The sequence below is a fragment of the Rhinolophus sinicus genome, chromosome 8 (genome assembly GCF_057876585.1).
Source record: "Rhinolophus sinicus isolate RSI-liver-muscle chromosome 8, RSI-T2T, whole genome shotgun sequence".
In the NCBI taxonomy this organism is placed as follows: Eukaryota; Metazoa; Chordata; class Mammalia; order Chiroptera; family Rhinolophidae; genus Rhinolophus; species Rhinolophus sinicus.
Window position 1 is genome coordinate 43,234,296 of NC_142508.1, and position 242,543 is coordinate 43,476,838.

Sequence of the window (242,543 nt, forward strand, 5' to 3'; positions counted from 1 at the left end):
GTGTCAAATTTCCTTTTTCTCTGTATACTCAATTGTCTTAATCCCATTATTGAAAAACCATCCTCTCCCTACTGCTCTGTAATGCCATCTCTAGCATCAAACAAACGTAGGTCCTTTTTTGGGGCTGTCTCATTTCTTCCATTGGTCTCTGTTCGTGCTTGTGGCACTTCTACACCATTCTATTCCCTACAGCTTCATAATAAATTTTCATATCAAGTAGAGGAAATGCTCTCACCTTGTTCCTATTTAGGTGTGTCTTGGCTTTTCTTGATGCTTTGCATTTCCATGTGCATTTTTATTTTCCAGCTTTATTGAGATATAATTGAAATATAACATTGTGTAAGTTTAAGGTGTATTATCCATATACATTTTAGAATGAGCTTATCAATTCTACAAAATAACGTTTTGGAATTTTGTTTTGGTTTAGAGTGAGTCTATAGATCCAGCTGGGGAGAGCTGACATGTTTAAAATATTAAGTCTGCTAATTCAAGAACATGGTTTCTCTTCTCATTTATTTGCCTTTTAAAATTGATCTCAATAAGATTTCATTGTTTTTCTCTGTAGTGTTCTTGCATATCTCTTGTTAGATTCATTCCTAGGTATTAGGTATTTCTAAGTGCTATTTAAAAATGCCATCTGCTAATTGTTGCTTTTATATAGAAACTCTACTATATTGATTTTGTATCCAGCAATCTTCCTGTGCTCATTTATTCATTTTTGTATTTACAACCACAAATTATACCATCTGCAAATAATGGCAGGTTTGTTTCTTCCTTGCCAACCCTTATGCTATTTATTTTTTTCATTTCTTTCTTTCTTTCTTTGCCTTAGTGCAGAGGCTAAGTCTGCAGTACAATGCTGAAAAAACGTGGTGAGGGTAGCCATTCTTGTCTTGTTGCCAATCTCAAAGGGAAAACTATGTTTCACTATTAGGTATGAAGTTTGCTGTAGGAGACTTTATCAGATGAAGTCATTTTATCTTTAGTTTACTAGGAGTTTTCCTTGTAAATAATGATTAGGTGTTGAATTTTGTCAAATCGTTCTTCAGATCCACAGAAAACATCATATAAATTTTCTCCTTTAATCTGTTAATTACACTGAGTAATTTTCTAATGTGATGCCATCCTTCCTGGGATAAATGCCACTGAACTATATGAACCTTTTTATGTTTTTCAAGGTTCTTTTTGCTAATATTTGACTTATGATTTTCACATCTAAATTCATTAGTGAGGTTGACCTGTAATTTTATTTTCTCTTATTTTCTAAGGCAGGTTTTAGTATCAAGTTTCTGCTGGCTTCACAAAAGCCACTTTTTTCTATTCCCTAAAAGAGTTAGTATAAGGTTGCCATTATTTCTTCTGTGTTTGGTAAAAATCACTAGTGAAGGAGCTCTCAGAAACATTGGAGGGAAAGTGTTTAATTATAGATTCAATTTTCTTCATCATTATAGGACTAGTCATGTTCATTATTCTTGTGTCAATTTTGGCAAGTTGTATTAATTTTTTAACAGGAATTTGTCCACTTAATTTATTTTTCAAAAATTTTTTGGCATAAAATAGTTCTGGTATTCTCTTATGTTTAAAAAATTTCATTCCTTTCTCCCTCTTTCATTCTCTTTCTCTTTCTCTAAATAAGAATAAAACAAATGGAAGTTTATTAACATGTATGTCTCATGTATACATAGGAGATACCCAGGGGAAAACGAGTAAGTCCCCTTTCTCTTTTTATGCAAGCATGGAGAAAATGTGTTCACACAATTAAATAGATGGAACCCAACAAATAACAGTAAAGCAATATTCCTTAATTCTTTGAACACCTTCTAAGCTATATGCCCCAAATCAATTGTGATCTATCTCCAAAAATAAAAAAATAAAAATAGTTTCATGATTTCTCAGCTGACAAGTTGTCTAGATGCTTCTTCATCATTTGAATGCAAAGTATTGGAAACAAAAACTTGAAAAGCAAAGACTGGCAAAAGGATTCATTTATCCAATCATTAGAGTTCCCCTCTTTCTCAACACAAATGTTAATGTTCTAGATGTCTCTTTCTTTAGTCACCAGAGGATTTTTCTGCCCTAAGAGTATAAATTGAGAATGGATGGAGGTAGGGTTTTTTTTTGTTGTTGTTTGTTTGTTTGTTTTAAAGTTAGGTGAAGGGTAGAAATGGGAAATGAGTAATTCACTCCTGCAGAACCAATCTCAGGCAGGTTCGTTCAGGGAGTTATCCATTGGGAAGATGAGGATCTGAGCATTAATTTCCTTTAATTAATCCCTGTATCTGTCTATCTGGTGGGAATATTTATGGACCCTTCCATGTGTATACATCCTGGACTAAGGACCAGTCCCTAACTTGAAGAGCAGTTGATGTTTTTTGTTTTACATTCTGGGATCTATTGCGTCCTGCGTTAGTAAAGGAGTTGGCCACAGTTACTATCTCCCAACCCAGAGTGTCCAGACTGTGTCCTGATGGATGCTTGGCCCTAAATTGCACAGACCTAACTACAAATACCCATTACAAACTCAACAGCAACGACATATGGAGCATGTGTGGTGCCAGGTGCTGTGCCTGGCACTTGAGAGGCATTGCCTTATTTAGTCCCCATTTTACAGATGAGGAAACGGAGGCTCAGGAGTGTTCAGTCACTTTCCCAAGGCTTAGCAGACCTAGGGCTCGAACCCGGGTGTGTCTGGATTCAAAAGCTGTACCACACTGGGGACTTAGGCTCTCAGAACTGTAAAATTGTAACCTTAGACCACCATTAGAGACTGTCTTATCCATCACCTTTGTTTTGCAAAGGAGGGTCTGGGGCAGAGCCAGGGAGTGGCTTGCACTACATCGTCCACCCAGGCTTAACAGGTGCAAGGTATTAGGGAAGAAGTCAGAGGACGGGTGGGAACCTCTCCCTGTTGAAATTCTGATACCAAGGACTTTGGCACAGTTTCTTTTGAAGATAAAAGTCTATGGCAACAGCCTTAATCTTTTGAGAAATTTCTCCAGGAGGTAGGTGCATGGCTAAGATGACTTCAGTGGAAGCCCAAACCAGATGCTACCACAGCTTAGATTCTCTTCCAGTCCCAAATAGGCAGGGGCTGGACAATCTCACACAACCAGTGGACATTCCAGAAGAGTACAAATTGGCAGAGTCCTGACCCCAGGTACAAATGGTATACTGATATACGCCTCAGAATGAATCTAAACTCTGGATCTACACTGAACCCTAAATCCAACCATGGAGAGAAACCCAGGGAGTGGGGAGAGCCTGGGCAAAGACCAGGAGAGATATATGTGTTCTGATTAGGGGAACTGAGCTGTTTAAGCTGGAGGGATGCCCCAACTCTCTGTTGCCACAAAATCCACTGCAGGGGTATGAAGGGAGTACGCTGAGGCTGGGCTCATTTAGGTACGGGGCTCCCTTTGTTCCCATTTCACAGGGACTTGATACTTGGTTATATTCACTTTCCATTGCTGCTATGAAAGAACAAAATTCAACCGATTAAATTTGAAGATCTAATTGGCTTTATTAAGTAATTCATGAATGGGGCAGCATCCAATCTAGCAAGTAGAAAGGTGCTCCGAGGGGTTGTACAAAATGGAAGGTGTTACTAGGAAGAAGGATGGGGCTGAGTGCTATGAACAAAAGAAAAGAAAGGACTATTTTAAAATCAGGACATGTTTTGGGGGGAAGGGAACAGGCAAGGGATTTTATTATGCAGATCGCCTTTTTTTTCCTTGAACTCTCTTCCAGGGCACATGTGACAGATTTCCTCATTGGTGTTTACCAGAAAATTCCAGACAAGTTGAGTAAGATTCTGTTTCTAGGAGAGGTTGAAACAACAGTTAGATCAGGTATTAAATCTAGGTTTGGTATCTGGCCTTTAGCACAATTGACACCGTTTTGGGCCTGCGGTTTTCTCTTTAACAATCCCCTCCTTTTGATCACACTCTCAGCTTAAGAAAGGTGATAAAATTTTAAGGTGTTAGTGTCGCTCTCTCGGTTATGGTTCCGCAGCTCTGTTGGTCCTTGGTGTGGCATGACGTTGCTGCTTAACCTCTGTGACAGTCACAGGTCACGGTTCTAGGTTCATAATCCTTAAATCAATCATTCTTTTGATTCCCTTTTTGATGTTCCAGTCTTAGGGAGACCAGTTGCTTGGCAGGTAGTGATTGCAAACATGCTTTCCAAGCTTGTGAGAGAATACAATGCCGGGGATATTCATGACAACTACAAGCAGGATAACTCCCAATGTCTGGAGTGCACTTTGGAGACATAGTCCCCAAGACTCAAACCAATCAAAGAAAGACTCCGTTGCAGGTGTCATCCTTTCAAGCCAAACGGCTTGCTCAGTGATCTTATGTAATTAAAATGTTGGTGCAGGTACCGCAGGTGGTGTCGGCCACAGCAAAGATAATCAAGAGCTATTCTATTTTCAAGAACACCTTTGGTCAGGAGGCTAAAGGCCTTTGCTGGGCAGCTGATGCCTTAGCAATGGAATCTGCAATGTCTCCATGAGTTTAGGAGCGGTTTCTGATCACATTCCCATTTGTATCTATTCCTAATCAGGAAAATACGCCTATGCCAAAGTTAGCCAACCCTGAATCATGGAAAGCCTCCTGAAAGGTCCTTTCCAGAACAGTTAGGGGTATAGTTTGATACTTTAAGAGGCATTGCCCAGTCATCAGCCTAGACATTCACAGGCCCAAGGAGAATGATAACCACTACAGACAGGGATAAATCTGTTGGGGGCACAATTGTCCATTCAAAGTAAGGGGCATTAGGTTTTCTCCTCACCTAAAATAAAAAGTTGTTCTAAATTCCAGAGGTTACCCCCCTTAGTAATGGCCTGGAAGATACAGATGCTGACATTATCTTTCCAGGCCAATGCCAGAGTAAAGGAAAGAAAGAAAAGAGGAAAGGGTTTCCTGTTTAGCTAACGTAGAATGTCTTGACCCAGCGTCGTGGGCGGAAGCCGTCTGCATTGATGTCAGCTACGTGTCTTCCTAGTCAATTCAATTTGAACATCTCAGTGCTTGTGCAGGACCAGATGGCAGGTGGGGTCTTCTTTAGCTGTGAGGTAGGTATATATTTAATTAAATTTATCCAATAGTAGCTAATGATTTAGATGTGATGGAAAATTATGTGTACTTGTATTTCATTTCAGTACATATGAAAAGTACACACAGCAAGTGAGTATCGCTCAATGAATTATTACAAAGTAAAACCCCAGTGAAGAGACAGAATGTTGCCTGTATCCTGTAAGCTGCTGTATTGCCCACCCCATGACTACCACCACCTCTCTCCTCCCACAGGAAAGCATTTTCCTGACTTTCATGGCGTTTTAGTGTTTCATGTGTGTGTTTAGCATTTTACCTCCTAAGCATGCATTGTTAAATGCCCATTTTTGTGGACTTTACATAAATGGAACATGTAATACATATTGTTTTGTGTCTGGCTACTTTGCTCAAAATTATGTTTCTGAGACCCATCCTTTTTATTGTATAAAACTAGCATATTCACTTTCCTTGCTTTATAGTAATCTATTGTATGAACATATGACAATTTATCTGTTCTGCTCCTTCGCCTTCATTTTTATGTGGGTATAATCTATGGACAGTAAAGTGCAAAGCTTTCAAGTACACAGGTTAATGAGACAAGTTCATAAGAGATAGATAATTTTTTTTGTACTCTGAGTGGCTCTGTCCTGCCCCTTCTCCAGCTGATACCCACCAAATGGAACCACTATTCTGACCTTTGTCATCTGGAGTACTTTTGCCTGTTTTAAAACTTAACATAATGGAATCATATGCTATATATAGTATGCATTCTTTTTAGTATGCTCCACCCTCCTTACCTGATTAGTTTCCAAAGGCCCCACTTCCTAATACCATCACATTGGGGGTTAGGATTTTAACATATAAATTCTTTTGATGGGAGACACAGACCTTTAGTTCATAAGAATGGTATGAACTGTGGGTACCACTGTGGGTACATGCAATGGGATATTATTTACATTTTAAATAATAATTTAAATTTTTTAAGTTTTAAAACTTTTTTGGGGAGGTAATTTCAAACCTATAGAAAAGTTTCAAGAATATATATAGTACAAATAGCATCCATTATATTCTTTACCCAGATTCACTTTAGGTTAATATTTTAACCAATTTTCAAGATCATTTCCCCCCCCCCCCCCAACATCTATCTAATACTTTATCTGAATCATTTAGGGTAAATTACACAATTACATACAACATGACACTTTACCCATAAATACTTCAGTGGGTATTTCCTAAGAAAAAAGATGTTCTCTGATACAGCTGTGGTACACTTATCAACTTCAGTGAAGTTATTATAACACTGATACAATACTTTCATCTCTACTGTTTGTATCCTAATTTTGTTAAATTGAGAAGTAACTTGATGACTTTGAAAAGAAATGACAGAGTTTTATTGTTGTCTGTGGGATAACACACTCCAGAGGCATCACAATAAAGGCAAAAGCCTGGAACCAGACCAACAAAGTTTGATGCAGCCTTTGCACCCCACCAGCAAAGTGACCTCAATCATGCCTCAGTTTCTGCAGCAGTAAAATAGGGATACTTTTAGAGATAAACAACTGAAAATATTTACAGGTGAATTGGTGCAATGTCTGGGCTTGGCTTCAAAATAATCCTGATTTTGGAGGGTGGGGGTAGGGGGTTGTCAGGAGTATAGATGAAACAAGATAGATGAGACAAGATTGGTCATGAGTTGATCATTGTTGAAAATGGATAGTGTATATATTATATTTTGTGTATGCTTGAAGTCTTCTATGGTAAAAAAAAAATTTTCTTTGAAAGACAGAAAAGTAAAATACAATACAAATGAGGAGGAGTGGAGGTTATTGATTATTACTTGCCTTAGAGGGCTGTTAGTAGGAATGATTAAACGAGTTAATTTAAATTCAATCTAAGTAAAGCATTTAGAACCTGGGGTATGGTAAATGCTGTATGTGTTAGCTCTTAGTTTTTATTTTCATCTCCCTTCTAGTCCAGAAGCAGCTCAAACCAGTTACCACCAGGTGGCGCTGTCTCCCAGCTCTATAGGGAGCCAGGCAAAGATGATGATTAACCCTGAGTTAGAATCCTGCTCTGCCATTTTTTTAGCGGAGTCCTTGGACATTTACTATTTCTGAGCTTCATTTTATTCATTTCTAAAACGGGGACTGTAACAACTTCCGAGATGTTAGGATGATTCAGATAAAATGATATAAAGTGACTGACTGATGCAGTATGTGGTACATCACTTTCTGGGCAGGATCTGCCTCTGGGTCCAGCGTTCCTCATCTTTCTTATGGGGATTCTCCCACCTGCCCAGGGAATTGTGAAAATCGGGAGAGGCTACAAACACAGGACATTTCTCCCCTCCTCTTGCCCCATCCATTCATATCACCGGTAAGCCCTCCAGCCACTAGATGGCGCAGTATTGCTAGAAGACCGAGGAACTTTTATGCGTAGAAATCCAGTTTTCTTGAGAGGTGATTAAAATTTGAGGTTAGGTGAATCAGACCTGAGTTAGAATTGCCATTCTATCACCTATAACCTACATGACTTTATCAGTCTGCCTCTGTTTCTTTCTTTATAAAATGAGCATCTCTCTATAAAATACACCTATTACAGCATTACCATGAGGATTCAATGTGCTATTGTGGGTAAAACTTTTAACATAAGACTTGAACAAATAGCAGTTCCCATCAACAGTAAACTATTAAGATGATTAGCTAATATTCTAAATGCTCGTTATGTGTCAGGCACATACGCACCGTAAATTCTCATAGGAGCACCAAGGATGGATCTAGTAATGATCCCCACATTGTAGGACAGGTAACTGAGGCTCAGAGAGAAGTTACTTGTTGAAAGTCACACAGCAGGTACATGGCAAATTGGGGATTTAAACCCAGACAGCCTGTCTCCAGGATCTATACCACTAATTATTATGCTACACTAGACTCCCTCTCACTCTTAAACCACGTTGCATGCCCAGAATTCAAGTTTCTTCTGGGCCTGAGGTCTTTGAACAGCCAGAGGACTTCCATCCTGGCCACCTCCTGGACAGGAAGGGATGATTCAAGAAGGACAAAAAGCTTCCTGCCTTTTGACCATGAAGATCAGGATAACAACTTAGGGTAGTGGTTCTCTACCTGGACCGGCCATCAAGTCACCTGGGGGCCTTGTTGAAACACAAATTGCTGGGCCCACCCCCAGAGTTCCTGACTCAGTAGGTCTGCACTAGGGACTCAAGAATTTACATTTTTAACAAGTTCCAAGTGATGCTGAAGCTGCTGAGCTGGGAGTTGCACTTTGAGAACGACTGAACTATGGCAGAGCAACAAGATTGAAGGAAACTGGATCCCAGATTGACCACACGGAGCAGAGCCACCTTCCCTCTTGGACAATCTGCTTACCTCAAGAGGGTCACAAAAGAAAGAACCTTCTAGTTTATTTAAGCCATTGTGTTTTGGGATCTATAGGTTACAGTGAGATGGCCTTTACATTAATGAATACATTTTCCAGGCCTTCCTCTTGGAGATGCCCTGATGGATACCCTTGGTTCCACCAGCTGTTAGCAATTTGACCAACATCTGTGGGCAAGTTCAGCTCTGTTGACTCCCCTCATGGCTCTAGTGCTCTGATGACTGTTGCTGAGAGGTAGATTTTCGAGGGTGGGTCCAAAGAGTGAATGGCTGTGCAGTTGTGCAGGCTGTTCACTGCACACGGAGTGAACAACCATTGCAATCCTGCTCGCATGTCACCTGCCAAGCCATGTACCTTGGTGCAGGGCTGCATCCAACCTCAGGATAACACTTTTAGTTTTTTTAAAAGAATGTGAGGGGTCGGCCCGGTGGCTCAAGCGGTTGGAGCTCCGTGCTCCTAACTCCGAAGGCTGCCAGTTGGATTCCCACATGGGCCAGTGGGCTCTCAACCACAAGGTTGCCAGTTCAATTCCTCGAGTCCCGCAAGGGATGGTGGGCAGCGCCCCCTGCAACTAACAACTGCAACTGGACCTGGAGCTGAACTGCGCCCTCCACAACTATGATTGAAAGGACAATAACTTGACTTGGGAAAAATCCTGAAAGTACACACTGTTCCCCAATAAAGTCCTGTTCCCCTTCCCCAATAAAATCTTAAAAAAAAAAAAAAAGGAATGTGATGCTCATCGAGCTTTGCACACTGAGGAATGAATCTGCCCAGATGAGGTCCTTTTTCTAATTCATCCATCTAGAGGGAGTAGCTTTTTATGATTCACACAAAGGTGCCCGACTGACCTTGAGTTCAGATTCAAGAACAAAGAGTTGTCCAGATTTCTGGTGGTACAGACGACCTCCATGGGATTTTCAAGAATTGAAGCATCTGCCTCATGTAAACGTAAAGGAGTTATTTGTGCAAATAGACCCTGAGTCTGGTGAATAGGGGCCTGTGGTTGGGCAAGGCAATTGTAAGATTCCAGGAACCAGAGGAAATAAAGCAGCACGATCCCAAAAGGGAAGTCCTCCTCTAAACCCCCTGCAGGCTGGACAAGGCGGACATGGTGGGCAAGCAGCTTTCAGAGGTGAAGATCAGCAGCAGCCATGAGGGTTGTCAAAGGGAGTCGCTCCACTGCCCAGATGCTGGCAGCCAGAATGCTTTCAGCTACAAGGGGCAGCATTGTTGAGAAAGGCAGTCTCATGTGTGGCCTGGAAAGACCACAGATGGAATCCCAGCTTGGCCGCATAAGAATGTGCCTTGGGCCTGGATCTCTTTCTTACTAAGAGATAAGGAACCTCACAGCCTGTGTGGGGCTTATTGCCTTGTGAGAGAATCTCTCTTCTCATCTCAGACTCAGAGTACTCTCTTGTTCTGTCAAAAGGCATGCATCAGTGGCCTTCAAGCACACCCCAGATTTCTGAATTTCAGACTCCATGGGGGAGGGGTCTGGGTCCTTCCACTGTAGCATGAAGTGGGGTGTGTGCAGTTACTTGCTGGCTTTGGCTGTGGCTTGCATCCGCTACTCATGGGGACTGACGCATTGCAAGGGGCTGGATCTTCTGCGCTCTCTCCTGTCTTGCTCTATGTCAAGGCTGTGACCACTTGAGCCTGGTGTGCATGTTATCTGTTCCCAGTGTCCTCAGATCATGCACTGGTGTTATGATCTGAGGACATAGGCGGCTGCCACTGCTCCAGGAATCATGTTCTTGCATAACTGTCTCCAGAGAAAGAAAGCAGAGAGCAGCCTGCACTTTATGAGGACTGACCTTATGTTCTACTCTCTTTTAACTATGGGGAAATAATCTTTTCTTAGAACATCATAACAAGAATCTTTATGTCTCATTGACCAAAACTTTGAGACAGATACTCCTTGCCACAAGCAATGCTGGGAAAACGAGTATTTCCAAACTCTTTTTTGTGGAACACAGGCCCCTACAGTCAGACGAAAGAGAATGGACATGTCTGTGGTGTAGGCAATCAACAAACTCCAGCACAGGTTTAAATTGTCACTTGGCTGTAGGTTTTGGACATCTGGCCGACACCTCTCTGTACCATATACCTCACACCTCACTCGGAGTTCCTTGAATAGATGTTGGCACTGGAATTTAACTATATTTTGGGAAGAAGGGTATATGAATTTTTGGTCGTTTGTGGGAGAGTTGCTTTTGTGTTGCGTGGGGGCATTTCTGAGGTGTAGGAACAAGTGAGTGTGTCTCAATTCTGGTCTTCTTAAATATGGACTATAATGGACCAGGACTGAGGAATCTACTGTTTATTGTCATCCAAGCACCTGTTCACTTCCTTACCTGATTTGAAGAAGTTTTTACACAACAACTGGTCCTGGTTGGGTTGTCAATCACACTGTCTTGCCCCTCCCACTATTCTCAAGGGCAAGTAAATGGCTCTGGCTGTTACCATCATAAACGCATGGTGATTGAACCAAAGATAGGCATGTGACCCAGGCATAGCCAATCAGAGTCTCTCCTGAGTTGATGTGAAACGGGCTGTCAATGACCATCTTTCCCACCAAAAGATGTGAGAGTGATGCAGAATGAAGCCATAACACAGTGGTGGTGGGGGGAGGAGGACAGAAGCAGAGGAAGGAGCAGGGGAGAGAGAGGGAGGGAGGGAGGGAGAGAGAGGGAGAGAGGGAGAGGGAGAGGGAGAGAGAGAGAGAGAGACAGAGAGACAGAGAGACAGAGAGAGAGAGACTAAAGAGATTAAAGCCAGATACATGGAATACCCAATTCTGGATGCTAATAAATACAGCCTCTCAATGCAGGGTCTCAGCTCCTGTTCCCTGCACAAGAACGCAGGATATAGTGAGGCCAAAAAGGAACAACAATGGATAAGGGGTTCATACCACTATATTCTTGATGGCGGCTGGTCGAGACACAAAAGCCAACATCTGCCAGTACCCCAACGAAGGGTCTTCCTGCACCCCAGTCTCACTGATGGCCGGACGAGACACACGAAGTAGGAACCACACGATCCACAATCCGCCATCCACACTTGCTACTTGCTAACCCCATTTGCTAGCTGCAATCTACCAACCAACCAGCCAACCAACCCCCAGCGTAGCCATGGCCAATGGCTAACTGATAACAGCGGATGGCCACCCAGCCACAGCGGATGGCCATCTGATTACAGCTGATGGTCATTTAATAACTGAGCCAGCACCTTTCCACGTGAGACCAAGAGCCTGGAAACTGCTCTCTGGGACTCTGACCCCACACTGCCCCTTTGTTTCCTTGTTGTTTTCTTAACTGGTTTGAGGTGAGTTTCTGTTATTTGCAACTGAAAGAGAAACAGTACTTGTGTGTTTATTATCAGTCTTCTCAACAAACATCCAAGGTCGTGGGGGCAGGAACTTTGGTTCCTGGTTGAATTCTCAGTACTTAGAACAGTGCCTGAAACATATTAACTCAAATCAGTATTTGTTAAGTTAATAGGCAAACCCTGGCTATTGAATTTCTATGACCACCACCCTGCTGTGGCTGCTGTAGTGAGCTGGTCACCAAGAATTAGTGTTCTGCCTTCCAGAGTTGTAGCTTCCAGAGTCCTGACTGGGAAGTGGCTGTCTAGTTAGTATTATATTGATGAGACCATCTGGTCAGTTCTCACCACAACAATGAGAGCAGAAGTTGTTAAATAGGGTGAGGGTCTCAAGGTCTGGGTTCTTACTAAATGCTATTCTTGTCAAATGTTAAAACGTAGCATAATATTTTGCAGCTGTAAACAGGATGAGCTTGACAGGAACCTAACAGGGATAAATTTAGCCAACTGCAAAGAAGAAATCAACATGTAATTAACCAAATAGTGTATATAAGTATTGGCAGAGCCTCCCTTCAGGAAGACAGAGCTTTGGATGTGGATCCTTTGTCTCCTGTACTTGCTGCAAGTAAATAAAACTACCTAAAACAACCATGTCTCCTTCTTGAATAGAGCACCCCAGGTGGCGAACCCCTTCAGTTTGTTAACAAAGTGATACATGTCACTTCTAGGTGAAAGTGATAATGCTTCTGGGGTGAAATCATCTGCACTCTTTTTATCAACAAGATAAAAGAGCCACAACATGGAAAAATAAAAAGCAAACCAAAATCCTGTGTCCTTAATTCACCACTAGGGGAGACCCATCAAACCCTCATCCAAATGAGTTGTGAATGAGAAATTTTTGTTGGTCTAAGTCACTGAGATTTTGGGGTTCTTTCCTAGTTAAGCTACCCTGACTATTACACTAGGAGCCATCCTAGCCTTCTTCTCCAATACCCCCAAGCCCAGTCGTATCCCCTTTCTAATCCCTCCTGCAAACCAGAGTGAATTTTCTAAAGCACAAATCTGATTGTTACTCTCTCTGCTTAAAATCCTCCATGGTTCCCAAAGGCCCTAAGAAAAAAGTCAAAACTCATCAGTGGGACATCAAAGATCCTGCTAACAGTCCAAGGGACCTCTCTGGGTGCATTTTTCCAAAATTGCCTGTCGAGCGGGAGACCTTACTAGCTCCGCCATTTGTCGTGCAGGGCGGCCTGCGGGGTCTCTGGTCCCGCTCTCCACATAAGAACGCAGGATACGGTGAGGCCAACAAGGAACACCCACGGAGCCATAGGTAGGGGAGCCATACCACCACGGTCTCACTGGAGGCTAGGCCCACCGGACGCCGACCTGCCGTCCTCTTTTCCGCCAACCGACCGACCAACGACTCTCCTCCACTCTCTCCTCTGTTCCTCTCTCTCGGCTCTCCTCTTCCGCTCTCTTCGGCTCTGCTCGGCTCTGCTCGGCTCGGCTCTGCTCGGCTCTGCTTGGCTCCTCGACAATCCTCCGTAGTCGCAGCAGTTATACCAGCAGCCAATTGGCTAACCGGCCACAGCTGACGGCCAATCAGCCACAGCCGACGGCCATTCACCACCCGAGCCAGTACCCCTTCACGTGAGGCCGAGAGCCTGTAAACTACTCTCTGGGGCTCTGTCCCCACACTGCCCCTGATGGACCCCTGGCCTATACACTTTCCCATCTTACCTCTAACCAAACACAACAAAGAGTTTCATGTCTCCTGCTCTCTGCTCTTGGCAGCCTGTCTCCCTGAGATGCCGTTCGTGGCCAGGCTGTGTTCAGGATTCAGTGTGGAGTCAGCAGCTTGTCTAGGTCCTGAAGTGTAACCAGGGTCAGCATTGATTGAGTGACCAAGATCCAGCTCAGGAGCTGAAGTAGGGCCTGGCCTTCAGAATGTCCATTTTTCATTTTCTGAGAATATTTACTGACCTGTCATCAGATGATGTTCTGAGATATCTGAGTCCTGGCCCCTTCAGGCACCAGGTACTATATCCTGTCAATTCTATCTCCAAAATATCTCCCAGCTGTGTCTACTTCTCTGCATCTCCACCACTGCTATGGACTGACTTGTGTCCCCAGGATGTTGGGATCCTAACCGCCAGTATCTGTGATGTGACCTCATTTGGAAATAAGGTCTTTGCAGATAATCGAGTGAAGGTGAGGTTATTAATTGGGCTGTAATGCAATATGTGTCTTTTTCAAAAGGGGAACTTTGGACACAGAGACATACATACAAGGAGGAAGTCATATGTAGAGGAGGGCAGAGGTTGGAGGTTGGGATGATACCCCCTCCTCTCGGCAGCCACAGCCTTCTCATCAAAACGCAGGCCAGATCGTGCCCTCCCTCACCCTCTGCTCTTGGGATAAAAGTCCAAGCCAAGGCAAGTCACTGTGTGTCCATCTTCATGTTTGGTCACAAGGTATTTTCATGACTCATAACAGAAACTTCAGGTCACCTTCATCTTCACACGGCTTCTCCTGTGTATGTTTTGGTGTCCAAATTTCTCCTTTTTGTAAGGACACCAGTCATATTAGCTTAGGGCCCACCCTACTCCAGTAGGACCTCATCTTAACTACGTAATTACATTTGCAAAGGCCCCATTCCCAAATAAGGTCACATTTTGAGATACTGGGGGCTAAGATGCCTGAATTTCTGAGGGCGACACAAGTCAACCTCTTACTCAGTTAGTCATGTCGTTTTGCCATTGCCTTGGGCTTTGCTTGATAATCACGTTTTATCTCTGCATCAGAATTTCTGGGTCAGAATTAGGTTTTAAGGTCTCCCCACTCTCTGGACCAAATCACAGTTCCTCTAACAAGAGGCCTGATGTAGGCCAGTGGGGGTCTGCCAGAGGCACCCCCAGCGTCCTGACCAGTGTGGGTCCAGTTCTGTCCATCCCAGAACCAGCCGGGTCCAGGACAGTGTGGGAAAGAGAGTCTCCCTTTTCAGAGATGCACAACATTTCCCACTCATTTCTCGCCTCACCTCGAAGCCAGAAAAATCTGTATCCACTTCAGGATCACAGTTGACTGTATTCTCCCATATCTATTCTTCCTGCCTGAATGATTTCTTTCTACAGTGGGCTAGATTTTGGAAACGCAAAAGCAAAGAATGACTCCTCTTTTCTCTGTTTTCTACTGTGTCATCCCTTCTACAAAGCAGGAATTGCAAAATATCCTTGTTGGGCTGATAAAGACTAACTGGACTTTAAGTAAACATTGTCAGTCAGGAGGGTCTATGGGAGGAGCTAGGGCTTATGGGAGCTTATGGCTTATGGAAGCCAGAACCCTACAGGAAAAGGTCGTTGTTTGTAATAAAGCTCTCTGGTTCTAACTTCCTTTTAATAAAGCTCTGTGGTTCTAACTCCCTTTTTCCCTTCCTTAAATGCCCCTCCATCTTGGCACGCAAGCCAAAATGTGCACGTGGCTTGCCATGTCTGCATGTACTGGCTCGCAACCCTTTTCTTTTCCCAAATAAATCCTTTTGGGTCACAAAATACCTGGTAGAAATTATTTTTCAGTAGCGGGCACTAATGAGCAAAGAGCTAAAGACACAGGAAGAAATAGGATGGAAACAAAATCTTAGTTACTATTTGTCTTAGGGTTCTGGTAGGAAACAGTGGCACCCTCCAGCTAGGTAGTTGAAAATAATTTAATAATGAAACCGTTACAAAGGTGAGAACAGGGTTGAAAAGCAGCAACAAGGATTGTACCAGTACCTGAGGGCTGATAGCATCAGGGAGCTGTTAGTACGCCTACTCTTGCAAGCGCAAGGGTGGCGTGTGAAAAAGGCACTGTGGCCTTCATTGAAGGACAAAGCTAGCTCTTGAAAACCATCAAGGAGAGAAGTAGGGAAAGAATTACCCAATGGTATTTGTTTGCTACTGGTTTCATAACAAAATTCCACAGACTGCTACTGGCTTGAACAACAGAAACTTATTTTCTCACAGTTCTGGAGGCTAGACGTCCAAAATCAAGTTGTTGGACAGGTTAGATTTCTTCTGAGGCCTCTGTCCTGGGCCGTCTTCTCGCTGTGTCCTCACATGGTCATTCCTCTGGGGCTGCGCACACTTAGCGTCTCTCTGTGTCCAAACCTCCTCTTCACATAAGGACACCAGTTAGACTGGATCAGGGCTCACCATAATGGCCTCATTTTAGCTTAATTACCTGTTTAAAGGCTCCATTCTGCAAAGACAATCAGTCACATTCTGAGATACTAGGGGTTAGGGTTTCCACGTATGAATCCAGCTCATAGACCCAATCCTTCTTCTCTTCCCTCTTTCCCTCTAATTTTCTACTTTGGTTCCTTATTAGCTAGACCCAACTGGAATCTGAGACTGTCCATAGAGACAGGCCTCCGGGGGCCCAGAGCAGGTGGAGAAGGGTGGAGAGTGGATCGGGAAGGCAAATGGAAGACACCTCACGTGATATTCTACCACCATATTTCCCACCCCCATAAACCTTTGCCTACTTATAAAGAAAAGTTACTTCTCATCAGATTTCCTCTCCCACCACCACTACCATCACTGTGCTTCAAGAAGTTGGGGTCAGGGCTATAACACCAAATGGTGTTATAACAGTGATTCTCATGTGCAAAACAGCAGGTGGCTATGTAGGAACTCCTTTCCCCTCCTGAACCACCCGATTCTCCAGGTTATGTGGGCAAGCCAGGACACGAGCTACTACTCAGTTATCCAAAGGGACCCCTTCTTCCCAACATGGCAAGCATCCATATCCTCTCTGACTGCCCCCATGCAGTTCCTCCTGAGCTACAATAGGCCTCTATTGCAGTGGCAATCACCTGTTCGGGGTGGTAACTCTCTTTGTTCAGGGGATGATGATGGACTGCCCAACCATTGTCCTTATCCACACTTTCTTACTCCTCCTCAGGGTACCACATCCCCTGGCCTTCAAAGGGAGATGGGTGTTTGCTGAGCTCATGTTCCTTCATTGGTCCCTTTCTGCCTTCCCAAATTCCCACTGGACTGTGGGGTGGAGAATCTGCTTCCTGATGGGGTCGTGTGTATTACCATCTACTGATCCCATCCACAGTGAACTTTTGAAAGTATAGCTAGACCATGTCACTCCCTGCTTAAAGTCCTCCATGGCTCTCCATCGTCCTTAGGGTAACATCCACTCTGCAGCCTGACATTGAAGACTATCGTCCTCGTACCTCAGCTCCAGCTCTTTCTCCCATGTCTTCTCTGTCGTCGTGTGGAATTAACCTCTGGTCGTTCGCAAAAGGTGAAAGCATTCACAGACTCTACAAAGTGGGAGAGAGAAGAAAGGTTTTATTAAAGTTAGGAAGAGAGAAAATGTTCATGGCAGTGTCCAAAGATGACGACTGCCACGGGTTGTAAGGAGAGAAACACTGGCAAGGCGGAGTCGCCAGGGCAGAGTCCGGAGTCTGAGGGTGGACAGCGGCATCTAACTTTAGGTTAGCTTTTTCTCATATAGGAGAGGGGGAGTCAGTCAGGCAGGTTTGAGGGCTGACATCCTTCCTGGGGTCTGGTCTGCTTGAAGACGATGTTATCTCTGGACTCCTGACTCGATTTGGCCATTGAGGCCTGAGACTATGCATCACCAATAAAAACTGCAAGAAGTTGTAAATTGGATTTCAGTGTCTGGGTGCCTGAGAATTAAGAAATTGCTCTTTTTCAGGTCAGGATGTTGTTAATTAACAAGGTATGGGTGGCCTTGAGAAAGGGAACAGACAGAGTTCTTCAGTTAATCGGTGAGGGGCGAAACAAAGAGAAAACAGGTGAATATCAGGATGGATCAAACCGCAAACAAACTAAGTCTAATTACAGGTGGTTAGATAGCGAGCTATGCAGTGAGTTAAACTGCAAACGAGCTAAGTCTAACTGCGCTATTGATTACCTGAATTTCACCCTTACATTCTCCTCGTGATATCTCTTTTCTAGGCCACCCATGGTCCTCACCAAATCCCAAATGTATCACCCATTTTCATTTCCTCCTGCTGATTCTTCTGGAATATAGAGTTTGTTCTTGAAGCCAGGCTGGTAATTTTCCAGACTCTTGGAAGATCTATTTGGGAGTCAGCTGCTATTTTGAGGTTGTATAGGATCTACTCATTTAGGCCCAAAACAGATATTCCAATTTCTCAGCATCAGATATGGAATCCCCCAGAAGTCACTTCAGCCACGCCTCTGCTTTCATAGTCTCCTGCCCATTCATGGAGCACTACATCCTGACTCCTATGAGACCTCCCTTTATGATAGTCCCCTCCTTTCAGTAGCCTCTCATGTGAGCATATTAGAAGAGAAAGGAAGGATGGAGACAGTGAGCATATATTGAACTGAAATGTCTATGTCCCAGAAATGTTACATATATCATCTCACTTAATCTTCTCAAGAACCCATGAATATCATTATTATCTTTCTATAGATGAGGAAACAGACTCAGAATGGTGAGGTAACTTCCCCAAGTTCCTGACACTACTGAATTAGTTAGGAGAAGTAACACGAGTTGCTGTAACAAATAGACTCCAAAAGCTCATTGACTTAACTCAATAAAAGTTTATTTTTCACTTACGTAAAGTCTAATTAGGTGTGTCTAGTTGATGAATGGACCTTCATGTGATCATTCAGAGACCCAGGCTCCTTCTAGCTTGTGGTTCCATCCTTCTCTAGGGTCATAGAATCCTTGCTAATAAGCCAGCAACTGGGAGGGAGAAAGAATAAGAACTGCATGTGGGGCCAGGTCAGGAAAAGGCAGAGAACACTACTGCTTACATTGCATTGTCCAGAACTTGGTCACATGACCATATCTAACTGAAAGGGACGCTGGGAAATGTCTAGCTGTGGGCCTGGGAGGAGGAGAGAAGCTGGGTATTGGTGTCTATTAACAGCCTCTGCCTCAACGAAACGGAAGGAGAATTTCAGAGGGGAGTGTGTTGACTACGGTCAGCCAGATGAAGCCGGACAGGGGCCCAGGTCCTTCCCTTCCTTGGAAGGAATGGCCCGATAGCTACAGTATCTTGGTAAACAACACTGTGGAGATCAGTAGGCCTCAGGTAATGCTGAACAGGGTGCAGCACTTGGCCTGACCCCAGGGCCTAATTCTAAAAGGAATTCCTTTGGTGATCAAAGGCTTGTTGCCCAGCGTGTGTATGTGCCCTTACAGGCAGGTTCAAATGAGGTCTGTGCTCCGGAACGTCAACTGAGAACACAGCCCCCAGCTTTGGCCCTTTTATCTGTACCTTTGCTGGGTTAACTTGGCATTAATCTTTGAGCTGAAGATCCTGCCTCCTTCCAGAAATGTCAATTATAGTTCCAAGTCAGGGTGATATTACAAGTGTCTGACACCTATGCAATAAGAACAGACACCTGATAGGTGGCAGGAGCAGGGTGGGAAGGCCCCTTGCTGAGCCTGTGTTAACCCTTTAAGCGCTGGATTCTGGAAAGGTCTGGGCTACTGGGGTGGGTCAAGCCATGCAGGAGCAGTATGGGGAGAGCCTCAGGGTAGAGGCTATTGACCGACCAGCCTGGGAAGTACTTAGGTATTTTACCAACATAACAGCCATGTCGATCTTGGCCCCAAGATGCTAAAATGCTGAAGTTCATAATTTAAGGACTCTATCTATATGTGTCAGTGTAGCAACAGCAAGGAAGAGCATGGACTTAAAATTGACACAGATCTGCTTTCGATTCTGCCTCCACCAGTTCCTTCAGTTCTTGGAGCCTCTGTTTTGCCACATGTAAAATGACATGATGCCCGTAATATGTGAGCATAGGATTAGCACAAAGTAAATGATCACTACATGGGAATTGTCGCTGGGTTATTTGCGAGGCAAATGGTGTTTCAGGTGTTTCGGTTAGAGCTGGAGGTCTGAGGCCAGACAGACCCTGTTCATGTTGCAGGTTTGCTGTCTATTAGTAGTGTGACCTTTACAAAGGCCTTTGACCTCCCTGAGTCTCACTTCCCTCACCTACCTCTCCCCCTCTTGCTCACTCAACTTTAGCGGCACTGGCTCCCTCACTGTTCCAGAACACACCAGGCCCACCCACCTCAAGCCCTCTGCACTGGCTGGTTCTTTTGCTTTGAATGCTCTCTCCCAGTATATCCAAATGGCTTCCACCTTCCCCTCCTCTAGGTCTTTTCTCAAATGGTATCCTTCTCAGGAAGGCCTCCCTTACCATTTCCTTTGCCTCCTCCCTACTTTATTTTTGACCAGAGCACTTATCACCATCTGATATACCATATCTTGCTTGCTTATTTATTATATGTTTCCAAACACACCAGTGTGTAAACACTTTCAGGGGAGGGAATTTTGTCAGTTCTATTCACAGGTTTTGTGCTAGGTATATAGTAAGCATCGAGTAAAATTGTTGAGTGAATGAGTGAGTGAATGAATGAATGAATGAATGAATGAGTGAATGAATGAATAAACCTGACATGGGAGAAGAGTGGATAAATAATGTTATATCAATACAATGGACTATTATTCAGCCTTAGAAAGGAAGGAAATTCGGACACATGCAACGCCATGAGTGAACCTTGAGGACGTTATGCTAAATGAAAACAGCCATTCACAAAAGGACAAATGCTGTATGATTCTTCTTCTATGAGGTTCCTAGTGTAGTCAGATTCATAGAAATGGAAAATACAATGGTAGTTGCCAGGGGTATGGAGAGGAGGAATGGGGAGTTACTGTTTAATGAGTACAACGTTTCAGTTTTGCAAGATGAGAAAAGTCTTGGAGACAGATGGTGGTGATGACTACACAACAATGTGAATATACTTAATGCCACTTGAAAATGGTCAGAATGGTAAATTTTATGTATGTATATTTTATTACAATTAGAAATAACTAAGTCAATAATAGGAAAAAACCTGAAATGGGACTCATTATATCTACTCCATAGGCTTGGTGTAAAGCTTAAATAAGATGGTCCACATGAGCATTCAATAAACACATGTTGTAATTATTCCTAATACAGATTTGTAAATTGTCACGACTCTATGATTCGGGAGACAGCACAGCGTTGTGATGCAGGGCATTTCAAGTCTTGGCTTCCCTACCTACCAGCTGGTACCCTCTGTGCCTCAGTTTCCTCAACAGTAAAACAGAGATAACAGTACCTACCTCTTAAAGTTGTGTAAGGATTAAGTGACTTAAATATTGTAAAATATTTACAACAGTGCCTGGCACAGAGTAAGCAATTAATAAAGGTCAGTTCTTTCGGTCGTTTGAAGCGTCCAGAATGTTCACATTCAACCTTAACTATTTACTCTTTAAAGCCCCTAAATCCATTTTCCCCCCAGATAACTGGGCTGTAAAATCAAAGAGCATTTAAACTAGAGACCATATAATTTATGGTCCACCCGGGGATTGTTTTGAGAGTGAAAAGGGAGCTCTTAATAATTAAACCAGGACAAAGGGCGTGAATCTGACTGTCTCTAGCCCGCTGTCCCCAACCTGACTGTCCCCACACAATTCGGGCTAACGGTCATCCTTGCTACAACTCACGCCTCCATAGAGGGCAGCAGAGAGCGAGCTTTTCGGTCGATATTGCAAAACGGGGTTGGTCCGTTCCATTGCACAAGCTCCCTTTGCATAACAGGCTCTACTCAAAGACTGAGAGTTATACAAAAGACGGGTGAAAGTGGAAGTGGTCAGGGTGGTGGAGGACAGTGTGGAGCAGTGAGAACACCATGGTGCCCCGTGAAGGAGTTGGTCCAGACGCTTGTGGCTGCCCACCCAGAGGAGCACTCACAGGTGTGCTTCTGGTACTTTGGCCCAAAGCTCCCTGGTCTAGTTGGCTCTAGGAAACAGCGGGGTGGGGAGACATGGCCTCTGAGGTCAGCCGACCTGCTCTTGAATCCGAGCTCCATCACTCCCCAGCTGGCTGACTGAGTGACTTCTCTTTGAACCTCAGTATCTCCATCTGCAAAATGGCCATATTAATAGTATCAATTCAGAGGAGTCAATGAAATAGTGACAATCACTTGACACATAATAAGCATGCAATACGTGGTTATTATTGTTGTTACTCAGGGCTACCACTTGAGGCCATAAAGGTCGTGTCTTGTATAAGTGGGACTGAAATCTGAGAAGGACCATTTTTCTTTATACCGTGCATTCAACAGGCCACTTGCCTTGAGAAGGTGCCTTTTGTATTCTCAAAAGGTGCACCATGAGGGCTAGTGGCCACCCTGGTATTAGTTGCATCACTTGTGACCACAAAAGCAGATTTCAGCCCCTTGTGAGAATGTTCACCTATTTTACTCATAGATCATTTTGTGCTATTTCCATTGCTTTGCAGGTTATAGATTTCTTTTTTTTCCATATTCTAAATTATTTTATATTACTTTCAGGTGTACAGCATAGTGGTTAGACATATATAATTTATGAAGTGATCCCCCGATGAGGTTAGTACCCTCCTGGCACTACACATAGTTATTACAATATTATTGACTGTGTTCCCTGTGCTGTACTTTACATCCCCATGATTATTTTGTAACTACCAATTTGTACTTCTTACTCCCTTCACCCTTTTCACCCATATCCCCCAAACCCCCTCCCATCTGGTAACCATCAGTTTGTCCTCTGTATCTATGAGTCTGTTTCTGTTTCGTTTGTTTGTTTACTTTGTTCTTTAGATTCCACATGTAAGTCGTATTTGTCTTTTTCTGTCTGATTTATTTCACTTAGTAAATAGTGTTTTGCTGCCTCAACTCCGTCTCAGTGTGCATGGTGAATGCGTATTCAACACCCAGATTCTGTGGCCACATAAAACATAGCCCCTTGCTGCTAGAGTAGGTGGCAAGGTTAAGAAATCTATCACATGCTTCCATATTTTGGCTATTGTAAATAATGCTGCAATGAACATAGGCGTGCATACATCTTTTCAAATTAATGTTTTGTATTTCTTCAGATAAATACCCAAATGTAGAGTTGCTACGTCATAAGGTAGTTCTATTTTTATTTTTTGAGGAACCTCCATACTGTTTCCCATAGTGTCTGCACCAATTTGCAATCCCACCAACAGTGCACAAGGGTTCCCGTCAATAGGCAATTGGATAAAGAAGATATGGTAGATACATGCAATAGAAAGTTACATGGCCATAAAAAAGAATGAAATCTTACCATTTGAGACAACATGGATGGAACTAGAGGACACTATTTATTAAGTGAGGCAATAAGTAAGATAGACAGAATAAAGCAAAGTAAGACAAAGAGCAACAGTGAGTTCTCACCACCCGAAGAGTGTTTCCAAGGCGCTGGGGAACCGAGGCAGCGGCTTGGCTTCAGGTGTTTCCAGTGTGCATCCCCGTTGGAGAGTTCTGACTAGGGCTTCCCTGGGACACTAATTTTATAGAGGTTTCTTTTTTTTTTTAAGTTGGGGAATGGGAATAGGACTTTTATTGGGGAACAGTCTATACTTCCAGGACTTTTTTCCAAGTCAAGTTGTTGTCCTTTCAGTCTTAGTTGTGGAGGGCGCAGCTCAGCTCCAGGTCCAGTTGCCATTGCTAGTTGCAGGGGGTACTGCCCACCATCCCTTGCGGGACTTGAGGAATTGAACTGGCAACCTTGTGGTTGAGAGCCCACTGGCCCATGTGGGAATCGAACCGACAGCCTTCGGAGTTAGGAGCACGGAGCTCTAACCGCCTGAGCCACCGGGCTGGCCTATAGAGTTTTGTCCAATAGATTACCAGTCGGGAAAGAATGCTAGGCCATAGCGATTACAATCAGCAAGCATGGGGACAATGGATCTCAAGTTTCAGGGTAGTTATCTAGGGTAGAAGGCAGGGGCACATGTTCCGGCAGTTCTACAATGTACATGAGGTTACTATGGCCACAGGACAACCGACGTGATCCTATTCATGTGTTCCACCGGCGGGTCAGCTATTGTCTATTGTTCAGCCAGGGGGCCTGGCAAGGCCTTCCCGAGTTTACTCCTGCTGACTGGGGAGTCAATGTCCAGGTGCTCCCCGGCCACCCGTACAGAGCATTCCCCTGACGCAACAAGTGGAAGGCATAAAGGGGCACCTAACTCACATTATATTTACTTTACACCTATGGACACTTTTTCTGTCAATTCAAACAAATAAGCAAACGTTCAGCCATAAGGGCATTCAGGAATTTTCAGGCTGCAGAGAACTGAAATAAGGGCACTCACAGGGCAAGACTCTCTCCTCCCTGGCACCACTCAGTTTTTCTATTTCAAGGGGATGAAAAAGTCCCCATTCCACATCACAGAAGCCCCATGTATGTGGGCACTGATTTGGGGAGATTTTACAGGTTCTTGGAGACTGATTTTTCTGTGATAAGTCAGGCCTGGAGAGAGTGTCTGAGAGAACTCAGAAATAGATCAGGGCCGGGGTATATCCCCCAAAAGAAGTGAAAGCAAGACTTGAAGAGATATCTGCACACCCATGTTCATAATAGCATTATTCACAACAGCCAAAAGGTGGAAGCAACTCAAGTGTCCATCAAGAGATGAATGGACACATGAAATGTGGTCTCTCCATACAATGGAATATTATTTAGCCTTAAAAAGGAGGGGAATTCTGACATGTGCTACAATATGAGTGAGCCCTGAGGACATTATGCTGAATAAAATAAGCCAGTCATAAAGGACAAATATTGTATGATTCTACATCTGTGAGGTACTTAGTGTAGTCAAATTCATGGAGACAGAAAGAAGAACAGTGGCGGAGTCTGGGGGAAGGTGAATGGGGAATCATTGTTTAATGGATACAGATTTTCAGATTTGCAAGATGAAGGGTTTTAGAGATGGATGCTGGTGGTGATTGCACAGAATGATGTGAATGTACTTAATGCCACTGAACTGTACACTTACAAATGGTTCATATGGTAAATTTTATACCACAGTTTTTAGAAAGGAAGAGGAGAGAAAAAAGAGAAACAGATCCAGGTCCTCTGACCCTCCTCCACTCATGCCCATGAAATGATCAGAGGGGGGATTTTCCCCAAGCCCCGGTGGCAGATGGTGGGACCTGTGGCTGTTGGTCCAGAGGGTGCTAGGTAAAAACTCCACCTGGGGTAGTGGCTGGTGTGCAGGTCGCAGTGGGAGAGAGGCACCCAGTTAAAGGAAAGCAGAAGCCAGAGTGGCACAGAGACGTACAGTTGAGAAACAGTGACAGGTAACTGTGATCAAAGGACATCATCAAGTGCACAAAAAAAAAGGACCACAGTTCGGTGAAGCAAATTCTCACTGTCAGCCAGTTCTCCAGAGTTTACAAGCAAAGTTCATCCTCGACCAAGTGGTAAACTTAATCCTAAAGCAATGAACTCATTTGGTGAACAATCACCCCTTCTGCATTTGCAGCTATTTACTCTAAAGGAGGCATTCCTTGCACATTGGTCCAAGGCTCAGTAAAACAGGTTACAGTGAGAATGTCCTTCCATTTGATCCTTTTCTTACTACTTTAGCTGAGGGTCTGAGAGAGACTAAACATCCACACATCTTTGTGTCAAAGGAGGGTTTTAGAGAATTACTTTTGGTCCAAGGTACTCCTGCGAAAGCTGTGCCTTCGTTTCCTAGACTGATTCCTGTGCTAAAGGTGGCTCTCGTCCATTCAGGTGATGAAGCATTTGAAATAGAATTGGATGCTCTGGTACGGTTAAGTGTCATTGTTGGTCCTTCTCTAAACGACCATCTGAAACCTCTGCTTGCAAGTCTTTCCAAGAGACTAAGGGACAAGAAATTCAAAGAGCCAATCGCCAATGCATTATGAAAGCGAGAGCAGCATGGTGGAAGGGGAAGCCTTATCACCATCAAATCTAAAATCCCAACACATTGCTCCCTATGCTGTTGAAGAAGGGAGCCAACAAAAATCTTACTACCTGGTGACAAGTACTACCATGTTTCCCCGAAAATAAGACCTAGCCGGACAATCAGCTCTAATGCGTCTTTTGGAGCAAAAATTAATATAAGACCTGGTCTTATTTTACTATAAGACCCGGTCTTCTATAATATAATTAATATAATATAATTAATATAATATAATATAATATCAGGTCCTATATTAAGTTTTGCTCCAAACGATGCATTAGAGCTGATTGTCCGACTAGGTCTTATTTTCAGGGAAACAGGATAGTAAGACATAGTATCTGCTCTCAGACCCCAGGCCTCTTCCTGTAGGCATTGCCATCAGCCAGGGTGAGCCCTGGAGAATATAAGGAGGCTTCTTAGCCACAGGAAACTAACATATCTTATGACTTTCCATCTGGGGTCAATACAATTTGCATTAGTTTGCTCGGTCTGTCATAACAAAGTGCTACAAACTGGGTGGCTTAAACAACAAAAATGCAGCCTCACAGTGTTGGAGGCTAGAGGTCCGAGATCAAGGTGTCAGTAAGATACGTTCCCTCCGAGGGCTGGGAGGGAGACTCACTTGCAGGCCTCTCCTAGCTTCTGGTGATTTGTTGTCAAGCTTTAGTGGCCGCTGGCTTGGAGAAGCGTCGTCCTGATCTCTGCCTTCATCTTCACATGACGTTTGTGTGCACGTCTATGTCCAAATTTCCCCCTTTTATAAGGACACCAGTCATGTTGGACTGGGGCCCACCCTAAAGACCTCATTTTAACCTGATTATCTCTGTAAAGAACCTATGTCCTAATAAGGTCATTGTTTGAAGCACTAGAGGTTAGGGTTTCAACTTATTAATTTTTGATGACACATGTAAAACCTATAACACAGTCATTCATACCACAATATTCTTCTGAGCCCCTACCATGTGCTAAACAATGAACTGGGTGCTGAAAACACCAAATAATTAGGCCCCTGCCCTATAGAAACTGGAATTCACACACCTTAAAATTTTTTGCCTCCTGCCCCTCACTCTTCACCTCCACTTCCGAAGACTTTTTTTTTTATTGTTGTTTGTTTTGTGGTGCATTTCATCCATACTCCTGTTTAATGCTTAGAAAAGTCTGGGGAAATTTTTATAACTCCCTATTGTATAGATGAAGAAACTGAGGACCAGGGAGGACAGCCACTTGCCAAAACTTACACGTGGCAGAGCCAGCCTTCAAATCCAGGCACAGAGGACCCCAGGGTGTAGGTTTGAAACCTCTATACCAGGAATTCTTTAACTGGGGTCCAGGCACCCCTAGAATTCAGGGGCCCCATGAACTTGGATGGGAAAAAAAATTGCATCTCTTTTTACTATCCTCTATCTGAAACTTAGCCTTTCCATCAGTTATGAAGGCAGATCACAGTGACAGTGGTTTCGGCAGTGGTAATCAGCTTCGTCACCAATGGAAACCACAGATAATTTCATAGCATGTTATAGCTGTAGCTCTCGAAATAGCATCTAGACTCACCATCACTCTATACAACCACATCACTATCTAGTTCCAGAATTTTTTCATCAGCCCAAAGGAAAACCCTTTGTGCATTAAGCAGTCACTCCCCATTCTCTCCTGCCCCAGCCCTTGGCAACCACCCATCTACTTTCTGCATCTCTGGTTTTGCTTATTCTAGATATTTCATATTAATGGAATCATATACAATATGTGACCTTTTATGTCTGGCTTCTTTCATGAGTTTAATTTTACAGAGTTGAAAATGTTATTCTGAGCAGGGGCCCAAGGCACCATAGTGCATTGTAACATGTAAATGGGCAAAAGAGGAAGCAGCAAACCTCTCATTGCATGAACTGGCTCTTAGCAGAAAAATCAATGTTTATTGGGCACTTATTATGTGCCAGGGTCTAAGCGCTTCACATACATTAATTGACTGAAATCGCACAGCATCCCTGGGGATGGGGAGTGAGCATAATTATTCCCATTATACAGATGAGAAAGAGAGGCTGAATAATACGCCAGCCATCATACAGACAGTGCTGGGTCTGGAACTTGTACCTAGGTCCTTTGGCTCCAGCCGCTGGGTACTTAACCACTGTGCTGGAACTTGGATGTGAGGTGACCCAGAGCCTCTTGGAAATGGCTGTGTCTACACCCTCCAAAGGCAGCTGCCTGCTCTACCAGAGACTTTCACACTGCCTCCTAGCCACCCAGCACGACCACGACCATGGGGCTGTGCCCAGGTGCACCGTGTACAAGGGCCCATACTGGGCCCTCAGCGGTAGCAAGAGGGCCAGTGGCCTTGAACCCTGAGGGCCTGCCACTCAGTCTGTCTGTCTGTCTGTCTGTCTCTCACTAGGAAGTCATCTCTGCGTTTCCACTGTGCTTCTCTCTGCTCCCGTCTCTCTGGGCATCTCTATCTGTTTCTGTTTCTTTGTGTCTGATCCTGAGCATCTCTGTCTTCATTTCTCCCAGTCTGGTCCTCTTTCCCTCTCGTTGCTTCTTTCAGGGGCCCTCTCTGTGGGCCTCTGCCTCATGGTCTCCCTACCTCTGTGTTTCTGTCCCCTTTGATCTCTTGGTCTCAGAGTGTGTGTTTCTATGTCTCTGTGACTCTCTGTTCCTGTCTCTGGTTTCTCTGCTCACTCTCTTGTCTTCTTATTCCCTTTCTCATTGAATCGGTACTCTTGTTTCCATTTCTTTTTTCTAATATCTCTCTCTCTCTCTCTCTCTCTCTCTCTCTCTCTTTCGCTCCCCTGTCTCTCTCTATGATTTTCAGTGTCTGTCGTTGTGCCTCTTTCAATCTCCCTCTCTCCGACTCTCTTTGTCTCTGTCTCTTGCTGTTTCCTTGGCTCTGGGTTTCTCCATGTTTCTGCCTCTGAGTATTTCTGATGAGAAAATCCTTCCATATTCTCACCTCTCTCCCCGCCTGTCCCTGCCCATCCCTACCACTCTCTGCATCCAGGGAGAAAGCAGGGGCTGCAGAGGGAGCCCGCACGCTTACCCTGAGCAGAGCCTGGAGGAAGGGTGCTCCCCTCAGCTGTAGGAGGTTTCCCAGCCTCGGGAGGGACGGTGGGCTGTCACGTCCAGCGCAACACGGGCAGTGAGGGTGCGATAAGGGGCGGTTTGGGTTAAGTTTTTTAGAAAGAAACAGAGACTTAATGCAGTTAAATCTCTCCGAAGGCCAGGGGTCTCTCAGTCTCAGAGGACTGGAGCCCAGAATATGGCTGACTGGGGGTTTTTATTGAATAGGTATGCAAAAACAAGAGAAAGCAACATTGTTTCATACACGGTCTCTGAAACTCACACATCATAACAGAAAAATATTTATCTCAATCACCCTTTGTCAGTCAACAGCTGAAGCACAAGTTCCCACAATGTCCTAATCAAGGTATGTACTTTCTCAGGGTCAGAAGGGTCAAGTCTCTTATTTTGTAACAGTTCCGTTGAGCTAAGTGGAGAGAACTGATCTTTATTGTTTTTGTAACTTCTCTCACAAACAGGTGCCAGGGAAAAGCCAGAGCCAGCAACAGCTTTTCCCAGGCAGAGGGAAGAGGAGGCAAGGCACCCTCCCCATATTTTTCTAAGGCAGCTCATTGGGGGTCCCCACTTGGTTCCGCCTGGCTTAGGTTGTATCTCCCGTGAGATATCTTATGTCTTTGGCTGCAAACCATCTTTTGGGGACCAGACAGAGAGACATAAGGTGTAAACATAAGGATGGAACAAAGACCCAGAAAGGCACAGTCTCACAGACTCTTCTTTCCTTAAGGAAAGACACGGGGGGGGACAGTTGGCTAGGCTGTTGTGTGACTACAGTGGGCCTGGGGGCAAGGCCAGCATGGGTGGCCTGAACAAGATCTCAAGGCTGAGGCCCACAAGGAGGAGAAGGAGGAGAAAAAACAAAGAGCCAATGGCAGGGCCATGGGGCCTGGGTGCTGAGAACCTGGTCCAGGCCAGGAGAAGCAGGAAGAGGAAGTAATCTATGCAGGCTCCCAGAGACTGGGGAGGAGCAGGGAAGGGCCTGGCCAGGTTTAGCTTTGATTCCTCATGCTGCTTTTCTCTTAAACTCTCAGCCAGGCTCTAGTGGCTCCTAACTGTCCCCTCAGCCCATTTCCTGCTCCCTCAGTCCCTACTAGCTCCCTCCCCCCCTCACTACCCCCTCAACCCCTCACTAGCCCCCCAGCCCCCACTACCCCCTCCAGCATCCCACTAGCTCCCTCACCCCCTCACTACCCCCCTCAGCATCCCACTAGCTCCCTCACCCCCTCACTAGTCCCCTCAGCATCCCACTAGCTTCCTCACCCCCTCATTACACCCCTCAGCATCCCACTAGCTCCCTCACCCACTCACTACCCCCACAGCCCCTCACTAGCCCCCCAGCCCCCACTACCCCCCTCAGCATCCCACTAGCTCCCTCACCCCCTCACTACCCCCACAGCCCCTCACTAGCCCCCCAGCCCCCACTACCCCCCTCAGCATCCCACTAGCTCCCTCACCCCCTCACTAGCCCCCTCAGCATCCCACTAGCTCCCCAGCCCCCACTACCCCCATCAGCATCCCACTAGCTCCCTCAACCCCTCACTAGCCCCCTCAGCATCCCACTAGCTCCCTCATCCCCTCACTACTCCCCTCAGCATCCCACTAGCGCCCTCACCCCCTCACTAGCCCCCTCAGCATCCCACTAGCTCCCTCACCCCCTCACTACCCCCGCAGCCCCTCACTAGCCCCCCAGCCCCCACTACCCCCATCAGCATCCCACTAGCTCCCTCACCCCCTCACTAGCCCCCTCAGCATCCCACTAGCTCCCTCACCCCCTCACTACCCCCCTCAGCATCCCACTAGCTCCCTCACCCCCTCATTACACCCCTCAGCATCCCACTAGCTCCCCAGCCCCCACTACCCCCATCAGCATCCCACTAGCTCCCTCACCCCCTCACTAGCCCCCTCAGCCCCCACTAGCTCCCTCAGACCCTCACTAGCTTGCTCAGCCACTCACTCGCCTCCTCAGTACCTCACTACCCCCCTCAGCCTCTCACTGCCCCCTCAGCATCCCACTAGCTCCCTCAGCATCCTCTTTTGTCCTTTTCTGTCTCTCAGTGTGTTTTCATTACTCCATATATTCTTCAGTCTCTGGGCTTCAGTGCTGCTCTGGCATCTCACATCCCCTCTTCGCCATGCTTGCCTCTTTGCCTCTCCATGTGATATCATGGCCTCAGATATCACAATTTCCATCTTTGTGCCTCCCACCCTAATAATAATAATTGCCACACCCAGTGTAATGATCAAAGTACACGTTGGCACTAACAATCAAAATGGAAGCTTGAGGAAAAACAACGAGGAAGGACAAACCAGGGCATGCTGTCTGAATATTACCTTGTCACCATGTGAATTACCACATTTACGAGTATCTCCATTTTATTGTCATCTGTCTTTCCCACTCGAATGGTTGCTCTGTGAGAGCCTGGGTATTTCCCTGTCTTGTTCACTGCTGCATCCCCAGTGCCTACAATAGGGCTTGGCATAGAGTGGGTGAAAACAAATGTTTGTTGAGTGAATGAATGAATGAACGAATGAATGAATGTTTGCTTGCTATGTCCCTCACTGTCTCACCATCACCCTCACAGAAAGCAGTGGAAAGCCAGGCCCAGGGTACAACAGGTCCATGTGGACACAATCGTTCACATATTCTGCAAATTGGGACTGAGCCTGCTGGAGACTCAGGGCGATGATGGAGACAGACACCAGCCCAGTGGACATCAGTCAACCTGGGCCCAGTCTTTGCACTTCTGGAGCTCAGAGCCTATAAGGGGAAACAGAGACACTGAGACAGGGAGAGATAGCAAGAGATAGAGAGACACATAGATACAGAGAGGACGGGAGAAATGTCCTGCACTGTAAACACAGAGCCAGAGGCAGTGAGAGAACTGCCCGTTGCTGGTGAGAGCAGTCAGAGATCCAGAGGCTCAAATGTCCCCCTGCCAGGTCTCAGTCTCTCTGTCTTTCTCCACCCGTCCCCCTCCACCTCTGAGTTTAACCAGTTCTGTGTCTCTCCCCACTCCTATTTCTCCCATCTGTGGCTGTCACAGAAAGGAGGGTGAAGGAAGGGGGACTAGATTGATAACCACTGAGCACCCAGAGGCCCTACAAACACAAGGACGGGGAGATGCACAAATACACAAGCCCACACAGACTCCCACCTGGACACACACCACCATCACCACCATGCAAATGCAAACATCTCTTCACATAGGAATCAGTATAAATCCATATAAGCCTACACACATGCAAAAATACATACATAAGCACATGCGGACTCATACACAGAAACACATCAGCATGTTCACATAAATACAAACACCTCTTCACATATAAAAATCTTACAAGCACACACACAGATGCAATCGGGCATGGACAAACGTGCAAGCATAAACACACAAAGACCACAACTAGACAGTGTGTGCTCACCGTACCCACAAAAATAAACACATAATGATACAGGATAGTTAGCATGTCTCTAAGTAGACAGGGAGGTCCCTGGTGGAATCAACAAAGACAGCCATATCCTAAAATTCCAGGTTTTGAAATCACTCCTTTGCTCCAGGATAAAATGTAACAACTCCTTGAGGTTAATCATAAAGTTCCTTTTGGCCTGACAAACGGAGCAGATCGGATAGATAAGAGTGGGTTACTTTGCTAATTCCTTTAGGATGGTCAAGCAGAACAAACCTGGTAGACGAATTTGATTAGAAAGCGCCAGTTCCCTTCCTCAAACAGTTCCCCTCTTCAAACAGCTCCCCTTCCCCAAACAGGCAAGGGAAGGTATAAAAGTAAGAGCTTTTGCCTCAGTCATGGGGCCACCCCTATTCAGGACCCCCGCCCGCTCAGGAGTGTTGACTCTTTGCTTTCAATAAACTATCCTCTTCTTGAAACTCTTTGCCTCTCCTGGGTCCGTGTTTCCATTCTTCGGTCTCACGAGACACGATCCCAGCCCACACCCAGAAACTGCCGGCAGATCCAACATCATCTACATCATTTGGGGACTCCCAGGAAAATATTCCTCCATCAATAACGCGTGTGTGGACAGACACTCACGTTGACCTTGGAAATTACCACAGGATTTCTGCTGGCATCTGGGGAAGGAGAGCTGGGGCAGGGGGTGAGCAGGTCACTGGGCTGCGGGAGAGGGAAGTATGGGCCCCTTAGCACCTCTCTTTCAAGTTCACATTCCTTGACAATGATGAAATGGGAGGCGGGGAATGGGTAGAGTTATATAAGTGGGAAGAGGCAGGCTCAAGAGAAAGGGCCCAGCTTGAAACTGCAGTGGGCTGGAAGGCAGTGAGACGGGGAGCATGACGCTCAGTGTCCTCCTCCTCCTGGCTCTCCTCACAGGACTCTTGTTTCTCCTGGCCAGGGACCACCCAAAGGCACATGGCCGCCTCCCACCAGGCCCGCGTCCTCTGCCCTTCTTTGGGAACCTTCTGCAGATGGGCAGAAGAGGCCTACTAAAATATATCCTGAGGGTAAGATGCAAATGTGCGGGGTCTGAGGGTGGCTCCTTGTCTCCGTACTTGGGGATCACGCACCAGGAGTGAGCTTTCCAGGCTCAGGGATGGGGTGTGCGAAGGTTGGTGAGTAAGAGGCATGGAGCTGAAGCTCGGTGGATGGCAGTCAGATAGTCAGAGACGCCCTGCTCAGTTGGAAGTGCATGGCACTGTCCCTGGAGTGGGCAAGTGGGCATGAGGAGGTGTCTGGGTATGAGCCAAGGGTGTCGAAGTTCACATGTTCTGTCGCCACTGGAAGAGACAGAAAAAGGAGCAGTGGCAGCAATCCATCGGTTATTCCTCTGTCAGTAAAAGAGAGCAAAGTTTGACTCATGCCAGTGTCAGGACATGCAGAGGAGGAGGGGAGAATGGGGTGGAGGCTGCGTTCAGAGTGTTTCCCAGTAACCACCATGGTGACCGCATTCCTCAATCTTGGACTTGTCATCCCTTTGCTTTTAATAGAGAGAGTTTTATCACATATATGGAGGGGCCCCAAGTACATATTATTTAGTTCTCATTGTCTTCCATACCACTGGGTACCATGCTTTCCTGGAAATTCTTGGATTTAGTTTCTTCATTCAGAATTATGTGGCTAGGATTTACCTATATTGTCATGGGACTTCTTTAAATCTTGTTTACAACAAACAGCCCTGGGGGCTAGGTGAGGTGTTCTCCCCATCTCAGAGGTATAGACAGTGGGGCTTAGCCTAGGGAAGGTACTAGTTCACAGTCACAGCTGGGACTTCACAGAAGGGAAGCTGCGATCCAGCCTGGAGGTCTCTTGATCTCTAGCGTCCTCACAGACTGAAGCTGCCTAACAGTTTGGGGATCACTATATCCTTTGAGGATCTGATGAAAGTGTGGGCTCTCTCCCCTCCCAGTATCCACACACATTTTTGCATAAAATTTTGAGAGTTTCAGGGCCCTAACACTCTTTCATGGCCCTTCCAAGGATCCTCTAGGTGTCCACGTACTCCAGTATCATTGCATCTTGGAGAGAGAGAGAGACAGAGAGAGAGGACATGAGCTACTGGGTTTCATTATGGACAGGTTGGGGAGGGTGGCACTGCCCCTCCTCCACTCCCCAATATGCTCCCAAATCCTTCTGGAGTCAGACAGGCTTGGATTCGTGTTCTAGGTTCAACTCTTATTCAATCAGTCTTTTTACTGTTCTGTAAAATAAGACGGTGACAATAAGAATGCATGCCTCATGAGACTGTTCTGAGGATAAGATGGGGTATTGCATACAGCCTGGTGTATAGTAAATGCTCATTAAATGGCAGCTACTTTGATCCATTCATTCATTTATTCCCTCATTCAATAGTGATTTACTGGACCCCTTCTGTATGCCAGGGAATATTGGCATTGGACAGGACATACAAAATAAACTAAGAAGGAAATACTGGTAGACAAGAACTATGATTATAATAAGGCAGTGTGCTGTTTTAGGAACGTGGTGGGAGCTACTTTAGATTGAGTGGTGAGGGAAAGGCTCCATCCTGCTTTGTTTCCGGGCAGAGATACTGAAAGATGCAGGAGGAAGGCCTCAGAGAGAGGCAGGTGTCCCGGTGCAAGAACTCTGAAGTAGGAGCAAGTTCAGCGTGTTTGGGGGAGAACGCAAAGGCTGGATCTGAGTGAGCAAAGGGATGAGTGGGAGGAGAAGCAGCGGGGTGTTGGGGTCGTGTCACACAGGGCCCCGTGGACCGTGGTGGAGACTCGAGACCTTACTCTCAGTGAGGCGGGAGCTCTCTGGAGGGTTTGGAGCAGGTTAGGGATATTAATTAATTTACATTTTCATAGGATTACTCTGGCTTCAGGGTAAGGTGGGGTGGGTGGTGAAATGATTGCAGAGGGGACAGGAATGGGAGTAGGGAGACCAGAAGGAGGCTTTGCAGATCAGTGTGAGAGATTTTTCAGGAAACTTAACGTTTTTATGATTGTAAGTCAACTTTTTACTGAAATTTAACATCACCCTAAAAAGTGCACAAGTCAGTGAATTTTTCAAACAAAAATATTCATGTAATTGACATACAGATAAGTAACAACAGGCCCATTCCCAGAAAGTCCCTCAAGTCCCTTCCAGTCACTCCCTTCCCACTATCCTGACACAACAGGTCGTGTTACCTGGTTTTGAACTTCATATAAATAGAATTATGACATATGGACTCTTTTGTGTCTACTTCCTTTCGCTCAACATTATGCCTGCGTGTTTCATTCATGTTGTTGGGTGTAGCAGTGGTTTGTTCTTTTTCATTGCTGTGTAATATTCCATGATGCAGACATGTCACTATATATGCTATATTGGTGGTGCTGAGCATTTTATTAATAAAGTTTTGGTGATTCTCCTTGTTCTTTATTTTGGTGAAAACAAGTACACAATTTTTTATGTATCTGGAAGTGAAGTTGATGAATCACTAAGTGTACATGTGAACTTTCAGCTTCAGTAAATGCTACTGAGCAGTTTCCCAATGGGCTTACTGGTGTTAGGATCGTTCAGATTTCATGATCACCCCCAAGAGGGCCATCACTTTCCCTTCGTGTCAGCCAAGTAGGTGGTTCAGGGTAGTTCTCTGGGGGAAATCGTTGGGAGGCAGACAGCAAGTTGAAGTTGGGTCACAAGAAGGATGGTTGTCTAGTTGCGATACCAGGGAGATCTGACCAGACTCAAGGGTATGGGCCGGGGTGATATTAAACATATTTAACCATCTGTACTACTTGGGGTGCCAACCAATCATGCAGACCCTGTGGGTCATGGGTTAATCCTTTAGTTTCTGGGTCCTGGGAAAATGAAAGACAGATTGGGGTGGGGGGTTTGAGGTGGTGGTTAATTACCAATCTATAAGTAAGTGTTTTAATGGTTTAGCAACTGGGATGACCACAGAAGTGCATACTAATGGCAACCCTGGGTGTGGGTATGCTTGGCAGCTCCGAGACAAATACGGCGATGTTGTCACGGTGTACCTGGGGCAAAGGCCTGTGGTCATGCTATGTGGGATAGAGACCATTCGGGAGGCCCTGCTGGGCCAATCTGAGGCCTTCTCTGGTCGGGGGAAAATTGCCGTTCTTGATCAAACCTTCCAGGGATATGGTAAGAGCCTTATAGGCACCGGGAGGGGGTGGGGGATGGAGGATGGGGGTTGGGGAAGGTGAGTCTGGGAAGGGAGGATAAGGGGTGGAGAGGGACCCAGAATTTCCTTCCGACTTTCCCTGCAACCCATGCCTGTCTATACCCCAGGTGTGATCTTTTCCAACGGGGAATGCTGGAAGACCCTTCGGCAATTCTCTTTGGCCACCTTGAGACACTTTGGGAAGGGGAAGCGGAGTGTGGAGATGCTGATTCAGGAGGAGGCTCAGTGTCTGGTGGAGGAACTGCGGAAATCTCAGGGTGAGCCTGGGGAATGGGAAGGAAAGAAAGAGTGAAAAAGAGAGGTGCAGGGTGCAAAGCAACAGAAAGACAGGAGGTTTATGTGGCAGAGGAAAAAGAGAGGTAGAGATAAAGACAGAGCCTGAGAGATCATCAGACAGAGGGATGGGGACACAGACAGGGGCATGGAGATGGGCAGAGACGGGTAGGAGAGGGACACAGGGAGCCAGAAGAGATGCAGGGTGCAGTGTCGAGAATAACTCAAAGACATAAGCTTAGACATTAGCACACTGTTTACTTGTGTTCAGGGAAGTCATGGATTAATTGTATCTATCCAAGGCAAAAACAGGGCTTACATAAAGGAAAACAAAGAGAGAAAAGGGAAAAGTACAGACATTTTGAAAAGTACAAACTGTGTTTTTCTCTCCTGGGTGCACTACTGACGAGCTGGCAGCGAGCAAGGAGGGCACTTGGGGTTTTCTGCTCTTGGCACTTTCAGTTGTTTTTAGATTCTCCATAAACGCGTGTTTATGAGCTATAAAGGTGACAGGGTCCTTTCTCCAGAGATTGCGAGACATAGATGCGGAGGCTGGGAGGGAGAGGCAGAGGCGGAGACAGAAGGCACAATACAGGAAAAGGACAGAGAGAGGGACTGAGAAGAAATACAGGAGGAAACACAGTGACACAGACAGAGAGACAGAGAAGGAGAAAGAGACCAAGTTGGAGGGACTGAGACAAAGAGACACACAGAGGCAGAGAGAGTGGAAGGAAGACACTCGGAGAGGCAGAAAGAAACAAAGGCAGAGGAAATTAGAGAGACAGACAGGCTCAAGAAAGGATCTGCAGACGAACCAGAGAAGATGGGCAGAGGAGACCGGCAGAGAGGGGCTGCCTGACCTGACCTTGACTGACATTCCTGGGCTCACAGCCCACCCTCCCTGAAACACTGAGATCCTGGCTCATACAAACATCAGATAACAAGTACAGAAGGATTTCCTGAAGACCAGAGTCCTCTAGAAGTTAACAAAAGAAGAGAAGGGGAATGACAGAAAAGGGACAGGGAAAACAGTGTTTTAATTTGTACATGCAATGGATTCAACACCTGCACTGTGCTCACCCTGCCCTGGGAATTAACTGTACCTGTTCCCAGAGTCAGAGCTGGGGCCTACGAGGGACCAACCTCACAGTCTCTGTCGCTGGGTTGCCTGGGTCTGAGTCCTGACCCCAGCAGTGAGTCACATGGTCGAAAGACTTAACCTCTCTGTTTACCCTTATATGAAATGGGGATAATAACAGAACTGCACCTTCCTCACAAAGTAGAGGTGAGAATTAAATAAAATAATATGAGAAGTGCTTAGACTAAGGGCCTGGCACATCATACGGGCCAATGAGTGTTAGCTGTTAGTATTCCTATTTTCTTTATCATTACTGAGTGACAGAAGACAGTCACACAGAGATGGGGCAGAAACCAGATTCTCCCTAGGCATTTGAGTCTGTGTCCTGACCTGCTGCCCCCTCCTCCTAGGAGTGTTCCAGGACCCCGTTTTCTTCTTCCACTCCATCACAGCCAACATCATCTTCTCCGTTGTCTTTGGAAAACGCTTTGCCTACAGAGATCCTGAGTTCCTGAAGCTTCTGGACAAGTTCTACCAGACCTTCTCGCTCTGCAGCAACTTCTCCAGCCAGGTCAGGGAGAGTGTGAGGGCAGGTCGGGTGAGGTGGACATCCAGGGCACGGGGAAGGGGTGGTCTGCTTTGGGGCCATAGAAACTCAGCTTAGGGTTGGAAGAGTGGCAGCGACAACAGGGAGAGACAGGGTCACAGGCACCTGGAGGGAGAGAGAGATGGTGGGACAGAGACTGAGAGACCAAGAGAAAGAAAGGGGAGTGATGGAGGAGGCAGAAATGGAGAGTCAGAGAATTAGAGGGAGAGACTAAGAAAACGAGGGCTTGGAAGAGAAAGAAGAAAAGAAAGAAGAAAGAAAACAAGGCAGAAAAGGGCAGAGATAAGGAGATCCTATGAGATAGAGTTGAAAATGTGTATGTGTGTGAGAGAGAGAGAGCTAGAGAGAAAGAGAGAGAGAGAGAGAGACAGAGAGAGAGAGAGACAGAGAGACAGAGAGAGAGACAGAGATTCCTCTTGGAGGTTTTAGGGCCCAGGAGGGCTGCCTTTTCCTGCGATTCGCTAGCTCAGCCCCAGGAGGACCTCACAGCCCCTTCTCTCCCACAGATGTTTGAGTTCTTCTCCAACATCGTGAAGTACATTCCTGGCGCACACAGGCAAATCTACAGAAACCTGGAGGACGTGAAAGTCTTCATTGGTCGCAGTGTGGAGAAGCACAGGGAGACCTTGGAACCCAGCGACCCACGGGACTTCATCGATACCTTCCTGCTCCGCATGGAAGAAGTGGGGTTTGGGAAAAGGAAAAGGGAACAGAGGGAGAAAAAGATGAGGGGTTGAGAAGAAGAGAGAAAGAAGAAGGGGAGAGAAGAACAGAGGATGAGGAAGGGAGATTAGGAAAAGGTGGGGGAGATGTGGAAAGGAACGGAAGGGAAAATGGAAGGAAGGAGAAAGTGGAGAAAGTAGGGAGGGGAGAGAGAGAGAGAGCGAGAGAGCGAGAAGCGAGAGAGCGAGAGAGAGCGAGAGAGAGCGAGAGAGAGCGAGAGAGAGAGAGAGAGAGAGAGAGCGAATACGGAACAGGACAAGGAATAAAAGTACAGCAACAGGTAAAAAGACCCACAGAGGCAGAAAGACGCTGGGAGAGGAAGCCAGACAAACACACCGAAGAGATGAAGACATGGATTGAAACAGTGACAGAGTTGGAGAGAGACTGAGAGAGACAGAGATAGATAATGGATGGACACGCAGAGGATAGAGAGAAAAGTAAAATTGGCCAGGTGGTGTGAGAGACCCAGAAACAAGTGGAGGGAGACTGGAGACATGAGTGTAGCAAGGCTCCAGCCTCCCCTGACCCAACTCTGTTCCTCTGGACCCAGGAGAAATCTGACCCGAACAGTCAGTTCCACCAACAGAACCTCATCACCACTGTTCTCTCACTCCTCTTCGCGGGTACCGAGACCGTCAGCACCACTCTTCACTATGGATTCCTGCTCCTGCTCAAATACCCCCACATCACAGGTGGGCTGGCTGGGACAGCCAATCAAGGGGCGTCTCTGACCCCTTTGTGGCTGCAGAAGTGGGGTAGGGGTCCTGCTTGAATGAGAGAGGCAGCATTCCCCTCTTATGTCAGGAACACTGAAGGATTGAATGAGTGGTGAACTAAGCCAGCCCTGCTGGTGGATGGACAAATGAAAAATCTGTCAATCTGTTCTCTCCCTGTTTTTGCCAATCACTTAAAGATTGACTCGTCCGTCCGTCCATCCATCCATCCATCCATCCATCCATCCATCCATCCATCCGTCTGCACTTTTGTCTATTAATTGATCTGATACTTTCATCTATGATTCACCCAAGAGCATACACTTCCATTCCTCATTTGGATTAACTGATTCATTTATTGATCCTTTGAAATAGTGGTTAATTAAATGAACTCTTTATCATTGATCCATTGGCTCATTTATCCATTCATTCATTCATGCACCCATCTAGTCCTTTTATGAACTCGATTTCAGTCCTTAATCCTTCCATCACTCAGTCTTTCAATTCATCCTTGTACCCTTCTCCCCCTTCATTTATTCATTCAATAATTCACTCATTGATTGATCTTTGATTTATTCATTTATCATCAAGACATCCATCCATTTATTACTTTATTTACCTATTTTTTCCATTAATTTGTTTGTTCACTTATTCCTGCATAAATCTAGCCATCCATCCATCCATTCATGTGATTTATTAGTTTAATTAGGTTGATTTATTTATTTGTCTTGGGACCATTTATTAATTAATGATTTATTAACTCACCTACTGATTGATAAATAAATACATACATCTAATATTAATGTTCTTCTACACATCAGTCTTTTCATTTATGAATTGATTGATTAATTGATGTATTCATTTATTTATCCAGTTGTTCTTGGGTTGATCTATTGATCTATTTCACTGTTATGCTTCTGAGGACCCAGAATAGTGCATCATCTATAATACACACGTAATAAATATTAGTTGATTTTCTACTCATATTAGAGGGGGAATTTTGACAGGTTCATAGCCTCGAGTTCTTTTTATTTTCCCTTTTTTAACTTCTTTTACATTTTTTTAGCCTTGAGATCTTAATCTGAAATTCTATGGAAAATTGTGCATGTGTGTGGTGTGTCTGTGTGTGTGTTCACTTGTGCACATGGGGAGAGAATCCATAACATTCATTAAACATCAACGTGGGAATTTTTCTTGCTTCCTCCTTTGCCTCCCCCACCCCAAGCTGGTTGCTCTGAGGGATGTTTGTTACCCTCTATTATAGTTTTTTTCCAGGCTCATTGGCGCATAGAAAGCAGTGTCTCTGCTGAAATGCCTCTTTAAATGAGGTTTTCTGGTTCCACTCTTCTGTGCAGAGAGAGTCCACAGGGAGATTGATCAAGTGATTGGCTCACATCGGCTTCCAGTCCTTGATGACCGAACGAAAATGCCATATACTGACTCAGTCATTCATGAGATTCAGAGATTCGGGAACCTCATCCCCATGGGCGCGCCCCACATGGTCACCGAAGACATTCAATTCCGAGGGTACTTCATCCCAAAGGTGAGGCCAGCTGGTGTGATCACATTTCTCTGGTGTGGGCATCCTGGGTTCTCTTAATCTCCAAGTTTGACCTCTTGTTGTTTTATCACTAGGGCTTCTTGTTTTGTTTCATTTTTGTTTTGTTTTCAAGGGTGGGGTGGGGAAGACAATGGCAATATCTTTGATCTTGTCATCATCTCTCAGGGCACTGAAGTATTTCCCATCTTGAGCTCCGCTCTCAATGACCCATGTTACTTTGAAAGCCCACACACCTTCAACCCTGACCACTTTCTGGATGCTAATGGGGCACTAAAGAAGAATGAAGCTTTTATCCCTTTCTCCCTAGGTAAGTTGGATCCATACTCACTTCCCCAGACACCAAAGTGCAGTTGTCTTCCCCTCCTTAAAACAATCAAGGAGAGGTCTTTGTTTATGGAGTAGTTAGTATGTTCCAGTTGTGTTACCTGCGTTATCCCATGCCATATTCACTGCCACCATTGAGAAGTGAGATCTCAACCCAATGGCACATCTTGGTAAGCTGGACCAAGGGCAAGTGTGTTAACCTCCTTACACCTCCGTATAAAATATCTGTTGAGCATTAATCTGAGCCCAATTCTTTACTGGGGGCCAAAGGAAATGCATCAGACATGTCACATGGAGACATAGACCCTGCCTCATGAAATTTACAGTCCAGCAGGGGAGATGGACAGTCATCATATAGCCACAAAGTAATGTCTAATTTTAAGATTGAATGCCTGAAATCTGTTTAGAACTGCTTGGCACAAAGTAAGTGCTCATAGGCGCTATGGTTATTATGATCATTATTATTAATCATAGCTGTGATAAGCACTCTAAAGGGGGCTTGGGGAGCACAAAATGGGAAGTACTGACTACTCCTGGTTGGTTAGTGACGAAAAACCTCACCTGAAGCCCTGGCTTCTATGCTAAAGATCTCATGGGTGAATATCAACCAACCACTGGAAAGAAGCACAGGGAAGGCTAAGTGCAAGGCCTGAAGGTCGATACAGCGTGGCACATGTGAGAACCTAGAAGAGCCCAGGGAACCCGGGTTGTAGATTACAACAGGGGACAAAGGTGAAGAGCTCAGCTGGAGCCTCGACAGCTGAGGGGAGCTGGGGTTTATCCTGTTGGCACTGAGGAGCTGGGGAGGGTCTTGACATGCCTTGACTTGTCTCTATCCCCATTCTGCACTCTTTGGCCCCATGCAAAGAAAATCCAAGCCCAGAGTCCTCACTTTTGGGGGCTACGGGAAGATCCCAGAATCAAGTTCCTAGTCTTGAGGTCTATCAGCAACTTCAGTGGCCCAGGGCCCTTGGCTCTGCCCAGTGCAATGGCCTCCCCTCTCATTTCACCTTAAATGAGAGTCTGGGGATATGTGGGTGGTGGGGGGAGGGTCAATTCCTTCATTCAATAGTTTTGTCCTAAGTTTAGAGAGAGATAGAAATATAGAGAAATAAGGACAGAGACAGACAAATTAGGATAAAGTGAGTGAGAAACAGAGAGAAAGGCAAGGAGAGACACAGAGGAAGCGAGATATAGGAAGATAGTGGCAGAAAGAGACAGAGGGTGAAAGTGAGACAACAGAGGTGGGAAAAGAAGGAGGAGGAGGAGGGAGAGGAGGAAAAAGAAGGAGAAAAGCAGAATAAGAGATAGAGAGAAAAAAGAGAGGGACATACGAGTAAGTAGAGAGGAAGAACCGGTGAAGGAGAGAAAAGGGATCTGTAGAGAGAGGTGAAACATGAGAGGGAGAGAGTTGCAGACAGAATCAGATCCAAATAGACAGAGACCAGGAGTCAAACAAGATTGAGGAAAGCAGAAAAAAAGAAAAGAAGAGAATAAGCGAAGAACAGAGAACCAGTGCCTGAAAAGAGGTCAGAGAAAAACACTGAAGTGACTGCTATGGGCAGAAAGACAAACCTAGCCACAAAGGTGAGAGCCAAAGACCTACCACAGGGTATCCTAAGGACAGCCCAGGGATGGGAGAATGGAGTGGGAGGGAGATAGCAGGCTGTTCTGGAAAGAGGTGGATTATAGAGCCGGTTACAGGAGAGGAACCAGCCCAGAGCCCTACCCCCAGGATTTCTGAGCTCATGTCTCCGAGTTTCTGAATGTGCCAACAATGTGGACCCTCCCCCAGGCACTTCCACACATGCACACTATCTAACAACTTGCAAGGTCTAAGAAATGCCTGGAAACCCATCCTTGAAATGGCCTTTCCAAGGTTGTCAGCTTGTAGATGAAGAACCACTAAGTAAGGGGAGAGGCTCTCCATGTGTCTGCCTCGGCTCCATTTGTCCTCATTTCTCTCCAAGCAAGTGGTTTACAACCTATTGGTGGGGCGAGGGGTGTGTACGTGGAAACCTTACACCTCTGAGAATGTGATGGGAGGCATAGACTCCCATCTCATGTGCATAAGTCCCATTCACAGATTTATAGACAATATGGAGTTTGAGGGGAACTCTTGAAGCCCATGACTTTCAGACTGAGATAAGAAGATAGACAATTATATGCAGTGCCAAACACACACCCCTCACTCCCCACCACATGCACCCAGAACAAAACACAAAGTACTAACTAACCTATAGGATCCTTAGTATGGACCAAGTATTAGTACCCACCACGTGGGGTTATTGAGAGATTCAAGAATTTTCACAAATATTAACTTCTTTTACCTCACAATAGGACTATGAGATAGGTACCATTCTCCTAATGCTAAGTCAGCACTAATCACACACCTATACACCCCATGTGGAGACACACACACTCACACATCCAACCAGGTGAGGGTCTTTAGACTCTGTGGGGCCAACTGAACCCTTGAAAATCTGACAGAAACTACAAACCCTCCCCTGGAAAAATGAGCAATGCACTTCCACCCAAAGATTTGCATCTAGTTTCAGAGGGTTTGGGATGCCCCTAAAAGTCCACCTGAATTGTAGGTTAAAGGCTAGTCCCATGCAAATAGATTGCAATAGACACAGGTGTCTGGGCTTTGGGCAAAGAACGTGCATGCATTCTGGGTGATCCACATTTGTGATCCTCTGTGCCCACAGGGAAGCGCATTTGTCTTGGCGAAGGTATCGCCCGCATGGAATTATTCCTCTTCTTCACCACCATCCTCCAGAACTTCTCCCTGGACAGCCCCGTGGCCTCTGAGGATATTGACATCACACCCCAGGAGGAGGGACTGGGCAGGGTGTCCCCAAACTACCAGATCCGCTTCTTGTCCCGCCGAGGGGGTTAAAGGAAGGGGTCAAAGGATTCCAGGGTCATAAAATATCCCCACCTCTGCAGGGAACGCTCCCTGACTCTCCATGTTTTCTTGCACCTGAGAGATGTGCTCCAAGCCAGTATCCATCCCCCTCCTTGGTTGCCACCTCCATGTAGTCTCATCTCCTTCCTTCATGCTGTAGCTCTTCGAAATACTCAAGGAGGTTTTTCCTTTCCTCTGGAATTCCAGGAGTGGTATGTATACAGAAACTGGAGGCTGAAAGGGGAAACTCAACTCAGGATTTCTCTACAGTTCTGCCACCCAGGCCACAGCTCACCTTGAGTGACTTCTCCCTTCTCAGAACAACCACAGCCTCCATTTATCAACTCCGTGCTCCATGAGCTGTGCAGATATGATCTCTCTTGAATCTCTCAATGGCCCCACGTGGTGGGTACAATGATCATGTCTATTGTATAGATGAGTAAACAGAGGCCGGGCATAGGTGTCAATTGTCCGAGGTCACATGGCTAGTGAGTGGAGAACCAAGATTCACACTCTATCTTCCTGGCTATAGAACTCAAACTCTTTACTAAAGCTCCCTCCCCATATGTTTTTAAATAAAAGTGAAATTCACAGAACAAAAAAAATCAAGAATTTTAAAGAACGTAATTTAGTGCTTTCTATGTCTCTGGATTTGCCTTTTCTACGTATTTTAACAGAATGGAATCACACAATATGTGATCTTTTGTGACTGGCTTCTTTCACTTAGAGTGATATTTTTGAGGTTCATCCATGTTGTGCCCCACCACAGTCCTCCTGCCTCCTCATCTCACTGCCTCTCCCTTTTCTGTCCAACATGAAAGTGTGTCCTCAGCCCCGGCTCCCTGATTTGTGTGATTATAAAATGGTGGCTTGGATTCCCTGATATTCCCCTTGAAGTCCTCTTAGACTCAAAAAAACATCCAAAGCCTGACATATTTGGGTCAGGTGGTGATCTGTGCCATTTTACGTGTGACCCATTTATTGTCAGGTCACAATAAATGACCTGCTCACCTTTCCAGAAGGTGACTATTTCTCCTTCACCTCAACGCCAGCTCCATGAAGGCAAACCTGTTGTCTTGTTCATCACGGTTCTGTCAGCACGTGGAGCCGTGTGTGGCTTAGAATAAATGTTCAAAACATTCGTTGAGGAATGGCTAAGTTAAGCAATGCCCAAAACTACCAACATGGAGCTAGGTTTCCCCATCAGATCACGCGTCCTCCATATCTCCCTCTGTTCTAATGCCCTGAAGAATCCTTGTCCTCAGATGCCCCAATTCTGCCTACCAGCTGTTCTCGATACCCGTTGTCACACAGCAGCATGCCTGTCTGTCCCCTCGTACCCACCCCTATAAAGAAAGAAGAGTCTGTGAGACTATTCCTTTTAGGGACATTGCTTCAACTTTATGCCATCTCCTTGTTTGGCCCCAAAGGATGGCTGGCTAGCCAAGGACGGGTAAGATTCCTCAAGAAAGGAACGACCTAAGACAGGCACGGTCATGTGGGGACCACCAGGAGAATTCAGGGGGTTGGTAGAGGTGGGCATAGACCCCCACCATCCCCCGTCTAAGGAGAGCTTCTGCCTCTGTGGCTGTGTTCCTTCCACAACCTGCTTGGGAAGTGATAACATCAGTTCTCCAACTCAGTAAGTTTTCAACATAAAGGTTTTGTCCCCTGGAGAGGTACAAACAATAGTTATTTATACATCATGGGACTTTTGGCAGGCAAGGATGATTGGTTTGAACCAGTTTTCTGGTATGGTGTATGAGACTCACAGTAAAAACAATGCTACTTCCTTGTATGTGCGTCAATAAAAGCCACAAGGTGGCCCAACTCGGGGCTCTCTGTCCTTTGAGGCTGAGACCCTTGGCCCCTGTTTCAAAACTTTCTTGATTTCTGTTTCTTTCTTAACCCTTCGCCGCCCCTTCTCGTTCTCTCACTGTCCGTGTTGCACTGGATGCGACAGATCCCTCATAAGCAATGCCACCCTTTGACAAAATTGGCTGAAAGCCACCCTTGCAAAAACTATGAAACCAGGCTTCACATGTCCTATCAGCTGGTGCACCACCATTTCCTGAGGGAGGCGCTCTTTGTTCATGGGTGTTGCCCACTAGGGTACCTCAGGCCAGCCAGGGGCCAATGGGGAAGTGCCTGTGTGACCCAACCGAGATGCAAAACCTTCTGGCCTCTGTAGCACCTGCCAACTTTGGGCTGGCTATTGCCTCTGGAGAGTTATAAGAAGTTCTGCCAAGGTACATGTCTGGTGTATTGTTTCCCACCAACCACAGAAAAAAACAACCAACAACAGAACAACTTACCTTTCAGGAGAGAGAGCAGGATGGAAGGCAGGCGTAGCGAGGACCGTGACGCTTTGAGCCATCCTGCTCCTCACTGTCCTCATAGGCCTCTTGCGACTCTGGGGCCACCCCACCTCCCAGGGCTGCCTCCCTCTTGGACCTCAGCCTCTGCCCTTCTTGGGGAACATTTTGCAAATAGACCGCAAGGGCCTTCTCAAGTCCTTCCAGGTGTTGAGAAGGGGAAGCAGGAAGTGTGTGGATGGGAAAAGTTCATGGGCAGCAAGGCAGTTGGGAATCGAACTTTTGAAGGGACTTCACAGGCCAGCTTGGGGCTTATCTTCTTTCAGCCACAATCTGGCCAATGTGCCCACTAGAGAAGCTTTTGGAATTCCTATGAGTAAGAGTGGAGGAAAGGGAGACGGGAGGGAGAAGTTCTGATAGACTTGAGGCTTTGAGCTGTGGTCTTTCTGATTTGGGAGGGAGAGGGACTAGAGCTCCGATGTGGGGAGTCTCTGCAATTCTTAAAATAGAAGCTGGGAAGGTTCTTAGAAAAGCTGAGAGAGGAAGACACTTGGGGTGAGGGCAGTGTGGGAGAATTGGGGGCTATGAAGTTCAAGTCTCTGTTCCACCCAGATGGGACTGCAGCCAGTGGGGTTTAAGCCACACTGGAAGTGTAACCCAGGTGTGAGTGTGGAGACCCTTCTCTTGAGCTGGGACTGAGATCTGGACCCTTTCCCACAGCTGCAGGAGAAATATGGGGATGTCTTCACAGTATTCCTGGGGCCCGGGCCTGTCATCGTCCTGTGTGGGTACGAGGCGCTGAAGGACGCCCTGGGGGATCGGCTGAGGCTTTCTCTGGCCAAGGGCACATGGCCATTGTTGACCCCATCTTCCAGGGAACTGGTGTGGGGACTGGGACAGGAACAGGGAACATCCCATGCTTTCTCCAACCTTCCCTCCACGCCCCACCAATCGGGCGTGGTCTTCACCAGTGGAAAATCTTGGGAGGCCCTTAGGCGATTCTCTCTGGCCACCATGCAGGACTTTGGGATGGGGAAGCAGAGCATTGAGAAGCGAATCCAGGAGGAGACTTAGTGTCTGGTGGAGGAACTGCAGGAATCCCAGGGTGACCCTGGGGCCAGGACCGGGGGGTGGAGGAACAGGCAAGGGGTGGGTGAGATGGGGACAGAAAGGGAGTGAGAGAACATGACTGATGGACAGACCCAGACACAGAAACAGAGAGATGCAAAGACAGGTTCAGAGACCGAGGGAAGGGGACAGAGACAAAAAGAGAACGAGGAAGATAGAGAGACAGAGACTAGGGAGGAGAGAAAGAGAGGCAGAGAAAGCAGGCAGACACAGAGAACAGAGACAGAGGGAAAACAAGACAGCAAAACTGAGCACACTGACATAGATCGATCCAGAAGCAGAGACTACAAGGAAAAGCCCTAGATTGAAAATGGTAAAGATAGAAATAGAGTCGGGAAACACAGAGTGTCAGTGAGGCCAAGGAGAAGGCGCACAAAGACATATGGGGCTTACAAAGACAGAGCATGAAGAGGCTGAGTCTCAAAGGAGTCCGAGACAAGGCCAGAATCAGATACCACTGCACCAAGAAAGTCAGACCAAGAAAAACAAGAGTCACGGTGGAGGAGACTCCCAGAAAGAAAAGCTGAGATGCAGAGGCCAGTGAAAGCTAGTCTGGCCAAGAGAAAGAGGAAGAAACCAATCAAACACTCTAAGACTGCACTAGTCAAGTCAGAGCAACCCAGAAGGACAATGCGGAAAAGCCCCCTTAACAGATCCTTTCTCCCCAGGGGCCTCTCTGGATCCTACCTCCCTCCTTAACTCCATCACAGCCAATATCGTCTGCTCTAATGTCTTTGGAGTGTGCTTTAATTACCAGGACCCCAGATTCTTACAGCTGCTAAATTTACTGAATGCGATCTTCACCAGTATCAGCTCTTTCTACAGCCAGGTAAGGCCACAGATTCCAGGGTGGCCAGGAATCAGGGTGAGTGGACCCCAGTAAGATGTTTTCTGTCCTGAACAGCAAAGCAAGAAGGCATCGAGAGGTTGGTTTTCTAGGCACACACTTCACCCCCTGCACCCTGTCAGGTGAGGTGATTAGTCAGAATGGAGGTAGCAATTAGGTCTTCTACAAGGGTGGACTGTGAGAGAAGAAATCTCAGCGGATATAAGAGTGACTGGGACAGAGTGCAGCTGTTCATGCGCCAGAGAGGGTGTGAATGTATGCATTTGGGTCTGCTCAGGTGGGAGGCTCATTCCCCAAGTCCTGGGGTGGATGGGACCCTTCAGATGTTGCTGTGTGCAATGTACAACCTCAACACCCACAGCACAAGCCCAGTGACTGGAACAGGTTCTGGGGCCTTTCCTGCTTCCCTCTAGATGTTTGAACTCTTCCCTGGCATCTTGAAACACTTCCCTGGCACCCATATTCGCTTGTTCAGCCTTAGTTAAGATGTGGAAGATTTTGTCATTGAGGTCATTGAGAGGCACTGGAAAACCCTGGACCTTAGCGCCCCAAAGGACCTAATTGATTCCTTTCTGCTCCCCATGGACGAGGCAAGGACTGCTGGATTGGGGTGGGTGTTGGGAAACAGAGTGATGGACACATTACTGACATTGAGCTAGTCTGTTTGGAGCACGAAGTTCGTGTTGCTTAAATATTGAAATACTTCCCTAAGGTTGATAGGAAAGCCATTGGACCAACCCCCTTCCCCTCAGTCCTTCCTCAGCCTCCCATGGACCGCCATTTGGAATGCCTTTTTAAAAGGCAGCAACTATTAAAGAGTTCACAGTGGGGGGCCTCAGAAATGATGCTTGCCCTTTCATGCTGATTGGTCCAAGACCCATGTATGTTCTGATTGGTCAGAGACCCAAGCCTGTTTTGATGTCAGTTCCGGTTGGTTGGAAGCTGATGTCTTTCTGGTTGATCTGACTAACCAATCAAGTGAGTTAAATATATTCGATATGACCCTTGAAATGATGGTGGCAAGGGCCAATCAGGAGAGCAAAGACACTTAAGGAGATAATAACAACGAAATGTCTTAAGTCCTAACCGTATCAAAACAACCCCAGATGATGAACTGTAGCACAGAGAGGTTAAATTCCTTACCCAAAGGCACACATCTAGTAAATGGTAGGGCTTGAGTCTGAACCCAGGCAGTTTGGCTCCAGGCCCCAACCTTTTGGCTTTGAATAGACAAAAAATGAAACAAGGAAAAAGAATAACTGGCTTGGAATAACATGGGGTTGGGCGGAGAGAAAAAAAAGAAAGACCCCAAAATCTCGAATCTCTGCAAGAGGAATAGTTAAGGATTGTCCTTTGTTGTCCCCAGGTGCTCTCTGATCCTGAGAGTATGTTCCTCCATAAGAAACTCATCCACATGGAGGTCCAGCTGTTTTTCGCTGGCAGGGAGGCCTCCAGCCCCACTCTGCACTATGGATTTCTTCTGCTTAAGAACCCTGATCTCTTAGGTAAACTGGGCGTCTGGTGTGTGGGGGCAGAGAAGGACCAGGTTCTCTGAGGCCATGATGAAAGGCGGTTGGGTGATGGGTAGAAAACAAACAACCTCTGTCCTGATCAGTCTGAAAAATATAAAAATCCACCCCTGTAGAGATTTGTAACTTATAATAAAGCTTTGTCACTGACAGAGCTCTTTGAAGTTGACCGGGTACTTTACAGTTTACAAAATACTTTTTCATTCAATGAACCATTCTGTGGTTTAGCATGTACTTTCCTTTTTTATATCAATTGATGCAGCAAAAGCATTTGACAAGATACAATATCCATTTATGATTAAAACACTTAATAAAATATGTATAAAAGGAAAATACCTTAACCTAATAGAGGCCATATATGACAAACCCTCAGCTAATATAATTAATGGTGAAAAACTGAAGCCCTTTGCTCTACGTTCAGGAACATGACAGGGCTGTCCCCTATCACCTCTGCTTTTCAACATAGTGTTGGAAGTCCTCACCAGTGCAATCAGGCAAGAGAAAGAAATAAGAGGCTTCCAAATTGGGAATGAAGAAGTTAAATTGTCACTCTTTGCAGATGACATGATGCTATATATAGAAAACCCTAAAGACTCCACCAAAAAGCTATTAGAAACAAACGAATACCATAAAGTTGCTGGCTACAAAATCAACATACAAAAGTCCATTGCATTCCTACATACTAACAATGAAATCTCAGAAAAAGAAATTAAAAAAACAATTCCTTTTGCAATTGCAACAAAAAGAATAAAATACCTAGGAATAAACTTAACCAAGGATACAAAAGACCTACATGCTGAAAACTATAAGACATTTTTAAAGGAAATTGAAGAAGACACAAAGGAATAGAAAGACATTCTGTGCTTATAGATTGGAAGAGTCAACATAGTTAAAATGGCCATATTACCCAAAGCGATATACAGATTTAATGCAATCCCCGTCAAAATCCCAATGGCATTTTTTAAAAGAAATAGAACAAAAAATCATCAAATTTGTATGGAACCACAAAAGACCCTAAATAGCCAAAGCAATCGTAAGGAGAAAAAAACACACACCAATACTGGAGGTATTACACTCCCTGACTTTAGCTTGTACTACAGGGCAACAACAATCAAAACAGCATGGTATTGGCAGAAAAACAGATGCACAGACCAATAGAATAGAATTGAGAACCTATAAACACACATAAATATGGACAGATAATTTTTGACAAAGAAGCAAAAAATATACAATGGAGAAAAGACAGCCTCTTCAATAAATGGTGCTGGGAGAATTGGAAAGCCACGTGCAAAAGAATGAAACTGGACTGCTATCTGTCACCATGTACCAAAATTAATTCAAAATGAATCAAAGACCTAAGCATAAGACCTGAAACAATGAACTGTATAGAAGAAAACATAGGTACTAAACTTATGGACCTTGGGTTCAAAGAGCATTTTATGAATTTGACTCCAAAGGCAAGGGAAGTAAAAGCTAAAATAAATGAATGGGACTACATCAAACTTAAAAGCTTCTGCACAGCAAAAGAAACCATCGACAAAATAAAGAGGCGACTAACTGAATGGAAGAAGATTTTTGCAAACAACGCCTCCGATATGGGACTAATATCCCAAATATACAAGCAACTGATTTCTGAATATTAATTTTGTATGCTGCTACTTTACTAAATTCATTTATCAGTTCTAATAGTTTTTTGGTGGAGTCTTTGGGGTTCTCTATATATAGTATTGTGTCATCTGCATATAATGACAATTTTACCTCCTCCTTAAAAATTTGGATGCCTTTTATTTCTTTTTCTTGTCTGATTGCTGTGGCTAGAACTTCCAGAACTATGTTGAATAGAAGTGGAGAAAGTGGGCAACCTTGCCTCGTTCCTGATCTTAAGGGGAATGGTTTTAGCTTTTCCCCATTGAGTACGATGTTAGCTGTGGGTTTAGCATATGTGGCCTTTACTATGTTGAGACATGGTCCCTCTATTCCCACCTTCTTAAGAGTTTTATCATAAATGGCTGCTGGATTTTGTCAAATGCTTTTTCTGCATCTACTGATATGATCATACGACTTTTTATTTTGCATTTTGTTAATGTGGTGTATCACATTAATTGATTTTTGGATGTTGAACCAGCCTTGCACACCAGGAATGAATCCCACTTGATCATGGTGTATGATCTTTTTAATGTATTGCTGAATTCTGCTTGCTAATATTTTGTTGAGGATTTTTGCATCTATGTGCATTAGGGATATCAGCTTGTAGTTTTCTTTTTTTGTAATGTCTTTGTCTGATTTGGGGATCAGGGTGATAGTGGCCTTGTAAGAAGTGTTTGGGAGCCTTCCCTCCTTCTCGATTTTTTGGAATAGTTTGAGGAGAATAGGTGATAATTCTTTTTTGAATGTTTTGTAAAATTCACATGTAAAACCATCTGGTCCAGGGCTTCTGTTTGTTGGGAGCTATTCAGGTTTTCTATTTTTTCCTGAGTTAGCCCTGGAAGGTTATATGCTTCTAGAAAATTGTCCATTTCTTCCAGATTGTCTAATTTGTTGGCATATAGTTGCTCATAGTAATTTCTTAAAACTTCTTGTATTTCTGTGGTGTCTGTTGTCACTTCTCTTTCATTTCTGATTTTATTAATTTGGGTCCTTTCTTTTTTTTTTTTTTTTTTTTTTTTTGATGAGTCTGGCTGAAGGTTTGTCAATTTTGTCTTCTCAAAAAATCAGCTCTTGGATTCATTGATCTTTTGTATTATTATTATTATTTTTTGGTCTCTATTTCATTTATTTCTGCTCTGATCTATATTATCTCCTCCCTTGTACTCCCTTTGGGTTTATTTTGCTGTTCTTTTTCCAGATCCCTTAAGTGTAAGGATCAACTGTTGATTTGTGATTTTTCTTGTTTCTTTAGGTAGGACTGCATTGCTATGAATTTCCTTCTTAGGACTGCTTTCACTGCATCCCGTAGATTTTGGGTCATTGTGTTTTCATTCTCATTTGTCTTGAGATATCTTTTGATTTCTTCTTTAATCTCTTTGTTGACTCATTCATTATTTAGTAGCATGTTATTCAGCCTCCATGTATTTGTGTGTCTTCCAGTTTTTTTCCTGTAGTTGATTTCCAATTTTCATTGCACTGTGGTCAGAGTAGACACTTGGTCTGATTTCTATTTTCTTAAATTTATTGAGGCTTGTTTTGTGGACTAACATGTGATCTATCTTGGAGAATTTCCATGTGTGCTTGAGAAGAATGTGTATTCTGCAGCTTTGGGGTGAAATGCTCTGAAAATATCAATTAAGTCCAACTGGTCCAATGTGTCATTTAAGGCTGCTGTTTCCATATTTATTTTCTGTCTGGAGGACATGTCCCTTGTTGTCAGTGGTGTGTTGAAGTCCCCTACTATGATAGTGTTACTGTTGATCTCTGTCTTCATGTCAGTCAATATCTCTTTTATATATTTAGATGCTCCTATGTTGGGTGCATAGATGTCTACTAGGGTTATATCCTCTTGTTGGATCGATCCCTTTATTATTATGTAGTGCCCATCTTTGTATTTTAATATATTCTTCATTTTAAAGTCTATTTTGTCATCTATAACTTGCTACTCCAGTTTTTTCTCATTTCCATTTGCATGAAATATCTTACTCCATCCCTTCACTTTCAGCCTGTGTGTGTCTTTTGATCTGAGGTGAGTCTCTTGCATACAGCACATGCAAGGGTCTTGTTTTCTTATCCACTCAGCCACCCTATGTCTTTATTTTATTTTATTTTATTAGTTTCAGGTGCACAAGACAAAGCAATACTTAGACGTTTATCATTTATATCCCTCACACTGTGTGAACCCCCCTCCCCCCATCCACTATCCCTCTGACATCGCACAGAGCCATTACATTTCCACTATCTCTATTCCTAATGCTGTACTCCGCTTTCTATAACCATATACATATATATAATCACAGTTGGCATTCATTATTGTTCAGCTTCAGGTGTACAGTGCAGAGATCAGGCATCTACATCATCCCTGCAGTGGTCTCCCAAACGGGACACGTGTCTATCGGATACCCTACAAAATCTTTACATCATTGATTACGTTCCCCAAATTAATTTTAAAAACCCCGTGGCCATCTTGTGGTTACCAACTATTTTCTAAACCCCTCACCTTCCCCCTTATCCCCACCCCCCCGCCCATCTAGCAACCCTGAGTTTTTCCTCTATGTCTCCAAAACTGTTTCTGATTAGCACCCTATGTCTTTTGATTGGAGCCTTTAATCCATTTACATTTACAGTGATTATTGATAGGCACATAGTTATTGCCATTTTGTTTTTGTACTGCTGGTCTTCAGTAACTAGATTGTTTTCATCTTTCTTCTGTTTACAGAAGCCACAAAGGACTCTTCTTCATAGTGATAATAACAGCCAAAGTGGTTTGGTGTTTTTCTTGTGCCATTTTCATGAGCCACAGTTCCCACAGGGTAACGTGAAGAGGGACAGGTTACACCTGCACACACGGTGGGTTGTATTACAGGAGAGGAACCCGGAGCTTAAAAACCTGAACCTTTTGTTGTTTTTCTTTTTGTAGTTATGCTTGGTTTTTAAATATCTCAATTCCACCAGAATATGGGATTGTGCTAAATAAACATTACTTAGATCTATCTCTGCCATACCCAAGAATTTTCTTAAGACACTCTTCTGGAGATTTGGGAGGAAACAATCTTCCCTCTTCTAGCTTCAGTCCCACCCCATCATCGATTCCAACTTTGTGTGCTTGGAGACACATCTGAATATCAGAGGAGCACCTTGGGATATGTACTACCCATGGATATCACTAATCCTTTTTCAGTTTCACTAAGGGATAAGTGTGAGCATAAAGGTTTCTTTTGTTTTGTTTTTTATTTTCAATGTATTTAAACTAAAAAAATAAAATAAAATAAAAAACAGTTCACTCGTTTCCATCACCCCTCACCTCTGGGAAATACCAGTCTGTTCTTTGTATCTGTGAGCTTGGCTATCTTTTTAAAAATCAAGATTCTATATATATAAAAAAATCATATGGTATTTGTCTTTCTTTGACTTACTTCACTTAGCAAATCGCCCTCAAGATCTACCCATGTTGTCACACAAATGCAAGATTTCATTCTTTTTATGGCTGAATATTTTAGTATCGTAATTTATTTATCCATTCATTTATCAATGGACACTTAAGTTGATTCCATAAGTTGGCTATTGTAAGTAATGCTGCAATGAACATGGGGATGCACATGTCTTTTCGAATAGGTGAATTTTTTTTTTTTAGATAAATACCCAGAAGTGGAATTGCTGGATCATACCATGACTCTATTTTTATTTTATTTTTTTGAGTAACCTCCATACTGTTTTCCATAGTGGCTGCACCAATTTGCAATCCCACCGGCAGTGCACGAGGATTCTGCTTTCTCCTCATCTTTGCCAACCTTGTTATTTGTTGTCTTTTTGATAATAGCCATTCTGGCAGATGTGAGGTGGTATCTCATTAAGGTTTTGATTTGCATTTCCCTGGTGATTGGTGACATTGAGCATCTTTTCATGTACTTCTTGACCATATGTATGTCCTATTTGGAAAAATGACTGTGATCTTCTACTCATTTTTTAATCAGTTGTCTGTTCTTTTGCTATTGAGTAATATGAGTTCTTTATATATTTTGGACATTAGCCCCTTAGCAGATCGATGATTAGTAAATATTTTCTTACCTTCAGTACATTGCCTTTTATTTTCTTAATGATTTGCTTTGGTGTACAAAAGCTTTGTAGTTTGGTGTAGCCCTACTTGTTTATTTTTCTTTTACTTTCAGTGTCCGACTAAAAGTATCTTTGCCAAGACTGATGTCAAGGTTCTTACCTATGTTTCCTTCTAGGAGGTTTATGGTTTCAGGTCTCATGTTCAAGTTATTAATCCATTTTGACTTAATTTTTGTGTATGCTGCAAGACAGTGGTCCACAAGTGATTTTGAAGATTAAATGAGACAGTACTGATAAAGTGACTTGGCACCAAGTAAGTATTATTTAAGTGACTAATAAGTAAATAAATCCTCTCTTCGAGTTGAGGCTCAGAGAGGTGAAGTCACTGGTCTTAGGTCAGAGCCTGACTCAAACCTGAGCCCGATGACTGACTTCTCAGGCTGAGCTCTTAGGGGTGGATGTCACTGTCCCATAGGTCAGGAAGGTTGGGGTGCCATGGAAATGGGTGATTTTCCCATCAGCCCCATGCTCAGTTTTCCTCCTGTCCCATGCTGAGTGGCCCATCCAAAGCATGTCTGGAGTGACGTGTTTCATGGTGAAGGGGGGAAGGAAGATGGTTCTTATATCTGGGAGGATCGATGTGGGAACGGGGCTGCCAAGCAGCCAAAGCAACCCCTCCCCTCCTTGTTATATCCTGTCTGTCTCATCCTCAGGAGCTCAGGAGAAGGGAGGCTGGGGGCTTGGGTGGGGGGAGGGGCTTACTTGGGTTACATGTCCTTACACAGTCTGAGCCTGACTACACCTTCACAGCTGAGGGAAGGGGACATGCTTGAGGTCCACATGAAGGTAAAGAATGTTCCCACTTTTCCCTGTTGGGGACGCAAGCAGCAAGATTCAGGCTCAACGGGAGAAGGTGGCCAGAAGGAGAGTTGCGAAAACTACGCTAAAACTTTTGGAGGAATGTATGACATTGGTCCTTCTGCCAAGGGCTCTGTCCCATGGTTGTGCTATGTGGAATTGAGGTCGTTTGGGAGAAGCCAATGGAAGAGTCAAGGGATTTGCCGGTGGGGATGAGAGTAGGTTGTGTGAAGCAGTCTCATGGGGAATCAATAAGTGGAAGGTGGAGCAGTGTCTTGAGAGAGAGCCAGGTGGAAACTGTACTGCCTTTTGCAACGTCTCCTTGGAAGTCATGCAGCAGCACTTGCACAGCACTCAGTTGGTCAAGGCAATTACAATTCCCATCCTAATTCTTCTTTGAAGGTTTTCATGAGTTAGAGGCACTGGGAAACAGATGCAGAGTTATTGACAGGTTCTAATTTGTCCTCAGTCTTATAATTCTGGGTCCAGCTTTTCTTCCCGAATGCTGGCCCTGCTGATCAAAAGTGGCCCCCAAACCACCAGCAGATACTTCATTGTGAACTCACAGGGGTGGTGGCCCAGATAGCTGCCTGTCTTCCAGAGAAAATCCTCATCAGCCTCCTTCCTGGTCTTACTTTAACAGAGGTTGTGCCGAGCTCCCAGATTTCTGCAAGATCTGACTCATTCACTCGTGCCAGGACTGGTCAGCGACCTTCTCTGATCCTTTGATTTCCTGTTCAGGAAGATCTGTATCTTCCTAGCCCTTCCCACCATTGTGTAAGGTCTAACTCCTATTGTGAATTCTTTATTCCATAACACCAATGGAGTTTTCTTCCTTGATTGAACTCTAATACAATTCTCACAGTCACCTCTTGGCTCAAGACAGCTCCTAGAGTTTCCACCACCCTCTCCATATTGTAGGCCAGAAACAAGACAGTGGTAGGTGGGCAAAGGGGTGCTATGGTAGCCAGACTCAAAGTGATCCCAATGTTCTCACCGCCTGGTATTTACTCCCTTGAGCACTTCACCAGCCCTTGGTGGTTCTCCTAGCCCTGCATACATGTCTGTAGACGAGCCCACCAGTAACCCTCCCTTGGTTAAGTCCTGTGAGTATGCCATCTGTGCCCTGCTGGAGCCTGACTGATACAACAAGAAGGGACACTCTCCTGGCAGTACCCAATTTCACTCCACATGGGAGTGAAGGCAGATGTGAACCCGTGGGAAAATCCTGTTCTCTCTCTGCTTGACTTCTGAGATCAAAACTGATACCTTTTGGATTCCTGAACAGTTTGGGAAGGAGAGGTAAATACTGGGTTTGCTAACACAGGCATGTGAAGTCACAAGTAATTAATTAGAAAATAAAAATGGTGTACTATTTGTGTCCTTTCAAAAGTAATAGTTTGAAGCCCTACTTCCCCCTGCCCCCCACCATGTGATGGTATTAGGAGACGGGGCTTTTGGGAGGAAACTAAGTTTAGATGAATCCATGAGGCTGAAGTTCCCATGATGAGATTAGTGCCCTTACAAGAAGAGAAAGAGACAACGGAATTCCTTCTTTCCACCATGTGAGAAGGCAGCCATCTGCAAACCAGGAAGCGGGCCCTCACCAAGAACAGAATGTGCTGGCACCTTGATCTGGGACTTCCCGTCTTCCAGAACTGTGAGAAATAAATGTCTGTTGTTTTAGTCACCTCGTCTATGGTCTTTGGTTATAGCAACCCGAGCTGGCTACAGCGTATACAGTGCTCACACCCTCATCTGGTGAAACGGGTCAGGCAGGTGCAAGGTAGCTGTACCCAACCCGCACATTTGTTTGCATGTTGGTGATCAAGTTTCCATCTGTCTCATAGACACCCAGTTTACCTAGTCTCAGCTCTTTCATATTTGGTATTGCTTTACACTTTATATTGTTAAGGATATAAGAAAAAACAGCACAGCTCATCTGGGATCACCTGAATCTATAGAGACTCTTGGGACATTACAGTCGAGGCCAAGGAACCTTGGTAGCACCTGAAGAGTCTCGGTGGTTTTAGGAGCTCCCAAAACTGTGCCAGGTCTCAGAACCTCCCTTTCCCTTCTTTCTATGGTTTCCTCTGATGCATGAAGTAGAGGTACCACAGAACAACATGACAGACATATGACAGCCAGCAGGTAGTAGGCAGGTCCTGAAGATACATCTGGACCCATCCACAAAGATGGGGTGCTCTCCCAGTGGAACAAAGGTCTGACTTCTATCCACGTAGATGACTATCTTTGTGCGGTTCATGGCCATTGCAGGTTGGGTTCTGTGGAAAGCAGACTCTGAGATGGAGTGTGGGCAGCATATTTATTAAGGAGTACTGTTAGGAGTAACCAACCCATACGGAAGGGAGAGGAGGAATAGGGAGTGGGCAGAGGAAGAAGTTAAGCTGTGATGTTGTGAGATAATAGAAAATACATGCATTGGAATTTGCCTCCTGATTTCTGGCACCGAACTCCTAAAACCTTTGTAACTTCCTAAGTGATAAGAACACTAGGAGCATCTCTTGTTCTAATATTTGTCTTTGACCCCAGTCCTGACACAGGGCTCCTAAAACCCTTATAAATTCCTAAGAGATAAGACCTGGGAACATCTTTTGTTCTAATGGGGTGACCTTAGGTGGGTTCCTGGATGGTTCCTGGATGGAAGCTGGTCACCAAAAAAAACCAAGCCGTGATTTGGAGCTTGGAATTTTCATCCCCTCCCTCCTCACGGGGGGCGGGGGACTGGAAATGGAATTAATAGTTGATCATGGCAATGTAAGGAGGCCTCCATAGTATAATATGAGGTTTGGAGACCTTCCAGGTGGGTGAACATATTTACACAGGGAGGATGACTCATCCCAACTCTGTGGGAACAGAAGCTCCTGTGTGGGGCAACCTCCCAGACCTCGCCCTCCATATCTGTTCATCTGACTGTTAATCCCTTTGTTTCGCTGAGTTCTCGAGCCACTCTAGCAAATTAATCAAACCTGAAGAGGGGGTGGTGGGAACTTCTGACTAGTGGACAAATCAGACAGAAGCTGTGAATAACCCGGAGACCTCCTACTTGTGATTGGCATTTGAAGTGGAGGGGCAGTTTTGTGGGACTGGGCCCTCCACCTGTGGGGTCTGATGCTATTTCAAGGGAGATAGTGTCAGAATTCAGTTAAATTCCATGTTTCCCTGAAAATAAGACCTAGCCAGACAATCAGCTCTAAGGCGTCTTTTGGAGCAAAAATTAATATAAGACCCGGTCTTCTATTATGTTATATAAGACCTGGTCTTATATTATAGTAAAATAAGACCGGGTCTTATATTAATTTTTGCTCCACAGGACGCCTTAGAGCTGACTGTCCGGCTAGGTCTTATTTTCAGGGAAACACGGCTGTAAGACACAGAGGGAACAGCAAGGACCAAGGTGTTGAGGTAAGAGCAGGCTTGACACTCCAGGAGCCATCAGACAGTGTCTCCTCCTGCACACATGATAGCTCCTCGAGGGCAGGGATTCTCACTGATTTGTACATTGCTGTGGGTGTCTGCTTTGGTCCCCACAGATCCTCCATCCTCCAGAACAGTGCCCAGCACATGGCTTCATAGTGACCATGTGTGGAATAAATAAGTGCTGGACCTTCTAAGGATCCAAAATACCTGAACACAGTTTCTCCGGGTATGCACGATGGCGCCCTACTTTGCACAACCATTTCAGGGCGTTCATAGGCTCCTTCCATTACTCTATGAGCTCCAGGCTCAGAACTCTCACTTCTCCAAATTTGGGGGCTATATCCCAAAAGTCCCCAGCTCTCTCTCGTGGGAGTGGAAGAGTTAAAATGATGAATTGGAACCTAGGCTCCTAGCTGGTGACCTTGCGAAGTGACTAAACCCCTCAACATGCCTTAGACTCCCCCTCTGTAAACAGAGATGACAGTTGCACTTACCGTGTAGAGCTGTCATGGGACTAGGTGAAATATGTGAAAGTACTTAGGAGGTACCTGGAACAGACTCAGTGCTGTAAGTGTTAGCTGTAATCACCACCATCGAGACTTGCTGGGGTTAAAAGAGATCAGGCAAGTCTGTCAGAAAAATATTAGTTGTGCTGGCTACGCACGCGGCTTGGCGAGGGCCCCTACCCCTTTGATTGCATCATATCTCTCCTCTTTGCTGCCACCTCCGTTTCTGCCTCAAGCATGTCTCTGTCTCTTACACTGGACTGTTTCTGCTTTTTTTTGGTTTGTTTGTTTTGTGTGTTTTTTTGGTGTCTCTTTGTCCCTCTCTCTGACCTTCTATTTCATTCTCTTTGTATTTCACTGGTTGTCTTCTGAATCTCTATTTCTTGCTTCTCTGGATATTTTCATGTCTCTCACAGTCTGTCTCTGTCTACACATCTCTGAGTGGGTGTCTCTATTTAGCTCTGTCTCTTCTTTTCTCTGCATGCATCTCTCTCCATCTCTGTCTCTGTCTCCCTCTGTCTGTGTCTTGTGTCTTTCTCTAATTCCTTCTCCCTGTTTCTCTGGGTCCCAATTAAACATTCCCTTCCTCTCTCCCTCCCATGATAATACCATGATAATATCACTCTTTTCATCTCTCTCTCACACTTTGTCTGTCTCTTTCTCTTTCTGTCTCTCCCTGGCTCTTTCACGCTCTCTCTCAGCCCACTGCCATTTTCTTTCGTTTGCTTTCTGTCACCCTGAGATCACTTTCTCTTGCACCCTTCTTACTTACACATGCTCTTTGCCCAGATACCGCCCCTTGTCTCAGTGCCCTCAGGAGGGGGTAAGATGGAGTTCATTACATAACTGTTGTGAATACGAGGGAGGAGGGTGATTATATAATTGTTGTAAGTGGTGGGTGAGAGGTGAGGAGAAGGCCAGGACAGAATATTTTCTTCCTTCTCACCCTTCTGAGCCCTTTCTTTTTACCTCAGTCCAACACCCTTGCCTCACAGGGGCCTCTCCCAGTTCTATTCTTCCTGGATTGGGTGAAGAGATCAGATGACTGCCTCCCTCACCTGAAGACTGTCAGAGAATAAATAGTGCAGGACTGGAAGGAGTGGGGGGCTTAAGTGGGGAGACAGGTGCAGTCAGAGAGAGCTTCCCAGAAGAGACAGGCAGGCACTGGGGCTCTGCCCCCAGCCCCTAGAAAAGGGGCAAAGCAACAGAATCAGGTATTAATGGAAATTGTGGGAAAACCACCAGTTCAGCTGGCTGAGGTCTAGGACATCCATTTCCTGAAAGACAAAACTGAGACCTCTGAGGACAGAAAAGGGATGCTGGCCTCCTCCCCAGCCCGCTGGTTTTGGGCTGCAACCAGGGAGACAGTGCTTTACTATCTACTCCCTTCCTGGAGCTTCTTGGTCAACATGCTGCCCTTGAAAATTATGAATAAAGTCACTGCCCAACTCACCAGAGAAAGATATTAAGCAGCTTGTTCTCCCAACACGCACACTTCAGCCCAGGGATCTCCTTAGTCCACTCACACATTTCTGTACTGCTTGCCTCCGCCCTGATACATAGCAGGGGTCCCATCCACAGGCCTTCCCCTCAACAATGCAGCCCAAGGAGAGGAGCCCTAGGCAAGTTATTGGTAGCAGCTAGTTCCCAGATGGGCAAACTGCTTTGTTTCCTAATCCCAGCTCTGCTTCTTGAGAGCCCAGCAACCTCAGGTGAGCCCTGGTCTATTCCTGTGTAAAATGGAAATGATACACAAAGACATGATGGTCCCATGAAAGTGTGAAAGGAAAGAACTTAGCACATCGCTGGGACAATTGCTGGTCTCCCTTAAGGTGTACAAAAATTTATTTTTCTAGGGATAAAGTCCATGACTTGGATCAGATTCCCCAAAATGAAGGGACAAAACCTGTTTATGAACCATTAGAGGCTCAGCGACACAAAGATAAGACTAGATAGATATACACACACACACAAAATACAGAAGTGTCTCTATAATAGGAAATCATGCGTGGGCTTGGTGGGGTGGTCTTGGAACTTCCTGAGATTTCATGCAAAATTGTATTCATACATGCATTTTTCTATTGAGGAAGATCTAAAGATCTTATCAGATTTTCGCAAGGGTTCATAATACCTCAAAAACTGGTAAGAACCACCAATCTAGTCCCAGCTTACCATTTTACAGATGGGAAAACTGAGATCCTGAGAAAAGGTACTCACTCATTGTCACAGAATGAATCAGTGGTATAGATGCAGCCAGAACTGACGCCTCGCTTATGTATATGTCTTTCAGCAGCTGACACTCAAAAATAGTAATAGTCGATCCCACTCATTGATTGTGTTTAGCTCATTTAATCCTTGCAACAACCCTGAGAAAGGTATTATAATCTCTGTTTTAAATCTGAAGTAATTCAGGCTGAGACATGTGACATGACTTATTCTCAGTCACATTTAGTAAATTGCCATGCTCTTAGCAACAGCTGCATGCAAAAATCCCTGACATAATGCCCAATGTGTGGGAACTGCATTCAGCATTCCTGATTTTCCTTCAACCCAATCTGGGGTGGCAATGGAGGAGGCAGAAAGAACTTGGGGAGACAGGGTTCTCTGCACCCATGATTAATTGTTCACATGAGAATCCTGTCTCCTTGAGTTCCCATGTAAACTTAAGCTCCTACTGATGTCTCTGACTCTAATCATTCACTATCCATTTACTTATTTGTTCAGCCTGAGTATACATGGAAAACAATTTCAGAATTTTCTTTTTTTTGCTTTATTTAGTTAGATGGTTCAGATGGTTACAGTGCTTTTTTAAAAAAAAAAAAAAATTTTTTTAATTAAATTTATTGGGGTGACAATTGTTAGTAAAATTACATAGATTTCAGGTGTACAATTCTGTATTACATCATCTATAAATCCCATTGTGTGTTCATCACCCAGAGTCAGTTCTCCTTCCATCACCATATATTCGATCCCCCTTACCCTCATCTCCCACCCCCCACCCCCCGCCCCCCTTACCCTCTGGCAACCACTAAACTATTGTCTGTGTCTATGAGTTTCTGTTTCTCATTTGTTTGTCTTGTTCTTTTGTTGTTTTTGGTTTATATACCACATATCAGTGAAATCACATGGTTCTCTGCTTTTTCTGTCTGACTTGTTTCGCTCAGCATTACTCTCTCAAGATCCATCCATGTTGTCACAAATGTTCCTATATCATCTTTTCTTACTGCCGAATAGTATTCCATTGTGTATATATACCACAACTTCTTTATCCATTCATCTATCGAAGGACATTTTGGTTGTTTCCATGTCTTGGCTACTGTAAACAAAGCTGCAATGAACATTGGAGCACACGTGTCTTTATCTCTAAATGTTTTCAGATTTTTTGGGTAGATACCCAGGAGAGGATTGCTGGATCATATGGCAATTCTATTCGTAATTCTTTGAGGAACCTCCACACTACCTTCCATAACGGCTGCAATTTCAGAATTTTCAATGGGGATTTCAGAATTTAATCCCCATGAAAGACAAATATACAATGTTAATTTACAGTGTAGAGTGTATCTTTAGCATTACAGTTTTCAGTCCAAACTGTTTTCCAAAGTTACTTAGGTTAGTTATAATACTTTTCCATCACTCCTTTCAGCGTGGTCACGTCACACATTTGTAATGCAGTTAGATTCATTTGTCACTGCCTGCACTCTATCCTGGGATCCCCTGATATCCTGGTTGATGTGTTTTTATGTTTTGGTTTGGTTTTGGTTAGCATACATTAAAGTTCATTCTCTGTGATTTACAGTTCTACGGGTTTTGACAAATACATAAAGTCAGTTAGCCACCACCCCAGGACCCTACAGAACAGTTCCATTACCCTAGAAATGTCCACATACATCTTATTTGTAGTCAACCATTCTATCCTCCCCTAATTTTTGGCAACCACTAATTACTTTTCCATTCTTATCGTTTTGCTTTTCCCAGAATGCTATGTAAATGCAATCATGCCTTTGAAGTCTGGTTTCTTTCACTTAGTTAAATGCATTTAAAATTCATGTTTTTGCATGAATCAAAAACTTGTTTCTTTACATAGCAGAATAGTATCCCAGTGTATGGATGCAGCACATATTGTTAACGTTTTCTCCTTTTGAAGAGCGTCTTGGTTGTTTCAACTTTTTTAGCCATTATGAATAAAGTTGCTACCAACGTTCATGTATAGGTTTGTGCATGGTCATACATTTTGAAATTGTTGAGTACCGTATTTTGCCATGTATAGTGTGCACTTTTTTGCCTAAATTTATGAGGGAAAAATAAGGATGTGCATTACACATGGGTAGTATTAATTCTTTATCTATATAAATGTTTTTAATTCTTTTATTTATGGTTATGAGTTAAAGTGTAACTCTGGAAATCAATAATGATATCGATATAAAAAATTAATACCCTAGAATATGATATCAGTTTTGTTGAACTTATGATACACTTGCAACAACAAAGAGTTCTTGGCCTTCTATGATGCATAAATATCATAAATTTGCTACCAGTACATAAAATTTTTTGTACCACAATATGTTAAAAAATAAATGTTAAAATTCCTTTATAATACAAAAAACAAGTACCTAAATGTGAATAAATAAAAATTTGAATTAAAAAATTAAAACAAAAGAGTTTTTCCCCTGAAAGTTTGGGCCAAAAACATGGGTGCGCATTATACACAGCAAAAAACGGTAACTACTCAAGAATGAAGTATGGTGGTAGTTTTACATTTATAACCCACTGCCAAATTCATCCAAAATGGCTGTACTATTTTGCATTCCTACAAGCAATGAATGAGAATCACTGTTGTTCCCCCACATCCTTGCGGGAATGTATTACTAGTTGTTTGGACTTTAGCTATTCCAATAGTTGGGAAGTACTATCTCATTGTGGTTGTAATTTACATTTCTCTAATGACGTATGATCTTGAGCATCTTTTTATATATTTATTCACCATCCACACATCTTCTTCATGAAGTATCTGTTTCGATCTTTTGCCCATTTTTAAGATTGGATGGATAGTAGTCCTTTATCCAACAATTGTTGGATAGTAGTAGTACTTTATCAGATATGTGATTTGAAAATATTTTCTCCCAGTTTGTGACTTATATTTCATTCTTTTAATAGTATCTTTTGCAAAGCAAACTTTTTTAATTTTGATAAAGTATAATTTACTAAATTTTAGTCTATGGAGTGTGCTTTTGATGTATCTAAAAGCTTATCACCAAACCCAAGGTTATAGAGATTTCCTCTTATATTTTCTTTTAGAAGTTTCATAGTTTTACATTTCACATTTAAGTCTATGATACATTCTGAGTTAATTTTATATAAGGTGTGAGGTGTGTATCTACGGATTTTTTTTTTTTTTTTTTGCTTTTTGTGGGGTATTTTTTGCATATGGATTTTTTGTTGTTGCAGCAGCATTTCTTAATAAATATACACGGGAACTTGATAAAATGTTGTCCTTTCCCCATTATATTTTTTTGTCAAAAATTAGTTGACTATATTTGTATGGGTCTGTCTCTGGGCTCTTTCATTATATTGATCAATATGTCTGTCCTTTTGACAATACCCTGTTTTGATTACTGTATCTTTATAATAAAGATATCCAGTGAGTCCTCCCACTTTGTTCTTTTTTGAGAATTGTTTTGGCTCTTCTAGTTCCTTTGCCTTTCCATATGAATGTTAGAATTAGCTTGTTGATATCTACAAAAAAACTTCCTGGAATTTTTATTGGGATTCATTAAATCTGTAGAACAAATTGGAGAGAATTGACTTCTTAACAATACTGAGCTTTCAATCATGAACATGGTAATGTTCTCCATTTATTCAGATCTTTGATTTCTTTGTGTTTTGTAGTTTCTTTGTATACAAATCTTGCTTATTCTCAGAGAATTTTAGGACTGTGCCATTTTACAATCATCTAACCATGCTAAAAAAAAAACACATTTGTTGAGCTCTTTATGTGCCAAGATCTACAGTAAGAGCTTTACATGCATGGTATCCCTTCAGAAACCATACGAAGGAGGTACTACTGTTATCCTCTCCAAAATACAGATAAGGAAAGGCTCAGAAAGGGAGGCTCACTTTCTCATGGTCTTCAAGTTTGTCAGTTTCCAAAGTCATAGAGTGCTGCTCTTGATATGCCGTCATCCAGCATGTGAACACCAGAGCCAAACAAGCCCCCTTCTCTATTGCCTTCTTCCACAGAGAGGTGAAGACTTCTGGGGTAGTCAGAGCCCACACGGATCTCCTCCTGACAGCAGCAGCAAGCGCATAAAGAACTTAACCTCACACTCCCTTGGGTCACGTCCCGACATCCACTCCAAGCCCATATCTTCAGCTTTGGAAATGCACCCTTAGTGGTGTGCTGGTAAATGTTTAACAGCCAGCTCCTGAGGGAAGGAGGGGTCCTGATGTAGAGTTCTCTTACTTCTGTGGTGTAAATACATCCAGCACAGTCAATTGCACACAACCAACCAACCTTATCTCATTGAACATGGAGTTGGGAAGAGATGAGCAGAACCACAGACAGCATCATATCGTGTTTTCACCGGAGAGTACAGATAGAAATAATTAACCTGAAGAGCATAGCTAGTGGAAAAATAATGAGGACATGATAAGCTTTGAATATTTATTTCCTTCTTTCAAAACTATAATGTACTCAATTTTAAGTTTACGTAATTTAATTATGACTTTCACAACCAGTTCACATAATTCCTGAACATAAAATAATCAGCTCTTGCACCAGCTCCAACAAACCACTACCCCTCACCAACTAGTCCTACATCAAGCTCTGCTGAAACGCTACCGGGGGAGAAGGGAACTTCTGGAGGGCAATGCCTAGGGCTAGAATTCAGTACATACGTGCTGGTGTGGTCCTACCTCTTGTTAGAGGTATCCTTTGACGAAGGGTGGTAAATAGCTAACTCAGACACTTGTCCAGAACCACCCCTCACCAATATCCCCATTATTCAGCCACTAAAAAAAGGCCTCCGAGATGCTGCTGCATCTCCACCCAGAGTCTGTCTGTGATGTACCAGTTGTTAAGTTTTATTATCACCACTGGCAATATTCAACTCTATACCTGCATCCTTTCTCCAAGAAATCTTGGAATATCTCATAACTGATAATCTACACTCTATGCTGGGATTGGGTCAAATTATGCATGTCTTACCTTCTGAGAAACTCTGAGCTGAAAATATTTCTAAGGCCTCTTCAAGCTCTGATATGATGTGGTTCTAGGCTGGAACACCAAGCTGGAGCTTCATCATGAGAGGAGATACGGAAAAGAAGTCGGGGGACAGTGCAAGTACCTGGGAAATTTCCTAGGGGGTATACAGATTAAGGCATTAAATTACATTGACACACAGAAACTGGGACACAACAGATTATTGTGCCTCCACTTTGGGCTTCCTGCCTGGAGGGGGATGATGACAGGAGCTGTTCTAAGGATACTTTTCTCTCTCCTTTCCTATCCAAATGGTAAGACCAGACTCACAACCACCACCATCATGGATAACTAAAAAACTAGTCCTGAATGGGTTGTAAGTGTATATGTGTGTGTATTAGGCTGGGGGTCAGAATGGAAGGGAGAGGCGACAGCTGGGAGAGTCGAAGGAGGCAGCCTAGAGATGATTCTTACTCCACGAAAGACATCCCAGTTGGAGATCCAAGATCCAGAAGGTGGTGGTACTCTATGAGTTGTTCAGATTTCCCCAAATTCCCATCACTTCCAAACACAGGATGCCTCAGCCAAGCCAGCCAAGCCTTATTCCAAAGCCTGTGAGTTCTCTAAGAGATTCAATTTCCAAGTTTAGAATCCAGACACATGAGAAGGGCATGGGTTTTGTTTAATAATATTGTATAGGTAGGATATAATTCCCAGGAATTTGCTTTCAGGGCAGTAAAGAAGATTTACAAATGTTTGGTACAAAAAGGGTTGCAAAGCAGTCACTAGGCCTCTGGAGTGGTCTCCTCCTCTAGAGATTGGGGCTCAGAGGTGGTCTCTACATCTTAGACTTTGAAAATGAATGGCATGGGCGCGCGCACACACACACACACACACACACATGCCAGCAAAATTCTAATAAATCAACACAAGTAATCTTTGATTATTACTATTTAATATCACTTTGAGTAGAAACAAGAGAACTTGTCAAATGAAACCCTTTCAATTGAGTTATTTCTCTTGCTATTCTAAATCTTCATCTCACTGTTTTTACCATTTTTCTAAATTGACTGTTTAGGGTCTGGCAAAGGGAAAGGAGTCATCCCTCGTCTCTATCAAGAATTTCTAAAACAGTATGGTTACTCTATTTGACAGATGGGAAGCTAAGGCCCAGAAGGTTAGGTAACTTACCCAGTGAAGAAAACATGGAGCTGAAATTTAAACCCAGATTGTTTGATTCTAAATGCAATAGCCCAAAAATGATATTCAACTGCTTCCCACACTCTACAAGACATGGTGAACTAGGGGCTGAGCTGAGGGAGAAGAACTGAGGGACTTGAAATATGAAGAAAAGGGCATGGCCCCAGTGAATTTCCCTGGGTGAATTTAATCCACCTTTATTTAGTTTGGAGATTATAGATTATATAATCACCCCCCAGACAAAGTAATCTCTTCTCCGGTGGCATCCATACCCGGAAAACTTTAATCCCAGGGTGTTCAGATTTCTGCACAGCTGTTTTCCCAGAACGTATTTAGACCAGATCTGATGCGCTGGACACAACACCTTGACCCAGCACCATGGAGCTAGGAGGGGCCTTCACCATCTTTCTAGCACTCTGCTTGTCTTGTCTGCTCATCCTCATTGCCTGGAAGAACGTCAACAAGGGAGGAAAGCTGCCCCCAGGACCCACACCAATACCCTTCCTGGGGAACGTGTTACAAGTTCGTACGGATGCCACCTTTCAGTCTTTTATGAAGGTGAGTCTGCCTACCTCCTCTCTTAGAGCTGGAAGCAACTAATCCTATTGACAGATACATATATAACCTCTAACTTCTAAAACACAGACTCTTGGAAACACAGATTTTATGAATGTTAGAATTCTGAAATTCCAGAATCTTAAACTCTTGGAAACAGATTCCCAGCACATTGGAACTCAACACTCCCACAGTCTCAGGACTTTGGAATCACAGTACCTTATATCCTTAAACACTAGGATTCTTGCAGTCTGGTTATCTTAGAACTTTGAGACTCAGTATCATGAAATCTTAGGATTCTAGAAATTTAACACTTCAGAGAAAGAAGCATGGACCTTGGAGTTCATCTCATCCTGGTCCATCATTTCACAGGAGAAAATTAAGACTTGTGGAGATGTTTGGGGCGTCTTGCCCAGGATCTTAAGAGGAAAGGCATCTGTGCCATGGTCTCAATAGTCCTTCCAAGCCCAGGACTAATTTTATGTTATTCCCATATTCATATTCCCTTAAAATCTTCATCTCCTAAAATCCTGATTGGTCTATACTTGGTGCTGCAATCAAACCCGCCCCCCCACCTCCCGCCCTCTTATGTCTTCTTTCTCTCCCAGCTCAGGGAAAAATATGGCCAGGTCTTTACTGTGTACATGGGTCCCCGGCCAGTGGTTATTTTATGTGGACATGAAGCAGTGAAGGAGGCCCTGGTAGACCGAGCAGATGAGTTCAGTGGCCGTGGAGAGTTGGCTTCACTAGAGCGAAACTTCCAAGGTTATGGTAAGTTACAACAACAATGAAAACAAAATTATTATAATGTACTTCCTATGTCCCGAGTTCTTCATTACATGAATTACTGCATTAACTCTTTTGAGAGACCTATTAATGTCTGAGTCATTTTGTAAATGAGGAAACTGAAGGTGAGAAAGGTTAGGTAATATCACACAGTAAGCGGTACAACCATTTTATTTTGAACCCAAACCATCTGACTCTAGAGTATCTGCTGCGTTACTTCTGTTCTTATTTTTAATGGATTAGTGACCCTGTGTACCCATAGAAGCCCTCGTTGCCAACCTTACTTCGTATTTTCCTATACATACACACACAGCCAACCCATAGGTCTCTGCCTCCTCGATTTAGGTAGATACTTTTCCAATGTTACCTATACATCTGTCTCTAACTGCCCACACCCTTCAATTCCAAGCAGCCTCACACTATTCTTTCCATCCACCCATTTTTCCATTGTCCCATTCATCCACCAAAAAACCCATTTGTTAATTAGACTTTCAATACACATATCTTTCTGTCCAACTTATCTATACATCTATCAATTAACTTTTCATTTACTGGTCTGTCCATCATTCCATCCATCCATTCATTAACCCTTCCATCATTCATCCATCTATTAATCTTTCCATACATACATCCTTCCAATCATTTATCCATCCATCTCAAATCATTGATCCATTAACCTTTCACCCATCCATTAAGTCTTTCATCCACTCACTAGTCATTCCAGTCATAAACTCTTCCTTCCAGTCATTAATCCACCAAAATCATTTCATTAAATTTCTAAACATTCATTCCCCAATGAATGTATGTATGGTAATTTCTAAATGTTTCTTACTACATGGTAACTCCATTTGTGTAGGTATGTTGATATACAAGTGTGACGGGCCAGCCGCCACGAGTCGATCAGTACCTGAATGGGGGAGTGGGAATGAAATAAAAGACACACACAAATGCTAATGCGGCCGGTCTTCAGTCATGCTGAAGCCCTGAGTTTATTATCTCTAACCAATATATACAATTTGAGTACGTGCAGTTAAACGAAGAAGATATGCATTATCTCAGTGAAAGTAAATCTTTCCAGCTTCAACCTTACTTTGACATAGAAGATACAAGGTCACTGAAACTCACAAAAGTAAATATTTCAAGGAGACAGAATCTACTAATTGTCTAGAAAGCCCTTAGTTTTCTGTGTCTGGGAACTGGCCGTTTTCACCACATTCCTCAGCAGCCGTTAGGCGCTTTTCAGATAAGGCAGAGACAATGTTATGGGGGCAGAAACCGAGCCAGTCTGCAAGGTTCAGGGTTGCAAGAAACCATGGCTCCCCACATCTCCCCCTTTTTTATTTTATAAAAGCAAAGTCCATCCAGCCAGGATGGCGAGGTGACGGTGCCTGACTTAGGTGTCTCAGGACGCCAGCCTCAACTTACCCGTCTTTGGTACTCATATTTTATTAATACAAGCCCTGTCTTAGGTGTTGAAGCGGCTCCCAAGTACTTACCCGTCTTTGGCTAATCCGCCCCTCTAAATGCATGGGGGAGAAAGACTTAAGGCTTCGCCTTGAGCTCAAGCTGATGGATGTCAGCTCGTAAGTCTAACATCCTGCTGATGAAACATCTGATGAGGATAGGGAGTAGGCACAGAACCAAGCAGACACAGATGCCCAATGTAAGAAATATTATAACAGAATGGGTAATATAAGGTATAGAGGGCAAAACACTCCTAAGAACATCAACAAACTCAGAGGCAGCCTGAGCTGCATCAAATTTTAAGGGTTTAGCTTCTCTCATACTTTGAATTTCATCATGAAGCCAGCTTTCTTTTATACACACAGAAACAAGATTACATAAAGCGGCTGAGGCAGCAAGTACAGATTAGTTACGTTTTCTCAAAGTTTGGCCCTGACTGTTCTTAGACCTTTGGTAATTTCTCATCCCCAGAACAGCAGGTGTCTGTTTGTTCTTTATGCTTATCGGAGTTTCCCTTAGCGATCCTCCCAAACTCTGCTTGAAGTTACATTTTCTTAACCCTTAATGCTCCAATTCCCTACATATCCCCTTTTTTATTTTTTATTTTTGAGATCGTGTCTGGCTTAGGTGGTCAGTACAGACATTTTTACTTACCCGTCATTGGATATCAATCATCAAAGCGATCGACTCCTGTCTTAGGTTGTAAAAACGCTTACTGATCATTACCCGTCATTGGCTACCGATCTCCTTTGAGGAAAGCCAGAGACAGCAGTGGCTTTTCCCAGGCAGGGGGAAGGGGAGGCAAGGCTCCTTTTTGGATGTTTTAAGGCAGCTCATTGGGGGTCCCCACTCGGTTTTGCCTGGCTTAGGTTGTATCTCCCGTGAGATATCTTACCCGTCTTTGGCTGCAAACCATCTTTTGGGGACCAGACAGAGAGACATAAGGTGTAAAATATAGAGATAAGCAAAGTTCCTAAAAAGGCACAGTCTTACAGGCTCTTCTTTCCTTAAGGAAAGACATGGGGGGACAGTCGGCTAGGCTGTTGTGTGACTACATCTCCCCCTTTTTTGTTTTTGAAGTATGAGAAACACAGAACGTGTAGTTGTTTCATTTACAGCCTGTCGGAGGGCTATTTGTCCACATCTGAGGACTATGTAAAATAAACAGAACAATAAACAGAATAGCAATATCTCCAGCAAACCCTCTACCCAAAGTCTTTATCCATTTAACAGGGTTTAAAGTGGAAAGTCCTTTTGCAGCTGTGGAAAGTGAGCTTTTTCACAGCCTAGGGGCGTGGATGGGTATCTATAGATGTCTCCTCTTCTGTGGGCTGTCGCTCATGGTATGGTTTAACACCGACCAGGAATTCACAAAGGTTTTTTTTCCGGACCTGGAGAAATACAAGCAAAGCCTCTTCCCCGTGTTATCTCGCGGGGAGAAGTAGGATCAGCTTTCCCACGTAATATTTTAAACAAAGGTTGTAATTCACCGGTTGTCAACCGCAACTGAGGTCTAATCCAATTAATGTCTCCCAGTAGCTTTTGGAAATCATTTAATGTTTTTAAACAATCTCGCCGGATTTGTATTTTTTGAGGCACAATGGCCTGAGGCATTAAACAATATCCCAGATAAGAGTAAGGAAGCACTTGTAGAATTTTTTTTGGGGCTATAACCAGCCCATAATTGAGGAGTTTTTTTTTGTAAATGAGCAAAAGCAGCAAGCAACTTTGGTTCACAAGAGTGGGCAAGAATTATGTCATCCATGTAGTGGATGATGTAAATATCTGAAAATGTCCTTTAGGTAGGTTTTATAGCAGCTGATACAAATTTTTGACATAATGTAGGGCTACTAGCCATTTTTTGAGGTAGCACTAGCCAATGATATCTCTTAAAAGGTTTTTGTAAATTAACAGAAGGAACACTGAAAGCAAATCTAGGGCAGTCATCAGGATTTAAAGGTATAGTATAAAAACAATCTTTTAAGTCCAAAACAATTTTATATGTGTTTTTTGGTATGGCTGTAGGACAGGGCAAGCCTGTCTGTAAGGCTCCCATTAATTCCATGGTTTTATTAACCTTTTGTAAATCTTGTAATAATCTCCACTTACCAGATTTTTTTTTTTTTTTATAATATCAAAAATGGGATAATTCCAGGGAGAATTGGAGGAAGCAATGTGTCCCTTTTAAAGTTGGTCCTGTACTAGCAGCTTGTAAACTCTTTTGTAGGGGGGACCTTTGATCTTTTACGCCTGGTAATTGTCTCATTGTCACAGGGGCTACAACAGGGGCCTCAGGCTGTGGATCCAGCCCTGCAACTACACTTGGAGGAGAGCTTAATTGTAACCTAGGCTTCTATTTTGATTGAGATTTTAATAAAGGCCCCGTCTGTTGAGCCTGAACTAATTGCATTTGAACAGAGAGGGAAGTGAGTGCAGCTTGTAATCTTTGCACCTCTGCTTCCAAGGGGGATCTTTACCCCGAGGATTCCATTGATTTCTAAAAGGAATCTGGGGACTCCGAGGACAATTTCCTCCATCCACAGCAACTTTAAGTTTAATCAACTGTCCCTGAATCTTTTTTAGCTGATCTGCAAAAGAAAGTGTAGTGCCTGCAGGTTGTCTGCCTTCTTGAGCCATAGCCACCAAAGGAGGGTATTTGTTTCTATTATGTTTGGCTGCTTTATCCTCTGAGTCTTCCTGATCCTGAGAGTCTAAATCTTCCCAGTCCTCGACCGGAGGTTCATAATAAATAGGCTCTGTATCTTTAAAAAATTCTTCTGTGGGTTTGGCTTCCTCCCCCTTTTCTCTCTCTGCCAGAGAAGCGGCAGATGAAAGAATTTCTTCATTGCCAGCTTGTTTTACTTTCTCTAGCTTACAGCTCTTACGCCTGAGATCTAAACAATCTCTAATCAAGGTCCACAACCCGAATGTTTCTACAGGGATCTGCTGAGGTCCGTGGGCAGCATAATAATCTTGTAACTGCTCTCCCATTTTCTCCCAAGTTTCCAGACTGACAGTGCCTTCTTCTGGAAACCATGGACAAACTTCTTTTACAAATTCTAAAAACTTATCTAACTGTTCTCTGCTCACCCGACTGCCACGGGCGGCAAGCAATTTCTTAAGTCCTCTAACATACAGGTCCTTGCTGCTAGCGTGACCCATCCTTTACCCTAACTCGGCCCTTCTTTCAAACAAAGAAAACACTCTGATGCCCGTCTGGCCGTGCCCCTCGCGGAGCCAAATCTGTCTTGGCTAAGGCGCTCCGGTATAATTCCCCGGACAGGTAGACAGAAGTCCAGTCGCCGTTATGCCGTATGACAGAACCGGAACCGCAGATTAGGGCCCAATCAAGCTCCGTGACAAGAAGTCGTGGAGCTATCACTCACTCACACATTCATTCGACCGAGGGGTATTGTGCCTTACTCACCACGCATCCACTGATAAGCTCTCTACGAGCTGGGCCCTTGCCACGTGGTGTTCCTCACTGTTACCCCCGTATTCAGGTCCCTGTTCGGGCGCCAAGTGTGACGGGCCAGCCGCCACGAGTCGATCAGTACCTGAATGGGGGAGTGGGAATGAAATAAAAGACACACACAAATGCTAATGCGGCCGGTCTTCAGTCATGCTGAAGCCCTGAGTTTATTATCTCTAACCAATATATACAATTTGAGTACGTGCAGTTAAACGAAGAAGATATGCATTATCTCAGTGAAAGTAAATCTTTCCAGCTTCAACCTTACTTTGACATAGAAGATACAAGGTCACTGAAACTCACAAAAGTAAATATTTCAAGGAGACAGAATCTACTAATTGTCTAGAAAGCCCTTAGTTTTCTGTGTCTGGGAACTGGCCGTTTTCACCACATTCCTCAGCAGCCGTTAGGCGCTTTTCAGATAAGGCAGAGACAATGTTATGGGGGCAGAAACCGAGCCAGTCTGCAAGGTTCAGGGTTGCAAGAAACCATGGCTCCCCACATACAAGTATGAGATTTTGTGTACCTGTATGTGTCTAACTAAAGAATCCAAGTAGTATATAGTAAATAGAGATAGTCTCCCAATCCCAGTGGACTCCAAATGACATTTTACTTATACTTCCTTCCACATTCCTAGGCATCCATCCAGTTATTTACCCAACTCCAAATCTTCGTCCTGTAAGAAACTCTTCTTGACCTCCCCCAATCATTCCTAGCCCAATTCCCTTTCCTCCACTTCAGTCCGGAACTGTTTCTTAGGGTCCTGTAGGGAACCTTTGTCTACCCGGCAAGCCTGGGAGGTTGGGATGGGCTGCCCTGAGAGCAGAGTGTAGAGCTTTCAAAATCTGTCCTCATCCTTGTCTAGCACAGAGTTGGACACAGGAAGGGGAGGGAGGCAGAAGCCTGACACTGACATTCTGGCAGGTGTTGCTCTGGCTAACGGAGAACGATGGAAGATTCTTCGACGCTTCTCCCTGACTATCCTCCGCGACTTTGGGATGGGAAAGCGGAGCATTGAGGAGCGGATCCAGGAGGAGGCTAGCTTCCTACTAGAAGAATTACGGAAGACCAAGGGTATGGGGACGTCAAGGGGGAGGGCTGCAAGATTACTGGGTGGGAGAGCTCAGTTATGAGGTGATAGACCTTGGTGGGAGAAAGCTCTGGAATGGGAGAGGATGAAAAAGATTAAGGATTTACTATTTCCAGCCAGGTTCCATACGAAAAGTTAACGTGAAGGACCCTTAGAGATTACGTGTCCAGAAAATTTAATCAATGGATCTCACAGAGTTTGTGAGGTCCTTATATCACTTGCAGACTTTCACAATATGTGAGTTTGTGCCTTTTTCTGGTGACAGGATCAAACATACACACATACAACTGTGTAAAAACCACATAACATAAAATGTTACCATCCTAACCATTCCTAAGTGTACTTTTCAGTAGGATTAAGTATATTCACGTTGTTGTGAAAATGAAACAAAGTTTTAGAACTGTTTCATCTTGCAAATCTGAAATTATATACACATTTCATTATGTTTTTTTAAGGAATCTGATCCCCACTGAAAAATAAGATCTGGAACCACTGGGGTCTATAGAAAAAAGACACAGAGGCTGAGAAAAACAGAGATGGATAGTTCAGAGACAGAAATAGAGATAATTTCTCTCAATCAGAAATTCCTCACCTGGGCTCTATGGATGGTAAATAATCTGCATAAAGGCTTTGAATATCCATGTACCCCCAGAAACTATTTGCAAGATTGTATATTTTTGAATATGGGCATTGTTTTGGAGAAATTGTGTCCAAACCCACTGACCTGATAAGCATCCTGTTCTATAGCTGGTGCAGCAGAAGGATTTTCTTAATGGATCGAACGGAATCATTGATAGAGACAGACAGAATCCAGTCATTCTTTTTTTTTTTTTTTTAAATGTATCGCTTCTTCCCCAAATCTGTGACTCTTCAGAACAAACACAATTAAATACTAATACCAAAAGGTAGTCATTAAGCTTCACCAGTATTTCTTTAGTGTTTACTACATGACGAGGACAGTGTTAAGCATTTTACATGGATAATTATATTGAATCCTCATGAACCAGTGAAGAGGTTACTAGACCAATTTGCATATTGGGAAATCTAGACGCAAAACACAAGAATGAAACAATGAACACATGCTATGAGGCAGTGGAACCAGGACTTCTATCCTAATCACTGCCTCCATCACCATTTTCATCACCCAGGCACTCCCATCGAACCCACTTTCTTTCTGAGCTGCACTGTCTCCAACGTCATCTGCTCTGTCGTCTTTGGAAGCCGCTTCGACTACAAGGACAAGCAGTTCCTGAAGCTTCTGCAGATGATCAACGAGAGCTTCATTGAGATGAGCACGCCCTGGGCACAGGTGCTCACCAGCCACCTCTTTGCCCATCCCCCAGTTTCAGTTAACAAAGCACTTGCCTGTCTTACTTAATGCTCCCCACAGCCCTTGGAGGCAAGTATCAATATGAGTCTCCTAGAGGCACATAGACTCACTTAGTTCTCAGACTCAGTGTGGGCTGTTGAGCCCAGCTCTCTGACTCCAGGCCCAGCCCACGCTGGCCCCAGGTGCCCAGTGCTGACAAATCCCCCTTGCCTATTGCCCACAGCTATATGACATGTATTCCGGTATCATGCAACATTTGCCAGGAAGACACAATCGCATCTATTACTTGATAGAAGAGCTCAAGGACTTCATTGCCTCTCGGGTCAAGACCAATGAAGAGTCCCTTGACCCACAGAACCCTCGGGACTTTATTGACTGCTTCCTTATCAAGATGCACCAGGTACCTCTTCCTCTTCCCCAACCCTTTCCTTTCATCTCCTCAATCCCTAACACCTGCAACTCATTTGTAAACATGTTAGAGACTAAAAAAAAAAAAAGCAAGCATTTTTTCACTTAGTGTACTTTTTTTTATAGATGAGATACAAAGACTGTAAAGGCATAAACGCTTATATTTTTGAAATAAACTTTGAATCTAAAAATTTTAAGAACATGGACACTAAAAATTTTATACTTTTCTAGTCATGTGTGATTACAACTGCCAGAGCTTACAACTGTAGAAAAGTAGAATGAGTCTTAGAGTTCTAGAATTTGAGAGGCTTAGACATTTAGTCTTTAAACTTAAGAATTTAAACTTTAAATTTGAAAGTTGGAAGTCTTAGAGATGTAGAAATTTAGAAACTTAATACTTCTGTATCATAGATTCTTAGAATTTTAGAAATATATGTATATTTAACACAGAACAGCAGCACTTAAAAGTTTAAAATTATGCACCCTAATGTTCCAGAACTTTCAAATCTGACAAGGCTCTCTCTATTTTCTTCTCTTCCCACTCTCTTTATTGTTCACTCCACTCGAAGCAACTAGCCTCCTCCTTGCTGTTCTTCTAACACACCAGGCACAGTCCTGCCTCAGGACCTTTCCCCTGGCTGTTTCCTCTCCCAGATATCTACTTGGTTTACCCATCTGACCTGCCCATATATAAAAGAAGACAATAAGATAAAGACAGAAAAGGATGATTCTTTTTTTTGTAATTAAAGTTTATTGGGGTGACAATTGTTAGTAAAGTTACATAGATTTCAGGTGTATAATTCTGTATTACATCATCTATAAATCCCCTTGTGCGCTCACCACCCAGAGTCAGCTCTCCTTCCATCACCATATATTTGATGCTTCTCTTTCTTATTCCACTCATTTTCAGGATAAAAATAACCCTGACACAGAATTCAACCTCAAGAACTTGGTCCTCACCACTCTCAACCTCTTCTTTGCTGGCACAGAGACTGTGAGCTCCACCCTGCGCTATGGATTTCTGCTCCTGATGAAGCATCCTGAGGTGGAAGGTGAGTGTCCACCTGAGCTGCTTACCTGGTGACTCCCATTCCCAACAGGAAAGAAGGCATCACCTTGAAACCTCAGAACCCTATGGCTTAGACTCTTTAGAATCTCACGATACAGAACCTCAGAATCATTTAATTTAATCTTATACTTGGTGCTTTATTAGTTTACTATGGCTGCTGTTGTCAGCTACTAGAAACTTAGTAGCTTAAAACAACATAATCTGTTATTGTATAGTTTCTGGAGTTCAGAAGTTCAAATAGGCTTCCACTGGGCTGAATCACGGTAGAATGAGTCCCGGCCTTTTCCAGCTTCTGGAGCGGTATTCCGTGCATTCCTGGGCTCATGATTTTCCCTAAGTCTTCAAAGCCAGCAGCACAGATCTTCAAATCTCCATTGTTTCCATTGTCACATCTCCTTCCCTGACTCTGACCCTCCTCCTTTCGTCTTATACAGACACTTCCAATTATATTTAACGCTAACCTGGATAATTCTGGATAATCTCCCTTTCTCAATATTTTTAATCAATGATATCTGCAAAGTCCCTTTGTCATATAAAGTCACATTCACAGGTGCCAGGGATTAGAAGGTGGATATCTTTAATGGCCATTATTTAGCTGACTACGGTGCCTGAATCAAATAGAATCCATCTCCAATAAATTGCAATCTGGTGCAGTTGGGTCACACCAGTAATGAGGAGCTCATTACTTGTTTAAGGAAAATATCCATTTTTAGCCCCGCTTCCTTCTAATGCAGTTCAAAACAAGCCAATGAATTTTTCCTGGTACAGATGATGGGAGACACTAAGTTGTTTCCACTCAAACTCCTCCATTGTCCAACTTATCTAAGTAATCAAATATGTAATGGATACTTTCTAGGTGCTGGGCACTGTCCGAGTTACTTGCATGCTGAATTTTATGTGAACTTTACAACTCTATGAGTGTGTTAGACCATCACATCTGTTCTGAAGATGAAGAGACAGAGGGTCAGAAAGCAAAGTCATTTGCCCCAAGGTCACTCAACCAGGAAGTGCAGATGGGTGAACTGCATCAACAGTGTTCTTAATCACTGTCACATAATTTTGTCATTTGCTTCAATCCTGTCCTAGTTATCTATTGTGCCTCTTCCCTATCCCGTCAAAACTCTGTGTATGAAAGCCCAGCTGGGACCAAGACACTGCCCTGTTCATCAGCCTTCCATGGCTCCTTGGTGCTTTCAATATAAAGACCAAAAGTCCCAACTAGCATTCAAGGATCCAGGCTGCATGCCTCCCCATAGTCTGATGAGTATTTCTTAACCACCCCCCCAGCCACCAATGTGTCAGGTGTTAAGAATAAAGAGGCAATCCAAACACACATGGCTTGCTCCCTCAGGGTCCACCGGTACTGAAGATACAAACCCAAGGCCCAACCCTGGCTTCTAGAAACACTTCCCGTGTTCTTGTCTGCTATGTTTTCTGACCCTCTCCAGCCAAAATCCATGAAGAAATTGACCAGGTGATAGGACCACACCGGATCCCAAGTGTGGATGACCGAGTCAAGATGCCCTACACAGATGCCGTGATCCACGAGATACAAAGACTGACAGATATCGTGCCCATGGGTGTCCCCCATAACGTCATCCGAGACACTCATTTCCGAGGCTACCTTCTGCCGAAGGTGGAGTACACCATTGTCACCCCTTCTCCTTCCACTGCACCCCCTCTTCTCCTGGTTCCTTACCCCATACTCCAACACTGATTTCTTTTAACTGCTTCCATTTTCACCCCAGGGCACCGATGTGTTTCCCCTGCTTGGCTCAGTTCTCAAAGACCCAAAATACTTCCGCTACCCAGATGCCTTCTATCCCCAACACTTCTTGGATGAGTCTGGCCGCTTCAAGAAGAATGAAGCCTTTGTGCCTTTTTCTTCTGGTAGGTTTCTATGGTCTGAGCTCCCCCCAGGAACATGCTTGATATGTCACCCAACCATTGATCTGTAGTTGATATTCAGGTCTGAACAGGAAATTGAACGCTGTTTCGTAGAATCATAGAATCCCAGAATCACGGAATATTATTGAAACCATTGACTGTGCTAATAAGAAAAGTAATAGCACTAAACAGGGGTGAGCAAACTTTCTCTGCTAAGGACCAAATAGAAACTATATTAGGTTTTTCTAGCCATATGGTCTCTGTCTGAACTACGTAGTCTGAACTACTCATCTCCACCATTGTACTATAAAAGTGACCAGTGGTTAGGAAAGAGGATCTCACTCTATCACTTACAAACTGTGTGGCATGGGGAAGTTACTGCAGTTCCCTATCTGTAAAATGGAGACTAATCTCGCCAGCCGTTAGAACAGTGACTAACATAAGCACTATTTAAGTGTAAGCTTTCATTTCTCTCCCTCTCACCAGTATCTGGCACCAATTAGGCATTTTATAAACCTTTGAGAAATTGAAATACACAGAATCTTCAAGTTGGAGGGTCCTTTACAACCATTCCATCTTGGAATCTGATGGAATCCGAGCCGTCAGAGAAGTAGCTGCCACGTGTTGGGTGGCGTATCCTAGCTGAGCACTAACTATAGGAATCCACCGAGTCTTTACAATAACTCTATAAAGTGGGTATTATCATGACCCCAGAGAGGCTGAGGAAGTTAGCTGAGGCTCAGAGGGGGTCATGGGGGTCAAAAGGCTCCCCACTCCGCATTATCCCAGTGCAAGAGTGACTCACCTTCCTGCCCTCCCCTGTGCTCACAGGAAAGCGCATCTGCCTGGGCGAGTCCATGGCCCGCATGGAGCTCTTCCTCTACTTGACCTCCATTCTTCAGAACTTCTCCCTACGCCCGCTGGTGCCACCGGCTGACATCGATATCACGCCCAGAGTCACAGGCTTTGGCAACATCCCCCCGATCTATCAACTCTGCCTTGTGGCCCGCTGAGCGCCCCCTACCGGGTGCGGAAGGAACCGTGGGAGAACAGAGTTCTGCCCAAGTGTAGAGGGACACCCACCCTAATCTCCCTAAAGTCTCACCACACCCCTAAGAGAAGGCACTATTACTGCTGTCACGGGGCTACAGGTCAGCAAGGGTCACCTAAAAATATAGAGCTGCATATCTTCTCCATCCTATAGAAAAGAAACGGCCAGTCCAACATTTCAACAAAAGCCTGCGTATTTTTCATGTACTTGATCACCTCTGGTGAGGTTTCTGTCTATACCAAATTCTTGTTGTAGTTTCCATGTCTTTATGGTGTTCCTTTGTCTTTGCCCTCATAATGACCAAACTGTGGGTCACAATCCCTTCTCCTTGATCCTCATATTTACCACCTCCCCCCAAAGGCAACAAGGAATTCAAGACTATGGAGTGTAGCAGGTTTACTGGGTGTTGTGTGTGTGACATCAGTAAGGCACTGCAAACAACTCAAAATGGCCTTTTTCACTTCCTTGTTTTTAAGTATCTTTCCTGCCAGCTCCCCACCAGAGATTTCCTACTCGTTGGGCCACCCTCATAATATCCCAGCCTCAACCATCTTGCTGGCTCATTACCTCTCCCTCCCCATCATCTCTCTTTCTAAACCTGGTCCCCTGGTTGTTCTTATAATTTCCAATTCCAAATACTCTCCAATCCATTTTGAAGAATAGTTAAATCGCCCATAGCTCTGTTATTCCATTTCTAAACTCCATCAACTTGCTCAGCTGATGAAAGCTTTCCCCCAGAATTCATTTTATTCAACCAATATTTATCAAACACCCAACGTGTGCCAGCACACTCTGCAGGTACTTAGGATCCATCATTGAACAAAATGGACAAGATTCTTGCCCTCATAGAGCTTACATACTAGTGCGGAAGGTAGACAATGAAAAATAAACATAATAAATAAACAAATGACATACTTTGTTAAGAAAGAAGGTAGGGGAGTGGCATAGGGAATCCCAGGATTGGTAATTTTAAATCGGTGGTCGTGGGTGGTTTCACAAGGCAATGAGGAGCAAGCCATGGAGATATCTGAGAGGGAGCTTTCCTGGACGAACAATTAAAAGGAGCAGAGTCTAAGACAGAAAGCTGCATGTGTACATGAATCCACAAGGAGATACATGGAGTGGAAGAGGAAGGGAAAGAGTAAGAATAAATGAGATGAGGGTAGAGAGTTAAAGGGCCAGATTGACTGGGGCCTTGTGGTCCTCCCTGGAGACTTGAGTGAGATGGAGGACTTTGGGGGGCTGGTGAGCCTAGGGTGACATGTATTGACATGTTTTAAATGGCTCACTCTAGCTATTGTATGATGAATAGATTGAAGGAGGGGGTAAGACAAAAGCAAGGACCAATTAGAAAGCTGCTACAATGACAATGGTGGCTCAGACACAGCCGAACCAGTGGAGATGGGAAGAAGTTAATGGATTTGGAATCTACTATGATGCCTGAGATTGCAAGGTTTGCTAATGTTTTGAATGTAGGATGTGAAAGAAAGAAGGGGTTCAGGCATCACTCCTGGGATAACAGCTCATCCTTTACTAGTTGTTTCTCAACCCGAAGCCCCCAGAGAAGCTTAAGTCCCATAATAGTCAGGATTCCTGTTTTTAATCAACACAAAATAGCTTTGGCTATTTTAAGCAGAAAAGGCTGCTGGCTATTGGAAGGAGAATGGCTAGCTCACAAAGTCAGTGGGAAGTCAAGTGAAGTATATGAGTTGGAAAAATAAAGAAGCTTTGCCAGGAGAACAACTGCAAAGATAATATCTCGTACCATCAGCTAAGGGCTGCTGCTGTATTGCCACACACACACCCCACCCCTGGGACACTGCCATGGGACTCTCGACCCATTGCCCCTGCAGCAGACAACTTCATGATTGTATCTGTTTTTGTTGTCACTTTCTCAAGTAAGATTCATAGTTTCAGGCAGGATGATCCAATTAGCCAAGCCATTATCAGATATTAAAGCCTTAGGGTGCAGAGTGTGGTCACAAAGATTTAATGGTCCCTTCAGCTTCTGTGGTGGGAGGCAATGACTTTCCTTTGATGAAGAGTCACACAGTAGGGACTTTGCAAAATTGGAAGTGAGTTTTGACTGAAAGTGTAATAAATAGCAAATGCCATGATGCTTATTATGTGAATTGGGTCCTCTGGGAAGTAGAGGCTTGGATGGAGTTCCAAGTGCTTCATTTTATTGGAAGGTAATGTTGTGAACGACAGAAGAGGAAGGAATCAGAATGGGTCAGGAAAAGTCTTCAGATGCAGATTTGACACCCACAAAAGGAAAGAGGAGTAAAATTGGGCAGGGAGAGACTCAGACCACCATGCAGAGTTGCAATTTATCTAATAGGTAACTCTGAAGTGAAGATTGCTGTTAGGTGTCTCATGTTGGGCAAGAAATGGTCATGTCCTGGATCACAGCTGTCCTCACTTGCTGGCTGGAGCTTTCTTGGAAGAACATGGACTCTGTTCCAAGCAGAGGTAGATTCTGAAGGTGTATCTGAGACTGTCGGCTCACTGCACTCCTTGCAGCTGAATGGCAAGTTCTTTCTTGAAGGGGGAACTGAGTGTCACATCTCCCTGCCCACCACAGACACAAACATACAAATATACATCATTAAAGCCGTCATGCTCCTTCTATACGCATTGCATTTCAGAGCTACAAACACCCTTATAAGTGTACAACTGTCAACTGATGGATGCTCGTGTCAATTCAACGCCTACAGGAATCTCCAGTTTGGGATGTGGTGAAAAAGGAAACTTTATTTAGTGGAAACAGCTCAATTGTGATACCCCCTGCTGTGGACCAGCATGACTGTGAGGTGTCCCTCTGGCAATGCATCCCTCGGGCAAGGCCCCTTTCTGGCGAGACAGCTCTGCTCTGATCTGGTCGGGCAAGATTGTCTTCAGCTCCAGCTTGGGAAACACAGGCTTCAGTCTTCAGTGAAAAGGGAACGTGCCCTCTTCTAAAGGGGAGCTGAATTATATAGAGATAAGCCCCTGACCTGGCCCCTGATTGGTCTGCACTCATGTAAATGAGGACTCCAAATCCTCACAGTTTGATTGGTCCAAAAATCAATGGCATGAATGGTCGGAGTGGTCAATGAAGATGCTAATGGGGATATAGCTGTGCAGCTCCAATTAGATGGGGAAATTCTCAATCCTATGGGTTGAAATACGATTCCAGGAATCGTATAAGGTTTGGATCAGATAGCAGGAACACAATGCAGACAGGCAGTTCAATGCAGACAGTAGGCAGTGTAGTGCAGGCTTCTCCCTGAAGCACGGCTTGCAGGAGAGGCTCCTGTTTAGCAATGGCTGTTAGGCTCCATTTGTAAATTTAAGCCCAATTAGCCACCAAGAGCCCTTCGTGGTAGGTATCTTCTTTCTCAGGGTCAACAAATCCAATGGCCATCAAACTGTTTTAGCTGTGGAAATATTTCTCAAAGTAAGTTATGTACAAGTCTAATACATGAAGCTGGGGAGGGAATTTCTGACCTTCTCTCTGGGTAAAACATGGAAGAGTGCTAGACTCTCAAAAGAGCCTTAACTTTCATTGATGAGAGCCGATTAGAAAGGTCCTAGAAATTCCGAGGGCCATAAGGCAGTATAGTCATTCAGCACACATCCCTGTTCTAAGTGAGGACTTATGAAAAGACCTGATAATGTATCAGTGACCAGGATAGACTCATTCACTGATCACATGGAGCTCACAGTCCAGCAAAGAAGACTGGCCCATCTTTGGACAATGACAGACCAGGGTGGCCAGGGCTCTGATGGAAACAGGATATATGTTGAAGGTGGCTGTGGAAGAGGAAGGGCCCAAGTGGTTTGGGGCAACATTAGGTGGTATGAGGCACATATGAGAGAGGTGATATCCCTTTTATTTTTTGGAAGTAATTTGTTTTACTGGAGTAAATTCTTCTCAAAAACTAGGTGAATCAATTGTCTTTATACTGTCACTGGTATGAAGAGCCAAAAAGGACACATGAGTCAGAGAGGACATTTTCTTTACTTTGGTGGGTTTTTTTCTTTTGTTGTTTGTTTTTAATTAAAGCGTATTGGGGTAACAATTGTTGGCAAAGTTACATAGGTTTCAGGTGTACAATTCTGTAATACATCATCTATATATCACATTGTGTGTTCACCACCCAGAGTACTTTGGGGTTTTTTAATTTAAAAAAGTTTTATTGAGATATAATTCAAATATCACAAAATTCACCCATTGGAAGTATACAATTAAATGGTGTTAGGTATATTCATAGATAGAGTCACCTATCACCATAGTCAATTTTAGGACTTTTTCATCATGTCAAATATCATACCTTCTAGGTATTATTTCCCTACCCTGTTACCCCAATTCCCTGCTCTAAGCAACAACTAATCTATTAGGGTGGTGCAAAAGTAATTGCAGTTTTTGCAATTATTTTTAACCTTTTAAACCACAATAACTTTTGCACCAAACTAATACTTTCTATCTATAGAGATTCTCTATTCTTGACTTTCATATGAATGGAATCATATAATATGTGGCCTTTGTGACTGGCTTCTTTAACCCAACATAATATTTTCAAGGTTCATGCTTGTGGTATTATCATGTATACAGTAGTCCCCCCTTGTCTATGGAGGATATGTTCCAAGACCCCCAGTGGATGCCTGAAAAGGCATATAGTACCAAACACTATATATACTGTGTTTTCTCCTATATATACATACCTATGATAAAGTTTAATTTATCAGTTAGGCACAGTAAGAGATTAACACCGATAACTAATAAGAAAATAGAACAATTATGACAATATACTGTAACAAAAGTTATGTGAATGGCTTTGGAGCCATTATTAGTGAAATGAGGGCTACATGATCACAAGCCCTGCAATAAACAATAGTCCATCTGATAACCTAGGTGACTACTAAATAACTAACTGGCAGGCAGCCTGCGGATATGCTGGACAAAGGGAAGTTTCACATCCCAGGTAGGACAGAGTTGGATGATGCAAGATTTCATCATGCTACTCAAAGAACAGCACACAATTTTAAACATATGAATTGCGAGGTAGTGGGTCCTGATCTAGTCAAGATGGCAGAGTAGGTAAATGCTCTGCTTACCTCCTCCTCTCATGACCAAATCAAAATTACAACTAAACTATAGAACAACCATCATTATAATCACCTGAAGTCTAGATGAACTGAAGCCCCACAACTAAGGACATACAGAAGAAGCCAACTTGAGACTGGTAGGAGGGGTGGAGCCATGAAACAGGCTGGTCCCACACCCCTGTATGGCAGTTAAAAATGGGGAGGGATATCTCAGTTGTGGAGGTTCCCCCCAGAGGTGTGAGGGGTCCCAGACCACACCAGGCTCCCCAGGCCAGGGTTCTAGTACCAGGGAGAGAAGTCCCCATAACTTCTGGCTATGAAAACCAGCTAAGATTGTGGCTAAGTGAGATGGAGGGCGGCTGCATTCCGAGGCATTCCTCTTATAGGCCCTCTCATGGATGTACTTGCTGACAGACTCACTCTGAGCTCCAGCACTGGAAGAGCAGCTTGAAAGTTGCCAGGGACATAAGGGGAGGAAGAAAATTTTCTGGCTTTAGGACAAGGGTTGGAGGGGCAGCTTTCTCCCAGATGGATGAGCTGGTGGAAGCCATTGTTTATTTTTTGAGCCCTCCCCCGTCACAGCATGCAGACGCAGGCAGCGCCATATCTGAGTTTCCATCAACCTGGCTAACATTGTTCACCTGGATTCCCTGAGACCCTGCCCCACCCAATTTTCAGGCCTACCCAAGCTGCTTCCAGTGGCTTTTCTGTATAAACCACTTGTCTTGGCTCATGCTAGATATTCGCCAATGATACATCTGATAAGGGGTTAATATTCAAAATTTATTTTAAAAACTCATACAACTCAACACCAAAACAACAAACAATCGAATTAACAAATGGGCAGAGGACCTGAATAGACATTTCTCCAAAGAAGGCAAAAAGATGACCAATAGACATATGTAAAGATGCTCAGCATCACTAATCATTAGAGAAATGCAAATAAAAACCACAATGAGATATCATCTCACACCCATCAGGATGGCCATCATCAATAAATCAACAAACAAGTGTTGGTGAGGATGTGGAGAAAAGGGAACCTTTGTGTATTGTTGGTGGGATTGCAAATTGGTGCAACCACCATGGAAAACAGTATGGAGGTTCCTCAAAAAATTAAAACTAGAACTACCTTCTGACCCAGCAATTCCATTCCTGGGTATTTATTCAAAGAAATGCAAAATTTCCTTTCCTATTTTGGCTGATGGAGGAGAAGTAAAGTGATATAGATGCTCTGGAAAAGTTTGGCAGATTCTTATAAAGTTAAACATACACTTATCAAATGACCCAGCAATCCCCCTCTTAAGAATTTAAAAAAGAGAAATAAAAACTTATGTTCACACCAAACCTTTACACTAAATTTTATACCAATTTTATTTATGATGGCCAAAACCCAGACTCAACCCAAATGTTTTTCAATTGGTGAATGGACTTCAGTATGTCCATAAAATGGAATACTACTCAGTAACAAAAAAGGAATGAAGTACTGATACATGCTATGAAATGGATGTAGTATGCTATGTGAAAACAAAAGAACTCAAAGCTTCTACTCTGTGTTTCCATTATACAAAATTAAAGAAAAGAAAAAATGATAGGGACAGAAAATGGATATATGGTTGTCTGGGATTGGGAGTGAGGCTAGAATCTGACTACAAAGAGTGTGGAAAACAGATTTTTTTTTTAAATTTTTTATTGGGGAATATTGGGGAACACTGTGTTTTTCCAGAACCCATCAGCTCCAAGTCAAGTCATTGTCTTCAATCTAGTTGTGGAAGGCGTAGCTCACTAGCCCAGGTGGGACTTAAACCAGCGACCTTGGTGTTACGAGCACTGTGCTCTAACCAATTGAGCCAACTGGCTGCCCCAAAACAGAAATTTTTGAAGTGATATAACTGTTATGTATACCTAAATAGAAAGTCTTATTTCTATGGGGGGATATTTAGGGTTTCATCATTACCTTTTCCTGGGTAACAAAGAACATGTCATTCAGCAATAAGCATGTATTTAACTTATGTGTCTGGGCATTGGCTGGTCTAGGCTTAGCTTGGCTGAGTGGCTGTACTCCACATGCCTCTCAGCCTCCTACTGTCTAGCGGCCTAGCCTGCTCCTCTTCTCATGGTGATAGCAGAGGTGCAAGAGTGAAACCTCACGGTACAAGTGCTTTTTATGTTTGCGGTCACTCCACATCTATTACTCGAAGCAAGTCACAGGGCCTGCCAAAATCAAGGTGTGAAGGTATATACTCTGTCCATGGGGATTGTGGAGAGGAAGGAGCAAGTATTTCTGAACAATAGTGTAATCTATCATAGAGATAACTTTTACTTTTTTCTTTATCCTTTCCTATGACGATGACAATGATGATTTTCATAACAAGTGTGCATGATTTTTAGCATCAGAAAAAAGTAATAAAGCCATTTGGGTTTACAACAAAGGAGAAGAGAGCTTCCTGGATATTTACGTACATCTATCATTGTCTTGTATTCTCTCTGCCAAAACAAGACTAGAGGTAGGTTGTGGCACTGACACAAACTGTTAATATCAAACATTAGAGTAAAGCTGAAGAGAAGTACTAAAAGAATCATCGTGCCAAAATATAATATAAAAAACATTCCTGATCAACTTAAAGTCCACATGAAAAAGAGATTTGCACTGTTAATTGACTGAGAACCAGAAGAACTATGGACTGAAACCAGAAATATTAGGAAAGAAGGCAAAAAGACAAAGCCAGAAGTGAAAAAGAAAGATAAACTAAAATGGATGACAGAAAAAACACTAAGAATTGTTAGAGACAGGTGAGAGGCAAAAGTAAAAGGTGACAAAAGCAGGGTAAGAATCCTGAATACAGTTTTTCAACAACTGTTATGTAGATATAAAGAGCGCTATTATAATGGTCAATGTAAGCAGACAGAACAACAACAACAACAACAAAATGGAAAAACAAGAGATCTCTACCAGAAGATTCAAGAAGGGGAAATTCAAATCTAGACTAGGAATGCTGAATGACCAACAAGGAAGCACATTATCTGACCAGGAGAAAAAAAAGGGAAGGTGTACTGAAAATCTATATAGAAGAGACAAAAGGATGACAGATACCTTTGAAGAAGATTCCTATAAAGAAGAAACTGAAATTCTAGAAAATGAAGTGAAAGCTACCTTGAAAATATTGTAAAGAAATGTCACCAAGGGTAGATGGGATCCTGATAGAATTATTTCAAGCCACAGACACTGAATATGTCACGATCCTAACAAGAATATGTCCACAAATATGGAAAACAGAACAATGGCCTATGGACTGGAAACATTCAATATACATCTAAATTTTCAAGAAAGGAGATGCCAAGGAGTACAGTAACTCTAGGACCATTGCTCTAATTTCCCAAACAAGTAAAGTGATGCTCAAAGTGAGGCAACAAAGGATTCTACCTCATACGGAGCAAGAAATGCAAGACGTTCAAGCTGGATTCAGAAAACCAAGAGGCACTCAAAACCTAATTGCAAACTTTTGTTGGACACTGGAGTGCTCCAAAGAATTTTAGAAGATTAATCTATGTGCTATAGTCTAGTAAAACTTTTGGCTGCATGGGTCATGAAAAGCTATGAGTTGCTCTGAAAGAAATGGGTGTCCCTCGGTTGTCCTGAAGGGTAACCTGCATTGTGGACAAGAGGCCACAGTCAGGACAGAATATGAAGAGACAGACGGTTTCCTATAGGGAAAGGTATCAGACAAGGGTGCATTTTATCTCCTTATTTATTTAATCTGGTCACAGAATATATCATATGGGAAACTCAGCCAAACTCAGAGGAAGAAGTCAAAATTGGTGGAAGAAATAGCAATAACTTAAGATTTGAAGATGACACCATCTTACTGGCAGAAAGTAGCAATGATTTGAAGTTACTTCTGATGAAAGGGAAGGAAGAAAGTACCAAAGCAAGACTGCAGTTGAACACCAAGAAGACAAAAATCACGACCACAGAAGAAATACACACCTTTAACATAGACAATGAAGACATTGAAATCGTTAAAGATTTGCTTACCTTGGTTCAGTCATCAACTCAAATGGAGACGGCAGCCAAGAAACCAAGAGAAGGCTGGCACTCAGAAGGGCAGCAATGGAAGAATTAGGAAAGATCACCAAGAGCAAAGATGTGTCATTAAAGACCAAAGTTAAGATCATCTATACTCTCATATTCCCAACTATTACATATAGATGCGAAAGTTAGACAGTGAAGAAGGCTGGTAGGAAAAAAATCGATTCATTTGAAATATGACGTTGTAGAGCTCTATGGACACTGAACCACCAGAAAGACGAACAGGTGGGTCCTAGAGCAAATAAAGCCTGAAACATCTCTGGAGGCAAAAATGACAAAACTGAAGCTGTCCTACTTTGGGCACATCGTGGGAAGGCAGGGTTCTTTGAAAAATACAATAAAGCTGGGTAAAATAGGAGGCAGCAGGAAAAAAGGAAGGCCAAATATGAGATGGATTGACTCCATAAAAGAAGCCATAGGCATGAGTCTCTGGGAGCTGAACAGGGTTTTTGACAGGACATCGTGGACGTTACTCATTCATAGGGTTACCAGGAGTCAGAGTCAATTCAACAGCACATAAAACACACACTTTATTATTCAGTTTTTAAGTGGTTTATTTTTATAGAAACATATTAGTTTCCTAAGGCTGCCATAACAAATTACCACAAACTGGGTGGCTTAAAACAACAAAAATTTATTCTCACAGTTCTGGAGGCCAGAAATCTAAAATCAAGTCATCAAGGCTGGAGTCTCTTCCAAGGCCACTGAATCCACTATATTTATCACACATATAAATGAGTGTATAAAATATATATGTACTGTTTCAAGAAAAGAAAGTGAACACTCACCACTTAACCTAGGAAATAAAACATTGTTAATCCTTGAGAAGTCTACTTTGTCCATCCCTTTCTAATAATTTCCCTGCCTCCCCCCAGAAACAATTTCCATTCTGAATTTTCTACTTATCATTATTTTGCTTTTACTTATAATTTTACCAAATATAAATTATCCTGAAACAATACATTGTTATATTACATTAGCTTTACCTGTTTTTAAGCTTTACGTAAATGGAATCACACTAAATGTATTCTTCTCTTATTGCTTTTTCAATCAGTATTATGTTTCTGCAATTCATCCATGTTGATGCATGTGGCTATAATTCATTGTCATTCATGGATGATTATGTCCTTTGAATAAACCCACTTTATGAAAACATCACAGTCTATTTCTCCATTCTATTGTTGGTGGACATTTTGGGTTGTTTCATGACATTTTTATATGTCTCCTGATGCAAACTTGCATGAATACCTTCAAGTATGTGAACTGATTTCACTCAAGCCAGGCTGTTGTTGTTCCTCTTAATATTTCCAAAACCTTGCCTGGTAAACTACAATATAGTGTAGTGATTGAGCTTTGTAAACACAGACATAGATTCCAGTCTTGGTTCTGCGGCTTTCTACTTGGTGACTTCTGCTTCTTCATTTTTGTAAACTGTAGATAATACAAGGTCTGACAAATTAAGTTCCCGAACTTGTTGCAACGATGTTGCTAAACTTTTTTGATGCCAGAGGGATTATTCATTATGAATTTGTACCAACTGGACAAACAGTTAACCAAGTGTACTATTTGGAAGTGCTGAAAAGGCTGCATGAAAAAATTAGACGACCTGAACTTTTCAACAACAATTCATGGCTCTTGCATCACAACAATGTACCAGCTCACATGGCACTGTCTGTGAGGGAATTTTTAGCCTGTAAACAAATAACTGTATTGGAACACCCTCCCTACTCACATTATCTGGCCCCCAATGACTTCTTTCTTTACCTGAAAATAAAGGAAATATTGAAAGGAAGACATTTTCATGACATTCAGGACATCAAGGGTAATACGACGACAACTCTGAGGGCCATTCCAGAAAAAGAGTTAAGAAATTGTTTTGAAGGGTGGACTAAGTGCTGGTGTCAGTGCATAACTTCCCAAGGGGAGTACTTTGAAGGTGACCTTGGTGATATTCAGCAATGAGGTATGTAGCATGTTCTCCAGGATGAGTTCGTGGACTTAATTGTCCAACCTCATAACATATCTCACAGAACTGTTGGGGAAATTAGACAAGGTAATTCATGCAGATCACTCAACATAGTTTTTGGCACATGGCATTTAATAATCATCAGCTACAATAATAAATATAGTCATTATTATCAGTCATGTATTTCCTTCCTGCTTCCATGCCCCCTTTCCAAAGTAGGAAGTAGGTTCCTTGGCAGAATGTTGTGGGGACAGAGCCAGGAGTGCAGTTCCGGGGCTCTCAGCCTCACATGGAAAGGTGCTGGCTCGGGTAGTAAATGACCATCAACTTTGATTGGATGGCCGTCGCTGTGGTGGTTGGCAGTTGGCTGTAGCCAGTTGGCCAGTTGGCTGCTGATGTAACTGCCGTGACGGCGTTGATTGGTTGGTTGGTTGGCTGGCAGGCAGAAAAGCGGACAGCAGATTGCAGATCGTGTGGATCCTACATCCCGTGCGTGTCGTCCGGCTGCCAGAGAGACGGGTGCAGGAAGACCTCTCGTTGGGGTGCAGGTGGATGTTTGCTCCCTGTGTCTCCCACCCAGCTGCCAGCGAGAATATAGTGGTATGACTCCCCTATCTATGGCTCTGTGGGTGTTCCTTTTTGGCTTACCATGTCCTGCGTTCTTATGTGGGGAGTGGGACCAGAGACCCCACATGACACCCCACATGACAATGTCTTTGACTTAAGTGCCTGGACACATTCAAAATGTAAACTCCAAAGGGTCATGTTGACTGCTGTATCCTCAATGCTTAGAACAGTGCCTCGCACACAATAGATGTTCTATTAATATATGCTTAATAAATAAACCACTTGTCCAAATTTTCTGTTTCCCAATCCTACTCAGAATAAGCTCTCCTCTCAAGAGCACAGCTTTCCCGAACCCTCTCTCCAATAAATATTACTCATTTGGCCTCAGGGTCAGAAGTTATGGTCAATGCCTCTTGCGTCTCAATGCCGCTTGCACAGCCTTGAGTATCGACATAACAGGTGCTTCTAAAACCTTGTCAGCTAAGTCCCAACACTAGGGTCATGCCAGGGTCAGCCTCCATCAATTGCTTTTCTCTTAAGTATGGTCAGATTTTCCTATATCTTCATATGCCTAGCACTTTTGGATTTTGTCCTGGATATTACAAGTGATACTTTGTAGAGACTCTGCATTCTGTTATGTTCAATATGGAAGAATATTGAGTTTTCTTGTTTTGTTTTGTGTTCTGTTTTGTTTCAGGGAGCAGTTAACTTGGCTGAGCTCAAGTTCTCAACTCAGAAATCTCATTTCAGTTATTTTAGCCTTAGCAGGCACCTTGGAGTTTTCTAGCACATAAGTAGTTCAACAATCAGTAAGAAATTTGGACAGAGTTTATACGTAGAATTTGGGGCTCCCCCTCTCTGGCTCTCTCCTTCTTTGAGACTTTACCACCACGACCACCAGATGCTATAATCACTCTGAACTCTGTCTTCTGATTCTTCAAGTCAGAAATCTACAGTTTCTATCTGGGTTTTAGCCACCCCCAAGGCACTGTCCAGGGCCTGCCTTCAGGCTAAAAGTTATAATAAGCAGGAAACTCCCTTCTTCCAATCCCCTTCAGTATCTGCCTGCTTTTTTTTCACTCTCCAATGATTTCAGGGAATTAGATTTTTAAAAAATATTTTATTCTGAGTTTATCGTTGTTATTTTTTGGATGTTTGATTCAATAAGAGCTCCTCAACCATTACCAGAATCAGAAACTCCTCAGAGCACTTCTAGAGTATGACCCCTCCACCCTCATATAAAAATCCTTTCTCCTTTAAGTCTGTCTTCTTCATCCCTGTCATCCATCAAACTTTTCCCCCTCTCTCTCTACCCCAAGTCCTGCCATTTTCCTGAGGAGGAGGCATTTCAGTGGTCATGGGCATAAGCTGTCCAAACAATTAGACAGAAAGAACCTTGACTTTCTCTTCTTTGGTCTTTCCCTTCACTTCATTTCAGTCAACATTAAAGCAGCCCCACCCTAATCCTAATCACCCTGAAATCTGGAGACAAATATTTCACTCTGACCACAACCTCTTATTCTCCAGGCTCACTCACCACCTCACTGCCAGTGGCCTTTGTAATAACACTGGTTAACTGGGTCCTCAGTCAATGGTCCAAGGAATGCAGAAACAATAGGTCAAGTCTGCCTTCTATTAAGAGACCTTAAAACATTTCGGGGGGGCCGGCCCGGTGGCTCAGGTGGTTAGAGCTCCATGCTCCTAACTCCGAAGGCTGCCGGTTCGATTCCCACATGGGCCAGTGGGCTCTCAACCACAAGGTTGCTGGTTCAATTCCTCGACTCCCGCAAGGGATGGTGGGCAGCGCCCCCTGCAACTAAAATTGAACACAGCACCTTGAGCTGAGCTGCCGCTGAGCTCCCGGATGGCTCAGTTGGTTGGAGTGTGTCCTCTCGACCACAAGGTTGCCAGTTCGACTCCCGCAAGGGATGGTGGGCTGTGCCCCCTGCAACTAGCAATGGCAACTGGACCTGGAGCTGAGCTGCACCCTCCACAACTAAGACTGAAAGGACAACAACTTGAAGCTGAACAGAACCCTCCACAACTAAGATTGAAAGGACAACAACTTGACTTGGAGAAAAGTCCTGGAAGTGCACACTGTTCCCCAATAAAGTCCTGTTCCCCTTCCCCAATAAAAATCTTAAAAAAAAAAAAAAAAAAGCAGACTTCTTAAAAAAAAAAATTTTCGGGGGAATCTTTTGTTTCAGGCTTACAGGGAAGTTTTTCAAGAACTACAGGATGTCAGAGACAGTTTCCTGGTGCTTCATAAAAAAGAAGAGTGAGGCTTGACAGTCTAGAATGTGGGTTAAGAGCGTGAAATTTTGTCACACAAGGTCATGTTCAGACTCTGCCCTTAACTGTGCAACCCAAAGCAACTCACTTCCAACTCTTCGGGCCTTACTTAACTCATTTGCAAAATGGGGATGATAAAACCAACCTCAGAGGCTTGCTGTGAGGGCTTTAATAAGATCATGCTCATAAAAACTTCACACAGTAAGATAATAAGCTCCATGAATGATATTATTAGCAGTACTGGTACTTATTTATTTATTTTTAATAAATTTTATTGGGGAACAGTGTGTTTCTCCAGGGCCCATCAGTTCCTAGTGGTTGTCCTTCAATCTACTTGTGGAGGGCGCAGCTCAGCTCCAAGTCCAGTCGCCGTTTTCAATCTTAGTTGCAGGAGGCACAGCCCACCATCCCATGTGGGAATTGAACCAGCAACCTTGTTGTTGAGAGCTCGCACTCTAACCACCTGAGCCATCTGGTATTTATCCACCCCTGGTATTTATTTTTTAATATTTAAAAAAATTTTCAATTACAGTTGCCATACAGTATTATGTTAGTTTCAGGTGTATAACATAGTGGTTATTCATATAACTGGATATTCATATAACTTATGAAGTGGTCACCCTGATAAGTCTAGTACCCATCTGACACCATATATAGATATCACAGTATTATTGACTATATTCCCTATGCTGTACTTTACATCCCCATGATTATTTTTATAATTGGCAATTTGCACATCTTTTTGACCCTTTCCCTTTTTGACCCATTACTCAAGCCCCCTCCCATTTAGCAACCATCAGTTTGTTCTCTGTATCTATGAATTTGTTTTGTTCATTCATTTATTTTGTTTTTTTTTATTCTACATATAAGTGAAATCACATGGTATTTGTCTTTCTGACTTATTTCACTTACCCTCTAGGTCCATCTATGTTGTTGCAAATGGCAAGATTTCAATTTTTTTAAAAAACAGAACTTTATTCTCTCCTATTAAAAATTAATTTCTGAGGGCTAGAAATCTAAGATCAAGATGTCAGGATGGGTGGTTTCTTCTGATGTTTTTCTCATTGGCCTTTATTTTATAAATTTATTCAGCTGACATTGGTTAATAAAATTATATAGGTTTCAAGTATATAATTCTATAATATATTATCTGTATATTGCATTGTGTGTTTACCACCCAAAGTCAAATCTCCTTCCATCACCATATATTTGACCCCCTTTACCCTTTTCTACCTGCTCCCCAATCACCTTTCCCTCGATAACCATCATACTGTTGTTTATTTCTTGGACTTGTTTGTTCATTTGTTGCTTTCAGTTTTATATCCCACTTATGACTGAAATCATATGGTTCTTGACTTTTTCAATCTGACTTATCTCACCTAGCATGATATTCTCAAGATCTATGCATGTGTTGCAAATGGCAGTACTTTTATCTCGTTATGGCTGAGCAGTATTACATTGTACATATGTATCACATTTTCTTTATCCAATTGTCTGTCGATGGACACTTAGGTTTTTTCCATACCTTGGCTATTGTAAATAATGCTGCAATAAACAGAGAGATGCATATGTCTTTTTGAATTAGTGTTCCAGGTTTCTTTGGATAAATATCCAGAAGTGGAATTGCTGGGTCTTTCTTTATCTCTTGTTATAGCCCTTGTTTTAAAGTCTATTTTGTCTGCTATAAGTATTGCTACCCCAGCTTTTTTTTTTTTTTCATTTCCATTTACATGAAGTATCTTTTTCCACCCCTTTTAGCAGTACTAGTATTTAAATTTAAAACAAGAAATCTCACTTAAGATCCTCATTTGGAAATGCTTTGGAACTGGTTAGAGGTGGGGGTTTTACAACACTGTGAATGTGCTAAATGTGACTGAACTGTTTGCTTTAAAATGTTTAATTTTATGTTATGTGAATTCCACTTCAATATTTTTTTAAATTCTCATTTTGGGACAGGGTTATAAATTTCAGGCACACTTGTGGGCATGAACCAGGTTTTTCCTGGAAGTTTTGGATCAGGCTGGGGTGTAAAGAATAGAAGGTTGATTGACAAAGTTTGTGGAGGAAGCACGTGTCAAATATATCTGTTCTGTTCCATCCATCTCATATGTCTCAGACTTTCTGCCTGGGCTGCCCTCTTCTATTCCCCTACCTGGTAAACTCATCCTGCAAGACCCAGTTCAAATGATACCTCCTCTATAAAGCCCTCCTAATCCTCAACTTTGAGTAGTATATTATTACTAATAATTACTAATTAATACTAATAGCATCACTGACAACTTCAATTTATTCAGGTCTGCTGTCCCACTAAGAAATCCCTAAGAGCAGGAACTGTGTGCCTAGCTCACTATGTCCAAAGCTGAACTCATTATCTCCTGCCTCAAATGTGCTCCTGATCTGTGTCCCCAAACCAGTAAGTGGCACTACCATCTATCACCCACACCGGACTCCTCCCTCACCCTTACCTCCACACAGCCAACATATAACCAAGTAAGAATTCATTCTTCATTTCACATCGTTTTCTAACTCCTCCCCTCCTCCCCATCTTCATGGCTCCGTTCTCTCTTACCTGGATGCCTGTAGGAGCCACTTCCTCATCTCTCAGCTTATAGTCTCATCAAAAATCTGATGAATCTTTCTGAAACACAAATCTGACTATTTTGTTCCTCTGCTTAAAACCCTCTATGGCTCCCTGTTGCCTCTGGACAGACTCCAAGCTCCCCACCAAGTTGCATAAGACTCCACATGGTCTGACTCCTGCTGACAGCTCCAGCATCATGGGTGAACCCGGCCCCAGATCTCTACACTCTAATAGCACTCAACTATGCTCCTCAGGCCTCTGGCCTTTATACAGGCTATTTCCTCTGCCTGGAACAGAGTCTCCCTTCCAACTCTCCCTATGCCCCCATGGAAAATCCCTTCTTAGCCCTCTAGTGGCTTATACTGAACCTACAAGGTTGATTAGGTGCCATTTCTGGGCTTCTACAGCTCCCTGGGCCCCCCATCCTACCCTGACCCTTCTGCCTGTGCTCCCATCCCACCCTGACCCCCTCTATCTGTGCCTTCTCATGCCAGGACTGTCCATTCTGAGCTGTCATTGTCTTGTGACTGGTAGTCTCCCCTCTGCAGGACAGGGCCCAGGACTGTCTTGGTCACCGTGTCCTCAGCATCGCTCAGCACAGGCTGGTACAAAGTAGTGGGTTCAGTGAACACTGGTTGAATGACTGTTAAATTTGTTGAATGACTTAGGAGCCTGGCAGGAGGGTGAGACCACGGGAAAGAGAATTTTCTGAGATGATATTTAAACGGATCCAATGGGAGTGACCTGGATATACCTGTCCTATGGAGGCTTTTTCTACTTCATGTGACCCTTGAAAAATGGGGAGGTAAATACTCTGAGAAATAATGAAACTATTTTTTTTTTCTTTTTTTAAAGAAGGGAAATGGAGCTAGGCCAGGGCTGTGAATGAATCCAAACAAGGACAGGCACAAGCAGAGCTCAGATGCTCATGTGTGTACGATGTGGCCCAGGTGCCCACATATTACCCTAGAACACACGCACAGAAACATCCCTACACACATATATAGTCACCAGTTGTACATGTGTACACACAGATGTGAATAAAGTCACACATCAGGATGGACACAGAGACACACAAGTAGATATCTGCCAACAGGCATATCCCAAAGCCTGTCCTCGTGTTACCCACAGACCCAGAGATCAGTGTACACTCTGGCACGCTGGCATGGACACACACATACTGTCATGCACTCACACAGATATACATGTGCAGACATAAACAAGTATGGATACCCGTTGATACACAAACACACACTCCACAAAGACAGGTGTAGGCGTGAATTCATACGTATATATCAACATGGACACGTGGACACATGCAGACATGCACAGACACCCCACGCATGTACCCAAAATGACACACACATACAGATGTATAAATAAGGATAAACATGACAGAGGCATCTAGGAAAACCCACTGGACAAAATGACACAAACATAAAGAGATCCAAGAGCACACAAGAGTGTTGAAAGGCAGGCTGACTTGCAGGGAAGGAGAAAGAGAAAGACAGTCAGAGACAAGAGGATTGAGACAGAGAGGCAATGCCCTGTGCAGGGCTCCGTGCCCATCCAGAACAAACTGAGGCGCTAACCCTGGCACCGCCTAATCCGCCTAATCTGCCTAATCCGCCATCCCTCCAGGAGGCTGCTCAGAAGATCAGTTTCCTATTCACAGATCCAGGGGGTAAGGCTCAGCTGTGCTGAGGAAGGAATGGGGAAGGAGGCGCCTGAAAAAAAATTCTGTCTTCCTCCTTTTCAAAAGGAAAAGTAATGGGGACTTTAGACCAGAAAATGTAAAAGCCAGAGGGGGATTCAGCGAACCTCTCACCCATCTCCTTCATCCCGCAGATTAATAGCAAAAACAACTAATATTTACTGAGCCCTTACCATTATATACACCACACACATTAACTCATTGACTCCCCACCAAAATCGCGAAAGAAGCGGATACTGTCCTTGGCCCCAGAAGGCTGAGAGGTTCGGTTACCTGTTCAAGGTCATACAACAAAGAAATGATGAGGTTAGGATTCCAACCCATGTCTTAGTCTTGCTCTTAACCGCTGTACCATCTGTCCAGAAAGGGAAAAGGAGCCCAGCAAGGGAAAGGGATTTTCCTGGTTCACTACTAGCTCTCTCTAGCAGCCTATCCTGGACCACCACACCCTGGCACGTGTCCAGCCTCTGAGAGTAAGGCCTGTGAGATCAGACGACGATGTCTCACTCCATGCTCCAGGGTCACATAAGCTGAAACTCATTCGACTCTGTCCTCAAAGAATTCTCCCAGTCTTAGTCCCACACCCCCTGCCGCCCAGCTCATGGCAGCCAGTCTGAACACTCAGGGCCCTTCCTCATTGAGAAACAAACTCCCCAAAGTTCTACCTGCCTCCTTCTCAAGGAACAAGGGGGGAAAGGAGGGGCCCAGGCTTGAGGCCAGCCCAGGTACAGGGAGGGAAAGTAGATTTTTGGTGGTAAGCATGCACTAGAGTGCACAGATATCAAATTATAATGTTGTACCCCTGAAATTTATATAATGGTGTTAACCAATGTTACCTCAATAAAAGAAAACTAGAAAAAAAAAGAGATTAGGGGATTGCCACCTGCCAAGCCCTTGCTAATCCTCCGTCCCTCCTCTTCCCCCTCTAAAACCAACAAACAACTTTCCTCTCTGTTTGCTCTCCGCCCTTTGCTCCCTCCCCACATGTCTCAGAGCTCAGGGGCCAAGAGCACTTTGAGCAAAATGCCAGACCTGGGAGTGCCTAAACACACCCGAGATTAGAGGTGGCACCTGAACAGGGTGGTCCAAATACAGGAGCCTGCCCAGTGTCCATTTGGAGCCCGTCTCAGGCCCACCTACGACCAATCTCAGCACTCACCTGGTGCTCATGCCAGGGCCTGTTGGGACCAACCTCAGAGCGTACATGGTACCACCATTATGCCCTCCTGAAGAGAGCCTCAATGGCGACCTGGGCCTACTCTCCAAGCCCTGTTGACACCAGAGGTGGCTCTATTATTGTACTCCTAGTATCACATTCAATATCAACTTATTTTCAATGCTAGTGTCTACCTGGGGGCAGGCTCATTGCCAACATGATACTCCTCCTCTCCAGGGCTACCTGACACCAGCAGCAGAACCTGCCAGTGTGATCCACTTTTGATGCCAACCTCCGCACCCACCTGCTGCTAAACTTCGTCTCACCTTGGCTCCCAGGGTGGATTAGGCCAGTCAATGGAGTAAGGAGAGAGGGTTCAAAGCCCAGCTCTCCCACTTATTATCTACCTATGTGACTTTCAGCAAATGGCTTTATGGAAGCTTGGTCTTCTTAACTGCAAAGTGAGGACGATAATGAACCAGAGCCACTGTTATAAAGATTCAATCAGATCATGTCTACGTAGACTTAACCTTCACAATTAGTGCTCACCAGTGGTAACTGTCCTTATTGTTAAGGAAGAATGTCCGTGAGGGAGGGACAACAGAGCCACTCACCCTTTCTCTACTCCTACCCTCAGGATCCCAGGGCCCCCCTCTGCTCTGACACTGGAGCTTAGCCAATCTCTCCTGCTGTAGTTCCCTCTGCCTGCTAGTAGCAGCCCTGACAAGCCAGGAGCGACTCCTAAAGGGGACTTCACACACCTTCAGATATGACCTTCTCTTCCCAAATATGACCCCCTTTCCACTGGTGGGGAAACCCAGTCCCCCAAAGGGGGCATAAGAGTGCAGAGCACAAGCGATATGTGTGCCCCGTGACCACTCTCTGTTTTCTGTCCTCAGTATACCCGTATATAAAATGGGAACCATTAATAATAAGAAGAACAACAACATCATCAACAACAGAAATAATACAATCAACCCAGTGGGCTTCCCTAAGGACCTGGGTAGGGAACCAGAGGGGCTCTCTGTAAATTATAACCCTTCAGATAGTTGTGACTTTTTGGTACTACATTGGTGGTTGTCACTACTATTTCCCAAGTCCTGGCCAGTCCCTCTGCCAACTGAGACCATGAGTCTACTCTTCTCCAGTTCTGTGGAAAGATCCACTGAAATGCAACTCTAGTCTTCTACCCTTTTCCCAACCAGAGCTGGGCAGTTCTGTGACATCCCATCCCAACCTCGCTTTGAGGTTCTAACGAGGATTCTGGGCATCAAGAGGCATGATTATGCCCAAAACAAAAGCAGGCCTGACTCCATGATCCAGCTGGATTCTCCATATACTTCTCCCAGGAAGCCCATATCCACTGCCTGGAGTCCTCCCTCACCTCAAGACCCTCAAATCCATTCCCTGAATCTCCCCTCCTAAGACTTTTAAACCCACATCCCTCCTCAGCAAAAGGTCCCCAAACCCAGAGACACACATCGTCATTCCAATACCCTTCAAGTTTTGCATTCTTCTCTCCGGAGACCCCAAAATCCATAATTTTGGGGTCCCTTCTCACTCTGAGACCACAAATCCCAAGCTCAGGAGTTTCCACTTGCAAATATTCCAAAATCTTCAGTTTTGAAATTTGTCTGCTGCCCCCGCCCCAGTCCACAGCCCTTGGGTGGCCCCTCCAGAGGGACCACAAATTCCATTTTGGGGCCCATTCCCTCTTAATCTTCCCTGGGGTCCTGTCATACAGGGATTCTGGTCCCACTCCCACTCTCAGCAGGTGGACACAGAGTATGCTGAGGCCAAAAAGGAACACCAATGGAGCCAGGGATAGGGGGTTCATACCACTATATTCTCGCTGGCGGCTGGGTTGGAGATACAGGAAACAGAATCCACACGATCCGCAATCCACAATCTCCTTGCTAACCACACTTGCTAGCCGCAATCCGCGCTCACTAGCGTAGCCACAGCCGTTACATTAGTGGCCAACGGCCAACGGGTTACAGCTGATGGCCAACCAGTTACAGCTGATGGCCATACACTACCCAAGCCAGCATCCCTCCACATGAGGCCGAGAGCCTGGAAACTACTCTCTGGGACTCCATCCCTACTGCTCTCTGCCTCCTCCCTTACTGGCTGTGTCCCAAGGTAGGCAGGGAGCATTATGAAAGCTGTAGTTGGGAAGTGACATGAGACAATTATATAATCAGGGTCAAACTCCACCCTTTTCTCCCAGGGAATATAAAGGCAAACCATGCCAGCCACCACCATCTGACCATCAGTCTCAGTGCCACCATGCTGGCCTCAGGGCTGCTTCTGGCGGCTTTGCTGGCCTGCCTGACTACAATGGTCTTGATGTCTGTCTGGCGGCAGAGAAAGCTCTTGGGGAAGCTACCTCCCGGACCCCCTGCATTGCCCTTCATTGGGAACTACCTGCAGCTGAACACAGAGCAGATGTATAACTCCTTCATGAAGGTATCATGAGGCAGAATATGAGTGGAGGAGAGCGGGGCTGGGGGCCTGCCCAGTGTAGCTGGGACTTTGTGGCAAGGCATTGGCAAGGTTGGACCAACGTCTTAGGAAAGCGGAGTTTTGAAGGTTTAGAGTTAGGGTCCTGGCCAGGGAACACCAGATCTTGGGATGTTTAGTCCCTTGACTGTCAGAACCTAGGGGAAATGCATCCCAGTCTTGAGGTCTGGGTACAGAGCCAGTTCAGAGCAAAGGCTGCTCCCTCTAACCACTCTGTCATGTGGGGTCTCTGGTCCTGCTCCCCGCACAAGAACGTAGGATATGGTGAGGCCAAAAAGGAACACCCATGGAGCCATAGATAAAGGGGGTCATACCACTATATTCTCACTGGCAGCTGGGTTGGAGACACAAGAAGCAGGAGCCACAATCTGCCGTTGTCTGCTTCTCTGCCAACCAACCAACCTAGCGTAGCCATGGCAGTTATATTAGTGGCTAATGGCTAATTGGTTATAGCTGATGGCCACCCACTACCTGAGCCAGCACCTTTCCACGTGAGGTCGAGAGCCTGGAAACTGCTCTCTAGGACTCTGTCCCCACACACTCCCACCCACCTCCATCAGATCAGTGAGCGCTATGGTCCAGTGTTCACCGTCTACCTGGGGCACCGGCGCGTCGTGGTGCTGTGTGGGCAGGAGGCTGTGAAGGAGGCACTCGTGGACCAGGCTGAGGAATTCAGCGGGCGAGGCGAGCAGGCCACCTTCGACTGGTTCTTCAAAGGCTACGGTAAGGGGGACCCCAGGGGGAGAAAGGCGGTCAATCAGACTTGATGGCCTCAGTTTCCCCAGCAGTCTTCTCCCAACTCACCACCCACTCAAAGTTGTGGAAGAGCCCATCCTCTGGTCTCCTCTGTCATCATCGCTGTTCATCCCCATGTCTTCTCTCATTTGTCTTCGAGTTTCCGTGTCTCTATTTCTCCCTGCTTCTCTCTTTGGAACCCTGGTCTTCTATCGCCATGTGTCTGTTTTTTATCCTCAGCTTCTGTGCTTCCCCATGTTTCTCTCTCTCTCTCTTTCTTTCTCTCTCTCCTGTCTTACATTATTGTCTTACAATAATCTCATATTAGTCCTGCTTCAAAACCCCCTGCCTCCATCTCCTAGTAACAGACTCTCCTCTCTCTAGGCCCTTTTTGTTTCTCTCTGTGTTTTATTCTCTTCTCCAGCTCAGTTTTAGAATCCTTCTCAATTTTTACTTCTACCTCCCAGATCTCCACATATCTCACTTCCCCTCCTTCCCTCCTCTATCTCTGTGTCTCTCTTCGTATGAGTGTCTCTGCATCGCTGCTTCTCTGTGCATCTGTCCTGACTCTTTCCTTCTGATTCTTTCAACTTGGTCGCTCTGACTCTGTACTTCTCTGACTCTGAGTTCTCTCTCTCCCTCTCCCTCCCTCCTTCCCTCTTCCTCTCCCCCTCCCTCCCTCCGTTCCTCCCACTCCTGCTCTCTGCTCACCTCCCTGGACCTCTCTTGCCTGGCCTGCCTGGCCTTCACTGCCCTCTGCACTCCTACACTCCCTCCCCAGGAGTGGCCTTCAGCAACGGGGAGCGAGCCAAGCAGCTCCGGCGCTTCTCCATCACCACTCTGAGGAACTTCGGTGTAGGCAAGCACAGCATTGAGGAGCGCATCCAGGAAGAGGCCCGCTTCCTCATTGAGGCCCTTCGGGACACGGAAGGTGAGGTGGGAGGTGGGGATGGGGAATGGGCACGAGAGTCTAGAACAGAAAAACAGCCAACTCGGAAAGCGTTCTGCCCTGGGAAAGGAACTAGGTTGGGGGAAGGCGTCGGGGCTCCCCGCTCTGAGGTCTGGTGCTGGCAGTTCTGTTCTTCTCTTCAGGGCCCTCCTTGAATTCTGACTGGCATTAAACCTCCAAGCTGACTTTCCCCCAAATCCATTCTCTCCCCAAACCCACCTCCCAGGCGCCTTCATTGACCCCACCTTCTTCCTGAGCCGAACTGTGTCCAATGTCATCAGCTCCATTGTCTTTGGGGACCGATTCGACTATGGGGACGAAGAGTTCCTGTCACTGCTGAATATTATGCTGGGAAACTTCCGGTTCATATCTTCCTCTATGGGGCAGGTAACTGGTCCCAGCCTGGCTCTATTGCGCCCCTACCACAGCCTACCAACTGCTTCCCCACATGAAGACAGGTGCCCCAAACGCCCATCCTCCTCCAGACAGGGTCCCCTCAAAACCAGCCTTTTCTCTTGGACAATTGAACAGTCATACTAGAACCCAGGACAGGGACGCATTATCCAGTCTCCAATACCTGGATATCTCAACTGATACCGTCCCCACCAAATAAAGAAAAAGAAAAAGAGAAGGAAGGAAGGGAAGGAAGGAGGGAGGGGAAAAAAGAAGGAAGGAAGGGACGGAGGGAGGGAGGGAGGAAGGAGGATGTGTGCTCCAGTTCAGCCTCACCTGACTATATCAAATCTGGAAATGTGTCCCAATCCATATTACCTAAATTCTTAGGGGCCTTCACACTTAACTCACATGAAAACTTAGATATCTATTCCCATCTAAACACCTGGACAGGTACCTTTAACCCAGTGCCTCCCTTGCACTGAGACTGGTCCCACTCCAATCATGTCATGCCTACTGACAGCTGTTCTTCTCTCCCCACCCTCAGCTCTTTGAGATGTTCTACCCAGTGATTAAGCACCTGCCAGGGCAACACCGACAGGAATTAAAGGAGCTTCAGAGGCTGGAGGACTTCATAGCCAAGAAGGTGGAGCAGAGCCAACACACGCTGGATCCCAACTGCCCACGGAACTTCATTGACTCCTTCCTCATCCGCATGCGGGAGGTACATCCCAGCAGCCAAAGGAGAGAGGTCCAAAGCCAAGCAGAGGGAACTCAGGCTGGGGATGGGGGAGAACAGAGGCCCATTCAAATTATCCCCCCATCACAATCATCTTTACAACCACAGTTATAATTAACCACCACTGTTCTAGCTACTGAGCCCTTACTCATGGGCAGGACTTACGTGTGCAAATCATAATAGCAAGCACTTCTATCACACTATCACGCACCAGGCACTATTTTCAGTGCTTTACAATATTCATCTATTTAGCGCTCACACCAGCTCTTGGAGGAGGCTCTATTATGACCCCAATTTTATAAGTGAGGATACTTAAGGCCCAGAAAGTATAAGTGGCATGTCTGAGACCACACAGCAAGGAGGCAATGGAGCCTAACTCAAACCCTGGTCTCTGGACTCTAAGGCTGATGCTTTTAGCCACCATGCTCTCTTCCCTGGTTATCAGATACACCTGGGTGGACAGGTGACCGGGGTTTACTATGTGATGTTGAGCGTCCCCACCCCTATCTGAATGTCAGTCTCCCTTCTGTGAAGGAAAGAGGTGGGGCTTTCTGGAGTTTGAAGTTCAAGGTGAAATGATCAGGGAGGGCAAGCCTCCATAGTAAGCTTCAAGGTTTGCAGGGAAGAAATAGGATGTGGTTGCTTAAAATTCTATGTCTGGGTCTCAGAAAAATCTCTCTTTCACTGGAACGCATTCCATCATGCTCCCTGTCCCTCTTTCTCAATCGCTGTCTCTCTATCCCTCTCTTGTAAATATTCCTACAATTAAAAAATGAAAACTAAGCTGATAATTATAGGACAGAGAGTCAGCTGGGCAAAGAGCATGAGAAGAACATTTGGGGTACAGCCAGAAGCCTGGGCAAAGGCCTGGAGACCAGAGACAGCCTGGCAGACCTCGCATCCCTCTTCCCACCCTTGATCTGAATCTATAAGAGGTGGGCCCAAAGGAAGAACCCCAAAAGTGCCCTGAGAGCACAAGGGAGCGGGCTCAGCCGGAAGCCCTCTCTCCCTGCAGGAAGAAAAGAACCCCAACACAGAGTACTGCTTAAAGAACCTGCTGCTGACCGCGCTGAACCTCTTCTTTGCCGGTACCGAGACGGTCAGCACGACCCTGCGTTATGGCTTCCTGCTGCTCATGAAGCATCCAGATGTGGAGGGTAAGGCTGGAGGGGGCAGGGAAGTGGGGGCCACCGACCATTAACATTCCTGTGAATCTGCTGCTGTGTCCCCACCTCTCTGAGATCCCTGGACCCTCAGACATGCCCTGCTATCCAGAGATGAGGTGATATTCAACTAATAGGCACCGGCCAAGTTTTACTAGCTCTTAAAATATTGAAACTATCTAAACTGATCAGCAAATAGCTTCTGTACTGATCCCACCAAGTGCCCACTACCTGCCCCTCCAGACCATCCCCCAAGACTCCTCTTTCACACCTCCTGTGATTCTGCCACAACCAGGTGAACAGCACCCTGCACTAACGATGCTCATGGCCAACCTCTGTTTTGGATGAGCTACGTCCGTGTCACACATGGATGTCATGCATCTAGCTGTACATAGTTGGACTATCATCCCTGCCCCGAGACCCTTAGATACCTAAACACGTCGCCCCTTCCCCCCAGCCAAGGTCCATGAGGAGATTGACCGGGTGATTGGCAGCAACCGTCAGCCCCAGTCAGAGGACAGAGCCAAGATGCCCTACACAGATGCGGTAATCCATGAAATGCAAAGATTCGGAAACGTGATCCCCTTGGGCGTGGCCCGCAGAGTCACCAAGGACACCAAGTTTCGGGACTTCTTCATTCCCAAGGTGCTGCCTTCACCCAGCCTACAGGGACCTCCGGTCTGCTCCCTGTGACCCAGCATCTCAGCCCCCTTAGAAGCTTCCCAGCCCCTATCCCACTCCCTAGATCAAAAACTTCCCCAACCACCATGTCCCTTCAACCTTCCCACTTACAGACTCTAAAATCCTATATCTCCCCCAGACCTCTTGCCTCAGGTAATATGAACCCCATGTCCCCCAAATTTCTTCTCTCAAGAGATGTGAACTTCACTTCCCCTAGACCGCCTGCCTCAGGGACACAACTCTCATATCCCCCAAACATCCTGCCTTGAGAGACATGAACTGCATGTCACCCAAAACTTCTGCCCCAGGAGACATAGAACCCATGTTCCTCAAACTTCTTTCTCAGGGGATGTCAACTCCATGTCCCACAAACTTCCTGTCTCAGGAACATAAATGTCATGTCCCCCAAAGCTCCTCCTTGAGACAACCCCAACTCCCCTGCCTCCCGTTTCTCTTCACCTAGGGCATCCAACTTCCCACTCCGACCCTATGCACTTTCCGCATACCCATCCCCCCTCCACCTTGTCAAATCCCCCTCTCTCCTCCCAACCAGGGCACTGAAGTGTTTCCTATCCTGGGCTCGGTGCTGAGAGACCCCAAGTTCTTCTCTAACCCCGAAGATTTCAACCCCCAGCACTTCCTGGATGAGAAGGGGCAGTTTAAGAAGAGTGATGCCTTTGTGCCCTTCTCTATCGGTAAGAGACCACGGTCTGATGCCCAGCCACCACTCACGACAGAGGCCTCCTTCATCCCAGCACCCCTCTCTGAGGTGTAGCCTAGTATCTTTCTCCATCTTAGAAGTCCCTTTTACGATCTACCCTGGAGCCAACCAGCTATAGCCCCATAACTACCAAGTACCTGGGCCCAGGCAAAGGAAAGGGATAATCGTACCTATTTCTTAGATGAGGAAAATCAAGGACCAGAGAGTGAGCCAGGGATTTGTCCAAGGTCACTAAAATTCTTTAGATTCTTAAGAAGGAGATGACAACACAACAACCATATTTGAGTGTGTGTTTGGGGGGAAGAGTCATCTAAAGTTCCCATTGCTAAAGCCTGGTACGGCTCACCCCCAACTCATGCACAGGGGAAACCGAGGCTCAGAGAGGATTAGAGACTTCTCTGAAAGTCTCTCAGGCCACAATATTCCAGACTCTCCTCTCCGGGAGAATGCAGCTGGGGATTGGGAGAGGGGCGAGGTGGCAGTGGGAGCCAGCCTCACCTTCACCCCTCCTATCCCATCTCTTCAGGAAAGCGGTACTGTTTCGGAGAAAACCTGGCTAAAATGGAGCTCTTTCTCTTCCTCACCAACATCATGCAGAACTTCCGCTTTAAGTCCCCACAGTCACCGCAGGATATCGACGTGTCTCCCAAACTTGTGGGCTTTGCCACCATCCCACCAAACTTCACCATGAGCTTCCTGCCCCACTGAGCTAGAGTTGTGTTAGGGCAGAGCTACTGGGCGGACTTACTGGGGTAGGGCCAGGGGAGGAGCCAGTGGCGGGGCAGGACTGAGGATCAGGGGTGAGCTGGAGGAAAGGTAGGGGCAAAGGAAGAGGAAGAAGCAGACGCACTCTGTAACAACTTAGTATATTATTATATAATATGAACAGCTCTGTCCAGGGGATTTTTCCTGTCAGTCATCTGACCTGGCTTCACTACACACACTTGCCCACACTTGCCCATTCATGCATACTGCATGCCCCCACCAAATAAGGTGAGATCTGATCAGAGTCAGATTGGGGGACAGCAGTCAGACCTCTTAATGAAATGTGTGGGGGAGAGAAACACTTTCACAAAATGCTGGAAGAACTTAGGTCATGGCACAGCCATGTATTAGTGTGTGTGCACACATGCATACAAGTATATGATTGCATATTCTCCCGAGTGTGGGCATGAATTCCTTTTGCTTTAAGTTTCTGAACGTTTGGTTCTCTCTGATGGATCTGGGATCTGCTGTACGACCCATCTAAGAGTCTCAGAACCACCGACTTACTCTCAACTAAGGCAGTGTATGTTCCCCTGAGCAGTGCCCAATCTGAACATTCATACACATCAATCCTAGATTTGTGTTCCTTAAACTAAATGTGACACAGACTCCAACTCCCCTAAACTTGCCACACTTGAAGGACCAGTGATTGAGAACAAGTGAGGGGGAAATCTGGTCTTGATAGCCTAGGAAATTGATAACCCCTTCCAGGATACAATGTGAGGCATCTCATTGGATACACAAGTAACGAAGGACTGTATCCAGATCTGCAGATGGAGAAAAACAAGAACCAGTTTCATCCAGCGAGGCTAATCCCTCTGACCTGGACCTGACCTTTTCCTAATTTTAATGTCATTTGTATTGTGGTTACTATGACTCCCATCATGCACCTGATATCATGACAGTTCTGGAGGAACCAAATAAGGAAGAAAAGGGGGAAAATAGAGGGTCCTTTCCACTGGGAGGAGATGAATGGGAAATCACCAATACCCGCCCAGGGAGAGAATAAAACCCCTGATCGTGACTTCCTCAGGGGAACTTGTTCTCTGAGTTCGCTCACACTTTCCTCCTAAGTGTGTATTTTCATTTTTAATAAACCATTTTCACTTCTTTGCATCTGTCTTGCTCTTAAATTCTTTCTTGCCCAGAGACAAGAACTCAGTCACCGCTGCTGCGGGTCGACTCCTCCCTGGAGATCCCTGTGACACTCTGAACACTGCACGTTTCATAACAGGCGATGATTCGTGGGCTTCTCAATTCCCATTAACTGTGCTCTGCAACTTAGGTTTCATGAATCGGTTGCTTCCTGCTCACTGGAGAAGGATAAGGTTGGATCCATAGGGTCACACCCTTTGTTATTACAAACACATTTTTTTAACAATCCGGTGTCAGAACCAAACCTCATCCTTCCATGTGCATGTCACTTTAAGAGGTTTCTAGAAAACTCGACTGGGAAAATCTTACAATTGTGGCATAACAAACTGTTGAATCTTGGAATGAACTGCAGAGTCCACAATTCATCCTCTTAGAGTCTCAGATTCCCAGAACCTCAGATTCAGAGTATTTGAAACACTGATGCTTGATGCTCAGAATGTTAGCATCCCCTGCCCTCCTCTTTGGGGACTGCCTTCCCAACCCATCTGGTAGCAAATGTCAGTTCTCCAAGCTCAATGTTTCTTCTGAGAAAGAGCCAAGGGAAGAGAGGAGGGACTGGAGCTAGCTGGATTCTGCCTATGAGGCACATCTCCAGGGGAAGACAGAGTGACTAGTAAGTCTTTGCACTGCAAGGAGGCAGAGGAGACGGAAGAGGGAACAAGTTTTAATCCTCACAATCCTCAAACTTACACCTGGAAAGGGAAAAGCGGGAGTCAATCAAGGCATTACCAAAGATGCCAAGACAAGTCACATCGTTAGGCACGGCCGGAGGAATGAGTCACGGGAGACCAAAATTGGTCTATTAGAATTTATTTGGCTTGTTTGAGCAGCGGGAGGTCAGGTTAGAAAAAGCCATAACCTCTCCGAGTAAGCGGGGTATGAAGTTCTATAGCGGAAGGTAAACAAGGCTGTTCCTTTTCAATTCATCACAAGCGAGCAGGGAACAGGACACGATGGCATCTAAGATAAGATGTTTCTATTTAGCACATTCCAGGCAGTTTCTTCAGGCCTAAGGCAGTTTCTGCTCCTGGCCTAACACATGTGCTAGCCTCCAATGCCTGGATCACACTTGTCCATACAAGACACTCAGCTTTCCTGCTCTGGAAGGGCCCACTACCCAACCCAGCAAAGAAAGAGAGTGCTGGGAGTGTGGGGAGGGAAGAAAAGCGCTGGATTCTGGTCCCGGCTCTGCTGCTAGCTCCTTGGGCCTTCTTGAGCCTCTCTCTGGCCTCACCTTCTCATCTGCCTCCTTCCTCACAGATATGATATGAAGTTGAAACACAGCCCAGTGCTGAAAAGCTTTAAAAACTCAGTGGCCACAGGGATGGGAGAACGAGAATGGTGATGTTTCTGGGAGCTCATTTTCACCACCATCTTCTGCCAAACCAAGAGTCCCCAAAATTCACACACGCGTGTGTGCACATGTCCTTGTCATAATGACAACAGCAAGTAGCATGCATTGAGTGCCTGCTATGTGCCAAGCATTGTGCCGCGTCCCTTGTATTAGTTTCCTAGGACTGCCATACTGAAGTACCATGAACTGGACAGCTTAAAACAACAGTTCTGGAAGCTAGACCCAAAGTCAACATGTCAGCAGGGCCGCACTCCCTCTGAAACCTGTAGGGGCCTCCTTTCTTGCCCCTCGTTAGCTTCTGGTGGTTTGCTGGCAATCTTTGGAGTTCCTTGTACTTGTATCATACCTTGCAGCTGTATAATTCCAAACTCTGCCTATGTCATCACATGGCATCCTCCTTGTGTGTGTCTCTCTTCACATGGCCATCTTCTTGTAAGGATACCAGTCATACCCAGGATGACTTCATCTTAATTAATTACCGTATTTTGCTGTGTATAATGTGCACCCACGTTTCTGGCCCAAACTTTCAGGGGGGAAAAATCTTTTGTTTCAACTTTTCAATTCAAATTTTTTATTTGTTTACATTTAGGTACTTGGTTTTTTTTTTGAATTATGAAAGAATTTTACCATTTATTTTTTTAACATATTACGGTACAAGAAATTTTATATAACAAAATAATTACAAAACACAAGAAAAGATACAAGGTACAAGAAATTTTATATACTGGAAACAAATTTATGATATTTACCCATCATAGAAGGCCAAGAACTCTTTGTTGTTGCAAGTTCATCGTAAGTTCAACAAAACCAATTATCCTATTCCCGGGTATTATTTTGCCTACGGATATTGTTATTGATTTCTAGAGTTACACTTTTAACTCATAAGCATGAATAAAAGAATTAAAAACATTTATATAGATACAGAATTAGTACTACCCATGTATAATGGGCATCCTTATTTTTCCCTCACAAATTTGGGCAAAGAAGTGCTCATTATACATGGCAATGACTCTGTTTCCAAATAAGATCACATTCTGAGGTACTGGGGTTTAGGATTTCAGCATATCTTGAAGGGGACACAATTCAATCCATAACACCTTTATGCATGAACTTATTTATCCATATAAAGCACCCTGTGAGGTGAGTCTATGATGACCCCATGTCACAAATGAGCACACTTAGAGCAAGGTTAAGGAACTTACCTAAAGTCACACGAGTAGGACATGACAAAGGACAGATTTGGATGCAGGACAGTTGTATTCCAGGTGCCTCTCTTGAGCTTTCAGGGATGAGTCAGATTGCAGATTGGAGCCCCTGATCCCAGGGGAACTCTGGAGGAGGTGGTGATTTTCAGCAGAAATATTTTAAAGAAAGGAGGTAAAAGGATGGGAATTTATATGTCACACAGCCCCAATTCACTCTCATGATGTTGCAAGTCTGGCAGCTCCCAAGACTCATGCAAATCTATACACAAACATGCTCAGATACATGTACAGCTGAGGCAGTGCTTTCCTTAATCCACGAGAGTCACTCTGATATTTTTTATCATCTTCTATTTTCTTTCTTTTCTTTTTTTTAAATGCTGGTTGCAACCCATCAAGATGCAGCATAATTCCTTAAAGCACTGTTTCCTTTGCCTAGAATGCCTTCCTGCTCTCTCTGCTAAAATGAAGGACTGTTGGAATGGTAATATTGACAAGAATAACAAGCAAACTGGAAGGAGTCTCTTGTCCGTTTACCAGGATTCCATTCTCCCTCTAAAGGTCCAGCAGGATCCAGCAGGAAATGGAGAAAAATGGTTTGCAGGAGAAAAATACTTTGCAGGTTCTAAAAAAAAACAAACAAAAAACAACAACAACAACAACAAAAAGTATCGGAAAGCAAAGTAAAAAAAAAAGAAAGATACAGACCAATATCCCTCATGAATGTAGACACAAAATATTTCAACAAAATATTAGCAATCAAATTCAGCAATATATAAAAAGAACAATACACCAAGTGAGGTTTACTCCCAGGATAAAGATTAATTCAACATTCAAAAATAAATTAATGTTGATGAAAAGAACAAATGTAATTTTCAGTCAAGACAGTGGAGTAGGTAAATGCTGTGCTCACCTCCCCTCACGACCACATCAAAATTACACCTAAACTACAGAACAACCACCACTGAGAATCATCTGAAGTCTAGCTGAACCAAAGTTCCACAACTAAGGATATAAAACAAGCCACCTCAAGACTGGAGGGATCACACTGCCTGATTTCAAACTATACTACAAGCCTATAGAAATCAAAACAGCATGGTACTGGCATAAAAAAAAAAGAAAAAATGATCAATGGAACAGAGCAGAGAGCCCAGAAATAATCCTATACCTATACAGTCAATTAATCCATGACAGAGGAGCAAGACTATACAATGGGGTAAAAACAGTTTATTCAATAAACGGTGCTGGGAAAACTAGACAGACACATGCAAAAAAAGTGAAACTGGACCACCTTCTTACACCATATACAAGAATAAACTCAAATGGATTAATGACTTAAATGTAAGACCCAAAACCATAAAACTCCTAGAAAAAAAAACATAGACAATAAACTCTCTGGCATTGCTCTTAGCAATTTTTTTTTTTTTAATGTCTCCTTGGGCAAGGGAAACAAAAGAAAAAATAAACAAATAGAACCACGTAAAACTAAAAAGTTTTTGCACAGTGAAGGAAACCATCAACAAAACACAAAGACAACCTACTAAATAGAATATACTTGCCAATTACACCAGTGCATCTGATAAGGAGTTAATATCCAAAATATATAAGGAATTCATACAACTTAACACCAAAAAAACAAACAATACAATTTAAACATTGGAAGAGAACCTGAATAGACATTTCTCCAAAGAGGACATACTCATGGCCAATAGACATATGCAAAGATGCTCAACGTCACTAATTGTCAGAGAAATGCAAATTAAAACCGCAAGATATCACCTCACACCCGTCAGAATGGCTATCAACAATAAATCAACATACAAGTGTTAGCGAGGATGTGGAGAAAAGAGAACCCAGTGTTGGTGGGATTGCGAATTGGTGCAGCCACTAGAAAACAGTATGAAATTTCCTCAAAAAATTAAAAATAGGACTATCTTATGACCCAGCAATTCCATTTCTGGGTATTTATCTGAAGAAACCCAAAACACTAATTTGAAAAGATATATGCACCTCTATGTTCACAGCAGCATTATTTACAACAGCCAAGCTACAGAAGCAACCTAAGTGTCCATCGACAGATGAAAGGATAAAAAATAGGTGGTACATGTATACAATAGGATATTACTCAGCCATAAATAAGAATGAGATCTTGCCATTTGCAACAACATGGATGGAACAACACAATATTATGCTAAGTGAAATAAGTCTGGCAGAGAAAGACAAATACCATATGATTTAACTTATATGTGGAATCTAAAAAAATAAAATAAATGAACAAACAAAAAAGAAACAAACTCATAGATACAGAGAACAAACTGATGATCACCACATGGCAAGGGGATGAGGGGCGGGTGAAAAAAGGGAAGGGATTAAGAAATACAAATTGGCAGTTATAAAAATAGTCATGGGGATATAAAGTAAAACAAAAGGAATAGAGTCAATATATTGTAATAATATGTATGGTGTCAGGTGGGTACTAGACTTATCAGGGCAATCACTTCACAAGTTATATAAATGTCTAATCACTATGTTGTATACCTGACGCTTATATAATATTGTATGTCAATTGTAATTGAAAAATTTATGAAAAAATTTAAAATTAAAAATACCGTATTGTACAATTAACAATTTATTAAGAGGGTAAATATCGTGTAATACATTCTTTCCACAATAAAAAAATTTAATGAAAAGAAAATGTATGAACAAAAGAAAGATTTGCTGATGCCCTGAAAGAGAGGGTGAAAAGTTACCCAAAAATGATGAATAACCCAGCCTTTTGATTGCTTAGGTCAGCTTAATACATGGCCAGAGTTTGATAAGAGCATAATGGCATTTGTTTTACGTGTATTTAATTTAGATGACAGTGTGGATGCAAATGAAAATAATTAGGTTCAAAAATAAGAATTATGGCTATAAAAATTATGGATCTAAAAATCACATACAAATAAATATTTTATTATTTATTTATAGTAGAGAAAGTACTTGGAGAAAGTACTTTCCTATACTACCTTATTCACCTCAACCTCCTCAGGAAGAAATGCTAGTAATTAGAAGCAACATATAATGACTAGGTGTCCTGGGAAATGGAAGTGGTCTTGGATAACACTGGGGATAGTCCATGGGCCCCCGGTTCTGGAGAGGGGTCCTGAGAAGGGAAGCCTGACCTTGTGAAAGGGTGGGATGGTCAGAATGGGTTCCAGTTCACTAGGCACAGGAGGGAATCCTGGGGAAGAGGTCAGGTTCTGCAGGGCATTGGATGCTTGTTGCTATGGCTTAGGGTGCTGATGACCAGAGTACCAGATGCTGGTTGACAGAGTCCGAGTGTCAGTTGCCAGGTTCTCAGGTGGAGGCTGGTGTGAGACACACCTTGGGCAGCAAGAAGTCACAAATACCGTGTCTTTGGAGAAGAAGCATGGAAAGTTCAAAGGAAGACATCTGTGAAGCGCTGTACCTCATCGATCACCGCCAAGAGTAAGGCAGGGCTCGGGGTCCTCTAGTGCGCTGCAGCGGTGCAGGTCCCACCACGTGGTTTATCTCTTCCTGTACTTCGGCTGTGGGAGGCAGGAGACTCTGCCACTGAGGCTGGGTCTCTGTGTGGGGGCATGTGGGGTAGCCAGGGGGAATCTGTTCTTGTTTTTCCAAACAGGAGGCGGGCCCTTGGGGTTTGTCAAAGACTGGGAGGGAAGGGACAATGCTAATTTAGCTGGTGAGTTCACAGATGGCGGCGACAGTGGAGGTGCTGATGGAGGAGGAGGAGGAAAATGTTTGGGTTGGGTCATGGCGTTGACTGACCACGGTTTTCTACGGAGTGTGGGTGGGCAGGTCACCGACCCCGTAAGATATGGGTGAGTTTTCAGAGGCCAGAACTAAGTATGTGGAAGGGGCTTCTGAGCAGGGAGGTTTGAGCCAGGTGACCCTTGTAGGTATGAGCAGATTCAGAGTCCCAGCGGGTGAACTATGAGAATTGTTCCTTCTGCCTCTTTTGCATGGTTCTTTCCCTGGCCTCAGGTACTTCCTCATACACAGGTGCTGAGCAGTCTCACCTGGACACAAGGCAAACTCTCTGCAAATGTTTGGAGGGCTCAGTCTTTGCGGCTCTCTTACTGGTATACTTCTCTGAGAAGTCTGGAGACTTTGGTGTTCCCACATTCCCAGCTATGTTTCTTCAACTCAGACCAACTCTTGGGTTGCCCTTGGATTCCCAGTATTTCACATATTTTGTTCTTTTTCTTTTTTAGTTATTCCATATGGGGGTAAAAGGGTAAAATCTAGTCTCTGGTAGTCCATCTTAACCACAAGCAGAACTTCAATAAATACTATTTATTTATTTATTTTAATTTTTTATTGGGAAATATTGAGGGACGGTGTGTTTCTTCAGGGCCCCTCAGCTCCAAGTAGTTGTCCTTCAATCTAGTTGTGGAGGACGTAGCTCCAAGTCCATTCCCCGTCTTCAATCTTTAGTTGCAGGGGGCGCAGCCCACCATCCCATGTGGAAATTGAATTGGCAACCTTGTTGTTGAAAGCTAGCGCTCTAACCAACTGAGGCATCCAGCTGTCCCAATAAATGCTATTTAAATGATTGCATTTCCTTGGATCCGCACCCAGCATGGTGTGGATGAGAACAGATTTTGACTTGGCTTTGAATCCTAGCTCCACCCACTTCCTGGCTGTGTGACCTTAAAACTGTGTAACTGAAGTTCTCTGGACCTCAGTGTCCTCCCCTGTAATGGTTCCTGCCCTATGTGGCTGTTGTGAGGATTAAATGGTTTAACATGTGTGAGTTGCTTAGCAATGTTTGACATGCAAGAATCCTTCAAGTCTTAATAGGTAGCACTGAGGAAATATCTTAGATGTGTACTACCTTGGTCGGGTGTGAACTCTAGTGCCAAACCTCAATTTAGGTTTCGATCCTGATTCCTCCATCCAGTGGCATTATGACTTCAGTACGATTATTTGATCTTTGTGCTTCAGTTTTCTAATCTTCAAAACTGATCATTTTGAGGTTTATCATTTTGAGTCATGATAAAGTGGTAAGCAGAAGACTTGACATATGGCGAGTAATCAAAAGTATCATTATTATCATTTCATCATCAGAATCTCCCTCACAGTTACATATGCTGGATTCCAAGTACCATCTTGACAGATAACAGGACCAAATGTTGCTACCACACCAAACATATCTTGCCACATCAAAGGTACACAGCACTACAAACTGGGACACTTGGTTGCAAGACTCCCGTGTAAGCTATTCATTCATATTAGAGTCTAAGTGAAAGGAGTCTCCAGACATGGTGTAATACACAACTTGAACTCCCATACAAAGTAAGTCTTAGAGGAAAAATAGAATGTCAAAGAGCCAGGACCAGGGCTGACCTTCAGTTTTCCTTAGCTCTACCATCAGGAAGCTGACTTCATCAAGGATCTGCTTCCCAAGGCTCTGCTTTCCCATCCTGATGCTTTGCAGTACCTGTTCACCAAACTTTCTTAGGATTTCTACTTATTGCCATTGGAGAAAGCAATGCCTGGGAGAAAAGTAGGGGAGCTAGCTCAACTGGCATCTGTTCCGAGAGACCACTGCCCTGTGAGTCTCCCTTTCCTGATACCTCATTGGAGAATCATGGAATCTATAAGTCCCTTATGCTAGGAAGCCTTCCCTGATCTCCAAGCCAGCTCAGGCTTTTTCTCTGGGCTCCCACAGCTTTGAGACTTTTCCCATTACAACCTTGATGAGTTCAGTATATCACAGGGCTGTTTGCCCCCACTAGAATGAGAGCTCTGAGAGGGCAAGGTCCAATTATCTCTGAACTGCTAGTCTCAAACAAAATACATTATCTCATTGAATTTTCAGTCAGTCTTCTTAGGATACTGAGGGTCAGATAGGGGAGGCCACCTGCCAAGTGTACACAGCTAGTAGATAACAGAACCCAGGCTGCTTTATTGTACTGCGTATAGAATAGTTGGATGGCAGCTGTTTTTAACAACACATTAGGTATGCTCTCAGATGTTTTACTATACAAATTTAATAAGGTGACTTTATCCCCTTTCTTCCTTCCCTCTTCCGATATACATGGATAGTTGTAGTCACAAGCTCAAGCCAGAGGGCACAAACGAAGGTGGAGAAGTGACCTCAATATTAATAGAAGGATTTTTGCCCCGACATTTCTGATGCAAGTCAGACATTTGGAACCCACCGAGGAGCATGTGTCCCCCAAAGAGCCTGCAGAATTGAAAAAGTGAGCCCAGGTTGCAGGTCCCCAGGTCACTCACTTTCAGCCAGGTACCTGGTTTTTTCAGCCTCATATTAACCTTCAATATAATACATATAATGAATAAAATATCTGTGCTTACAAAGTTTGAAAACAGAGTATGTAACAGTTGATTTCTCAAAACTGTTGTCTGTGTCTATGAGTTTTTGTTTATTTGTTTGCCTTGTTTTGAAAACATTAATCTGTAAAGATATATGTACCCCAATGTTCATTGCAGCATTATTCACAGTGGCCAAGACATGGAAACAACTGAAGTGACCCTGTTTCATTTTTGACGTGGGTTCTGTTAAGTCTCTCCTCTTTTTTTTATCATGCTAGTCAATGGTTTACATATATATTTTTTTTCTTTTCAAAGACCCATCTTTTGCCTTTGTTGATTTTCTCTAATATTTGTTTTCCATTTTTCTGATTTCTAGTCTTATCTTTAATATTTTCTTCCTTGTACATACTTTGGGTTTTTGTTCTTTTTTAAAATTATTATGATGGAGCCCTGCATCATTAATTTTAAACCTTTTTCCTTTTCTTATAAGCAATTAAAACTATAAATTTCCCTTTAAGGATTATATTAGCAGCCCTATGTAAATGTGGATATATTTTCATTAATATTTACTTTTAAATATTTTAATATTTTCTTCATGTTTCCATTTATGATCTATAGAAGTATGTTGGTTAATTTCCAAATATTTAGGATTTTCCTAGATACCTTAATATAATTAACTACTAATTTAATTCTGTTTGGTCAAAAACATACTCTGTATGATCTCAGCCCTTCTAATCTATTGAGATTTATTTTACAACCTAGCTTATGGTCTATCTTAGTGAATGTACCATGTGCAAAAAAAATATTTAGGTGAATGTAGTTGATAGTGTTGCTCAGGTTAATGTTTACTGGTTTTTGTCTAGTTGTTCCATCAATTACCAAAACATGGGTGTCAAAGTTTCTTGAATTTTTTTTTGAAATGAAACTTTATTTCTGCTATTTACTCTTTAATTTTTGAAAATCAGGCTTTTATTATACTTAAAGCTGTACATTAAAACTTTGTGAACTGGGGGCCGGCACGGTGGCTCAGGCGTTGGAGCTCCATGCTCCTAACTCCGAAGGCTGCCAGTTCGATTCCCACATGGGCCAGTGGGCTCTCAACCACAAGGAGTTGCCAGTTCAACTCCTTGAGTCCTGCAAGGGATGGTGGGCTCCGCCCCCTGCGACTGAGACTGAACACGGCACCTTGAACTGAGCTGCCTCCCGGATGGCTCAGTTGGTTGGAGCGCGTCCTCTCAACCACAAGGTTGCTGGTTCGACTTCCGCAAGGGATGGTGGGCTGTGCCCCCTGCAACTAACAATGGCAACTGGACCTGGAGCTGAGCTGCGTCCTCCACAACTGAGACTGAAAGGACAACCAACTTGAAGCTCAACAGCACCCTCCACTACTAAGATTGACAGGACAACAACTTGACTTGGAAAAAAAGGCCTGGAAGTACACACTGTTCCCCAATAAAGTCCTGTTCCCCTTCCCCAATAAAATCTTTAAAAAAAAATTTTTTTTTAAATAAAAATAAAAATAAACACTTTGTGAACTGATTTGGTGTATTTGCACTTTGAGCTATTGAAATAAATGTTATTTTTTTTAATCTGAAAAAAAAAAAGCATGGATGTCAAAATCCCCAACTATAATTATGGCATTGTCCATAATTATATGCATAATTATTATATGTCCATAATTATATTGCAAACAATATACAGTAGGGACTCCTTTTAATACTTTCTGATAATATTTGACTTTTTATTTTGAATGTTTAGGCCATTAACATTTAATTTAATTGTTGATATGATTGTATTTAGGGTTACTAATTAATTGCTTGTTTCTGTTTGAACCTCTGTTATTTATTGCTGTCTTCTCCTTTTCTTGCTTTCCTTTGGTGATTTAAAGTTTTATAAACATAGGAGCATTTGAGATCTTGCTCCCCAACATATATCATCAGTTTGGCTCAAATAAACTCTAATAACAACATAAAATATAGTTTTATACACATAAAATTTATACGCATAAAATTACATTTTAATTTATCAATTGCATTTTAGCCATACACGTCTTTACCTTGATTTTGTTTTGTTTTGTTTTGTTTTAAAGATTTTATTGGGGAAGGGGAACAGGACTTTATTGGGGAACAGTGTGTACTTCCAGGCCTTTTTTTCCAAGTCAAGTTGTTGTCCTTTCAATCTCAGTTGTGGAGGGCACAGCTCAGCTCCAGGTCCAGTTGCCGTTGCTAGTTACAGGGGGCACAGCCCACCATCCCTTGCGGGAGTCGAGGAATTGAACTGGCAACCTTGTGGTTGAGAGCCCGCGCTCCAACCAACTGAGCCATCCGGGAGGCAGCTCAACTCAAGGTGCCGTGTTCAACCTTAGTTGCAGGGGGCAGAACCCACCATCCCTTGTGGGACTTGAGGAGTTGAACTGGCAACCTTGTGGTTGAGAGCCCAGTGGCCCATGTGGGAATCGAACCGGCAACCTTCGGAGTTAGGAGCATGGAGCTCTAACCGCCTGAGCCACTGGGCCGGCCCTTTACTTTGATTTTGGATTACAATAAATAGCTTTAACTTTTTCCCACCTACTTAGGTTGGAAAAAAACCTACTTAGGTTAATGTCATACCAATTCTGGGTTGATAGAGCTTATTTACTTCAGCATGTTAAAGATGATTTTTCATTGTCTTCTGGCCTCTATGGTTTCTGACGAGAAAGCCACGGACATTCAAATCATAATAAACCCCATTTTTGATATGTCATTTTTTTCCTCTGGCTGCTTTCAAGATTTTCTCTTTATCTTTGGTTTTCTGAAGTTTGACCATAATGTGCTACATGTGATTTTCTTAATCTTGTTGGACATCTGCTGAGCTTCTTCTATCCATAAATGTATGTCTTTCAACAAAGTTTGGGAGCTTTAGGCTCTGAGTTTTTCAACCACTTTTCCTGCCCCTTTTCTCTTTCTCCCCTGCCTCTGAGATTTCCATTGTACATATGGTAGTGTGCTTGATGGTGTCCCACAGTTTTCTGAAGTTCTGTTCACTTTTCCTCATTCTTTCTCTTTCTATTTTTAACAGATTGAACAATCTGTATTGACCCATCTTATCGTTCATTTACACTTTTTTCTTGCCATCTTGAATCTGCTATTGAGTCCCTCTACTGAATTTTTTATTTCAGTTACTGTACTTTTCAACTCCGGAATTTCCATTTGGTTCTTTTTTTTTTTATAATTTCTATCTCTTTTGATATTCTCCAGTTAATGACTCATTGTCATAACACTTTCCTTTCATTCTTTAAACAAGAATATAAGCATTTCCTTTCGTTATTTTAATAGCTACTTTGAAATATTTGTCTGCTATGTCCAACATCTGGGCCCCTCAGAGACCATTTCTATTCCTGACCTGTTAGCCTTGTTATAGCCCAAATTTTCTATTAGTATACTATATTTAAAGTATCTGAATAAATTTTTCATAGGCAACCCTATGCCAAGAGAAATACGTATGAGTTTCATTTACTAAGCAGGTTTAAGCAACTTAATAATTATTTATACTCTAACATCTTAATGGCTATTTGAAAAAAAATACACATAAATTTAATGAAAAAATGTTTTCTAAATAACCATGATTACTTACTAATGGGATGTTTTTGCATATTGGGCACTCAAGAACTTGTCATTTCTTGTCCCATAATAATTTTCCTGTGACACTTGCTTTTGATCAGAGTAATCCCTGAAAACCCAGGTTTACAAAGGTATGAGGACATCAAAATGTTTTGCTCAATCTAATTGTTGAAATTGTGAACTACCTCACCTTTGTAGTTTTGGGGAATGGTGTCCAACAAATGTTTAGTGCCACTGTGATTCCCTCAAACAATTAAGATATCCTGCAGCAGCCATGTGGTTTGCTGTGACAAGATAGAGTCATACATAGACTATCAAATCAATTTTCTGATTTTGATCATCTTACTATGATTATGTTAGACAATCACATTTGGAGAAGCTGAGTATATATTGCTAAAGCAGTGCTCAGGATGAAATTTATACCTCTACAAACATACACTAGAAAAGAAGAACAGCTGAAAAATAATGATATAAACTACCATTAAAAGAAGCTCGATAAAGAATAACAATTTATCCAAGCATTTAAGAAAAATATAATAACGATTTGGGAGAAACAAGTCTTACAGAGAATACAAAGGAGGTAATACTTCTCAACTTATCACAAAAATTTGACAAGAACTTACAAGGAAGGGAAATTTCAGGTGACTATCTCTCATGAAAATAGAGACAAAAATCTAAGTAATATATTAGCAAATCTGCAATATATAAATAGAATGGTGTTTCAAAGCCAAATAGGTTTATTCCAGGAATAAATACCACTTCACACCCATAGAAGAGAACAAATGGAAAGGTCCGCCAATTCCAAGGATTGGCATTAATGTGAAGCAATAAGAAGTTTTCTATATTACTGTTTGGGGACGAATTACAGCACAATCCCTTTGGGAAACTCTGGAAGTTCACTAAAACTAAACGTATGCCTAACCTATGAGCAAGTAAAACTACTTAGAATATGCCCAAGAGAAGTGAATGCATATGTCTACCAAAAGATAAGCACTAGAATGTTCACAGAAGACTTGGTCAAAATATCCAAATAGTGGGGGCTGGCCCGGTGGCCCAGGCAGTTGGATCTCAGTGCTCCTAATGTCGAAGGCTGCCGGTTCGATTCCCACATGGGCCAGTGGGCTCTCAACCACAAGGTTGCTGGTTCAATTCCTTGACTCCCACAAAGGATGAGGGCTCTGCCCCCTGCAACTAAGATTGAACACGGCACCTTGAGCTGAGCTGCCGCTGAGCTCCCGGATGGCTCAGTTGGTTGGAGCGCATCCTCTCAACCATAAGGTTGCCAATCGAACTTTCAAGGGATGGTGGGCTGTGCCCCCTGCAACTAGCAATGGCAACTGGATCTGGAGCTGAGCTGCGCCCTCCACAACTAAGATTGAAAGGACAACACTTGACTTGGAAAAAATCCTGGAAGTATACACTGTTCCCCAATAAAATCCTGTTAAAAAAAAATACCCCAAAGCCCAGCCAGTATAAACAGGAAAGAAATGTGCATGTGTGGCCCAGCTGCTGGGACGTAGGAGGACAAGCACATTGGTGGAGAACGAGCTAGTTCTCTCTGACTGCTGCTGTTTTTCTCCATGAGGTAAGAAATGGGATCAACTGAGTGATGTGTGAGGAAAGAGTCTTGGAGGTTTGAGGGGACAGAAAAAAATTGTAAGAGTTTGGGGTCAAGGAAAGGTCAGTTAGAGGTGAAGAGGGTTCAGCTGTCCTTGGTGTATTTCAGTTTCTTCCATTACATCAATGCTTCCCAATGGGGTTGACTTTGCCCCCAAGGGGACACTGAATAATGTCTGGACTCATTTTTGGTTTTCACAACTGGGAGGGAGGCTGCTACCGGCATCTAGTGGGTAGAGATCAGAGATACTGCTAAACATCCTACCACACACAGAAGAGCCCCCCTACACAAAGAATTACCCAGCCCAAACATCAGTAGTACCGAGGCAGAGAAGTCCTATACCACTTCTCTCTCTACCCCATGTTCCCTCTGTAACAGGAAAGCAAGTCAGACCACAAGAAGAACTCAAGCCCTTTAAAACTTCCCTTCTCATAAATCCCAGGTTCCCCAGTGAGGCAGTCCCCTCAGGCCCAGTTCTAAGGTCAGGGAAAAGTAACTTATAGGGTTGGGGTGGGTCCAGTACTGCCCCCTCCCTCAGAAGTATGGGTAGATACCAAGGGAAATCAGAGCTATATAATCCCTTAATTAAGCCTTCACCCCTCTTTCAGGATCTGTCCTAACTGGACTTTCTGGGACTTAAACAAGATAGGGCACCACCTCTTTCCCACCATATGCCTGGGATCTGGGGTGTCAAATTCCCCGGGAACCGCCAAGCACTTCCTCCCCCGCCCCATGCGAATGGTAAATATGGTGTGCACCCACAGACCTGTGGGGTGGTTCTAGGGACTTTCACTATAGCATCTTTGCCATAAGCATTTTTGCCACAAACATTTTTGCCACATAACTAACTGTCTGTAAAGCAATTTTGCCATAAAAAGATAAAATCACAACAAATAATAAAGGGACGTTAATAAAGACATAATAAAACATGAAAATGAATAAGACTGTCTTCTGAAATACGAAATATTTGAATACATTTTAAATGTGTGTAGAGTCATGGCTACTTTAAGCCCAGCATCACCACATCTACTTGTCACTGTATAGAACATTACGAGGACGAGCTAAGATTTATATACAACATAAAAGGGAGTCAGTCACTGCAAGAACTTCATTAATAGAGAAATGAAATTGAACTAACAGCTAACTTAAACACATTAAGTCAGCCCAAGGCAGTTGATTCATCAATGGAGAAATGAAACTAAACCAACCAAACAAACAAAAACTGTCAACCAGTTATATTATTTTTTTTATTCTAAAACTGCCTTACGGCCAATTACTTATGTGGCAAAAATGTTTGCAGCAAAAATGCTTGTGGCAAAGACTCTTCGGTGAAAACACCTGACATGTGGGGGAGCTCGCACACCTCCACCCTGGCTCCCAGACCCTTGCCCTCAGGGACTCTCTCCCCAAAGCTACCCGCAGGCACTAGAGTCCCACTTCAGCTCCAGGTTTTGGCAACTTGCTCTTCTGACTTGGCTAGGAGTTCGATAAATAAGGCCAGTTTCGGGGCAAAGGGCATTAGCAGACAGAGCTGGTGGGAGGCTTTGAAGAGCAGGGGGAAGGGCTATTCAGATCTGATGTTCTTTCTTCTGAGGCTTCCATCTGCCCCACCTTTCTCCCAAATCTTGCTTCAGCCCCAGCCTGGCTTCAGTGCTGCCCACTGCATTCTGACTAGGCATGAAAGAGAGAGAGAGAGAGAGAGAGAGAGAGAGACCCAGAGGCCTGAGGAGACGGTGACTGAGAAAGCCTTACAGGGAGAGAGAAGCAGAAAGAGAAAGGGCACAGAGAGAATTAGAGACAAAACAGTGGAAGGTCCTCAGGAAGTTCTCTATCCAAATTCTGCGGAACTTCGGGATGGGAAAAAAGAGCGTTGAAGAGCGGATCCTGGAGGAAGGCAGCTTCCAGTTGGCGGAGCTACAGAAAACCGCAAGTCAGGGTCCCCAAATGCAGTCCACACACCTAAGTCGCATCGATCCTACTTAGTAACCAAGACTACCAGATACCATAGCGTGGGTGTGACCGGGAAGCTCTCACTGAGCTCACAATAAGAGTGGCGCCCCCTGGTGGTGGATCAGCTTGTGGTGCTGTGTTTTCTTGAGGTTCAGCAACAGGACATGTGGTGGCCATTTTGCTGCGCTGTGTGTGGTACTTTGAGCACAGCTTGTGCAATTGTGGTTGGTGATCTTGAAGATAATGCTCTTGAGACGCACCACGTGTGGTGCCCTGTGCTAAGCACATTTTCACACATAAGCCCCATAAGCCTTGGAACAATCCATTTTGCAGATGAGGAAATGGAGGCACAGAGAGATTAAGTAGCAGGCTTGAAGGAAGGCTTCAAGTTATTAAGTGGAGGAGTCAAGATCAAAACCTATGTCTTACTGACACCAAAGTCCACACTCAATGCATTCATGCCCATTTGTGGAGTGTTTACTGGATACCAGGCACCATGCAAAAGTTTCACCCTCCCAGCAAGCCTAGGTGGTTGTTACAGGTGATGAAGCTAAGTCCCAGAAAGGTTAAGTCATATGCCCAGGAAATGGCTGAGCTGTCAACCCATGAAAAAAAAAAAGTAAATAAAAATTGTCAACACTTATGCTACCATATGCCAGATCTGTTCCAAGAACTTTGTGTATATTACCTCCTTGAAAAATCGCCCAAGTCTAATTAGTAGGTCCCATTATAAGCCCCATTTTACAGAAGAAATTGAGGCACAGAGAGGTAAACAGCCCTCTACCCTGGTCTCTAAATCTTGCTGGTTTGGGGGTAGGGAAAATGTGTCAGGTAATGTTGCAGAGATTAAATGATGTCAGTAAAAGAATAATAATAATAATTTCCTGTATTAGTTTCCGATTGCTGTTCTGACAAATTGCCACCAACGTAGCAACTTAAAACAACACAAATTAATTTTCTTACGTATCTTGAGGTCCAAAGTCTAAAATGAGTCTGGTTCCTTCTGGAGGCTCTGGGAGAGAATCCACTTCCTTGCCTTTTCTGGCCTCTAGAGGTCACCTGCATATTTCTTGGCTCCTGGCCCCTTCCTCCACCTTCAAAGCCAGCAACATGGCATCCTCCAATCTATCTATATCTCTCTCCTTCCATCATCACATCACTTTTCTTACTCAAACCCTTCTGCCTCCCTCTTATAAGGACCTTTGTGATTACATTAGACCCACTCAGAAAATCCAGAATAATCTCCTTCTCTCGAGAGCCTTAATTTAACCAGGTATCCACAGGTTCTTGGAGATTGAGCCATGGGCATCTTTGGGGAGGCATTATTCAGTGTGCCACATCACCCTGGTTTGTAACAGGCTCACAGCTAAGCACTTCCAAGCCACACACTCACAGACTCCTTATAACAGCCCCATGAAGAGAAGACTGTCATCAAGCCTAAAATACAGATGAGAAAACTGAGGCTCAGAGAAGGGAAGTCAGTTCACTCGGATCACACTAAGATTAAGAGGCCAAGCCAAGATCCAAACTATGCCTGTCTAACTCTGAGCTATGCTGGTGTGTAATGATTAACGTGTCAGAATGTGTATTGGTTTAGTATTGTTTTCTGCAGTCTGTTCAGTTGTTGGACAGGCTGGGGGAGTCCACACAGTTCAGTGACAAAGGTAAAACGGTTGGAGGGGTGGGACTGCAATTGGCCCTACCTGGACCCGCCCCTTCTCATCTGACCCCGCCCCCGAGTTACACGGCCCCGCCTGGCCACACTCTTGTCCACTCCACTGCGTTTCCAAACACAGAGTCTCCGCCACCACTTGGCCTTTCCAGATCTACTTGCCCGTCAAGACCCCGTCCCTGCCCACCTGATCCACCCTGCCCCTGACTCGCACACACCCTGACAGCCCCTCCAAGCCCCTTAGACTCTGCCCCACGCCTAGTGGTGCAATCTCTTTCCAAGCCTCCTGGACTGGGTGCCCATGCTGCACAGACGCCTTTTCCTGAACTTCGGGCGCCTGAAGGACCTCATCGCTCGCATCGTCCGCGACCACCAGGCCTCCCTCGATCCCAACTCTCCCCGAGACTTCATTGATTGCGTCCTTACCAAGATAGCACGGGTAAGCCCTGTCTGGAAGTCCCACCTCTGGTCTGACCTGCTGCCCCGCCTCAAACCAACTGGGATCCCAGGGTGAGAGGGTTTGGGTATGATCTTACACCTGGGAAGTGGAGCTGAAACACCTGGCTCTGCTGCGCTGGAGCCCAGAGCCATTTGGGGCCACTACCAATCAACAGTTCATGAAGATGTCATTAAGGATCTGTTGATTGTGGACCCTGCGGCTGAGATTTTCCCTACCCCGCCCTCCCGCGCTACCCAGTTCCCCAAGGGAAAGGAAGTTAAACAAAGGAGACAATGAACTGGTACCCAGTCTCAGTTGTGCAGATCTGGGGGAAATCCGGTGGATAGGCTCTGAGCCCGCGCGGTCACTGTCGGGGCAGCACTCCAAGTTCTGGTTCATATCCCTATCTGGAGATGCAGGACCCGCTGAGCTACTTTCACATAGATACCCTGCTGATGGCCACATAAAATCTGCTCTTTGGCGGCACGCAGACCTTGGGTGCTACGCTGCGCTTCGCCTTCCTCGTGCTCATGAAATACCCAAAAGCTCAAGGTGCGCGCCAAGCCTGGCTTGGTGGTCTGCCCACAGCGCCGGGGGACACGCCGCCCCGCGCACTTCTGAGCCCCGCCCACACTCCGTGGCCCCGCCCAGCACGCCCGATAGTTGGAACCTCCGGCTTTCGCCTGAGTAGCACAGCCAAACCCATACGCAGGCCGACCCTACCCACGTGGCTCCCGCGGTCCACGCAGCCTTCCTGGACCCGGACCTCGCCCGCATGATCTTGCTTCGCGGCCCAGCTCTGACCCTGCCCACTCAGCCACCGTCCTGCCTCCGAGCCCACTTCGCACAGACCACAAGCGAAGACCACGGCCGGGAGCCTCAGCCACAGGGCCCGCCCAGGAACCCATTCCCTTCTACACAGTCTGATCCGCCCACACAGCACTGTGCGACCGCTTCTCCCCAAACCCCGCTTCTGGGTCTATCCCGGGACCCCTGGCCTCCAGGACAAAATCCAACAGGGTCCGCGACGCCTGCCCCACCCCCGATCTCTTAGTCCTCCCGCACAGGGCACCCACTCGATACACTCTTCAGTGAGTCTGGTCCTCGAAGCCTCCGCCTGCAATCTCATCAGGGACCTGGACTCCAGGCATCCCCGAAGCCCCTTACACGTCTCTAAACCCCAGCCTCCAGCTAACCCTCACCTTCACCCCTGCAACGGTACCCCGGCTGGGAAGTGCTAATTGGACCCCTCCCACACACGCACACACCTCTTCCCAATCCATTGGAGCCCGCCGATGCCCTCGACTACGTGTCTCCCTCCATTGCCAACCAGAGTACAGGAGGAGATCGACCGCGTGGTGGGACGCGCGCGGCTGTGGGCACTGGGGGACAGTGCGGTGATCCGCGAGGTGGAGCGCTTCACAGACGTCCTCCCCATGAACTTGCCCCACCGCATCACTCAGGACATGACCTTTAGCGGCTTCTTGATATCCAAAGTGCGCTGAGCACCTGGCAAACGACATATGACACACTAAAAAGAGGCATCCCAGCTCCTTGCAACTGATATCTGAGGCTCTAGCAAGAAGGATCCCAGGCCCTAGCAATCCACACCCCAGACCTTAGTAACTGGCACCCTGAGCAAGCCCTAGCAACAGACATCTGAGGCCCTTACATGCAGAACCTCAGCCCCCGCCAAAGCCCACATCCCGCACCGTAGAGGACTGGACCCTGCCTGAAACCCAGACCCCATCCCATAACAGGTCCCCTTCCTAGGACCCCTCTCCAGAATCCTCAGAGTCTGAGACTTTATCCTGGGAATCCCCTGTGCCTAAACACTGTTTTCAGAGATCTCACTTCCTCCCCAGAAACCCCAGATCTGTTCCCACAAAGGGGGTATACCGCGTCCCTGCCTCAGACCCTAACAATGCAGTTTTCAGTACCCATCACTGGAAACCCCAGACACCCAAACACATTTCCTGGACCCTCGATGGATTCCTATGCTTCACCCCTCCCTCCCATCAAGTCCCAAGAGCCCCCGGCCCTGTAGAGTGGAAATCCTAGTTTGGGAACCTCCCAGGCGGTCTGCACCACTGATTCTGCCTCACACCCACAGAGGGAACGGATATCATCACCCTCCTTAACACAGTCCACAACGACCCCACCCAATTCCTGAATCCCCAGGCATTCAATCCTGAGCACTTTCTGGATACCATCCTTCAAGACGAGCCCTGCCTTCATGCCCTTCCCAGCCGGTGGGAACAAGAGTAAGTTTTTCAGGCCCCTTATTTCCACCTATATTGCCCAGTTCTAATACCACTCTCCAAACCCTCTCAGTTCTTCATCCCACCTATCCTCAGGTTTGGATGAGCAGACACCCGTTCTCCCTCCCAACTCTGCATGTAGATGGAGGTGGGGAGACAGGAGAATAATTTAACTTGCAAGTGGTCACTGTCTCTCCACTGGGTGGCGCAGGTAGAGTGGTTCTAGTTTCTCTTGGCTTTGGTCTTTACACCGCTGAACACAATCTTTACTGTGCAATTCAGTATTGGAAAGAAAAAAAGGTGGGGGAGGTAATAGGTAATTTAGCCTATTGACTACTGTGTGCCAGGCCCTGCCTCGGAGAAGAACTGTAAGAGTGGTGGCTAAGAGCTGGGCTTTGCAGCCACACCCCCGCTCAGCCATCTCCAAGCTGTATAGCCTTGGATTTGTTACTTCAAATAAAATGGAGATAACAATAAGGCCCACCTCTTGGAGTTGTTAAGAGGATTAAGTTAAGTCACGTCCGTGTAGTGCTTAGGTAGTGCATGGTACATGGTAAGACGTACATAAGCATTGTATTTTCACTGCTTTATCTGCATTTAACCTAATGAGGCACTATTATCATCCACATTTTAAATAGCCAGAAACTGTGGCTTGCGTAAGATCACAAAACTAGTACTGGCAGAGCGGGGATTGGAACCCATGAAATTGCATTTTTATAAACCGGTTCATTCTGGTCCACGATTTACTTAAAGCATCTTTCCCAGACTTTTAGATGAGTGGGCCTGTGACGTCCCCAGCCGTTATCTTCATATGTTTTCCTCTGGGAATTTGGAACTGGCGCGCCTTACCCCATTTTATCTAATCTCTCCTTCCCACCCTCCCACCTTCGCAGGACGCCGACTGTGCCTGGGCGAGTCGCGCGAATGGAGCTCTTCCTCTACCTCACCGCCATTCGGCAGAGCTTCTCGCTGGGAGCGCCCGAGAACATCGACCTGACGCCGCTGAGCTCGCGTCTCGGCAATTTGCCGCGGCCCTTCCAGCTGTGCGTGCGCGCGCGCTGACGCGGGCTCTCTTGGGCTGTGGGCGATGAGGTCAGCCCCTAGGGATTGCTCCGACCCTCTTCTCGGCCCACGGTGCCCCCATCCCATCTCGCTGTCACACTCGCTTACCCTCTGCTTGTGCCTGCCATATGCCCACCCCTCATCGCTCCTATCTTTACCTGGTCTGCGCCCCAGAGGCAGAGAAGGACATGGGGAATGGGAGGTCATGCCTTATTTTACCCACAGAACGTGTTCTATTACGCACCCTTTTAGAGACTTTTTGTACCTGTCCTAGGAAGTTATAAAAGACTCAAACCTGCCTTTTGAATTAAAGGGAGTCCCTAGGATGGGGTGTAGGGAGGTCTGGCTGCGGAGAGGAGACACCTGTGACTAGTTCTACCCTCACCCTTAGGACGGCTAGAAATTGAAAGAAATTGTTTCTGGAGCTAGGCTGGAATACAAAGGCTGTGAGGGCCTGAAGACAGAGGGGCAGAGGAAAGGACAGCAGTCCAGGGAGACACCAAACAGGTCTACAGGAGATGGAGGGCGCTGTACAAAGAGGGAAGTGAAAGTAGGGATACGGTGAGAGATGGGGAGATATAAACAGACACAGAGACTGAGAAATAACAATTACTAACATATACTGCTTCCTAGTCACACACTATTCTAATTCTCTCATTGAAATATCCCTGTGAGGCAAAAGCCATATCATTATACATTTTTACAGATGAGCAAACTGAGGCTCAGAGAGGTGATGTGACTTGCCCAAGATCACACAGCCAGAAACAGGCAGAGCATCTGGCTCCAACACTGCTCCTCTCAATCTCACAAAACAGAGACACAGAGGAAAGGAGAGAGATATGGTGACTGGGAAGTGGGGAGGCAAAAAGGATAGAAGATAGAGACAAGGAAAGAAACAGAAATGACAGGATAAAGACAGAGAAAAAGGGCAATTATGGGGAAGTGAGGCACCAGAAGACTGAAACAGTCCCCCATTTCTCACCCCTCTCCTTGGACCATTCCTTTGTATTGAAAATGCCTCCCTTTGTGGTGGGGACAGCAATCCCAGGCCTGAGACTTCCCAATGTGGGGCTGGAATTAACACCTTGACATCCTGTTGACAGGTTTTCTTAATGAGCTTCATAGAGCCAGAGTCAGGCAGAGTGAGGCTGCCCCCCCCCCCCCAGCCATGGACAGAGAACCCCAGCCTGAGAGGTCCTACCCTAAACGGAGTCACCCCAATGCCATCCAGAAACTGGGACATGATCTGCTGAATATAAGGCTGGCTGGGGTGAGGTACACAGGCAGGCGGTCCCCACATGGAGCTTCCTGTCCCTAAATCCCCATTCTATTCCCACCACAGGTCAACCGTGAATGCAGAGGTGGAGGGAGAGAGGAAGAGACTCAGAGGTCCTGAGAACGATGAAGAGACAGAGAAGGGAAACACATAGAGATACTGAGAAAGAGACAGATTCATAGAGACAGCAGAGAGAGATCCTGAAAACCAAAGACTGGGAGTGAGACAGACAGAAAGAGAGAGAGAGAGAGGAGGAAAAAGAGAGGCACTGAGAGAAAGTGAGAGATGCTCAGAGAGAAAAAAAGACAAAGAGATTCTAAAACAGGGAGAGAAATTCAGAAGGAACAGAGATGAAGGGAGATAGAAATCTAAGAGAAAAAGGGAGATTGAGTGACAGAAGCCTCAAGAGAGGAGACACAGAGGCAGACAGGAAGAGAATCACAGGGATTCAGCCAAAGACAGAGACTGAGAGAAACAGAGTCTGAGTCAGAGACAGGGATCGAAATCAAGATGACAAAAGTCATGCATTCATTCAACAAACATTCACAGACTGCCTACTGTGTGCTAAGCACTATTTTAGGTGCTGGAGATACAGAAGTGAACAAGACAAAATGCCTGCTCTGAAGAGACCCTAATAGAGAAGATCCATTAGAGAGCTTGACAGAGGGGGATAGGATGGGGTTCAGGGGAGGGCACACTTGTTGCACCCCACCACACCCCCAGAGTCAGCGCCCTGCACCACAGCCCTTCCCAGTCACCAGGTTCCTGGACAGAAAAAGGCTGACAGGAAGACCCACAACAGCGACAGAGGCAGGGAGACAGGGACACACAGGGAAATTAAGATAAAGACAAAGTGGGAGAGATGCAGAGAGAAAAACACATACTGAGAAGAGAGCAAGAGATAGAAAACAGACATGAACAGAAGTAGACACGGAGTAAAACAGAGATGGACGGTGAGAGAGATGAACAGAAATAGAGAAATAGAGATTGAGAGTGAGAGATACTGAGAGAAGAAACAAGACTCAATAAAGAGAGATAAAGAAGACACTGACAGACACTCCCAGAGACAAGCCCAGTCCCAGACTCCGCACAGCCCCCCAGGTCTGGGCCGCGTGCCAGGCACCTAGCGGAAAGCTGGATCTGGCAAGGCAGGGATGAGTGGAAGGGTGGGCCGCATTCCTGAAGTGTTCCAAGTACTGACTCAGCCACATCCCCACCGCTGACCCAGCCATGCCGGGGTCTGTTTCCTCCAGCCCATACTGCCGGGGTCGACCTGAGTGATGCACAAGTTTGTCTGCCATCATGACCTGGCCTCAGGTGGGGGTGCCCACTGAGAGGCTTGGGGGACTGGATACCAGGGAGTGCAGCGGCATGGGCATAGGACATCCGGGAGCCATTGCATTGGGAATAGAAATGGTGGGAGTTCAGGGCAGGGCATAACAATAAGGATACAAGGGGACCAACACGTGGGGAGGAACCCAGGAGTCATAAGGATAGCACAGATGTGCTAGGCTGATAGGCACCGGGAAGCTAGGGGACTCTGGAAGTGTCTAGGAGACAGGTACAGCATACAGGGCTCCAAGAGCAGTGGGCATGGAATTGACAAGGGCTCAGGTGAGTCCGTAGGAATCAGTCATGGCACAGGAGTGCCAGGCTAATGGGCACATCATCAGGTGTGTTTTTATAAGTGTATTTAGGAGTCAGGAGTGTATTTAGGAATCAGAAGTATAGTTATGGACTACTTAACAATGGGATACATTCTGAGAAATGTATCGTTAGGCGATTTTGTCGTTGTGCAAATATCACAGACCTACATGGTCTAGCCTACCACACCCCTAGGCTGTACGGTATAGCCTACTGGTATTTCTCCTAGGCTACAAGCCTGTACAGCATGTTAGTGTATAAAACACCACGAGATTAAATCAAGCATAAGAGAAATGATACAAATCAGGAGATGTGGTAAACACGAGATGTACGAGGCTGCTGCCAGCATCATACGGCATACTGTTTTACAGCAAACTTTTTTTTTTATCGGTACAAAGTGCACTCTAAAATGATAAAAGTATGGTAAATACAGAAACCAGTAACGGTTGTTTATTATCATCAAGTATGTACTGCATATAATCGTATGTGCTACACTTTCCTACGACTGGCAGCGCAGGTGTTTACACAGCATCACCACAAACACGTGATCAATGCGTTGTGGTATGACTTAACCACCAGTGTCACCAGGCGATAGGAATTTTCCAGCTCTATTATCGTCTTACAGGACCATATATGCAGTCCATTGTTGACCTAAACGTCGTTATATGGCTCATCACTGTACAGGGTGTAGTTTTCAGGGGTCACAGGCCCAGAGAGATTCAGGAATGCACACCTACAGGCTAAGTAAGACAGACCCAAAGGTGCTAGGGACTGAGGAGGGTACACCCGTTGGCCAAGTGTAATGACACGGAAATGCTGGTGCATGCAAGTTGCCAAAAAGAGCAGGCTGAGGATGGTACAAACAAAGGCCAGGCTAACCGGGCACGCAGTGCTAGGGCTAAGGGGCGGGGTGACCTTGAGTTGGGGAATCTAGAGAATGAGCAGTTACAGACGCCCGCCCCTCCCACTCTGGTCACCTCCTGTTCCAAGACCCCAAGGGGATCTAACAGAGGAAATGGGCGCAAGAATCCAGGATTGAGGGCATGATGACCACAGGAATTGTAGCGAGGCTGTTACTGTTTCTGCTGCTGGTACTAAGCAGGCGAGACCGGTTGGGGTGCGCGGCGCACGCAGGCGCAGAGGGCCCTACCCTCAGGCCCACGCCTCTCCTGTTGCCGGGGAACGTGCTGCAGCTGAAGCCCAGACTCCTGGACCATGCACTCATAGAGGCAGTCCAGAGAGTGGGTGAGGGTACAGAATTCTGAATTCATGGAGGTGGGGCTGGGGCTGGAAGTCCTGGTTCTCTGAATGAAGACAGAGCTGAGGGTTCCACCAGTTCCCGAGGAAGGTAGAGGGGCCTTAAGTCCTATGTTCGGGCAAAGAAAACTGGGTGGGTCGGAAAGCTGGGGACCTGGAGATCTGGTTGTGAGGAAAGAGGAGACGGGGGTGGGGAGTCAGACATCGAGGGAAGAGGGGCAATGGGCTTGAGCTCCTGGTTCAAGATGGAGTCGTGCTACTCCGTCCCCAACCTCCATTCCTGGGTCCTGAGGGAAGAGCCGGGGATGAGGAGTCCGATGCCGGGGGGGGGGGGGGGGGGGGGGGGGGGGGGGGGGCAGAGGGGCCTGTTCTCCTGGTTCAAGGCTGGAAGGGGGAGTACTGAGGGCCCAGAAGCCTAGTTCTGAAGGTGCAGGGGGCTGGAGACCTGGCTTTCTGGATCCTGAGGGAAGAGGGAGCCTGGACTCCTGGGTCTGAGGGAGGAGGAGGCTGGGGATCAGAACTCCTGGGCCTGGAATGAGGGGCAGAAACGGAAACTCCTGGGTCTGAAGTGATCTGGAGGCGGAGCTCCGGAGTCTTGGAGGAGGGCGGGGTCGGGAGCCCGAACCAGGATCCGCGGAGCACCGGCTCCACGTAGCTCTGGCCGCTGAGACCCGCGCTCTACAGTGATGCTGTGCGGCTTCGCAACGCTGCGAGACATGTTAGTGCTGCAGGGGGATACCTTCTCCGGCTGCGAGGTCATGGCAGTCTTTGAACGCTTCACACGCGGAAACCAAGAGGCCCAGAAGGCGGAAAGGAGGGCCTGGACATCCAGTTTTGGCAGTAAAGGGCGGGACCGGGAAAACGGGGCGGGGCCCAAGAGTCAAAGCTAACGAGCGCAAACCGGGAGGAGAGGGCGGGGTGGAGCTAAAGTGTAAGGTCGAGTCGGGGACAGGAGGGCTGGTTCCTCGTGCGGCCCATATTAGAGCCTAAGAGTCGAAGCCAAAGAGAGCAAGCGCTGGTCAGAGATCGAGACCAACAGAGGTGGGGCAAATGTGTGAAGAGGTGGCAACTAAGAGGTCTAAGAAGCAAAGCAAAGGGCTGCGAGGAAGTCGGCCCGGCACCTGGACGTTTCCCGGGGGCGTGATTAATCCCTGGCCCGCCCCCTTCTCTGCCTCACCCCTAGGTATCGCGTTCGGGTTGGGTACGCGGACCATCCAGGAGCGCGTCCTGGAGGCGGCGGCTTGTTAGCTTGGCGAATTTCAAGCCACCATTGGTGCGGCCTGTTCGGGAAAGCAGAGGGAGCTGGTGTGGGTGTGGCTAATAGACCAGAAGGGGCTGCCGGAAGGCGTTTGGGTGGAAGGAAGCCAGTAAGACCAAGAGCTAGCCGGGAGCCGACCCACAGCGTTATGACCTCGCCCTGTTCCCACTTCCAGGGGCCCTGTTCAACCCCCGGCGGCTATTAGATAATGCTGTGCATCTGTTATCTGTTTCGTGGTCTTTGGGAACCGCTATGGCTACAAGGACCAGGAGTTCCTGAGGCTGCTGGACCTCTTCAGTGACAACTTCCGCATCATGAGTTCCAGACGGGGAGAGGTGAGAGGGCCGGCACCAATCCCTCCCTCGTGAGCCCAACCTATGCCAAATCCTGAGTCCATCCGTATACCTACCTAGAGTGGATCAGTCTTAAAATGGAAGTCTTAGAATCTTAGAATGGAAGAGAGCTAGAACTTATAACATCAAAGTCCTGGTCCAGTCTCCTCTCTGTAGGGAAACTAGGGGTCTTATTCAAAGTCCCACTGAGAATCTCTGCCCCCAGAAGTACATTTTCCCCTCCCTCCTGGACTGGCTCCCAGGCCGGCAACACCAAATCTCAAAACTTCACAGAACTTCGGGTCTTCGTCTCTGATCAAATGCAGCGGCACCAGCAGACGCGACAGCCTGGGGAACCCGCCATTTAATGGACTGCTCCCTCTATCAGATGGATGATGTGCAGACCCTGCTGCCCTAAACTATCCATGCCGCCTACAAGGAGGCACCTGGCATGCCGCAGCACCTGTTTCCTCTGTCCACAGGAACAGAACAACCCTGAGTCACTTCCTGTAAGAGACTTCGATGACAACACATAACCCTTTTTTCGGCAGCACCAAGACCAGGAGCACCACCCTCATTCTGCTGGCTCCTCATTCTACTCAGGTACCCAAAGGTGACAGGTTTTCGAGCAGGAGAGCCCAGGACAAGGGGGATAGGGTTTGGGGATGGCTGGGGGCTGGGGCACGAGTGCCTCACGTGCTCTGCCGGCCTCAGCCAAGGTGCAGGCTGAGCTAGACACTGTCGTAGGTCAAGCATGTACCCCAAGCCTGGAGGACCCGGAGGGCCTGCCCTACACCAATGCCATGCTGCACAAGATTCAGCACTTTATTAGCATGCCGCCCCATGCCCTCACCCAGGACACCCGCCTGCGCAGTCACTTCCTACCCATGGTGCCCACCGGGCTTAGGGATTCTGCGCAGGGGCCGGGGAGCACCTTTAACCAAGATCAACAGAAATAAGACCCTGAGAACAAGAAATAAGGTCCACTTTCCCCCTAGCTTCTAAATGGGATCTTGGATAGATAGATGAAAGGCAGTCTTGCCAAGTTTGTAGGTAACCTCTGCATGTCCCCCCATGGCACCTTCCTGATTCCTCTGCTTGTATCTGCGCACCGGGACCCCACCCAATTCAAGGACCCAGGCTGCTTCAACCCCAATTTCCTGGATAAGTTCCAAAGCAACACCTTCATGCCCTTTGCCCCAGGTCTGGGCTAGGCAGGGAGGGCGCCAGCCAGGGCAGGCCCTGGGGTACATGGGGGTTCTCACCCTGCATCTCTGTCCCCGGGAAAGCGGATGTTCCTGAATGCAGACCTGTCCCATTGGGGATCTTCCTCTTCTTCTGCATCACCCTGCAGCAGTTCTGCCTCCTCCCTGTGGAGAGCCCCACCAATATACTCGTAGACCTCACCCCGCAGTGCACTGGCCTAAGCAATGTCCCTCCAGCCTTCCAGCTCCACCTGGTGGCCTGCTGAAGTCAGGCTCAGCCATCCTCTGCTCACTGACTCAGACCTTCTTATCCTCTTTGGTCAATAAAGACCCTGAATTGCAGATAGAGGCAAGAAGAGGGAGAGAATAGATGTGTGCAGCTCTGAGGTAAACTTTTATTTATTTCTTGGCTGACAGGACTTTCACACCCATGCTCCTCCCAGCACCTTTCATCCTGCCCAAGCAGTGGCAGCCTAGTCCAAAAGGTGCCATGGCCAAAGGGGTTGGGAGTCACTTCACATTCCAGGCTGGAGGAGTGGGGGGCTTGGGGGTTCTCCCCCCCGCAAACCTTTGCCAGCAAGAGGCCATGACTCACCTCAACCCCAAATCCTGCATCCTGGTGGGAAGTGGCAATGCCTCCTTCCAGCTCTCCACACCTGAGAGGGTCACAACCAGACAGGACAGGACACAGGCCCCCAGCTCCAATAATGGTAGCCCCCAACACTGGCCCTTGCCCAGGTCACAACCCCAGCCCCCATCACAGGTCTTTCCTCTTCCTTGGTTGGTCCTCAGTAACTGAGGGTGCCCTCCACACCAGGCAGGACAGAGGCAAAGTCGGAAGCAGCAGCTGTGGCGGGGAAGGAATAGGCACCAAGACTGGTGGGCTGCTGGCGAGGCAGCGCAGGCCGGGGCTCTCCAGAAGTCAGGGCAAGCTGTCTGTCCATGCAGCTCTGGGGATGGCCACTAGGTGGGTGTACTCGGCTGAGATACAGGTACTTGGACACCTTTCTGTCCTGATGCTGGGTGAGGGGGAGACAGGAGATAGTGAGTCATCAGGGAAGGGACAAAGAGATCAAGAAAAAGCTGGAAAGGTGGGGGAAGACGACCACACGAGATGGGGCTCATGTTGGGGGCACCAGGAGAGTAGGTGTCTAGGGAAGGTGGACAGAGGTGGCAGGATTTAGTAAAAGGCTGACGAGGTGGATAAGGTAGCTTGAGGCCTGGTGAGGTACATGGAATAGGAACAATCTGAGGGAGGGGATGCCAAATGGGAAGCAGGTACCTAGCTGATACTTGTCTTTGGCTGCTGCTCGCTCCTTGGCATCAAAATACCAGACAGTGATGGCGTACCTGGGGACCAGAGCAGCCCCAGAGGGCAATTAGAGATCGCTTTTCTAAAATTCCAGCCACCATATCTATAATGACATTACAGCCCACCCTCTGAGCCTGGTTATGTTCCCACTAATGTTCCCTCTCAGCACTTCATCACTCCCAGGGAGCACCTGGGCACATCCCAGAAGTATGGGTCATACCTGGTGGCATAGGCTGGTTTCACTTCATGAGGGTTCCGCCGGTCAGACCAGAAAATGAGCAGCCGGTCAAAGAGTGGCTCGATGTTGGCTACCACAGGCCGGCCCTCAGGAAAGATCTGCAGCAGGCCACCATGCACCTGAGGGGAAGCCAGAGAATGATGAGGCAGGAGGCTGACACTGCCCACCCCAAGGTGCCCACCAGGGGGCGTAGCAGCTACACACATCCCTCCCTCCCACTACTCAGCCCCTTAAAATGAATGACAACCCAGTCTGCATCACCATGGAGATGGGCAGGAAGCTACTAAAGACAGGAAATGGGAGGGTTCATTAGGACAGCGGCTGGGCAGACAGCACTATTCCCCAAAGGAGGAGGCTCTGCTCTGCCACCCTACAGTCAGACAGAGAGAAGGAGGGGCCATTCCCCAGGAAGAGCCATGCCATGCGGCAAATTGCCCCACCCCTCTGTGGACTGAAAAAGGGAACAGGAGAATATTAGAAGCTGAACTGGAAGTGGAAAATGGAGTAGATGCACGCCGCCCCATCCCCATCCCCACCCCAACACCCTACCTTGACGTCCCAGTTCTGATTCAGGTAATAGATACAGGTGATGCAGCGCCCATCGCCGTGGGGATTGTCAACATGCCTCACATACCCCAGCCCGTTGCCTGGGTAACATGCCACCATGGCCTGTCAGAGACAGATGAGGGTGGTTTACTGGGGCTAGGCAGGGACATTTGAGGAAGTAGCCATTACCTCCTTTCTCACCCCTCCCTGCCCCTGGTCTCTCCCTTGACTTAAGTGTCCTGGGTCCTAAGGGCTCCAGTCCCAACTTTCTCCTTTTTCAGCCAAGCTCCCACCCACCAGAAACCTCAGTTCCAGGGCCTCAACAGTGCACACACACACACACACACACACACACACACCGCCAACCCAAAGCAGGGGCTCAGTGAGGAACTGAGTTTCATTTATTAAAGATAACCCGACCCCATCTCACACATCTCAGCAGAATAAAAGCAGTGTAAACGTTTTCTGATGTGCAGTGATGTGGCCTCACAGCCCTACACCAGGGGTTATCGCTATCGGCTGCAGAATGGAACCACCTGGGACACTGAACCCAGGCCCACCTCAGAGGTTCTCATGTACTTGGTCTAAGGTGGAGCCTGGAATTTTTAAAGGTTCCCCAGGTAGTACTAATGTGCAGCAATGTTAAAAACTGCTGCCCCTGACCACAAAGAATCACCACTAAGTAAATTATTTCTCCTACACATACCCAAACCTAAAGTGCTAAAGTGTGACTAGAGCCTGAGATCTAATCCCAACTCCAAGGATAACTGGGTAGCCTTGGACAGTCCCATCGCCTGAATGGGATTCAACTGCCTCCATCTGTAAAGCGGAACTAATAAACAACTCTATTTCCAGCAGTGGCGTTAACCCCTCTGTGAACCTAACTTTGGAAGTTCCTGACCCCGCACAGATCTAACAGGACTCATTCCAGGTCTTGGCTTCTCTGTGTACAGATCTAGCCACAGGTTCTCTCCTCCTCTCCCTGCCCATGCTGAGGCCTGGGCCTAGCCACTCAGGGCCTGTTTCTCATCAGGGAGCTGACACAAAGGTGGATGTGGTATGAGGAAAGGCCTCAGGTGTTCCTACAGACCTAACTCCCAGGTTTTAGTTTCAGAGCGGCCATTCTAGCTATGATGTCGGAAAGTGACTTTAACTTCCTGTCTCAGGTTCCTCCCTCCATGAAATGGAGCTGAAAGCTGCTTCACAGGTTGTTGTGGGAACTGAACAAGATACAAATGTCTGGGAAGATACCCAGCATGGTGCCTTCCACATGACGGAGAGCCAAAAAGCACAGGCTGAAATGACATTAAAAAAAGTCCCTGTCCTACCCTCTGGCCAAAGCCACTGGGAGGGCTGGATGGGGCACACGAGGGCACTGGCATGAAGACCCTAGCATGATGACTCCCACTGCCCGGGCCAGCCTGCCCATGCTGAGGCCTGGGCCTCGCCACTCGGGGCCTGTTTCTCATTAGGGAGCTGACACAAAGGTGGAGGTGGTACTATGAGGTACTCTGAGGTCCAGGTGTTCCTACAGCCCTAACTCCCAGGTTCAAGTTTTAGGCCCTCTTCCGCTGGAGACCATCTGTCTTGACCCCTCGATCCAGGCCAGCTGCTGCTCCCCATTAACCCTCATTAAACCTGTGAGACCACAGCCCTGCAAGACAGCCTGAGGGAAACATTCCTGATCAAAAAGGTCAGCATCTGAGGCCAAAACAGGCTTGCCGAGCACCCCATGTTAGGCCAGATCGACTCAATCCCTCGGCCTCCTCCCAGCATGAGTGTAAATCGCTCTGCATTCCACATGTGTGCCTGCACACCACAGCACCTGCCCTGGACAAGAGGCCAGGAGGGTTGCCACCCGGTCCAGCCACCCAGCAGTGCAAAGCACGCTTCTCTCTGCAGCACCAGGGCACAGGCAGTGAGCAGGCCCCTACACCACCCAGCTCAGGAGCAGCCTCTGCACTGCTCACTCCCTGCAGGTGGGTCAGCGCTCTGAATAAGCACCTCACTGGCAAGAACACACAGCTGTGGCCCAGGAGACCTGGAATTTGTGAGTCATTGATCAGGGACAGACAAGGACTCCCCACTTAGGACAGAAGCAGAGATTTTGCTGGTTGTGCACAAGGAGGGGGGTGGGGAAAGGGTTCCAGTGCTGCAACCTCTTCCCCCACAATCCATCCCAACACAGCAGCCAGAGACCTTTTTCTCCAGCTCTTCATTGTTCAAATCCCTTCAAGTTCCCACTGCATCCCCCAAAAACACAAAATATAAACTGCCCATCACAACCTCACCTCTTATCCCTACCACTATGCTCCAGCCTCTCAGGCCTCCTGACTGTTCTCAGACCTGCCTGTGCTCGTCCCTAAGGCCTTTGCACCTGCCTGGAACACTCTTCCCACCCACCCCCCATCCTCTTGTTATTCAGGTCTCCGGTGAAGGGGCACCTTGAGTCCTCTAGCTGGAGGTACCTGGGCTGATTTTCCACTCCACCCCTCAGTGTGAAATCAGCACGGGGAATTGTTTATCCAGTACTAGGCCCAGGCCTGGCTCCCTGGGGGGTACCTGTTGACTGAAAACACTCCTCTGGGCCTCAGCCTCTGTTCCATCCTGCCTGTGCGACCTCACAGAGGCTCTCCCACCATGCAAGGTGGACACCCTCAGTGGTCTGGCGTGGAATGGTACTTGTGCATGAAGGCTGGGCACAGACACAGGCCCTTTAAGGCCCCCCTCCCCCCACACACACATACCGTGGGGAATGGAGGGTGGAGGCGTACTCTGGCCCCAGCGGAACATCTACTTCCTCCCCCACAAGGGAAAGGGACAACAAGCAGAGTGACACGGACACACGGAAACTTGTTCCTCACCCTTCCCCCTCAGGGAAGGGGCAGCTGGGTTCAGAGCTAGGAAATTAGAGTTAAATGCTATTGGTGACACTGTGCCAAGAGCCCCAACACACACACACCCATCAGAAGCTGGGGACTGAGCCAAGGACAGCAGGCCCCACCTCCAAGCTGCTCTTAAAGGGGCAAGCCAAGCCCACCAGGCCCTCCCTAGAGTCCCCTGTAGTAGTACTAATAGGGGTCAGCTCTGTCCTACCCGCAGGCTAACTAAGCAGAGAGCAGGAAGACAGAACACAGGAGCTCCACTCCAAACGACAGAGCAGGCTGTTGCTGGACCTAGCCGTTCCAGTGATCCGTGCCCCCACTACCACTGTGGCCACCCACCCCAGCACCCCACACTATCGTACTGCAGAGCCTGGGGAGGGAGCCCAGATGTTGCCCTTTGAAGGCAGGGAAGCCTGGAGTTGCTGTCTCATTGGGGCAGGGGAGGGTCTGAGAGGAACTCCAGTGATTGGGTTGGCTCCTCCCCTCCCTTCGTAGTCTACCCTGGCTTACCTCCCAGGGCAACAGGGGTCACCTAGGGCTAAAAAAGTCACACACACCCCCAAATCCTAACAGGGGCCCTGTGCCCAACCACATCCAAGGCACCAAAGGGGAAGAGATCTGCTCCCTCTACCCTCCCCTCCTGAAACAGGCACAGACTAGCTGGGGACTTAACCTGGTTTTCCTATCCTGTGGATGAGCAAACTGAGGCTCAGGGAAGTGTCCTGCCCTGGGCCATTCAGCTCTTGTGGTCTACCCCCAACTTCTGGGACCCCGGGGTGAAGGTGCTCAGCACCCTGTGGCCAGGGAGACTCCCACTAATCTCTCCTGCCTGCGCAGGAGTGGAGTCCAGGGAGGGGCCACCTCTGGCTCTCCAGCTATCAAGTAACAGGAGGGAGAGGGAAGTAGGACAAGTTCCAGCTGGGGTGGGGAGGACACTGGCCTCAGCCCCAGGGGAGCCCTGGTCCCCAAGCCAGCTCCAGCCTGAGAGGGAAGCTGCACAGAGGCAGAACCCAAGATGGGATCTGAGAAAGGAGGAAGGGGACATCACGAGCACAAGCCCTTGCCTGAAGGACAGAACACAGGCAGTGCCATCAGCCAGGCACACTGGTGTTGTGCAGTGGGCAGTCCCTACAAGGCCTTGTCCAAACGACACCAAGCCTTGGACTCAAGGTCAAGGCCCTCAATCCCCTTCATGAAGAGAACTATCTCGTCAGCAGGCTGGAAAAGCTCTATGGACCACTGTCCTATGCAGGACTCCTAACCCAGGTTCTTGAATGGGGAGCTGGAGGCCCAGGAGGCCCTGACAGCTGCCCATAAACTCCAATCAAATCAGCACTTTTCTTGAGAGTATCACAAAATGGCAAATTCTCAAAAAGGCCCAGTTTCCAAAAAAAGATTAGTAACTAATATTCTAAAGAAAAAAGGACCAAGAAGAGACACACAGGCAGAGCGTCAAGGGAACAGACCAGAGCCGGGCAGGGATGAAGTGATGGGCAGACAGGATAGAAAGGATGGAGGACAGGGACTAGGATGGGGAGGACCAGGAAAGATGGGGGCAGGACTTCCACCCTGGCCAGCACACAGACACCCAGTGCCACCCCCAGGAAGCTGTCCTTAACACAGACACCATAGTGTGGCATAGAGCACCACGTGGCCCAGCGCCAGGCACAGCAGGCAGCCCCTCCTCCCCCAGCCTGGCACTGGCCTCAAAACTGCCACCCTCCCGCCTCCACCTCCTGGTTTTCCTGCCTAGGAGAAAGAATGGACAGACCAGAGGCAGATGGGGGCAGGATACACTAACTACATAAGCCAGCAGACAGGGATGGATGAAAAGATGGGGAAACGCGGAAGGATGAAGGAAGACAGGGACAGACAGGTGCAGATGGACAGACTGAGACAGAAACATGTGCCTGTCTACATGGACCATTCTTGGTCTAGGACCCACGCACAGGTGTTGGGCTATGAATGTCAGCACCTGTCCTCAGGTTCTTCAAGAGGATCCCTGGCAAGGTCAAGAAGCACTGTGGCTACAGGACAAACCCATGGTTTACAGGTACACAAACTAAGGCCCACAGGAAGCAAGTACACAGCCCCCCAACCCTCACCCCCGAGTTCCCTCAGGGAGTAAGAGCCCAAAGTAAACTCCAACACTCCCTCCAATGAAACTGCCTATATCCTTCTGTGACCTGAGAGGCCTGTCTCCAAACCCACTGGTGCTGAGAGCACAGGGCATCCCACAAATGTGAGCTGGGCAGCCTTACCTTGGTGCGCCCGTTGATGACGTAGCCGCCCAGCCTTCCAGCGCAGTGCCGGATCACAGCGTCCACATGGGCCATGAGGGCCCCAATGCTTCTGCAGCCCGGCTCGTGGCCTTCCACCCAGGCAATCTGGTCCCCACGGATGCTGCGTGGCGGGATAGCCCGCTGGCTCACTAGCTGCCCATCACGCAGGCGCCCACCACGTTTCAGGACCTCCACCTCGGCCAGCACACGGCTACCCAGTGCCGCCCCCAGGAAGCTGTCCTTGACACAGATGCCATAGTACCGCATGCAGGGCACAATATAGTCCAGGGCCAAGCGCTCAGGCGCAGCAGGCAGCTCCTCCTCCCTCAGCCCAGCGCTGGCCTCACCACGGCCACTGCTGCAGCCCATGCCGCCCTCCCCCTCCACCTCCTGGTTCTCCTGCCTAGCCCAGGGCCGCTTGCTGGGTGCAGGGGCATCCCCACCATCCTCTGCCCATTTCCGTTTAGGGGCTTCAGGCCGGGCGCCCTGGGCTGCCAGTCGCTGGCACCCCTTGGTGACCAGTGCCGCAGCACCCTCACTCTGCAGTGGCCGCAGCTCGCCACCATCCTGCCCACCAAAGCCCTCTGGCAGGGGGCTGGCTGTGGTGGAAGTGGCTGTGGCTCTGGGGGTCCCACTCCCCGCTGAGGCCTCAGCAGGCGCTCCTGGACATCCTGGACGGTGGTAGGAGGGTAGCAGGGGACACGGCAGGTATCTCTCTACCCCCATCCTGGACCGGCCAGGCTCCAAAGGCTCTGACACAGAACCCGGCAACAGAGGGAGAGCCTGACTCAGGGGCTGTGGCTGGCACGGGCTGTCCATGGCAGCACTGTCTTCATCCCCCGGGCATGGAGGGCACGGCCCGGGCCCATGGTGCCACCCTCCTCCGCTGCCGCCTCCTCCACTTGATGCAGCTGGGGGCCGGGGTGGCCGGGCCTGGCGTGGAGCTGGGTGAGGCAGGGCAGGTGGCAGAGGCTCTTCTAGTGCCCTGGGGGTGCTCGCTGGTCCCCAAATCCTCTGCTGTCCCTAGGAGCTTGGAAAAGGACCTGTCAGGGTGGCTGGAGGGAGAGAGAGGGGGAAAAAAAGGATGTGAGAGGAGCTAGAAGCAGGTAGGATGGCTGGGGGACCGGGTGAGGGGTGGAAGGGCAGTAGAAAGGCAGACAGATTTGGCTACAGAGACCCCAAAGTGTGAGCCAAGTGAGAGAGAAGACCCTGGGAATTTTGGAGGGAAATCACTGACACTCAAGAGTCAGTGAGGGAGGCAGCGAAGGAGTAAGGCTGGATAGATGACCCAAAACAGAAGACTGAGGTGGAGGCTGGGGGAGAGAGCATCCTCAGAGACAAACAGAAAAGAGGGAGGGGCCTGAAGTAGAAAAGGAACGGTGGAGGAATGGGGAATAGAAGAGTTAGAGACAAATAGAGGTGATCTGCCTGGGGGTTCCAGGGAGACACAAAGAAAATGTGTGTGGGGGGTCCACAGAGCAAAATGGGGAGTCCAAAGACAAAGAAAACAGGAAGGCTGGTGGGGGGCGGAGGGGGGGTGACAGAGACAGAAAAACAAACCGAAGAAAGGCTGGGAGGGCCTTAAACAACCGGACAGACCAGGGTGGAAGGATCGACCTGAGCCCAACGGGAGGAAGCCTGTTGGGGGCTGACACACCCAGACGGAAGGGAGGTCCTGAGACAGACAGACGGACGGAAGGGAGCCGCCGGAGGAGGGTCCACAGCGACAGAGGAAAGGGCGGAGGAAGGATCACGCACTCGCGTACAAGACTAGGGAAAACAGCGACCACCCCCTCCCCGCCAACTCCCTTTCGTGCAGGCCCTGAGGCTTCGTCGGGGCGCAGCAGGCGACGGAAGCAAGGCCTAGGGACCGCTAGGGTCCCCGTGCCCTCTCTCCTACCCTCTGCCGGGCGCGCGCTCCTCACAGCCACCCCAACCCCCGCAACGGCCGGCATTCAACGTGCCCGTCGCGCAATCTCTCCCCCATGCCCCACCCTCCCCCTCCCCAGGGTCGCCACGCTCCGCCACCGCGGGCCCGGCGCGCGTCCCCACGCCCCGCCCAGCTCCCGCCGGCGACCCGACTCGAGCGCCCTCTCTGCTCTGCTCCTTTCCCTCCCCGCTCTCTCCTCACCGAGGTTTTTCCTTCGGCCCCGGCGCCGCCGTTTGTGCCAGCCGTCCTGCGCCGCACAGCGCGCCATACCCCGCCCCCACCACCCGCGGCGCTCCGCCCCCCGCCTCGCCCGGTGGATACGTGACAGTGCCCGGGCAGAGGAGAGGGTGCGCAGGCGCGAGGCGCGCGGGGCGGAGCGCGGACTTTCAGAGCACCGCCCTCGAGAAAGGGGAGGTGGGCCGACCGACGAGGCTCATTTGCATTCTACGTCCCGCCCCTTTGCGCGAAAGGACAGGCCGTTAGAAAAGGCTGAATTAGGGAGGGGCAGTTTATGCGCATCTTACGCCAAGCGACGTGGGAGGATTATGAAAATAAAAATGCTATTTGGACAGACCCACTCCCTCAGAGCCTAGAACTCCGCAATGAGTAGCAGGGTCGGAGAGCGGCATGCAAATCACCGATGTTATTTACATGAACAGCTCCGCCTTTTCACGGCCCAAGAATAGGGATATTGAGAAATATCGGGGGAGTTAGTTGGCAAATGTATCTCAACACGTCAGTGACAATTTACATAAGGCCTTTTTATAACGAAGGAAAAAAATGCGGAACGTCCTTGAGAGGCTAGAAGGGATGTGCAAATGTATCCTAATCTCTGCTCTGTCTCAAGACAATTGCAGGAGTCGGAGTAAAGCAACCTAGGAAAGCTACGCAGAGAATACATTTGCGTGACAGTCTCAGGTCTTTAAGAACACTTTGGGCGATTGGGCCTGGGAGAACTATGCAGATAAGGTCATTTAAATGCTCCACCCCCTCTGCCATTGGCCCCGCTGAGCTGGGGCTCAGGCCTGCCCAGGGGCTCAGGCCTGCCCAGGGTGGGTTAAAGCTGACTTGGGGGTAGCAGAACAGTTAGGAGGGGGCTTCACCTGTCCCTGGCAGAGCACGTACGGTGTCAGCGGTTCACCTGGACACAAGGAGGTAACACCTGACTCCAGAGTCAGGGTTGCACAAAGACCCACACAGGGTTCATGGTCACACACACGAGTATCAAAGGAACCACATTCACATCAAAACACACAGCCCTCAGGGGCACACTTGCACAGTCACACACCCCATAGTGTGTGCCTCAGACTTTCAGGCATCAGACATGCATAGGTATCACGCACAGGCCCGAATTCTCATTCATGTTGCTTGGTGTCCCAAACACCAGCCTCATGAATACAATTACCAAGGACACAGTCGTCACAGTGACACACACAAGCAGCACACATTCCTACAGATACCATCACTCACGTCACAAACACAGGGACATCAGTGTTATACATGTGGACCTCCAGCAGGCACTGTCACAAAATGTGCACACAGTGACAGACTTCCTCTACAAGACACAAGTCATGGAGTCATGATGTACCCCCACACCATGTCCAAACCATAAACACGGCTCCAAACATCATGATACATGAGTCTTTCATCAGGGACCTCTTCAGTCTCCCCTCCCTCCCTGCCACCCCAAAATGACAGAGGCCAAGACACCGGTGTAAACAATGCTTTATGGGGGTGGGGTCGGGCAGGGCAGGCCTCCAGGTAATAAATAACTCGTACTCACAATGACAGGGCCAGGGGAGCTGGGGCCAAATGGCCCTGGTCTCAGGCTTTGGAAACTCTTCAAGAAGGGTTAGGGGTTCAGGGGATACAGGGGTTAGCCAAGACAGAGGAAGCAGCAGCAGGTACGGATTCCCCCTTCCCCCGTGGCTCAGTCTTGCCCCTCAGCCAGGCCCCACCAGGCCAGGGAAGGGGGACAGGTGGCAGGGCAGCTTCTCTGGGGCCAGGGCAGGTGAGGGGCTTGGCCTCCCGGGGCCTGGGTCTGGGCCCCAGCCAAAAGGGCAGGGCTGGTCCTGGAGAATAGGTGAGCTGAAAGAAAAGTGTGTGGTAAACTGGAAGGATCCTGGCTCTGTCCAGCTGGTTTGTCTGTCTCATTTCTGGGTATCTTCCTGCCATCTGTGTCTCTGTCCATACCTTTCTCCCAAAGTGTCTACACTGTCTGTCTGACTTTCTATCTCTCGTCTGCATGTAATTTGGGGCACTCTCTCTGAGGTTATCTCCCTGTTTGCCTCAGAGAGCTGTCTCCTTGAGACTGTAGAGAGGCATCTCAGTGTCTAAATTTTGTGTCCCCACTTTTGGAGGTCTGTGCCACTCTACGGTCCTGGATCGCCCCCACTCCAGGTCTCATTCAAGGGTTTTCCAAAGAGAGGAGACATATTTCGGTTAGCGGTTCTTGCTTTGTTGCAGATAGCATTACCTGGGAGCTTCTAGAAATCCCAAAATCATTTCATAATCTCTGGGATGAAGCCTGGGCTTCGTTGTTTTTAAAGCTCTCCAGGTGATTTCAATGTGCAGGACTGCATTAGTGGGTTGGGAAATCAGTTTGGTGGGCACTGACCAATCTTTGAGTTAGAATACATAGGGTTGGCCCGGTTGGCCCGGGGGTTCAGGTGGTTGGAGTGCTGTGCTCCTAACGCCAAGGTCGCTGGTCGCTGGTTCGATTCCCACATGGGCCAGTGAACTGCGCCCTCTACAGCTAAGATTGTGAACAACAGCTCTCCCTGGAGCTGGGCTGCCATGAACAGCTGGCAGCCAGCAAGAGCTGCTGTGAGCCAGCCGCTGACCAACTGCTTCAGTAGGGGGGAAAGCAAGGCTCATAACACCAGCATGGGCCAGGGAGCTGTGTCCTATACAACTAGACTGGGAAACAACAGCTTGAACAGGAGTGGGGGGTGGGAAAAGGGGGTAAGAAAGAAAAAGAAATAGAATACATAGAAAATATCAGAGTGCATTGTATGTAATAAGAATTTTGGTCCAGAGACAGAAAGCAGATAGGTGGGTGCCAGAGGCTGGGGGGAATGGGGAGTGACTGCTTAATGGGGATGGGGTTTCCTTTTAAGACAGTGAAATGTTTTGAAACTAGACAGAGGTGGTCATCACACAACCTTGTAAATGTACTAAATGCCACCAAATTATATATAAATACTTTTAAATGGCTGGATTTATGTTATGTAAATTTCACCTCAATTTTTAAAAAAAGGATATTAGTGCTAGGGAATCATGTGTTTCCGTTTTATATGTGTGTGGCAGTATTAAATCAGCACATTTCCTCCTTCAGATTGCAGTCAACAAATTTTGAAAAAGTATCACCCTATTATATTTGATTCCCTGAAGGCAAACCCTGAAACAGACCCTGTGCTGACTAAGCCCTGGGGTGAAGAATACACACCCAATCCATTTCTGCACAGCCAGTGTCAGTCCCCGTTCTAAGCACTTTACATGAATTAACTATTTATCTCCTCAACACCCACATGAGGAAGACAGTATTATTGAGGAAACCAAGGTCCAGAAAGGTTAAATAATTTGTCCAGAGTCACCAAGCTACAAAGTGACAGAGTCAGAGTTTAAATACAGGCAGCCTGGCTCGGGGAGTCTGATCTGTCACCTCCTTTCCTTCTCAGATTGGGAAGAAAAACATCAAACAAATAGTAACAATCAAGTGTACAGAATTGAGAGCTTTAAAAAAGGAAGGGGCAGTTTTGAGACCACTCAACAAGAGGGAGTGACCCCGTCTGGGATAAAGGTCCCTGCAGAAGAGTCACGTTAGCAGAGACCAGATGATGAATGGGAGTTGCTGTAAGAAAGGAGGAGAGAGGACAGGCGCATCCAGCAGAGGCACAGCGGATAGAAAGGCCTGGAATGAAAAAATGAGTCCTGCCCCAAAGAACTCATCCTGGACTCCTCTCTCTCAAATTCCATATCCATTCATCAGGAAATCATGTTGACTCTGCCTTCAAAGTATATCCAAAGTCTTTTTCCCCCATAACCCCCCTGGAGCTGCCAATGGCTGGGGGTGGGCAAGAAGCACAGAGAGAATTGAGAAGAAATTCATACCCCCAGAGAGATGGGGACATGATCCTGTAGATCCTGCAAGTCTGCCAAGGAGTTTGGAACAAGCAAGGCTTCCTGAAGGAGGGGGAGGAGTTACCAGGCAAGAAAGGGAAGGAAGGGTGTTCCTGGCAGAGGGAACAGCGTGACTAAAGATGCGGAGAAACAGAGAACTTCAGTGTGGCTGCAGTGGTCTGAGAAATGGGAAGAGATGCAAGTTGAGGCAAGAGAGGCTGGCAGGGGCCAGCCCCTGCAGAGTCAAACACCAGCCTGAGGAGCCTCAGCTGTGTCCCATGGGTCCTAGGAGCCATGGATGAATGGTTTTTAACGGGGGAGGGATAAGATTGGATTTGTACTTTAGAAAGACCCAGTGGCTACATGAAGAGGGGACATGACTAAACACGAGACCAGGGAGGATACAGAACCTATCACTTCTCAACCCCTCCTCCTCCCCACAGTGGTCCTGTCTACCACTGTCTTTGACTTTGCAGTAACCTTCTCACTGGTCTCCCAGCAACGACCCTGCTCCCACGGTTCCCCCTATCCCGAATATCCCGAGGGCCTCTGTGATCACCTGATCAGATTCCATCCCTCCTCTGCATAGAGCCCTCCTATGGCGCCCAACCCACCCAGGGTATAAGCCCCAGTCCTCCTCTACTCCCATATCCTGTTTACCACCACCCCCAACACACACATTCTCTCTCTTCCTCTCTCTCCCCCCCTACTCCACTCCAGCCACATTGGCTTCCTCGGTCTTCCTCACCCATGAGAGGCATGACCCTACCTCAGGACCTCTGCACTGGCTGTTCTCTCTGCCTAGAATACTCTTCCCCACTCCCCCCCACCCCATCCCCACATGATCCCCTCCCTCACCTCCTTCAGGTCTTTGCTCAAACGTCACCTTCTCAGTGAGGCCTTGCTTCACCATCCTGTTTAAAATTCCGCTCCTCCACCTCTCCACCCCTCCTTGCCCTGCTTTACTTTTCTCCACAGCTCTTGTATCTCTAACTACTATATAATTTATTTATGTATCTTGTTGATTGTCTCCACCACAGGGCAGGAATTTTAGTCTGTTTCACCAGTGACTTGAACAGGGTCTGGCACACAGCAGACATGCAATAAATATTTGATGAATTATAACTGGGAGGATCAGACATCCAGTGAAGAGAGTTGGCAGTGGGATGGAAAGGACTTCCTCGTGCCTGGGAAGATGGCTACTTTAACTCAGGTGTTTTTGCATCTTTCTCCGTTTCTCTTGTCATCTCTCCTTTTCCGTGTCTCTGTCCCTGCTCTGTATTCCCCCTTGCCAGAAGACCACCCCTGCAGTCCCCGAGTCCCCAGTATCCCACCTGGCTCCAAAGGTCTCAGCAGCCACAGGGCTGAGGGGCCACGGCCTGGGCACTCCGAGGCTGCCGCAGCTGGCGAAGGGAAGCGTCACCGTACTGAATTCCTGAGCCCATCCTCTCAGGGTCGAGCTCACCTGCCGGGGAGGGGACAGATCAGGATTGGTCCATGGGAGAACTCTGAGCCCTGCCTTCCATTCCCGCTCTGGTCAGTTTGGGCCTCACCTGAGTCGATCTTGTTCAAGATGGTGCGGGCACACTTCAGGAAAGCCTCCTCCACGTTTTCCCCAGTGAGAGCGCTAGTTTCCAGGAACATTAGCTCTGGGGGCAGACACTCGGAAGATCAGGGCCTCAGTCAGTCCCCATTCTCCACTCTAACCTTGACCTGCTGCCTCTCATTCTGTTCCTCAAACGTGCCACCTTTGCTCTCACTCCCGGCCTAGGCACATGCCATTCCCCTGCCATGAATGCCCTCCTCCCCAGGTGTCCACCTAACTCTTTCTTCAGAGCTCAGCTCACACCATCTCCTCCTACAGAAAGTCCTCCCTGACCTCCTAGGATGGGTCAGGTGTCTCCTCTGGGCTCCCACAGCCCCTGTGCCTCCCCCAGCTGTGAGCCCATGAGAGCTGGGCCCAGGGCTGTCTTTACCACTGGTCCCCAGCACCATCTAGCAAGGCCCAGGTCCACCACAGCCCACCCATCAGTCACGTGACAGGGTCTCACAGTAAATTAAGAGCCAGGATTGAACCCACATCTTTCTGATGGCCAAATCTCCGCTAAACCTGGAGATGACATGTGAAAAGAATGTGGACAGACCCTAAGCCAACACGATGTTTCAAATGGGTTTGCACTTGCATACCTTTTGACGTAGCTATCAGTCTTGTCCACTCCCCTAACGCCAGGGACTACTAACGTGGGGTCTACCCTGTCCTACCTCTTTTCTTCACAAAACATGCCTGTCCCCTAGGGTCATCAGAGTTTGCAGCCTCCACCTTACACCAATACCCTGTGCCCTGCCCATGGTGGTTGAAACCTTCTTAGCAGCCAACATTAAGTACCCATTCCATCTAGGTGGTGCTGGGGCTTTCCATGGACCATCTCCCTTAACCATCACTCAGGATGTGAGGCAGAAACATTGTGAGCCCCACTTTCCAGATGAGGGAACTGAGGACCAGAGTGGTCACACGGCACATGTGTGGCAACACTCATATTTGAACCCAGACCTCTAAACCTCCTCATTCTCCTGCTGGGCACAGTCAGAGAGCCAGAAGGCCCATGGCCCCAGGGGGCTGACAGCATGGCCCTCACCGTTCTCCTGGGCAAAGCGGGAGGCCTCCAGGAAAGTGACCTCACGCTCAGGATCCAGGTCCTTCTTGTTGCCACAAAGGATAACCACGATGTTGGGGCTGGCCAGCGTGCGGGCGTCCGTCAGCCAGGCAGCCAGGGAATTGTAAGTCTCCCGGCTGTGGAGATAGAGGAAGGAGGGAGGTGGGCACAGGAGAGGGGCTGCCCGCCCCCCCCTCCCATTCCACATACCCACCTTGTGATGTCGTACACCAGCAGGGCTCCGGCTGCCCCTCGGTAGTAACTCCGTGTCACTGACCTGTGGGGCCAGGGGGACCCAGTCACCCCTGAGGCTGGGGTCTGCCCCAAGACTGCCCCCCTCTGCGGAGAAAGACTGGTGGTTCGGAGACCCCCCTTCATTGCTGGCCCATCCCCCAAAACCTGGCCTGGTCTGGCCTCACTACAATTTCTCTGTCTCGCAGTCTCTGTCTCCCTCAATCTCTATCTCACTTAGCTGTTTGTTTACCTCTGTTTGAGTCTTTCCCTGTCTTTGACTGTCTGCGTCCCTGTTTTTCTGAATCTCTTCATTGGTCTGTCTCCCTTATGTGTGTCTTTAAATCTCCATTTCTCTCTGTCTCTAACTCTGGCTCTCTCACCTCACTCTTGCATTCTCATTCATTCATTCATTCAACATTTTCTGTCATGTCCCCTTTGCCCAGTCCTGGCCAAGTGCTATGCAATTACATCCGCTTGTTTCCTGACCATACACAAGGGCAAAGTTGTATATGTCTTCTCCAAGGTGAAAGGCTGAGGGCGGATCTTCTGGGGAGGCAGCGTCTGGGGGAGGTCCCTTTCCCAGTATGGCCCCCAGTCTGTATCTCCCTGTGTCACCAGTCTGGGTCCTTTTGGAACTCATGCAATCATTCCAGAAGCATTTATTGAACATTTACTACAATCCAATTCATGTGGCATACATGTCTCTCCCTCGCCCTCTCTCTCTGGCCTCACACAGTGGAGTAACACACAAATATAACTTAGCTATGAAGCGCTGCCCAGGGACCACAATTCTCCATGGACCAGATTCCGTTTCTCAGACTCAGAGTTTCTATGCGTCTATCACCTTTTCTGCAGACATTTTCTGAAGACATACTGTGCGCTGAGCCCTACATATTTCTCTCTCTCCCCACAACACAGAGATTTCTCCATCTCTGGCTACACCTGTCCCACTCTCCCTGTCTTTGTCTCTATTCTCTCTGTGTCTCCTCATCTCCCTTATCTTTCTCTTCTTCTCTCTGTCTCTGTCTTTCTCTCTCCTTCTCTGACTGTGTGTATCTCTTTCAAGTGTCTTTCTATTTTAATCACTCTCTTTCCATCTCTACCCCCTCATGCCCACCCCAAGTGTGTCTTTCTCTGCAGGCCTGGTCTCTCGCTAGGCACAAGTCTCCATCCCTCCAGCCATATGGGTCTCACTACCATAGTCTCTCTAAGGTCTGCTGGCCTCTCCGTGGGCCTCTCACTCTTCACTATGCTTCTTTCTCAATCTCTTTTTCTCTCTGTCTCTGTCGTCCTCTCTCCAGGACTTATTCTCTCTTTGGCTGTATGTCCCTGCTACTCAGTCTCTGTCTCTCTCCCTCTGTCTTGCCTGCCCTCTCAGTGTCTCCTTGCTATTATTGTATCTCCAAGTGACTGCACACCTCTCTCTCTCTCTCCCATTTTCTCTCCTCTCACCTCCCTCCTCCCCCCACTCTCTCTCTCTTTCTCTCTCCATGGGAGCCCAGCCCACCTACCGAAACCGCTCCTGGCCAGCCGTGTCCCAAATCTGTAGTTTCACAGTCTTCCCACCCACGTTGACTACCCGAGATCCGAACTCCACGCCGATCGTGTGGTTGGAGTCCTGTTTGACTGGAGTGGGAAAGCGAAAAGAGGCAGTGGAGGGACTCAGAGGATTCCCTGTCCTCCAAGGCCTCCTTAGCCGCTACAAACCCATTCTCACTGTTGAGGCAACTGAGGCTCAAGGAGGACTTAGCAAAGAGCATACACCAAAGCAAGGACCAGGCAGCCAGCACTGGAATTGTACCTATGGCCAGCCCTGCCCTTGCCTCCCCCAACCGCTGCCCATGCTGTGCCCATGCCCACTGTTCAGTGCTCTCAGGACCACTCCCAGATACTCACACTTATTTTCAATGAACTGATGAAGGAGACATGATTTGCCAGTTCCTGCACTGCCAATCACCAAGAATTTGAAGAGGAAGTCTGAGCAGATGGAGCCCAAATCAGGAAAACCCATATGGAAAGAAAGATACAGGGGAAAATATGGAATCCAAGAGGCCATCACAGTTATAAGGAGAGAAACACAGAGGCAGAAACAGAGCAATGGGTAACAACAGTAACAGCTAATTCTTATATAATGCTTACCATGTACCAGACACAGTTTTAAAGTTCTTTACTTACATCAACAGCTCACTTCATCCTCAGGAAAACTATATGAGGGAGGTATACTAATAGTTATCCCCATGTCCCAGATGAGGAAACTGAGGCCAGAAAGGTTAACTAACTTGCCCAAGGCCCCTAAGCTAGGCAGAGCTGGAGTTCAAACCCAGGCTAACTGGCTCCAGAGGCCAAGATCTTAGCGATTACATTGCTAAGGCCTCTTGACAGCCATTTTATCAAGGACTACACTCTAGCTCATGAACCTTACAACTTCACCTCCTAACACTCTGACTCATTGACTCCACTCTAGCCTTTGGCTTTCAGTCTACTCCTGAAAATGACAAGCTGGTTCCCACCTTAGGGTCTTTGCCTTGTTCACTATGCTTTGTTCTATTTGTTGAATGAATACAACTCCCTCTGACTCCTAAACCAGTGCTCTTCCTACCGCACCCGCTCCTCCCACCTCCTATCCCTCCATCCAGATTTTCCAATTCTAAGTCCCTCCTTGCCTCCCTCAGCCCAACGCCCTGCCCCTATTCTCAAGCTTAAGCCCCACCCCTTGCCACAAGTCCCACCCCCTAATTTCAAGGACAACTCATCCCCAACCCCATTCCAGACCTCAAGCCAGAACAATCCCTGCATGCAGAGTATCCCTTCAGGCACCCCCGTAGCCCATCAAATTCAAACCTTGCCATTCACAAGTAAGCCCCGCCCCATCTACGCAGGCTCCGCCCCGACACATTAAAGCCCACCCTCTCCCTCAATGTCTACCTGACCCATGATGACTGGCTCCCTGAAGTCCCGCCCCAAATCTATTAAACCCACAACCAGATCTTCAGGCTCCGCCCAAATCGATTAAGCTCAGCCTCAGACCCACTAAACCCCACCCAGCATCCACTAGGCCCTGCCCCATAACACCAGACCCCGCCCCCCTCATATGTAAAGCCCCGCCCCATTCCCACAGGCCACATCCTCCCTCGGCCCAGACCCCAGACCCGCTTTGGCCCACAACCCTCACCGTAGGTCTCAGCCATGACTCGGTCGCGGCCGCTTAGGGCCGCAATATGGCGCCGCGGCCGCGCCTGCTCCTCGGCTGGCAGCCACTCTACTCCGGCTGCAGCCCCGGCTCCTTCCTACTCCCGGAGCCCGGCACCGCCACTTCCGCCTCCAACCCCCTCCGGCGCGACCCGCTAGGGCTGCAGGATACCAGGCCACACTTCCCCATGTCAGGGATTGGCGGATACGGAGGCCAGGGGGAGGGACAAAAGGCACGGATTGGTGTTGTGAGAGGGGAAGAGCCGAAAGGGGCGGGACCAAGACGAGTGATTGGCGAAGCAAGTGGGAAGAGGCGGTGCAGAGATGCTTAGCCGAGAGGAGAAACGGTTTTGGCCAGGAGTCCGGAAGCCGAGTCGAGATTCCGCATTGGGTAGAAGCGGACTTGGGGGCGGGGAAACGGATGCAAAGAAGGGGATATGGGCAGGATTGACAGAAAGATCCTGAAAGAGGGGCGGCTCTTGAGCGGGCCAGTGCGATTTCTGACCTCAAAATCAGGACGAAAATTGGGGATATACGCGCAGGTTAACCGCCCACCTCCCTTTGCAGATAATCTTCCAAGAAAACCTCGGCTCTACAATTTGTGTCTTCCTCATGATCCGATTGACTCATTCCTAATAGTTCCACTAGCTCCCATTGGTCTAGAGGACGTTACAGTCCCCTAATTGGGCTGTTTAGATTATTCCTTCTTCTCATTTTCTTGTGTGTGATAGCTGAGATTAGGGGCCCATCTCCGGTACCCAGTTTAGAGCAAAGGACTTTTGGTCGGTGAAACCCTGCCTAGCAACCAATGACGTTACCGCAGTCAGTTGGTTGATTGGCTACATTCAGGAAACTGGGGACCCATTTCCTTTATAGATCCCCACCACAAAGACCACAGAGACCCGCAGTTTGCACTTGGCTGATGTATTTGCGTAAAGCCGGGGAGAAAAAAAACAGCAGGGATAGCAGTAGGCTGCGGTCACTGGCAGTAGAAATCCCATTTCTGGAAAAGAGAAAAGGGAAACAGTGGGGACAAAACCAGCGGTCACACCACAAAGGATCTAGTGGTTTTAGCAACGGCTATAGCTGCAGGGGCCAAGTTTGGCCACACAAGTGCTATACAAAATAGCCTAGAGCCCTCTAATCATTGTACCTCTCAGCTGGACTGGGGCACAAAAACCGTTCCCCACTTCACAGATGAAACAAATTGAGGCAGGGAACTTATCTCAATGTACTCGAAAACAGCTAAGCTGCTGGGGAGTGAAGGGTAGGAACATCTTTGCCCATCATCACAACCCAAGGGTCTTCCCTCCAGAGCCCTGTAAGCCCCCAAGACACTCACATCGGTCTTCACATCAATTTTGCCAGGTTTCAGAGTCTGGTCCTCACGCACGATGCTACTGGGGAAATAGCCCAGGCGAGCAGCCAGGTCTCCATAGTAATCTCCCTGAACCTGAGGGGTTAAAAGTCGGATATGGGAAGATAGCAAGTTTGTGCCTGCTGAAGACCTTTGCACTAGCTCTTCCTGATCTCCAGGAGGCTGGCTCCATCCTTGTCATTCGAATCTCAGCTTAAAGTTACCTGGTGCCCTCCCTGATGTAGTCACCCAGTCACTCTTAATTCTCAAAGCAGCACCTATTTGCTGATACTATATGGCTTATCTCCTTCCATTAGAATAAAAGGGATTATTTGCTGTTGTGTCTTCAGTGTCTTGAACAGAAATTGGTACCACAGAAGTGCTAAACAAAGTAAAAATAGATCACAATAGCTGCCCCCCCCAAATCTATTTCAGTTCATCCCCTCAAATTTTCCCTTTAAATGAAAATTGGGATGCACTCCCACCCCATACCCTTTCTTCTTCTGTTCACCCAAAACTCACACTGCCTCCCCAGAAGAGCCGCCCTCGGCCCTTCAGCTTGGAAAAGACATACACGACTTGGCCCCTGTGTATTGTCAGGAAACGGCAGTCAGGGGCCACGTAGTCTTGTAGGGCCACAGCCATGGAGATGGGGTCTGGGGAAGGAATAGAAGGGAATGACAGTACTCTCCACACAGGCAGGCAACCAAGCCCCAATCTTCCCACCTCCCCAACTCTTACGGCTGCATTCCTCATCAGCACACAGCTTCCGGTCAGCCAGCTTGGGCATGGGGCGGCCCCCGACACTAGGTCCTGGGAAGGTGGACAGCAAGATGATGACACCAAGCAACATCGGGGACCAAGCCATTATGGACTATGAGGAGAGTGACCAAGCGGGGAATGGGATCTCCAATTTCCTCTGCCCTCCTCTCCAGCAGTACAAGGAAACCTGTGTTCTCCGTTTTGTCCCCGCCCTAAAACAGTCCCAAATTTCATCCACACCACGCAGAGGCTGCTACCCAGCCAGAACCATTTCAAGGATAGGGTGAGGGGCTGCCCGCCCCAGGAAATGCTCAGCTAGACCCAAAGCAGCCCAGGCCACTTCAAGTGACAGCTACCCCCTCAACAGAGGCCCAGATAGGCAGGTTGAGAAATTCAATTCCATCTTCTCTTGAGTCTGCTTGGGTACCTGGGCCCCTCCGCTACCCCCTCCAGGGACAGAACCAGAGGAGCCAGCAAGTAAACCCACCTTGGAATTTCCTGTGCTGAGGGGCAGAACAGACAGCCCTTTGATTGCCAGGAATAGCCCCAGCTCTCAAGTACTAAGTATTACATGGGGCCTTAAGCTAGGCAACGCTGTCACAACTATCCTTACCAGTCACTTTTTGAGTGACTTGGGCTAAGCTATTTCTCCTCTTCATGCCTCACCTTCCTCGTCTGTAAAATAGGGATAATAAAAGCTATCATTTATAGAGCATTCACCATTTTTATTATTTACGTATTCTTATCAACTCAAACGGATACTCTGCATCACCTCAAGCGGGGCTATCATAACCCCATTTTACATAGAAATGGAAAGCACAGAGCTTTAAGGAACTTGTCTAAGGTTCCAGAGCCAAGAACTGGAGGGGCTAGATTTCGCTGCGGGGCCCACTCTGAGCTTGGAGTTCAGTTGCCCAAGGTCAGAATGAGAACATGGAGGATCTGAATTCAAGTGTCACCTCTAAAACTGTGCTTCAGAGACACACTTACTGAAATCATTCTCCTGAGCCTCCACCTTTCCCCAGGCATGCTCACCTCTGGGATGGCAAGTCCCAGCTTTATTTAGGGGGGAAGAGGATGAACACACACAGCCTTGGGGTGGGAAAGAATTCATCAGGGGCAAAGACTGAGCCCAACACCCAGCACCACGTACCATTGGAGCATCCAACAGCCCTACTCAAACGTCGCCTCCACGAAGGGGCTTTCCCGGGTCACCCAGTTATTGTTTCCCAGCCCTGCCCCCTCATCACTCCATAACGTATTTTGCTTGTATCAGAAGACAGTATTTGAAATTAGCTTGTCTGTTTTTTTCACCACTGTATATCCTATGCCAAGAACAGTATTTAGCACATAATAGGTGTATTCAGCAAGTATCTGCTGAATTGACTGAGTTGCTTGCTAGGTGCCTGGCAATGGAGGTGTTGGGGAAGTAGTGAGTACAAACAATACCACAGTATTAACATAGAGATTCCTCTTTACATTGGAAGAAAATGACTCTCCAATTAGGTGGGGAACAGCTAGGGAGTCCCCCAGGCAGAGACCAGGATCTGTTGACCACAGAACCTGTGGTTGCCAGAGTGGTGGGCAAGACGTTTCCACTTGCCATCTGCAATAATGTAGTCTTTCAGTGACACCAGCAATTGCTTTCTCCTTCCCTTCAGCTCCTACAGGGAGAAAATCTGCATTTGGTGCTATGAGTCTCATCTCGTCACTGATGTTCTTTAATGAAAAGAGCAGAGCAAGAGCAGGCTTGGACTTAGAGCCTTGGCAGGAAAAAATATCCAGAGAATGTAATACTACGTCTTATTACGTTTATTTTTGTGGTTAATTTTCTACTTCTCACAAAGGATCTCATTTTCCCATGTATGAGGTCTGACAATTAAGTCGCGAACTCATCCTAGAAAAAGTGCTACATATCTCATTGCTAAATATCACTACAGTCACCTTCCAAGTCCCTTGGGAAGCTATGCACCAATGCCAGTGCCTAGTCCACCCTTCAAAGCAATTTTGGAACTCTTTCTGGAATGGCCATCAGAGCTGTCATCATATTATCCTTGATGTCCTGAATGTCATCAAAATGTCTTCCTTTCAATATTTCCTTTATCTTCAGGTAAAGAAAGAAGTCATCGGGGGCCAGATCAGATGAGTAGGGCGGGTGTTCCGTTACAGTTATTTGTTTACTGGCTAAAAAACTCCCTCACAGACACCATGTGAGCTGGTGCATCGTGGTGATGCAAGAGCCATGAATTGTTGGCCAAAAGTTCAGGTCGTCTAAGTTTTTCACGCAGCCTTTTCAGCACTTCTAAATAGTAAACTTGGTTAACTGTTTGTCTAGTTGGTACAAATTCATAATAAACAATCCCTCTGATATCAAAAAAGGTTAGCAACATCATTGCAAACAAGTTTGCAAATTTAATTGTCAGACCTTGTATATGGTATGAGGAAGGGTCTTAAGCAATACATTTTTTTTGAGTCAATTAAAAATTTTCCAGATCAGGTGTGTAACAGACAGCTAGGGAAGGTCCCCTATTTGATCTCCCCTTAGCCACACCTTCAACTGGGAACATGACTGTCCAGCCAGAAACTACATTTCCCATACTCCCCCCTACAGCTGGGGCACTGGAGAATTTGGTTCAGCCACCTGCGAGGCTTCTGGCTGGCCAGCAAGGGCGGTCAGCTGTTAGAAGTGGCCACACTCCTGTATCAGCGTCTGGTCAGTAGCTTCCCATATAGGACAAAGTCAGTTTGGGCCTCGTTAGCAGCAGTGACAAGTTACTGTATTCTAGATTGCAGCTCAACAGGGGTTACAAACTTGAATTCAAGTGTCTCAAACCCAGACTGCCACTCCCACTATCCTTCCAAGGATTTCATGAGTACCCAATAGCCTTATTTTTCTTCCTAAAGTACCTAGAGTGGTTGCTGTAGGGCTGTTGCTACAACAGAAGACATTTTTGTGAAGATTAGAAAAAGGAGAAGAAAAATCTCTTCCTTAACACTCTTTCACGTTAGAAAATTAGTAGAATAAACTTCCAAGTCTACAAAGTTAATTGTGTGCCATTAAAGGTGGCATCCTTGCACAGTACAAAACATGCCCAACTGCCCATGGCAGCCTGGATTTCAATTGCCTGCACTGAATGCTGACTGAGACAAAAACAGAAATCTGCAAAAGTAGTACAGGTGACTTCAGCTTGGACAATATTACTACATAGTCTTTGTAGTAACAGTCTTTGTTTTGCCAAAGTTGCAAATTCCACATACTGACAGGTCCAAAAATTCAGGCTATTCTGATGTGCAGAGAAGGGAACCACGAAGGACATGAAAAATAAAGACGACAAATGGTTGTGAAAAAGCAAACACCAAAAAAACACTTTAATTCCAGCCTAACAGCGCCAGGTGCAATGTCTGGGACAGACTCTGGGTACAATGCTGTGTGACCACTCACTCACACACACAGCTCCAAGAAAGCCCCCGAGGGGGACTTACCTTCAGGGGGCTGGGCCAAAGGGAAGAGGGGAGACTCCCAAACAGGGGGCAGGGACAGGAGGGGGAAAGGCGCTACTTCTTGGCAAAGGAGATCTTCATGGCGTTGTTCTGCGTGATCTTGAAGCCCTGCAGGGCGTCGCGGGCCGCCCCTGCCTGCACCTCATTGTCAAACTCCACAAAGGCAATGTCATGCCGCCCAGGGACCAGCCGGACCTCCTTGAAGCCAGGGAACCTGAGAGAAGGGGGCAGACCTCAGGGATCCAGAGACGGCATTTCCCTCTAACATTCTGGCGTCTGGTGGGCAGAGGCCAGGATGTTGCTAAACATCCTACGAGGAGGATGGCGCCAACAACAAAGTTACCGAGACCAAAAGGTACATAGTGCTGAGTTGAAAAACCCTAATATAAACCAGCACATACAATGTAAACATATTATTGAATGAGGAATTTTACCATGAACACCCATGCAACCATTACCTAGAGCAAAAAACAGACCACGGCCCTCCCACCACCTCTTTCCCCAATCATAACCCACCCACTTCCACTCCAGAAGTAACCACTACCCTGACTTTTAGGATCTGCTGTTTTTTTCATTTCCCTCTTCTCATTCCCTACTTCCTTCCTTGTGTTGACTGGGCACCCTTTTTTCCATCAGCATTCTTACAAAATATGTAAGGTTTTGTAGACATGGTATACACGTGGTACTGTTTTTCTGTTTTATCCAGTTTTTCAAAATTTCCTCTCGGCACTACTACCCACCCCCACGGTGAGCACCGCGTTTGACCTCTCCGCTTCACCCAGGCCGCCTCCAACTTCCCACCATGACCACTGGGAAGAACGTCCCAGCTACACTGCCTTGGGACGCGTGTTAAGATTTTCTTTAGGACAATCAGAAGCAGAGCCACCAGGTGAGCGCACAGCCCCTAATGTCACTAAACAGTGAACAGTTACCCTGCATGATGGCTGCCATAGTCTACGTCCCATTAGCAGGGCACAAGGGCTCAAACCTCCCCACCTCCCATGCTCGCTGTTTCCACATGCTGATTTTTGCCAGTCTGGCCAGTGTTCAATGATGCCTCCCTCTTGTTTTACACACACCTTGCATTTCTCCAATTTACAGACCAGAAAGATGAGGCCCAGAGCCTCCCCAAACCTCACAAAGGTGGAAAACGCCTATGTGCCCTGGGCACTGACATCCCGCCTTGTCACCGCCACACCCCCATGGGCCGTGGGCCTGGCTTCAGTCTCTGCCCTTTACGCAGTCGGTGGCTGTCCCACCTGCAAAGCCTAAGAACGGGCTTAAGAAGGCGCAGGCCTACGCCAACAGAATTCTGAGGCCCATCTCCGGCCATCACCCTCCGGCTCCACCCAGCCACAGTCCCCACTTACTGGTTGAAAAGCATGGACAGCATGAGCTCGTTTGTCTCCTCCGGCAGGTTGGTGAGGAACAAGATGTGATTTGGTGGGTTTTCCGAAAGCTGCAGGGAAGAGACAAGAGCCCATGAGTGTAGTGGGTGATCTGCTGCCCTACTGCTCTCCACCCCCAACCCTGCTTGAATCCTTTCTAGCCTTTCACCTGACAGCCTGTGTTGCTGCCTATGTACCCGCTTTGCCCCCTCTAGACTGTGAGTCACAAGAAGGCGCTGCTGTATCCAGAAGCTAGTCCTCAGCAGGTCACTGAAAGGATCGAGGTGCTGGCTGCCGCTCCAGCCTCACCCTGACCTTCCAAAGCTTCTCCCACAAACATGCCAGCCCCTCGCTGTCCTAGGGCCTCATCCTCATCCTTCCTCATCCTCCAACCTCCTCAAGACCACCTGCCCAGATCACCCAGCCTAAAATAGCACCCCCACCAGTCCCCTTGGATTCTGGCGTGCTATTTATATAAGACCCCACGACTAGACACTTACAGGTTGGGCAGGTGGCATCTGGCCAGGCATAAGCTGCTGTGGTGGCATGGCCCCTGGTGGGATCTGGCCAGGTGCGAGTCCTGGAGGCGGGATCATGCCAGGGGGCGGCATGTAGGGAGGCTGGCCTGGCATGTGGTGCATGATGCGGGGCGCCTGAGTCATCGGTGGCATGCCCTGCAGAGAGGGAAGGCTGGACTGAGCTGGGCGGCCAGCAGGGGGGAGGAGGCACAGAGGAGAAAAAGTTGTTAGAGGAAACCCAGAGTGCTAGAGACGGAGAAAAACCCAGACTTGGAAAAAGGTGAAAAAGGTACCGAGAGAGACAAAGGAACCCAAGTGAGATAGATGGAGCAAAACAGACCCAGGATCAGGGGAGGTATCAAATCAGAAAGTTAAAAAAATTTTTTCTTAATATATAAAAATTAGTTACTGTGACCTAACTTTATTTATAGACATTTGAGTAGGAAAAAAGATTGGAAAAAATTTCAAAACATTGACCATTGTTAACTAAAACGGATGGAAATAAACGTTATAATGAGCATGCTGTACTTTTGCTTATAAAAATAAACTTTAAGGAAAAACAAAGGAGTGAAACAGCCCCAGAGACCTACAGAGAAAAAAGAAGCAGTGGAAGGCAGAATGAACAGGACAGGAGCAAAATGAAATGGGAGGGGAGGCAGTGAGAAGAAAGACAGTTCGATGGCACACACACGTGCCCTGAGGGGACAGGGCTGCTGGAGCTGGAATCACACCTGACGAATCAAAGGTACACAGAAATCTGGGTGCAGAGAGGGTTTAGGGTAAGAGTGGGGAAGCTGGACAGTAATCCAGACACCATCGCTGACGCCAGACCAAGTGTGAGTTAGGATCAGTGGACGTAGGACAAAACAGTGTGACCCACCAGAAAAGCCCACGTGCAGATTCAGAGACCTAAGGAATGGGTTCAATTCATCCATCTTTTCTTTCATACTTCATGCTTTCTGTATCCTGTTTAGAAAACAGGATGTTCCCACTTTTCATGCCCTCACCAAGGTCATGAAGACATTTTCCTGTTTTCTTCTAGAAACTGTATTGTTTTAGCTGTCACATTCAGGTCTATGAGTCATCTCAAATTAACTTATATATTATCAAGGTAGAGCTAATTTTTTCCCTTATGAATATCCAATTGGTCCAGCATCATTTACCAGGAAAAAACATCCTTTCGCTAGTGAACTGCAGCAGTAGCTTTATCATTCCTAACTGTTTCTGGACTCTATTCTGCCCCTCTGGTCCATCTTCCTATCCTATGCCAAATACCACACCATCTTGACCACTATAGCAGGCCCCCAGCTTTAGTCTCACCTGTCTTGCTTAGCCTTTCCACATTTATAAACATGCTGACAGTGTCCCCCAAAATTCCTGTTGGAATTTTGATTGGAACTGTGTTGACTCTCAATCTGGAAAGAACTGACATCTGAAAAGGAGAGAGACATTCTACCCATTTGGTGAGACCATCACCGATTTCTCTCAGCAGTGTTCTGTAATTTCAGTGAGGGGGTAGGAAGGTGGGTATTGCACACCTATTGCTTAATTGACTTCTCAGAGCTATTTTTCAGTTTGAAGTCTGCTTGTGTATGGCCAGCATATAGAAATAGACCTGACTTTTTCCATATTGACCTTCTGTCTGGGAACCTTGCTAAATTAAATTCACTTATTAATCCTAACTGTTGGTGAGTAGCTTCCTCTGGATTTTCTACACAGACAGCAAAATCCAGGCCAAGGAAAGAAACCAACAGACTGAGACACAAAGAAAGATCCTAAGGGAAGAGTCTGGCAGGTAGGGACAGGCATTTCTGAGTGGAGACACCATCGTCCAGAGACAGGCATACAATCTCTATAAGGAAATGGGAGGGGGAGTCTGAACCCCCAAGCAGAGACCCTTCTCCACCCTGCCCTCCCAGCCAGGCCGTGTGGCAGAGGAAGCCTGGTGATGAGATGCCCTGGCTTACTGGGACAGGCCCCGGGACAGCCCCAACCACTGGGGCAGCGGCCCCGCCCTGCACGGCCTTCTTGGCAGCCGGGGTCTCCTGGCTCTTGGGCTTCCTCTTCTCTCGCTTGCGGTCCCGCTCCACGAAGGTGCCCTTCATCTTAGCAATGATATCCGAGTCAGTCTTGGCGTACTGGATACGCTGTCAATAAGAGCAGAAGGGTTAAGAATGGACTTCGGAGCCAAATCACCTAGGTACAAAAGCAGACCTTACCAGGAGCTCGGTAAGTAACGTTATAGAAATCACTAGGGCTGGCCCGGTGGCTCAAACGGTTAGAGCTCCCTGCTCCTAACTCCGAAGGCTGCTGGTTCGATTCCCACATGGGCAAGTGGACTCTCAACCACAAGGTTGCCAGTTCAATTCCTCGAGTCCTGCAAGGGATGGTGGGCAGCGCCCCCTGCAACTAATATTGAACACGGCACCTTGAGCTGAGCTGCCTCCCAGATGGCTCAGTTGGTTGGAGCGCGTCCTCTCAACCACAAGGTTGCCAGTTTGATTCTTCGAGTCCCGCAAGGGATGGTGGGCTGCGCCCCCTGCAACTAGCAACGACAACTGACTGGACCTGGAGTTGAGCTGTGCCCTCCACAACTAAAACTGAAAGGACAATAACTTGACTTGGAAAAAAAAAAGTCCTGGAAGTGCACACTACACTGTTCCCCAATAAAGTCCTGTTCCCCTTCCCCAATAAAATCTTTTAAAAAAAAAGATGTATAACTTTACTAAAAAAAAAAGAAATCACTATGCCTCATATGGTTACAGGAAGCGGAGTACAGCATTAGGAATAGAGACAGTGGAAATGTAATGGCTCTGTGCGATATCAGAGGGATAGTGGATGGGGGGAGAGGGGGTTCACACAGTGTGACGGATATAAATGATAAACGTCTAAGTACTGCCTTGTCTTGTGCATCTGAAACTAATAAAATTATATTTTAAAAAAAAAGAAATCACTAGGCCTCAACGTCCTCATCTGTAAAATGGAATGTGGTACTTCCCACTTCAAAAAATAACTGTGAGACTACGTGAGTTAATGTGCTCCGAACAGTACCTGACACATACCGTGTTTCCCCCAAAATAAGACCTAGCCAGACCATTGGCTCTAATGCGTCTTTTGGAGCAAAAATTAATGAGACCCGGTATTATATTATATGAGACCGGGTATTGTATTATATTAGACCCGGTATTATATTATGTATCATATTATATTATATTAGACCAGATATTATATTATACCCAGTATTATATTATATTACGTTATATTATGTTATATTATATATTACATCTTATATAAGATCTGGTTTTATTTTACTATACTACCGGGTCTTATACTAATTTTTGCTCCAAAAGACGCATTAGAGCTGATGGTCTGGCTAGGTCTTATTTTCGAGGAAACATGGTAGTTCGTGCTCAATTAATGGGTTGTTGAGATTTTGAAGGGCGGATGGGAACAATCCCGAACATCAGGCCAAAGGTGAAAGCCCCAGGTAACAAGGCCAGGTGAGGAGTATTCTGCAAGTGGTTTCCAGTCACCTGCATTTGGAATGGCACTTAGCCCCCCCAAGCTAAATCTCGTTCACTCAGCTGTTCACGAAACCTCTACTTGCTCTGACGGGATAGCAAAGAACAACCACACAAAAGCCCTGCACTCAAGGAGCTTCTTCAGTGGGGAAGAGAAGATAACGATTAAAAAATGTATTAAGAATTGAAATTTTCAGATAGGGTGGCCAGAAATGGCCTCAGTGAAGTGACACTGGTGTAGCTACAGAGGGAGGGACAGAAGCAGCCTTCCGGGACATTTAGGGAAAGTGTGTTCTAGCAAAGGGAACAGCCATCAAAGAGCTAAGGTGTGCGTGGTGTGTTCAAGGAACAACAGGAGGCCCATGTGAGTGAGGAGGGAAGAGACAAGGTCAGAGGCAACAGGGGATCGTGGGGAGGACTTTGTCTTTCCCTGGGAAAGCCAGGAGCTATGGAATGTTGTGAACAAGGGAGTGTCTCACAAGGAGCACTGTGTCCGTGATACGGGGAATAGCCTGTGGGGAGCAGGGATCAAAGCATGGAGACTGGCAGGAAGGCCACGGCCATAGTACTGACAAGACCGGGACCAGGTCGGTGGCAAGGGAGGAGTGAGAAGTAGGCAGCAGGTGGGTGTTTTGAAGGCAGAGCTGACAGGACTCCCTGACAGAACTCATACATGCCTGAGTGCTTGATATGGTCAGTGATTCTGGAAGAAAAGTGGGAGAGGAGGGGTCATGCAGGGTGACAGGCGGGTCTCAGCTCCTGCTCCCCACATAAGAACCCAGGATGTGGCGAGGCCAAAAAGGAACACCCACGGAACTATAGATAGGGGAGTCATACCACTATATTCTCGCTGGCGGCTGGGTTGGAGACACAGGAAGCAGGAGCCACACGATCCGCAACCCGCCGTCCACTTGTCTCTACCAACCAACCCCACTTGCTAACTGCAATCTGCTCTTGCTAGCTCAGCCACCATCTTCTTGCTAGCCCCCCATTTTCTGCCAGCGTAGCCACAGCAGTTATATTTGTGGCCAATGGCTCACTGGTTACAGCTGACGGCCAACTAGCCACAGCTGATGGCCATCCAATCACAGATGATGGCCATTTATTACCTGAGGTGGCACCTTTCCACGTGAGGCCGAGAGCCTGGAAACTGCACTCCTGGCTCGGTCTCCACAGGAGGGTCAACACAAAAAGATTGATGGTTTTTATACCTCAAAATCTAATTCCTGGCTGCTCCAGAAAGGTAACTGGATGTGACAACTCTGGGCTTGCAGACCCAGAGGTGACAACAGACAAGAGTCAAAGCAACAGAGATGAGAAGGTGTCGTGCCGGGAGTCCGGCGGGGGTCTCTGCTCCCGCTCCCCACACAAGAACGCAGGATATGGTGAGGCCAAAAAGGAACACCCACGGAGCCATAGGTAGGGGAGTCATACCACTATATTCTCTCTGGCAGCACTATACTCTCACTGGAGGCTGTATCCACACTGTCCGCAAACCGCCATCCACACTTGCCAGCCCAGTCGCCATCTTCTTGCTAGACCCCATTCTTCTCTCTCTCTTCTCTCTCTCTCCTCGGCTCTCCTTCGTAGCCGCAGCAGTTATATTAGTGGCTAATGGCTCAATGGCTACAGCTGACGGCCAATCAGCCACAGCTGATGGCCATCTACTACCCCAGCCAGCACCCCTCCACGTGAGGCCAAGAGCCTGTAAACTACTTTCTGGGGCTCTGCCCCCACAGAAGGTTTCAGGCCCCTCTGCTGCCCTAGGGACCACTGTCCTCCACTCGACCTACCTCCTCTACGGAGATCACCTGCCTGGGACCTGCAGGCACTAACACTTGCTGTCACCTCCCCAAGGAAACTGGTTCGGGGAACACGTTTCAACCAGGTCAAATTTGAAAAACAACTAAGGGACAAGGGAAAAGGCCCAAAGAACCAGAGATGTCTGCCAGTGATATGACAGGAACTGCAGCTCAGGGCAGGGACTTGAAGTCACTCTTTACCTCCTAGACTATACAGCCCCCTGGGCCATGCACTTGGCCTTGTGAATATCTGCAACCCACCCTACTTCCTCCCATCCCAACCCCTTGCACCTGGGAGCCTGACCCAGCCTCTCCTTCAAAACTGGACCCAATCCTCCCCCTCCAATCCACTCCATCCAAAAGCCACAGGCATCTCCCTAAACCCTCCCACAGCTCCCCAGAGCCTTGGAGTCAATTCCACTTTGAGGACAAACTTAAGCGTCTTAGCCTGACTCTGGATATGCTCTCCAGGCCACGCCCTCCTCACGTCCCATCCTTCACTCCAGCCAAATGAACTTGTCTCACTTCCTCAATTATATACATACTTGGTTATCTCTAGGCCTTAGTCCACATGGTCCTTCTGCCCAACACTCTTTCTCCCTCTCCTCCCCAGCTAACTCTTCTCCTTCAAGTCTCACCTCATCCAGAAAATCTTCCTTGAAACCTGAGCCTGGATGAGGTGCCTCCCCTAAGCGTGCCCAGCTCTGTGCACTTCCCCCATCCCAGCCCTAAGCCATCTGGGTCGTCACCATCTGGTGACAGGCTTGTCTCTCTCAGCACTGTGGGTCTGGGAGGGCCGGGCTGGAGGCTCCCTTGGTCACTGTGTGTCCCCACACTCCAGTACAGTGAACAATGAATGCTGAGCAATAGCACGAGCAACTCCTGTCCTCACGGAATTGGACTACAGGTAAGAGGAGGTCCAGTCCCATCCCGTCTCCAACAGCAGTTCGCACACTCCTTCCACACCCCCGGTGCTCACCATGGGTTTGTCGTAGAAGGGGAAACCCTGCATGGAGCGCAAGGCATTGGTGGCGCTGCTGACTTCCTTGAAGATGACAAAGGCCTGGCCCCTCATCTTCAGGCTCCGTGACACCAGGATATCCAGGATCTGGCCAAACTGGGAGAAGATGGCGTACAGGGACTTCTTCAGCTCTGCAGTGGGAGAAGGAAAGACCCATGGGTGACCAGAGGCCTGGGTACCATGTCCTGAGTCTTTCACTCCCTTTTTCAGACGGAAGTGCAGCCCAGAAGTGCTGCCAACTGACAGGTACCCAGGATGCCGTGGGTCAGAAATCCCTCAAGAACCAGAAATAACAGTAGCAGCCAAGAACCACTCAAGTGGTTGTGAGCATGCCTCTGTAAGAGGTCAAGAGTAACAATTCCTACCCCACAAGGTGACTGTACGCGGAACATGAGTCACATACAAAGGGCACATTGCAAATGCTCCAGAAAGGTGAGCGTTTCTTTCCTTGGCACTAGCACTTTGACACCAGGCTATGCGATGTGGCCCTGGCAGACTTGTCCAACCTAATCTCTCCCCACACTCCACCTCACGCCCTCACCTCCAGCCACAATGGCCTCCCCTCTCTCAGGCCCGTCACACCAATTCTGCCTTAGGACCTTCACACTGGCTACTCCCTCTGCCAGGAACACCTTTCTCCTGTGTACATGGCTGCCTCCTTTTAGTCACCCAGGTCTCAGCAGAAATGTTGCCACTTAAGTGGCCTGCCCTGACCACCTGGTCTAAAGAAATGCCCCCTCATGTCCCTCTCCCCTCTCCTCATACCCTACTTGCTTTTCCTTCACGGCATTTCCCACCTCCTGACGTGTTTGTTTAGTTGCTATCCAGCTCTCCTCCTGAAGATAAGTATTTGTTTACCACAGCAACCCCATGCTCAGTACAGACTCTAGCACAGAAACTTCTCCAAAAACTTTTGCATGAATAGATACCATTACGCAAGCGTTTTAAGGAAAAGTCACCAAATTCTCACAACCACCCCATGACGGAACAACTACAACTGTCCCTTTTTTCTACTATGGAAACAGGCTCTCAGAGGATTTGTCACTGGCCTAGGAGTATCCCAAGGATTCTGGGAAGATCCTGTAGAGCTGGGACACAAGCCCAGTTGAAACCAGTATCACCACACCTCTCTAGCAAACCGCTTCGCTTGACAGTTGGAACAGGGTACCAATCTTATGCAAAGAAGGTATCTGAGATGAAAATGCCTGATGAAAAAGATAGTAGGAAAGGGAAGAAAATGCGTGGGGGAGTGGGGAGAGTAGAGGGAAAGCAGACGTGTTTTAAAGCAATTAGCCAAAATTCTCCTGATGGTATTTCTGGGTTTTGTTTCCATCCTTCATCCCCATGAACCCAGTTTGGGTCTCAGTCAGCCCCCTGGATTCTGGCCCATTCCCTCCAAAGCTGGGAAGCTCTTTCACAATTAACTGAGTTCCTTGCCTGGCTTCCCACACCCTCAGGATGAAGTCCAATGCCTCACCCTGCCCACAAGGTCCCATGAGCCATCAGTGCACTGCTCACCGGAAACTTCTTGAGTCACAGGCATACACACAACTATTTGTAGTTCTCAGAATACCCCAGGCTCTTTTGTCCCTAGACACCTGTACATGCTGGTTCAGGTTAGAAACATTCTTCTCCCTCATCCTTATAAAATAAATACTATTTTTGATCCACAGATAGGAATCTGTGTATGCAGAGGGCCGACTTAGGTTATACATGGATTTTCGACTGCATGGTCGGCACCCCTAATCTGTGTTCTTCAAGGGTCAACTGTACTGCTTCCTCTACCTGGAAAGCTTTTCTAAAATATCTTTTTTATGAAACTCAATGAATGCCTCTTTCTCAGTGCTCAATCCCAGCCCTGTGCTTCCCCAATCATGGCCCTGGCTACTCTGGGTTATCACTGTCTGGTAGCAGGTCTCTCATTCCTACAGGATTTGTGGCTCCATAAGAGCAGGACCAGGACTGTCCCACTCATCAGTACATCCCCAGCACCACAGGATATTGCCTGAGCACCATGCTCTAAAAGCATATGGGTAACTTACACGGCTTATTTTGTTTTCAACAGCAACTTTACTGGTAACCTCAAACCTAATCCTATCAATCTCCTTTGGTTCTCCCCACAATTTTCCTGAAGTAATAATCAGAGCTAACATTTAACCAGCCCTTACTAACTGCTAGGTACCATAAAAAGCACTGCATGAAGGCTTAGCTAATTTAATCCCTTTAACATCCATGCAAAGAAGGCATTATGGTTTTCAAATATAGAAAATGAGGTTCAATAAAAGTGATAACTTGTTGAAGAAAATAAAAAAGTATGTCTGATGCTAAGAATTAAGTGAAGCAGAATTCCACACTGGTGACCTCAACCACTTTTATATTTGCTGTGTGACCTTGGGCAAGTTACAGTTCCCTAATCTGAGAAATGGATTAGCTCCTACCTGAAGGGTTGTTGTGAAAATTAAATGTAATCAAGATTTATATATCAGCGCCTCATATAGTGTTAGTCATCATTATTCATTTCATTTTCACTGCTGGCCGATCACTGAAAACACAACAGCGACCAAGCCAACTGCAGGTCTTGCCCTCATGGAGCTCACAGGCCAGTGGAGAGGGCCCCATGACAGCCCAGGCAATCAGGGCTTGAGGGGGTGGTCAGGGGTTGAGGTGGGACATCCAGGGCCCGCAGGATGTTAGAGGCAGGCACCTGAGGGGGAAGCAGATAGAGAAGGCTTCCTGGAGGAGGGCTCTTGTGAGCTAAAACCCTGAAGGATGAGCAACAGTGACTAGGTTAATGGGTAGAACATAAAATGAACTGGGAGGGTATTAAAGCCAGAGGAAGCAGCACGTGCAAAGGCCGATGTGTCAACATTTTGCCCTGGAGAACGCTGTGGAAAAGAAGTAGCGAGCTTATAAGGGACAGCATGGAGTCTGGACTCCCTCAAGAACTCACCATCCTTCTTGATCTTCTCATTGAGGTTGTTGATATAAATAGTGTGGTTGGGGCGGGTCTCGGGAACTGCCATGGAGTAAGGTGTTGAGGTAGGGCTGAAAAAGAAGGAAAAACAGAACTTCAACCCTGAGTTTCTCCAAATCTCTTGTCCCAAAGCGGACTTAACGGACTGCTTAGATCTTAACGGATCTTCCTTCCAGGAAGAGGTCAGGTAAGGCCGGGAGAAGGCAAGAGGAGAGCACTCGCTTTGTTAGAAAACAAAGCGAAAGCAGTATATCGCTTGTCCCCCGCGCGTGGTGAGGGAAACCTCGAAGTTTACTACGAGTCCCAGGATGCTCTACGCGACTCAATAGACGGAGCGTCCTGACCGGCGATTCCCATTGGCCCATGAGCTCAAAGCCGGCCCAGGATAAAGAACCCAGATGTAAAAGCCAGTTAAGGAGGGGCGGCTTTGTGGCGCTCTGGCCTCGCGCGGCGGGAAAATAGTTTCCCCACACAAGGCTCAGGAACACCCTGGCGCCAAGCGCTCCGCTCACCCGATGCCGATGGCTACCTGTGCCCGAGATCACTCACCAACAGAGCCGCAGCTCCAGCAAGTGGTGCCTGCTACGTTTCTGAGCGCCGACCACGAAGCTATCCCTTCTGGCTCCGCCTGTCTTTCTGCGACCCAACCACTGCACGTAAACTCGTTACGTTGACCAATCAGATTAAGTCTCGCCCCGATCTTACCAATCAATGCTCGGCCCAGAAATTCGCCAATCAAAACGGCACTTGAGTTCCCGCCTCGTCAAGAAAACCCCGCCCACCCCCTGCTAGGCCTCCCGCCTTCTACGGCGTTCCGGGCTACCGACCAATCTGTAAAGGCTGCGCCTCTAGCCAATCGGGACATGGCTCGCGCTGCAGTCTCTTCCGGAGGCAGTCCTTTGGAAGTCCCACCTCTCTCCCGTTGCCCCGCGTTCTCTGTCACGTGATCGCTAAAGGGACGAGCCCCTGTGCGAGCCCTACCACGTGATGTGGGAAAAGGCGTGTGCTGCGGCCGCCATTTTGCGGGAAGTGGAGACGCGTTACACTGATTCTTTTTCCTATACCAGCGGTGTCGCGGCTCCCTGTCGCCTCCCACTTCTGAGCCTTCTTTATCCCACAGACTTTTCCTGTTGTGCTCTGATTCCAGGACCTTCACGACTAGGCCATTTAATCTGCCTGATGTCCTTTTGACCTCTAACTCAAAGGTCAGCTGGAAGGTTCCGAACTCGGGCTTGGGATGTGAGGAGGGACACAGCCTAAAATTCTACTTAGTCTTTAACCCTGGGCCTCTAAGACCCACCCTTTAGGTGCCTCACCCCAGGTATGAGCCTTCATATTCCAAAATTGACCCCCAAGTTTCCAAGTCGAGCCCTGTATAATAAATGAATTCCTACTAAATCTTCAGCCTTGCAACCCAACTGCATAACACAAATTTGGTTTCTGGTCCTGTTTAAAGGGCCTTGCCCTGTTAATCTTCAGATCTCTCCTGATTTGAGTCAGCGCCAATCCCTGCTCCCATGGTTCCAAATTTTAGCCCTGGTTCTTTCAATACCACTGCTCAGCCCCCCAGTTCCAGGACTCCACTCTAAAACCTTCAGAATCTCTATCCTGAGACCACCAATTTTGGAGAATCCTTCACTCTCCTTTCCAGCCCATACCTTAGACCCCAAAATGATTTCTCCATGTTTTCCTCCAGTAGAGACCCCAGTCCCTCCAAGACCTCTTGCATCCCAGGCCCCTATCGTTCCACCTCCTCCCCCACCTCCACAGTCCCCCAATTTAGCCTTTCCACCCTCTCCCTCAAGTCTCCAGGCCCCTGTTCCCCCACCACCCCCACTGCCACCTCCATCCATTGCCACGGGGGCTGCTCCCCCTCACGTCTTCGGCCTGGAGAAGAGCCACCTTCTGAAAGAGGCCTTGGAGAAGGCCGGCCCAGTCCCCGGGAGCAGAGAGGACGTGAAGAGGCTCCTGAAGCTGCACAAGGACCGGTAGGGTGTCCGTGCCCCACCCCACCCACCCAACCATCTTTCCCCAGATCGCTTCTGTCATCTCCTTTTGGGGTTTCCTACTTCAAGGTCAAACAGCCTGACTGCTTCAGCCCCCTACTTAGACAGGGTCTAACTTCAGTGGTTGTGTGTCTTTAGCCATGAAGAAAGATCCTCCCTCACAAACACCAAGACCAGTGGGAGACAGAGCCCTTCCTCCACCAGATGGTGACAGCCCAGAGTGGTCAGAGGGAGTGCTGACCCAGGCTGTGAGTCAGTGGGGCCTACGTGGAGCGGAGGACCCCTGAGTGCTGTTGAGCAAGTTGTCAGGGTTATGTGGTGAGAATAACCAGCTTGTGCAGAGACCCAGAGTGAAATGAAGATAATGTGCTTTTTTGTGTGTGCAAATGTTTTCTTAAGCTGGGAAAGAGCAAACATGGGGTTTCATGGGTGGATCGGGCATGGGGGCCATGCAAAGGAAGGTGACTATCCTGAAGGTACCAGGAAGCAATGGGAGGGATTTGTGTGGGGGAGGGAGGCCACTTAGTGGGAGTGGAAGTGGTGAGACTGGACTCTGTGGGTACAGGAAGAAGCTGGAGCACCCAGGGACCCAGGCAGTAGGTATGGGGGCTAGACTTGGTTGGGACCCTGGGGACTCAGTTTAAAGATTGCCTGGCTAAGGGGAAGAGAAAGAAGTGACTAGCCCAGACTCATAAGAAACTTCCAGTTTTCTAGGCAAGTTGATAATCTGCCCTAAATGCCTCAATTATAGCGAGACAAAATTAATGCAAATGAGAACACTCGTTATTGTATGCTTAGCATATACCTGGCACTGTTCTCAGTGTTCTTAATTTCATATTTAATCCTCTCAGAAGCCCTGTGAAGTAAGAACTATTATCCCATTTTCCAGATGAGGAAACTGAGGCTCATAGAAGTGAAGTCACTTGGTTACAGTGCTTAGTAAAGAGCCCAGTTTGAACTATGGCAAGGGGGCTCCATTCTTAAAAAAAAAAAAAAAATTCCCTCTTCTTCCACCTCCTCCTGCCCCCACTCCGGTTCAAGCCATTGTTTCTCAGTCTAGTTGTGTAGGGCATAGCTCCCTGGCTCGTGCTGAGCTGAGGCAGTCAGTCACTGGTCGCCAGTTGGCTGCTCATAATGGCAGCTCATAGGCAGCACTGCTCACTAGCAGCCCAGCTCCAGGAGAGCTGTTGTTCACAATCTTAGCTGTAGAGGGCGCAGCTCATGGGCCCATGTGGGAATCGAACTGGTGACCTTGGTGTTAGGAGCAAGGTGCTCCAACCACCTGAGCCACCGGGCCAAGCCTCCATTTTAATCACTCTGCTGTGCTGTTATCTCCTTTCATTAGGAGGGCATCCCCTACACCAGCCTTGCGCTTTCACTATCACTATCCTGGGAATAGAAATACAGGCACATCTCGCTTCCCCTCTTGTGCCCTGGATGGGGGAGGAATGAATTGGAGTCACTTTTTACTGTCAGAGTGGCCTTCCCTAGGGTAGGGCTGGGGAGGCCTACAAAGGACTAATTATCAGGGTGACCTCTAGGCCTGGAGCTTGTTATCTGGTTTTACTCTAGGCTGATTTAAGGGATTTTCACCTTATTTAAAAACTTGAGAACTAGGCTTAAAGGGGAAAAATCAGTTTGGGTACAGAGACACTCCTTCAAGAAATTTCCTGTAATAAATCATTCTGGCTTCTAGTTGCAAAGCTTTTGTACGTCTGCTCTTACCCTCTTCAGTAACTACGTAAGAGAAGGAGCGGGGAGACGCAGGCGGAAGGGTCATTACTACTGAGCATATGAGGAAACAAGCTGGGGAGGGGATGAAGTGGGCAGTGACCCAGCCAGGAGCTGCCCTCAGGCCTCAGGCTGGCCAGGCCTGTGTTCCTGCGCTTTGCTGTCCTTTGCCACCCACTTCCAGCCAGACCTCGGAGGGGACTCGAGGAGCTGGTCCCCGAGTGTGGCCCTGATTCAGTTTCAGAAGTGACCTGCAGTGGATCCTGTTCTGTGCCGACCTGCCCTCCTTCATCCAAGAAGGCCCTCAGTACGTTCCCTGAGCCAGACCCCAACCCTCGGCGGGCCATGCATCCCTAACCCCTGCCTTTGCTGTGCTCCATGAGGCTTGACCTGGGAGGGTGCGGGGAGTGGGTTCATCTCATCCCAGGCAGAGCGGGGAGGACCAGGAGTGGAGGGGAGGAGAGAAAGAGGGGGACCTTATCAGTTCTGGACCCTGGGTGCATGCGCAGTAAACAGTTGGAACCAGTGAGCAAGTGAACAAATGAACCTGGTCCATCATCTCTAACTCCACTTTGGCACCTACTCCTGGAAGCCCAGGTGACATCTCTCCCTACCCTTCCACCCCACCTGTAGCCCTCTGGCCCTAGACCTAAGCCATTCACTCTCCCATGAAGAAGAGTCAGGTCTCCCCACCTGGCCTGGGAGAGGGGAGGGGAACTCCCCAGGACAGCCAACCTGTTCCCCATACTCCAGCTTCCAGGGCAGTGGGGGCCCAGTTAGGACATGACTTAGGTTGAGGGGCTGGGCCTGTGTCTCCCCAGGTGCGGACTGGTGGCCCTGTGGATGGCAGGCACTCTCCTGGCGCCCCTCAGCGGCATCCCCCTGGAGAGACTCATGCAGATGGCCGTGGAGAGAGGCTACTCGGCCCAGGGAGAGATGTTCTCAGGTGAGATGGGTGCAGAAGGGTCACAAGCCAGGCGTTCTTCAGCTGGAAGGGACTGGAGAGGCGGGGTGCAACCCTGCCAGCCGGGGACCTTGTTCCCTTCCTCAGGCCCTTCTCCCCACCCAGCAGAGCAGAGTGTTACAGGTAGACTCTGGAGCCAGGCTGCCTGGGTTCCCAGCCCAGCTCTGCCACCTCCTCCTCTGTGACCCTGGCCAAGCAGCTTGCCCTCTGTGTGCCCCATTTTCTGCATTTGCAGAAAGAGGTGATGGTGTCATGGTGGAGGTTAGAGGTGGTGATCCCGGTATGCCCTGGCATAGTGCCAGGCACACAGTGATCCCTCTGTCTGCTCTGTCCCTGCAGTGGCCGACATGGGGAGGCTGGCCCAGGAGGCACTGGGATGCCAGGCCGAGCTGCTGTGCGGTGGCCTGGGTGGTCCCAACAGAGACCGTGTGCTGCAGCACCTTGTCGCTGGACACCCCTTGCTCGTCCCGTATCCCAGGGCAGGGAGGGAGCAGGGCTGGGTGGAGCAGGGTGGGCCCCAGGGCCACACACAGCTTTGGCCTTAACCCCAGCACCAGCTACGACGAGGATTTCAACCACGAGCCGTGTCAGAAGAAGGGCCACAAGGCCCACTGGGCAGTGAGCACAGGTGGGTCCCCGCTGGTGTCCCTGTGCCCTCACCATGGATCTCCCCAGCCCCCCATTCCCCTCCTCACATTCTCCTCCCTGTACTGCCACCTCCCTAGGACTCTTAAGGCAGGGACCAGAGCTGGGCCAGCCCTGTCCCCACAGGGTACTTATCAGGGACCTGGCAGGTAGCAGGTGCCTCAGTGTCTGCCAGTTGGGGTTTCCACACACAAGCTCAGATTGGGGACTTTCAAATCATACAGTTTGGACTCTAGGCCCAGTCCTGCCACTTTCTGGCTCTGACTTGTGCTTATCTGGAAATCGAGGTGACAATAGCACCCACTTCAGAGGGCTATAGGGCTACCGCATAGGCAGAGCACAGGAAACTCAGGACAGTGGTGCCTGGCACGTTGCACATCTCTGTAAGTGTTAGCTGTGACCGCATTGTCATCATTCCACCTTCCCGAAGAAGACAGATTTGTGTGCATCACATGGCCTGGAGCAAGGCTCTGTTCGGCCCCCTCGTGGCTCTGGCCTTTAGGGCTCCACCCTGAGCATCTCTGTCCTGGACAACTGGAGACAACAGGGTGACAATGTTTGCTCTGCTTAATATCACCTCTCCACCTCCTTGTGCGGACAGGCTGTAGGAGGCAGGACTTACAATGCCTGCAGCTCGGGAGCCAGACACCCTGTCTCCAAATCCCAGCCCAGTTGTGTGCCCACTGCTCCCGCTGACTTCTCTGTAAGATGGGGACAAGGCAGCACCTGCCCTGGAGGACAGTGGGGGAACCCTGACCCTCAGCACCTTGTCAGGGCTCAGCCCCCCTCACAGTCTCCCCCTGCTCACAGGAGTCCTGCTGGGTGTACAGGGTGTGCCAAGCCCTGGTTATGCGGAGGACCCCGAGCTGCCAGGCCTGTTCCACCCCATGCCCGGCATGCCCTGCCAGCCACCAGCCTTGCCAGACGAAGGCTCAGCAGGAGCCGTCTACCTTCTCTCCAAGCAGGGCAAGAGTTGGCACTACCAGCTGTGGGACTACAACCAAGTTCGGGATAGCAACCTGCAGCTGACGGACTTCTCACCTTCACGGGCCACCGATGGCCGGGAGTATGTGGTGCCTGCTGGTGGGGTGCGGGCTGGCCTCTGTGGCCAGGCCCTGCTCCTCAGACCACAGGATTCCAGCCACTAGTCTACTGCGGCCCTGAGCCAGGGTGACAGGGCCCAGACCCCAGCTTCTCCCTTTGTGCGAGAGCCCGAGGGCTTGGGCTGGGTCTCCTGAGGACCTCCAATCAGTCATCCTCCGTGCAGGGTCCCCTCCAATCCATCTAGTAGTCTCAAGCCTGGGCATCATCCCAACTCCCCCACCCCCAAGCCCATCCCCTTAGTATTGAGCACCTACTGGGTGGGCTGGGTTTAGAGCCTGACAGACAAGCTACTTCTCCCAGGGAAAAGACTGACAACAGCCCAGACCCCATGTCCTGTCCACCCCACCGGAATGTTGCATCCATCTGTTTCTCACTGGTGATCACCCTCTTCTAAACCATCGTCATCTCTCTGGACATCTGCCAGAGCCTCCTCACTGGGCCCCCTGGTTGCTCCCCAGTTTCTGTTCACGTGGGGCCAGGGCTGAGGGAGGGGAAAAAAAAACACATCTGGTCTCCCCACAACCCTCCAGAGAAGCTTCTAGCAGCTCCTGTTGCTCACAGGGTAGAGACTAAAGTCTCCCAGCCCAGCTCACCTCTCCTTATCCCAGGCCATTCTTTCTCACACCTCTGCCACCAGCTATACTGCCTTTCAGGTCCCTAGTTCCCCGCACTGCAGCCCTCTGCTAAGAGTAACTCCCTAACCTCTCCAGTGTGGGAGAGGAAGAAACTCTCCAGGTTCTTTTTGGCTAGTTTAATAATTAAATTTACATGAGACAGAATGAGAAAATGACCAAATTTAATACATATGTACACATGGGAATCCCACATACATGAGAAAGTCAAGAGACCCCATATGAGAAGTGCCAAGAAAGGAAAAATGAGGTATATGTGCCATTCTGAGCTAAGGATCACGTTGGGGCTTCAGATGGAGGAAGGTCATTGCAGGATAATAAGCACAGATGTTCAATTAGAAGTTTGCCCTGCCCTATAGATAGGTCAAAAAGTTTACCTCTGATAACTTTCGTTACTATTAGTATGCAAAACATCTGAATCTCTTACAGGCAAGTCCCCTAATTTAAATTCTAAGTAGTTAAAGGAGGGTGGGTCAGAGCTTTCTCCAGAGTCGCAGAATCTTGGTTGCCTTTAGCTCAAAATCTGCATACCACAAAGGTACATCTTGGGGTGACTCGTTCTGAACCCCTACACCAGTTTGGCTTATCACTTCCTCAGGGAAGGTTCCCGCAGCCAGGGCTAGGCCCCTCCCCATGTTCTAATTTAAAAACAAAAAGGAAGTACGTCTGAGCAGTTAAATGTGCCAGCCCTTTTACCCCCAGTTAACTCATCAAATTCTGCAATCCTGTAAGGAAGGTACTAGATCCCCATTTTACAGATGAAGAGACCTGAGGCTTGGAGGAGTGCAGTCACTGGCCTAAAGTCACATGGCCTGGCGCGTGGCGGGGCCAGGATTCAAACCAGGCAGGTAGTAGCTACGCAGATATATAGGTATGTGAACTTCGAGCGATTACATAGACTTCGAGATCTAAAAGGGGTCTGTCTTGGTCACTGCTGTGTCCAGTGCCCAGCGAAGGGACTAAAGACTGTACAGTGTACTGTTTCTAACCAGAAGTGAGGAATTCCCCTGACGCCTCCGCCTGTGCCTCCCCAGCCCAGCTCTGAACACTGGTGCACTGTCCTGGCAGCTCCTGATGGCAGGGCTTGGCGCTATCTTGGTCACCACTGTGTCCCCTACCTTGTCCAGCACAGAGCCATGCACAAGAGGAGCAATTCAGTGAGCACTGAGCCTGCATCTCGACCCCAAACAGTTCACTGTCCCGTTACCCCACCCCAAGCTAATGCTCAGATTAAGTTTTGAGCCCACACACCCAGATGCAAAAGAAAAAAATTCCACAATGTTGGCTTTGAAAGTCTATTTATTGGGGAGTCGTCATGGGGGGTTGGCAGTGAAGTGATATTGCCTGCTGTTCCCCAGTGCTGCCCCAACTAACAACTACCTGTCTCTCGTATAAATAAGTATAAAGGTCAGTAGAAAAGGAGTGCTTCCTCAGCACTGGAAGACGACGTTTGAGCTTTGGCTTAAGAGGGAGGTGCCTATCCCCTAGCCCAGCCGTGTGGAAGCCAGGAAGCTAGCTACAGGTGCAGGAGAGGGACGAGGGGCAGCCCCCACCTCAGGGTGCTGGCGTCTTTGGTTTGGACCGTTGTGAGCCTGGGGTCACAGCAAGCAGCCCCACCCACCCTCGGCCTCAGGACTGGGGTGGGATGGCGGCTACCCACTCTGATTCCCAAGCCCACGTCCCTGCCCCTGAAAGCCCTTCCTGCCACCTCAGTCAGCTAGGAAGAAGGAGGAAGTCCCAAGGATGAGATGGTGCCTGAGGAATGAGGTGCTGGTCACGGGATGTGGTCGTGGTTTTGGTCTGGGGGGGGGGGGGTCAGCAGAGTTCTCCCAGGAGCAGGAAGGATCCCAAGGGGCCATTGGAGGGCAGAACAGGGTGAACTGGGCCCCGACAGCAACGTCAGTTCTCAGGCCAGTCCTATGGTGTCACACCCTCCTCAGAGCCTCTGTCAGAACTTGGACATTCTGTTCCCCAGATGAAAAGATGGGGCCGTAATTCTCCCACGCAGACAAGCCATTCCTGCATTTGTTCACAAATGGGCACCACAGAGGAAGCTGACTGGTCCCTGGCCTCGGGAGCCAGCTCACAGCCACTGGAGGGAGCTGCTTAGGAGGCAGTGATTACTCATTCATAGGATTAGGCACAGTGACAGGCCTGTACCCTACAGCATCTGGATGGTGTTCTTTCAGGGTGCAAGTTTTATTTGTGGTTTCCAGCAGCCCCTCAGGAATCTTCCTGTCCGGTCAGAGGACCCTGTGTGGTTCTGACTCACAGTGGGACCCAGCTATGTCACGTCCCCTCTGCAGTCCTGTATCATGAAAGGGCCAGGTGCTACCTCATCTCCAAGGCCCGTCAGGTCGTCCACACTGGGCTCACATAATGTACAATACAACCTCCTGTCCTAGAGGTCAGTGCCTCCATGGCCAACCTCAGGCCCCCACACACCTCAGGGTTCCTCCAGCCAGACAGGTATCATCCAATAAATAAACCTGGCAGCGGGCAAGTGGGTCAACTCTGGGCCAGCCCCTGAAGGAGGCGGATCATGTTGTCCAGGCCCCAAAGGTAGCCATCCTCACGGTTGCCCTCAGCCCAGGGCAGCCGGTGGCTGAGTGTCTGGTGGTCAGGCAGGGCCACTGTCTTGCCGAAGTCAATCATCCAGACCTTGGCCAGGCCGGTGTGGTCATGCACAAAGAGAAGGGAGCTGCCCACCACCTGCAGGGAGAGAAGTGGGAGGTTAGGGGGCAGAGCAGGCATTGGCGAAGGTCCCCTTCTCAGGAGGCATCTGAACAGGGTGTTGACAGTATGAACTCTGGAGCCAGGTTGCCTGAGTTCAAATCCTGGCTCTGCTCCTTATTGGCTGTGTGGCCTTGGGAAGATGACTTAATCTCTCTGTGCCTCTGCTTCTTCACATACAAAGTGGGAATAATAGTACCATTTAGCTCAAAGGTTGCTGTGCATATTACATGTATTAATTATACAAAGCACTTAGAACAGTTGCCAGTATAGCCAATGTGCCGCAGATGTTAACCAGTTCAAGCTGAGGTACAAACTGAAATGCCTGCAGGATCCTGAATGAGTCAGGGAAGCCCAGTGGAGACTAAGGAAGTGGATCATGCCTTCCCTGTGGAAAGGGGCAGCCACTACACAACCCCAAAGGATTGCTGCTGGTGACCTAGGCCTCCTCTCTCCAGGACTCGGTTTCCTCATCTGTAGAATGGGGATGATGGTCACAGCCCTACCTCCTGGGGTCCTTGGCAGCATTCCATGATCCATGTACTCATCCGCTGTCTGTGGGCCTTGGCACACAGCCCTCAGAGGCGCTGGTTTTGATTTTCTAATTAGAAATAGTTTCCTTGCCTTCATCTAACTCCACGTTTGCACACTCCTCTTATTTTCTAGTTGGGTTTCAAACTCCACTGCCTCCAGAGAATCCAGAAGACAGGGCAGGTGAGTGGGCCTCTGAGAAGAGGCAGATGCAACCCTGCTCTGGATGGCTGTTGGCATGTGGCAAGCGGCCCAGTGTTGCCACATTTCCCAAGGAAACTAGAAATCCCAATTTTGGTGTGAAGGCTCACGTTTTAACTGTTGGTGACTCATTTTTTACAATGTTAAGTCACCAGGCAGGTGAAACCAAACAGGAGGACAGAAGAGATGAGATCCCTAGGCCTCCTTTTGTGACTTGTGTGTAAAGGCAGTGACAAGAACAACGAGGGTGACATTTGAGGATAAGAAACATGACAGTAACAGCCACACATACTGAGGGTTTACTGTGGGCCTCACTCTCCCTATATTAATCCACTTAACCCTCCCCATGCCCAGAGGGCAGGTCCTCCGTTACCCCATCCTGCAGGGGGGTTCGAACCCAAGCGGGTCTGACTCCCAGATCAGGGCTCTTCCAGAAGTCAGCGTAGGAGAAAGAGATAAGAGGGGCTTGAGGGGGAGGCGGAAGAGCTTGGAGAGAGGAGGGGAGAAGATAGATGCGGTGCTGTCACTAATTCTCAGACTTTCCAACAGAGCCCCAGAGAGATAAATGCTTCCAAAGAGACATAGACTGTGGATGGGAGGGAGAAGGGGAGGGGGAGAGCCAGCGAGGAATGCAGTTAACAATAATTGTAAATCATTGTGATTACAAAGTAACTGTAAGAGCTAGATGTTAAATGCGCTTCTATGTTCCCAATGGTAGCTCATCTCACACCTCAGCAGCCCTATAAGGAAGGTACTATTGTTCCTCCCCAGTTAGGGAGAAACGAAGAGGTCACACAGCAGAGCCAGCCTTTATCCCAGGCCTCCTGGCTCAAGTCCATGCCCCTAACTCTCCCACCTCCCTGAAATCCCCTATGTTGCCTACCCTAAAAAAGCAAACTCCAAAACTTGCGGTCTCCTTTTAATAGCTTTAGCCTGTAACTCTGTCAGCAATTTCCCCTCATGCCACCTGGACCCCAAAAGCCCCTACACACACACACACACACACACACACACACACACACAGGGCTCTCTGCTCCTGTGGCGGTTGGGGCTCACACCTCGTGGGTCTTGAAGAAGGGAGAGTTCTCCAGAGCCTCACGAAGTTCTTCTAGGCGTGCCACGTACTTTCTCTGTGTGTGAAAGGGAGGGTTTCTTGGTTAGCAGAGGGACTTTGTAGGTCCTCACCCATCTGGAGATTTGACCTTCTCCCATACCCCCAAAGGAGCAGCAGACACAGCCAGGATGGGATAAGGGGAGCCATGAGGAAAATGGGAGGGGTGACACAGATGAGAGTGCAGTTAGATTACAAAAATACCCGCAATTCCTAGCAGCTCCTCCCACCAAGAGGTGAAGTCTGTTTCCCTTTAACCTAGGCTTGGTCATGTGACTTGCTCTGGCCAACAGTACATGGCAGAAATGATGGTGGCCTAGCCATCAAGAGGTCTTACACTTTTACTTGTTCTTTTAGTCACCTGCTTCCACCGTGAGAACAAGCACAGGTTAGCCTGCTGGATCATGAGAGAGTCAAGAGGCCAAGTCATGAGCTGAGACCACCAGACATGTGAGCAGTGCCTTCCTAGACCAGCCAGCTTGGCCAAGCCACCAGCTGACCTCAGCCCCAAGCAAGAGACCATTGACCTGAGAGCAACAATGGTGGCGGTGGTCTTAAGCTACTAAATTTGGGACATGGGTGTCCTGCTCACCAGTATTCCACGGTTCCCGTCCACAAAGTCCTCCAAAACCTTTGTCACCTGTTCCAGCTCCTGTGTCTTCTTGAAGTTGGTATTGCAAGTCCCATCAGCTTTCTGCAGGGCAAGGGGTGAAGGCATAGTGTCATAACTTTTCCTTTCCACACCCAACACCAAGCAGCCTCAGGCACCTCCTGGGACACCTGCCTGCCTCCATGCTCAATGGCTGCTCATCAGAAGCCAACCCACCTGCCCAACCCAGATCAATCCAGCCCCAAGTCACTATCCTGAGCAGCTGGTCCTTTCAAGTCTAACTTTGAACCCCCCGGGTTGAGCCAGTCTAGCCAAGTGGGCTTTGGATGGGGGTAAATCTGGCTTTGAATTGTGACTCTGCTACTTCCTAGCTGGGTGGCTTTAAGCAAGTCACTTCACCTGTCTCAACCTCAATTTCCTCATCTGGAAAATGGGAATTTACTAAAAATGGTATACAGATTAGAAGAGATTGGGCATGTAGGATGTACAGCACAGTGCCTGCACATAGTAAGCAAGCACTCAATAAATGAGACTAGTGTTACGTTTTACGTCTGAGAGGGGCAGAGAGAAGCCATCTGAGTCATACTGCCATGCTGTGTTAGGTGTCATGTGGGCACTGGTAACATGGAGGTAACAGGATAGACACAATTAGATGAGGGAGGCAGTATTGAATAAGAGCATCACAAAAGGAGATAAGAATAATGAAGGAGTATAGGGAGCTCTGCGGAGGTAAAGAGAGGGCCCTCATCTAGTAAGGAGGACTTCCTGGAGGAAGTAAAATTTAAAAGGAGACAGGAAAATGGGAGCCAACCAGGAGAACAACAAGGGGAACAGCAGTCCTGGCAGAGGGAACAGCATGTGCAGAGGCCCTGTGGCAGGAGAGAGCAGGACCCTTTCAAGGAAATGGAGTGCTTCACTGTGGCCGGAAGGTACACAAGAAGGAAGAGAGGAGTGAGAGACGAGGCTAGACCCTGGAGGGCCCTTTAGGCCAGGGAACCTCTCTTGAAGGTCCTAGGGAGCCACAGAATGGTGAATAGGAGAATGACAGCCAGATTTGCAACTTAGAATGATGGCTCAGGCGAGGCCATGGGAAAACAAGCACTCTCATACATCATGGTGGGATGCACAATGGTACAACACCTATGGAAGGAGTTTGGCAATCTTTAGCAACATTCCTAATACATTTCATCTTTGACCCAGTAGTCCTGCTTCTGGGAATCTAGTCTATAGCTAAACCTTCACACTAGTAAAACGTCTTATATACAAAGTGATCCACTGAGACATTGTTTATAATGGCAAAAAATGGAAAATGCAAACAACCCAGGTGGCCATCTATAGGGGACTGTGGCATATCCACAAAGAGCTATTACAGCTCTCAAGGGAAAGGGAGGGGAGGGGAGCCCCAGGGTTGAGAGAGAGGTTTCTCCTGTATACACTTTATAATAGTATTTTGACTTTCGAACTTTATGAATACCTAGTCAAACAACTAGATTTAATTTTTTTAAAAAAATGATAAAGAAAATCTTTCTCCAAAAGGAGGAAAAAAGGATCACTCCAGCTGGCGTGTTGGACAATGGATCAGAGGAGGCTGGGGCAGGAGAAGACAGGGTCAGACTAGGGCAGAGCCATGCGAAAAGAGACGAAGATGGAATTAAGAGATGCTCAGGCAGAGGCATAAACAAAACTTGGTCTCTGATGGATATGGAGGTGAGAGAGAGGCAGGACCTCTCCTATCCCCAGACTTTTCATCCTCTGCAGTCTCCTGCTTGCTTTCCAGGTCTTGCTTCTTTCCAGCTTTCCCTGACACCCATGTTCCATGAGAAGTCCTGCCTAGATCCAGTTCCCAGCCCTCTAGTGACAGGCTAGCCACTCCTGGCCCTCACCTTGATGCCCTCAATCCGGAAGCCCAGGGTGGAGGTCGAGCTCACAGTCTCCCTCCACTGCATGTAGCGGGGCTTGGTGACTGCACCCTGGGCATGCTCCTCGGGGGTGGGGGCCCCAGGGTCCACAGCCACCATCTTCTCATACATGTCCTTCCGGGGCCAGGGCCGTTCTCGCGCCTTCACTAGCTCCTCTTCCAGGTAGGTCCTGGAACACAGGATGTGACAAAGAAAATTATGAAAACAAAGCTGGAGGACTTACACTCCACGATATCAAGGCATGTTATAAAACTACAGTGTGGCACAAAAAATAGACAAATAGCTCAACGGACCAAAACAGAGTCCACAAACAGACACACAAATACATTCACCGATTTATGACAATGAAGGCACTACAATTCAGTGGGGAAATGGGAGTCCTCTCAATAAATGCGGCTGGGTCAATAGGATATCCATATAGGGGGGGAAAAAGAACCTCGATCCCTACCTCACACCACATATAAAAATTCATTCTAGATGGATTGCAGAGCTAAACGTAAGAGTTAAAACAATAAATCTTACATAAGAAAACAGGAGAAGATCTTCATGATCTTGGAGTAGGCAGGCATTTCTTAAACACATGAAAAAAACTGACAAACTGGACTAAATTAAAAGTATTCTCTTTATCAAAAGACTATTAAGAGAGTGAAATGTGAGAGCTGGAGAATATGCATGTACATCTCCAACAAAGGACCTGTATCCTGAATACAGAAAGAATTACAAATCTAAAAGAAAAAGACAGTCCAATAGAAAAATGGGCAAAATATTCACACAAGCACTTTTCAAAAGAGGATTTCCAAATGACCAATCAATGCTCAACTTCTTTGGTCATCAGAGAAACAGAAATTAAAGCCATAATGAGACACCTACCAGAATGATTAAAATTAATAGAACAGGTAAATACTTTGATGAGAAAATAGAACAACTGGAAGTCTCATACACTGCTGCTGGGGATGCACGTACAACCACTTTGAAGGTTGACTTGGCACTATCTTCAAACATGCCCACCCGGACCTTCCACCTCTGCTTCACGGCTATCCCTGACCCCACCTGCTGCCCATCTTGCAGTCCATGATGGAAGGGCCCTCGAAGTCTGCCAGGAGATCTTCCATCTGGTTGAAGGCCTGGCCATCCTTTTGCACCGTGCCATAGTAGGTTGGTACGAAAGGCCGCAGGGGGTCGCTCATCAGATGCTCCAGGCTACGCTGCTCACACTGACAAAAACGCTTTAGAATCCGGCCATCCTCTCCCGCCTGGAAGTTCCCTAGGAGCAGCACAGTCAATAAGAAGGTCAGAAAGTGTATCAGCAGGGACTCCCCAGCTCTCCTGTAGGCATCAGACCTGGCCACTGTCTTTTTGCCTGACGCTTCTACAATGCTTTCTCTCCCTCCCTGCGTATCTCAAAATCCTGGCCAGGGATGGCAAAGGAAAGGTCTATTTCTGCTCTTTGTTTAAACAAAGTCCTCTTCACAGCAGAGTGCATCCTCATTTGTTTTGTAATTTTGGATGTGAGCTCACAATCAGCTGTGGGAATTTTTGTGAGATCTGTCAAGAGCTTGACTCTCCAGAGTAGACGTGCATTTGCTTCTGCCTAGAGTCCCAGGGTGCTAACAACTTAAGTTAATTTTACAAATCAAGCCTTTCCTAGACCACACAGAGAGAGTGTAGATTAGAATTACAAATTCTTACTGAGGCAGGTTGTATTTTCCAAAAATGTCTGCAACAATAACTCCTGTCCCACATACTCTTCTAGAATTTTGTCATTCCCCAGCAAGGAGTGGAATCTCATTCTTCTCCTCTTGACTCTGAGAGGGCTACGGCAGAAGCAACACTGTGTGACCTCAGAGTCTATAAAAGCAGCTTCCACTTTGTTGGCAGAGACACTTTGCAGTCCTGAGCTGCCACGTAAGAAATCTTGGTACTCGAGGTGACCATGCTGTGAGGAAGCCCAAGCAGCAGTATGGAGAAGCCACCTAGAGGCTTTCCAGCCAGCAGCCCCAGCTGAGACCCAGCAAACAGTCAGCATCAATTGCCAGGCATGTGAGTGAATAACCTTCCAGAAGTTTCCAGCTTGCACCCTTCAAGCTGTCCTAGCTAAGTTGCTAGATATTATGGAGCAGCAGTAAGCCATCCCTGCCGTGCTCTGTCTGAACTCCTGACCCACAACATGTGACTATAATAAAATAGTTGTTTCATTCTACTAAGCTTTATTTTTTAAACCACTGCTAAGTTTTGAGGTTTTCTTGTTTTTTGATTTTTGCTTTAACTCAACAATAGTAACTAGGACACATATAGATAGCCGGCCGGTGTTGACAGTTTCAGGGGGGTCTTGCCTTTTTTTGACTTTGATCTAGGATGAACAGGCAGATGAGTTCCCCTCCTGTTTCCCTTTGCTGGTGGGCATGGTTTGTCTACATCAGCCCGCTGCCCGTTTTTGTTAATAAAACCTTATTGGAACAAAGACACGTTTACATATTATCTATGGCAGCTTTTATGCTACCACAGCAGAGTTGAATAGTTGTGACAGAGACCGCATGGCCCACAAAAAATAAGATATTTATTGTCTAACCTTTTACAAAAAATGCTAGGCATTGTGCTGTTGTGTACTGGAGACATTATACTTGGCCCTGGGGAAAAACCATTATAGCTGTTGTTTATTGGGGGCCTACTAGGCTCTGGACACAGGGTGAGGACAGGGAACGATAATTTCCATTCATGAGGGGCCTGTGTCTCAGTCTCGATATACATTTTGATTTTAACCCTTCAGTTAATCCTGAGAAGGAGGTATGATTATCTGTATGTTACAGATGAGGAAACTGAGGTCCAGTGAGAGAAAGTAACTTCCCAGGTCACCCACAAATAAAGAGCAGCACTAGTATTTGAAGCCCAGGCCCATTTGTCCCCAGGGTTGTGGATTTACACCCCCACTCCACACCCCAATACTGGGATAACAGGGAACAGCCTTCTGCCCTGATGTATAAACGACCAGGCCTAAGCACTTCTAATAATAGCCCCATGAGGTGCAGACCATCACCAAACCCACTTTACAGATGAGAAAACTAAACTACAGAGAGCAGCTCTGTAGCTTTCCTTCTCCAGCCCAGGCATCTTTGCCCAGCTCTGTCTGCCCCCCGCCAGCCCCCACCCCCTGCTCTCACCAGCATGTCCAGATAGTTGGACCCAAGGGTAGTGTTTTCGGAAGGAGACCACAAACGGCGAATACTTCAGAACTGTCTTCAGCTTCTTCCACGGTTTGTTCTGTGTGGGGCAGAGCAGGGTTGGGTCAGGGCTGAGGCTGGGGAGGGAAGGGGGTGGATGGTGCTGCCATGAGAGGGAATGAAGGTGGACCTGTCGCAGGGGGCTCACAGGGATCTCCAAGGGAGGACGCAACCCGGAGCAGGAGTGGCAGAGTTCTTGCCTCCATGCAAGAAAGAATTCAAGAGCAAGACAGACGTGCGAATTGAATGTTCTGCCTCAGACCTGGGCTTTTCCCGGGCCTTGGGGCTTCCTGGGATCACTGGTCCAAAGCCACTGGAGTGAGCCATGCCCACTTACTCCAGCAATCACAAGATTCCCCCAAAGGCCTCCGCACAGATGGGGAAGAGTCTTTGTCCATTTCTCTCTGTCATCACTTCTTTTGTATCTGTTTCTCTCTGTCCCCTCAAACGAGTAAAGATAGGCCAGGTTTTGTTGCAGTAACAAGCAATCCCCAAATATCCCCCCTCCACACACACACACACACACACACACACACACACACACACACTCCAAAAATTTGGAAGCCTCATCTCTGTCTCCAAACCAAGTCAGACCTTCTGGGAAAAAGGACAGAGGCAGGAGTTGATGAATGGAGGCTGAACCACAGAGAGAGAAGAAACGGAGACCTGACAAAATGATGACAGAGACAAAGATTGCAGCAGTCATGAGAGCAGCTCACCAGATAGCTCCAGCCCTCCCCCTCACAGGCATGCGCCTGCTCTTTTGAACTTAGGTTACTGACTTGCTTTGGCCAATGAAATATGAGCAGAAGTGTGGCTTTTGGGTGGAAGCCTTAAAGCCAGAGTGTGGCCCATCACATTCTTTTCCCTACTAAAGAAAGGGGTGGGAAGAGAAATGGCGGCTTCCTCCGCTTGGGCCCTGCAGGAGGACAGCATGGAGCAGAGGTGTCTGGGGTTGTTTGTTCCAACAGCAAATCCTGACCTATTCTGACTAATAGAGAGACAGACACAAAGTTACCAAAAGAGAAAGAAACGTAGAGAGACAGAAAGGGAGACACAGATACAAAGTAATGGCAGAGAGAGAAAAAAGATAGAAGCAGAGAAAAACAGAGAGAGGGCAATAGAAAACCAGAGAAGCAAACAGAAAACAAGGACTTAGTTACATCATGTTGACTCAACCAAGAGCTTCTTAAGACTGGGTTAGTGTCTGATTCACATGCATGTGTGTGTGTACACACACACACACACACACACGCAAGAACATACATTCTCTGCTCTAAGCACACAGCATGCTTTTAGCAAGTATTGGGAGAATTGGGTCATCTCCACAGGAGAAAGCTGTGTGGCTCATCCCACCCCCATCTCCCCAACCCTCCCAGCCACCCTGGAGTCAAGACCATGTTCTCTCTCACCCGCTCAGAGCCCAGCTACCTAGCAGACACCTAACTGAGGTGAGAAGGTCAAGCAGAGTCAGAGTATTGGGCTGCAGGATTCAGGAAAAGCTATTCCCTCCCCCCTCCAGCTGCCCAAGTGGGAGTGGAGAGGAGGTGATTAATCAAGGTTCCTGTTTACTAAGCACCTGGAACATTCCAGGCATAATGACAAAGACTCAGTGTGCCATATCCTACTTAATCCTAAAAACACAACCCCAGGAGGATTGTTGACTCTGTTACAGAGGAAGAAATAAGCTCAGAGGGGTGAAGTCACTTGCCCAAATCACACAGCACAGAGCTGATTCTACCTCTGGTCTAATCCCACTGCCCTGGGTTTACCCACCCCATCCCTACTAGACTACAAACTCTGAGGGCAAGGACTGAGGTTGCCATGGTTATGACTGTGTCCCAGTCCATGGCCTGGCACATAGTAAGTGCTCGAAAAAAGGTTGTGTGGATTGAAGTTTGGTTGAAACTGTTTTTATTTTTTTCAATCATAAGCAGATTCAGTATCTTCTCTGTCTCTCTCTTGTTTAGATCTGATAGTTAATCTGGGTTGATATCAGGATGGTCTCAGCTCACATGCCCCCTCCTCCAGGAAGTCCTCTTTGATACCCTAGGTTTAGCCAGTCACCTCTTCTGGACTCCCACAACTCTTTGGGCTTCCCCAATCCCAGCCCTGACCACTCTGAGCTGTCACAGCCTGGTGATGGGTCTGTCTCCCTCACTGGCCTGGGAGCTCCATGAGGGCAGTGTCTCGATCACTGTTGTGTCCCCAGCAAAGCCAACAAGGGCCAGATATATAGCAGTGGCCCAGAGACTATTGTCTAATTAGGACGACGGGATGGATGTGAGAAGGAAGGAAGGGGGGAGAAAAGAAAGAAAGTAGCTGGGCCTTTAAGGTCAGATGGGATTTTTCAAAATGAGTGAGACGGAAGAAAGGGTATTCTGGGCAGTGGGAACGCTTGAGCAATGAGTGGAGGCAGGATGGCGGCAGTGTTGGAGGAACAGTGTGTACTTGGGCTTTGTTAGAGCAGAGGGGTCAGGGCTGGAGAAAGGAAGCTGAACGTGGGAAGCAGCCTGGAGACAGGAAGCTCTGAACACAGGACTGAACTCCTGATCACTATCAGGAAGGCCCTGGGGAGCCATGGAAGGCGCTGGAGCATGGAAAGTTCAAAACTTGATCAGAAGTGGGCCATGTAGGAAGAATCGGGAAAGATGAAAAAAATTGGATACAGAGAGGCCTGGCAGGAAAGTAGGTTAGGGATGGATCCATACACCGCAGGGGTTAAAATGAGTAGGTTTTAAACTCAGCCAGAACTGAGTTAGAATCCTAGCTCTGACCAGACTTAGCCAACCCTACTAAGCAAGTGACTTCACCTCTCTAGACCTCAGTTCTCTCATCTGTAAAATGGAAATAATAATCATCCCAATCTCATAGTGCTGTTATAAGGATTCAAAGAGTTAACACATATAAAGCATTTTAAAAAGTGCCTGGTATTCAGTAAGGGTTTGAGTATCAGCTCTGTGTCTTTCAAGGTGTGTGACCTTGGACAGTGTCTTGACCTCTCTGTGCCTCAGTTTCCTCACCTATAAAATGGGATGATAATAGTATCTAACTCCTAGGGCTGTTGTGAGGATTAAATAAGTTAATACGAGTAAGGAGATTAGTACAAGGCTGGGCACAAGTACTAGCTGCTTTTTTTTTTTCACCCACTTCCAGCTCAGCTGTTCTGAGATGCCAAGGAGGTGAGAGGGTAGGCAGAGGGAATGGCAATGGCAGACAGCCCGCAGGTCAACTCCCTTGCTCTGGCACAGACGGGCTGAGGCAGGTCTGTCTCTTACATCTGTGGCCACATGTGTGAACACGTTCCTAAGGGAGGCATGTGGGGTGAGGAGTGCTCACTGCAGACTCCAATCAGGGGCCCCAGAACAATGGGAGGACCCAGAGGGAGGACCCAGAGGGCGGACCCACTCTCACACCTGCCTTTGCAGTGACCCTCCCTCCTGAACCTGCCCAGCTGGGCCCTCCTGATTCACCAGGGGAGAACCGCACCCAAGCCCGGGGTCAAGGTGGAGGATGTAAACAAGAGTCTGCTGGGGACTCTCCGGGGAGTTGGGGGACAACTAGGAGACCACAGGATACCTGGCTAGGCTTGGGGTCCCTTAACATTTTGGGTTCACAAAGCCCTTTGTGAATCTGATAAAAGCTGGGGACTTTCTCCCTACAAACAGTGAATGGGCTAAAGGTTGGTAAAGGTTCATGATCCTTTAAGGTAGCCATATGCCCCAGACTAAGAAATTTGGGGTAGAAAGTACACTTTTTCTGCCCCTCTATATGAGTGCTCTTCAGATTTTGGGGTCATAAATACACTCTCCAGAGGATCCAACAAAAGTCATAGACCCTTGCTTCAAAAATATGTGTATACAGCATATCGCACCGTTTCAGGCATTCCTGGGCAGCATGAAGTCAGCCAGTGGCCATCCATTTTAGACCCCGGTACTGGAGGCAGTGGGTGAGGGGGAAAGGAGAGGATTAATTAGGAGGGGGCTGGAGTGGGTTAGTAAACCACCTGGCAGAGGAAGAAGGTCAGTGGATGGAAGAGGTACCTGGAGATGAAATTGCTGGTAGATGCTAGGGAACTTCTCAAAGCAAAGGCAAGGGGATAAGAGGTCTAAGGGGTGTGTGGCTTAAGGGCAGGATGGATCCCACTCACCCCAGACCTGTCCTCAGGGTCGCTGGCACTTTCACCCCCGGCAACCACGTCATCCTCAGACTCGTCGAAAGAGGAGGCAGAGGAGAAGCCACCACTGCCCACCTCAACCCGGGAGGGGGGTCCCACTGGTTGAGCCTCAGGTTCAGGGGTTTCAGGAGTGATGATGAGGCGGGGCACAGGGTTCAGGGAGCTATACTCCAGGTGAGAGTACAGGTGAGTCACCAACTCCCCAAGTTCTGGTTCCGCTAATGAGCCATCTTGGTTGGGCTCCCCCAAAAGGCAGTCTGTCCCAGGCTCTGTCTGGGATCCATGAGTAGTATCTTGTGTCTGTGCAGCGTCAGTGCCAGGTTGTGTCCAGGAGCCATCAGTAGCTTGTTGTATTGAGAAACCAGTGCCAAGCTGTTTCCAGGTTGTTTCAGTATCCTGTTGTATTTGGGAGCCACCAGTGTGAGGCTGTGTCCTGGGACCTTCAGTATTCTGTTGTGTCCTGGAGCCATCAATGTACAATTCTTTCCAGGAGCCATCAGCACTTCGCTCTGTTGAGGGACAGGCCCCTTCTGGCTGAGTTAGGAAGCTGGACCTCTTCTGGTGGGCCCAGAGGTTATCAGTCCGGGGCTTGGCCCTCTCTGGATGGGCCTGTGACCCATGTATTTCTCGCTCTGTCCAGGACCCATCAACGTTGGGTTGCGTCCAGAGGCTGGCCCTCTCTGGCTGAGACTGGAGGTCGGACCTGCGTGGATCACCACAAAATCCATCTGTCTCAGTCTCCGTCCAGGGACCGGCTGTCTCCAGCTCTGAACAGTGGCTGCTCCTTTCTGGATGTCCCCAGAGACTGAACCTATCTGGCTCCGTCTTTTGGCTGGGCTGCTCCGTCTCCGTTCCGAGGCCAGCTGCTTCAGGCTCAGCCCGGCCGTCTGTCCCCGACTCAGGCCCGAGGCCGGCACTCTCACGCTCGGTGTGAAAGCAGGACACTTTGGTCCGGGCCCGGGACCCGCCCCCCTCCGGCCGCCCCGCCGGGCCCCCAGCGCCGGGCCCAGGTCGCTGCTGCCCAGGCTGCCGCCGCCGCCCCCCTCGAGGAGCTTCCAGTCCCATGCGGGCTGCCCCCGGCAGTGCCCCGGCCTCGTTCAGGCTCCCCCGGCACGGGCAGCGCCTCATGCCCGCTCCCTTGGTTCGGGCTTCGGCTCGACCCAGCCCCTCCTGCCCCTTTAAATCCTGCGAGGGGTGTGGCTGGGGAGCCCCGACTCCCGAGTTCCGGCCCGCTGAGCTCCAGCCCTTCGGGCCACGCAGGGGTTAACCGATACTCCCCCTCCGGGGGAAAAGCCCAGAAGCCCCGCCCCACAGGACGTGACGTAAGGAGCGGGCCTCGCTTAGCCCCGCCCTTTTCCTTGGAGGGAGCGGCTGGATTTCCAGCGTCGGGAGCTTGTCCAGATTGCGTCTGGGCCTCCTTGGGGTCCTGGTTGCGGGCTAGTGGGGTTCCTCCTAGACCTCTGCAACTGATCCAACCTCCCTTCACCCGCGAGTGACCAGTTTAGCCTACCTATAAACCTCGGTGAGAGTCTAGCAGCGCGCCCTTTTTTCAGGCTGAGCAGGGACTCAGTTTCAAAGACTTGAGAATCCCAGGTATGTGGGTGCAAGACCCGCCTGTGTCACTTCTAGCTTTGTTACCTTGAGCGTGTGACTTAGGCTCCCTATCTTAGCACCGCACTCAGTTTTGTCACCTGCAAAATGAGGATACATAATATTTGATTGTTTCGAAAAATACGTGTTCCAGTGCCATGAGAACCAAGCATTTTACTAACAGGGAAATGGAGGCCCAGAGTGAAAGAATTTGTTTAAGGTCAAAGGCAGGTTAGATTAGGGACAAAGCCAGGGCCTTAACTCAAGCTAGGATGCCTAGCCAAATCCTGGCTCCAACACTCACTTCCTGGAGGCTGTTTCCCAACTGACTTGACTCCTCTGAGCCTCAATTTCCTCATCTGTAAAAAGAAGATAGCGATGACAATTTCCTCACAGGGTTGTTAGGGGAATTTTTATTTATTTACAACAACATGTGCATTTGTGCCAGGCACTGTACTTACTACTTTATACCCCAAATCTTGTGAGATAGGGATCAGCATTATCCCCAGTGCATGGTCAAGGAAACAAGCACAGAAAGGCAAAACAGTGAGTCAAGATCACATACTTGTATCTAAATTGTGTAGATTGGAACCCAGGCAAACCTAATCCAAAATCTGGATCCCTACTGTATGATATAATCTGCTTTTGAGGCTGGGATGTTGGAAGAGGAACCAGAAGTTAAGAGTACTTTCTGTAAATCAGATCATGACTGAAGCTTCTCTGCTCAGAACACTCCATGGTTCCTATCCCACTCAAAGTAAAAGCCACCGTCTTCAGGGTGACTCACTATACTATACGTGATCCGGCCCCAGTTACCTCCCAGATCTCTCCTCCGTCTTTTCCCTTCACTCATTCTGTCCACTGGCCTCTTCGCTATTTCTCTGAGATATGTTCTACCACAGGGCATTTAAGCGCTGGTTTCCTCTGCCTGGAACATCCTCCCCTCAGATATTCCAATAATTTCCTCAGTGAGCACTTCCCTGACCACCCTATTTAACCTCACAATCTTCCCTCCACTCCCTGCCCCCTTTCCCTGGTTTATTTTTCTCTTTAACATGTCACCTCATTAAATACATAGGTACAGGGCGGCCAGGTGGCTCAGTTGGTTAGAGCGGGAGCTCTGAACGACAGGGCTGCTGGTTCAATTCCCACATGGGATGGTGGGCTGCGCCCCCTGCAACTAAAGATTGAAAATGACAATTGGACTTGGAGTTGAGCTGCACCCTCTACAACTAGATTGAAGGACAACGACTTGGAGCTGATGGGCCTGGGAGAAACACACTGTTCCCCAATATCCCCCAATAAAATTTATTTTAAAAAAAATACACAGGCATAACTCAGAGGTATTGTGGGTTCGGTTCCAGACCACCTCAATAAATCGAGATAAAGCAAGTTACATGAATTTTTTGGTTTCTCAGTGCGTATAAAAATTATGCATACACTATACTGTAGTCTATTAAGTGTGCAATAGCATTGTGTCTAAGAAACCAATATACATACCCTAATTAAAAAATACTGTGTTGATAAAAAGTGCTATCATCTGAGTCCTTTGGAAAAATGGTGCCGGTAGATTTGCTCGAGGCAGGGCTGCCATACTTTCAATCTTTAAAAAACAATATCTGCAAAGCACAATAAAGGGAAGCACAATAAAACGAGGTATGCCTGTACTTATTTATTTTGTTTATTGTGCCCCTCACCAGAAGTCAGCACCAAAAGGGTGAAGATTTTTGCCTGTTTTGTTCCTTGCTATGTCCCCAGTGCCTAGACATAGCAAGGAAAAGCACATGGTAAATACTTCATAGAAATTTTTAAAAGAGTGACTTTTCCATAAGAAGTTTGTTTCATGTATAGAGCTCTTGTTCTGTGCCAGGTCCTGTGCCAAGCTCTTTACAGACAGTTTCACTGCATCTCTAACACTGAACAGGAGGGGATGCCACAGCCCCATTTTACAGATGGGGATACTGAGGCTCAGAGGTCTGCCAACCTCTAGCCTTTGTAGCCACCAGGCTATTTGATATGACCTCATGTATTTGAAGCATGTGGCACCAGGCTTGGTACCATCTGCCACAGTCCTGTAAAATAGTTATTGTCATGGGTGTTTTTTATATATTTTTACCCTCAAGGGTGAGCTGTCACCTAGCTCCTGAGTCAGAGTCTTACGTTGGGGGGGGGGTCTGTCTTGAATTTGAGTCACTTGTGGGAGGGGCATTGGACAGAGTCTCAGGGCTCTGAAATGAGTCATCTTTTCACAGACCAGAAGTCATAGCAGGGGCCCCCTAGCATATCATACAGGCTGGGCAGGAGAGTTCCAGACGGGTCAAGGCTCTTCTGAGGTCACATTGCACAGGGACAGAAACAGGGAGGTCTGATTCCTGAAAAGGGTTAGAAGGGGTCAGGGGTGTTGTGGGGAAAGCGTCATATCTCCCAGCAGTGGGAGAGAGGCCCCAGCCAGCTGCTTCTATTCCAGACTGTGAGAAGAGGGGTGAGTCAGCCTACTGTGGGGGGAGTAAGCTTTAAGCTGGACTGCTCCCCCTCCAAACACACACCACACACACCCAGATGGGCTGGAAGCTGGTTTTCTGGGATGCCAAGTCTCCTGACTCAGCTCTGGGAATCTTCGCTGACTGTGTTCTGGGAAATGTCAATGTCAGGCCTACAGGAAACAGAGGCGTCCCACTCACACCATACTGCAGGTGGATGTGGAGCAGAGATAGCAGGGACTATAAGGAAACAGGGACACATTGGTGCAAGAGGCTGAGGGTGAGCGGGTTTATGTACATCAGAGAATTGAGAGTGCAAGAGGGAGACAGTTGGCAAGCAAGGAGCAAAGTTTATACGTGCAAGGGAAGAGGCTGAGTGCCAGGATGCGGGTATTTGAAGCAGAGGGTGGGTGTGCAAATTAGAGAGGCTCTATGTGCACGGGAAATGTTTGCTGGGAAGACGTGTGTTCAAAGGAGAGATGTTGAGCCTGCTGGGGATAGAAATAAGGGAGGTTGGCAAGATGTTTGTGCAGACTAGAGTTGTGGAGTTTGTCAGGGAGAGGGATGTTTGCAAACAAGACAGTGTCGAGAACAGAAAGGTCCGCCGCGCCCTGGGCACTTTGAGATGAGTGGAAAGGCATAAAAAGGGCACCGGTGTTCCAGCAATCCCCCCGCAGGCCCCAACGCCCACCCTTAGGCCCCGCCCACACCCTCCCTACGCCCAGCGGGTTGTGCTTAGTGCCAGTCATAGAGCTGCTGCTCCATCATTGGCTAGCTGACCGGAGGGGCGGGCATGCAGAGACTCCCGGAAGCGCAAGAGGCTCTCGCGCTTGCCGACCTGGAGCCGGGGAGCAGTGGGTGCTTAGCAACAGGGGGAGGTGCCCATAACCGGGATAGGGGGCACCCAGGAGGGATTGTGGGTGCCTAGCAACAGAGGGGAAGGTGGTGCCTAGCGACGAGGGGGGCTCAAGTGGAGAGGTAGTCCTGCAGGATCTGTGGGTGTCTAGCAACAAGGAAGGGCCCTAGCAATGGCGGGGAGTGAGACAGGGGGCAGTGAGTTTTGGAAGGTGCTCAGGAAGAGCTATGGGTTCCTAGCAACGAGAAAGGGAACCAGGATAAACTGGAGGGGCCTATACGAGGGGAAGAAGTCTTTAGTGGGTGGGAGTCTTAGGATGAACATAGAGGAATGTGAGGGCTTGTTGGGGGTCCCAGACCAAAGCAGGGAGGGAGGTCAGTCCCACAACTCCTGCCCGAATAACCTCCGTCTCTTCTCCCCCAGGCAATGTGGCTGGAAGTGGCGGGCCTACTGCGGGGGACTTGTGTACAGCTGGGCCACACTGTTGGTCTGCTTTATGGGGCCCAGGGACCTGGGCTCCATTGGTGGGTAAGAGGCTGGGGATGGCGCTCCAAGGGAAAGAGGCTGAGGGAGACATCAGTGAGTAAATGGACAGGGAGGGATCCAAAGGGCCAGGCAGACTTCATGTCCTCCACTCCTTACCAATGTCCACATCTCTTGCAGGGGCCATGTGTGGGTACTTGGGCCCAAAAGTATCATCAGGATAGGCCTGGCAGAGGCCTGGGTGAGGAGGACATTCGCAAGGCTCGCGAGGTCCGGCTCAGGAAGACACCCCGGCCCCAGGTATCATTGCTTCCCACCCACTCAGTAACACCGCATGAAGTCAGCCGGCCCCCCAAGCTTGGGGAAGGGTGAGGTGACAGGTTGGTTGGACTCCCTGGGCACTATGCCCACCTTCTCGTCCTCATACCTTTTTCCCATTTCCCAGCTAAGTGACCGCTCTCGAGAACGCAAGGTACCCGCCTCCCGCATCAGCCGCTTGGCCAACTTTGGTGGTAGGTGTGACTATGGGTGATTGTGACCTACCGTGTTTCCCCAAAAATAAGACCAGGTCTTATATTAATTTTTGTTCCAAAAGACACATTAGGGCGTATTTTCAGGGGATGTCTTATTTTTTCATGTACAACAATCTACATTTATTCAAATACAGTCATGTCATCTTCTGGAACATCGTCATAACGTACTAAATGTGTCTGTCTGGCTGATGATCTTAACTGGGGCTTAGTTTCGGGGGAAACACGGTAGCTCAGAGGAAGCAACATTTATGGAAAGAAGAGGGTGAATCAGAGACAGAGAAGAGGGAGAGATGGAAAGAGAGTGAAGGCAAAGGTCTGCAAAACCAAGAGAAATAGAGAGGAACATAACATTTACTGAGAACTTGGAAGAACATGCAAGTTCCCATACATGTGCTCTCTCTGCATCGAGTCGATGAGTGTTTATTTCCATTCTATAGATGAGGGCAGGGAGGCTAAGGGAGGTGAGGTGACGACCTGAGATCAAGAAGCAGGATTGTTCAAACTTCAGTTCACAATCTGCATGAAATAATTTAGTGGGTTGAAACCAGCATTAAGAATAGAATGGAAAATATGAGTGCACCTGTAGAGTAAGGGAAAATCTTGTTTCATGAAGCATTATATACGTATACATTGGTCTGTACCAGTTATAATGCAGATGTCTTTATTGTGGATCACGGTTCAAGTTTTAAAGACACTGATTCATAGTATAAAGAGGGAGTCAAATGCAGTGGTTAGAGCTTTGAAACCAGGCTGCCCCAGGTTCAAGGGGTGATTCTGCTGCATCTCACTTTGTGACTCTGGATAAGTTACTTAAATTCTCTGGGCCTCGATTTCCTTTTTTGTAAAGTGGAAGTTTTCCTATAAAACTAATCTCACAAGGGTTTGAGGACAAAATTAGTTAATACACATAAAGCACTAGGAATGAATCTGGCATGTAGAAAGTGCTCAGAAAATGCCAACAATGATTACTTACAGACATGGTGACAGTGAAAGGGGCAGAGAGACTCGAGATATCTTTGGGGCAAGGGGAGAGAGGAGGCAGAGGAAATCAGAGCTAGAGAGATAACAGCAAAAGGAGGAACAGAGAGAAAGAGGCCTAGGTGGTTGTGCCAGGTGGAGGGAAATGGGGAGATGGAGAAATAACTGACTTGGAAAAGGAAATGTGAGCATGAAAAGAGGAGGTGTGGACAGAGAAACAGGCAGGACTCGCAGGAAGTCACAGAGAGACTTGGGAGGATCATTTTGGGGCCTTCTTACCCTTGGCTGTACACTAGAATCAACCTGGGGTGCTTAAAACAAAATACAAATTTCGAGGCCTCATCTCAGGCCAGTTTAATCAGAGCCTCAGGGGTGGGACCTGGGCATTGTATTTACAAAAGCTCCTCACGTGGTTCAGATGTGCAGCCAGGGGTGAGAACTGCTGACACAGGAGACAAAGACCTGGAGAGAGGATAGAAAAAAAGACAGCCTCACCTTGAAGGGAACCCCAAGCAGGGAGGGAGTAAGAGACTGAGCTAGGGACAAATGGAATGTGTGATCCATGATTGGATGTCAGTTGGAAAAAAATAACTCACGGGGATGTAAAATACAGTGTAGGGAATATAGTCAATAATATTGTAATAACTAATATTGTAATAACATGTAAAGGGTTGACAGCAAAGAGCTGGAAGGCAAGTTGCTTAGAGAGAGACAGAGTAGAGAGAGGGTGGGGGGAGAAAGCCCCAGGCAAGCGGGCACTCAGGCTCCTCTCTCACTTCCCAGGACTGGCTGTGGGTTTGGGGCTGGGAGCACTGGCTGAGGTGGCCAAGAAGTCTCTGCTCGGCGAATATCTACAGTCAGGTGAGTGAGCCACGCTGCCTGGGTTCCGACCCTGGCTGGCTGTGTGACCTGGGGGCCAGTGGCTTCACCTCTCAGAGTCCTAGTTTCCTCATGTGGAAAATGGAAATGATAATATACCCACCTCTGAGGGTCATTGTGAAGTGCTCAGAACGGGGCAAAGCCACTGTCAGGGTTGTGATGGATAGAAGCAGATCATGAGGAAAAGAAAAATTAAGTCATCAGGAGTTGAGTTCCTAGCTCTGAGCAGAAGACGAAACTGAAAATAGGAGTGCCACTGGGGAGCTGTGTACAACATAGATGGAATGAGATGTCTAGAGATCAACCCCTGTGGGTAAGATTCCCCCAACAAGTCAATGGCCGAAACGAAAATGGGAGTGGATATTCTAGATCAAAGAGACTAGAGAGATAATAACTGACAAAGGGAATGTGAGAACCATGATTGCATGACAGTTGGAAAAAAATAACTATCACGGGGATGTAAAGTACAGTATAGGGAATATAGTCAATAATATTGTAATAACTGTATGGTGTCAGGTGGGTACTAGACTTATTGGGAAATTACTTCATAAGTTATATAAATGTCTAACCACTAAGCTGTGCACCTGAAGCTAATATAATATTGAATGTCATTGAAAAAAAATTTTTTAAAGACAAAAATAACTATAAAAGACTTTTGGGAACAATTGGGAAAATCTGAATATGAACTGGATAGTAGATATTAGATAATTAGTGTTAATTTTCTTAGGTGTGATTGTGGCACTGACTGTGCAAGGGAATATCTTTATTCTTAGCACAGACTGAGTGCAACTCCAAGCAAAAAATAACAGTAAGTCTGTGGGTACACGTAGATAAAGCTGGTAAGACAGAACATTTAAATGTTTGAATCACATATATGGGTGTTCCTGATGCAACTTTTCTGTCTTTTGGAATTTTTTCAAACTAAAAAAATTGCAGGTGGGTTCAGGATTAGGCTTTAGGGTAAGGCCGAACAGTCTGCACTGTGCTCTGCCACTTCTGTGCTGTGTGATCCAGGGCCAGGCACTGTACCTCTCTGAATCTCTTACTTCCTCACCTTGAAAATTAAGGCATTGGGAATTCTAGTTCTTACTTCCTTGGGTGATTGTGGGGATTCTGCCAGAGAATCCACAGAGACACTTAGACACAGGGTAAAGAGATCAATAAAAAAGCTTAATAAACACTTTACTGAGTAATATAATTTGCATATAGAACTGTGCACATATCCCAAGCATACGGGCTTCATTCATTTTCACAAAATGGACACATCTATGCACCCAGATCAAGAAACCCTAGAAGAGCATTTCTCCAATTTTTTGGTCTCAGGATCCCTGCACACCCTTAAAACCAAGGAATGGATTAAAAGAAAAAAAATGTGTTACATTATTCAGCCATAAAAAGGAATCAAGTACTGATCCATGCTACAATGTGGATGAATCTTGAAAACACCATCCTAAGTGAAGGAAGGCAGACACAGAAGGCCACGTATTGTATGATTCCATTGATATGAAATGCCCAGAATAGGGAAATCTATAGAGACAGAAAGTAGATTAGTGGTTTACAGGAGCTTGGGGGGAAGTTGTTGGTGGAAATGGGGGTGACTGCTAATAGGTAAGGGCTTTCTTTCTGGGGTGATGAAAATGTTCTGGAATTGGTAGTGGTGGTAGTTGCGCAATGCTGAATATGCTAGAAACCGTTGAACTATACACCTTAAATGGGTGAATTATATGGTATGTGAATTACGAGTGTATCTCAATAAAGTTGTTAAATAAAATGAGGACCCCAAAGAGCTTGTCTATGTGGGTTATATTTATGGATATTTGCTGTATTAGAGATTAAAACTGAGAAATTTTTTTTGGAGGGCGCAGCTCACAGTGGCCCATGCGAGGATCAAACCAGTAACCTTGGTGCTACCAGCACCATGCTCTAACCAACTGAGCTAACCGGCCACACCTAAAACTGAGCTTCTTTTGCTCAACATTCTTTTTGGGAGATGTATCCATGTTGCTGTGAGTGGATGTTGGTGGTTTATTCCAGGTAGTCACTCTGTGACTGTTCCACAATTCCTTTGTTCATTGTATTGACGATCATTTGGGATGTTTCCGATTTGGGACCGTTAGGAGCAGTGCTCCTTGGAATATCTGTCAGTGGACATACTTATGCATTTCTCTTGGGCATACACCTGGGAGAGAAACTGCATCTGGTGTAGGTGTGTGCTTTACTGGACACTTCCCCACTATTTTCCGGAGGGCTTGTGCCATGGCACGCTCATCAGCAGTGCTGGCATTCGGGCGGCTCCCCATCCTTGGCAACACTTGGAATTCTCTTTTTCGTTGTAGCCATCCTGGTGGTGTGCAGTGGCGTTCTACTGATTATTTTTGTGGTTGTAATACTAATGATCATTCTTTCCACCTCAGAAGACGGCTCCCGGCCGGGCTCCAGCCGTTTCCTGTCAGAGGCCAATGCCGAGCGAATTGTGCAGACCCTGTGTACAGTTCGGGGGGCCGCTCTCAAGGTTGGCCAGATGCTCAGCATCCAGGGTATAGCATGACCCCCGACCCCTGACTTCTACCCCCCCCACCCACCCACAAGCCCCAGCTTCAGATACTCCCACGGGGGCCCACCTTGCCTCCTCCCTCACTGCTTCCCTTGTCTCCCTGTCTCCCAAGACAACAGCTTCATCAGCCCCCAGCTGCAGCGTATCTTTGAGCGAGTCCGCCAGAGTGCCGACTTCATGCCCCGCTGGCAGATGCTGGTGAGTGTCCAGTGAGGGAAGGCTGGCCAGGGAGGCGGGCTCCACCTGCATGATTCCTGGCTTCACTGCTCTACTCCCTGGCTAACTGGGCCTCAGTTTTCCCATTTGTAAAATGGGGTCACCAAAAGCAGACACCGGATAGGACTGTTTTGATGATTAAATGAGAGGGTGGTGCAGAGCGCTTAGTCCAGTCCCTGGCAGGCTCAGTGAGCTGTTACAGAGGCAGGGAGCACAGTGGTTGGGGCCAGACTTCGTAAGTTCAGACTCTGGCTCTGCCACTTCCTACCTGTGTGATCTCAGTCGTGTGGCCTGCAGCATCCTCATCATAGTGTCCCATAAATTACCTTGTTTCTCCGAAAATAAGACCTAGCCGGATAATCAGCTCTGATGCGTCTTTTGGAGCAAAAATTAATACAAGACGCGGTATTATATTATATTACATTATACCTGGTCTTATAGTAAAATAAGACCAGGTCTTATATTAATTTTTGCTCCAAAAGGTGCATTAGAGTTGATTGTCCGGCAAGGTCTTATTTTCAGGGAAACACAGTAATATACGGAAAGCACTTAGGAGGGCCCCTGACACACCATGCCAGTTTTAGCTGTTATTATTACTGGTTTTTTAATTAAAGGAGAGCGTGTCTCTAAATAGGTTGGCACAGCGCCTGGCACTGAGTAAGTGCCCAAGACATGAGCTGTTCTAATGCCTGGGTAAGGGTGTGGAATCCGGAATCCAGCCACCTACCTGCCTTCTGATCCTCTGTTCTGCTCACTCACCATATGACCCTGGGCAATTATTGTTGTTCTCTGAGCCACTCTGAACAGGGATTGGCCCATAGGAAGCCCTCTGTAAGTTTTAACTCTTCTTTATCACATTAACTTTGAGTTATTTATGCAATATACAATTTAATAAAGGCTTATTATCAATCTTAACTATACATAATAGCAATCCTTGATAGTAGCTTGCACAACCTCGGGAGTACCGGCTTGGGAGACACAAGCTGGGATGGGCCTTCCAGTCCACCAGGGCCTGGTTCGTCACCTTGGCCAAGAGACAGCTCTCTGCGCCTCAGTTTCCTCATCTGTAAAGTGGGGTAGCTGCCAAGAGCTCAGCCCAGGGTCCGGCATTTGGAGAGTGTCCAGATTATTAGCACATAAAGTGCTCGGCACAGGGAATGAACTCTGCTGCCTCTAATCATGGTGATAATTGTTACAACCACTCTCCCCAGAGAGTTCTGGAAGAGGAGCTCGGCAGGGACTGGCAGGCCAAGTTGGCCTCTTTGGAGGAGGTGCCCTTTGCCGCTGCCTCAATCGGGCAGGTGCACCAGGGCACGCTGAGGGACGGGACGGAGGTGGCTGTGAAGATCCAGGTGAGAGGGGAGCCCAGACAGGGGTCGTGCTGAGCACCCTGCTGTGCGCGAGAAATGACTGCTGCCCTCCCCCAGTACCCAGGCGTTGCCCAGAGCATCCAGAGTGATGTCCAGAACCTGCTGTCGCTGCTCAAGATGAGTGTGGCCCTGCCTGAGGGTGAGGCACCCACCCCACCCCTGCCTGCAGGACGGGGACCCCGAAGAGAGGAAGTGGGGCTGGACGGAGGGAGAGTGGCTAGCTCGGGGCAGGGGGTGCCTGTGTGTGAGTGCATGTGTAAGTGTGTGTTTGAGACAGAAAGAAGGGACACCGACGTAGGGAGAGCCCAGGGAGTACAAGCGTGTGAGAAAAAGACAAATTTAGAGATTCTGACAAACGCAGAGAGGCAGAAGCCCAGACCAAAATCCAGAAACACACACACACAGTGTGCAGACAGGGACTGTAGCTGTGAAAAAGAGCCACAGAAGCAGGAAGAGAATGTAAGTGGGACCCTATGTTTGTGTTACAGCACATGAAAAAGAGCCTGAAGAAGACGGGGCAGGGGATGTGTGTGTCAGAGAGACAGGCAGAAGTAAGGTTCAGAGGCAGAATGACTGTGAGACAGTATAAAGAGGAGGTGGCATGTGTGACTGAAAGAGATGCTTAGGGACTGGTGTGCATGCCTGTGAAAGAGACCCCCGGAGAGAGACTTCAGAAGAGCTCACAGTTGTATGAAAGACAGAGGGGAAGTGTGTGGACAGAAAATGCAGGTAAAAGGCATGGAGCAGAAGGTGTGAGGGGCAGTGAAAGAGAGACAGAGTGAGAGACACGATTGGTAAGAGAAGACATCCATGAGTGGGAGCCTGAGGGGTCAGACAGGTGGGGTGGGACAGGCTGTGGCCTTCCCTGTTTGACACAGCTGCTCCCCTCAGGCCTGTTTGCCGAGCAGAGTCTGCAGGCCCTGCAACAGGAGCTGGCTTGGGAGTGTGACTACCGTCGTGAGGCGGCTTGTGCCCAGAACTTCAGGTGAGCTGCAGGCCCCTGGAGGGACCCCTTCCCTCCAGCTTCCCTCCTTTCCCTCCCAGGCTCAGTGGGACGTGGTTGCCCCCACAGCTTCTGGCAGCTGGAGCCCTGGGGTGGGGCTGGTAAACTCTTCGTTCATTCATCCATCCATCCCTTCATCCATCCATCCATGCCCTCTGAGTTTGGGCAGGTCACTTCTTCTCTCTGTCAGTTTTATCATCTGTAGAATGGGTTAGGTAACCACTGCAGTCCAGTGAGGGAGATGAACTTGTCAACAGGCCCTTCGTCACACAATGAGTGACTGTTACACCCACTGCACTGACAGACTGAGCAATATGACAGTGTCAAGAGTTGGAGAGAATGGACTGCAGGGTATCCCTTGTATAACTTGGGCAGGAGGAGATGCTGAGATAAGCATTCTGGAGAACAGTTTGGCATCATATAATAAGGCTCAATAGTCACATATAATGCAATAGTCATCCTCCTAGCTAAATACACTAGGGACACCTTTGCCAGTCTACACCATCAGACTTTTTCCAGAATGCTTAGAACAGCAGTAGCCCCAAATTGGAAACAACCCAAATCTATGAAATTCATCCAGCAGGGTAGATGAATAAATATGGTATATCCATCAGTGGAATATCATACAGTAGTGAAAATGAATGAACTACAGATACAGGGAACAATGTAGTTGTATCTTAGAAGCATCGTGATAATGCAGCAATTAATTACTGCATATCTGTGAGATCCTTCAGTGTGGCCAGACGTTCATTGAGCCAAGCTCTGTAGATACTGAACTAGAGAAAGGGCAGTAGATGGCAGTGGTTAGGGGCATGGGCCTGGACTCAGACAGACGTGGGATCTAACCCCAGGTCAGCCCTTAACAGGCTGGGTGGCCTGAATCTGCATAGTGGCCTTGGGAGAGTACCCTCCCAGAGGAGCGAGGATAAAAGAGAATTGTGCTGATTAAGTCAGATTTTATAAACAAGGACAAAAATACGAACTCCAAAGCAGGACCTGGAGAAGGGTGCGGAGTGGGCTGGGCCAGAGCATTCCTCATGGGACCTGGGGACAGCCCTCCCTCACAGGGTTTCCCAGTGCCCTTAGAATAAAACCCACATTACTCCCCTGGCCTCTTCCCATCTCCCTGCTCCCCACCTCACTCCAGCCATCCCACAGGTCCCCAACCAGAGGCCTCGCTCATATTTTCTGCCTCCCAAATCTTACATCGACACACCTCTCACGGTCTATTATTGGTCTGTTGGTTTGTTAGAGTGTGGTCTCCGGTGTGTGTAAGGGGTAGGCCTGGGCCTCATCCACTGCTCTGTCCTGCACAGGGACGGACACTGAGAAGGATTCTTTCTCTTAATCAGTGTTCTGACTCCAAGGAGTGGCCAAGGAGTGTCACCATGGACCTGGAGATTTGTATATGAGTGACCATTTTTTTGACAGATTAATTAATAATTTAATGAAAAACTAATGTTCATCAAGCTTAATTCATTGAGCTTATTGTGGGGCAACCGAATGTCATAGAAGTGTTTCTGGTAGGAAAGTGGTAACTGGGTCTCCAGCAGCACCAGGCTTAGGGGCAGGCACAGTAGGCCCTATGGAGATGTTTGTTGAATGAATGAAGTGTCTGAATAAATGTCAGTCCAGCCAGGTATTGGCAAGAGGAGGGCAAGATGGAAGGCAAGACACAGACCGTTCACGGAGGATTTCTCAGAGGAGGAGGAAGAGGCCTCCAGCTGGGTCATAGGAGCCTGAAGCCACAACCATCCACTCCCCTCCCTTCTGCCCCAGGCAGCTGTTGGAAGATGACCCCTTCTTCCGGGTGCCGGCAGTGATTAAGGACCTCTGCACCACGCGGGTGCTGGGCATGGAGCTGGCTGGAGGGGTCCCCCTGGACCAGTGCCAGGGCCTGAGCCAGGACATTCGGAACCAGGTACATGGTCTCGTGGGACAATAGGGAGAGTGCTGCCCCAGGGCAGGGCCAGCAGGGCAGGCCAGACCCATGGTCCTGCTCCAGGCCAGAGAGGGCTTTACAGGGGCAGATGATTCTGAGGTGTCTGTTAACTCTTTCTCTCTACCCCAGATCTGCTTCCAGCTCCTGAGGCTGTGTCTACGGGAGCTGTTTGAGTTTAGATTCATGCAGACGGACCCCAACTGGGCAAACTTCCTGTATGACGCAGCCAGCCACCAGGTTGGTTCCTTGTGATGTATGTGAGGGTACATTACCTGCTGTGATAGATATTTCAGTAGCTCTACACAATAGTAGTTTATTACCCATGTAACAGGCTAGTGTAGCCCTCCTCCATGCAGTGACTCAGGGACCTAGGCTCCTTCCCTTTTGTGATCATGCCATTCCCCCAGGTCTTGCAATATTCTTCTTCCGGTAGAAGGGGAAAGAGAGGTTGAGAGGTTAACCCTTATCTAACTGTTTTGACCAGAAGTGACAAATCATTCCCTTTACCATTCCATTAATGAGAACTGGTCACAGGGCCTGTCTAGGTGCAAGGGATGCTGGGAAATGGAGTCCCTGGCTGGGCAGTGGCTTCCTAGTACCAATGTGACAGTATAAAAGAGGGATCACAACTTTCTGAAGGTAGTTAGTCATCATGACCACACTTGTTATTCATTTAGAGCACACCAAGCTCCTCCTACTGCCGCCTCTTGACAATGCCAAGACAACCCTGATCCTCGCCTTCTCAGAGTTCCCAGTCCAGCAGGGGAACCTGTCACCAGACAGTGGTGACCTAGAGTAGTTAGTACCACCATGAGGAAACCCAGGCCAGAGTGGTCAGTGATGGAGGATGCCCAGGGGGCTGTGGGAAGCCAGGGAAAGTGGCTGACCCCGCCTGGGTGAGTGGGGTCAAGGAAGGCTTCTTGAAGGAAGTGCCATTAAAGCTGAAACCAAACAGATGAGAAGGGGACAGCCATTGAAAGGGCAGGAGGAGTGATCCTGGCAGACGACACAGGGTGTCCAAAGACCCAGGGGTGAGTTTGAACCAAAAGACTCTCAGTGTGTGTGGTTGCCAAATGGCTCTCCAAAGTGGTCTGTACCCATTATATCCCCAGAGGGGTCTTTCTGAAACAAATCTGGCCACGCTCTCCCGTCCACAGCGCTTTAGTGCCCTCAGGATAAAGTCTGAGCCCTTTGCCGAATGTGAAGTGGCCCTGCTAAGTCTCCAGCCTCAGTGTCTTGCCACCCTCCACCCCTGCAAATACATACACACCCCACATCCCTCTTAGGCTGACAACTCAGGGAGGGGTTTTTCTAACCTGGGTAGGTGATGTGTGTCCTGATATTGGGTCTCAACTGCATTTTTTGTGGTTAAAGGCATAGAATAGAAAGTATCAGTGTGTCATGGATGGGACGGAGCTATAATGTTTCAGGACACTTTGTTTGATGTTTATATTTATGTGGCATTAGCAGTGGTGCCCAGTATAATCTGTATTTCTTATTGTGGGTTGTGCTTAATAGTCCGAACTCCACCGCCCTAGAGAAACTCCTGCACATGTGTTCATCAAGAATGTTTTTAATAGAAAAACCCAGAAATACCCACAGTGTCCATCACCCAGATAAATGCATTGTGATACATTTGCACAATGAACTCCTTACACATCAGTGAAAAAGTGAATGAATGAGCCAGAGCCATACATAGCAGTGGGGATAAATCACAAAACCATGCTGGACACAAAGAACAGGTTGCAGAGTAACGATCATAAATACCATTTATATGAAGTTTTAAGATACAAAAAACATTACTATATATTGTTCATGGGTACGCACATATATAGAAAAATATAGAAATACGTGCATGGTAATTTCAGGAAATAATAATAATTTCAGGAAAGTGGTGACCCTGGAAGAGAGGATCGGGATGTGGGGGAGGTAGAATCAGGCTGGGGTACACAGGAGGCCCCACCTGGATTGGTACTATTTTATATTTTAAGCTGTGTGGTGAGATTTGTGGGTGTTCACTTTTCCATATATTTTATTCTCTGGATTTTTTTCTGTACCTAAAGTATGCTGTTATAAAAACAACTACTACCAAAAAAATAAAAGCAAGATTCCTTCAGCTTCATGTGGGGGTGGATTAGTGTGGAGACTGGAGGCCAGGAGCCCAGGGAGACAGCGGGAACTCTGGCAGGAGGGGACAGGGTGTAGGGAGGGAGAGATGGACCCTAGCTAGCCACCTTGGATAGACAGTGGGAAGCATTGGTCGATTCCCAGCATCCCTTTCACCATTCTGTTCCCAGGTGACCCTGCTGGACTTCGGTGCAAGCCGGGAATTTGGGACCGAATTCACAGACCATTACATCGAGGTGAGTCCTCCCAATCCTAGTGTCTCAGAAGGGCCGAGGCTCAAGCCAGATACTGAGGCAAGGGTGAGAAGGAGAAATACAGTATCTAGAATTAAGAAATAATAGTAATATTAATAGCAGCTAACAAATACCATGCACTTAATATTGTCAGGCGCTGTTTTAAGTGGTATACCTGTGGTAACTGATTTAAACCATACAGCAACTTCATGGAGTAAAGACCATTTCTAGCCCCATTTTACAGATGAAATAACAGGCTCAGAGAGGTTAAGTCACTTGCCCAAGGTCACATCAGACCTGGCATTCTGACTTAGGTGGTCTGGGTCTAGAGCCCATACTCCCAACCCTGACTAGCCTTGTCCTAAGAGACAGGTCCATGATGGCCATCCTTTCACCTCCCCACACCCCACCCACACTGTCTAGGGCCTCGGTGTCCAGGTTTGTGCTCACACACCTTCCTGGCAAGCCGATCCCTAGGGGGCTGCTCTGTCCTGAGGAAGTGCTTCCTCACCTATTGACCGTCCCTCCCACCTTCCCTCCTGCCCACCAGGATCAATTTGTCTCAGAGGTCACAGAGAACACTATGTCATTAATTTGGTCAGATTGGACATTTAACATGGTCTTCTAACCATTTAGTGATCAATGGTTACTCTTTGACACTCCTCTGTGCCCCGTCCTATTCTAGATAATGTGGGGGACAACAGTGACCAATCCAGCCCAGGTTCCCACCTTCACAGAGCTCACAGTCCAGTGGGGGGACAGATAGTTGAGGGCCCAGCGTGGTCAGGGCTGGAATGGGGAAGCACAGGGCACTATGGGAGCTCAAAGGATCCTGGCCCAGCCTAGGCGTCAAGGACGGCTTCCTGGAGGAAGAGACATCAGAATTGAGACCTGAGGGATTAGGAGAGCAATCAGGAAGAGGCTCAGAGGGTATTCTAGACCAACAACATGTGCAAAGGCCAAGAGGTGAGAAGGAATATTCCTATTAGAGCAGTACTTCTCAAACTTGAATGTGTATGTGAAACCTCCCCCGCTGTGACCCAGTTAAAATGCAGATTCTGGACTGGAGTTAGGCAGAAGATGCTGTATTTCTAACACACTCTCAGGTAATGGCAAAGCTACTCTTACAGGGACCACACTGAGTAGTAAAGTCCTAGAGACCCAAAAGTAAGTTCATGTTCTGACTCTGTGGCAGGTGGGGTGGGCGGGAGTCAGGGGGAAGCATTGGGTCAGCGATGAGACTGGAGCCAAATCACGCTGGGTCCTAGAAGCCATGCTTTGCAGCTTGTACTTTATCCCGTTTCCCTGGGAAGCCATGGGAGGGATTTGAGCAGGGGAGGGCCGCAGTAAGAATTAGGAAACCCCCTCTGAATATAGAGTGGTCTTTAAGACTGAGGGTGAGGAGCCTGGGGAGGCTGTGGGGAGGGAAAGACAGGTGTTGGGGACAAGGCCCGGGACTCTTGGACATTGGAGGATGATGGCGCTACCCCTGAGATGCAGACAGGAAGGAGGAGCTGGTTAAACCCACCCCCACCCCCCACCCCCGCCACACACACACATAGGCCCCTTAAGGCCATCTCTGAGGCCATCCCTGCTGGCCATTTGAGGCACAAAGCCAAGGCTTCTCTGGGTAGTTGGGACATCTCATGCCCCCCTCCCCAGCCTCTTTAGAATGGCCCTCCTGCCACCTTCTCAGCCTTTTCCAGTTTAAAAAAGCCCTGTCACACTGGCCCCCAAGGACGGCAGGCCTGACAGATGGCCGAACAATCTTGGGCAGGGTAGACGAGACAGAACAGAATAGCCTGATTTAATCTTGATTCCCCTTCCTCTCAAGAAAGTGCAACCCAGTGGTTAAGGGTTCACGCCAGGTTCTACTCCTCGCCTTGCTGTTGCCCACTGTGAGCCTGTTTCCTCTTCTGTAAAATTGGGACCCTCGTATCCGCCTCTGGATAATAATAGCTGGTAATATTTATGGTGCTTCCTATATACAGGCACAGTGCTCATGAGGCACTACACAGTTATCTCCTCCTTTATCCTTAAAACCACCCCATGAGGAAGATACTTTCATCCCCATTTCACAGATGAGAAAGCGGAGTCCTGAGGCAAGCGACTTGCCCAGTCAGCCAGCAAGTGGCAGAGCTGAGCCTGAGCCCAGGTGGGCTGGCTCTCACTTCTGTCTGTCTGTCCATGTGCCCTCAAGTCTTGCTTGCCTGATGTGCACTCGTGGCTGGAGAAGTGCTTAGCTCTGCACACTAATTTACTAAACAAAGGCCTTCTGAGTGACAGACCTTGTGCCAACCCAGATCCCTGCTCCCAAGGCTCCAAGTCCAGTGCTAGAGACAGGTATCAACGGATATCAACCGGGTGATCACAGAGATGGCCCAATGGCAACCTCAGATGCAGTTTTGGGTCACAGTCACATCCTTGGCCAATTGAGTGTTTGGACCCACGAACAGCACTTGACATTTATTTTCCTCTGTGCTTTTTCACTGTTTAGTTTCCAGGCAGGCTCTGTGTCCCCAGCCAGGTGGGCAGAACCCTTGACCACCCCCACCCTCCAGGCTCTGAAACAGTCTTGAGAGAGACACAGACAGGCAGGCACAAGGTGATGAGGGAGTCTTCTAGGTGAGAGAGGGCCTAGGCAGATGAGAAGGGAAGTGGGTACAGGTAGGGCCCAGCTTCCAACTGCAGTCTCCATTTCCCCAAGACCCCTCCTTGAACCCTTGAACTCACTGAGCCTTTGACCCTGTGCCCCACCCATTTCCTCAGGTAGTAATGGCTGCAGCCAATGGAGACAGAGACCGGGTCCTGCAGAAGTCCCGGGACCTCAAATTCCTCACAGGCTTTGAAACCAAGGTTGGGAGACACTGGGGGAGTAGGGGCTGGTATCTATTGGGGGGCCTGTAGGGGCTGCTTAAGTCTATTAAGGGTTCTTTGGGGAGGAGTAGGGGGAATGGCACTGTTTGGCTACTCAGGAACCCTGGGAAAATAGGCACCACTTACCTATTCTAGAGGGAGGGAATGGGGGGCTGCTGGTGGGTACTGGGGGTCCAGGAATGGAGGCTGCTTCTCTGTTCTAGATAGTGAGGGCTGCTTGTTTATTGGAGGCTCTGAGAGGGAGTGAAGGGCTGTTTCTTTTGGGAGGAGTAGGAGGCTGCTTCTTTCCTGGGGGCTCTGGAAGGAGCTGGGACTTGTGCTAGTACTGGAGACTCGGAGGGAGCTCAGGGCTACTTGTCCCTTTAGGGTTAAGTAGAAGGCTTCCTGTCCATACTGGGTGCCTCTGCTCTCCCCCACCCCTAGGCATTCTCGGATGCCCACGTGGAGGCTGTGATGATCCTGGGGGAGCCCTTTGCCACCAAGGGACCTTACGACTTCGGGGCGGGTGACACTGCCCGCCGAGTGCAGGGCCTCATCCCTGTGCTGCTGCAGCATCGGCTCCGCCCCCCGCCGGAGGAGACCTATGCCCTGCACCGCAAGCTGGCAGGGGCTTTCCTGGCCTGCGCCCGTCTCCGCGCCCACATCGAATGCCAAGACCTCTTCCAGGACACCTACCATCGGTACTGGGCCAGTCGCCAGGCTCAGCCACAGCCCGAAGCCTCCTGACCAGAGGGCATGTGGGGTGTGACCCTTCAGACGGCTTCCCTCTGGGAAATCTGGCCCGTAGAGGGCCATCACCTGCTGTGATACCTCCTTCCCACTCTGCTCCAGTCTGGGAACCCCTGCCCTGGGCTTCCCAGTCTTGCCTAGCATCCTTCCCTGGGGGCTGGGGTACCCTGGGGCTAGGGAACTCCACCCTTCATGCCCCCATATCCTGCTCTCCCCACCCCAAAATGGGCATGCAGGAACTCTACATCAGGGATTAACTTATTTCTGCCAACATGTGAGAGAGCCTCAGGCCCTCAGCACGCCGTGGTGGAGAGGCAGACTCATCTAGAGTCTCTCGCTTGTGCCTCGGATCTCCCACAGATCTGGCCAGAGAGATGGGTGGGGTGGTGGAGGCAGCCCTCCTCACCTTTGCCTCCCTCACTCTTCCACCAGCTGCCTTCTCCCTGTCCATCCTCTCTGTTGGGGAGGGGTGTTGGGGGGGGTGTATTTGAACCTTCAGTCTGAGTAAAAGCAGCCTTCCCCTTCCCCCAGCTCTTTTCTCTGCGCAGAGGGGGGAGGGGGAGGAGCTCTCGAGCAGTGTCCAGGTGCAGATGGCCAGCCCCCTCCCACCCTCTTGTCTGAAAGCCCCAGTCCTGCTCGGGCCATCTGTTGCCGGGAACCTCCTTCTCCCCTTTCCCTTCCACCCACCTAACCCTCCCGCACGTGCTGACCACCTGCTCGTAAAGCTGCGGCAGCTGAGAAGGCCTCCCCCCTACACACACACCACCTCGGCGCCGGGCTCCCAGCAACCTCGCCTTTGCTAATGGGCCTTAATGCCCCTGCCAGCTGCTTTGCCAAACCCACAGGATCGGGCGGGAGTGGGGGCGCAGCGAAAGCCAGAACCGCGCCCTGGTCTCAGTCCGGCGCCCCCGCCGCCAAAGCCGAGCAGATCGCGCACCCGGACGCCGGGGTCTATTCATTCCCCCTCCCATTCCTTGCAAAAAGTGCCTCGTCACCGCTTCTGCCCGCCCCCGCTGGGCTGGGAGAACCGTGGGGTTAGCTGTAAGATTTGAGGATGTGGGGCGGCGAGGCGCCTCCCGAAGTAACTCTTTCAGACGTATAACTGAAGGGGATCTGAGGTCAGGGGTCACGGAGAAACAGGGAGCCCAGACTTGGAAGGACCTGGAGGGAAGTCGGAGCAAGGCTCAAATGAACGCTCTGCTAGGGACTGGCCAATGGGCGGGGCGGGGCGGAGGCCGCAGCAGAGAAGGCGGGGTTATATTTTGTATATGGGCGTGGTCTGAGGCTAAGGGGCGGGGCTCGAGCCGACTAGGCGCTCGGCTGGGGCGGGGTCTTTGCACATCCAGCAGGCGGTAGGCCAGTGGGCGGGGCCGAGACGGGAGGGGCGCTCCCCCGCCCCCGGAACGGAATCATCGGGGAGCAGAGCAGGCTCGCGCGCGTGCATCCCGCACCATCCCTCGGCCCCCGGCCCTGGCCCCCGTCAGACAGAGCTGCCGCCGCCGCCGCCGCCTCCTCAGAGCAGCAGCATTCGGGAATCCGGACCCAGCCGGGGCGGCGGGAGGCGGGGGCGCCGGGGCCCTGGATGTCCCGCAGCGCGGCGGCCAGCGTGAGAAGGGCGGGAGAGGGGGGCTCGGGTGGGGGGCGGCGCCGCTGCTGATGTGGCGTTGGGTGGGAGGCGACCGCTGCGCTCGGATGAAGAGAAGGTGCCAAGGCTGGAGAGGGTGGTCCTGGGTGGGGGTCCACGAACAGACCCCCACCAAGCCAAAGCTTGGGAGACGGGTTTAATGTGTACAGGCCCTCCCTTGCTAAGGCCCTAGAGATAGGGATCGCGGACACAGATTTCCCCCTCAGAAAAATCAAGGACAGTGGGGCAGATTCTCGGTACAACTCCCTAGGCAACGTTTTGAGGATGGGTCTGGAGCACAGTCCCCAGATGAAGCCAAGGCCTCCAGGAGGCGATTCCAGACCAAACGCCATCCTGACCCCTCCCTGCCTGAGGGGGTCTCTGAGTACAACAACCCTCTAGGCAAGGTCTTGAGGATGGAGTCTCAGAACACAGCTTCGCCACCAGGCCAAGGCCTGGGGGGCTTCTAGGCAGCCTGTCCCCAGGCCTCAGAGGCATCCTGGGCATAGCATCCCCCGCCCGTCCTTGGGCTGTGTCCCACGAACAGCCCCTTCTCAACAAGGTCCCTATGCCTGGGACTCCATCCCCCACCCCATCCAGCCTGAGTAAAATAAGGCAAATTTCTGGCACCCTCTTCCACTACCAAGGGTTGGTCAAGGGTCCCAGGGCACAGGTCCCGTGGGCTGTCCCCTTTGTCCCTGGGGCTGTTCACCTATCTGAGAGCAGCCCCACCCGCATATAATGCTCTGCCCCCCCCCTCGGTTCTGGCCCCCAAGGCTCCAGGATTCATGCTGGGGGGGCGGCTCCCCAGGGACCCGGTACAGCCCTGTTTGCAGCCTCTGAGGTGATGGTGGCTTTGTGTGTGGTACCTGGGGGGGGAGGGGGAAACAAGCGATGGAGAAGTGGCTGAGAGTGTAACCCCGTGTTTGTGTGCCTTAGCTGGTGACTATGAGGAATCCTGTGTGTGTATGCGTTTCTTGTTTGTGGTTGCGTCTGGTTGTGTCTGTGTGTGACCCCAGCATTTGTGTGACTGTATGCGTGTATGACAGCTGCTCACTGTGCAGAACCCTGTACTTTTTAGTCTGTTTGCGTGTGTGCATGGTTGTGACTGCGTGGTTGTGTCTTTGATTCCATCTTTTGTGACCCTGTGTTTGTGTGCCTTGGTAAACTATAACTGGGTATGTGACAGTATATGTGTTAAGTCTGCAGTTGGGCATGTGTGTGGCTGACTGAAAATGTGAGTGGAGTTGTAACTGTAAGTGGAGTTGTGTACATGTGCAACTCTCCCAATGACTGTGAACGTTTTGTGGTTGTCTATGACTAATTTTAATGTGTGTCACACATGGGTCTGTGTGACACACAATGTCCCTGCAACTCTGGGTGTGTGACTGCCATTGTATTGTGCTTATGTGACTGGGGTTGTGTGATGGCACTGTGACTTGTGTGTTTGTATGACAGTGGTTGTGTGTTCAAAGCCATGTCTGTGTGTGTGCCCAGGGTTGTATAAATGACTGCATCTACCTCTGTGTTGATACTGAGTGATTTTGTGCACGAATAGTCGTGAATGTGTGATTTGGGTTATGTACTGGACTTGGGCTCTAAAAGCCTGGCTTAGTGGGTTATTTCATTGTGTTTGACTCAGGATATAGGTGTGTTTCTGTATGGTGGCACCAGGTAACGGTAACTGTGTGTGTTTGTGGGAGTGTGTGTATATGACTGTGGCTTCTGTATTTGTGTGTGACCGGCATGTCTGACCCTGGGTGACTGTCTGTACTTGTGTCTGTGTCATGGTCTGTGAGAGTGTGTGTCTATACTTGTGTAGCTGTTTGGTATGTGAGTCTGTGTGCATGCTGGACTGCTTGTGTTTGAGTGTGTGATTTGGTGACAGGGTTACTGTCCCCTGACTATGTACATGGCTCCATCAGGAACTGTGTGAACGCAGCTCTAAATGCTATGTCTGGGTCACTGCATTTCTAAGCATACACCTGACTGTGTGCTTGTAATGTGTGAAATGGAAATTGTGTACTGATGTCTCTGTGTGTGAGATACGTCTGTCCACACGGGGCTGTGATTGTATATGGCCACTAACTTGTCTGTGTGACTTGTATATTTGCATGAAGAGAGCCTATGTGTTTCTCTGTGGTGCTATGACATGGTACAGCTGAGTATGGGATGTTGGGTGACAGTATTATGACTGATAGATGGCCGGGTAATGTGGACACTGATGCTGTGTGACTTTGCATTCATTACCACTTCTGAAATGTGTATGGCCGTGAATCTGAACCACCGGCTATCTTGCTGTGTCTAAGTGTGGCCATCCTTGGGGATAGTTGTCTCTGGGTGGTTGTACGCATGTCTTGGGTGTGCGTGCCTGTTTCTCTACAATGCATGGGCCATAGACATCAGTGTCTCTGTATGTGATTGGGGGTGGAGGACTGTCCATATAAGTTAGCTGATACTGTGACCAAATATGTGCCCCTACGACTGAGTATGTGACTGTCTGACAGTGTGTGACCAAAAAGGTGTGTTGGTGTGACTGATACAAGCGGCTAAGTGTCCATGTGCAGCTATGTGCCTTCAGATGATTAAACACATGTGGCTGTGGCTGGGTGTGTCTGTGTGTGACCAAATGTGTGTATTTCTGCATGCATTCATGACCAGATGTCAACACACAGCAGTGGAGCTAGGTGTGACAATTGTGTGTGGCTATGATTATGTCTGTGTGACTGGATGTGATTCTATGTGGGTGGGTCTGTGACGTGAGTATCTTGGGTGGCTGCCTGAGGAAATATAACTGTCACTGGGTGTGGCTGTGCATGTGCCACTCTAGTGGATATGCCTGGGCCCAGCTCTTTGTATGTGGCTGAGAAAATAGAAGTGACCAAACGTCAGTAGCTGATGTGACAGTGGTTGTGGCAGTGCCTAGGAAGGCTGGGACTCTATATGCATGTGGACAAATGTCTGTAGTGGAGACTGTGTATATCTGTGACTATGGCTATGTGACCAGATGTTTGTAGTGGCTGTGACTGTTTAGGTGTGACAGAGCCATGCTTGGGTGCTAGGGACAACTGTAGATGTGAGTTGCATGCATACATGTGACTGTTTGTGTGTATCCCTGGATGTGTTTCTAAAGGACAAGGCCACTCCTTCCTCACACCATCACCGTGGATACTGAGGGCCTCCTGGGGTCAGGATATCCCCCAACAAATTCCCCCAAATACCCCTACTCATTTCTGGGCCCTTGCAACCAGGTGGCTCATCTCCCTTCTTAGCAGTTGCTATGACAACCAGGCTCTCACCCGAGCCTGCGATGGGGGGGGGTTGGCTGTTTTCCAAAGATGGGGTGAAGTAGGGGACTGAGCCCTATCCCAAGCCAACCTCTCACCTTTTCCTCTCTCTCTTGGGCAGGGCAGACCCAGGAGGCCTGAGCAGCATCTGCCTCCAGCCCCCTGTGGGGCCCTGGGGCCCCCTGAAACCTCCAGGACGGAGCCAGGTAAGTGACTAGCTGGTGACAGGGCAAGGGCTGAATGGGTGAGTGGGCCTGCCTAGCATGACCAGAGGAACTGTCCCTGCAATCACACAGTCCTAATTACACTCATGAGTGGACACCCTCAAACCTCTTCCCTGTACACTCAGTGACTATCCAAGCCTGACTTGTGCACAGACACGCACATCTAGACTATGTCACACACACACTGGGACATTCAGACACACACCAACCTCCCCACATCCACAGGCGCAAGGTCACACAAACACACATTCCCAGACAACACCCAGACTCACACAGGCAACTACAGATACTAACCAGATACCGACTCTTAGATACACACTCTCAATGGATGAACCCTTGCACACAGACAGTCGCCCAGACAACACACACAGACCCACACTTTTACAGACAACAGCCACACTTTCACAAGCAGACACAGCCTCACAGATAGCATCTGTGGACCCATGCTCTCCCAAAGAGTTATACTTCTGCACACAGTGTCACAAATAGTAACCAGCACTCTCATAGACAACAGCCATGTTCTCAGTCACAGTTTCACGAATAACACTCACGAACACACTCTCAAAGACAACAACTTCACGTTCTCACATACCCTCACAGATGCACAGGTATGTACTGACACACCCTCAGAACAACGCTCACGGACCCAACTCTATGACAACAGCCACATGCTCTGACACAGACACACCCTCACAAACAATAACTGCACTCTTGGACATAGATATGGTCTCTTGGGTAACTCACAGACACACACACACTGTCATAGGTAACAGTCATCAAAGATAATAGCCACACCCTCACACAGACACACAGCTTCATAGACAACAGCTTCCTGCCCAGAGACACATCCTCACAGGCAGCATTTCCTGACACACACTCACAACCATTCTCACACATAGATACCTTTCAGCAACAACCTTTAGGGACCTACACTCACAGACAACAACCAAACTCTTGGACACAGACTCCCACTCTCATAAACAACCATTCTCAGACCTTCGTCCTTCCATACAGCGTTCAGAAATAGACACACCTGCAAACAATAGTTGCATGCTCAGCTCTAGACACCCTCACACATAGCATTCACACCAGCTGCACACTTGCTTGCACACACAGAGTCCCCATCTGCTGTTGGTGCTCTGTCCTCGGTGTCCCCGCACCCTTCTCCTGGGACTGTCCCTTTGGCAATCAGTCAGTGAAGAGCATTTTGGTCAGTGAAGACTGCCTTTGCGGCCGCCCACCCCTACCTCTGATGGTCACAGATGCATACCACCCCAGGGGCCCCTGCCTTAGACTAGACACAGTTGTCAGGGCAGTATCCTAGAGGCACAGAGACAAGCCCCCCTCCTCCACACCCTCTGGCTGGGCTCTGGACCCCAATCTCTGGACCTTCTGAGTCCCCCCATATCAGACCCATGCCCCCCACTCCCCCCACATCTGACCCATGCAATTCCCAACTTCTGTGCCCTCTGACCACCTCACCCCCTGACCTCCTACCCCTAAAACACCTGTTCTCATGACCCTTGACTCCTATGCTCTCTAATCCCCATGCCCTCCAATGCCTTGATTTTCCATTACTTTGCATCTTCATGCTTCTAGATTGTAACATCCCCAATCTCCAGACCCCTAAAAGCTGTGACCCCTATCCCAGACCTCCCTGCCCCTTCGCCCCATGTCTTCTGAATCCCCACACTGACTCTTACCAGTTCCCTGCCTTATGTTACCCTCTTTCCCCATGTCCCCTGACTGCTGACGATCAAAGTTCCCTAAATGTCATGTCCTCTTACCCAGTGACCCGGTAACCCGATTCCCTTGTTATCTGACCCTATGCTCCCTGAGCACTGTGTCCGTCCCGCTTGAGCCCCATGCTTCTGATCCCTGCCCTTGACCCACTCCCTGTCCTGTGTCGCCAGACGGGGCGGGCACCATGAACAAGTTACGGCAGAGTCTGCGGCGGCGGAAGCCAGCTTACGTGCCAGAGGCGTCACGCCCGCACCAGTGGCAGGCAGACGAGGACGCAGTGCGCAAGGGCACGTGCAGCTTCCCGGTCAGGGTGAGTGGGCGGGGCACTGTGCGCATGCGGGTCCCGGGCACTGGGCGAGTTGGACGAAGTCTTGTTCTGTGTGGCAGAGACATCGTTATCTTCAAAGAACTCTGGAGCCTGTCCTTCAGAATTGAGATTAAAAACCAACACACATTCTCTTGTACCAGGAAAATGTTACCTGAGGGATGTCCTGCCTGAGTCACCCCATTTTGTGGGAGCTCACAATTTACAGAGGGCACTGGAAGGTCACAAAAATTCTGTTGCACTTGCAAAGCCCTCTATGACCGTTTACAACTGCACACTACACTTTGGTAAAGGAAACAGCAGGGTGCAGGTTCAAACCTTAACTTGGTTCCCTCACCCAGAAGCGGGCTTTAAGTGTGAGGGGTCCGCTGGGAGGTGCAGGAAATGCTGGTGGGAGTGAGGAAAGGAAGGCAGCCATTCAAGGGTGTGTTACTAAACTGCAGACGTGGGCAACTGAGCTTAATGCCACTGGGGACTCTGGGAAATAGAGCCACCCGCCCATGAAGGCTGCGGCAAGAGTACCGCAACTCCCGTCATTCGTTGCGTGGGGCCAGTTCTCAGGCGCAGAGATGCAGATGCTGGCACTCCGAAGGACGGGTAAAAGCCCAGGGACAGAGGCAGGATGGTAATCACTGCTATGCGGTGTGCTTCTGTTTTCTCATCTGTATGTCTGGATGGGAATGGGCGACCCACCTTGTAGAGTTGAGGTACAGAGTACATGAGTTCGTAAGTATGATCTGTTTAGGACACTGTGTGATACATTGCAGCTGCTCAGAGAACACTAGGAATTATTGATTACTGTGCTGATTTCATGTCCTCCCATCCTCTCCCTCCCAAGTACCTGGGCCACGTGGAGGTGGAGGAGTCCCGTGGAATGCACGTGTGTGAAGATGCTGTGAAGAAGTTGAAGGCGGTGAGTGAGTGGCTGGCGTAGGGAAGGGCAAGGTCAGACTGGAAGAGGCAGCCCTGACCATGCCGTCTGTTCTCCCCTCCACCCCAGATGGGCCGGAAGTCCGTGAAGTCTGTCCTGTGGGTGTCAGCTGATGGGCTCCGAGTCGTGGATGACAAGACCAAGGTAGGAGCTTGTGAGGGTGGGAGTAGGCACTAGTGGGCCACTATCCTGTCTCTGCTGGAATGGGGCCAAGGATGCTTTCCCACCCACCTCTAGGATTTCCCTTCCTCAGAGACCTTCTAGACTATGCCATGGGCTCTTGGAACATCTTGGCACACTCCACAGTCATAAGTCCTGTGGTTATTTGTGAGCTGGCATAGATAGTGGGTGAGAGCATAGACTGTAGAGCAGCCGCCTTAGCTCGGATCCCAGTTCACCCACTTACCAGCTGTCCTGTGTCACCCACTTATAGACCCCGGGTATAAGATATAAGCCTTCCGTGCTTCAATTGTATCATCTGTAAAATGAGACAACACCTACCATTACCTGAGAAAGTATATGCAAATAGTTTAAAACTATGCCTGGTACAGTGTAAGTGTTCAGATCAATGAATGTTAGTTGTTATATGTTTATTGTCAGTCTACCCAGCCAGACAAGAGCACCGTGGCACCAGGATCTGGGTATCTGTTTGCTCACTATTAAATTCCCTGCCTCTAGCCCAGAGACTGCCAGAGGAGGCAGCCAGCACATGATGAGAGTTAGCTTAATACCCAAACAGGGTTGACACCTTTGCACAGGCAGTTCCCTCAGCCTAAAATACTGTTCCCTGCCTTTTGCCTCTAGGAAGCTTTGTCTGACTCCCCCCGAAGTTGGGTCAAGCACCTCCTCTTGGCTCATGCAGGCCCATGTGCCTCTCCTATCCTGGCCCTGACCCCTCTGCCTGTGCCCCCTTCATTACAGTCTGGCTGTGACTCTGGGCCCTCTCCTGGTAATGAGTCTGATTCCTGCGCTAAACTGAGACCCGCCCCATGCCAGCAGGCTTCACAGCTGTTTCAGTGACTGCTGGGTGCCTACCCTAGTCAGGATGGAATATAAAGCAGACACTAAAAGACGTTTGAATGAATACATGAAAGACAGTTCACATTCCTCTCCTGGCTTCCCGGCCCCTCCCAGGACCTGCTGGTAGACCAGACCATCGAAAAGGTCTCCTTTTGTGCTCCTGACCGCAACCTGGACAAGGCTTTCTCTTACATCTGCCGTGATGGGACCACCCGCCGCTGGATCTGCCACTGTTTCCTGGCACTCAAGGACTCCGTGAGTATCGCTGAAGCCCAAAGCCAGCTGACTCTTCTCTCCCATTCCCTGGGCATTCCAGCCCCATCCCGGGCTGGCTGAGTGGAGTTGAGCAAGCCACTCAGCTGTCCTCTCCAGGCCTGGTGTCCTCATGTGGAAAAGGGGCTGTACTCGCACCTCCCAACAGGATTATTGTGGACTTGACTGGGTTAATACAGAGGACTTAGAACAATGTTCAGGAAAACATTTGTTTTCATCTTCCTCCTCGTTATCAATAGTTCTTCATGTTTCTCTAACTTTTCTCATTGAGTATCCATGTCCAGCTCCATGAATTTTTGCTTATGGATAAACACCACCCATAGTTTCCTATCCCATGCAGGCTCTCTCAGGCCCTTCTCAAACTATACCCCTCACTCTTTCTTTAGCCTCAATTCATTTTGTCTGTGTTTTTTTATATTGGGAGTGTGGGGATTGTCAAGGTTCCCTCTGAGAATTGGATAAAAGCAACAAGTGTACTGTCTTCTCAGAAGCATTCTAACAGTTAGGATTCTGAGGCTTGTTACAGATACCAGTGATTTCAGTGAGATAGAAGTTTGAGTTTCATGTGAAAGACATCCAAAGGCAGGCAGTGCAGCAGTGGTGTGGTTCCTCTCCACTCATCAGGGACCACGGCTCCTTTTATCTTGTTGGTATACTGAGGTATGGCTTCCACTCCCTGATCCAAGATGGATGCACATGCTCCAGCCTTCACATCTTCATCCCAACCACAGAAAGGAAAGACATAAAGAGGGGCACCCCCTTTCCTTTTTCAGAGCTGTGTGTCATTTCTAATCACTTACATTCCATTGGTCAGAACCTAGTCACATGGATAGGGTTCAGGTAGGGACCTGCAAAAGATGGTTATCCAGTTATCCCAGCACCATCTATTGAATGGTGCTTTCTCCAGTTGAATAGTCTTGGAATCCATATTAAAAATCAATTGACCATAGATGTGTGTGTGCATATCTAGGATCTCAATTTTATTTCATTGGTCTGCATGTCCTTATGCCAATATTACACTGTTTTGATTACTGAAGCTTGGAAATAAGTTTTTAAATTGAAAAATGTTAGTTCTCCTATTTTGTTCTTTCTCAAAATTGTTGTGGATATTCTGGGTCCCTGGCAAGTCCATATGAATTTTAGGATCAGCTTTTCCATTTCTCTAAGAGTCCATTGGGATTTTTATAGGGGTTGCATTAAATCTGTAGCTCACTTTTGGAAATATTGCCGTCTTGACAAGCAATATTAAGTCAATATTAAGAAGATTAAGTCTTCCAACCCAAGTATTTCCATTTATTTAGGTCTTTAATTTCTTTCAGCAATGTTTTGTCGTTTTCAGTGTATGTGTCTTTCATTTCCTTGGTTATATTTATTCCTAACTGTTCTGTTCTTTAAGATGCTATTGTAAATGGAATTGTCTTAATTTCCTTTTTGGATTGTTAACTGCTAGTGTATATAGATGTACCTGATTTTTGTTGATCTTGTATCCTGCAACTTTGCTGAATTCATTTGTTAACACTAATAGTTTGTGGATCCTTTAGGACTTTCTACATATAAGATTATGTCATCAGCAAATATTGAGATAATTTTACTTCTCCCTTTCCAATTTGAATGCCTTTTATTTCTTTTTCTTATCTAATTATTCTGGCTAGAACTTCCAGTGTAGTGTTGAATAGGAGTAATGAAAATGGGCATCTTTGTCTTGTTCCAGATCTTAGGGGAAAGCTTTTATTCTTTCACCATTTAGTATGATGTTGGCTGTGACTTTTTCATAAATGTCCTGTATCAGGTTGAGGAAGTTCCCATCCATTCCAAGTTTGTTGAGTGTTTTTTTTAATCATGAGAGGGTGTTGAATTTTGTCAAACACTTTTTCTGCATCAATCAAGATGATCATGTGTTTTTTCTTCCTTCATTCTAATTATGTGTATTACATTGATTGGTTTTCATGTTGAACCAACTTTACATTCCTGGGATCAATCTCACTTGATGATGGTGCATAATCGTTTTAATACGCTGCTGGGTTCAGTTTATTAGTATTTTGTTGAGGATTTTTGTCCCCAAGTTTAACTCTAAGACATGGCTGAGCATCTTGGTTAGGAAACAAGTCTGACAGATCTCATGAGAATCCCAACTCTGCCACTCGAGATGGGTGTGTTGACTGAGCCTGTTTCTTTATCTATAAAATGGGTTCATCAGAGTGTCCACCTCCTGGCATTGTTGTGAGGAGTGCGTAAAAGGATGCAAGTCAGGGGTCAGCTCAGGGCCAGATTTATGGACAGAATTTTGTTGGCACATGCGTGGTTTTCCTGTACTGCATGCCTTGCATGCATTAGTTCACCTAATTCTTGCAGAAACCCTGTGAAGTAAGTGCTGTTAGGGCCCTCATTTTGTAAATGAGGAGGCTTATGCACTGAGAGGTGAAGTGATTTTCTTTCTTTCTTTCTTTTCTTTTTTTTTTTGATTTTTTTTATTGGGGAATATTGGGAACAGTGTGTTTCTCCAGGGCCCATCAGCTCCAAGTCATTGTCCCTTAATCTAGTTGTGGAGGGCGCAGCTCAGCTCTAAGTCAAGTCGCTGTTTTCAATCTTTAGTTGCAGGGGGTGCAGTCCACCATCCCATGCGGGAATTGAACCAGCAACCTTGTTGTTGAGAGCTCATGCTCTAACCAACTGAGCCATCCAGCCGCCCCTCCGGAAGCTCAGCGGCAGCTCATTGTCTTCAATCTAGTTGTGGAGGGCGTAGCACATTGGCCCATTGTGGGAATCAAACCGGCAACCCTGTTGTTCAGAGTTCGCACTCTAACCAACTGAGCCACCCGGACGCCCCTGAAGTGATTTTCTTGAGAACACACAGCTGGGAAGTGGGAAGCCAGCATCAATTCCAGGCTGTCTGGCCTTGGAGCCTCTCAAGTAGACACTCAGGAAAATGTAGCTATTGTTTTTACTCCCAAAGTTTAAGAAAAAATATTTTGAAGCTTGCAGCAAAGTGGAAAGACTTAACGCAGTAACCAGTCACCTGTACACACACCACTCAGATCCTGCTATTCACATTTGCCTATACTCACTTTATCATTTATCTGCCCATCTCATTTTTGATGCATTTCAGAGTTGCAGATACCAGAATACTTCCCCCAGACACTTCAGCATGCATACCATTAAGTAGAATTCATATTTTTTCCAGCTCTTTTTCTTTTGGAAAAAAACACATGTTGTCCACAAACCTTAGTTATACTTTTGTTGAGTTTGACAACTGCTTACACCTGTATAAGCCAAACCCCTGTCAAGCTCTAGACCATGGCCACCACCCTGGTCCATCCCCTCCTGCCCCTTCCCAGTCAGGCCCCACCCTCACCCCTAAGAAATAGCCACTGTTCTGCCTTTTTTCATCATAGATTAGTTTTGCCTATTCTAGACCTTCATATAAATGGAGGCATACAGCATTGCACTCTTTTTTTTTTTTCCCTTTTTCTTTTTATTCCCATCCTCCCACCCACCCCCCTTTGGCAACCATCAGCTTGTTCTCTATATCTGTAGGCCTGTTTCTGTTTTGTTTGTTTATTTTGTTTTTTTGGATTCCACATATAAGGGAAATCATATGGTATTTTTCTTTCTCTGACTTTTTTCTCTTACCATAATTCCCTCTAGGTCCATCTCTGTTGTCCCAAATGAAATATATATGGAACATTACTTAGCCATAAAAAGAATGAAATCTTGCCATTTGGGCAATGTATATATTTCTTCACACACACACACACACACACACACACACACACCATATCTTATCTTCTTTATCCATTCATCTATTAGTGGATACCTAAGTTGCTCCCTTATCTTGGCTAATACTAGTAAAGTTGCAATGAGCATGTGTCTTTTCGAATTAGTGGTTTTGTTTTCTTATGATCAATACCCCTGAGTAGAATTGCTGAGTCGTATGGCAGCTCTAGTTTTAATTTTTTGAGGAATCCCCATAATATTGCACTCTTGTTTCTGGGGCCCAGAGAGATGAAGCTCTCTGGGATCACCCAGCACCGAGCTGTTGGAACCCAGCGCTCCTGGCGGCCAATCTCACAATACAGTGTCTCTAACCCCCACCCCACCCCTAACCTCTTCCCACAGGGGGAGAGGCTGAGCCACGCTGTGGGCTGTGCTTTTGCAGCCTGCCTGGAGCGGAAGCAGCGGCGGGAGAAGGAATGCGGGGTCACAGCTGCCTTCGATGCCAGCCGCACAAGCTTCGCCCGCGAGGGCTCCTTCCGCCTGTCTGGGGGTGGGCGGCCTGTTGAGCGAGAGGCCCCGGATAAAAAGAAAGGTGGGTATTGCCCAGAGGCAGAGTTGGGCATAGAGGGGGCCCTGGTGGGGCCAAGAGTCCAGTCTGCAGGGAGAGCTGCAGAGGTGCAGAGACTCTACAGTTTACAAAGCAGAGCACCAACCATAAGTTTGGTTACAGTTTATAAAGCTCACTTCAGTTTAAGGAGTTCTGTGGGTAGTATTCTGTAGGCCACAAATCCTGGCAAAGCTCACGAAGCGCTTTATTACCTGCCATCTCAGGGAGGTTCCCAGGCTGTTCAAACTGTGTATCAAGACCTCGTCACGGGTTGTGAAGTCAGTTTGCTAGACTGTGGCTGGCATTTGAAAAAATGAAATAGAAAAGAATAGGAAACATCAGAGTAATGGAGTGTAGTAAGGATAGTATAGTTTGACGATACTTCTATGTCGGTGTCTGTATTTGCACGTGTACATTTTGTATGTGTGGATGTGGATCGGGTGACCATGTAAAAGGTATTTCGCTCTCGGGGTTGCCATCAAGAAAGTTTGAAAAATGCCTAATAAACTCTAATAACATTCTAGGTAAATGGCCAATACTTTGTAAGTTCTCAAACAGAGCTTTTAAAAAATATAAGTGTATTATGTGCCAAGTCACGATGTAATTTAATTTTTTCCCTGTGGATTCTAGTTTTTAAATATTTGGGAAACACTGCTTAGAATTGACAAAGAATTTACCATTGGGAACTGTTCCAGATTACAGGAGACTAAAGAGACTTGACAAATATTACTAAATGCAATGTGTGGTCCTGAATTGGATCCTGGATTGTATACATATATAAAAGAACATCCATAAAGGACATGATTGGGACATTGGGGGAAATGGGAATAGGGACTGTAGATTGGCTAATAGGATCATATCCACGTTAAGTTTCCCAAGTGAGAAACTGTACTGTGCTTCTGTAGGAGACTGTCATTGTTCTTAGGAGGTACCTGCTGAAGGTTTTGGGATTGAGTTGTCTGTGACTTTCTCTTAAATGGTACAGAACAAAAAGCTCTGGAAGGAGGGAAGGAGCAAATCTGGTGACATGTTAACCCTGGGGACCATAGGTGAAGCGAACCTGCATGCTCAGTGTTCCATTAGTACATCTTTTCTGTATGTTTAAAATATTTCTGACTAAAAAATTAGGAAACCAGAAGTTTTTATTACTTACTAGGATAGTAGAGTTTGTGAAATACATTTTTATCTGTAAATTACATGACCATTTACAAACCTCTTTACAAATTTACACAGCTCTCTTCACAGCTTACAAAGTATTTTACTGTTACCTCATCTATTAGCACCTGCAAAGAATTTTATCATGGGCAAAACAGATTACAAAGTGAAGTTAACAGAGGGTCTGGTAGAGTATATGATGTTTTACTGTTTACAGAGAACACACTGAATGTACAGCCCTTCACAGTCTATAAATATTTCTTTACTGTTTATATAGGAGATTAGAATTTACAAAGACTATTGTCATATGCTTTACAGTTTGCAAAGGGTTTTGCTATTTCCAGAGGATATTATAGCTTCCAGGTACTTTGCACTGTAGAAAGCACTTTACAGCTTGCACAGCAAAATGAGAGTTGACGAAGTGCATTACGATTTGCCGAACATATCACAGTATTTTGCCGATGGTGCACTTATTCCCAGTCTCAAGGCACTGCACTTGTACAAAGAGCTCTTCCCAATTTAGCAGTGGAGGAGTGCACTGTCCACAGAGTTGTTTACTAAGCTTTTGTCGGATTCCAAAGCATGGAACATTCACTGCCTCAACTGACCCTCAAAGGAGGCCCCGGAGGCAGCCAGAGGGATGTTTATTCCAGGTTTACAGTCGGAAAACGAGCCCAGAGAGGGGAGGGGATTTCCTGAAGTCACACAGTAAGGTGGGGGCAGAGGTGGTTTCCTGGTTCCAGCCTGTCCCGTGCTGTTTCCACTGTCCTGGGCCAGGCCTGGGTGAGAGCCTCACCGCCTCCATCTGGAAGATGGGAGAAGAAATGCTGGATGATCTTCCTGCCCTCTCTGGGCCTGAGTTTAATCTCACCAGCATTCAGGCTGCAGCTTGAGTGAGGGCCTGATTGGAGGATGGATGTGTGTTTGTGTATTGGCAGGGGTGAGAGGATCCTGCCATTGAAGAGCATGCCTTGTGCGGAGTGGGGAGGGCAGGTGTCCCCCAGAGGACAATGGACAGTCCCAGAGTGAAGGGAGCCTGTACTGAGAGTCTGGAAAGATCTGGAAAGCTCCCCAGAGGAAGTAGTGTGCCAAGCTAGGTCTAGAAGGATGGGTAGCAGTTGGATGAAGGGAGGAAGTACTTGAGATCTGAAGAATGGGTTGTGAGGAGGTAGAGAGGTAGAGAGAAGAGCAGACAGAATGACAGAGGAAGACAGCATGACGTGGAGAGACCAGGCCAGAGGGAGAGAGGTTAGGGCAATTGTTTAGACTGCTGACTCCAGAGTCAGCCTGCCTCTTTCTAGCACTGTGGCTTGGGCAAGTCACTTACCATTGCTGGGCCTCAGTTTCTACATCTGTAAAATGGAGACACTGGTAGTATTGACAGTAGGATGGTTGTGAGGATTGAATGAGTTAATAATTTCAAAGCACTTGGAACAAGGCCTGATACGTTGGTCATGCACCAAATAAGTGTCCATTAAATTAATTAGAAAATGAGACAGAAGGTCTCACAGGGAAAAACAGCGGGAGCAGCAGAGGAAGACAGATTGGGGGCAGAAAGCTAGAGACACAGAAGGTCAGGTTGGGGGACAATTCCCCAAGAGCCTCCTGGGGAAAGTGGTCTTGGGTGGGGATGAGGGACATTTTGGGGCCCTGACCAGCCTGTCTTGAGGACAGGATACATTGTGTAAGGAAGACAGCCTTGGGGAATAATTAAGGGGACCGGGTGGGAGAGGCCTCAAATGCCAAGATAAGGTATCTAACCACCTGTCTCCCTCATGTCTCCAGCAGAGGCAGCAGCTGCGCCCAGTGCAGCTCCCGTCCCTGCCCAGCCTGGGCACGTGTCCCCAACACCAGCCACCACATCCCCTGGTGAGAAGGGTGAGGCAGGCACCCCAGTGGCTGCAGGCACCACTGCGGCTGCCATCCCCCGGCGCCATGCCCCACTGGAGCAGCTGGTTCGCCAAGGCTCCTTCCGTGGGTTCCCGGCACTCAGCCAGAAGAACTCGCCTTTCAAACGGCAGCTGAGCCTACGGCTGAACGAGCTGCCATCCACGCTGCAGCGCCGCACTGACTTCCAGGTGAAGGGCACAGGTAAGCCTTGGGCTCAGTGGGCAGGAACATCAGGATCAATAACCCTCTCTGTGTACACAAGAGAGAGAGAAGAGGTGGTAGGCACTATGATTGATTAGCACTGTCTGCCAAGGGCAAAATCAAGAGAGGTAGAACACATCATGATCAATTCGCAATGTCTGCCACAGGCAAGAGAGATAGATTAGCAATGTCTGCTATGGACAAGGGAGAGAAGAAAGATGGCACCCATCATGATCAATCAGCAAAGTCTGCCATGGAGAAGGGGAGGAGGGCAGCTGCACAGATGCTGTGATTTTGCTCAGGAGGAGACTGAGGCACCAAGGCTTATGCTCCCTTCAAGCATTTGGCCAGTGGAGTGATGCAGTCTGGCCAGGTGAAGAATACAGGTAGTCCTCAGGCTGAGAGGAAAGGAGGATTGTGATGGATTAGCAGTGTCTGCCCAGGGCAAGGAGAACAGAGTGATGGCTTACATCATGATCTCCTTACAGTGTCTGGCATGAGCAAGAAAAAGGAGCAGGTAGCACATCACATGATTGATTAGCAAAGTTTACCGCAGGCAAGGAAAAAAGAGCAGCAGGAGTGTTATATTTGCCCAAGGAGAGACCCCCAGAATTTGGCCAGAGGAAACTTGAGGTGGAGGGCACTAGTGAGCATGGGGATCATGGGGTCAGGGAGCATAGTGATGGATTCATGATGTCACCTGTGGGCAAAGGATTGGGCAGAGGTAACACCCACTATCATTGATTAGCCATGTCTTCCAGGGACAATGAAGAGGAAAGAGGTGGTGCATCATCATTGATTAGCAATGTCTGCCATGGGTGGTGATAGGAGAGGCAGTGTAAATGTCCTGTTTTGCTTGGATGGAAGATGGAGTTAAAAGGACCAGTCCTCTCTTCCAGCATTTGGCCAGTAGAGCCATGAGGTCTGGCCAGGTGAGGGATGAGGGGAGCAAAGAGTTTAGTGGTAATAAAGCATTGTGTTTGGTTACTAATTTCTGCTATGTGCCAAGGGAAAGAGAGAGGTGGCATATGTCGTGACCTACAGTAAATACTGCCATGGGCAAGGGAGAGGAGAGATGGCATGGTACCATGTTTTGCCTGAGGGAGACAGACAGGAGGAATGCCTCTCGTCCCAGCTGTCAGTGAAGTCATGTGGTCTGGCCCGCTCTCATGCCTCCATACGCCAAATCTGAGACACCCACCCGTCCTGGCCTCTGGGACTGGTGTGGGAAGTGTTGCTTTGTATCCAGGAGGCTGGGCTTCTCCAGAAGATGACTGCTGAGCAGATGCCAGTGCTTGATGAGAGTGACGCACACTCACTCCATGTTCCGCAGCTTCACTTGGCCGTCACACATCCTCAGACTCGCTGTCCTCTTGCAGCCTGACACGAAGAACCGCCCCAAGGCTGTCATACATGCTCCCGGAGAGGTGGCAGGCTCCCCAGGCTTTGTTTGGAAGCCTCACGCTCCTGTAGCCAGTTGCACACTTGCTTGAATGTCACTTGCCACACAAAATTTCATTGCCTCACACAGATGTCACAGTCTGCTGCAGTGTCACACACACTCCATACGTAGTCACACACTTAGTCATGTGCATTCTAGAATCACACACACTTGGAAGTTGCACAATCAGAAGTTACATACACTTAGAAAGCACATGTCCAGATGTAGAAATCACACACCCAGCTTTACGCACACTCACAAACCACACACTCAGATTCACACAAACTTGGAAGTCACACATGCATACTCATGCATGCTTGCAAGCACACTCATACATCACACAGGTGGATTGGCTCACACTTGGGAATCACAATCAGGATACCACACACCTGGATTTCAGTTACACTCAGATGCCAGACCCTCAGCAGCTGCACACCCATTTGGATTAACACACACAGTCATCACAGAATTGACATGGAAACCACTTACACTCCCACCTGCCCCTTGGAGCGTCATGCCCACTCCTTGGTGATAGCCACTTGCTGAGATATCACAGCACTTGTCACACCACATACATAGCGGTCCTCTGTTGTTTATTCATTTGGTATCTTTGCTCATCCCAAGGGCTCATGAGGCCACCACACCTGGTCAGTGTCTCCTATCTTCCTGGCACAGGTGCATCTCGGCCCTGGTGATATATGTTATAGGCCAGTCTGGGTCGGCTGGACAGGGCCCCACTTCACCACCCAAAGCGGGACAAATGATCCCCAGCCAGTGTGGCCAACGTCCATTCTGACTGGTCAATGCTCCTGCCATACATGTGGTTGAACATATTTTTAAATTAATAGATATTAAACATTTCAAATATTTCTTCTGGTTTATGGCTACACTCAGGTTCTCCTTCACTTGGGGTCTCTGAGGCTGAGACCAAAGAAAGAGTCGGACAATTCCATCATCACATCAAGAGTTGGTTAAGGGAACTTACATACGAGGCCCATCTTGGGCAGCAGCAAGACGAGGTGGATATCCTTGTGCCATGTGGCAGGCGCTAGACGGTTGTGTAGGACAGAGCAGGATGGAGGGAGTACTGGAGTGTGACTCCCCCCCAGATAAGGGGGAAGTGCCTTACACGCTTGCCCAGGACAGGGCAAAGGCCTGTTCCGGGAACCAGCACTCCTGAGGCATGGGGGGTCAACCAGACAGTCTCTGAGGGGATTTACGGGAAGCAGTCTCTGTTCTGCCCGTGTTCTAGCTTATGGGTCTGGCAGCGGTCATGTCATGGAATACTCCTTCCGCTACACCAGCGTCACACCCTACTTGTACACCTCAGGTGTCACACACATACATGCACAGAGTTATCATTTTTGTGGTCACGGCCATTAGTGCACAGTGGACCCACCGACCCACACACCCTGGGAGAGGGCCCCCTGAGGGCATAAGGGTCAAGAACAGGGCCTGTTCACTGATCTCCACCCTTCCTGACTTCCCAGTGCCTGAAATGGAGCCCCCTGGTGCCAGTGACAGTGACGGCATCAACGCTCTGTGTACACAGATCAGCTCGTCTTTTGCCAGTGCCGGAGCGCCAGCGCCAGGGCCCCCGCCGCCGGTGCCCACAGGTAAGCGCAGCCCTTCTCCTGGGCGGACGCCTGCATGTGCCTGCTCCATGCAGGGCTACCTCAGGGACCCCACAGGCTTAGCACATGGGTCATCTCAGAGCCATGGGATCACCTTAGCCCCATGGGATCAGTTTTAAACTTCCTGTCTTAGAAAAATAAAATTTAGAAACTTACAGCCTTAGAATCACAGGATAATAGAACCTAACAGATTTGGAACTGTGAAACCTTGGACTCTAACGGCTTTAGAAGAGGGCTTCCTGAGAAATCGTGTCATGGAGTCACCTTAGGGCTGTGGGCTTATCCTAGCGCCCGTGGGAGCACCTTAGGATGGCAAACATGTAAACTTAAAACTCAGTAATCTTAGAAAACACAAATTTCGAACTGTTGAACCTCATTCATTATGTTAGCATAGTATAGTCTGAGAAAGATCCATGGAGCCTTAGACTCTTAGCCTCCTAAAACAATTCATTCTCAAAATATCAAAACCAGGGGTGATATTAAAAACACTTAATAACAGGGAAGCCAGCCTGGGTGATTGGCAGTCCTGCCTATACTTTCCCATCGTGGGGCCTTAGGCTCTCAGAACTGTATTTGAACTGTATTTTCTTAGCACTGAGAAAACATTATGTGGTCCAGGATGGTTAAGCCACTTGCCCAGCATCAGCACAGCTAGTGAGGAGTGGAGCTGGATTCAAGGCAGGCAGCCTGGCTCGAGTCCGATCCCAGCCTAGGATTCTTTCCAACCCAGCCCATGCCCTCACCTGCCCCTCTCCTCTCTCCAGGGACTTCTGCCTGGGGTGAGCCCTCCATGGCCCCTGCAGCTGCCTTCCAGCCTGGGCACAAGCGCACCCCTTCGGAGGCCGAGAGGTGGCTAGAGGAGGTATCCCAGGTGGCCAAAGCACAGCAGCAGCAGCAGCAAGCGGCCTCAGTACCCACTGTGCCCTCGGTGCCCCCCGCCCTGCAGCCCTTCCCCACCTCCATGGGGCCCTTTGATGCTGCACCTGCCCAGGTGGCCGTGTTCCTGCCACCTCCACACATGCAGCCCCCCTTTGTGCCCGCCTACCCAGGCTTGGGCTACCCGCCCATGCCCCGTGTGCCCGTGGTGGGCATCACACCCTCACAGATGGTGGCCAACGCCTTCTGCTCAGCTGCCCAGCTCCAGACCCAGCCCGCCACCCTACTTGGGAAAGCTGGGGCCTTCCCACCTCCTGCTGTGCCCAGTGCCCCTGGGGGCCAGGCCCGCCCGCGTCCTAATGGGGCACCCTGGCCCCCAGAGCCAGCACCTGCCCCGGCCCCTGAGTTGGACCCCTTTGAGGCCCAGTGGGCAGCATTAGAAGGCAAACCCACTGTAGAGAAGCCTTCCAACCCCTTCTCGGGTGACTTGCAGAAGACCTTCGAGATTGAACTGTAGCCTGAGCCTCCCTGCCCACCCTGTTATTTCCAGGTGCCCCACGTCTGGGAGTGGAGGCCCCACCTTTCCCCTCATTCTGCTCCCTGGGGCTGTGCCCCTCAACACCCCCTCTAACCCCTTCTCTCGACTACCCCCACAAGCACTACAGAACCGACATTGTGACAGGTTGCAACAGGATGGAATTCAGGGACCGACCCAGCCTGACTAAGGGACCCATTTCACTGCCAGACTTTGGCTGGCAATGGCCCTTTGCCCCCACCCCAGACACGGGGATGGCCACAGTACCACTGAGTGCCCTCGGTTCAAGTTACGTTTCCCAGTTTCTGTTGTTGACCTTCCACTTTCCAGTGTTGGGTGGGATGGGGGAGGAATGCCCACTTGGGGGATCTACTGGGCCCCACACAGGTGCCCAACCCAAGTCTGGTTTCCCCTCCCCCATACACAGCACAAGCAAAGGGCTTCCCTCTGCCCACCCGCTGCGTTCACTGCCAATGCTGTGCTCACCCTTATCACCCCTCCCCCCACTTGGGGGCCCACATCTTCCTCTGGCCAAGGTCTCATGGGGGCAGGGGCCAAGTTGGGGGCTCAGGAGTGGGGTAGAGGGAAGGGGAAGGAGTTGCTCAGTTACCTCACTTCGGTGCCCGTTGGGGAGGGGTCCAGAGGAAAGCGGAGGGGTGCCTGGCGGGTACTTTTCTATCTTTTATTTCCAGATTTTTTTGTATCTAAACTTGCAGATTTGTATTATACAAGGACAGCCAATAAAGGAAGAATATAATGGTCCCCCTCGGGAAAGCGGGGTGTGTTTCCGGGGGTATCCTTTCCTCCTGGGTCATCCCCTAAAACAGGAGGTCTCCCTGTGTAATGACCTCTGAGTCAGAACATAGCAGGTAACAGCTGACCCAACACTGGAGAGGTGAGTAGTAAAGGGTACCCTAAATTAATCACCCCATTTCTGATTCTTACAGATTTTGAACCAAAGAATTTTAAAAATTCTAATCTGCTGCTAATAAGTTCAGTATTAAAATTTCAAGTAATGAGGTTTGGAATAGTATATCTTTGAGTTGGCAAATTCTTGTGTCGTCAGTTGTATTTTCTGTAACTTAGGCCAAAGTGTCATCTGATGTGGCAGCATGTTGTTTTTAAGTCTTTTATTTCTTGGGTCCCTTGATATCATCTACTAGATGTATATTTTTTAAGTATATAAATAATATGTTTAATTCTTTATAGCTCTTTAAAATGAGGTGATTGATTTGGTAAAACCCAATATTATATCTCCATTTGATAGATGGGTATGTTGGGTCCCTTGCCCAAGGTCACATAGCTGATTAGTGGGGGTGCTGGGATTCACACCAACCTCAAGGTCAGTCATTAAACCACCGGCCTGTGAGAGAACAAACCTAGTTAGTGTCCACCGTCAAGAATTTACAGCCCATCACTCAGCTGTAGATCCTGGACTAGGGGACATGTGACAGGGCACCAAGGGGCTCCCCAGGGAGGCAGCAAAAGACTGCTGGAAATGAGCCACATGTTCTCATCTCCAAGCCTTTGCAGATGTCATTCCCTCTGCCTAGAACACCCTTTCCTGATGCACCTTAATTATCTCTTCTTAGAAGTGGACCCTCTTCCAAGCCCTGTGCCCCATGCAAACCTTTCAGTTTAGATAGACCTTTGACCCTTCAGGCTGAGCCGGGCACACCCCTTCCCCACTGGGATCCTGTGCTTCCCCCATCCTGGCCCTGACCCCTCTATCTCTGTTGCCCCCATCCCAGCCCTGATGATCCTGGGCTGTCACTATCTGGTGCCCCACCGGACTGTATGTGGAGGGTGGGTCCGGGGCTGTTTCAGTCACGTAGGTGTCGCAGCACAGGGCCAGGTGCGCAAGAGGCAATCTCAGCAACTCACCTCTGAAAACCGCGGATGAGTGAGGGGGCAGAAAGACCCCAGGACTTGGATAGAGATGACTCTAGCTGTTGGACTGATGGGGAAGCTGAGGCCATGCAGCACACAGCAAATCAGGGATAGAGTCAAGCCCCTCTGCCCTGCCAGACGCTGATCTTTACACAAAACCATTCCTCCCTGTACCCAGAGCAGTGTTTCTCAGACCCCCGCCCGCACACCCAACAATCCCAAAGCGGCAGATGTCCTGGTCCCTGGGAGCTCCAGGCGGATTATCTCCCCAGGACCTCCCACTGGCTCTTCGGAGCCCATTTCCCCATCTTTCCTCCCACGCCCGCCTGATGGAGACTCGCTGTTCCTGGCGCCTCTCCCTTCACAGAAACCATAGATCTAGGGTTAACCTCCCACCCTCCACTTCCCCCAGGCTTAGGCTGCGTCAGAATAGACCCAGGGACACCGAGTCAACGCCCCTGCCTTACCG

General features: G+C 47.5%; 12 protein-coding genes, 4 long non-coding RNA genes and 2 pseudogenes across 28 annotated transcripts; 12 read left to right on the forward strand and 6 right to left on the reverse strand.

Moving 5' to 3' along the window:
- Nucleotides 1-15,225: 15,225 nt before the first annotated feature.
- LOC109458023 (uncharacterized) lies at nucleotides 15,226-18,568 on the reverse strand. The gene is made up of 3 exons (XR_002139133.3): nucleotides 18,387-18,568; nucleotides 17,005-17,094; nucleotides 15,226-16,016 (listed from the first exon to the last, which is right to left on the reverse strand). It is a non-coding gene; the product is annotated as an uncharacterized LOC109458023 (long non-coding RNA).
- Nucleotides 18,569-23,555: 4,987 nt separating this feature from the next.
- Nucleotides 23,556-25,640, forward strand: LOC109458003 (PACRG-like protein; annotated as a pseudogene).
- A 7,285-nt stretch (nucleotides 25,641-32,925) lies between these two features.
- On the forward strand, nucleotides 32,926-45,176 carry LOC109458115 (cytochrome P450 2B11). Its single transcript, XM_019751521.3, has 9 exons — nucleotides 32,926-33,147; nucleotides 36,094-36,256; nucleotides 36,404-36,553; nucleotides 38,058-38,218; nucleotides 38,761-38,937; nucleotides 39,528-39,669; nucleotides 41,046-41,233; nucleotides 41,417-41,558; nucleotides 44,287-45,176. The coding sequence occupies exons 1-9, from the start codon at nucleotides 32,977-32,979 to the stop codon at nucleotides 44,475-44,477; spliced, it is 1,485 nt and encodes a 494-aa protein (XP_019607080.2). The 5' UTR covers nucleotides 32,926-32,976; the 3' UTR covers nucleotides 44,478-45,176.
- A 1,476-nt stretch (nucleotides 45,177-46,652) lies between these two features.
- Nucleotides 46,653-50,331, forward strand: LOC141567667 (cytochrome P450 2B4-like; annotated as a pseudogene).
- Nucleotides 50,332-69,528: 19,197 nt separating this feature from the next.
- LOC109458004 (cytochrome P450 2G1) lies at nucleotides 69,529-83,233 on the forward strand. The gene is made up of 9 exons (XM_019751316.3): nucleotides 69,529-69,769; nucleotides 70,375-70,537; nucleotides 76,413-76,562; nucleotides 77,727-77,887; nucleotides 78,132-78,308; nucleotides 79,227-79,368; nucleotides 80,834-81,021; nucleotides 81,134-81,275; nucleotides 82,104-83,233. The coding sequence occupies exons 1-9, from the start codon at nucleotides 69,590-69,592 to the stop codon at nucleotides 82,283-82,285; spliced, it is 1,485 nt and encodes a 494-aa protein (XP_019606875.3). The 5' UTR covers nucleotides 69,529-69,589; the 3' UTR covers nucleotides 82,286-83,233.
- A 20,807-nt stretch (nucleotides 83,234-104,040) lies between these two features.
- Nucleotides 104,041-111,560, forward strand: LOC109458031 (cytochrome P450 2A13-like). The gene is made up of 9 exons (XM_019751341.3): nucleotides 104,041-104,246; nucleotides 104,861-105,023; nucleotides 105,817-105,966; nucleotides 106,211-106,371; nucleotides 106,925-107,101; nucleotides 108,132-108,273; nucleotides 108,737-108,924; nucleotides 109,514-109,655; nucleotides 110,208-111,560. The coding sequence occupies exons 1-9, from the start codon at nucleotides 104,067-104,069 to the stop codon at nucleotides 110,387-110,389; spliced, it is 1,485 nt and encodes a 494-aa protein (XP_019606900.3). The 5' UTR covers nucleotides 104,041-104,066; the 3' UTR covers nucleotides 110,390-111,560.
- A 6,009-nt stretch (nucleotides 111,561-117,569) lies between these two features.
- Nucleotides 117,570-133,363, forward strand: LOC109458005 (cytochrome P450 2F5-like). Its single transcript, XM_088800744.1, is given in 10 exon segments — nucleotides 117,570-117,628; nucleotides 127,435-127,662; nucleotides 127,786-127,825; nucleotides 129,565-129,750; nucleotides 130,161-130,297; nucleotides 131,075-131,237; nucleotides 131,857-131,951; nucleotides 131,953-131,993; nucleotides 132,896-132,916; nucleotides 132,919-133,363. Coding segments are annotated over 10 exon segments (1,116 nt in total). The 3' UTR covers nucleotides 133,065-133,363.
- Nucleotides 133,364-137,154: 3,791 nt separating this feature from the next.
- On the forward strand, nucleotides 137,155-140,265 carry LOC141566996 (uncharacterized). Of its 2 annotated transcripts, none has more exons than XR_012490078.2 (3): nucleotides 137,155-137,332; nucleotides 138,675-138,834; nucleotides 139,314-140,265. It is a non-coding gene; the product is annotated as an uncharacterized LOC141566996 (long non-coding RNA). The 2 variants fall into 2 exon arrangements; XR_016022006.1 differs by lacking the exon at nucleotides 137,155-137,332 and adding an exon at nucleotides 138,391-138,514.
- Nucleotides 140,266-140,411: 146 nt separating this feature from the next.
- EGLN2 (egl-9 family hypoxia inducible factor 2) lies at nucleotides 140,412-148,118 on the reverse strand. Its single transcript, XM_019751342.3, has 5 exons — nucleotides 147,279-148,118; nucleotides 142,136-142,255; nucleotides 141,569-141,705; nucleotides 141,319-141,386; nucleotides 140,412-141,055 (listed from the first exon to the last, which is right to left on the reverse strand). Exons 1-5 carry the CDS (start codon nucleotides 148,116-148,118, stop codon nucleotides 141,000-141,002), a joined length of 1,221 nt encoding a protein of 406 aa, XP_019606901.2. The 3' UTR covers nucleotides 140,412-140,999.
- A 100-nt stretch (nucleotides 148,119-148,218) lies between these two features.
- Nucleotides 148,219-160,190, reverse strand: RAB4B (RAB4B, member RAS oncogene family). Of its 2 annotated transcripts, none has more exons than XM_019751345.3 (8): nucleotides 159,412-160,190; nucleotides 158,136-158,216; nucleotides 157,751-157,865; nucleotides 156,220-156,282; nucleotides 155,988-156,142; nucleotides 154,905-155,000; nucleotides 154,686-154,816; nucleotides 148,219-148,354 (listed from the first exon to the last, which is right to left on the reverse strand). In XM_019751345.3, exons 1-7 carry the CDS (start codon nucleotides 159,425-159,427, stop codon nucleotides 154,701-154,703), a joined length of 642 nt encoding a protein of 213 aa, XP_019606904.1. In that variant the 5' UTR covers nucleotides 159,428-160,190; the 3' UTR covers nucleotides 148,219-148,354; nucleotides 154,686-154,700. The 2 variants fall into 2 exon arrangements, with proteins under 2 accessions (XP_019606904.1, XP_019606903.1); XM_019751344.3 differs by lacking the exon at nucleotides 148,219-148,354 and adding an exon at nucleotides 150,943-151,317.
- A 146-nt stretch (nucleotides 160,191-160,336) lies between these two features.
- MIA (MIA SH3 domain containing) lies at nucleotides 160,337-162,948 on the reverse strand. Its single transcript, XM_019751346.3, has 4 exons — nucleotides 161,527-162,948; nucleotides 161,308-161,441; nucleotides 160,771-160,881; nucleotides 160,337-160,431 (listed from the first exon to the last, which is right to left on the reverse strand). Exons 1-4 carry the CDS (start codon nucleotides 161,651-161,653, stop codon nucleotides 160,408-160,410), a joined length of 396 nt encoding a protein of 131 aa, XP_019606905.2. The 5' UTR covers nucleotides 161,654-162,948; the 3' UTR covers nucleotides 160,337-160,407.
- Nucleotides 161,313-176,953, reverse strand: SNRPA (small nuclear ribonucleoprotein polypeptide A). 2 transcript variants are annotated; one of them, XR_002139135.3, is made up of 8 exons: nucleotides 176,822-176,953; nucleotides 176,249-176,343; nucleotides 173,257-173,429; nucleotides 168,922-169,101; nucleotides 166,937-167,110; nucleotides 166,419-166,507; nucleotides 165,031-165,262; nucleotides 161,313-161,441 (listed from the first exon to the last, which is right to left on the reverse strand). XR_002139135.3 is itself a non-coding variant. In XM_019751343.3 (7 exons), the coding sequence occupies exons 2-7, from the start codon at nucleotides 176,319-176,321 to the stop codon at nucleotides 165,103-165,105; spliced, it is 849 nt and encodes a 282-aa protein (XP_019606902.1). In that variant the 5' UTR covers nucleotides 176,322-176,343; nucleotides 176,822-176,953; the 3' UTR covers nucleotides 163,342-165,102. The 2 variants fall into 2 exon arrangements, 1 of the variants encoding a protein (XP_019606902.1); XM_019751343.3 differs by lacking the exon at nucleotides 161,313-161,441 and having other exon boundaries at nucleotides 163,342-165,262.
- Nucleotides 176,954-177,261: 308 nt separating this feature from the next.
- On the forward strand, nucleotides 177,262-184,633 carry ACTMAP (actin maturation protease). Of its 5 annotated transcripts, none has more exons than XM_074314296.2 (7): nucleotides 178,123-178,260; nucleotides 178,417-178,596; nucleotides 180,248-180,316; nucleotides 180,831-180,955; nucleotides 181,313-181,442; nucleotides 181,531-181,601; nucleotides 182,429-184,633. In XM_074314296.2, the coding sequence occupies exons 2-7, from the start codon at nucleotides 178,592-178,594 to the stop codon at nucleotides 182,764-182,766; spliced, it is 738 nt and encodes a 245-aa protein (XP_074170397.1). In that variant the 5' UTR covers nucleotides 178,123-178,260; nucleotides 178,417-178,591; the 3' UTR covers nucleotides 182,767-184,633. The 5 variants fall into 5 exon arrangements, with proteins under 5 accessions (XP_074170399.1, XP_019607004.2, XP_019607003.2 ...); XM_074314297.2 differs by having other exon boundaries at nucleotides 178,417-178,526; XM_019751444.3 differs by lacking the exon at nucleotides 178,417-178,596 and having other exon boundaries at nucleotides 177,264-178,260.
- Nucleotides 184,634-184,635: 2 nt separating this feature from the next.
- Nucleotides 184,636-199,109, reverse strand: ITPKC (inositol-trisphosphate 3-kinase C). Its single transcript, XM_019751443.3, has 7 exons — nucleotides 197,828-199,109; nucleotides 193,618-193,717; nucleotides 191,510-191,723; nucleotides 190,424-190,628; nucleotides 188,523-188,624; nucleotides 187,878-187,949; nucleotides 184,636-186,066 (listed from the first exon to the last, which is right to left on the reverse strand). Exons 1-7 carry the CDS (start codon nucleotides 198,980-198,982, stop codon nucleotides 185,863-185,865), a joined length of 2,052 nt encoding a protein of 683 aa, XP_019607002.2. The 5' UTR covers nucleotides 198,983-199,109; the 3' UTR covers nucleotides 184,636-185,862.
- LOC141567449 (uncharacterized) lies at nucleotides 186,552-192,659 on the forward strand. The gene is made up of 2 exons (XR_012490079.2): nucleotides 186,552-186,801; nucleotides 188,288-192,659. It is a non-coding gene; the product is annotated as an uncharacterized LOC141567449 (long non-coding RNA).
- Nucleotides 199,110-199,211: 102 nt separating the features above from the next.
- On the forward strand, nucleotides 199,212-200,661 carry LOC148757558 (uncharacterized). The gene is made up of 2 exons (XR_016022007.1): nucleotides 199,212-199,447; nucleotides 200,523-200,661. It is a non-coding gene; the product is annotated as an uncharacterized LOC148757558 (long non-coding RNA).
- A 2,051-nt stretch (nucleotides 200,662-202,712) lies between these two features.
- On the forward strand, nucleotides 202,713-219,229 carry COQ8B (coenzyme Q8B). Of its 4 annotated transcripts, none has more exons than XM_088800154.1 (15): nucleotides 202,713-202,802; nucleotides 203,204-203,308; nucleotides 203,444-203,563; nucleotides 203,709-203,775; nucleotides 205,558-205,635; nucleotides 208,068-208,190; nucleotides 208,320-208,405; nucleotides 209,635-209,775; nucleotides 209,851-209,932; nucleotides 210,685-210,778; nucleotides 212,576-212,717; nucleotides 212,868-212,975; nucleotides 215,036-215,101; nucleotides 217,868-217,954; nucleotides 218,399-219,229. In XM_088800154.1, the coding sequence occupies exons 2-15, from the start codon at nucleotides 203,207-203,209 to the stop codon at nucleotides 218,699-218,701; spliced, it is 1,599 nt and encodes a 532-aa protein (XP_088656280.1). In that variant the 5' UTR covers nucleotides 202,713-202,802; nucleotides 203,204-203,206; the 3' UTR covers nucleotides 218,702-219,229. The 4 variants fall into 4 exon arrangements, with proteins under 4 accessions (XP_088656280.1, XP_088656281.1, XP_088656279.1 ...); XM_088800155.1 differs by having other exon boundaries at nucleotides 202,721-202,782; XM_088800153.1 differs by lacking the exon at nucleotides 202,713-202,802 and having other exon boundaries at nucleotides 208,071-208,190; nucleotides 218,399-218,842.
- Nucleotides 219,230-220,073: 844 nt separating this feature from the next.
- On the forward strand, nucleotides 220,074-241,217 carry NUMBL (NUMB like endocytic adaptor protein). Of its 3 annotated transcripts, none has more exons than XM_019751502.3 (10): nucleotides 220,074-220,310; nucleotides 223,737-223,821; nucleotides 225,753-225,892; nucleotides 226,746-226,820; nucleotides 226,908-226,982; nucleotides 227,973-228,113; nucleotides 232,248-232,437; nucleotides 235,396-235,698; nucleotides 238,630-238,755; nucleotides 239,538-241,217. In XM_019751502.3, the coding sequence occupies exons 1-10, from the start codon at nucleotides 220,287-220,289 to the stop codon at nucleotides 240,164-240,166; spliced, it is 1,788 nt and encodes a 595-aa protein (XP_019607061.3). In that variant the 5' UTR covers nucleotides 220,074-220,286; the 3' UTR covers nucleotides 240,167-241,217. The 3 variants fall into 3 exon arrangements, with proteins under 3 accessions (XP_019607061.3, XP_019607060.3, XP_019607062.3); XM_019751501.3 differs by having other exon boundaries at nucleotides 220,076-220,310; nucleotides 235,393-235,698; XM_019751503.3 differs by having other exon boundaries at nucleotides 220,076-220,310; nucleotides 223,742-223,821; nucleotides 235,393-235,698.
- The last annotated feature ends 1,326 nt before the right edge of the window (nucleotides 241,218-242,543 follow it).

Excerpts from the sequence above, each read along its gene's own strand:
- LOC109458115 (XM_019751521.3), top strand. The coding sequence starts at position 32,977 with ATGACGCTCAGTGTCCTCCTCCTCCTGGCTCTCCTCACAGGACTCTTG. Across the intron at positions 38,938-39,527 it reads TCCTGCTCCGCATGGAAGAA|GAGAAATCTGACCCGAACAG; the intron begins GTGGGGTTTGGG and ends CTCTGGACCCAG. Across the intron at positions 39,670-41,045 it reads CAAATACCCCCACATCACAG|AGAGAGTCCACAGGGAGATT; the intron begins GTGGGCTGGCTG and ends TCTTCTGTGCAG.
- LOC109458004 (XM_019751316.3), top strand. The coding sequence starts at position 69,590 with ATGGAGCTAGGAGGGGCCTTCACCATCTTTCTAGCACTCTGCTTGTCT. Across the intron at positions 76,563-77,726 it reads AGAATTACGGAAGACCAAGG|GCACTCCCATCGAACCCACT; the intron begins GTATGGGGACGT and ends TTCATCACCCAG. Across the intron at positions 81,276-82,103 it reads CTTTGTGCCTTTTTCTTCTG|GAAAGCGCATCTGCCTGGGC; the intron begins GTAGGTTTCTAT and ends CTGTGCTCACAG.
- LOC109458031 (XM_019751341.3), top strand. The coding sequence starts at position 104,067 with ATGCTGGCCTCAGGGCTGCTTCTGGCGGCTTTGCTGGCCTGCCTGACT. Across the intron at positions 108,274-108,736 it reads GAAGCATCCAGATGTGGAGG|CCAAGGTCCATGAGGAGATT; the intron begins GTAAGGCTGGAG and ends CCTTCCCCCCAG. Across the intron at positions 109,656-110,207 it reads CTTTGTGCCCTTCTCTATCG|GAAAGCGGTACTGTTTCGGA; the intron begins GTAAGAGACCAC and ends CCATCTCTTCAG.
- EGLN2 (XM_019751342.3), bottom strand. The coding sequence starts at position 148,118 with ATGGACAGCCCGTGCCAGCCACAGCCCCTGAGTCAGGCTCTCCCTCTG. Across the intron at positions 142,256-147,278 it reads TCATCAACGGGCGCACCAAG|GCCATGGTGGCATGTTACCC; the intron begins GTAAGGCTGCCC and ends TGTCTCTGACAG. Across the intron at positions 141,706-142,135 it reads ATCAGAACTGGGACGTCAAG|GTGCATGGTGGCCTGCTGCA; the intron begins GTAGGGTGTTGG and ends GCTTCCCCTCAG.
- RAB4B (XM_019751345.3), bottom strand. Across the intron at positions 156,283-157,750 it reads GCTGGCCAGGAGCGGTTTCG|GTCAGTGACACGGAGTTACT; the intron begins GTAGGTGGGCTG and ends CTGGCCCCACAG. Across the intron at positions 154,817-154,904 it reads CTTGAACAAGATCGACTCAG|GTGAGCTCGACCCTGAGAGG; the intron begins GTGAGGCCCAAA and ends CCTCCCCGGCAG.
- MIA (XM_019751346.3), bottom strand. The coding sequence starts at position 161,653 with ATGGCTTGGTCCCCGATGTTGCTTGGTGTCATCATCTTGCTGTCCACC. Across the intron at positions 161,442-161,526 it reads TGCTGATGAGGAATGCAGCC|ACCCCATCTCCATGGCTGTG; the intron begins GTAAGAGTTGGG and ends TTCCTTCCCCAG. Across the intron at positions 160,882-161,307 it reads GGCTCTTCTGGGGAGGCAGT|GTTCAGGGAGATTACTATGG; the intron begins GTGAGTTTTGGG and ends TTAACCCCTCAG.
- SNRPA (XM_019751343.3), bottom strand. The coding sequence starts at position 176,321 with ATGGCAGTTCCCGAGACCCGCCCCAACCACACTATTTATATCAACAAC. Across the intron at positions 173,430-176,248 it reads TGAGAAGATCAAGAAGGATG|AGCTGAAGAAGTCCCTGTAC; the intron begins GTGAGTTCTTGA and ends CTCCCACTGCAG. Across the intron at positions 166,508-166,936 it reads AGATGCCACCTGCCCAACCT|CTTTCGGAAAACCCACCAAA; the intron begins GTAAGTGTCTAG and ends TCTTCCCTGCAG.
- ACTMAP (XM_019751444.3), top strand. The coding sequence starts at position 177,944 with ATGATTTCTCCATGTTTTCCTCCAGTAGAGACCCCAGTCCCTCCAAGA. Across the intron at positions 180,956-181,312 it reads CCAGGGAGAGATGTTCTCAG|TGGCCGACATGGGGAGGCTG; the intron begins GTGAGATGGGTG and ends CTGTCCCTGCAG. Across the intron at positions 181,443-181,530 it reads GGACACCCCTTGCTCGTCCC|CTACGACGAGGATTTCAACC; the intron begins GTATCCCAGGGC and ends CCCCAGCACCAG.
- ITPKC (XM_019751443.3), bottom strand. The coding sequence starts at position 198,982 with ATGAGGCGCTGCCCGTGCCGGGGGAGCCTGAACGAGGCCGGGGCACTG. Across the intron at positions 193,718-197,827 it reads ACCCTGAGGACAGGTCTGGG|AACAAACCGTGGAAGAAGCT; the intron begins GTGAGTGGGATC and ends TGCCCCACACAG. Across the intron at positions 188,625-190,423 it reads TCCGGATTGAGGGCATCAAG|AAAGCTGATGGGACTTGCAA; the intron begins GTGAGGGCCAGG and ends CTTGCCCTGCAG.
- COQ8B (XM_088800152.1), top strand. The coding sequence starts at position 203,207 with ATGTGGCTGGAAGTGGCGGGCCTACTGCGGGGGACTTGTGTACAGCTG. Across the intron at positions 209,776-209,850 it reads AGGTGGCTGTGAAGATCCAG|TACCCAGGCGTTGCCCAGAG; the intron begins GTGAGAGGGGAG and ends GCCCTCCCCCAG. Across the intron at positions 212,718-212,867 it reads GCCAGGACATTCGGAACCAG|ATCTGCTTCCAGCTCCTGAG; the intron begins GTACATGGTCTC and ends TCTCTACCCCAG.
- NUMBL (XM_019751501.3), top strand. The coding sequence starts at position 220,287 with ATGTCCCGCAGCGCGGCGGCCAGC. Across the intron at positions 220,311-223,736 it reads CCCGCAGCGCGGCGGCCAGC|GGCAGACCCAGGAGGCCTGA; the intron begins GTGAGAAGGGCG and ends TCTCTTGGGCAG. Across the intron at positions 238,756-239,537 it reads CCCGCCGCCGGTGCCCACAG|GGACTTCTGCCTGGGGTGAG; the intron begins GTAAGCGCAGCC and ends TCCTCTCTCCAG.